General features: G+C 37.6%; 6 protein-coding genes and 2 long non-coding RNA genes across 19 annotated transcripts; 4 read left to right on the forward strand and 4 right to left on the reverse strand.

Annotated features, from left to right (window-relative positions):
* Positions 1 to 4,770: 4,770 nt before the first annotated feature.
* Positions 4,771 to 37,880, forward strand: grhl1 (grainyhead-like transcription factor 1). 6 transcript variants are annotated; one of them, XM_055172206.2, is made up of 16 exons: positions 4,772 to 4,968; positions 6,944 to 7,130; positions 7,430 to 7,477; positions 9,359 to 9,432; positions 9,618 to 9,984; positions 10,425 to 10,507; positions 10,774 to 10,930; positions 12,749 to 12,860; positions 14,170 to 14,264; positions 19,800 to 20,010; positions 20,172 to 20,302; positions 26,107 to 26,135; positions 26,426 to 26,511; positions 28,815 to 28,900; positions 36,219 to 36,283; positions 36,383 to 37,880. In XM_055172206.2, the coding sequence occupies exons 1-16, from the start codon at positions 4,949 to 4,951 to the stop codon at positions 36,495 to 36,497; spliced, it is 1,866 nt and encodes a 621-aa protein (XP_055028181.1). In that variant the 5' UTR covers positions 4,772 to 4,948; the 3' UTR covers positions 36,498 to 37,880. The 6 variants fall into 6 exon arrangements, with proteins under 6 accessions (XP_073725760.1, XP_055028181.1, XP_055028183.1 ...); XM_055172204.2 differs by having other exon boundaries at positions 4,797 to 4,968; positions 19,800 to 20,046; XM_055172205.2 differs by lacking the exon at positions 4,772 to 4,968 and adding an exon at positions 5,300 to 5,441 and having other exon boundaries at positions 19,800 to 20,046.
* Positions 12,832 to 52,893, reverse strand: LOC129417497 (uncharacterized). Its single transcript, XR_012370579.1, has 3 exons — positions 52,718 to 52,893; positions 44,772 to 44,845; positions 12,832 to 13,078 (listed from the first exon to the last, which is right to left on the reverse strand). It is a non-coding gene; the product is annotated as an uncharacterized lncRNA (long non-coding RNA).
* Positions 46,545 to 52,094, forward strand: klf11b (Kruppel like factor 11b). 2 transcript variants are annotated; one of them, XM_055172210.2, is made up of 4 exons: positions 46,545 to 46,742; positions 49,929 to 50,186; positions 50,498 to 51,305; positions 51,398 to 52,094. In XM_055172210.2, exons 2-4 carry the CDS (start codon positions 49,938 to 49,940, stop codon positions 51,691 to 51,693), a joined length of 1,353 nt encoding a protein of 450 aa, XP_055028185.2. In that variant the 5' UTR covers positions 46,545 to 46,742; positions 49,929 to 49,937; the 3' UTR covers positions 51,694 to 52,094. The 2 variants fall into 2 exon arrangements, with proteins under 2 accessions (XP_055028185.2, XP_055028184.2); XM_055172209.2 differs by lacking the exon at positions 46,545 to 46,742 and adding an exon at positions 48,681 to 48,841.
* Positions 52,894 to 53,839: 946 nt separating the features above from the next.
* On the reverse strand, positions 53,840 to 67,068 carry dhx32b (DEAH (Asp-Glu-Ala-His) box polypeptide 32b). The gene is made up of 13 exons (XM_073869660.1): positions 66,517 to 67,068; positions 65,925 to 66,115; positions 65,091 to 65,469; positions 62,434 to 62,664; positions 62,256 to 62,349; positions 62,005 to 62,154; positions 59,965 to 60,156; positions 59,597 to 59,737; positions 57,121 to 57,311; positions 56,680 to 56,870; positions 54,425 to 56,379; positions 54,251 to 54,309; positions 53,840 to 54,002 (listed from the first exon to the last, which is right to left on the reverse strand). The coding sequence occupies exons 1-11, from the start codon at positions 66,760 to 66,762 to the stop codon at positions 56,199 to 56,201; spliced, it is 2,187 nt and encodes a 728-aa protein (XP_073725761.1). The 5' UTR covers positions 66,763 to 67,068; the 3' UTR covers positions 53,840 to 54,002; positions 54,251 to 54,309; positions 54,425 to 56,198.
* Positions 67,062 to 76,855, forward strand: fank1 (fibronectin type III and ankyrin repeat domains 1). Of its 4 annotated transcripts, none has more exons than XM_073869661.1 (12): positions 67,062 to 67,200; positions 67,312 to 67,347; positions 68,157 to 68,328; positions 68,865 to 68,989; positions 69,091 to 69,172; positions 69,319 to 69,393; positions 69,527 to 69,592; positions 69,712 to 69,877; positions 70,911 to 71,054; positions 71,588 to 71,665; positions 71,798 to 71,842; positions 72,546 to 72,994. In XM_073869661.1, the coding sequence occupies exons 2-12, from the start codon at positions 67,338 to 67,340 to the stop codon at positions 72,591 to 72,593; spliced, it is 1,011 nt and encodes a 336-aa protein (XP_073725762.1). In that variant the 5' UTR covers positions 67,062 to 67,200; positions 67,312 to 67,337; the 3' UTR covers positions 72,594 to 72,994. The 4 variants fall into 4 exon arrangements, with proteins under 4 accessions (XP_073725762.1, XP_055028012.2, XP_055028013.2 ...); XM_055172037.2 differs by lacking the exon at positions 67,062 to 67,200 and having other exon boundaries at positions 67,207 to 67,347; positions 72,546 to 72,610; positions 72,720 to 72,994; XM_055172038.2 differs by lacking the exons at positions 67,062 to 67,200; positions 72,546 to 72,994 and adding an exon at positions 76,830 to 76,855 and having other exon boundaries at positions 67,207 to 67,347.
* On the reverse strand, positions 73,138 to 217,659 carry adam12b (ADAM metallopeptidase domain 12b). 2 transcript variants are annotated; one of them, XM_055172032.2, is made up of 23 exons: positions 217,240 to 217,659; positions 201,074 to 201,180; positions 195,670 to 195,743; positions 162,028 to 162,106; positions 155,319 to 155,395; positions 152,457 to 152,643; positions 148,975 to 149,040; positions 146,114 to 146,185; positions 145,733 to 145,902; positions 144,354 to 144,438; positions 135,254 to 135,402; positions 109,002 to 109,179; positions 101,799 to 101,888; positions 97,391 to 97,586; positions 96,487 to 96,595; positions 94,290 to 94,488; positions 94,093 to 94,170; positions 89,172 to 89,280; positions 88,529 to 88,667; positions 87,035 to 87,146; positions 82,484 to 82,744; positions 76,148 to 76,320; positions 73,138 to 74,380 (listed from the first exon to the last, which is right to left on the reverse strand). In XM_055172032.2, the coding sequence occupies exons 1-23, from the start codon at positions 217,349 to 217,351 to the stop codon at positions 74,341 to 74,343; spliced, it is 2,862 nt and encodes a 953-aa protein (XP_055028007.2). In that variant the 5' UTR covers positions 217,352 to 217,659; the 3' UTR covers positions 73,138 to 74,340. The 2 variants fall into 2 exon arrangements, with proteins under 2 accessions (XP_055028007.2, XP_055028006.2); XM_055172031.2 differs by having other exon boundaries at positions 88,529 to 88,715.
* Positions 117,644 to 126,943, forward strand: LOC141365359 (uncharacterized). 2 transcript variants are annotated; one of them, XR_012370581.1, is made up of 3 exons: positions 117,644 to 118,569; positions 118,810 to 118,933; positions 125,807 to 126,943. It is a non-coding gene; the product is annotated as an uncharacterized lncRNA (long non-coding RNA). The 2 variants fall into 2 exon arrangements; XR_012370580.1 differs by having other exon boundaries at positions 117,644 to 118,185.
* A 4,027-nt stretch (positions 217,660 to 221,686) lies between the features above and the next one.
* LOC129417976 ((E2-independent) E3 ubiquitin-conjugating enzyme FATS) lies at positions 221,687 to 240,526 on the reverse strand. The gene is made up of 7 exons (XM_055172882.2): positions 239,842 to 240,526; positions 236,233 to 236,379; positions 234,962 to 235,131; positions 232,349 to 232,517; positions 231,538 to 231,601; positions 231,201 to 231,300; positions 221,687 to 222,119 (listed from the first exon to the last, which is right to left on the reverse strand). Exons 1-7 carry the CDS (start codon positions 240,509 to 240,511, stop codon positions 222,081 to 222,083), a joined length of 1,359 nt encoding a protein of 452 aa, XP_055028857.2. The 5' UTR covers positions 240,512 to 240,526; the 3' UTR covers positions 221,687 to 222,080.
* Between the last annotated feature and the right edge of the window lie 47,832 nt (positions 240,527 to 288,358).

The following is a 288,358-nucleotide window of genomic DNA, read 5'->3' on the forward strand; positions in this document are numbered from 1 at the left end:
TTCAATCCCACGGATCACATCACACATACTGATAACATGTACCTGTATAGACGTTTCAGCAGTAACAACATAAACAAACGCCTTTCGTGGAACAAACGTAACATAACTAATGGTAAACTCTGCAAAGAATCAATAACAACAGAGTCATTTTAGAGTAGTTAGTTCTGATAACTAGCAAAATAAACAACAAGTAGATTACCTTAGTTCATATATCATAGCCAAAGCGTATAAAAAATGACACTGAGCTAACGTTACTGTGTAAAATGTGTACTATATAATGTATACAATGTTAACTACAAATCGGCTGCTAGCTGTGATGCATGATCGCGGTCTCCCTTCGTCTTTGGGAAACCAAAACATTTGTTTTTTTCGACAAGGTATTTGTTCAGTTTAGCTACTAGTCAGACCATTAAACAAACAGAAACCGGAAGTAAAGTTCCACCCAGACGTGTAACGCGTCTATACACACACACACACACACAAAAATTGCTGGGAAATTTTCAACCTAGAGTTGAGTCAAAAAGCCACAAACAACATACCCATACATACAATAGGTTAAATTGCAACCCAGCTGGTTGGGTTTGTCCATTTTTAACACAATGTTGGGTTGAAATAACCCAGCATTTTTCAGAGCGGAGTAAAAAGAACCCAGCATTTACCTCGAATGCATTGCCTTGAAGTCACTTTACATAAAGCTGTCTGCCAAATGCATAAATGCAATGTTCGTAAATGCATCTTAATGTCGCATATCGTGCAATACAACCATTCTGCGGTATTAGGGCTAGTATGTATGCAAACCATATGTACATATAAAACAAAGTTTTAAAGCGTCTAACTGCATGTTTGCTTTTATAATTAGCTTTGAATGTCTGCGTAAGCAAAAATGATCTGCTCTCAACCAGCGTCGAGTTTTCTTTTAAGCCTGTGAGAATAATTTTGCGAGGCTGTAAATATGTGCTTATCGAATAAACCTGATGTCATATTTTTGTCCCAGGGCGTGCTAAAGCATTGCTCTGCGGTTCAAGCATGTTTCAACCTGCATGTTTTAACAGCTAGCGAGAATACAAGGAATCCAAGCCGAAGGAAAGATGATGATGAGTAAGTAAAACGTCTGTGCATGGGAAAAGGGTCAGTTTTGATGGTTCAGCTCAAGCCGATCTTGCAACATATTTAGCAACACATCCATTGTCGAACAAATTAAGTGAGACCAACCCACTAGATGGATAAAACCTGTTATGACATGAAACTATTTCAAACCCCTTATTGGATTTCCTACACAAGCTACTCAAATAAAGTCTGAACGGGTGGAAAACTCCAACATTGAATTGAAGCGCAAGGTCGGATTTGGTTAAATTTTAAATTGATCAAGCGGTTTGTTGTCTCATAACGTTCAACCTTTATGCTGACCTCAAAGAAAACCAGACATGAAAGGAGAGAGAAAAGTTGGTTTGAGCACATACAGGCCCTCACGCTCCCACAGTGTTTGCACTGTAAGCACAAGAGGTGGCCTGATAACATCTTCCTAAAAGTTTCTCCAAAACACCAGCGCTTATCCCAACAACCTTTACTGTTTATTGGGAACACGCACAAAGCTGTTGGTCGTTCGAGCATGTCAATTCGAAACATCACAGAAATCCAACTGTATTCCCGTGTATTTACTTAACATTCCCCTTTTTCCTGGAGGCAGTAACTGGTCAAATGGCAATCAGGCGGTGAGCAGCCGTTACTGTGAGCAAATAGGATGTGGCTTGGATGCAATGAATATCTCTACGACTTTCACGTCGGTTCATGGCTAAATACTAAGAAAAGCTAGACTCTAAGACCACTAAGCAGGAGAAGATAAGTGAGGATATGTCTTGGCACGCCATAGATTTGGTCTATATTTGCATCTTATTTACCTAAGATCCTGGTGTCTTGAGTTAGTGGGGCTGTAAAATAAGCTAACTGTCAAGGCTCAAGAATGAATATGGATAGAGAGAGAAAGGGAATGTTAACAATCACACATCATATCCTCGGGGAATTGTAAATCGACTCTATCTATATCTATATATATATAGATATAGATAGATAGATAGATAGATAGATAGATATATAGTGTAAATGTAAAATCCTACCTGTTTATATATATATATATAGATAGATAGATAGATAGATAGATAGATAGATAGATAGATAGATAGATAGATAGATAGATAGATAGATAGATAGATAGATAGATAGATAGATAGATAGATAGATAGATAGATAGATAGATAGATAGATAGATAGTGTAAATGTAAAATCCTACCTCTTTAATACAGCCATCATACAGTATAGGACGAATTTTAACATTGTACTCAACCTGTTTGAGCTCTTAAATCCACATGTGATTGAAAAAGCATATATGTAGGTTTATATTATCTGTTTGTCATAGATGTAAATAAAGCTTTTAATGAACATTTCTCTGATGCAGGTTTGTTACAGTTTTAATTTAGCAATCATAAACCTATTTAAGCTTCTGGTACTTCCTTGTTGAGGTTTTTCATACAGTCTTCTATAAGGTTATGTTATATGCACATATATGTCATTTTTGGTATATTTAAACAAATTAAAGGTTTTTATATTTTTGTATAAATCAAATGCTGTTGGATTTTAACTGGTGGACTATTATTTCACTTTAGGCTTTGGTATGGATTATCTATGAATGCATAGCTTTCCAGGGTGTCATTTATTGGGTGTTGGTTCAATTGTGTTGCTTGTAACAGAACGAACCCTTACAAATTAGATTCATGCACACAATTGTGTATGTATTTACATTTAAACACAAGAATAGAGGACACAATTTCAAAAAGTTACTGTAAAAGCAAAGCAAACTGTATTTTTTTTTGTAAGTGCAGATAGACCTGCACTTACAAAATGACACAAACTCGACTGTTCCCTGATTGAAAAAAACAACAACAACAACAACACTGTAAAGCTGTATATGTAGATTGGATGTTTCAGTGTCAATGAGTTTGTGCAGCACACATAAGCAAATATAAAGAGTCTTCAGGCACAAGCACAAGTACCTGCATTAGGGTAAATAAACATTGAAGCAGGACTCTGGAAGTGTGTTGAGTGGGTGGGTGTGTGCTGGGGGGAGGCGAGCTTGCCCCTGTTTACAAGTATAAACTGAAAACTTAATGATAGTATCTCCAAAGCCTTCTCGGATTAAGTTAGTTTTCTCAATGTTACTGTTTTACTGTGCACTTACAACACTGTCACTGAAATATAATTTGTTAATTTAAATATGAAAAAAGGTCTTGGACTTGGCAATTAAATGCAAGAAACACATGAAGCCTTTACAGAATGCAAGGTTTATAGAGATAAATTATTTTTTTAATTAACTTTTTTTAACATTAACTTTTATTATAAACTTTTCTAAAATATACTTGAAGAAATGTTCCTACAGTATATTGACAACTACTTTTAATGTACTCCAGACTGTGTTCATAATATCGTTTGGAGTACTCATTACATTATTTAAATAAGAAATAAAATTGAATAACTCCATAATTTTAAATACGCCATCGTAAACTATATTTAAAAACTGCAATGCTTTTGTTGTTCTTTGCTTTTCTGTGTTTTCTTTGTCTATTTTGTGTAAAGCTGTTTTGGAACAATGAACAATTATGATAAGTGCTATACTGTATAAATTAAATTACATTCAACTGAATTGTAAACCAGTTTTGGTCTCCCTTACATCTCCCTCATCCTTTAAAAATAAAATAAACAATGTTTTTTTTAAGTCTAACCATATGTAAACAAACCACTGTTTCAATCACAAATCAGTGTTTAGCAAATAAACAGGCGATTCCCGTTTTTTAGGAATGTATTTCTATCGACATTATTTGGTTTCAATTTATTTTTCAGCACCTTTCCGGTTCTAAAGCTCTGCTTTTTTGGTTTTGACCTGAAATGGGTGTTTACTGTTGCCTGAATGGGTCTTAGTGCTAAAAAAAAGGGTACACAATGTTGTATCGGCAACACCTTGTATTGTTATGCATATAAATCTTAGAAACTACGCGTGGCTTCTTGTACGTAGAAAAGCAGACGTCTTGTTGCATGAAAACACATTTTACAGCAATAAAATAACATTTATTGGCTTTGATCATTTTTGGCTTTAATGTAAAATTTTATTTGTATTTTATTTTTTTACATTTAGAATTAAAAATATAGCCGTTATTTTAAATCAGAACCGCAAAATTAAAGCGCTAGATTGAATCTTTTATTCAGCCTACCTGACTGGTTTCATGAGCTCAAGTAACATTTAGTTCTTGTCACAATCAATTTATCAATTTATATGCAAATATTCATTACAGTCTGAATTATAAAATATCTTAAGAGTAAGGTAGTTAAATTAAATGTAGCTTGAGTTTTTAATGAATGAAAATATCTTGTGTTTGAATTAATTAAGACGCACATTTGTATTGACAAATATTGTAAAGTTATATTTAAGTTATATTTAATTATAAGCTAAATGTTAATTCGATACAAAACTTTAATGGACAGCAGTTTATAAAGAGCCACAAACCGATTTATAAAGCAAAAATGTAATGTATTATAATCGAGAAAATTATATTTGTTTAATTTTCTTATTATGTATAGTCCTTAAAAAAACTAACTGTGATATACTGCACCGTTAATTCTATTCTTTGTAAAGTTTTTAGGTTAAACTGGATGTACATGCAACAAGTGTCGATGAATATTAAGCTCCTCCTCTCAGGTGTAATCCAATCCAATGCCCTGTCACAGGTAAAACCGGCCCCAATTTCTCAGTATATCCAAAAAAGCGAGAAAAGCCAACAAAACCCGTTCTCATACAGGCAATTCTAACGCAGCCCTCATCCCATCCTGCAAACGTTGCTCCATAGAAGAAGAAGGATCGGATTTACAGTACCAACTAGAAAGTCCAGTTCGACCATACGAGATGTCACAGGAGCATGACAATAAGTTCACAACCGTATAAGTCCATAGTCTAGTACTGTGAGATGATCAACTCTAACTACCACAGAAAAGGATTGGGAGATTTATTACAAAAATTATTCGTGGAGATTTTAGGCTTCTCTTTAGAACCACTGGCAAATATTGGCTGACAACGAAACGTCTGACAGACAGGCTAAAGCTGATTCCGCTACACGGATACGTTGTTTGAGATCGAGCTGTCATGTTGAAACCTGCTCCGGTCACAGGTGTACCTGCACCTGCTACACGAGCCAAGCGCCTCGCGCTCTACAATTCACGCAGGCGCTTTAAATTCGTTTCTGCGCGCTCGGATTGCTTGTTTCAAATCAGAATCGAATTTATGTTTAATTGGGTCTAAATGTGAAACTGATGTTTTTAAGCCTGAAATTATTTATTTTAAGAAACGTCATGTAAATGCATCTGTAGGAGCTGGAAAAACATATGTGCATTTTTAACAGGTAAAAATCTGCAATTGTGCCAAACATGGCAAATCGAATAATCGTAATAATCAAAATGTTTGTTCGTTTTTTAAATAACTTACTATTATATTTATTATTTTTTATATTTTTGTCGAGCATGTTTTTTGTTAAGAAATTAATGAAACAGTACACCTGTTTAGGCGTTGACAATGCCTTTTTTACACCTTTTTTATATGTAAATGTAGCAGGTAAATCTAAAGTGTTTTTCTGCATAAGTTCACCTCTAAATAAAACATCACGCACCAGAGTATATACTCAAAATATGCGTCAACTCATGTCACGAGCTTTTCCAAGAACATCCGTACCAGAATTTGTTGACGCTTGTCACCAGTTGATGCAACGTGAAACCTTGTCTGTGATTCTCGTAAAGAAAACGAAAACTCTTATTAGTTAGTGTTTGGAGTTTGGCTGATTTGTTCACAAACGCATCATTAGTAATTACGCGCTTGGTTGCTTCTCTTGTTTTAGATACGGGATTGCGTGTCCGCCAGTTTTTATTGTCCCGGGATAACGGATCTATCAGGTTGCAAAGCTAACATAAAACAGGGAGAAAGTTAAAGAATGGCACAATTCGTTATCAAATTACTCATAATCCGTTTGCGTTAAGCGAGCAAAGTTTTGTCATAGCAACTCTACATACATTCATTCCATAATGACAGTCAGTGTTGTTTGGCAGTAAACGAGCTGTTAAAGACCACAATCGTAATTTAGCCTTAATTATGCTTGATTTGACATACTACTTGACAGTAGCTATCAGATAGACATACCATTGATCATATCAGATTTAAAATATATTGTCCAGGTTTTTCTTGTTATAGGAACATAATCCTTCACGAATGCAGTTTTGGAAACAAAATGTGCCTTTTGATGATGATGCAGATATTAACCCAACCTCACTAGTACAATATTTCCCCTCTCCACTTCCCTGGTTAAAAGGTGTAAAGAAATATTGTCTTTACAGTATGCTACTGTAAAATATAATCACGCAAATAAACATTTTAAAATGCTAGAGCAGCCAGTATTTTCAATCTCTGTGTACCGGCTTTGTCTAGAAAATAAATGATGGTACACAGGACAATGAGGTAATTATGACAAAAAAAGGGGCAAAGACCAAAACCGGTTTTCTTAATGAACTTTGTCACAGAATTGTGAAAAGAGCTCCTTCCGTCAAGACAGAGACGCTTAACTGGTCGTCTTACTGGAAGAGCCAGTGAAACACGTTGTCGAACGGGAAGCTGCGGTCTGTGCAGAGATTTGTTGTATGGGCTGGTTTGTCACAGATCTTGAAGACAAAGTAAAGCCTGTCAACTCTGACGCCAATGTTGACAATGCCAAAACATCATTCGACTGTAATGCTCAACATCCATCAATTTGCTCCATGATGAGACTATTTACATGTCACCCTACTGACCAAATGAGAATGAAGATTTATTTAGTTGTTGTTCTAGTATTGATGACTCTTCCTAAAATATTCCTTGTAGTAAGCGGGCGGTGCTCGTGCTACAGAATGATCCGGCTTACAGCCAGCGGAGGCCTTTCACAAGTGAAGACGAGGCCTGGAAGTCATTCCTGGAGAATCCTCTCACAGCCGCCACCAAGGCCATGATGAGCATCAACGGAGATGAGGACAGCGCAGCAGCTCTGGGTTTGCTGTACGATTACTATAAGGTACGAATCATGGAGACAATCACTCAAGAAAACATACTTGAGCTTGTTTAAAAGTGCACTGGGACAGATTTTTAATAGCTTTTCAATTGCTTTTTGTCGCAAATTGGGGGTCAGACGTTTAGGTTTAAGTAATTTACTGTTTTCTACTTAAAATCACTTCACATAATGTAAAGAACATTAAGTAAAAATATAACCTGAATATCTTTAATATTGACTGAGTAAGGTCATGTCAAAGATTGTAATCAATGTGAAATCAAACTTTGATGCACCTAATGCTCCAAAATTTGTGGGTTTAATAGGAGTCTGCAGGAGGTACTGATTCTTTCAGCGTGATGTCACGAGAATTCGTAAGTATTTTATGAGTTGGCTAATTCGTATAAATTTGTATGAAGTAAATCGTACAAAATGTATGATTGTTATAGAAAACTATAATGAAACCTGACCCCAACATCACAGGTGCGAAAGCAAATCGTACAAAACATACAAATGTAGTCGTACGAATTAGCCACCTCGTAAAATATGTACGAATTGCCATTAGACTGCATTGATTTCTTTAGCAGTTGGCTAATTTGTATAAATCCGCACTAAGCGAATCACACAAAAACGTATGATTATTATTAAATAAAAAACAATAATGAAACCAGACCCCTGAACCCAACATCACAGGAGCGAAAGCAAATCGTACAAAACATACAAATGTAGTCGTACGAATTAGCCACCTCGTAAAATATGTATGAATTGCCATGAGACTGCATTGATTTCTTTAGCAGTTGGCTAATTTTTATAAATCAGTACAAAGCGATTTGTACAAAAACATATGACTATGATAAAAAACAATAATGAAACCAGACCCCTGACCCCAACACCAGGAGTTAAAGCAAAACATACAAAAACATACAAATGTAGTCGAACGAATTAGCCACCTCGTAAAATATGTACGAATTGCAATGAGGCTGCGTTGGTTTCTTTAGCAGTTGGCTAATTTGTATAAATCCACACTAAGCGATTTGTACAAAAACATATGACTATGATAAAAAACAATAATGAAACCAGACCCCTGACCCCAACACCAGGAGTGAAAGCAAAACATACAAAAACATACAAATGTAGTCGAACGAATTAGCCACCTCATAAAATATGTACAAATTGCAATGAGGCTGCGTTGGTTTCTTTAGCAGTTGGCTAATTTGTATAAATCCGCACTAAGCGAATCGAACAAAAATGTATGATTATTATAAAAACAATAATGAAACCGACCCCTGACCCCAACATCAGAAGCGAAAGCAAAACGTACAAAAACTTACAAATGTAGTCGTACGAATTAGCCACCTCGTAAAATATGTATGAATTGCCATGAGACTGCGTTGGTTTCTTTAGCAGTTGGCTAATTTGTATAAATCCGCACTAAGCGAATCAAACAAAAATTTATGATTATTATAAAAAAAAACAATAATGAAACTGACCCCTGACCCCAACATCAGAAGCGAAAGCAAAACGTACAAAACATACAAATGTAGTCGAACGAATTGGCCACCTCGAAAAATATGTACGAATTGCCATGAGATTGCGATGATTTCTTTAGCAGTTGGCTAATTTTTATAAATCCGTACAAAGCGATTTGTGCAAAAACGTATGACTATTATCAAAAACAATAATGAAACCAGACCCCAACGTCACAGGGGTGAAAGCAAATGTAGTCGTAACAATAAGCCACCCTTGTAAAATATGTACGAATTGAGACTGTGTTGGTTTCTTTAGCACATAGTACAATTTTTACAGTAATTTATTGTGTTTTAACATCAATAATAATACTTCATACATGAAGTGCCTTTTTCCAAGCTTTTCCAAAATCAATGTACAAAGATGTAATCACATTACATCCACAATAACAACAACAATTACAAAATTTTCTCATTGTCCTTGTTATTTGGTAAGTTTGTTTGTTTTGTTGTCTTTGTGTAAGTTGTCCTTACACATATAAAATTAGTTAACAATTGCAGCGAGAAACCTCAACCTCAAGGTTGCTCACATATTAAAGTCCTACAAATTAAAAAAGTTAAAGTAGTGATACATGCTTTTACTTCGCACATCGCCGACCTGCACACCATCAGCAAAATGCCATCTAGTATGACAAATATGTTCACAGACAGATATAATGGGTCATTAAAGGTAGAGCTGATGCTATTGGATGTGGTCAGACTGACACAGGGTTTATTTACTTTCCCCAGGTGCCACGGGATAAGAGAACAATATCCCAGCCAAAGACTGACGTCCTGGGCTCTGATGTGGATCCCAACAAAAGGTGAAGCTCTCATCAAAGATGCTATAGTGAAAGCCATTTTTCCCATACTGAGATGATGAGACCCTAGTTTGCCATGATTAGTACTATACATATGACATGTAGACCCATCAACGAAGGTCAATAGTCACGTCATTATGCTTGCATCCTTTGTTATATCGCCATACTTTTGTCTGTCTCTACAAAAGGAATCTATTGACTCCTCTTCAAGACACGTCTATGCCATCAGCTGAGAACCGAATCCAGGTTTTGAAAGGAGTCCCCCTAAACATTGTACTTCCAGCGAACCAGCTCGCCCAGGACAAGAGATCCCTTTTCCCTGCACCCGATACTACCGTGACGGTGTCCATCGCGGCCGTCCCGAACTTCCCGGTGAAGACCGAGGGTCAGTCGCACGGGTTCTCCGTCACGGTCCCCAACCCTCACTGTTCGGAGCCAGACAGCCATACGGTGGTGTTCGACCGCCAGCTCGCCCACAACCAGTTCAGTCCTAACACACAGCCCCGTACCCCAGACTCGACGTTCACAGAAACCTTCAAAGACGGGACTTCAGAAGTAAGTGCTCTGTTCTTTCTCACACTCTCCATCTCTCCTGTCTCCCACCCTCAGACAATACTTCAGTTACGGGCGACATGGTTGCAAGCCCCCTCCCTATTTTTATTTGAACACGGCAAAATAGCAGCAAGCATGTCATTATACCATTGTCTCTCTTACACAATAAAGTGCTGTATTTTCCTCTCACACAATAGCCGGGACCTTTTCTTTCTCTCTCTCTTGCTCTCGTTCCCTCTCTCTACCTTCTCTCTTCTTTTTACCCTAAAGGGAGGATTTCCTTAGAAATGATAGTACCACAAAACCTTACACACACACAGGGAGAGCCGTTTGTTTTTGCTTTGGCTCAGCAATCAGCTTTCTCTCGTGGACTGAAAGCGCGACTGTGCGGTGGTTGTTTGCGCTAAAGCCAGGCCCTCATGCCCCTCTTTTGTCCTCTACAGGTGTTCTCGTTCCCAGGAGATCTCCAGTTACGCATGGCCTCCATCACGCCGGAGGACTACGGCGCTTTTGACGCTGTGTCTGGGTAAGTGGACGTCCTTTGATGGATCTCCTGGGAGTTTGCAATTACATCATCTGCATGTGACAATGAACAAACTGTTCAAATAAAAGCATTGCGACTGGCGCTCGTGGCCTTTGAGTGTATGAAAGTCAAACTACAGTACAACAAATATAAACTGCCGTTTCCTTATAAATGCAAACAGGGAAATTGTTACGCGTGTATTTGTTTTATGATGAGTGTTGGCACAAATAGAGCATGAATTAAGGACTCTTTTTTTGTATGATCAACAGTAACAATTTCGAGTATATGTTAGAGGCCTCCAAGTCCCTCAGACAGAAGTCTGGCGATGGCACAATGACGTACCTCAACAAGGGCCAGTTTTACCCCATCACCCTTAGGGAAACCGATAATGGAAAACTGCTGCATGGCCCCATCTGTAAAGTCAGGGTAAGATGAGTGTATTTGTTTTTTGGGGGGGTTGTATTTGCATGTATTTGCAAGACAGTTCTCTAGAACAGTGGTTCTCAATTCCAGTCCTCGAGACCCCTCCCAGATCATTTTAGATGTCTCTATATATAAAAACACCTGATACAGTTCATCAGCTTGTTAGTGTGTTAATTAAGGAGCCTGATGAGTGAAATCAGGTGTTTAATTATAAGAAGACATCTAAAACATTCTAGGAGGGGACTGGAATTGATAACCACTGCTCTAGAGCACTTGATCCTGATTGGTCAGTCGCAACATCCAGCAGTCTCAAGGGGGTCACACACTGGACGCGCAGCTCAGTGCCGGGCAGCCCCATGTCGCGTCTAGGACAACTCTGAGGTATCGTACAACGAAAGTGCACATTAAATAGTGCGGGCATAGTCAGATAGCGTCTACTTAAAAATGCAAAATATACGTTAGCAGCTAATGTTAATCCTTAATGATTTGGGACAAATATGATGTTATTTAATGTTAAAATATGTGAGTGGGGCTCTGTGGCGTGACAGGGTTTTGAGCAACTTACTGAGGCAAAGCTGGGCGCCGCGGACAGGCACCACCTGTCGGCGCCGGTGTGCGTATACTCATAAAAAACAATGTGTTCGTTTTTTTACAACGGCAAGGCGCTGAGCTGCGCATCCAGTGTGCGACCCCCTTCATATGCCTTATGCTGCGTTTACACCAAACGCAAATAGAGCGTCAAATTTGCGTCTACCGCATCTAGTTTGCCGCTTGAACATTTTGAATGCATTTGCGCATCTTAAGTGAAATAGATGCGTATAAACAGCAAGCGTTTAAAGCGTATTTACAAAAATTCACTTCTTGTGGGAGGTGCAAGGGGTGACTCTGGTTAACACGGTGTGAATTGACGGCAAACTTCAAATTTTTCAACTTGTGCGTCAGACACGAACTTGCATCTACTGTGCCGCGCTAAATGTCTCATTCGCGCCGCGACACCTCCATACGCACATAAACGCGTCTTTACATTGACTTAACATTGAAATAATTTGCGCCAGACGCTCTATTCGCGTTCGGTGTGAACGCAGCCTTAGTCATAACATTGTTAAAAGTTGAGTCAACTTAAAAAGTATCAATTCAATTGATAACACCTAAAAAGTATGTTTTTTCAACTTATATGTTTAAGTGAAAAATAATTTAAGTGAAAAATGTAAATTAAAAAAACTTTTTAGATGTTAAGTTGATCCAACTTTTCACTTTTTACAGTGTACTGCATATCTGAAGTGATATTGATCTGCTCATCCAGGCTAATTTACCAGTTGTACACATATAACTGTAAAATTATATCATATCAATTTTTTATGTTAGTTTAACTTAACAAATTAAGTAAAACAATTGCAACTTGTTTTTCTAAGTTTTTCTTATAGAAGTCACAACTTTTAAAAGTATGTTGAATTGACTTGCATAATTAAGCTGTTTAAACTTCATGCTGCATTTAAAAATGTGCATTTCATGTAGTTAAACAACCTAAAAACATTTTAAATCGTTTTAAAGATATGAGAAATGGTCTAGATTTGAGATTATAAGTATACAGTAGCATACTCAAACAACTTTTTTAAATGTGCATGGTCAAAAAAATGGTCATAAATGGTCCCCACTGGGGCACTGCCCTTTAAAAAAGTCCTATATACCTCTGAGGTAGTAATATGCACTCTTTAGGTGCAATTTTGGAAAGGGTACTGCCCCAGTGACAGCTAGGGACCATTTTCTGACAGTTTTTACAGTTTTATGAAATTCAGGTAATAAAATCATGTTGCTTTACAGAGTGTTGTGATGGTAGTGTTCGGAGAAGAGAAAAGCAGAGATGACCAACTCAAACACTGGAAATATTGGCACTCGAGACAACACACAGCCAAGCAGAGATGTATTGATATCGGTGAGGACCTCTTAAGCATCTTCAGTCTTTGATCGGTCACACTGTCGTTGTGTTTGCTTTTCTGGGTAGTTCAGGGTGGAGTACAGATAGACTGTATCCACTGAACATATACACAGTGGGGGCTGCAGGTGGGGACTGGACAATAGATCAGACTTGACTGAAAGATGGGAACGCCAATTGTACTGTAAGGTCCACGTTAAACACATCAAAGATGAGTCCTGTAAAGCATAAAGGGTACACAGCATTATCTTACTTTCAATGAAAGGTGACCTCTAAAGGGAAGAGATTTTCATTCAATTTTCATTTTTTTTTTGTAAAGCACATTGTTACACAGAAGTTTTATAGAAATATTTAGATGTGATGTGAGAAATTGTATAAAACATATTGCTGCACTGCAAAAAATGACTTTCTAAGTATTTTTATCTAGTTTCCTTTTCAGTAGAAATATCTAAAAATTCTTAAATCAAGATGTATTTTCTTGATCAGCAAACGACCTAAGAAAATAACTCATCAAGACAAAACTCAGACAAAACATATCAAATTTAAATGAATTTGAGTGTGGCTACACTGCAAAAAATTACTTTCATGAAAAAAAAATTCTTAGTATTTTGTCTTGTTTTCAGTAAAAATATCAAAAAATGCATAAATTAATATGCTTTTTCTCGATAAGCAAAATGACCCAAGAAAATACGTCTAGTTTTTAGACCAAAAATATCAAATTTAAGTGATTTTGTGCATAAAACAAGCAAAAAATCTGCCAATGAGGTAAGCAAAAAAAATCTTGAAAATTTTTCTCAAACACTAAATTCAAGAAAAATTTGCTTACCCCATTGGCTGATTTTTTTGTACTTTTTTATAGTATTTACTTTTCGTACTATGGAAGTCAATGGGTGCCATCAACTGTGTGCTTACCATCATTTATCAAAATATCTTCTATTGTGTACAAAAGAAATTTTGAGTAAATGATGACAGAATTTTCATTTTCGGTTATCATTACACAAAATCAAAACTTTGTATTTGCCATAGAAATAATGTCAAATATTTAAACATATTAATTTAAATCAAAATGACTTTAAGATCCATCCAAATTCAATGTGTCCAACCTATGATCTGTGACTGTTCATATAAACCATTTAGCTTTGTTTTTCAGTTTCTTTTATTTAAAATACTCAATATAATACAGTTGTGGTCATAAAACAACTCTACCTGTCGAATGGCTATATGATTATATAATAATGGCATTATTCCCTTCCCAATTTATCTCTTCTCTTACAATTTTAACACCGTTATCCTTTCTTGTCTCCCATAGCGGACTACAAAGAAAGTTTCAACACCATCAGTAATATTGAAGAGATTTCATACAACGCCATTTCATTCACATGGGACATCAACGAGGAAGCAAAGGTAATTTTGGGCACTAGCAAGGAACTTATGAGATATGGAATATGAGCAAAAAAAAAGGTTTTCTGTGAAAGGAAAAACATAAATAATTGCCAAAACATGTTTTAAAAATATTGCTCAGATTTCTCGGTATATGTAGTATGTAGATAAAAAGCTTAAAATAGACATGACCATGACTAAAGTAGAGGTTTACTCCTAAAATAGACTCAATACTAAACTCTTTGATTTCACAAACAAAGCGTCTATTCAGGCAACACAAACCTTTACATATAAGGTGTCACTAAAATTCTAAGGAAGTCTATGGAAGGGTCTTTCCAAGATTGTTTTCCCAGCCATTCGTATTTACCATCCTCAAACAACAGGTTTCAACTTTAAACAGTTGTGTTGAGGTGAAGATGTAGGACTGATGGAGATATTTGGTGTCTCATTAAATGATGTGAACTTTTTGGCGTACGTGCAGATGTAAGGCTGATCTTTTGTTTTCGGATCATTAGGGCCTGTCAACACTATTGTTGCTTAATTGATGCATTTATGGGGAGACGTTTAGGTGACGCACCCAGCGCTGGCGGTAAGAATGAGGAAACACTGCTGTTGGGGGAGCAGTGAGGTCTGACACATGATGGAATCTCGTTTGACGAGTGTGTCAGGATTGGTCGGGTTAAACCCATCACTGAGTGACAAACAGATTTTAATGCAAATCCCTTGCCTCTGATTATGCACATGAAAAACTAAGATACAATATTTTTTTTAACCTTACTATAGTAAATATTAAAGTATATTACAGCACTTATTATGCTTTATCTAACGCCACGAGGGGGCCTGGGTGGGCCTTGGCCCCTTCATTTACATGTCTGCCCCCTCAGATTTCCAATTGCTTAAAATAAAATAAATAAAATAAGAAAATGTTGATTTCTTAGTCTGATTGACAGATGTTTTCAAACTTGATTGGATTAGCTCATGTCACGTGTTGTTGTGCTTTGTATATATATAGAGAGAGAGAGTTGCCCCCTCATTTTAAGATGGGACCCCCCAAAAATAAATTTCTAGCTACGCCCCTGCTATGCACTATACTACAGAATAGGGTTTAATATTTTCCCGAAAATTAGATCAAATCAAATCCCGGGAAAAGACGACCCATTTCCCGGGAATCCCGGGAAATAGCTGTTTTTTTGCACAAGTAATTTATCAATAATATCATTCAAATATGCGTTCCCAACATGTTTTATATTATTTGTATCATTATTAGGGCAAGAAACACAGTTTATGTCCATATCAACAACGTTTTTTGCAATGATCAATTCTGCTGCGGATCAAGTGAGCTGCGTGCGTGACAGCCTGCCGTAGCGAAATGCAAGGTGGATTGTCTGTGACTTCTGAAAATCTTTAAAATTATAAAACTATAATTAAGAATAACTGAGGAATAATCACTCGAAGTTAAGCAACAATTTCTTTATTAGGGCAGGTATATTTCTCTTTTAAATAAATAATATAGGCTACAAGTTTTGACTACCCTAAATAAAGCAAACGACCCACAGAAAAATGCAACTGTGCACGGCAATAATTAAAGAAAGGGCCATGTAGACTAAAACTGAATTGAAATGATAATTTAAAAAACTACAACAAAAGCATAAACACAAACAGTAACACTGCTGCAATAGGGCAATTTCGCGCAAAACTGTCACTTACAAGTTAAGCAACAATTTCTTTATTACGGCAGGTATATTTTTCTTTTAAACATAAAACAATTTTAACTGAATAAAAGCAAATGACCCACAGAAAAATGCAACTGTGCACGGCAATAATTAAAGAAAGGGCCATGTAGACTAAAACTGAATTGAAATGATAATTTAAAAACTAAAACAAAAGCATAAACACAAACAGTAACACTGTCGCAATAGGGCAATTTCGCGCAAAACTGTCACTCACAAGTTAAGCAACAATTTCTTTATTAGGGCAGATATGAAGAGTTTCGTTGCAAAACGAGATAAATCCATTTTTAACATTTTTGTCAAAACATGTTTAATATTATGTTATCATGTTATTATTTTGTTTTATGGTGCTACTTAGCCGTATTTGTTAAGTTATGAATGTTTAAATCAAAACAAACCAACTGCGGTTGAATTGAAATTAATTGGAATGCACAACCAAAAAACGAGATTTCAGAACAATAAAAAAAACGGTGGTTATCTCGTTTTGCAACGAAACTCTTCATATATTTTTCTTTTAAACATAAATTTAAACTAAATAAAAGCAAACGACCCACAGAAATGTGCAACTGTGCACGGCAATATTAAAGACAGGACCAGGCCTATGTAGACTAAAACTGAATTTAAATAATAATTTAAAAAACTAAAACAAAAGCATTAACACAAACAGTAACACTGTCGCAATAGGGCAATTTCGCGCAAAACTGTCACTTACAAGTTAAGCAACGATTTATTTATTAGGGCAGGTATATTTTTCTTTTAAACATAAAACAATTTTAACTGAATAAAAGCAAACGACCCTCAGAAATGTGTAAATGTGCACGGAAAGATTAAAGACAGAGCCATGCCTACGGTAAAACAGAATTAAAATAATAATTTAAAAACTAAAACAAACGCATAAACAGTAAAACTGCCGCAATAGGGCAATTACAAGCGAAAGTGTCACTCACATTATCAGCATTGCATTTCAAACCATTTTTATTTCTCACCTTGCCCTTCATTTATTTAATTTTTTTGGAAATGTGCTTTTAAAAAGCAGAGAGCGTCGATGGACTCAGGCGGTTTCGTATTTTTGTAACAAATTGGCCGCAAATAGAGAACGCTCTCTCCACCTCCACAGATGTAGCCTGAATAGTGCTAAGAGCATCAAACAGCTGTTGCAGGTGGGTTGGTCTCCTTTTGGTGGCTTCGAAGAGGGAAAACTCTTTGTTTAGAATACTCATGAAGTCACCGTCTTTCATTTCCTCTGAGGCTGGCTTAGTGGTCATTGAAAAAGCCAGCTGCAAATCTAATCTAGCGCACGTTTATATAAAAAAATATATATATAAATTTCCCGTTTCCCGTCATAACTTTTCCCGGGAATCGGGAAATAGTCTTGATAAGATTTCCCGGGAATCCCGTTTCTCGGGATTAAACCCTACTACAGAATACTAAATATGAACAAAGTGTAGTAATTACAATACTATAATACATTATACTGCAATTTACTACCGTTTACTATCATTGTAAAAAATTGCTGTAATTATGGAGCTGGTTGCCAGTAACTTACTGTAAAAGATAAAGACTGAAATTTTTTTCATGTTCATTTAACTTTGAACAAACTGTTGCCAGTAAATAACATAAATGTAAAATCTACAATAAGTTACTGGCAACCAGCTGCAGTAATACTGTAATTTCTACAGAAATTTTTAGTTTACTAAAAATTTACAAGAGTAATTTATAGGTTTCCAGCATCTGTCTAGTTTGTCAATATTGTTGTTAAAATCTATAGGCTATTATATTAAAAGGTTTCTGGTAAAAAAAAGTCACATGTGTTAAATTTTTGTTGTATACCAAAATTGTTTTTTAAGTATAAAGATGATTTTAAACTTATATGCATATGTGTGCATTTAAAGGAATAAATGGTCTAAAATGGTCTCACATAAGCCAATGCGTAATCGAATCACGCTGATATTTTCCTATTAGTCATATTAAAGTAAATGATTACTAGTTTAAAATAAATAAAACTGGGATTTTTGCAGTGAGTCTGCGTATTATACTAAAACCAGGATGCAGATCATAAGATAGGCCCGTGCTGTAGGATACTCATCCGTGTGCACAGTGTACCGTGTACTGTATGTTTGCTGTGTGAACATGGGTAGGTGTGGTTACAATTGTGTGAGCATGACACAGTGAGAGAGAGAGAGAGAGAGAGAGAGAGAGAGAGAGAGAGACAGACAGACAGAGAGAGCGAGAGGGCAAGATTAGCAAGCCTTTGTCGTCGCCTAGTGGCATTTTAAAAGATTACAGGTATTGAGCCTATTCTTGTGCAAATATTTGTTAAACACAGGTTTGTTTGTAATTCTTATTTTCATTTTGATCTAGGCCCTTTGTTAACAATTTAGTATATTATACAGGATGCAATGGGTGTACTGTCATTACAAGTTGCACAAGTTATTGAATTTTAGGTACATTTGTTATGATGGTAAAGTGGAATACATAAAAAAGATGAATGAGAGGTCTATATGTAAACAAACAATCATGTGTTTGCTTTTATATTCAAAATGTTTGCACTGTAAATAGTATAAACTCCAAATAATAATTACAATTAATTACAATTATTATCAACACGAGTGTGCAGTGCACCATGCAGAATTTAATAAAGAAGAATTTTTAATGAATTTGAATTTTTGGAAGCTAAATTTAACTGGAATTAAAAACATTGTTGTATTATGGTTTTAATATTTTTGTTTTATTAATAATAATAATAATAATAATAATAATGATAATAATGATAATAATAATAATAATAATAATAATAATAATAATAATAATAATAATAATAATAATAATAAATCATGCTATGTTATTATTATCATTATTATGATTAATTATTATTATTATTATTTTTATTATTATTATTATTATTATTATTATTATAGTAGGCTAATATTTTCCTGCATGAACTCAAATGACAATTCAGAACACTATGAGTCAATTTCAATTAATTTCAAATTCTAATGAATAGATTATTTATACTGTAATGTGGCTAAATCATGCTATACTGCACATAGGTTTATATGCATACTTCATCCCAGGTGAAAAAAGTACACTTTTAAAAAAAAAGTACAAAAAAGAAAAACTTAAAGTGCTCTATTTTCACATACTAATTTTGTACTTAATATACTTAAAAATCATCTTCAGTATTTATAATTTAAAGAACATCTAAGTGTCCTTGTCTGTGCTATTTGGAGACGCCATGAACATGAACTAAAATGTGCTAAAAATTTATAAAAAAAAATATATGTAAAACTCTATATATATTTATATCGAAAAAAAGTGCCTACAATATTACAATAAACTAATTTTTTTTAATACAGAGATAGTATGCTAAAAGCAAATTTTAGTTCATATTCAGAAAGATTTGTTGTATACAAAGTTAGTTTAGTACAAAATTAGTGTTTTGCGAAAAATTGAGCACTTTAAATACATTATGACAGTGTACTACCTTTTCACCTGGGATGTGCAATGTAAGTCTATTATACATGCAAAAGGGGGCGGCATAAGGCAAAAGATAACAATATTACAGACCTCTCACAATACTTGTGCTCTTGTAAAAATTCCTGTAGCACACTTGACATAGCATTACGTAAGCAGTGCAAAGGTCTTGAGTTTAATTCCCAGGGAATGCATACTAATAAAAAAACATCCTGAATACACTGCAAGTTGCTTTGGATAAAAGCATTTGCCAAACGCATAAATCTACTTATTTTACCTCTTGCATTGGCACCAATTTCTGAGCATTGTTCCCCAAATGAATGCACATATAAAACCAGATTATTTTCCCCTCCAGATCTTCATCTCGGTGAACTGTCTGAGCACAGACTTCTCCTCTCAGAAGGGAGTAAAGGGCCTGCCCCTCAACCTCCAGATCGACACCTACAGCTACAACAACCGCAGTAACAAACCAATCCACCGCGCATACTGCCAGATTAAGGTCTTCTGCGATAAGGGCGCCGAACGCAAGATCCGTGACGAAGAGAGGAAACAATCCCGCAGGAAGGGCAAGTGTCCCGAAGTCAACCCTCCTTTAGGCAACTGTAAGCACAGCTTCAGATGTTAACTGATGGCATGGTGCTTCTCTGCAGATACATTGTAATATGACTAAAGCTCCAGAGAGACCCGAATAGGTTTTTTACTGTATCTTCGCTATGTTTCTTCACAGTTGCTGCGGACGTTAAGGTGCCACTCCTGCACAAACGAAGTGACATCACCACCTTTAAAACAATGACTGACTTTGAGACACAGCCGGTGCTCTTTATACCCGACATCCACTTTTCCACTTTCCAACGTCATGTGAGTAGCAGGTTTCACATTTAAATTAGCAAATGTATAGATTATTATTATTAGTGTGTTTCTGTAGATCAATTGGTAGAGCATTGTGTTAAGGTTGTGGGTTCGTAAATTGCCTGTGTGTTACATTGTGAAAATTAAATGGGTAAAATGATCTTTAATACTTTAAATGAAGCTGCTGGCACAAGTCAGACGTTGTACAAATAGTGACAGAAGCCTCTTTAAGTACAACTTTTTTAGGTCAGCTTTTTTAGGTTATGTGGTGCATGTTGTACAACAGATGATAAAATAAGAAAATACAGTCATTGCCAATGTTTTCCTGGATTAGTTTAAGTTACCGACACTTTGCATGTAAATCGTCTTTGCATATCTTTTCTACACTCTCAGAAAAAAATGGTAAAAATATATACCCCAGCTGTACCCTTTTAAAAGTACAGCTTTGCACCTAAAGAGTTCATACTAGTACCTCAAAGTACACATTGGCACCAAATTTGATTCCTAATGGTACATATTAGGACCTTTTTAATGGGCACTGCCAGCATGGGAAGATATTTTGACCATACAGTGTGCTTTGCCTTTATGATTATAGCAAAATTTGTGACCTCGGCTCCTGGATCACTCTTGCCCGGGAATCAACTGGCAACCTTTGCATTAGGAATCTTATCTCTAGTTAGACTCAGCTCAGACCTTGTTGAACTCGCTAAGAGGAATCTTATCAAAACTGGCATATAAATGTAGGCTACATGTATTATAGGAAATTACGGTGTGGTATTTTCAGACTTATCCTTGACTTCTGTAAATCATTTGATTATGATTCGATTAGATAACGATTTGAAATATAATTTCTGATAAGAAGTAAGAATTTCTGGTAAACAGTACATCTGGTAAATAAACATCATAGCATGAGGTGATATATTGTTGTTTGCAACATTGCTTTTAGATTAAAACACATGCTGATAAAAAATGTACTGTTTTTGTAATGCACCTTTTGGATTAAAGGGACACTCCACTTATTTTGAAAATATGCTCATTTTCCAGCTCCCCTTGAGGTAAACAGTTGATTCTTACCTTTTTGGAATCCATTCAGCTGATCTCCGGGTCTGGCGGTACCACTTTTAGCATAGCTTAGCATAATCCATTGAATCGGATTAGACCATTAGCATCGCCCTAAAAAACAAAACAAAAAGTGTTTCGATATTTTTCCTATTTAAAACTTGACTATTCTGGAAAATTCAAAGTTGTGATTTTCTAGGCCGATATGGCTAGGAACTATACTCTCATTCTGGCGTAATAATCAAGGACTTTGCTGCCATAACATGGCTGCAGGAGGCACAATGATATTACGCAGTGCCAGAAAATAGTGCCCTGCTATTGAAAGTAACAAAGGGGACTATTTTCAGGCACTGCGTAATATCATTGCGCCTCCTGCATCCATGTTACGGCAGCAAAGTCCTTGATTATTACGCCAGAATGAGATCCTACCCATAGCGGCCTAGAAAATCACGACTTTACATTTTCTGTCTGTCTTAGTACACAATGTAACTACAGAAGAGTCAAGTTTTAAATAGGAAAAATAATCAAAACTCTTTGGTTACTTTTGAGCGCTATGCTAATGGTCTAATCAAATTCAATGGGTTATGCTAAGCTATGCTAAAAGTGGTACCGCCAAACCCGGACATCGGCTGAATGGATTCCAAAACAATATAAATCAAATGTTTAACTCTAGAGGAGCTGGAAAATTGGCATATTTTCAGTAGAGTGGAGTGTCCCTTTAAAGCCTCTGCAAAATGCATAAATATAATTCAAAGAATCTACAAAATGTATTAAAATAAAAATTTGATAAGTTCAGATGCAAAAGCCACTAAATGCCACCTCATCAAATACTTTTGCATCAAATCCCAGCCTCAGGCCATTCAGAAATACCATTTTTTTTAGGCAGAATCCATTACGGGTGAGATAAAAAAAGGCTAATTAAAGGAACATGCCCACATTTTGGGAATTTAGCTTATTCACCGTATCCCCCATAGTTAGATAAGTCCATACGTACCTTTCTCATCTCCGTTCGTGCTGTAACTTGGTCTGACGCAGCCCCCGCTAGCTTAGCTTAGCACAAAGACTGAAAGTGAATGGCTCCAGCTTGCAAACTGCTCCCAATACGTGACAAAATAACACAAACATTTTGCTATTTATGTGTTCTGATTTGTATAGTCACAACGTGTACAAATAACAAGGTCATATGAGACACAGCTATCTTTTAACAGTGTACATACTGGGAACTTTATTCTCAGAAGACGCAGCACTGCTACTTGTGCAGAGTGATTTGCACAACTCTGAGCGAACTCTCTGCTCCTCACCAGGGGGCTTCACGGGTGCTGCGAGCAAATCCCTCCGCCCAGTAGCAGTGCTTCGCCTTCTGAGAATATAGTTCCCAGTATGTATACTGTTAAAAGATAGTTGTGAACTTGTTATTTGTACAGTTGTGACTATACAAATCACAACACATAAATAGGAAAATGTTCGTGTTATTTTGTCAATTATGGGGAGCAGTTTGCTAGCTGGAGCCATTCACTTGCAGTCTTTGTGCTAAGCAAAGCTAGCGGGGGCTGCATCAGACCGAGTTACAGCACGCACGGAGATGAGAAAGGTATGTGGACTTATCTAACTATGAGGGATACGGTGAATAAGCTAAATTCCCAAAATCTGGGCATGTTCCTTTAACAAGAAATCCTGCTAGGGGCATCTAAACACATTTTGCATCTGAACTCTTCATTTGTAATCTTTATTTTAATAGTTAACATAATAATATTTATAATGTAGAAGCATCCCCTATTGCTATTTGCATATGCATGAGACCTTGGCATAACATCATACTGACATAATTATTTTAGTGCTCTTTATCGCATGTGTGAGTTCGGGCTAGTGAAACATTTCACAGTACAAGCAGATTGTTGTTGGGTCACGCTGACCATAATGATCTGCCAGCTGGAAGGAATAAAGTGATTCCTTACTGTTCAGAAATCTGGCATTTATGGCATGGGTTTGGCTGTTATCAGTTAACACATAGGATTCTGGACAACATAACACATTTAAACCCATATGGTGTATAAATAAATCAAAACATTCATAACGTGTCTTGGATTCTTCTTTGCATGTTTCTTTTCATTAAGTATCAAAAATTTTTGGATTTATATTTATCAGATTGTGTTTCAGCTGGTCATAGCATTGCCACAGTACCAGTTGGACTGCACGAACACCACCTGTCACTGACTCACATGTCTTTAAACCGCAAGCTTCCAAGATGTTGGAGTTCTTTCAAATAAGTGCATTTCTAGGTAGAACCCTTGTTTTAACTTCACCCTCCACCTTTGATTCACAAACTTGATCATGAAATCACATGACTCGATTTTGCAGGAGAGCAGATGCTCGACGCGTGCTTAAAAACGACCTTTGATCATCACAATCATGTGGCATTGAAAACCAAAGTATGCCTACTTCCAAAAATAAACCACCTGGATATTTACTTTTCACTAAAATCACAAAAAAAGAGCACAAACGTGAACTCTGACATACTAATCCAGTGTCTCCAAATGAAGCCAGTTCAGTTCAGCTTTTAAAGGGATAGTTCACCCAAAAATAATAAAAAAATGTCTCGTTTACTCACCCGCATGTTGTTACAAACCTGTATAAATTTCTTTGTTCTGATGAACACAAAAAGATATTTTGAGGAATGTTTGTAACCAAACCGATCAGAGGCCCCATTGACTTCTATAGTAGGAAAGAAGAATCCTATGGAATTGAATGGTGCTCATCATTAGTTTGGTTTCAAACATTATTTAAAATATCTTTTTGTGTTCATCAGAACAAAGAAATTTATACATGTTTGTACACTGAAAAAAATATTTTTTGTCTTGTTTTCAGTAAAAATATCAAACAATTCTTAAATTAAGATGCTTTTTCTTGATGAGCAAAACGACCCAAGAAAATAAATCTAGTTTTTAGACCAAAAATATCAAATTGTCAAAGTGATTTTGTGCATAAAACAAGCAAAAAAATCTGCCAATGGGGTAAGCAAATTTTTCTTAAATTTATTGTTTAAGAAAAATGTTCAAGATTTTTTTGCTTACCCCATTGGCAGATTTTTTTTTTGCTTGTTTTATGCCTAAATCACCTTAGATTTGATGTTTTTGCTCTGGAGGCTGGACTTGTTTTCTTGGGTCGTTTTGCTCATCAACAAAAAGCATCTTAATTTAAGAATTTTTTTCTATTTTTATTTTTCTTGAAGATCATTTTTTGCAGTGTACAACATGCGGTTGAGTCAATGATAAGAAATGTTTCATTTTTGAGTGAACTATCCCTTTAATGTTCTTGCAGCTCAATTGGCACAACATTGCATTCACAGTGCAAACTTCATGGGTTCGAACACACATAAAAAATGAAGGTTGAATGCTTTAAAAGTCACAGCCAAATGCATAAAAGTTTTTTTTCTATCCATTTGTGCGAAGGACTTCAGGCTTTGTTTATTTTTGTTCAGAATAAATGGTCCATTTATGCTGTTTATGAAGGTCTATGGCAGGGTTCCCCAAATCTTACCCTGGAGGGCCGGAGCACTACAGAGTTTAGGTCCAACCCTTATTAAACTTACCCACCTGTGATTTTCTAGTGATCATGAAGACCTTGATTAGCTTGCTCAGGTGTGTTTGATCAGGGTTGGAGCTAAACTCTGCAGTGCTCTGGCCCTCCAGGGTAAGATTTGGGGAACCCTGGTCTATGGCTTTTATACTGAGTGTACATGCATGCAAAAATATAAATATAAATATATGAGGAGATCATAAATCAAGTGGATAAACATTTAAGCACGTTAACCCAGGTGAAAAAGTAGTACACTTCCATAGTGAACTTAAAGTGCTTTATTTTCGCAAACTAATTTTGTACTTAATATACTAAAAATTCATCTTTAGTACTTTTTAAGATGTTCTTACGATCATTTACACTGAAAAAAATGATTCATTCAATTTACTCAATTTTTTTAAGGTAAGTGGTGCAATCAATTTATTTAAGCTACATTTAATAAAAAAAAATAGAAATATAAAACAAAACAAAAAACTTTTGTTTAAATGTAGCTTAAATAAATTGATTGCAACCACTTACCTTAAAAAATTGAGTAAATTGAATGAATCATTTTTTCAGTGTAAGTGTACTTCACTGTGCTATTTTGAGACACCATAAATATGAACTAAAAATGTATTTAAAAAATATATTTAAGTACCACTTGTAGTAAACTTGAACCTATATTTGTATGAAAGTTGAGTTCAAGTTTAATACAAGTGTTAACTTAAAACATTTTTTTAATACAGAGATAGTATGTTAAAAGTGCATTTTTGTTCATATGGTGTCTCAAAATAGCACAGTGAAGTACACTTAGATGATCTTAAGTACTAAACATGAATTTTTATTATATTAAGTACAAAATTAGTGTGCACTTTAAGTACACTATGGAGTGTACTACTTTTTCCCCTGGGAATCCTAATTCTTTAACTTGCTAAGAAAGTTACTAAATATTTGTATAGGTGGTTTGCACAAAAAAGTGGACATGCCATCTGTGTTAATAACTTGCACCTTTATTTTTAAGAGTATATGTGTAAGATAATATTGAGTCGCACTGTGTTTTGTATCTGTGAAGCTGAAATTATTGATGGCCATTATGGTTAAACTCTAAAACACGCAGGACATTTGTTAAATAATACTAGACGACTGTTAAAAATTCACTAGAATATTTGTTAATGTTTCTTCATGTCTTCTCATTACAGCCTTTTTCTCCTGAAGACACAGAGGAGGGGTAAGAATGCCTTTCTGTCTTTTGTCCAATCTGTTTTTATTTGTGTAAGCAATGCATGTTTAAAAGCGGAGGGGAGGGCAATTTTAAGGCAAATCAATCTTTTGCCATGCCCATGGAGCTCTTCCCCATGTGTAATGTTTCCAGGAAACACGCAGGTGTTATTAGTGTCATGGCTAATGATGTATCTGTTAACGCCTGCATTAACTTTGGGACAGGTGCTTTCTTAGAAATTATGGAGATCTAATGAATCCCTCTTTTTGAGCTCACTCTCTTTCTTGAATGTTCCTCAGCTCAGGGATGAAGAGATTAACTTACACTGAGGAAGAGTTTGGAACGCCTCCCAATAAGCTCCCGAGGATGGATGAACCAAAAAGAGGTGTGTTTTAACTGGAACTAAGTTGTTTATCATTTGTCCCTGCCCTGGATGAGACACAATCTAGCGTGTGTGTAGGTGTGTGTTTGTTTACTTCAGTTTTGTTGGCAATGTAGTATCGGCACCATCATGATGCAATGGCACTTGGTCGCTTTTGAATAACCACACACAAAAACACACTAATTCAAAACATATTGGGTCAGATTTCTAATACACAAGCAGAACAGATTTATGTTTAAATTGTGTTAAAGCAATTTTACACTTGAATTTTTCAATTAAGCTCACTGACATCAAGCTGACCTCAAATATTTTAAATAGCACCTATTTCATTGTTAAAAAACAACGTTATTTTGTGTATTTGGTCTAATACAATGTGTTTGCATGGTTTATGGTTAAAAAACACATTATTTTCCACATACCGTACATTTTTGTAGCTCGATATTTCACTCTCTTCCTGAAATTCACAGATTTGAAAAGCTGCGTCCCTGATTGGCCAGCTAATCTGTACGTTGTGCTTGGACTGAATACACAGAAATGTGAGCGCTTCTTACCATGTTTGAAAGATTCGCTCACAATACAATGCTAACAGAAGTTAACTTACAGGCTGAGTCCGAAGCGGGATGAATTATGATAATGTCGGTCTTGTCTACATCACGAATCCCAAAACGTAAACCCTTGCCTACAATCCGTGTGTTTGTTGTAGTCTAAGAAAAGAAATTTATGTTGGAGATGATAACTCGCGTCATCGTTTACTTTGGGGTTTGTACCTTTTGCATATCGTTAACATGTACTAATACACACCTACACACCAAAGGAAATGTAAAATCGTACATCGGACAATAGGTGCTCTTTAAACATGCATATCGACAACGGGCCCTTAGGTGTTCCCAGTAATCCAGTGCTTAAAATGGGAGGGGGGGTCAAGGTATTTCATCCTAAACATAGACATAAGTGTCAAAAAAGCAGTTGGATGTGTGACAGAGTATTTCTGTGCTGAATGCACAGGGTCAGTATAAGGTTCGGAAAGTTTTTTTCGAACATAAAAAATTCATACGTAGCGATCTTGCTTTATTTCTATTATGGCCAATTTCAGTGCAGGAAGTACAGTGGAAGTCCATATATGGGCACTTTAACCGGAATAGGGCACGCAACACAACAAACAAGAGCTGACATGAAATAAATCGGTGTGGACGTACATGGTGAACGTGATTTCAACACCATTGTTGGTCCTGGATCAACATTTCCATTAACCAATCAGATTGCAGGGTTGGGATTAATGTGTATGTTAGATTTAGGTTTAGGATAGGGATTTAAAGCCTACAGCGAACGGCCGGTTTGGACTACAGCCCCTTACTTCCTGCTTTAATGACGTCACTAGAACAGTTTTTGACTAAACTCCGCCCACAAGAATACGTTAGTCGCCAGCTAAGCTAACGGCAAGCTAAGCTGCTATCGAATCACAACACACTAAACAAGCTACACAATCAGAACTCGATACGTATTTCTGAAGGAGGGACTTCATAGAACAAGAAAGACATCAGCCCGTTTTAGGACAGTAAAAACACTGCTATACAGATAAGTCATTGTGTGTAAATACCGCGTTTTTTACACTTGAAACATTAACACGTTATATTGCGCACTGTAAACACAATCAAAGCATCAAAAATACAGAAAGAACAGGACATTTAAGGCTGAAGTATGGTCCATTTGTGGTGCGGTTACGTTTGCATACAAGTAAAAAACAGACTCCAGGCTTTAGTATGATATAGTGATATGCACGGTCGAGATGCCCAGTTGCAGGTCATTGAAGTTTGCCAGTCCTCCCCAATCATGATGAGTTTTACAGCTGTACTGATGTTTGTGTGTATTAAGCCAAAAGTCTTGCCAAAGGCAACACATCAGTTTTGGAGTAGGATATGATGTGTGTAATCTGTGTACTTTGGACTCTCCACATCGCAGAACCTCTTTTCCTCTGCAGTATAAGCTCAGTGTGTTCCCAGTAACGGATTGGGAGGGTGCCCAGTCCCCCAGAGGTCTTTGGGTGAAAGGGGATCAGGGGGTGTGGGGCCGCACCGGTGTTTATGGACATGGCAGCGAACCCGACCGAAGGGAACAGCATGTGAGGGACAAAGTCGCCCAAAGCATGTGTTACAGAGTAGATCAAATGCACGTCCACCACACAAAGCTTTGGCAGTGGATAAGTTTGACTTGACATTCTGGTAAATGGTGTGTTTTGGTTTGCGGAGAAAAAAACGGGGGTGCATCTGCATGAGCGATCACAGCTGACCACATTTCTCTCTTTGTAGTTTTGCTGTATGTGCGTAAGGAGACGGAAGAAGTGTTTGATGCCCTCATGTTAAAGACTCCTACACTGAAAGGCCTGGTGGAGGCGGTAAGTCCAGTTCTTCCCAAAATGTTCACTTTTAATATTACTAGTGGTGTTTGCCAAGGCAAACATCATTAATACTACTGTTCACAAACCCCTAAAACCTTAACCCCTACGGAACCTGCATCCACTGGAATGGACATCACATGTTTTGTGGTTCAAACCAATAAAAATGCTGATCAGTTTGGTATTTTACACTTAAAGCCCTGTTTTCAGATTGTTTATCATGAAATAGAACGGTTTTGACTGAAATTTGGACGTGTGGTGCTGGCCCGGGAATTTTCGGGTGTTTCTTGTTTCGCCTCCCACCTCTATGGTGGGTTTGTGGGTGCACGGGAACAATCCTTCCTAAAATGCACGAAACTTTCGTTTACAAAGACGTGAAACTCACCGAGTAGTCAGGGGTGTTCACTGATATGCTCACACAAAAATCGCTGCAAAGACGCATTCCAACAGGTTTTATCGTAGTTTTGCCAACTCCATTGACTTGTATTAGATGTGCTGTGAGGTACGGTATTACTCCGCACCAGGAACTTTGTTTGTATTCTTGCAATTGGCAAAGGCGGATTATCACCACCAACTGGACTGGAGTGTCTATAATTCAAGCTCTCAACAGAAGAATATACAGGTGTGAGGCGTTTGGAAAAATAGGTCCACAAGTTTACAACGAACGGTACAACACCTGTTGGAAATCATCTTTTGCAGCGATTTTTGTGTGAGCATACCAGTGAACACCCCCGACCACTCGGTGAGTTTCACGTCTTTGTAAACGAAAGTTTAATGCATTTTACGAAGGATTGTTCCAGTGCACCTATACAGCCATTGTGGAGGTGGGAGGTGAAACAAGAAACACCCGAGGGTTCTCGGGCCAGCATCATATGTCGAAATTTCAGTCAAAACCGTTCTATTTCATCATAAACAATCTTAAAACAGGGCTTTAAGTGTAAAATACCGAACTTGTCCTTTAAACACCTGACAAATGGGGTAAATCTTTTTTTTAAAGGTCTTCAACCTATTTGTGAGCAAGGGCTACCACAATAGATAAAATCTGGGAGGCTACTTTTTTAATATAGTCTACTCAAAATGTTTTTTTAAATGTTAACATACATAAAAGAAGCCAAGCTAATATAAAAAATATGTAATAAATAAATCAATAAAATTGATGCTATTAGTGCAATGTGCTTCATAGGGCAACTCACAGACTCTGTGAGGGCAACCTGGTGCCAGCGGGCACTATAGTGAAGACCACTGTGCTATACACTGTAACAAAGGTCAAAATATGTACCCCAGATGTTACTGGGCTGTACCTTTTCAAAAAGTACAGTTTTGCACCTAAAAAGTTCATATTAGTATCTCAGAGGTACATATTGGCACCAAAGAGAGCTCATCAGTACCCCAAAGACACATATCAGTACCTCAAAGGTACATATTGGTATCAAATGTATACATATCTGTACCTAAATTGTACATATTTGGACATTTTTAAAGGGTAATGCCCCAGTGACAGCTGGGGTACATATTTTAATCTTTTTTTTACATTGTAGGAGGTGATAAAATTCCATAGGTTTAACTTTAAAGGAGCCAGTTGCATTTTAGGGTCCAGAATACTGAGTCACATGAAGGTGGGTTCTTACAGGCGAATAAGCAACCACCCCGAGACCCCTAAACAACCAATTAACCACGCCCTAGAAACTTCCTAAAAATGACTTTGCCTCCAACTATTTCCATAAAAGTAAAGATCCATTCTATTTGAATAAAGAAGACCAATATCTTAAAATCTACTGGTCAAGATTGTGTGAAATCAAGAATTCACGAGTTCACACTTACAAATAAGTTGGATAGATTAAATCCAAACAATAGTTTTATTTTGTGCCACCATACTTACTCGTGTAACTACCATGTAACAGTCTTTAAATAGGGAAAACATGGAAGTGTTTGGTAGCTTCTAAATTCATTCCTGTTTGGAACGTAAGGAATGAATGGGACTAGGCTAAATGCTAACACATTCACGACGTGCTGTACAAACATTAAGGGCCCTATTTTAACGATCTAAGCGAATTGTCTAAAGCGCACAGCGCAGCGTCTAAATGGGCGTGTCCGAATCCACTTTTGCTAATTTAACGACAGGAAAAATGGTTTGTGCGCCGAGCGCATGGTCGAAAGGGTTGCTCCTATTTTTTTAATGAGTAATGGGAGTATTTTGGGCGTAACGTGCAATAAACCAATGAGAGTCTCAGCTCGCATCGCCTTTAAAAGACTGTTGCGCTGGTGCTATGTCTAATCCCCATTTAGATGACAGATTTTGTAAACTGAAAAACTAAGCAGAGGAAGAAGATCCCCAGTTTAAGATTAATGTTAAATAATTGTGCTGTTTTTCACTAGCATTGAAATTGTTATTTTTTTATTAAAACCTTTAAAACCGTTTTCTTTTAGTCATGGAAGTAAAAAAACATGCTTTTAAAGCAACACTATTTAGTTTTTTTTTACCTTTAAATGATGTCTCTAAAATGATTTCAGTGATAGAACAACTTTTAACTGGACAAATTGTACTGTTGCTGCAACCTGAGCAGCCTCCTAGCTGCTACAAGCACACTCTGAAAGTGGAGGATAGGAAACACAGCCCCGCCCCTCCCCTGCCTGCAAAACAGTGTCTGATACCAGGCATGGGGGAGCTGTAAGTCATTTTTACATGGAAACTACATAGTGTTGCTTTAATTGCTTTAAATGTATGGCTATCCAATATCATCTTTGCGCTTCCTAACGTCTCATAATCGGTCCTCATTTATGTCCAAGAGACTCAATAATAATCTTTTACATTCAATCCTTTAATCTTTCATATTTAAAAGCGTTTTTGTGCTGCTGCGCATTCATGTATGTGATAAGCAAACCCGTGTTGTCGTCCCGTTTAGGCGCATATTACTAATGCGCTCTTTAAACATCAAAAAACATATAGCGCCATTGACTTGAGACTTTAGAGCGGGTTTTTGTTGGTCAATGGCGTAGTCTATTTTAGTTGCCTCAAAATAGCAACGTGCCAACAATGCACCTGAACACACCTCGTTTTCAGACCAGAACGCCCATAGGCGCAAAAGGGGGCGCAAATGCATTTGCTATTTAAACAACGTGGAGCAAAATGTGACAATTATAATTGCGCAGGGTGGAAACTAGCAAAAGACACTTGCGTCGCGCATTGCGCTGGGTGTAAGATAGAGTCCTAAAAGTGCACACATTGAAAAAAGAGGTATGTGTTAATTTGTCTAAGTTGAGGTAAGAACATAGTAAAATACTGAAAAACGGGGGTGTTTTCCTTTAAGAAAAAGGTTGGGACTTCCAACCCAAAAGCCACCATATTGGGTGGTCTAACAACTCTATTAAAAAAGCGAATGGATCTGTTAACTGTAAGGCCCTGTGCTCACCACACTATTTTTTGCAGTGGTCGGCAATTGTTTCCAATAGAAGTGCGACGCTTTTAAAAACGGTAACAGCTGGTATTTTTTGCCCGCGCTGTGTGCTGACAAGCTGGCAAGTGCCCACAGTCCGCATTTCCTGGTGTTTCTACCGTGTTTAAACGCTTTGATGGACACAGGGCCTAGGGCAGGAATGCAGTCACCATATTAAGCATTACGATTGCACATAAATGAGTACATGCATATGAGTCTAATAGTGTATAATCACTGTAATATCGAGAATATAGAGATTTCTTAAGAAAATCTGAGTCTAGTGGTAGGTTATTTAAGGTCACACAAAGACAGAAACACTATAATTTTATTTCATAAAGCACACACAACCAGACAATAATATACACAAACTCTCTTTCTTCCGATCCAAACCCGCAGCTCATATCGTAATGCAGCACCTCACCTCACAAAAACAGAGACAAAAATGCTCACTAACATGTGGTCTATATAGAAAAGTCCCTGCAATTATAATCTAAAGCATGGTGATTTAGTAGGGACAGTGATTTAATAGCAACATGTGTTTGAGCATCAGCGGTCTGTCGGAATCAAAACACTGCAGGAGCCTAAAACCGCAACAAGTCACTTTGACCAAATGAGCTCTGCGCTTCGACTCAAAAACAGATCAAACTTACGATGACAGAAGCTGGCGCGGCTATACGGGAACCAGCTGCACATTTTGGAAAGTTTGCGCGTTTGCTTGTAGCTCACGTAATTGAACACTTCTTTAGTATTGCAACACTTGGCTTAGCTACAGTGTAAGGATGAGGAAAGGGAATTTTAGGATAACGTCAGGGGGTTGGAAACACATTCAACTGAACCTCCCGTATCCTGAAATAAGATGAACTTTAATACTAGTTGGCTTGAAAACCTACTAAATCCACAAACGTTCTGTTCCATTAGTACGCAGGGTAATATGACTCACTCAAATGTTCTGAATAACTATGGTGAGAAGAGGATCAATGTGAGCTCTTCAAAATTGGTTACTTTTATGGTTTATTGTGACCGGTTTGCATTATGCAATACTATTCCCTATTCAGAAGAGAGCAGTGGTGGAGGATCTTAATCAAGAAAGGAGAACAAATAGGAAGAGGACAAGTAATCCAAGAAGCTGCCAAACCAACTATGGACAAAATCTAATACGAATCACGGGTGGTTTCACGGACAGGGATTAGCTTAAGCCAGGACTAGGCCTTAGTTAAATTTTTAATCATTTTTAAAAGCATAATTTATAAACAAACATTACTGGGTGCATCCTCAGCCACAACACTCGCACTGATATATTTTAAGATATGTCAGAGCAAGTTGTTTTCGGTCAAGACAACACTAACATTTAAGTTAGTCTAGGACCAGGCTTAGGCCCTGTCTGGGAAACCGCCCCAAAATGTGCACTACTAAAGCTAAATGGGTTTCCAAGACAAATTGACAAGAGATGCTGGGGATCAATCTGAAATAAACATGAAAAAAGAAAGGAAACACAAGTGTGTTTGTGTAACCCCGTCTTTGAAATGCAGTCTTATAATAATAATGAGATTAGGAGCATCAAAGTTTGATTTTGACCATCAATTTCACTTTAATTTCAATCTTTGACATACTCTCATTCAATAACAAAGATATCAAGGTTATATTTTCACAGAACGTTCTTTACATTATGTAGGATTTTAAAACATCACAAAAATGACTTGGGGTCACATATTTCAAAATAAAAGTCATGGAGATATTGCAGTTAATTTACCAAGAATATTTTTTAAATAATACTAATAAATAATAATAATAATAATAATAATAATAATAAATACCCATAATAATAAATACCAACAACAACAACAATAATAATAATAATATTAAATACCAATAATAGTAAATACCAACACCAATTTCACAGAATGTTCTTTACATTATGTAGGATGATTTTAAATCAGTAATAAAATAAAATGTATATTACTAAAATCAATGAAATCGACGTTTTTATTTCAAAATAAAAGTAATTGCGACATTGCAGTTAATATACCAAAAATATTATAAAATAATACTAATAAATAATAAATACCAACAGAGGCGTCATGCCCATTCAAACTGAGGGGGCACGTGCGCCCTTGTTTTTTTTTTTGAGCCAATGGATTTTGCATTCAACCTCAAAATTAAATAAGCGCCCATTAATCTGTTATTTGACTTTTAATCTGTTTGATATGCACAATATTATACATTCTGTGCTGCATCCTTGTCACTTTTCGGAGATTTTCGCCGTTTTGATCGTGTTTTGATCATGTTACATTACTTTTATTCTGGCGGCAGCTGGCACTGCAGTCAGCGCAGTCGCAGACGTCATCAGCGTCTGGGCGCGCTCACGAGCTCTCTGCTGTTGCTGGCTTGCTGCTGCATTTGGCTATTTGAGGAATTAACACGTGTTAGAAACGCTCACAACATTTCCAAACCCCAGTACGGTAATGTGCAGTTAACCTCCTCTGTGTAGAAAATGTATGGTTTTAAATGTGACCGTCTCAACGTTATATTAGTAGAGATTCATCTTCTTGGCACAACGCCAAAGTTCGCCAGAGTTCACGCGGACGTAGAATCTCACATGCTCACATATAAGGTAAAATTTAATGCAAAAATCCGTTCCTCTAATAATTATATCTAAACATATTTTTTAAAATCATTATTGAACATTAAAATCAATCACGTGGCTATAGCTTATGTCATTTTCGTTGTTTATATTCTTTATGGATTTAAAATTACATTAATTTTATATGATGCAGTTGTTGTGCAAAATGCATAATGACACAATTAAACAAGCCATTAAGACTTTAAGATTTCAGATGTAAATATGATGCAAATGTGTCATTATTCCGATTGAATAGTATTTGATATGAAAGTTAGTCATCACTTTTATTTTGGAGGTTTTTGCATGAAAGCAGGGGTTTTCAGATTGTTAGAAATGTAAGTGCCATGGAAAAGACTGAAAGCTCTATAATATTTCGTTTGATGTCTGTGTATATGCACAAATTTCTGTGAGCTGTTGACACTGTGCCCCCTTAAAAAAATTGGTGCATGACGCCCCTGAATACCAATAATAATAATAATAATAATAAATACCAATTTCACAGAATGTTCTTTACATTATGTAGGATGATTTTAAAACAGTACATCACAAAAATGACTTGGGGTCATTATATACCAATACCAAAACGAATTATAAAATAATACTAATAAATAATAATAATAATTATTATTATTATTATTATTATTATAAATACCAATACCAATACCAAAGCCCCAACCACCACCACCACCACCACCACCACTAATAATAATAATAATAATAATAATAATAATAATAATTATTATTATTATTATTATTATTATTATTATTATTATTATTATCCATAACAATAATATAATAATACATAATAAAAATAATTAATAATAGTACCAAAAGTAATAAATACCAATAATTATAAAAATAATTAGAGATGCACTGTACAATATTTTTTACACCGATAGAAGATTATTCAGACTGATATCTGCCAACATTATATTAGCCTATACCAGAAGCATTATATTAACTTTGTGGTTAGTATTAACTAAATTTTGAAGATTACATTTTTTTAAAATGTTATTCATTCATATGACCATTATTATTGAACATTATGTTTTTCTACATTTTCTATACAGAGCTCAAATTCATTGCATTTTCCTGTTCTCTTTTGACTAAAAGGATATATCTACCACAACTATTGGCTGTTTTTAAACTATCAGGCCAATAGCAAATTGGGTGAAAATTTGCTACCGATATTGATTATTGGGCAATATATTGGTGGATCTCTAATTATAATATTAATAATAAAAATTAATTTTCTCTCTTCCAGATTTCAGAGAAATATGAAGTTCCCCTTGAAAAGATGGGAAAGGTGTACAAGAAATGCAAGAAAGGGTAAGACTTATTCATTTAAACACATCTCATGGGTCATTTGATCAGTCATTAAACCACAGTGGTACTCAGAGGTGAAACTAAACCGTCTCTCTCTTTCAGGATCTTGGTAAATATGGATGACAACATCATCAAGCACTACTCCAATGAGGACACCTTCCAGATCCAAATGGAGGAAATGGGAGGAATGATTAAGCTGACACTAACGGAGATTTAAAAGTTCAGACTGGTTTACATAAGTCCAGAGACTTTTCCCCTTACTCTGTTAGGACCCCGTAGATCTCTTTAGCAGCTTGCTGTACTCTTTCAGTCTATTGAAACATTTTCAGGTGACCTTGTATATGAGCCTAAAGTACTTTGCATGTGAATTGAGAGTGGATTACATTGAAGAGTTTGAGACATATATGATTTTTCTTGGGTATAAGTGCACTGTTGACTTTGTTGACTCTGAAAGTAGTCACAGTGACAACTGACTATAGTTTACTATAGTTATAATTTTCTCTTTAAAAGTTATAGCACTGGAGATCCTAACCACTAAAATGGACGATTGGGCAAATTTTAGGGCATTACTGCTGTAGTAACATGGGATTGAGGGATTCCTTGTTGGTTCACTGTATTTATACCCTGAGCAGTATTTAGTGAGTATCCCTTGCTTAGCAACTTGTGGTGCATTGTGACAAGCGCTGTGTTTGTGTGTATGTATGAGTGTGCACGTTGATACTTATATATTGATTGATAAATCATCAAAGTGGGTGGCTTGTTTAAAATGTGTAAAATAATCACATACCCCTTTTAATTTTGTATTTTTTGTATGAAAGAACTGTGATGCACTACAAACAAGCCTAAACAAACTCGTAATTACTTAAATCTTTTAATGTGATTCACGATTACCAAAAATCTAATGGGTATAGCACCAAAATGAGAAAGTTTTGTTCAAATGATTTAAGCAGCATATGCAAGTATCTTTGAAAGAGGCCCTAAAATCAAAGTATTATATTTTGTTTAGTCTGTTACCCAGTAATCATTATATGATGCCCTAATGTGATGTTGCTCTGAGTATATAAGAGGAGTGCTGACCTCAGTGCACACTTAAACTACAATTAATATTTCATATAAGATTATAAACTTCCTTTTCTTTTTTGTTATTGTTGATGAAATGTACAGCTTTTGATTCTGTAAAGGTTTTCTTAACGTAACCAATCTACTCTTTTGTACCAAGCTACTTTATTGTGTATATATTTATTGCCATACTGGGATGGGACTTTTTATACCTATAGAGAAAGTCATTTTTCTAATGATGTGATAAAGTTTTTAAATGAAATCATTCTAAATGATATATTTATGCAAAGGGAATCTTTTTAGCTTATTGTTATTGTCAGATTTTTTTCAAGTGCATACAACACGTTCAGCTATGCAAATATATTATTTACCTTTGTCGGACATATTTTCTTATGCATCAAATACAAATCTTCTGTAAGCTCAAATAAAAAACACTTTTTGTGTATAGTACTTTATGTTGCCATGTGTCTTGTGGTTTTCTGCTAGCTGAAGCCGTAGCGGTTGTCATGGAAACAAACTTGCGCTCCAATAGGCCATCTGTCTGGTGGACAGGAAGTGGGTTGTTTAAACAAGAGCGAGTCTTAAATCGGCATTGACCTCAAACAGCCTCTTTGCCTCAGTTGCCCTCAGTTATCTGTTTGTCTGTCTGATCGTCCATCCATCCTTCCTTCCATCCATCCATTCATCTATCTATCTATCTGCCTGTCTGTCTGTCTGTCTATCTATCTATCTGTCTGTTCGTCTATCTATCTATCCATCTATCTATCCATCCATCCATCCATCCATCCATCCATCCATCCATCCGTCCATCCGTTCATTCATCCGTCTATACGTCCATCCATCCATCCATCCATCTATCTATCTATTTATCCATCCATCTATCTCTATCTGTCCGTCTGTCTATCTCTCTGTCTGTCTGTCTGCCCGTCCATCCATCTGTCCATCTATCTATCTTTCCATCCATCCATCCATCTATCTGTCCATCCATCTATCTATCTGTCCATCCGTCCATGTATATGTCTGTCTATCTATCTATCTATCCGTCCATCCATCTGTCTATCCGTCCATCCGTCTATCCATCTGTCTATCCGTCTATAATCTATTTATCCGTCCATCCATCTACAGTATATATCTGTCTATCCATCCATCTATCTGTCTATCCGTCCATCTAGCTATCTATCTGTCTATCCGTCCATCTAGCTATCTATCTGTCTGTCTGTCTGTCCATCTATCATCTATCTATCTATCTATCTGTCTATCCGTTCATCTATCTGTCCGTCTATCTATCTATCCGTCCATCCATCTATCTATCTGTCTATCCGTCCATGTATCTGTCTGTCTATCTATCTATCCGTCCATCCGTCTATCCATCTGTCTGTCTGTCTATAATCTATCTATCCGTCCATCTATCTATCTGTCTATCCATCCATCCATCTATCCATTCATCTATCTGTCCGTCTATCTATCTATCCGTCCATCCGTCTATCCATCTGTCTATCCATCTATAATCTATCTATCTATCCGTCCATCCGTCTATCCATCTGTCTATCCATCTATAATCTATCTATTCGTCCGTCCATCCATCTATCTATCTATCTATCTGTCTATCCATCCATCCATCCATCCATCTATTTGTCTATCCATCTATCCGTCCATCCGTCTATCCATCTGTCTGTCTGTCTATAATCTATCTATCCGTCCATCTATCTATCTGTCTATCCATCCATCCATCTATCCATTCATCTATCTGTCCGTCTATCTATCTATCCGTCCATCCGTCTATCCATCTGTCTATCCATCTATAATCTATCTATCTATCCGTCCATCCGTCTATCCATCTGTCTATCCATCTATAATCTATCTATTCGTCCGTCCATCCATCTATCTATCTATCTATCTGTCTATCCATCCATCCATCCATCCATCTATTTGTCTATCCTTCCATCTATCTATCCATCTACCCATCCATCCGTCTGTCTGTCTATCCGTCTGTCTGTCTGTCCATCTGTCTATCCGTCGATCCATCTATCTATCTATGTCTATCTATGTCATCACATTGCAGTTAGTCATCTGCTTTCTGTATTCTCCCTCACTTAATCTCCTTGTATCTCGCTCTACAGTTTTCGACAAACCAGTTCTGCCCCTTTGCAACCTTTTCATATTGACTTGATTTTATGCTCTAGTAGGAAATTCTTAGAAAGCGGCATACTTAGAAATGCCTGAGATGGACGCCCTATATATAATCAAAATTATATATAAAATTTTTAGATAAGATTTCCACTATTATTAAGGTGGAATAGAGCTGCTGTCACTGTAGTTTTAAGAGACATTGTTATGAGTTTGTTTTCTACCTGTATGTATGAAGTTAGACACACTCAGGATGTTACAGTATAGGTCACCTCAGGTATTACATAGCTAGCGCTTCCTGTGTCTGCATGCACACAAAAAACCCACGTTATGTTGTTTGCTATCATTCCTGTCCTAATCCATTCTGTTCAAATTACTTGTTTGTACTGAAGTGAAATGCTGTAAGACCTGTAAAAAAAATCCCTGTGGTGACAGATCACTGGAGATGTTCTTGTTGTTTCCCTTAATAACTGTGTTTTTCATTCCGCAACCCTTTCCCGCCAATGGTTGCTTTACACTGTCTTGAAAAACAAAACCAGACATTTTAGGCCTAAACAGTCGTCTGGAGTTAAAAACAACAACAAAGCTAACAGTGACTGAAAATAAAACAATCTTCGGAGAAACAAAACACTACCCATACCATCCTTATATTTAGGTCTGATGAACCGTGCCATGCCACACGTCTACCATGGTCCCTCTGAGTCAGCTGAATCTTACTGGATTACCTCAATACTTTCACACACAGTACACCCATCTCTTGTCCACTTGCTGGCAGACTTTGTTGCTCTAGAAGATCAACCTGCCCAAACAATTGCCGTGTGTGTACTCAAACTAACTGTCTGGATTATATAGTAGATGTATGCTAGAGTGAAGTCGCCATTGCTCCTCTTGACCTGTTCTTGATAACTCATAGGAAAACCCTTAAATGTAAGGATATTAATAGTTCACTACAGAGCTTGGGATATATTTGTCACACACAAAGGCTTTCTGCTGAACTGGTTCCCCTCTTGGCCATTGGCCTGCTCTACATTCACAGGAATCCCATTCGTAACAGTGCCTTACTATATATGGCCCAGAACCAGACACTCTCTAGCACACAAATGGATCAACAGATGACAGGTGAGTCTCACTGCACGCCTAAAATGTTTAAAAAATTGGCGCAATGACAAATAAAATATTGCACCCTATCTTAAACATGCTTTATTTGCTTTGTAAATAAAAAAAAATTATATACTCCTAAAATGGCACAAAATTTGTTTGAATACGAGTTGATTGTAAACTTGAAAGTTTTGGGTTAATTCTGTAAGTCTGCTTAAAGGTGCAGTGTGCAATTTTTAAAAGGATCTCTTGACAGAAATGCAAAATAATATACAAAACTATATTATCAGTGGTGTATAAAGACCTTTCATAATAAACTGTTTTTATTACCTTAGAATGAGACGTTTTTATCTCATACCCAGAGGGTCCCCTTACATGGAAGTCGCCATTTTGTGCCGCCATGTTTTTTACAGAAGCTCTTAACGGACAAACTTTTTTACTAAGTTATCTTCAACGGTAAGGGTGTCACGATTTCGATTTTAAATCGAAATCGATCGAAATTAAGTCACAGCTTCGAACTGCGAATTAAAAAATGGGATCGTCGATGCTGCCACGCCCCCATTTCACGTCTGTCTGGTCGGCTTGCCAAGCGAGGAAAAAAACTCTCAGAGATGCCTTTAAAAACATCTGTCCAGCAGAAAGCGATCATATTTTAAACACGAGGGATGTATTGCTACAACTCCTTGAAATGCATATCATAAACAGGATTACCAGTGATCTGACTTTGGACAGAGCGCAGCTCTCTGCACGTGCGCGATAGTGAGGGAGGCGCAAAGATGCAGCGGGTTATATTTTAAACAAAAGAATAGTTTCCCTCAGCTTGCATGAAACGCATAAAACTGAACAAATACATAAGGATTACTTCTTTAGTTTATGTTCAGACTTCGGACAGATGCGAGAGCGTGTGCACGTGGGACAGAGAGAAGCGCAGCTGCTTATATGCTGGATTTATTTCAGATGCTATGAGTCCAAGACACACGCATTAAGTCCATGTGCATTAAGTCCATGTTAGAGATGCGCGGATGGACTATTATTTCATTCGCAACCGCATAACAAAACTCATCATCCGTCCACCATCCATCTGACCAGTTTTCAAAACCGTACCCGCCCGCCATCCGCTGACTGGGCGATGCAAGACGCTGCTGATGACAGCCGCGAGACTAGAAAGCTCTAGAATATCAGTAGTGAACTCCGTCTCCGATTTACGCACAGGGACAAAAATAAATAAATTAAACGCACAAATTACATAGCCTGCACTCCTGATTTACCACTTTGTAAAACTTATTCCAGGCAACCCTTTTCTGACCTTCTATTTCCTTTGTTTTTAATTCTCATTTTTTTAGTTTGTCACGTACCCTTCGCCGGCGTTGATAAGAGCTGTGTCAAAATGCATCCTCAGTTCTCCGCGCTGTTACTGATAGAACGAATGGATCCTTAACAGCCGAGGATATCCCAAACAATTAAAAGCTTTATTAAATAAAAGTGTGTATTTATTAGAAAACTTTTTCTTGTCACTGTTTTAGTATTATAAGTTATGTTTTGTGTTAATATTATTCTGTTTATGTTGCGTATATTTCTAGGTTGATTATTTTATATGCTGTTGAATAGATTAATCTACATCAATGTGTCATAGGTTCTAAAATAAATTAACATTTTTCTGATTACATATTTATTTTAATAAGTCAGAAATGTCTCCGCTGTTTTCTGCTGACAGGCACGGTGGGCGCTACTGGGGGCGTGTGCAGCAGGTGACGCAGATTGTGGGTCCTCCGAAGGCTAGACCGTCTCATTTCAGTTATCTTCTTGAACTTCTGTGGCTGCCACCATAGATATGTATAAATGGCTGCCACTATGAAAGGCAGAGAGGTCGCATGCTTAGAAGGACACAGCTAATAACAAGCAGTCGACCGAATTTAAAAATATTATTTTTCGTCACGTCATCCGCCCGATCCATGTAACTGCCAACCTCATGTGTGTGCAAGAAAAAATCCTCTCTCTACAAGCTCTCGCGTTAAGTGAAGCCCACAACCCCCCATGCGAGTTGTGCAATGTGCATGTTAATGTTAAAGTATTATAATAATAATAATAATAAATAATGGCATATCATTTTTTTCTAAATTATATGCCATATAAAAAATATGTAAAAATCGAGAATCGGATCGAATCGTGACCTTAGAATCGAAAATGTAATCGAATCGAGGATTTGGAGAATCGTGACACCCCTATTCAACGGTGATATGTTTGTCCTGTGGCGGCTACCGTAGCTTCTCTATGCATTTCAAAAGCGAAGGGTGAGCTGAAAACTTAGTTGTTGGTTGCAATTTGCAACCTCACCACTAGATGCCACTAAAATTTACACACTGCACCTTTAATTTAAAGTCATGCTGCAGGTAATAACACACCTAAACTGCCACAAACTGTTTAAGTTTTAAAATGGTTCCTCCTTTTGATCCATACATAATAAACAAACAAAGGTGTGGTTGAAAACAGATTTTGCATGTATATTTGTATAACAGATCATATTGTATGACATTAAAGATGCAATTTGTATTATCTGCGCCGCTAGATGGCGCCAGATCAAATCAGTAACAATGACGTTGTTTAATGACGCTCTGAAGCAGCGTGGAATTATGGGATTTGTAGTCTTTAACTCAACCGCTGATGGCCATCAATCAGACGCGAACGATAAATTACGTTGACGGATAAGGTAATCAAGTCTTATAAATGTTGCGTTTGATGACATCGTTTATTTCATTATGTAAGTTAATATGTGATGTTCAATACGATATTGTTAGTCATAGATGTTACAGTATTAGTCCAAATTCGATGGTTAACACAGCACAGAATTAAGTTTTCAACTTACAATCTACAATGATTTTTCACATAATGTATTGACAGTACAAATCTTATTGTGAAGTGTCTTAAAATGACCATTTATATTGCTGTACAATACCTATTGATGTGCATATCGTCCGCGGGAAGACGCGCTGATTTCAGTCTACACACTAATGTTGTGATCAATATAATAGCATACATTTTTTTAAGTGTTACGAATCAAAACAACTCACCCATCGCGTAAAACACAAGCAGGATCAGAATCTCTGTCTAGTTAAATGTTGTCGCGAAGCTCTCTCCATCCAGATAATGCAACACCAAATTGATCTTCTCTCGTTTTGTTCCAAACTCTTCTTGGGTCGTTTGGTTGGCCCGTACGCTTACGGGAGCTGTCTTTACTGACACAACCAGTGGCAGACGGTAAAGAGTAATCCATAAGTCCATAAGCAAGCGCGTAGCCCGACAGGCGCTAACGCATAGTTCCGCATTTGTCCACGACACTGTCTGCGTCCGAAAACTCAAGGCAGTGACTTGTTGCCTCGCTGCCTCATGAGGAAATGACTTCGGAGGCATGAAGGCAGCTCAGAGAAAGGCTTTCCGACGCACTTCAAAGGCAGCGTGTTTGAAATATAAACAGAGAGCGCCTTTGTGATAACTAATCACATATTTGAAAACAACAATACTAATTTCTGCCTAGAAATGCAATTAAAATGTGTAAAAAGTGAAAATATACCTTTATTTACACTAAATTTGTGCTCCAGCCGCTTCCTTGGCCGCCATTTTATTTTTTCGAACTCGACCACTGTTGTCATGTGGTTTTTACGTCAGTAATGGCGATAACAAAGGGTCACAAGGATATTAACGTCATTGACAGGAGACTGCACTGCCCCGTTTCAATGTTTTGAAAGGAAATTTTCTCACGATTTACAAGTAGTTGAAAACATTACAGATATTGATAGTAATCAGCTAGACAAAATATATAACACATGCCTAGTGGTTTTTGGACATTTTACTGCAAATATCTTACAAATTGCACCTTTAAATTGCCCATTTTTCCTTTTCATAACAAAATGTGTAATTCATTCAACTTTATTGCACAATGGCTCTTATTATATTTATGATTGCATCTCACGAAACACAAACTTTTTATTTAGTGAAGACATGTTCATAACTTTTGTTAAAGAGTTGGTGACAGTGTGTGACAGTTCATAAAACCACACACTAAAAATACGACACATAATCTCTATGATGATAAAAATCACATTGTCGAAAAGAACAAAACTGTGTTGCTCAGAACTGATAACTGGGAAGCTACAATAACAAACAAAAAATGCATGAATCAGATCATAACCTGCTGAGCTGTGAATAAGACTTGAGTAGGGTCTGTTTGGTTCATCCGGACTGCAGGCCATCAACCTCATAAACCACTAGACTTCAATTATTGCCCTTTGAAAACACATAAATAAAACCTGATTGTCATATACATGTAATACATTTCTATTAATGTCTTCAAGTGTCAGGGGAAGATAAAGCCTGAGAAACAATGTGTACTGAAATTAATTTTAAATGTAACTTAAGGAGCCTATATATTGACACTAAAAGATTGGATCTACAGGTCATGCTTAAGCAAACCAAAGCATATGTCAAACCAGAAGACTTTTACAAATGTGCCACTAAACACCTTACACACCAGACAACCGACCTGTTTTAAAACAAAAGTAACGTACAGTCTCCAGCATTGCCCTTTCACCCAGATACACACCCTCTTACACAAAATAAGTGGGGAGTTTCTGTTGATCAGCCTGTCATTGGAAGTTTGAGATGCATCTGTTTTGCAGATGAGCAGCACTGCCAAAACATACATATGTGTATATATATATATGTATATATATATGTGTATATATACGTGTGTATATATATGTATATGTATGTATATATATATGTATATATATAAATATATGTATATATGTACATACGTACGTATGTATGTATGTATATATATGTATATATGTACGTACGTACGTATGTATGTATGCATATTTATTACATACACATATATATATATATATATATATATATATATATATATATATACGTATATATACACATACATACATACATACATACATACATTTTTATATATATATATATATATATATATATATATATATATATATATATATATATATATATATATATATAATATTGTTGTAAGTGGATCCCTGAGACAAATGGGAGGGCCCTTTCCAATCTCTTTCTCCTTTATGTGCTTTTGGTGCAACTTAAAATCAAACTAACATTATCAATACCTAAACTGCTTTGTCTCTGCATTTATACTGTATATGCATGCATGCACGCACACACAGACACGTACATATATACATTACAGGAATATATTCATCACCTCTGGGAATATCTGACCCCTTCTCTGGGACTTCTCTGGACTTCGGTTAACCAGAAGCCCTTTGGCTATGTGAGAAATGGAAGGGAGATATGAATAGCATAATGACCTTTCCCCCAGTTTCCTTCCCTTTCTCTTTAGTCTGCCCCACTTATATCACAAACATGCCTCTTGTTTCGATCATAGCTCCTACACTTGCCACACACTGTTGATGTACTGCTGTTGGCGCTGCGCTTTAATCACTGCCTCACACAACCAGTCAGTTCAATGCAGCCCACCAGAGTTTTTGTGATTCATGTCGACACTTGGAAGTTTTGGTGCCACTGCACCTGCTGGTTTTCTAAGTACTCACCAGCAGGCAACATGACATTAGCCACTGCTTTCCCAGTGGAGTAAATTTATGTTCATTGTTTGTATATTCTTTGTTATACATGTTACATATTGATAGAAGTTCAAAACAAGCCTTACATTTTCAACATACTAAGATTACTTATCATATATGAGTCAGTTGAGATTAAAATAGGCAGAATTTAAAAGCTACAATTTCAAACAGTTGGCACCCTGACAGCGATTGTCTGTATTTGTACAAGATTTTCCCTGAAAAGGATTTCCCTTTGAAGAACAAGCAAACTTTTAACAGAAATCATCTGTCACCTGTGACTGAGAGAGGGGCATCATGACACGTGTCAGCTTGACTTCATTCAAAACCCACTCATTTACAGCATCTCATGTCACTGCATCTAACTCCAGTCGAATGTTACTGTCACCCCATCCTCTCTGAGAGGGTGTGACTAAGACACTTCATACTGAGACAAGACAAGAAGATTTTTCGACATATTACCATAAACAGAGATGCTTACAACTTCCATCTCACAACTCCAAGATCTATAATGCCTTTTAATAATCTTCATTACTTGAGTTTAAATCAGACTACAGGTTCAGGTAAGAGTTTATTTCGTACTGTCACTTTAGCAAAACAATTATTGGTTTTACATTCACTGCATGAGTTTTATATACTGTAACCTGGATTCAGAACTAACTTGGGCCTACTATGTTGTACTACACTCTTAAACCTTGTCAAAGGTTTTTAAAAGAACCATTTCATTTCTTTTATAATCTGAAGTACATCTTTTGCAACAGAATAGTTCTGTGGATGTTACGGTTCTTTATGGAACCACACAGCTTGAGAAAAAATACTTTAGGAGTGTTTATTTTTAGAAATGAAAAATAAACAACTTTTTACAATATACAAAGTATTAGGGCTGCACGGTATTGAAGGGGAAATGCAATATGCGATATCTTGATTAAAAATTAATATACAATATAGGGCTGTCAAAAGATGAATCGCGATTAATCGCATACAAAATAAAAGTTTGTGTTGGTGTTATATATTTGTGTGTTTTTTGTGTGTAATTATTATGGATATGTAAATGCACATATACAAGTATAAATTTAAGAAAAATGTTGTTTGTGTTTTGTTTTTTATAATATAAATAAATGTTTCTTAAGTATATACATGCATGTGTGTGTATTTATACAAGATAATTACATACAGTGCACACACATATATTATGCAAAAACAAAGTTTTATTTTGTATGCGATTAATTGCGATTAATCTTTTGACAGCCCTAATACAATATGAGATATGAAAATGCTTTAAATTTGTAAAATCAAATCAAATTATAAATTTTTATCTGATTTTATATATATATATATATATATATATATATATATATATATATATATATATATATATATATATATATATATATATATATATATATATTTATTTATTTATATAATTACTTTGACAGTAATTTATGAAGTATTAAAATCACGAAATTACTGCAAACCATTGCGGTATTCACATGTGCGATATTCCAGTTGAATCTGTATATATTGTGGCCATACAGTGTATATTATCCGGTTCACACAAAACCTAGAAATATAAGGAAGTTTTAGTGTGTGGGAATATCTTGGAAACTAATATAATATTTGATTGTTAAAAATGTCAATATTAAATATTACCTTTTCAGTCAAACTACTGTACATACAAACATGCACTTTTTGTAAGAACATTATATTTTTAGTTACTTACAAGCAACTTAAAAAATTCATTCAAATACAAAGACTGAATGGTGTATGTAGCTTTTCCTTGTTGACCACTGTTGCTGAAGCTATATCAGCATTAATACAAACATTAATTGTGTTGTACACTCTTAAAACTAGGTGTTAAAATAACACATCTTGTGTTAACACATCTAATGTGTTGTCCTTAACTTGCACATCTCTGTGTTATTTTTGGAACAACACACTTCGTGTTATTTTAACACATCTTGTGTTATCCCTTTTATTTATTTGAACACAAAATCAACACGAAATGACACATAATATGTTCAAATAACACATAATGTGTTAAATAGGATAACACAAAACAACGTGTTAAAAAATAACACATCCTTTTAGATTGTATGCTGTTATTTTTTTTTATTTCCCGGTTGGAATTTGTAAAAGAGTTTTTTAACGGCCTCACCATTATTTTTCCTCTTTTAATGCTGCGTATGAACAGCTATTAGATGTTTATGCTGAGCAGACACACAAACACGTTTCACTTTAGCCCGGCTGATAAAAGCTGCGACCTTTCGCCCAGTTCCGCGACTCTCAGTTCAGCGGGTTTACAGCGACACTGATGACTCCCTCCTTACGCCCACCGGCAGCCACGCACCCCGTCTCCTCCAATCGCTCGCCTATCATGCACTGATCACGCGTCGTCCTTCACACCATTGGTCAAGGTCTCACACACATTTGTTTCTCATTGGTGGCATGTTGCCACCCGCCAGACTGTTGTGAATTTTGTTTTCTTTTTTTTTCTCGGACTTGTTTTACTCAGCGAACTGAATTCCGGTGTGAGTGGTCACTGAGCAGGCGGAGCTGATCCGTTTCTTTGTTCTGATCTACCTTTGGGTTTTATTAATATTTTTTCAAACGTTTTGATCAGATGTCAACACTTGAGTTTGATAACATGGAAGAAATATGTGGGGTAAGATCAGAATATTTATTTACCTATTGTTTTTATTGTTACGTTAGTTGCTTTATTTTGTTGAAAGGAACGCATTACGTCAACTGACAGTTAACGATACATTGTAATTGTTTTCGTCTTTGCATCACGGAATGTTACGATGGATCCAAACAACTATTTTATAAAGTTTATTTTTTTTTGTAAAGCAAATATGTGGCGTCATTCTTCTCTGATAGTAAACAATAGTGCGTCAAAGAAATACATGGATATCATTTAACCCTTAAGTTATCAGTTTCTATAACTAATTGTTTCATTTTACTTTAAATTCAGTAAAGATACAGATACAGTGGGGTCACAACGTCGCATATCCTTATTTATTACATAAAACAGGAAAAAACTTTTATTTAAATTCTGTTTTGTCAACAATCAAGCGTTAAAACAATGTGACACTAGTACCAATGGTCAGATTTATTTTAGGTTTTGCATCTCAGTTTGTCAATATAGAGTGTGACGTTAATACTAATATGTGTAAATGTAATATAAAACTTTAGTTCAGCTTTTATATTCATGTTCATAATCGTTACATTGTATTTGTAAAGCAATATGTCTACTCGTGGAGATGACATCACACAATGCATGCATGCAGACTGTACAAGTTTCAGGTGTACGTGAGCACCTTGTTATAAAAAAGAAAGTGCATGAAGTGCATGCTGTTGGGTAATAATGTTTATTACCAAAGACTCTGTGAATGGTCGTGGCTTGCTTTCAATCAAAGTTTTCTGCCCTTGGGCACCGTTGAGTTGTTCTCATATCTGTCAGCGGTTAGGTTTCGCTCATTGCTGATTCACGTGGTCAGCTTTTACAGCACGTCATTGTTTTGGCTTTATTTGCCAGTGGGAGGTGACAGTCTGATGATAGAAAGTCCCTCCAGATGGGTTGCATTAAAAAGGGCTCCTCTGTTAAACTGTCATACTTGCTTCTGGATACACGAACGGATAAAGACAAAGAGAAAGACTTAGCCTATGTCAGCTGAGTTGTGTGTGTTGGAATCAACCAGAGGGCTTTCTAATCTGACATCACATTCATTTTGTTTCCTTGCGGTTCTCAGGGAACTCGGATGGAGGTCTGCAAGGGATTCCTGGATGGGAAAAGGCATAGCAGCGAGCACTCTTCCTGCAGTCTGACAGAATATAATGACTTGGAGGCTGCTGAAGCTTTGGTCTGCATGAGCTTCTGGAGTCAGATGTCTCCAAAACCCAACGTCTTCAAACCTCGCCCTCTCACACCAGCGTCAGACTCTTGCGATTCTGTTTTGCAACCCGAACCGCCGGAGACTCCGAAGGACTTCGTCTCATTATCCTCCCTGGTAAGCGGGATTTCATTGTTTGGAATAAACGGCATAGGAAAGCCTACTTTAAGCTTTGTTTAATATGTCAACATTTACACCGGGAAAACCTGACGGTCCTTTGGCGCCGCATGTCTTGTATTACAAGACTCTTATCAGTACATGATTTGTTTGCTGAGAACTTGGGGAGGGTTTATGATACAGTGGACAGGTGGCAGTGTTGAGATAAGATACATCTGCAGACTGAACTTCACTGTGATTTTAGGGCTGAAATATAGAAACGGATGCAATAATACTAGAGTGAGATAACTAATCGTCTGCTTTCTTTGCAGTGCATGACACCACCTCACAGCCCCAGTTTTACTGAGATCTCTAACACTACAGTGCCGGGATCTCCTTCCCCACTGGCCCAACCGTGTCCCAGCCTCCTCAGTGCAAGATCTGCTTTTCCCACCATAACTTCCGTCAACCAGATGGCCTCTTCTGGACACCGTACAGAGAAGACCACATCTCCACCCTGCAGAGCAATGGCAACCAGCGTAATACGCCACACGGCCGACAGCTCCTTGTATCAAAACATTCCACAAGCCGTGTACCCATCAAAGACTGATAAACAGCTGCCTGAGGTTCCTTCAGCAACGCCTTCACCGCCCTGCCAACCCCAGAAAGACAAAACAACAGAATGCCATAACACCAGCACGCCCCCCTCCAAAATCGATACGCTTTCAACTCCTCAATCACCACCCCCAACACCAAGTCCACCAATCATATGCCAGATGTTCCCAGTGGGACAACCAGGAGTCATATCGGCCACGTTTATTCAGAAGCCCAGCCCTGGGGTGAAGTCTATCTTACCACAGCCTCTCTTGATGGGCTCTCCAGTGCCTCAGGGGACAGTGATGTTTGTGATGCCCCAATCGCCAGTGTCTTCTGCTTCACAGTGCCCACAGACTGTTATGACTCTGGGCAACACCAAGCTACTGCCCCTTGCTCCAGCGCCTGTCTATGTGCCTTCAGGCCAAAGCATTGCCATGCAGGTCGACTTTTCACGGAGACGCAACTACGTCTGCAATTTCTCAGGCTGTCGGAAGACATATTTCAAGAGCTCTCACCTGAAGGCACATCTGAGAACTCACACAGGTAAAAGTCAATCTAAAGTCTAGGTCAATCCAAGACTTTGTCCAACTTTATAATTCTGCTGGAATAACATAACATGCAAATTTCTCTTCCAGGTGAGAAACCGTTTAGCTGTAACTGGGAAGGATGCGATAAGAAATTCGCCCGGTCTGATGAACTCTCCCGGCATCGGCGAACACACACAGGCGAGAAGAAGTTCGTCTGTCCGGTGTGCGACCGGCGGTTTATGCGTAGCGACCACCTCACCAAGCACGCCCGTCGGCACATGACCACCAAGAAGATGCCTTCCTGGCAAACGGAGGTGCGAAGTATGAATAAGATCACCACAGTTAAAGCCTTGCCCCATGGGACAGCATTACCAGTCAGCATGTTGCTTCCAGCCTCAAACTAAATTTAATTGAGCCTGAACTGTTACTGACATTATGCAGGGACATCTGATATGAGGGCATGCCTGCTGATTCTCTCACGGGCGAAAACACGATTATGCACTGGACTCTTTATTTCGCTGCTTATATTTCGCACTCTACAATGGAACTTTTTGTTTACTATTGTGTGAAAGATTAATGCACTCTTTTGCCAAAGTCTTTGTACTATGTTTGTCTTAAAAGAAATGATCGTTTTCTTCCTTTTTTACGTTTGTATGTAAATGTATGATATGCTAAACTACGTATAATTAAAAGGAAAATTAGTATGTAAAAATGTATATGTGGATAATTACCTACACTGTGAGTATCATATAATACTCTTTTATTTAATACTCCTTTTTTAAATAAACAATGAAGAATATGTTTATTTTTGTGGTTTTATTAAGCACTAAAGAGCTTAACTAAGTAAAGATGACTTTAAAAAACAGGTTCAGTTTCAGTTCACTGTTCTTCGCACTGACTACCTCAGCTTTTACCATACTGACACACCCATGATACATCAACTTCCTGTCAGATTTGTGAGGTTTTACTGGATCTTTTGTCTCATGCATCACCAGTTCTCCATATCCCAGCAGCATTTCATTTATTGACAACAGTGCTGAGAACAGTACAGATGTGTTCAAGATGTTTCTTATTTTTCGGCTAATTTAGTATCAAATACATCTTTCTAGTCATTCCAGCTCTAGTTAATTTTATTTAGTGGGGGCTTCAAATATTGTTTTGGGCAATAAGGGCCTTGAAGTGAAAAAAGTTGAGAACACTGCATATGACAAACTTTCTCTGGTAAGTTTTTTTTAGGTTGTCAGTGTTTTTAATGTCTTAAGTTCAAAAAGTTAAACTAATAAAGTAATACAAGGACATGAAAAGCTCACATCGTAACAGATTTTCTTGGGTTTCTTGGCAAACGCGGAAAACAAACACCGAGTGTGGGTTTGGAAGAGACACTGAAATGACCAAAAATGAATGATGTTGTTTTCGTTCATTACTTACCATAGCCGGGAAATAAACCATGTGTGTTTTCCAGTAAAACTAATATTCCCACGGAGACACGGGCTTGATCATTGCTCAATGCCACACATTTATTTGGAAAATATGCAGATGTAAACACTTCACTACTCAAATTAGAACCAATCGAATTACAAGACTAACCGATACTTTTGGGAGGCGCGACCAATAGGGTTTTAGAAAGATATCCCGCCTTTTGCCTCAATGACCGACTTTTCCAACGATGATGACTTTCCAATAGTGAAGCAACAGCGACGCCACATGGCAAATGTAATTGTTTTATTCTACTTTTATTTTTTACGCCATTACATCATATTTGGCTATTCATGTCGAGAACCGGTTAATCCATACACAAGTAAATCCATACACAGATTAGCGGAGGGGAAATTTGGTGTCTCTAATTCACCTAACTTGCATGTTTCTGGCCTGTGGGAGGAAACCAGAGTAAACCGAAGAACTCCACACAGAAATGCCACCTGACCTAGCCGGGGCTCGAACCGGTGACCTTCTTGCTGTGAGGCAACAGTGCTACCCACCGTGAAGCAGCTTTACACACAAAACATTTCACGAAAATTATGCAAAAAAGTGTTATTTATCCGTCAGCACCCAGAGAGCTGAAAGTGAAAAGTTCTAGTACAGAATTTTTGAACTGTAAAACTTGTGAAAAAACAGACAAATAATTTAAACGGAGAAATGCATATCATCAATAATGTTCTTTTATATTTTTACTTGTTATCCTTCTGAAACCATGTTAAGTATGGAAATTATTTAATCTGGTACACATCAGGGTTAAAAAAAAGTTAGCAAGCCTCCATGGAACCACGAAAACCATAATGCTGATGCTCATTCCAGAAGGGCGGAGAAATCTGGAAATGTGGTCAGGATATGGAACCAAATATACATTCCAGACATACATTTTCTTTCTCTCAAACAAATGCTTGGACATTTTTTAGCCCTATCCTAAACTTTAAACACAAAAATAATTATACAAAAATTTATATAGTATAATATAATATAATATATGTTTATTAAAATGTATTATTATTATTTAATTAATTAAACATGCCAGTGCATTAAATCGATAATTAACATAAAAATGACGCACAATTTTAAAATTATTAATTATTTGGTTTATTTATGGCTATTATTTTTTCAGATTATCATTCTTTTTTTTCAAACAAATTCTCTCTCAATCGCGTTCATAAGGTCTTCTTCTGAAGCTTCATATGTGATGGGTTGGCCCACAGAAGAAACATTAATTCCAAAACACCTAAAAACAAACAAGAAAGAGGATTTCATTGTTAACACAAAGGTTTTTCTTTATTAGTTGTGAATTAAAACCATGAAATTATGCATAACAAAATACTGAAGCAGATAATATACAGAAAATAAAGACAGATTAACACTGCATGACAGACAACCACTCTCAACCAAGCATGCTGCTGCTGGACACAACCTAACTTTCAGAGCAATAACAAGGCTCAGGTAAATAATTGATGGAATACACCACAAACTTACGAAGCTGTTGCTGTGCTCTCTGTGATGGTGTTACACATCATGTTCTTCAGAGGAATGATCTGTAAAAAATATTAAATAAATGTAATACTTACATTAATAAGTGGATTTTGCATTCTTTAATGATTAGAGATCATGTGTTTACATTGGTAAATTTAAAAATAAATACCCCCTTACCTTTTCTTGAATGTTTGAGGTAGGGTTGTTCGTGTTAACTTCAAAAAGTGGTTTACTGTCACTGTACAGTTTGTCGATGGCGTGTCCTTTGGCATTGCACAGCCCAGATGACTTTGATGATCCTATTGTTGGCACCTTATGAGAAGTCCTGCTGTTGAGTCTTTCATCTGAGTTTTCACATTCAGCGAGGATCTTGTCCACCTCCGCAAGAGTGTCATCTTCTGCCGAAAACTCGGAATCTTGCCCCTCACTGTTACAATCTGCCCGATCTCTTTTTCTCATCGACACATTCCGAAGTACACTTGTGTCTGAGGGACCTAACAAGTGTGCATGCCTGTCACAGACGCTGTTACAAACGCTTTTCTGTGTCACCAAAACAGGTGCAACTTTAGTCGGCCTGCTTCTTGCTATCCCCATCTCTGTCAGCTTGGCACTGTTTAAAGTAGAGTTTTACTGGTTTCACAGCATTTTAAACAGCTTGATTTAGTGGTTTGAGACGCGAAAATTGATTTATTTTGTCAGTTATCAAATTATTCTCAAATATCGCAGGCTTTAACAAAGCACGCTAAAAATCTAAAATGCATTTTTTAAACAATAAAGAGGATGGACGCAAAAAACGGAATGCAAGCGAGATCCCACCGCGAAGAACTGAAACGGTCCCCTGGACAATAGGCGTGTTCGACTTGTTACCGCGCTGCGCAGGCTGATCGTCATTTGACATCACAATATCGCGAGAGAAATTTGACAAGCTTTGCTTTATATTCGCTCTCGCGATACTCTAACGTCGGCACAAATTCGACCAATTAACACCTTTGTTTATATGCGAGCGGTGCGGCAAACTAGAACGCCGCGTATGTTTTGCAATGTGACAGTCTACCATCTGCCATACTGTGTGTACTGGACCTGTACTGGGAACAGCTGTTAGATGATGCAAGAAATGTATAACTGTTTCTCACAAAACTCGTCTGTTTCTTCTTTTCTCTTACTAAAACATAACAAAACGTAATTTTTTAACAAAACGTAATTTTTATTAAATAACAAAAACAATTATTGACCTATAATTAATTTCACATATTCGACATAAAGAAATATAAAAGTATTTTTAAAAAATGCAAATGAATGTGTAAACAACAAAACCACATTTATTTACACTTACTGAGACACACTATAAACTCTTTAAAAAAAAATTCAAACACTATTATCATCATGCTATAAGCTTCAATTCAACTCCACAATAGTAAAAAATATTTAAACAAAAGAAAAAAAGCAGAAAAATACATTACAAATAAATACAATACCATTAAAACACAAAATACACTATTTCTTTGCATTTTTCATGAACAGACAATCACAAGCACGGCAAAAAGCTAAATGTTGTTTATTGTTACTAGGGCACCATCACTGATGCTATTTGTTATACATTACTTAAACGGCTAACTAGTAGCTACAGTTTATCAAAGACAGCTTAGACACCATAAACTCAATTATAGCTTATTCATTAACTAGCCTACTGCACAGCAGTAAGTTATTGAAATAATTTATTCAGCAAAGATTGTACAAAGATTAATCTATGTAGCGCTGTAAATTTAAGCAAAAACCCTGCGTACACCATCATATCCCTGTTTGTCTATTAATGATTAATTATTCAAACTAAATTATCAAGCTTTTTCTTGTTATATAAAATCTGTGGTTACTGTTTAACAGATCAGCAGCAGTGTAAACCTTTTTTGTTGTTGCCATGGTAACACAATGACAATCCATAGTGTGTTCACTTTCACTGTATGGTACAGCGGTCATGGACCTGCTCCTCACTTTCAGCACTGCTGGAGGTCTGGGGTTTTCTTTTTCCTTTAGATGGGGCAGCTGAGCCATGATCCATAATGTGCTGCAGTAGGTCTTTACTCTCACTAGGTGGCAGGTTGTAGAAAAAATATTGTGGGGCCATCTGAATAAACCTGAATAAAACAAGAATGTATTTAATAATGCTATGGCTAGGAACTATACTCACATTCCGGCGTAATAATCAAGGACTTTGCCGCCGTACTATGGGTGCAGCAGGCACAATGATATTACCCAGTGCCCGAAAATAGTCCACAGCTATTGAAAGTTACCAAGGGGATGCTGCGTAATATTTTGTGTTCCATATCATTGAGACACAAAATAAAGCTGGGTAGTCACTGCCAGCAGTAACTGTTTTTAGTTACATCTTCCAAAAATAAATACAAAGCATCTAGTAGTCAAAAGCCTTAACTTACTCATGTGCTGATATCTGGGAGACAGTTCTTATACAGTTGTTTTCTGAAAGGGTATGCTCATGGTACAGAACCCATTCTGGAAGATCCTTTTTGTACATCTCATTTCCATAGCCAGACAGTGGGTGGATCTGGGCCACATGCTTATGGGTAAGCATGAAGTAATTCCCTGACCCGTCAATGTCCCTGGCCACCTGGAATATCCCAGAGAGATTAAACAATAGAAAATGCAATAGGAAATCCCTAAGCACTGTGTTTGTACAGTCCTAATGCAATAATTTGATAAATCTACTGTGCCATACATTAACACATTCTCATCTCAGTGCATTTCAGAAAAAAATATGCCTTTTAATCCCCTTTCTCATTTATTTTTAATTCAAAAACAATATTTTAGATATTGACGTGAATGATCATAATATTATCTCATTATTTCTATATGCATACCTGCATGAAGAATCCAGCTAGCAGGGCACGTTTAATGTTCATACAGTTGCTTTTAGAGCCAAAAGCTGGTAAGGACACAGGCAGCTCTATTCGTTTTAGTATATCTGTCAGCTCGGAGCGTATCACGTCTGCTGTCTGAAGAGCAGCGAGGCTAAGGAAATGCTCTTCACACCAGCGCTCCACGTTTGAGTCTAAAAGACAAACATCAAGAGCAAACCTCTGCATTAGAAAAGGTTGCTTTCCCCTTATATTACAGTACAGTAATATATTTTTTCTATAAATTATATTGGTAATATAGTTTGAGTCCACAAGCGATATATACAATTTTTTAAATACTGCAATATGTGCATAACGCAGTATGCATTTAGCAATGGTTTGCAATATCCAAATGATTTTACTTCATAAAGTTATGTGTAGTAAAGTTTTTAAACATATTTATTATAATTTAAACTGATTTTACAAACTTAAAGGCAGGGTAGGCAGGAATTATCTAAAAAACTTTTTTACAAATTTGTTTAAACTGTCTTTATATACAAATGCATAATTAAAATGAAAGTACTCTGAAAAAGAGATATATAAAACTCGATTGTCTGTAGACCTCTCACGACTGTGTTAAACACAGTTAATTATTTCCATTCGGGACGAAACAAATGATTGGCTTGCGTGACTATCACTCTCTCTCTCGCGACCATGGCACCACCCCTGTTGCTACGGGATCTGCCCACACATGCGCACACGCGATTGATTTGAACGTGCATGAGGCACTCTAGGAAGAGCAAAAGTATGGCAGAGAAAGTGCTTTCAGAACTCACAGTACCTGCATATCCAGTCAGCGAAGGCAAACGAGGCAAAAAAGGAATAAAACGAAGCAATCAAACGAGAGTAAATATCACGTGGCTTTTCCTCGAGTCGATGATGCGGTAGCGGTATTGTCTGCGGAGTGTAGTCCTCATCAGAGTCAACAATGCTTTCATCACGGAAACTCTTCCATGCAAAACACTGGCTTAATAGTGAGTACTAAAATCCATCCTATCTGTTTATATTCCTGGTGATAAAGTTAGGTGTATTAATACATGTGATTGTGACTTGATGTTATTACATGCACCGTGCTCCTTCCTCTCCCCTCGTCTGAGGTAAAACCTTCTCCCAGCAAAGCTGTTGGTGTCGCGCGTTCATGTGTTTTGGGGGCGTGGCTTTAGAAGAAACCCAGAAGGGAGGGGGTGGAGTGAATGGAAAAATGAGCTGTGTTTAAAACAGTGGTGAGAGGTCTACAGACACTCGATTTTTATACTCTCTTTTTCAGAGTACTTACATTTTACTTATGTATTGATATAAAAAGACAGTTTAAACAAATTTGTAAAAAAGTTTTTTTAGATAATTCCTGCCTATCCTGCCTTTAACAGGGTAGTTCACATGAAAATTAAAATTCTGTCATTATTTACTCACCCTTAAATTGTTCCATACCTATATAGACGGTTTCATTGGACGCATGTGAGGTGACGCGATTACGCGTCTGGTCGGAACTTTACTTCCGGCTTCTGTTTGTTTAATGGTCTAACTAGTTGCTAAACTGAACTCGTGAACAAATACCTCGTCGAAACTAAAAATTCCTATGTAATCTACGTGTTGTTTATTTTGCTTGTTTTATAAATAAACTAAAAGGACTTTGTTGTTATCGATTCTTAGCGGAGTTTACCGGAAGTTCCACGAAAGCCGTTTGTTTATGTTGTTACTGTTACTGCTGAAACCGTCTATAGATGTCTTTGTTCTGTTAAACACAAATGAAGATATTTTAAAGAATGTTTGTAACCAAGCACCATTGACTTCTATAGTATGAAAAATAATACTATGGAGGTGAATGGTGCCCCAGATCTGTTTGGTTATTAACATTTTTCAAAATATCTTCATTTGTGTTTGACAACAACTTAAGAGTGCGTAAATGATGATAAAATTTTCATTTTTGGGTAAACTATTCTCTTAAAGCATTATCATATCGCATATCGTACAATTTAGTAAGTTATTGCATATTGCAGTTTTCTTTAATATCGTGCAACCCCTAATGAGTGTACGTGTATAGTCCAGAGGTATTAGTTTAATTCCCATAGAATTTTATAAAAAAAGTACCTATAAAAGTATAGTATGACCTCTATAGAATTAATTATGTCTGGCTCTCTCAAAAGGTTTTTTTTCCTAGGACTTTCCCCCACAGGGTTTATCTCCTATAGGAGTTTTTCCAGCCCCTAGGGAGTCAGCTGACATTGGCTTAACTTAGCACCCTCTTCTATACGTTACATTATTACTACATTATTACTACGCTCGCTAGTACAGTTTAATCGCTGTACACTGCTGCTTATGTTGCTAGACTTTTTTTAATGTAAAGCTGCTGTGAAACAATTAAACAATTGTGAAAAGCGCTATAGAAATTTTTTTATTGAATAGTTATAGACTTGTACTTTAATGCACAGACAACACTTACATGATCGTTCTTTCGCAAAACTGTAGGCATTATAGATGTTTATGAGGGTGAAGTGGTCTCCCTCATCATGCCGAAACATCTGATGGCACTGTAAAGCTTTCTGTCTCACCTCCACTGCAGGAATAAGGTAACTGCTTGGAGCTGCACGACAAAGTGAAAAGAAAAGGTTTAAAATCAATCAGAAGTTAAATTTTTATGTATTTGTTATTCCTAATCATTTTTAAAGGGAGATTAAATGTGTCGGTAATATGACCTTGACGTTTTCATTGATGGTACAGATAATTTAGCAAGTGCAAATCTGACTTCTTGGACATTAATTCAGATAGATGCAAACAGAGTAAAGATCAATTTACTGAGACAAGAATTACCTGTAAGCATGGCAGCAATGGTCAACACTTCACTGACACAGTCAAATTCACAGGACGCAAGCAAAGTCTTGGCCATCTGAGGCTCAAGAGGAAACTCGGACATTATAATTCCAATCTCAGACAGATTTCCATCATCATCCAAAGCAGCAAGGTAGTCGAGCTCCTCTAGAGCTTGCATCAGGCCTTCTGGATCTACAAGGGGAGTACATATTTAAATGTTTAATAGATACAAAATATTCACTGTGGTGCACACAAAGATGTGGTGCAAACAACCTCTCAACAAAACAATGAACTGCATACATATTCCAAACATACCAAATTATAAGCATGGCATAGGCATAGTTGATTTTTCTGACAATACACATAATATGTGGCACAAAAGTGCTTCACATATTTCATCTAGTTTATAAATCAATGTTTCTCTATCACAAAAACATTCTTATCATAGCTTCACTAATGATGTTTTTGCTGTCATGACTGGTGTGTGTTATGGAAGCTGGTTATCTCTGAAACAAAGAGCCCAGTCAGAGTGCTGTCGGCTCAGCTAAAGCACGGCTCACCACTTCTTAATGCCAGCAGTGAACAGGACAGACCCATCTGCACACTCACTGTGAGCCAACAGGACCTGGATAATCCCAGTATTGCTTGGCTGTTGCAAACACCGGGCAGTGAACAGCTTGTTCCTGTTTACACCGTCCAGAGGTAGATGACTCAGACTATATGAGGGATTCTCTATATTAAGTATATAGTTATGATCAGTGTTGGGGGTAACGCGTTACAAGTAATGTGCATTACGTAATAATATTACTTTTCTGAAGTAATAAGTAAAGTAACGCATTACTTTATAAATGTACATATTATTAATATGAGATACTTTTTTAAAAAGTAATGCGAGTTAATTTTCAGTTTAATTAATTCGATGTAAAAAACAATGTACTACATTCACTCTTTCCCCGCCAGCGTTTTTTAAAAAAGTTGCCAGCCAGCGCCAGCATTTTTTATGATTTTCACAAAAGTTTAATGCCTTCCTGAAATAAATAAACATACAATATATCATATGAAAGAACAGACCCCTCTGCTTTCAAAAAAAAAAAAATTTCATCCTACCTTCATTAGTTCTCTTTTGATCACCTCTCAAATATGGGTAGGTTTCTTTAAAAACACCAAATTTTGAGCAAAAATCTGAGATAATTTCATTTTTGCGAAGGACCTTTGATAGAGATCAGATGCAGAGCGATCTTTAACACATACACAGAGATCTTTCTCTTTCACGTGAGGCATTACTTCCGGGTTGTAAAAGTTGCTGGTGGATAATAGCGGTATTGCGGAAAGCCGGAAATTCTCGTCATTGGCAGGGAAGCGTTTTTTCTTAATTGACGAGATAACTCGCTAATGGCGGGGAAAGAGTTAAACTGAACACATTAACGTAAATTTACATACTCTATGCGTGCGCGCCTAAGCGGGGAACCTATTCAGTCAGAAAGGAAGATGGCAGGCCAGAGCTTGACATTTTTGCGATGGAAATATGCAATTTTTGAATGCAGAACTTCTCAGTCATAAAAGCCACCTGCAAGGCCTGAATAAGATCAAGCCTCAGCCAAATAAGAAAAAGTAACGCAAAAGTAACGCAAAAGTAACTTAAAAGTAACGTAAGCATTACTTTCCATGAAAAGTATCTAAGTAACGCAATTAGTTACTTTTTTGGGAGTAACTTAATATTGTAATGCATTACTTTTAAAAGTAACTTTCCCCAACACTGGTAATGATTGATCATCCTGCAAAAACATGGATTCAATATTTAAATGAAATTGCTATCCAGTAAGAGTAATGAGTACTTGGTGGTGATGTTTGCTTAAATTAACACTGAAAAGAAACCTATGGACCAAAATATCTTGAGTAGTGTTTCTTTGGGGTGTGCCATAGTCATGCGCTAAAAACCACTTTAGCAATCACATACTTTAACAATGCCCAGGAAGACACTGTGCAACTTTGTTGCTATTAAACAGGTAGGAAGGATCAGTTATGTAGGAAGCTTCTCACCTGGTCTGTCAATGAAGTCACAGTGCCTCAGTCCAGCAATTTCCATTCGTTTTAAGAAGAGCACAGTAGCAGTTATGTCAGACTCGAGAATATGAGGGACAGTCTCAACAGGAAGTGAAGCATCCTCTTGATATAAGCAGAAACACTTGCCTGTAGAAAAGGTGGAGACAGAACCAAAGATGATGGATATACCTTTATGAATTTGTTACGAGACGATATTCAGTCGTGTATAAAGAGTAAAGAATGATCACCTTTTGGGCCAGCAAGTTGTTTGCGGCTCTCAGCTTGACTCCTGCTGATTGGTCGAATGACAATGGAGTTGGCTCTGATTCTAGGGTTGTACACCTGTAACAATAAAACATTTGGTCACACACACACCAAAACTTCCATAAGCCTAAGGCACGTAATCACCATATCATCAGTACATACATATCTTTTTTGTACTCCAGCATCAATCACGAAGCGAATGCTCTGAACGGCCCAGAACAAGTATGCACTGGGGCTGCAGGTAAGGAAGACTCTCCTGCACTTTCTCTCCTCAGAAAGATCCAAGAAACCGTGTCCTTGCTCAGGGTAGAGAGAAACAGGCATCATCTCACCATGAGAGAATGCAAGGTTTGCACCCTCCCTTCGTAAAATGGCATGAGCGCATTCAATCTCCTAGGGAAATTGAAGAGAAAGAAAAGTTTTGATTACCGTGGAAATGGGACTTTTCTCAATTGTGTGCAAGATTTCCCCAAGCAAGGCAGGGTGATGACATTTGTGTGACATAAAACTAAACCTCCATAAAATTAATGTTCAGCCCATTGCCTGGGAGGTCGACAAAAATTGATTCAATTAAATTACCCAATAAAAATGTTACACTTTTGCAATGATCTTAAACCGTGTGCAATGTCTGTAATTTTGAAAAGGCTTTAGTTTACCCATCCGCATTAAATGATCAGCATGTATGTAATGCAGTTATCTCTACTTGCCAATTAATAATTTAAAAAAATATTAAAATTATTAATTATGAGGACAAGTATAAAAATGTAAAGTAATATTTTATGTAATGTAATGTAATGTAATATAATATAATATAATATAATATAATATAATATAATATAATATAATATAATAATAAATCTATAAAAAACTACCTACCCATTCTCATCAAGATGCGTACAAATGACACGCAGTGTGATTATTGTGCAATAGATACACCAAATTCCGCTTTTGCGTGCATATGATACGCCAGTCCTTCCCATTAACTTATATGGCGAATCGTTTCGTGTCGTTTTATTTATTGTTTTCTCATTTGTTTTCTGTTTTTTTTACCATTGTCGCTTGGGTTTAGGGTTAGATTTCAGATTTGTTTAAGCAGGTTATTTAATATACAGGTTTCTCTATGCTTTTGTCTATATTTAAGCAATGGTCGCTTGGAGTTGGGGTTAGAGATGGGGTTTGGGTTAGGATGTCATTTTTATATAACAAACAGTTATATAAGTTCTAACCCTAAACCCAAGCGACAATGGGAAAAAAACAGAAAACAAATGAGAAACCAATAAATAAAACGACACGAAACGAAACGAAACAATTCGCCATATAAGTGAATGGGAAGGACTGGCGTATCATATGCATGCAAAAGCGGAATTTGGCGTATCTATTGCACGATAATCACACTGCATGTCATTTGTACGCTTTTTGGTGAGAATGAGTACAAACTACAGTACACATTACATCAGTTACAATTGTTCAACACTATCATCTATAGACGTTGTCATCGAAACACTATGCGTGTAGGTTCTTGTCACATAACCTGCGGTGCACTTGTGGCATTCTGAAAAGTTGAGATGTTTTTAACTCGCAGCGGTGCATTCCATACGGACACGCTTGAAAAAAACGAGCGTGCACGACGCGACCGTGTCGCTTCCATTACGAAGCATTTAGAATAACGAACTTGAGCGTGCAAAAGACGCAATATGTGAACGAATTCTATATTGTTATGAATTCTTTACGGAGTTTACCGGAAGTTACATTTGTTCCACGAAAGCCGTTTACGTTGTTACTGCTGAAATTGTCTATTTAAGGCACAATCTGTAGGATTTCACCACTAGGTCACACTTTCAAAACAAAAACAAAGGCAAAGCATAATGGTGTTATGAAGGAGATGTTGTTTTTTCACAATCCAGAGACGCATGGAATTCGCTAATAATGTTCACGGATGAGGTAATTAAGTTGTGTGTTATTACCTGTAATTATGATCACATTATTTTATGCCAACATAATGAACTAGCTGCAAGGCACAACAGCTGCATGCTAGATGCTGTATAAATCCACTCGTGTTGCCATAGTTTCTAAATGCAGAAACCGAGGATAGCTTACTTCATTGATAGGCAACAATGACATGGGACAAGCCATCATTTAAAATAGGAATTTCTCTAGATTTACAAATCCCCTATGAAACTTTTGGGATAATATAACACACAACTGAATGAAATGTAATCACACTGTGCAAGTGCTTTTTTAGATATTGAATTACAAAAATCTTACATATTGTGGCTTTAAGACTATTTAAGATGTTTGTTGGTGTTTGTTAAATGGATACTCCACTTTTTTTTGAAAATATGCTAATTTTCCAGCTCCCCTAGAGTTAAACATTTGATTTTTACCGTTTTGGAATCCATTTAGCCGATTTCCGGGTCTGGCGGTACCACTTTTAGCATAGCTTAGCATAATTCATTGAATTTGATTAGACCATTAGCATCGCGCTCAAAAATAACCAAAAAGTTTCAAAATTTTTCCGCTTTAAAACATGACTGTTGTGTAGTTACACTGTGTACTAAGACCAACGGAACTACAGAAAAGTCAAGTTTTAAATAGGAAAAATAAATAAACTCTTTGGTTATTTTTGAGCGAGATGCTAATGGTCAAATCAGATTCAATGGATTATGCTAAGCTATGCGAAAAGTGGTGCCGCCGGACCCGGGGATCGGCTGAATGGATTCCGAAACTGTAGGGCAGCTGGAAAATGAGCATACTGTATTTTCAAAAAAAGTGGAGTGTCCCTTTAAGGCAGTGTGAACTAGTCTTTAAACATTTCTTACTTGCTCGGTTGCCAGAAAAGTCACAATGTCTCCATCGTCTTCATTCTGATGGATTTCCAAAGCCAGTCTAAGAGCAGAGCAGAGATAATCCTTCACACCTCCTCTCCCACTACCATACACCACCTCGCACAGCTGCGGACCCTCCAGACTGATCCGTGGAACGCTTCCATAGTGCCGCAGCAGTTTGTCTGTGGAGTGAGGGGCGGTGAGAATGACCAGTCGGAGCTCTGGTCGTGCGAGTAGCACATCTTTGAGCAGTCCAAGGAGCAGATCTGTGCTGATGGTCCGGTCCTGGGCCTGATCAATGACCACCACACCGTACTGCTCCAAGAGAGGGTCCGACATCATTTCACGGAGCAAGACATCATCTGTGTAGTATCTGAAAAGCAACAGCCAAATTCTATTAAAATATATTTTTTCACTTCAAATAACAATCTACATCTAAAGAGCAGACAAAGTGAAGACAAGCAGAAGTGATTTGAATATAATTAACTTAATGGGAATTGTCAGCATTTTCAGGAGGTCACACACCCTCTCAGCTGTTTTGTTATCACTGTTTCGGGTTTTTGTTTGCCTGCCTGACTTAGGGTTACCCTGAAAGCTGTGATGAAGCATATGGGCAGCATTGGAGCAGGCAGCTGCAATAGAGACCCTCAGACAGAGCCCCTCTGCCTTTTGTTGGCTTTTATATTGTTTGGAAGGACAGGCGCCCGTGAAAAGGAGCCACACGTGTGGCGATAATGAAAGGGGGAAGGGCAGGTTGCATAGTGATTCTGTCCTGTGCAAATGAGCAAATAGTGTTGTGCACCTATGTTTTCGAAGGACCATACATACCTCAATACGGTGTCAGCAGAGCTGCAGGTCTGAAGTGGGATGCTATATCCAACTTCATGACCAATGTTAACATCCATCTCATCAGCCACACGCAGGGCCAATTCCACCGTGCTCTGATGGTGAATCTGAGTGCACACTACCATCCCATTCTGATACTGCGCAGATAAGCAGAACTCTGCACACCATTGAGGGATCTAAATAGAGAAGGCAGATGAACACATGCTTCAAGTATAAATCAAATACTCAAATGAGATTTGGTGCGGTGAATGCATTACACCAGGTCACTTGTGTACTGGATGAAAGCTGAGGCAATGTAAACATCATGTGATTTACAAAACATCAATTTAGTGTAAAGTTCAGATCTGAGTAAGATAATTAATATGTCCGACATGCAGTATAGTGTAGTATACTATAGTAAAGTTTAAAACACTATCTAGAGTTTACTCCTGGAGATACTTTACTATACACTATAGTATTTTTGTGTGGAGAAATAATCTATAGAATGTTATCATCTTTAAAGTACAAGCTTTATTTTGTTGTATAAAACAATGCTACATTTGAATAAGAATGAGAACCAAATAATCCAGAAACTGATCTGTGTGCTTTGTCCTGTTTTGGCTGTTCCAGTAACTATCACAATCTGATTGTTGATCAGACTGTCCATAAACTCACATTTTGCTCCCCACACCGGTAGATCTTTTCTTTCTTGCAATAGTTTGTAATATCTTGAGGAGAAAGGTAGTCCGTCAAACTGATTCATCTCAAGGAGATCGTCTGATTCGTCATCTTGAGTTTGGTTAGAGTCTGATAGTTTCTCCACATCTGTTGATAGCTCCATTACGTAGGCCACTTCTTTTACGTTGCTAAATAAATAAACTGACTACATAAATTATGAGACTATATTAATTAAAACATACCGCAAATTGTATATATTATTACAATAAACAGCAAGCTCATAAACAGTGTGTTTAGAAAGCGCGCTCTCTTTTGTGTGTCATGAGATGTCCCACTCAGTGCTCGCACTGAATGAACGCGCAGACGCGCGGGGGCAGAGATTTGCAGCGGTCATGTGCTCATTAATCTCATCACAATAGGCGCCTCATCTGACAATAAGTAAACATAGTGTAGCTTAATCTGAACAGATAAATAATAGCTTATCTGAAATATCATCCATAAAAACTGAGGCAATAGTTCCAAATTTGGATACTAATTTTTTAAGGAAAAGTTAAATGGTCCACAGGTTGCGCGTCTTCTCAATGGTGTCACTATAGCAACGGTAAAGCATGCGTAGTCGTATGCGCGTGAGATATATTGTGTCAAAACACAGACAGTAGGTTACTCAAAGAAACAAACTGTCATTATCTGTATCGTCTATTTTTCTTTACAGTAGTTACACTATCGACGGATACAAAGATGAAAGCAGGTAGACTGATACCCTAATTTGTGCTTAGACGCTGTGTTGTGTTTATTATCGAGTTTATTTTGCTATAGGCTACTATAAAAACATTATATTCAAAAACGTGAGAAAAATGCTTTCATGTTGCTTAGAAATGCCTATTAAAATAACTTACGTTATTTGAATCAAAACACAACACGAATCTGCAATCTGTCATATACCATTTTTTTTTCAACCTGAGACAATTATGATACAAATTTTTTATTTTCCCTTATATTTGTAATAATTATCAAAAAACGTTTATAGAGTAAGCTTTCAATTCAACTGATTAAAAAAATCCTAAAATTGAGCTCTTAATTCATAGACAGCTGCATTGAATTGTGCTACGCATAAAGTCCATTGTATGAATTTTAGTCTTATACTCCAGCCATTAAAAACGAATGTATTATCCATTCCTGTATTGTAAATATAGGCATTCCAGAACAGTCTTGGTTAGTTGGTGGTTAAATATTTTTGGTACACTATTACCCATGTGTCACACTTTAAGTTAAGACCAAAGCTGTTGTATAATAATGAATATTCTGTATCCACACATTAACCATCCAATTAGGAAAAGCAGGGAGTGCCTATATTTATTTGCAAGTATTTAATTTTAATTAAATGTATTTATTGTTTGTAATTGTATAGTGGCCGCATATAATATAATACAACTAGATTAAATTTATACTTTATCAAAATTAAGCCAATAAAGATAAGTTTAGGTTAACAATACAGTACATCGGTAAAAAATCTATGCCTACATTATAATATATTCACTCAATTGAATTTCTGTACAGGATCTCTTAAGCTCCCCGGGCCGCCTGTGGTTGGTAAAGTCACTCACCATAACATCGAGCTGAGATGGGCTTATGAAGATAACCAACCTCGAAACGGTCCACCTGAACATTGGACCTGCTTCTCTGTGGAGCAAATAGATGCCAAAAAACACACATACAAGACAATATACTTGTAAGCTTTCTCTTTTCAAATAATATTTTGTAAACATTATTGTTTCAGTTTTATAATTGTTTCTAATCATATAGCACTTTTTACTGATACCATTGCAATATCTTAGAACAGTGGTTCTCAAACTGGGGGCCCTGAGATGGTCCCAGGGGCCCCAGTTTAATGACATTTTATAAAATAAATTAATTTATCATAAATTCTGTGTAATTTAATCTCAGAAAAATAAGGCTACCAACAGGACTACATAGAAAATATATGTTTTGTTTAATTAAAATGTTTTGGAATGTTTCATGTCATAAATTTTCTTTAGGGGGCCAGCAGCGAATGCACAAGGGGGGCTGCACGCTGAACAAGTTTAAGAACCACTGTCTTAGAATTAACTCAAATCACTTTTATTGTCACATCAGCATCATCACATGTGCATATGTGAACACTGTAATTCACATATCAATTTTAATACTTATTTATTACATAATATTTATTTATACTCACTGGGTATTTTTAAGCAAACATTTTATATTTTAATATTTTTTTTACAGAGGCTACGGCACCCGTTGTGTGGTAAATGGATTGAAGACCAGCACTTCTCACAGTTTCAGACTCAGGATTACCAGACCTTCAGGAGAAAGCCTTCGTAGTCCTGTAGTCTCCGTCATCACAACCCGTGAGAAAATCATATTTTACCTACAGTCTAATAGACTTTATCCCATTTAAGCTTCAAATATATTTTTAAAATGTGTTTAATGTTTAATGGTGTGGCTACAGGAGTGCCATATAGTGGTAGGAACCTCCACCATGCTCTTAACAGGGAAGATGAAAAGGAGTTGACCACAGTGTTGCAGTCTGGGTAGGACTCATGTTGAACAACTTTTACATACTCTATAGTATACATTGCTCTGCTACTTCTGCCAAACCTTTATTAATATCTATGCTTAATATACACTAATATTCATAAGGGCAGTTCATGTAAACTATTTTAAATGGTCTCTCTAGCACAGTTGATGTGAATGTTAAGGACAAAATGGGGTTTAGCCCTCTGATGGTGGCTGCCCAGAAAGGTTTAACAAGGTAACGTCATAATTACTTATCGAAATGATAGCTATTCAATGTCCTATTCTTTTCAAATTTGCTATTCTATTTTATTTATTTATTTTATTAAGTGAGAACAACAGCTATTGTATTTTAAACTTTTGGCTTGTAGCTTAGTGGACATTTTAGTGAAACATGGAGCTGACATTGGAATGAAATACAGCACTGGAAAAGACAGGTATGCTGTATATAAACTGTATGTATGTATCCTGTGCATATGATTTTATATATTTTAATTTCATTTTACATTAATCAGTCATGTATTCTAGTTTACATTATTGTGTCTGTTCTTTTCAGTCTAATGATGGCCTGTTACGCTGGTCACCTGGACATAGTGAGGTATCTGCGTAGGTGCGGGGCCAATTGGCAGTCAAGGGACAAGAATGGCTGTAGTCCGCTCCACTGGGCTGTAGATGGGGAACACATACCTGTCATCAAATACATGATCCAGGATGGTTGTGAGGTCAGACTTCAATTGTTCATCTAATGTGGATTTGATGTGATATTAATTATTTTGCATCTATGGGACATATTGAATTCAAGATCTAATTTAAAGGGACACTCCACTTTTTTTTTGAAAATGTGCTCGTTTTCCAGCTCCCCTAGAATTAAACATTTGATTCTTACCGTTTTGGAATCCATTCAGCCAATCTCCCGGTCTGGCGCTAGCACTTTTAGCATAGCTTAGCATAATCCATTGAATTTGATTAGACCATTTAGCATCGCGTTCAAAAATAACCAAAGAGTTTTGACATCTTTTTCCATTTAAAACTTGTCTCTTATGTAGTTACATTGTGTACTAAGACCGACAGAAAATTTAAAGTTGCAATTTTTGAGGTAGATATGGCTAGGAACTATACTCTCATTCTGGCGTAATAATCAAGGACTTTGCTGCCGTAACATGGCTGCAGGCGGTGCAAAGATATTACGCACTGCCCGAAAATAGTTCCCTTAGTATCTTTCAATAGCAAGGGACTATTTTCGGGCACTGCATAATATCATTGTGCCTCCTGCTGCCATGTTACAGCAGCAAAGTCCTTGATTTCTGTAAAACTCAGAATTCCTTGCACAACTTAAGAAGTAATTAAAATAATAAAAGCAACATACTTACCAATAAATTACAACATTCAAGGTTTTTCACTTAAAAATGTGACCCTGTCAAGCTTAAGTCTCTTTATTCATTATGAGATTAGGAGCATCAAAATTTGATTTCAGTCACTGATATCAATCTTTGACATAACCTTACTCAGTCTATATCAAAGATATCAAGGTTATATATTCACACATTTTTTTTACATTATGTACAATGACTGAAGAAAATGAAGAAAACAGTGAATCACAAAAAAATGACTTATTCACTGGTTTATGTATCTTGTCAAGCAGTTTGTCTGCAGTATAGCCACCATACAGAAAGCATAATTTGAGGCAAAACCTTCACAGAACCTCCTCATGGAGAATTGGACTCTGTGTTGACAGTCTGTGTTTTTATATCAAAGGTGGATATGAGGGACAAGATCTCTTACTGGACCCCACTCATGCGTGTGTCGGCCACCAGCGGGAACCCTGAAGTGGCCGCTATTCTCCTCCAAGCTGGAGCTGGCGTGAATGTTCGCGACAAACCTGGAAAAACACCACTAATGGTAATTACTTGAATACTCTTGCCTAGCCAGACCTTTAACAAAAATACCAGAGAGGTGCTCAGATATGAAGTGACTGTTTGACTGACATGTAAAGCAACACATAACAGGTTTATCTAAAATAAACACTATTCTTAAAACAACAGGAACAAAACATTGTCGCGGATAGGATGAATGCTATTATTCAGAGGTTTGGTTGTCATTGGGGGGGGGGGGGTTGCTAATTATGATTTTGTCAGAGCTATTAAAGAAATTTGAATGAAGTTTCTTTCCTTTTAGCTTAGCCTAAAAACATCTGGCAAAGTGACTACTAATGGAAATTAGCCTTCTGGCTAATTTGGGTACATTTAGATCTGTTAGCGTTGATCAATGTACAATATAAGAATTTATGTAGTCTTAATATTTTAATAGGTAAATTAAGTAACTTAAGGCTTAAAACCATATTTAAAAATTATGAATCTCAAAGTTTTGCCTTGTTTGCCGGTTTGGGTGCCCCCCAAGCACAAATATAAAACTGCCTATGTTTGTCTAATTAGGTAGCTGTGTTGAATAACCATGAAGAACTTGTAAAACTACTGCTTGACAGTGGGGCAGACCACCAAATGAAGAATGAGGTAAAGGCAAATATTTGATCACTATATTATTTCTAATCCAAGTGTGATAAGAGGAGTAAAACACAAACATTCTGCTGCTACTGATGAATCCATTAACACTAGTCATTCATTTATATTTACACCCTAATACAGTATGGAGCAAGCGCAGCTGATATGGCAAAAGCATTTGGGAAAGAGGTAATTTTATAAATTACACATAAAATAATTTATAAATGTGACCTGTGCTGGTAAAATGAGTCGGAATGCGCAGAGTCTAATTTTGAGCTAAAGGCGGAAGAAAGTATAAATGTCGATTTTGGCCAAAATTGAGGTTTTCATTAAGAAAAGAACATTAAACCCTCGTCTAGCAATCCCAATGCTCTAAATAGTCATTAAACATCTAAAATTATCTTTATTTGTACGTTTTCTGAGAGGTGTACCATCCTAAATGCTTAATCTAATACAAAGATGCATGTTCATATACGTGCGTCTGACATTTTGGTTGCGGTTTTAAAACATGCAGGAATTAGAAAGAAAAGTGCAGGACTTGCTTGATCTTAAAAGAGTTATGAAGCTAAATAAAATTCGGGACCTGACTGATGTTAAAAGAGGTATTAGGAGTAACAAGTTTAACATTTTTCTATAAATATTGTTTTTGACTTTGTGTATGCTAAATCTATTATTATTATTATTATTATTATTATTATTATATTTTTCTCAAAATTGACCTTGCTGATGCTGACTCTATCAACTTCAAACTCTGTAGCTCTGTAATTTATTGACAGATTCCAACAAATCAAACATCGTTTTGAAGTTTTAAAGAATCTCAGGATTTAAATAACTAATTTTGGAAAATTTGCTCATTCCGAGTTTAATACAAAAAATATTTTCTCTCTTTCAGAACATCATAAACTTGCTGAATAAAATAAGCCAGACAGATTTCAACTGACATCAGATGGACAATACGTATTATATTATAACATATAACCTACATATTACAACAACTTTAAAGTAAAACAAAATGAAATGTAAGTCACCATACTGTCACAATATCCTTGTTTATTTTTTTCTACAGTTCTGTTCAAGTCTTTGCATTATCAAAAGGATCCAGTTTCATTTTACCATTTAAATTCCAAATGTCACATTTCCCTTATCATATCTAAAGGAATAGAAATAAAAATTGACAGTATTTAAAACAGAATCCAATCAACACAGTGAATAAACTGAGCAATGATGACAGATTTACAAATCATCTGTCCAAAATGAGATTTAGGCATTGAATAAATTCTGAATGTATATAAAAATGTGAAATGTACATAAATGCGTGTGAAAGAGTAAACCGTAAAAACACAGGCTTTGTTTGAAAGAGATACTGTGTGACAGCTGGGTGTGTTACAGTGCTACAGCAAAAACACTGGAAAATAAAGTACAGTATTACCATATGTGGAAAAACTGAAGTGAGAATTTGGTGGTGTAATGTTCCCTACAGAGTAAAGTACCAAGCAGAGTTCATAAGTTTATGAATATTTAAAAGACTTCATTTTTGTGACAATACACAACAGTAATCTTATTTAATACATTCTCTGTACTTTAAGACAGTAAGACATAAGCATTATCATCAAAGTGATAACAGAAAACAAAACTGGCTATATGGCTGTAGTCTATTCTGACTTGTCAGAAAAGATAAAAAATACACAATATTGAACATCGATTACCTCAAGTATCAAAAAATGTTCGCAGAATGTATACAACATAAAGCCGGAAAGACTTGGGTGTGACAGCTGTCTGTTCTTATGGATTTGGGAGGAATGCTGAATGCTGATTGGTCTATTGTGAGATGCTGTGGATCTTTGAATGTCTCAAAGTATGTGACTGTAAATAATGACATTACTTGGGTGTGGGTTGCCTCGTGAGCACCAAATTGTAATATTAACAGTTCATTAACCGCACATACTGTATGAGCAATAGTAATAGTTATACTTGCTTTAGCAAGCTTCACCAGATGATAAAACTATCGAGGAGCATTGGTCAAGCAAGCATGAAATGTACAACCATTTCAAGGTATTAAAAAGCTTGAGTAAAGTCAGCTTGAACAACATTAAAGCTGACTGAACAAAATAGCTCTCATCACCTGATATTTTGTGACAAGCCTCATTCAAGTAATTGTCTAAACGTTTTTTTTTTGTTCCACATTGTGGCAGATTCTGTTATTCTATTACAGAGCTGAAGCTGTACTTTCATCATTTAGATTGTATGTTGCTCATACTCCAATATCACAGACAGGCTTTGTCAATTTGAAACAGGTCTTGTTTTAATCTTTAAACACCAACAACGTACGAAACAAATTGAAACAGATAAAAACGTGATGGAAAGCATAATGTTCCCTTTTTCCTATTTTAAAAACAAGCAAAACATGTAATAAAAAGTCACAATAATCCTATAGTAAAAAAGTGTCAAAAACAGTACAATATTTTTCTCGTCACAATAAATATACATCTTAAATAGTTCTGCAGTACCTGAGGACAAATAAACACCTTTTTCGAGGAGGCAAAGCACCAGGGTGTCAAATCAGCCCTCTTTTCAGTGAGACCCTCCGTTTAGTTCTGCAGGGGTGGTCATTTAGTCCAACAGTTTTCATAGTGCAAACAAAGAAGTGTTAAGATGCTGGTGAAATTCACCATCCATGTGTCCATGTGTCAGTGATCATAGATGGGCTGTGGTAATCTTGGAAGAGGTCTATAATATATTCGAAAAGCACAGATTAGTTTGGAGTTCAAATCAAACATTTGCCTTAATGTTGAGTAAATTACTTTAAATAGTAAGTAAGTCCACAAAGTATTACTAATTACACGCTAATGCATTAACTAATGTTAACAAATACATAATTTACTATTACATAATTTACAAATACAAAATAAGTATTTGACACATCAGCATTTTTATCAATAAGGGGATTTCCAAGTGGGCTATTGACACAAAACCTCCAGATGTAGCCATCAAGCCAAACACTGAATTCACACAAGGAAATCAGAACATTTAAGTATACAAGTTAAGTCATAATAAGTAAAGTGAAATGACACAGGGAATAAGTATTGAACACACTTTATTTAATACTTCGTAGAAAAGCCTTTGTTGTGATTACAGCTTTTAGACGCCTCTTGTATGGAGAGACCAGTCGAATGCATTGCTCAGGAGTGATTCTTTCACACAAATGGTCTTTAAATTTTGAAGGTTCCTTAGGCCTCTTTTATGAACTTTGATCTTCAGTTCTCTCCATAGATTTCTAGGGCAGGTGATGGACTGGGCCATTCAAGCAACTTGATTTTCTTTCTTTGAAACCACTTCATTGTTTTCCTTGATAAAAATGCTGATGTGTCAAATACTTATTTTCCCCGCTGTATATGTAAAGAATAATTGATGAAGGGCCATTGAATTATTCAAAAATAATGCACACCCAAGGTGGCAATGTGTGACGGCGAGTGTGCAATATTTTCAAAGAATTCAATTGCCCGCTGTCCATTATTCCGCTTTTATATCACAGGGCTGTTGAATGCTTTATTCTGATTGGTTGAGAAATGATCCACGTGCATGCATTCTTTTTCCATATATGCACAGCTAACCTGTCAAATGTCTTAAAATAACCACATGTCTGTGGTAACATGGTATAAGTGGAATAATTGACTCCATTCTGTTTAACTCTTTCCCCGCCATTGACGAGATATCTCGTCAATTGAGAGAAAACGCTTCCCCGCCAATGACGAGATTTTCCGTCTTTCCGCAATACCGCTTTTATCCACCAGGTGGCGCACTACCGCAACTTATACAACCCGGAAATATTGCCCTCTGACAAGCTGCTGCATGTCCTGTCTGTTTTAAAGATCGCTCTGAATGGGAACTCTATGAAAAGTCTGTCACAAAAATGGAATTATCTCAGCTTTTTGCTCAAAATGTGGTGTTATTGCAGAAACCTACCCATATTAAAAAGCTGATTACAAAAGAACTATTCAAGGTAGGATGAAACGTTTTTTTTTTGTTTTAAAGCAGAGGGACTGTTCTTTCATTTGGTATATTGTATGTTCATATATCTGAAGAAGAACATTTTCTGGAAGGCATTAAACTTTGGTGAAAATCATGAAAAACGCTGGCGCTGGCTGGCAACTTTTTAAAAAAATGCTGGCGGTGAAAGAGTTAATTATTTGAAAATAATGCACACCTTGGGTGTGCATTATTTTTGAATAATTCAATGGCCCGTATGCAATTTTTTACATACCACATTACTAAGACATTGCTCTGGTGGTTATTTTAAGAAATTCGACAGGTCAGGTGTGCGTTTATTGAAAAATAATGCATACCCATGGAACATTTCTCAACCAATCAAAATAAAGCATACAACAGCCCCATGGTATAAATTGCAACATATCATATTTATACTGTTAATGTAATGCAATGCACAAAACACTGGCTTGACTGTATAAATGTATGATTTTGTCATACTGTACTGACCTGTTTGGCAGTGGTATGGAAGGGGGTCTTGGCACTGTTGGAATCGGAATAGGCAGAGGTCTAGGGACTGGTATCCGAACTCCTATTCTGGAAATGCTTTGACCTACGCAGTCGTTTCTGATCAGAGGGTCTGCAGGAAGTGGCTTTTGTGGAGGGTTGGGTTTATTATGGTCCTATGCATGGAAACACAAGATTCAAATGTATTATTTACTAATCTATTTATACTTTATGTATTCATAAAGTTTCACTACTTAGTGGAGGGTAATGTGCAAAAACAGTGATCATTTCTCACAGCCACTAGATGGTGCTGCGATAACATACAGATTCCAACATAGCAGATCCGACAAAAAACCTTGCTGCAGTTCTCATCGCCAACACCCAATTCATCATACATATTCTGACTCTAAGATCATATGTTACCAATTTACCCAAGCAGTGAGGTCATGGCATACAGCTGACTCATTTCTCACAGCTGTTCAGGCTCGATTTTCGCCCGAACGAGGGAGAAAGCGACAAATCCAAGGCATTGGGACAAGAATCATTTTTTTTTTTGCATGAGTGATGCCATTCATTTCCGTTCCAGATTGTTTTTGGGATTTTTGCAATACTTATTTCCATGCTACACTTGATTTCAGTTTTCTCCTTTAAGCCTCTCTAACCCTTTGTTCCACCTCTTTTCTAGTTCTGAGTGTGCAATCTATTCCTAAGCTGCCTGTGCAAAGCATCACTCCAGAAAAGGCTATGTCATTTCGGCAGTACAAGACCTTTTAATCATGAGTGCATGCCGGTGTGTCAAGCCGTGGGGCCAATTTGTGAGAACACCTAAAAGGTAAAAAAAAGTTTTGGGCTTTTAGAGTTGATGTGTGAACTCGGTGGAGTAGAAAAGGGCACTCAAGAGTGCTAAACGCGCCACGCTGATTTCCTATGTAAAAGGGTTTAATGCGAATGCTTTCAATGAGGTCAGCATACAAAGAAAGCTTTAATGAGGTCATCATCTGTATTGTGCGGCACAGTCATGTCGGCTCTGAAAGGAAAGGCTTAATGAAACATTGGCGGGAGCAAAAATTGTACATTTATGAATGCCGTAAAGGGCATTAAAAGGTTTTTTTTGTCAGTTTTGGGATTAATGCAATTTAAACTTTAAAATCGACAGCAACTGTGGCATAATGTCAAAATAATTTTAAACAAAAGTCATGTTTTCAGTAATGCTGTTACTATGGAGGTTTTCGTGGAGGGTTTGAAAAGCGTATAATTTTGTTGAAGCACATATTAATCCTTGAGCTAAAAATTGCATAGTAAAGTTGTCAAAATGTCTCTTTAATGATGGGACTACTAGTGTTCTGGGTGAACGTATTGTATTTCTGGTTAACGTAACTCCTGTGGAGTTTGATGAATTACATCCATTCAGTATGACGATGTTTTTCTGTAGCACCAATACTTTTTGTTTTAAAGCTAAAAAAGTGCATAGCAAGAACTAGATTGAAACATTTCTGCTGTTTACTTTGTACTAGAGACCCACCCTGCCATTCAAACTGTTCACTTTAAAAAACCTTGTGGCATCTTGAACTTTACCTTTTGGGCAGGAGGCTTTTTAACCAACCAGACTTTTCTATTGGAAAGAAAGACAGTTACAAATCTTTAGCATCTCCAATGTTTCTCCTTGATGGCATTTTATGGAGAACAAATGAATATGTTCCTGTAGCTCAACTACATTTGCAGTACAAAAGGTCACAGGTTTAACCCCAGGGAACACATATAGTGATAAAACATATAGATTATCTAGCCCAGGGCTAGTCAACTGGCGGCCCGGGGTTTACTTTTACCCTTCTACTGTACATGACAAATAACGGCAGATAAACCTGAAGGAGAGTCGGAAAGGGGCTGCGTGGGATGCCAACCATCTGCAGGTGTGTATTTATTAGATCCAGTTTAAGCTCTGGATGCATTAAAAAATATAAACTAATGCAACTACACCGCTGACCGGAAGTGATGTATTTCGGTGCGTTACAATCAAAACACTGTGTGCAAGATGAAATTAATAATCCTTTTTTGTTTAAATTTATCAGTAACACTTGAATCCTTTAAAAACTATTGATTATAAGTAAATGATTAAATTGACTATAAATATATTCATAGATTAAAGTCTCTTTCGCTGAAATGAGCTTCTCTCCCTTGTCGACACGATTACACTGAAATTTCATTGCTGCCACTAGGGGGCGAACTCCGACAGTCGTTTCCGGATAGTGTACAATGGAAAGGCAGTTTAGCCTATTGACCGTTTCAGTGCACACACGTGTGGTGACGGGTTTACGCGTCTGGTCCGAACTTTACTTCCGGTTTCAGTTTTTTAATGGTCTGGCTAGTTGCTAAAACAAATCTCTTAAACAAATACCTCATCGAAAATAACAAATGTTTTTGTTTCCTAGTTAACTCTTTCGCCGCCAGCATTTTTCATGATTTTCACAAAAGTTTAATGCCTTCCAGAAAATGCTCCTTTTTAAATATATAAACATACAATATATGAATTAAAAGAACAGACCCTCTGCTTTCAAAATTTTTTTTTTCATCCTACCTTTATGTTTTCTGTTTTTATCACCTCTCAAATATGTGTAGGTTTCATCAAAAACACAAAATTTTGAGCAAAAAGCTGAGATAATTCCATTTTTGTGAAGGACTTTTGATAGAGATCAGATGCTGAGCGATCTTTAAAACATACACGGACATACAGCTGTTTGCCCTAGGGCAATACTTCCGGGTTTTATAAGTTGCGGAAGAGCCCACCTGGTGGATAATAGCGGTATTGCAGATTGACGAGATAACTCGTCAATGGCAGGGAAAGAGTTAATCTACGTGTTGTTTATTTTTCTTGTTATATAAACAAACTAATTTAAACGAATTTTGTTGTTTTTAAGTCTTAGCTTATAGCTATATATATGGGTAAAAGTAAAAAAAGTATATAAAAGGTAAAAATATGGGTAAAAGTTTGGCCCGCATCATATTAACAGTTTTAAAATCTGGCCCTTGAAGAAGAGTAGTTGAAGTACCAGGGCCAAAGTGGGACTCATTTTTAGGCCTGGAGTTTCATGCCTTAGATATCAGGCCCACTTTAGTTCATGACTGACTAAAATAATATAATTAAATCCTCAGTAGTATGTAAGTTTGCAATAGTGCAATGTTCTCTTCAGCCTTGCAATTCATTGTATTTTTCAAGTACATCATTTCCAATTCAATGCAAATACAGTAAAATAAACAATTATGATTTTTGCCATAATCGTGCAGCCATACCATAAGATATTTTAATATTATTCTATTAAACTTATTTAAAAACTACTGAAAGCGAACAAATGTGTTGTGTTTTCCCCTATATTTTTATTTAAAAAAAAGATGTTTCTTGAGATTACAAGTTGGGTTAAAAAAGTCTGGAAACCTGATTTATGAAATATGCAGGGGCAACAGATGGAAAAAACATACATTTTATATATTCTTTATATAATGGACTTACAAAATTCAGTTTTACTTGAGAAAACATCATATTCATATGAAACATACTTAATAACAAATAGATTTTTGTTACTCTTGCAATAGACGATAATGACGATTCATAGACGATTCATTGTTACATCTATGACTTAGATTTTAAAGAATTACGATTTGTAGATCCTTTCTTTTAAAGCCCGGAATACACTGCACGATTTTTGTCCTCTTATAAGATCATTACCTATCACACTGTGCGACATGTATCGTTTAAACTCGGGTACGAGAGGCATGTAGACTGTACGATGATGACACGGAAGCTTCGGCGGCTGCGTCACACGTTGCGCAACGTCACCAGCATCAGGCTTGTGCACAATTCAGAATTTAGAATTGGCCTCCATTCAATTCATGAATTGGAATTTGAATTGAATTGACTCCGCCCTAAAGGAAGTTGAATTTGAATTGGAATTGGAATGACAGGAAGTGGAATTAAATTCATGGCAATTCAAAGAAATTCCACAGTCACACAACAGAAATAATCTCACATACATTCAGTGTTAGGAAAGTTACTTTGGAAAATTGTTTGGCAACCATTTTAAATACTCGGTTAAAGTAAAGCATTCTGGGAAATTAAGTCATGTTCCATAAAATTACAATTATAAAAAAATCTAACCTAATTATTTGTTATGTGACTAGAGTTTTTAACATGAATTGCTGGGGGAAAACATTTCCTGTTAATTTTATCTGTACAAGTAGTTCAAACTTATTTAATTTATAGAATATGTAATGCAATCATATCTGTCATATACTGAAAGCTTCATTTTTAACACTTCACTTACTGTATAATATGTGTATGAATTTCTTTGAATTTTTATTGAATTGCAATTCTGCTTCCTTTAATTCAAATTCGAATTGTAATTCTAAATCCTGTTTTTGACATCAATTCAAATTCAATTCAAATTCAAGAATTAAATTGGAATTAAGGAGTCATTCTCAATTCAATTCTGAATTGTGCACAAGCCTGACCAGCATGCGCTCGTGGTAAACAAATACCGGCGCGCAGGTCGTAGCAGCAAACACACTGTGCGGTGATCATGCCGAATTTCTGACACTGCCAGAAAACTATCGTAGGCTATCTTTGGACGCAAGACCGGGAAAACGGCCGTCTTTGAACCTCTCTCACTGTACGACATAGGACCACCGATGGAGAGCCACGATCACAGAAATCGCGACGATAGTTTCACGATGGCAATCTTTCGTCTGGGACAGCCAATTATCGTGCAGTGTATCCCGGGCTTAAGAGGCCATTCACATCAAATCGCACTCAAATTTATTTTAAATCTAGATGCATGGCAAGCGCACTCACATACAGACAAGTTTGAAACAAACCACATGCTCATAGCCAGAAAACGCTTCCATGCCAGACTATTTCCGGCTTTCCGCAAAACCGCTATTATCCACCATGTGTGCTCTTCCGCAACTTATAAAACCCGGAAGTATTTCCCTAGGGCAAACAGCTGTATGTCCTTGTAAGTTTTGAGGATCGCTCTGCCTCTGATCTCTATCAAAAGTCCTTCACAAAAATAGAATTATCTCAGCTTTTTGCTCAAAATTTTATGTTTTTGAAGAAACCTACCCAAATTTGAGATGTGATAAAAAGAGAACTCATGAAGGTAAGGTAGTATGAAAGTTTTTTATTTTGTTCGAAAGCAGATGATCTGTTCTTTTATTTTATATATTGTATGTTTATATCTTTTGAGAACATTTTCTGGAAGACATTAAACTTTTGTGAAAATCATAAAAATGCTGGCGCTGGCAACTTTTTTTTAAAAAACGCTGGCGGGGAAAGAGTTAATGGACCCTAATGCAAGAATTCTTCCAATAATTGGTCGAGACACATCAACTTGGGCATAAAGCAGTGGGGACATATCTTACCTGCAAATTATGCCAGTGGAGCTGCTGCGAGTGCAGGCAGCCTAGGATCAGCACAACCCGGTGGCATGACAACATCGGCCCTCGTGGCCAAAAAAAAACAGACCGGCCCAGGGGGAATTCTCCCATTAGCCAAACCGGGCCTGAACCTAACTATTCCATGAATTAACCAAACTTGCATTTGTTATGTCACGGCAAAAAGTCATTTTCAATTTCAATGGCATGATGTCTTTGATGTCTTGTCCTACAGCTGAGATATTCATCATGCGCTGCCTTGACCTACCCACAGTTTGGCACTTTAAGCTATGCTGAGATTCAGAGCAACAGATGTGCTTCTTTATGCTCTTTGATAGCATATCCCCCCAAATGTCCCATAGCAGCACTTATCATCTAAACCACATACCTTCACACATCTCACAGGGCCTCTCTCATGCACCACTCCAAACCAATCCCTGTCTCTCCATATCACTTTCCCCTCACCCACACACTGTAATATTTTCCTTCCTTTGTCTTGGTTTTATCATTAAACGGCGCTGTCTTCACATGGAAAATTCATGTGATTTATACGGCAATGAAGAGTGTAATGTGCTTGCTAATGTCATCTTATCTCAGTCCTTTGGGTTTGTGCATCTACAGTCGTATCCAAGAACCACTCATGTAACTCCACACTTGTACCGCTTAAACCCTCATGAACTTTTTGCCGAGTCTTAACAATGCTAAGTTAACCAATGTTATGCATTCCTACACCATCTAGGCACAAGAAGATAAAGCAAGTCCGTAAATCTCTTTCATTGCTAAGCAGTTTTTGTTCTACCTGCTGCAACCGTGCCAAAGGAGCAGACGACCGTTTGGTAAACTGGCATATTCTCAGCGAAATCTCATTGGTTTAGAATCATTGCAGGTGGAAAATCCAAGGCTTACGGCACTCACCTGATGGTTTGGGTAAGGGAGCTGGCGTGGAAGTGTGTGAAAGCCTGCTGATCTGCCCGGGGACTGCGTGTGTGCGAGCAGAGTCCTGTGAGGCGGGACGGAGGGTAGAGTCTGCAGGCCTGTCGCCGTGCCAACACCCAGTGTGATGGGCATGGGGTGACTGATATGGACCGGGTGGCACCTGGAGGGGCATTCATGTAGTCGACGCAGACTGTGGAAGTTGTTGGGAGGGAGGAGAGGTTCTGAACTGGGGTGAGATGACTGTAGAGAGACAGACAAGTTAAAACTTTTTGCTACTTTTCTATACTTGGTGACCTTCAAGTCTTTATTACATGGCACAATGGAATACTGGATTCTGGTTAATCTTGGCATTTTGTGGTCAAATGTGGTTTTGAGGAATACATTTGTGTCACATACAATCCAAAACTGATTCTATTTCATACATTACAGCTGTCTGGTATGGCCTCCACACAAATAAAGACAGACTCAAACATGTGCAATTTACATCAAACTATGTGCTGCTTGAACAAACAGCCAAATCAAGCAATCAATCAATGCTTTCCCGTATAAACACACCTTAATGGCAACTGTCCAGTCACAGAGAGGTCTAATCTCTGTTAGCATACAAAGACTTTCCTTCCCAACAGAACCTTTTCAATAGCTCCATTGTTTACCACTCAATCAATCACATTGAATAAAAACACTTTCAAATGCATGTCTCAGGTTTTAGATGCCAATAAGGAATATCATTAGTTTTTTTAGGGACAATGCAGGACTTTAAATCAATTATGCACCATAGTGTCATTCTGTCCAAACAGATAGCAATTAGCTTGGGCAGGCGTAGTAATTTTATAAGTCAACTCTTCTCATCTGCTCCTTGCTGGTCAGGATAGCATTTGGTCTAATAAATAGCATCTAATAAAATCTTATAATTTCTTGATAAAAGGGGCAGTAAATATTTGTTTTGACAACCACTTGATTATGATCCTTCAAATTATTAGATAAGCTCTTTATACAATTTGAAGTTTGGACATGAATTTGTACATTTTGTACATTAATTATTTTCAAATATAAATATTTGTAAGTACACTGGGCTTTTGGATTTAATTCTTATACCTATATATTATAAGCTTAATTCTGATTGGCCAGTCGCGACATTCCAAAGTATGTTAAGTAAGCAATAAGGTACGAGAGGCTGTGCTGTATCGTGTTACTTATTCACGATACAGCACTTGACTTGAGTACCTTATTGCTTTTATAAAACGATTACCACACAATATTAAAGTAAAAAAAAATTAGTGCAACTTTCATGAAGTTAAATAAATAAAAGCATTCCTTCCGCTAGAAAAAATAGTCCCTGACTGCGAACAACAACATGAAAGCTCAAATAAAAACAACAAACTGTTCTCAGACTTTGTCTCATTATATGTTTATGTGTTGCTAAGGGTGTTGCTAAGGGTGCAGGGATATTAAATAGAACCGTTGGGTGAAGCGGTCATAGCAGTGTTTTATTGTGAATAAAGCACACCTATTGACCAATCAGAATCAAGGATTGGAACTAACCGTTTTATAATACAAGATAACAACCGCCTGAAACTTAAAACCCATGGCTGCAAATCATTTTGACAGGTAGAGTTTTACACAAAAATCTAATATAAATGTCTTTAATAATATATACAACATTATATTTACAAATGATTAAACCAAATAGTGTGTTTGTGACATTTTGAATGCTTTGTCTTATCTTAAAACTTTAAGTAAACAGGTTTTCCTTGCGTAAGGTCTGATTTTGTTAAAAATGAGCAAATTAAATATTTCAAATCAATATTTAATGTTTCTTAGCTTACTAATGAGGTAAATATCCATGTAGTCTCAGCCTCAGACGTCACGCCCACAGACTGTGGGCTAAACGTCTGATGTTTTTCGCACACTTTTCTGGAAACCCTGTGAGAATGTCGAAGTCGTTTTGATTGGTTGAAATAAACCGGATTTCCACGAGACGCGAGCGTCGCGATTAGTTTCGGTCCCTGAAAAACAAAGCTCTGACGTTCCATTGAGGAAGAGAATCAGTCGTGTTCACGTGGATAATAATGATCAGTTATCATGATCAGCTAAACATTGGATACTAAAAAATATGCAAAGTTCGCGGCATAGAGTCTCTAAAAGACGTCTAAGTGTTTTGCTTGAGGTAGTTAGTGGAGTCAAAAAGTTTGGTTCTCCTGAATTGCTTGTAGGTGTTACAAGTGAAGAGATATGCTTCAAACAGATGTTTAACGGGAGCGTCTCATTGGTGTGTCTGTTGATGAAGTGCACAAAGTTGTTCTATGGTTATAAATGTTGTTTATTAAGATGCTATTCGTTTGAGGAAGGTTATTTCAATAACTGACTAGTTGCCAGCCGGCTCGTTCATGAGGGGAGTCCGAAACGTGAAGCTAGACGAAACAAACTGTGATTGGTTGTTTGACATGTCGGTCAAACAGCTCGTGGGCGGGCTTTGTCCAGAAAAAGCAGCGAAAAACAGCAGACCTTCAGTATTGAAGGTCTGGCTACGCGAGACTAATATCCATGTAATTAGTGCAATAATGTACAGGCAGGTGGTTGTTATTTCGAATTAAGCCCCTTTAGTGTGATACAAGACCCTCTACTTCACCCCGAATCTGGATCACACTGCTTATTTTTGCGATAACAACCTGCTGCCTATACATTATCCCTTTAATGTTGTTTGACCTACAGTTAAGTTTAAAGTTAAGCACTGTCTACCTGCATTATAAAACAATAAATAAACAAACAAAAAACTCAAATGTGTTGTGTGAGTCTTCATGAAAGGACCCTTGTCTGTCGCTACCAATTAATAACGTAAATTCCAGTTTACGTGGGAGGGACACTGCATTATTTGACAGAAAACTTCATCATATACAACAACTCAAAAACAAAAAGCTAAACATTAACACAGTATGTACAATGTGTGTCCTTTTTAGGGATTTTTTTAGCCTTTTTCAGGAATGCTTGGGGGTTAAAACGTGGATTCGTTTAAAAGTAATGTATGAACTTTTTACACAGTCCCTTATCATTTTTACAAAGTCCAATTTAGCATTTACATTTACACATTTGACAGACGGTTTTATCCAAAGCAACTTACAGTGCATTCAAAGCATAGTTGTCATCATTATGGGGGCAGTTTCCCAGACAGGGTTTAGATTAATCCAGGACTAGGCCATAGCTATATTAGGACATTTAAGTAGTTTTCCACAAACATACCTTACAAAAACAATACTGGTGTGCATTTTGAGACAAAACTTTAACATTGATATATGTTAAGATATGTCAGTGCAAGGTGTTTTTAAATTAAGGCAGCTCAAACATGCATCTGGGACTAGGATAAGCCCTGTCTGGGAAACCGCCCCGACAGTAAGTGTCTTGCATAGGATCAAACCCATGATCTTTGGACTATTAAAGGCGGGGTGCACGATTTTTGAGAAATGCTTTGGAAAAGGGAGTCGGGCCGAGTTCCAAAACACACTTGTAGCCAATCAGCAGTAACGGGCATTTCTACTAACCGACATCGTTGCTTGGGTTGCGTATGTGTGGGGCGGGTCTATCAAAAGAAGATTCTATCGAGGTAGGGGCGTGTTTGTTTAGGTAATTTTAAATGTCAACATTGGCTTTCAGAGATCATAGAGACAGAGCGCAGTTATGCTAATTTGAAAACCACACACACTAGGGGGGAAACAATCCAACCATCTCTATTGATTTGTGGCTTATAACAAAAAACAGAATAATGCCTAAAAGCTGCTGTGTGACAAGGTGTACAGCTAACAATTCAAGAAACCCAGAAATAAGTTTTTAGAAGCTGTCGGGCCCTAAAAACCCAGCCTTTAAGGAGAAAAAGTGGATCGCCGACTACATTTTTCTCTAGTGGGCGCAGTTCTACTAATAGTAGTACTGTGAACAGTTGCCTGTTTTCCAATTTTGTGTTCTTAAACATTTTTTGGGGTCGACAGCTTATAAAAACTTACTTTTTTTAGATTGTTAGCAGTACACCCTGTCACACAGCAGCCTCTAGGCACTATTCTGCTTCTGTTACAAGCCAGAAATGACAAGGAGGCAGCCCCACGACACACAAAGTCAATGGAGACGAATGGATTGCCCCCACCCCCCGGTGTCCGTGGTTTTCAGGTTATGACGCGTTGCGCTCTGTCTCTATGCACCCCGCTTTTAACGCAATGCTCTAGCAACTATAGCTACAGGAATTGCTGATTTTAAACGTGTTAAGGAAAAAATGGCATGGCCTGCTGCTAGGAGTGTGATCGCTAATTTGGTAAACGTACCTATAGGTCATAGTTAAGGGAATAACAAATAACCTATACTGTTGTTTGGGCAGGAGGAGAGGTTGGAAAGTTGGTCAAGAATTGCATTTTGGATAAAGAAAATCAACTAATCCTGTGACTGATGCATTGTGGTAGACTAATGCAATTGTATACCCCTATATTTTAGGTATAAGCATGGGATGTATATGTGCATGTATAAGTGATTATCAAAGAGCTAACTTACATTGTTACTTCTGGAGTGTAGAGGTAATGAGAGGGGCTTGAGGTGTTGAGGTGAGACCTTGAAGATCGATTGAGTTTGTGGGCCGCTGGGTGCTTGCTTTCGCCCAACGGATCTGTAAAAGGATTAAAGTTGTGTTTGGGCGAATTATCATTAACACATGCATTATTGAAACTGATGAATGTTTATGTTCCATTACAGCTTTTAAAAAAGTTCAGGGTTAAAAGTCCACTGTGTAGGTTTTTAACACCACCTAGCTATGAATCGCAACCAACGGCTCAGTCCACAGCTCACCCCTCCCTTTCGAAACGCATAGAAAAGCTACGGTTGCCGCCACAAGACAAACATGCCATTGTTTAAGACAACGTAGTGACAAAACTTACTCTATAAAGCAGTTTGTTCATTTAGGGCTACTGTACAAACATGGCGGCGCAAAATGGTGACTTCCATGTAAGAGGACCCGCGGCGTATGTAGATAAAACGGCTCATTCTAAGGTATTAAAACCATACAGTTCATTTTGTATAGTTTTTTATACACCACTAATAATATAGTTATGTATATTATATTGTATTTCTGTCAAGAGATCCTTCTAATGCTGCGTTCGGACCAGCCACGGTAGAGGCGTTAAGCGTGAGTGATTTCAATGTTCAATGGAGCAGTAGATGCGATTCCGCTTCATTTGCGCGTCTAGTTTGTGCGAATGAAGCGAATTGAGCGTTGCCGCGCAAAGGGGCGAGTTGAAAAATGTGAACTTTGGCGGAAAAACGCACCGCGTTAAACAATCACGAGCTTGCTCTAGTAGTGACGTAATTACAGGATGTGAGCGGAGTCGCAGAAGCCCCTCCCATGACGCAAATTTACGCGTGAATGTTTCGATGACTAGAATTTCATGCGCGGCTTTTACACGCGAATGAAGCAAGTAAACTCAAAATGTTCCAAGCGGCAAACTTAACGGGGTATACGTGAATTTGACGCCTCAAACGCGGCTGGTGTAAACCCACTGTAAAAGTTACACAATGCACCTTTAAAGGAAAACACCACTGTTTTTCATTATTTTACTATGTTCTTACATCAGCTTAGACAAATTAATACATACGTATCTTTATTCAATGCGAGCACTTAATCTTTATACAGCGCGTCATGAATGTGTTAGCATTTAGGCTAGCTCCATTCATTCCTTATGAACAAAAAAGGGATTAAATAAGAATCCATCAAACACTTCCATGTATTCCCTATTTAAAGTCTGTTACATGAGTAGTTACACAAGTAAGTATGGTGGCACAAAATAAAACGTGGCGATAAGTTAATACTTTTCATATTTGGGTGATCCTTAAAATAAGGGCAATTCTGTTGAACCAAAAAATTTATTTTATGTACGAAATTTGAAGACCTCTAGTTTGAAAAAGGACAAATAAAACTCTGAATGTCCTCGGTTGAAAATGAGTCCCGGATAATCCTAGATTACCCCAAAAAGTTCAGGGGAGAACTGACAGTACCTGAGCTTTTGAATTGCACTCTTCTTATTGATGCAGAACATCTGAAGCAGTGCCTTTCTCCTAAGGCACACGATCAGCCCCGTCGACAGCAAGCAGATGAGGGTGACCAGCGCGCCCACGACCACAGCGCTGCTGTCAGCTGTTGTCACATACGACAGCACGCACATTAATACACAAACTCGCACATCTGTTGTACAGCACGGCGCAGAACGGCACAGAGAGGAGAAAGAAAGGGAGGCAGGTTAGCAAGAAGAACCTCAGAAGGTGTTGATCTACATCCCTCTGTGTCTCTACTGTAGCTGCATTGCAGGGGGGGTAAAGACATTTTTACAAGCTTTTCTCGAAATTCTTGAGTGCCCGAGCTAAACAATGGCTCCTCAGACTTCCAACAGTAAATCAATGAAGTGTTCTGTCAATGCCGTTATGTTTTTCCACAGAAAAATCGTTTAATGGGTTTTGCGAGTACACTTTACTTTCACGTCACTTTACTCCTCTACCAGCAATGCGGCTGTCACAGAGGGGATGAATTCATGGTTAGGCCTAAAGTAGTTTTTAGAAATCTACATGCGTTATTGTGAAACAGAGCGGATAAAAGCGTGAATTATGTCATGCTGTGTTAGTCAATCACTGTCAATCATTATACCAGCTTGTCTCATTGGTCCACTGTCCACGCTGCCGCCAAACCCCGCCCTGTCACAGAATGGAGGTGCCCAGTGAGCTTCACAATGGCAGTTCTTCTTGTTGTTGCATTCCTGTAAACATAATGCATTTGGTGTCAAGGACAGACATTATCAACACAACATACAGCCGTTCGTTTCTAAAATATTTTTTCTTTATTTAACTTTTCATAAAAAACCCATCTAGGACAATTGCAATTTTCCATCAGGGAATGTGTCAAGTGTTGCCACATGAGTTAATTTATGGTGCATGGTGCTGTATATTTGCGTTACGTTTTATTTAAAAAATACATTCTTTCCCCATCATAAAATATGATTGAATTTTTCAGTCACTCGTGCCCAGGGATGCCGCGAGATGTTGAGGTTGGTCTGATGCTTGCTGAAAAAAACCCATCAAACCATCGACATCACAAGCACACAGATGCTTTAGGTCGTAAGACTGTAATGAATAATAATTCATTCAATCAATTTGTTTTGCAGCACGATTCCAAAAAGGAAATAAACCCTGGCCGCAAACATGTATCCTCGGATGCTTTCAAATCATACAATTGCACAGCCTACGGCCAAAGACGAAGAATTCATAAGCATTCATCACCAATGCTTAGCTGACACTGCTTCCCAATTTAGGATGCGTAACAAGAGGAAAGAAATAAAACATTACACGCTCACGCGTGTGCCCTGCAGGGCTGACAGAAGGTGCAGAAGGCTGTTAACGTTCACGCCCCGGCACTTCGCTGGCAAAAGCGCGTGTGCATGTGAGCCAAAAGATGATGAATGGCACTTTAAATGGAACAGGGATGAATTAAATATGACTGCTATAACTTTATTGGTCCGACAAAGATTGATAGAACAGCAGCTACAAGTCACCCTGTGCGTCGAGAGCATTTTGGATTAGGTGAATGGAGGCTTGATTTATTAAATATGCATATTATTATGCGTCAAGCTTTTGTAATAAGTCATGACTGATGCAAGGTTACAATGAGATCTTATTTAGTATCGAATGCTGTGCTGCTTCTTGCTTATAACTGCTATTCAGTCATGGCAATAATCAAATTGAGGTGATACTTGAGCTGTGAGCCAGTTGGTTGTTGTGATACAGTACTTGTCCCGCCCCTTCTGTGATTGGACGACCGTGTGAGAACTGACATTGACGAGCGGAGCTTTTCACCCAAAATTGAAGCTCTTTCAACTCGGCGCTGAAAACCGCTGAATGCGGAAAAAACACCGAGCATCAGTATTTAGTGCGGAAAAAAAATGCTAGCTGCTGGCTTATTTGAACCCTCTGCTTTCAAACAAACAACAAACAAACAAAAAACAAAACGGTAAAAATCATTTCATTCTATCTATATTTTTTTCTCTGCTTATAAACTCTTAAATATGGGTATTCTTCTTCAAAAATATTTTTTTAGCACAAAGTTGAAATAATTGCATTTTTATGAATTAATTTTGTTAGAGATCACATTCAGAATGATTATCAAAACATACACGGAGTGTAAAATTAATAAATAATTTTTTGCTTCATTTTTTTTTATAAATTGGGTAATCTAGTGGATAATCACAGTATTATAGATTAGCATAAAAAGTCATCAGGAACACGTTTTTTTTTCATGCAAATATTTTCTCTTAATTGATGAGATAACTTGTCAATGGCGGGGAAAGAGATGACACCCTTAGCTGTGCTAAAATCACAGTGACATTTGTTAAGCCTTTTAAAAAACGACAGTAGCAGGGTTTCCATCCAAACTTGAATCTAATCTTTTCAAATTTCGCAAAAAAGAAAAACAAACAAATGCAAATTAGGTGCGTTTTCATCAAGTTGTTCAAACGTAAATGACAGTGGTATTGGTAACCTATCAACCAACAGTAAACAAAAGGCACGCATGGAAAATTGAGCCAGGACTGCATGTAGTCATGATAGGGCAAGTTATTCATTTATTATCTGTGCAGCTTGTAATTGACAAACTGAATGCTGTGCACAGAAGAAGGAATGCAGCATTTTTGATGCAGGCACTAGCAGCAAGGGCATTAAGACAACGTCAAGCCCCATATATGGTAAAGTTAGTAAAACATCACCTGATACATCTAGACGATCAGTCCCGTGGGTTTAATGTTCGCTACATCAGAATTTATTCGGAAAATGTGTTTCAATCTCCCATTATTCGCATTTACTCTTTTTCGTATACGTCACCTCAAGCAAGTGTGAAAACTATTTGGAAATAAAGGTGCAGTGTGAATCATCAAGAAGGATCTCTTGACAGAAATGCAATATAAAATACCTAACTATATTATCAGTGGTGTATAAAGATCTTACATAATAAACTGTTATGTGTGTATTACCTTAGAATGAGACGTATTTTTACACCGTGGGCCCCCTTACATGGATGTCGCTGCCTTGTTTCTACAATAGACCTAAAGGGACAAACTGCCCTACAGAGCGTGTTTTGTCACTACTGTATTTTGTCTTGGACAACAACATGTTTGACCTGTGGTGGCTACCATAGATTCTCTATACGTTTCGGTGGACTGAGCCGATGGTTGCAATTCACAATCTCACTGCTAGATGTCGCTAAATTCTACACACTGCACCTTTAAGGGATTTTTATTCGAAATTTGCTGTTTCCATCACTCATTGTTAATGCAATATTTCAAAATGCACATAAAGTCATGGTGATAAAAACTTGGCTAGTGTAACCACCTTGGGGTGTGCATTCATTAAAAAAAAAATTAAATGCTTTGGAATGCTTGATTCTGATTGGTGACACAGCCACCTGAACACGGCTTCATCCAGGTACTCTGAATCATTCTGAAAGGTGCATTTTAATACTTACAAATACATTTATTATATAATTGCAGAATTAAGAAAATGTGTGACCCAGGACCCAAAAAACATAAGGATTAATTTTCAGAAATGTATTTATACATTATCTGAAATATGAATAAATAATAGTTTTTTTTAATATATATATATATATATATATATATATATATATATATATATATATATATATATATATATATATATATATATATTATATATATATATATATATATTATATATTTAAGAATTACGATAGGAAATTTACAAAATATCTTTTGGTCTTAAAACATGAAAAACATGATCTTTACTTTATGATTTTCAACATGAAAACAGTCAATAATTTTGACCCATACAATGTATTTTTGGCTATTGCTACAAATATATACGTGCAACTTATGACTGGTTTTGTGGTCCAGAGTCAAAAAATTGTAATTTTGTTTAAAAATTAATAAACCGTTGTATGTTTGTCTTGTGTGATTTAGTTTGAACGCTTCTTGAGGTTTGCATTTCTTACATGTGAGTTAAAGTGACACCATGTTATTTTTCAACCTTCATAATACATTTTCAAGACCCTTGTGATAGTACATCGACTTTAAATAGGTTGAATGACATGTCTACCATAGCCTGACCGGGTCTGTATCACTTTTACTCGTATTTTAAAACTTAGGGTTTCTGGTAGTAACCAGAGCACAAAAAAACTACAAAATTCGACTGCTTTACGGCATACGTCACTTCCTCCACACAATTTGTTTTTAACGTGAATTTTGCTGGAGGCTACTTAAGGAGTGTAGAGAGCAACTTCTATTATGTGACTCTGTGGCACAGTCTTTAGTGTCACGGACCTATGACACGGGCGACCCGGGTTCGATTCCCCTTTAAGGCAATTTTTTATATAAACTGTTGATTCATACATAAATGCGATGTTCTTTATAAATTACGGCGATTATATTGCACATAGTTCCCTGTATTCAGATGCTGTGTTCACGTATTTAACTTTCTTTTACTGTGTCTATGATATTTACATACAATCCATGTTGCTATAGCACTCAAACTTGCTCACAGTGTAAAACCAAACCCTATTCATTCACCAATCAGATCCGAGCGTTTCTCTCTTCTCTCTTCCTCATTTGCTGCGTTCCCCTGTCACTCGCGTGACGTATTACAAAGCGGCAGACCTAAACGCATCGGTTTACTTGGATTTGGAGCGATTTTCACACAAAAAAGAGGAATAACGAGCGCCATTGCGGAAAATCCTGGTGGCGAGGGAGAGAGAGAGGATGCAACAATATTTGTTTGGAAAAAGGCAAGGAAATACGTCTGGTCGTTTCTGAATTGGAAGGCTGCAGCCTCCGGAGGTCAAATATGCAGGCTGCACACGTCATCAAGCCTGGGTTATTAAGGTAAACTGAGCATTACATTCGCAAGTCATAAGCATACTGCAACAATTTACGATTAACTAAGTATAATAGTCAACTTTGTAATTGTTAATATTGTGAAATAAGACAGTCTTGATGACGTATACAGCTTAGAAATAAGACATCCGGAGGCTGCAACCTTCAGATTGAGAAATGGCTTCTGCCACGACGAGTTCCTCATCAGAAAGTTGTAACATGACTGCGTTTCTCTCTGTTGTCTCAAAATGTTGATCGTTTAGCATTTTAAATGTTTAGTTTTTAGTTTAGTTTTAAGGTTGGCCAGTTCCTTTCCTTTGCGACAGCGCTGCGGCGCTTGTGGGCTCTAGGGGCGCTAGAAGTGAAAAATACGTGTCTAGCACCCCCTAGTGGCCAAAAAGTTTCATGGTGTCCCTTTAATAAAATGTATCAAATCAATATTTTTGTGGCCATATAGTTACTCATGTGGCAAGTAAGTAACCTTGTAATGAGTAGGATAATGTACATCTAGCCAGTTGAATTAGAATTTGGATCAGAGTCATGTTTTTTTTCAGATATGCAGGAAAAATGTTGTTCCTATAGCTCAAATGGTAGAGCATTGCATTACCAGCACAAAGGTTGGATGTTTCTCACATGCAGAATGTAATGTAAGTAAAATTTTGGAGGAAGCGAGCTTACCCCTTTTCCATTACACTTCCCCGAGCACTTGTGCACTCCAAACACACTGACATTCTGACACTGTCTGTTTAAACAGATCTGTGATGATGAGAGAGAAACAAAGAGAAAAACACTTAATACATTGTTTTAAAATTGCATTAACAAATTAACAAAAACTTTTTACAATCGCCAACAAATCTCAATTATAATTTTTTTACCATGCCCTCAGCACATTTAGTGCCAGCCAATACCAGTCCCGGATCAGGCATATCGTCACCCAGGTACACGTGCGTTCCGCGGCACAGAATTCGCCCACCCTCTTGCAAAGGGATGTTGGTCTCTATGGAAACAGCATTGGTCCCAATAACCGGCCTGTTGGCACCCCCTTGGCATTGAATTTTTCCACACCTAGCATCTCTGTTTTAATCACACAAACAGTAAAATGAGTGAGCAGCAAAAACATGCACTAAACGTTTTCACACTAAACAAATGTGTTACGATGACTGAAGCGTTGACTCATCTGGCAGAAAAGGAGATTGTATTGTCTTGAGGTAATCTTGCCTTTCACAACTTCTCAGGCATGTGAAGAGCACAAAGTGTAATTAATTATGACAGGCAAAACCACGGGCTGCCTCTCTGACTGAATGATAATGTCACGGGCTCCAAAGAAATTAATAAAATGACGTTCATTACAAGATGTTTCATGGGACATCCCACAATAATTTGATAGACAGTAAAATAAATGAATCTAGACAAGCAATATTCTTCATTTCCCACTCATTATTTTTTATAAACATCTTTTTGTTTCAGTCAGACTAAATATTTATCAGTTTTTTATCCGTCACTGGTGTTTGATTTCAATTAAGAGTGTTTAATTTGAAAGCTATACATTCTATTTCATATTGCAGAAGTACTGAATAAAATTGTGTTAAGGGGACACTCCACTTTTTTGAGAATAGGCTCATTTTCCAGCTCCCCTAGAGTTAAACATTTGATTTTTAACTTTTTGGAATCCATTCAGCTGATCTCTGGGTTTGGCGCTACCACTTTTATCATAGCTTAGCATAATCCATTTAATCTGATTAGACCATTAGCATTGCGCTAACAAATAACCAAAGAGTTGAGATATTTGTCATATTTTAAACTGGACTTTTCTGTAGTTACATCGTGTACTAAGACCAACAGAAAATTAAAAGTTAATAAAAAGTTAAGCGTAATAATCAAGGACTTTGCTCCTGTAACATGGCTGCAGGAGGCGCAATGATATTACGCAGCAGCCAAAAATGAGAGTATAATTCCTAGCCATATCGGCCTAGAAAATGGCAACTTTTAATTTTCTGTCGGTCTTAGTACACGATGTAACTACAGAAGAGTCAAGTTTTAAATAGGAAAAATATCCAAACTCTTTGGATATTTTTAACCCGATGCTAATGGTCTAATCAGATTTAATGCATTATGCTAAGCTATGCTAAAAGTGCTAGCGCCAGACCCAAAGATCAGCGGAATGGATTCCAAAACGGTATCAAATCAAATGTTTAACTCTAGGGGAGCTGAAAAATTAGATTTAAAAAAAAAGTGGAGTGTAACTTTAAGGGGCAGTCACATTAGACTTTGAGCATGGAAATATTTTTCGGACGTTACTGCGAAAATGGGCAGGGAGCACTCTGTCCATCTTTGCATGTCACTAGGGAGAAAGGTCACGCTGTGATGTACCGGTTTTCTACTGGTCACATATCTCCTCGTGATACGAATTCGCAGGTCACCAGACTTGAACTTTAGTACGCAGCGGAATATCTTCGCACAAGCTTGCGTTTCGTGTCTAACGCATTTGCTTGCAAATGAATGGAAGTCAATAAAACAAAAAGTGCCCTTTACTCAAATGTAAAAAAACACTATCAATACAAGCTGACAAACAAATGTAGAGTGAAATTTAATTGAAATTAGGGATGCTCTGATCGATCGGCTGATAATGCTTATTATGCTTCTCAATGAATTACGGTGAAATGCCGCTACATCCAAAAGCCAGGGGGCGCTCTCGTGCAGAAACTCAAAATGCGCTGTAGACGAAGAACAATACACACGCAACTATGATGACACGCAGCTCCAGGAAATGGCTGGAGGATATATTTATATTGCTGTTTTTTAAACCTTTTCAGGTATTTTCATTATAAAAAAGAATATGTATAATAATTATGTTTGACGAGTGTTGTTTTTTCAAATGCATGTTATAAACGCTTCAAACTAACAGCGATTTCAGATCGATAAGGACTTACTGATCAAAAGCCGTAGTACATGAAATAGCTGTGAATAAGATCGGCTGTCCGATTCAGAATAGTGATCGGCCACGTATTTTTAGTGGAGATCGGCATTGATCGGAGTAATTGAAATGTAAGAGAACTGGTGTACTGACTGTACCTTGCATCGCATTTAGCAAAGGAGCCTTTTGAGTCTTTCCCACAATTCCCATAGGGATCACCTGCCGAGTTTACTCTTTCAAAACAGATCCCCGGGGCGGGTTTCGCTCCTAGAAAGAGAGGATACATATCCAAACCGTCAGAGATGGAAATATGACAATATTTTCATCTTGTTTGAGTGTGTATATAAACTGAAAACATGAAATGGTAACGTATTTCACGCTGTGGCCTGAATCCTTCTGGATGAGGGTACGATGCAACATATGAATTATATAACAGCAATCACCGTGATCTAGTGCCACTTGAGCAGGCTGTTCAAATGCAGGCAGACTTGAACAGAAAGTTCTTACATATAGAATTACAGTGTCAAAAATTTATGATTAATGCAGCACATGACTGTTAGCCTTACAATCTATCAATATGTCTGGCCTTATAGTGCATTATTTACAAGTATACATTATAATAAAACAGTCTTTTATCAAAATATTTCAGAAAAAATTGCCCCGCCTCCTCAATGACTTTCCATTTTGCACTAAGTATATTACTAAGGATGCTTACCCAATGGTTACCAGCATGTGTTTCAGGAGAACACTTTGTATATTTTAATGTTTTCATTGTATTTGCATTTGGGTCTCCATTGTGTTATGCAATGTTTTATTATTACAAGCCAATCCATTCTCAATGGATAAATTCAGGTTACGCCTTATTACAGTACTTCTAATTAAATAGTTTTATTTGTTTTAAAAACAAATGTAAAATATGTGCACATTTGGCAGTTGTTTTAATCCCAAGCAACTTTTATAAGGTTACTTTATCATTTTATCAGTATATGTGTTCCCTTTTGTGCTGCTACGTGTAATGCAATGCTCTCCTATTGAGCTACAGAAAGCTGTTGTGGTACCAACCTGGTCCCCAGAGGGTGATGCACTGTTGCTCATGGGTCTGACAGATGCCATTGTAGCAGTAACCGTCCACATTGTGGCACGCATGCCCATCGTGCAGGTACACATTGGCGGGGCAGTGGGGGCTGGTGCCGGTGCAGAACTCGGGTAAGTCACAGGAATTACTGGCGTCTCTACACTGTGTTCCAGCTGGTTTTAGCTGCACACATACAGGAACAAAAAGAACCCAAACAACAAAAAGACTCAGGTTAACTCAAAGTGTACAATGTCACTTAGGGGGTGATTCTGGTTAAAATAAAGCAAAGAGAAAGATGTTCTCAATTGTAATGCAGTTACACCCAAAGCTATGCAGAGACAAGCTTTCAATCAATTAATACGACACTATTGGGTATAACAAAGAGATCTGTGGGGATCTCATCAAGTAAGGAAAGTACACTAAAGAAATAGTTATGAAAGTTCTGTTATCATGAACCAAATCAGTTTGCTCCGTGTATGTTAAAATGCAAAATGAAGGGAGAATTTCTTAATTTCTTTATTTATTATAATGACATATCTGTCACTGGTGCATTACCCTTTCAAAAAGTATACATTTGTACCTAAAGAGTTCATAGTATTGTACCTCAGAGGTACATTAGTACCAAAGAGTGCATATTAGTTCCTCAGAGGTACATTAGTACCAAAGAGTGCATATTGGTTCCTCACAGGTACATACTAGTACCAAAGAGTGCATATTAGTACCTCAGAGGTACATATTAGTACCAAAGAGTGCACATTAGTTCCTCAGAGGTACATATTAGTACCAAAAGTGCACATTAGTTCCTCACAGGTACATATTAGTACCAAAGAGTGCATATTAGTTCCTCAGAGGTACATATTAGTACCAGAAAATGCATATTAGTTCCTTAGTGGTACATATTAGTACCAAAAAGTGCATTTTAATACCTCAGAGGTGCATATTAGTACCAGAAAATGCATATTAGTTCCTCACAGGTACATATTAGAACCAAAAAGTGCATATTAGTTCCTCAGAGGTACATTAGTACCAAAGAGTGCATATTGGTTCCTCACAGGTACATATTAGTACCACAGAGTGCATATTGGTTCCTCAGAGGTACATATTAGTACCAAAGAGTGCATATTAGTTCCTCACAGGTACATACTAGTACCAAAGAGTGCATATTAGTACCTCAGAGGTACATATTAGTACCAAAGAGTGCATATTAGTTCCTCAGAGGTACATATTAGTACTAAAAGTGCACATTAGTTCCTCACAGGTACATATTAGTACCAAAGAGTGCATATTAGTTCCTCAGAGGTACATATTAGTACCAAAACGTGCATACTAGTTCCTCAGTGGTACATATTTGTACCAAAGAGTGCATATTAGTTCCTTAGTGGTACATATTAGTACCAAAAAGTACATATTAGTACATCAGAGGTACATATTAGTACCAAAAAGTGAATTTTAATACCTCAGAGGTGCATATTAGTACCAGAAAATGCATATTAGTTCCTTACAGGTACATATTAGAACCAAAGAGTGCATATTAGTTTCTCAGAGGTACATATTAGTACCAAAGAGTGCATATTAGTTCCTCAGAGGTACATATTAGTACCAAAGAGTGCATATTAGTTTCTCACAGGTACATATTAGTACCAAAACGTGCATACTAGTTCCTCAGTGGTACATATTTGTACCAGAAAATGCATATTAGTTCCTCACAGGTACATATTAGTACCAAAAAAGTGCATATTCGTTTCTCAGAGGTACATATTAGTGCCAAAAGTGCACATTAGTTTTTTCACATGTACATATTAGTACCAAAGAGTGCATATTGGTTCCTCACAGGTACATATTAGTGCCAAAGAGTGCATATTGGTTCCTCAGAGGTATATTAGTACCAAAAGTGCACATTAGTTCCTCACATGTACATATTAGTACCAAAGAGTGCATATTAGTTCCTCAATGGTACATATTAGTACCAAAAAGTACATATTAGTACCTCAGAGGTACATATTAGTACCAAAAAGTGCATTTTAATGACTCAGAGGTGCATATTAGTACCAGAAAATGCATATTAGTTCCTCACAGGTACATATTAGTACCAAAGAGTGCATATTAATACCTCAGAGGTACACATTAGTACCAAAGAGTGCATATTAGTTCCTCAGAGGTACATATTAGTACCAAAGAGTGCATATTGGTTCCTCAGAGGTACATATTAGTACCAAAGAGTGCATATTAGTTTCTCGGTGGTACATATTAGTACCAAAAGTGCAAATTAGTTCCTCAATGGTACATATTAGTACCAAAGAGTGCATATTAGTTTCTCAAAGGTACATATTAGTACCAAAAAGTGCATACTAGTTCCTCAGTGGTACATATTAGTACCAAAGAGTGCATATTAGTTCCTCAGAGGTAAATAAGTACCAAAGAGTGCATATTAGTTCCTCAATGGTACATATTAGTACAAAAGAGTGCATACTAGTTCCTCAGTGGTACATATTAGTACCAAAGAGTGCATATTAGTTCCTCAGAGGTACATATTAGAACCAAAGAGTGCATATTAGTTTCTCAAAAGTACATATTAGTACCAAAGAGTGCATATTAGTTTCTCAGAGGTACATATTAGTACCAAAGAGTGCATACTAGTTCCTCAGAGGTAAACATTAGTACCAAATAGTGCATATTAGCTCCTTAGTGGTACATATTAGTACCAAAAAGGGCATATTAGTTCCTCACAGGTACATAATAGAACCAAAGAGTGCATATTAGTTTCTCAAAGGTACATATTAGTACCAAAGAGTGCATATTAGTTCCTCAGAGGTACATATTAGTACCAGAGAAACGCAATTTCAGTCTGCTGTGTAATGTACTGTTGCATGGTTTTGATTGACAATAAAGTAAACTTGATAACTTGATATACTTGATATCCAAAGAGTGCATATTAGTTCCTTAGTGGTACATATTAGTACCAAAAAGTGCATATTAGTTCCTCACAGATACATATTAGAACCAAAGAGTGCATATTCGTTTCTCAGGGGTACATATTAGTACCAAAGACTGCATATTAGTTCCTCAGAGGTACATATTAGTACCAAAGAGTGCATATTAGTTTCTCAGAGGTACATATTAGTACCAAAGAGTGCATATTGGTTCCTCAGACTTACATATATTAGTACCAAAAAGTGCATATTAGTTCCTCACAGATACATATTAGAACCAAAGAGTGCATATTCGTTTCTCAGGGGTACATATTAGTACCAAAGACTGCATATTAGTTCCTCAGAGGTACATATTAGTACCAAAGAGTGCATATTAGTTCCTCAGAGGTACATATTAGTACCAAAGAGTGCATATTGGTTCCTCAGACTTACATATATTAGTACCAAAGAGTGTATATTAGTACCTATTTGTATAGTTTATAATATAGTATATACTGTATAGTATATACTAATATACTGTATAGTATATTATTACCTATAGTATACATGTTTGTACCTAAATAGTACATATTGGGGTGATTTTAAAGGGTTTTCTTGGCTTAATAAAATATTTTTTGCAATCATCAAAAATCTTAGAGATCAAATTTTATACAATGCCCTCAGCACATTTAATGCCTGCCAATGCCAGTCCCGGATCAGGCCTATTAGCCAGATACACATGCGTTCCGTGGCACAGAAAAAAATTCTGACAGTGTATAACAAATGCACTTCATTCCAAGTCTTGAAGCCATACTTTAATTTATTCAGCAAAATATCCCAAATTTAGGCTGATACTAAAAAGATGCATCTCATTATTTGTTTTATATATTCAAACTTTTGTACCACTTTTGGTTGTACAAGAGTACAATTGATGCTTAAGAGTCAATGATGTTTGACCTGGCATGATGTGAATCTTAAAACACAAGTGAAAGATTATCTGAAAACGTTCCTCACACAAACCTTATGTTGCTTCAGACATATTTATAAATTGGAAAAGTCTTATGGGATACTTTCATTGTACTTTATAACCCCGGGTCATTATGATCTGTTTTGTGTGTTTTTCCACAATTCATCAAAATCACAAGCTTAAAAACACTATTATGAGGTATTACTGGATCCATGAGACAAGGTAAGCCCTTCTGATTTTAAGGGCATTGTTTTACATGTATCGTTCTGGGGTCCGTCCCTGGGGGACATCAGCAGAGCACAGTGCTCTGGTCTGGTTTCCATCCTCAGTAAGTGAAATGAGCACTGATTTATGTGTCTGGAGGTCTGAGGGGAAAGTGAGTGTCTATGTTTGGATCGTGAACGCTGGTACATGTTGCACTTATTAATGGGGCAAAGAAAATGTGATTTGCATGCCTTTTTTCATATGCAGAGAGAGTGAATGAGCAAGAAAGAGGGACAAAAAGATTTGGAAAAGTACCTGGCAGTCTTCACAGCATTGTCCATGAGCGCACACAGCATCTCCTTTGAGAGTGCAGGTTGTTGCGTTACAACAGGGGTTCATGCACTCCTAAAGAACACAAGGAAGATGACGGCTTTTATCAGAAAAGTGCTAAATAAGATTTGCTGACATTTATAAGCTTTATGCATTTTGGCAATGCTTTTAGAAACCTACAAAACATTCAAGGTTACATTTTTAGGTTATATACCTGTGTGTGTGTCCTTGGAATCAAACCCATGACTGTAGCATTGCAGTTTGCACTAATGATGTTTAACTTGTTCTCAACCCATTCCTCTTTTTAACATTCCTCTTTTTAACTTACCCTCAAGTTGTTACAAACCTGTATCCATGTCGTTTTCTGCAAAAGGACAAAGGAAGTTTTACGTTTGAACTGCAATTGGTATTTTAAATATGTTTTAATATGTTTATGGCCCTATGATTTCCGCGAAGCCGACGGATTCTCGGAATCCAAGCATAAAAAATTACTGTAGCTACAATACGGAATGTCACGGAATTCGGCAAATTAAGCATTCAGTCATTTTTAAAACACAATATAACTCATTTTTAAAAGCTAGCTTTTTGTTTCATTAATCAGCAAATGACAGAAATACGCAGAAACATTTTTCTTTTTTTGTAATGTTGGACAAATGTTGGAAAGGTACTTCCCTTTCTCGTTATGCATTGCAAACAATGCCAAGCATCAAAACACAAGCAGGCTTTCGTCAAAGCCTGGAACACAGGCACAGTATTCTTCCCGCGTCCGCCTTGCTTGCGCACACGTCCACACAATGCAACGTTCTTCACATCTATTTACCAGCGTGTATAGCTCGTATTTTGACATGAGGGCTCACATTCAAACGTGCATACAGGAGCATCACTACCGGCAGTCAACATAACATACACAGCTGGATGTTTATCAGTATATTGAAGCAGTGCAGTCTTATGCTGCGTTCACACCAGCTGCGGTAGAGGCGTCAAGCGCGAGTGATTTTAATGTCAAGTCAATGTGAAGATGTGTTGATGTGCGTCTGGAGGTCTCGCGGTGCGAATTAGGCGTTTAGTGCGGGGCGGTAGGCGCGGTAGACGCGATTCCGCGTCAATCAATCATTAGTGGTGACGTGATAACAGAAAGCGAGCAGAGTCGCAGAAGCTCCTCCCATGACGTGAATTTCCGCGTGAATGTCTCGATGACTAGAATTTCACGCGCGGCTTTCACGCGCGAATGAAGCCAGTAAACGCAAACTGTTCAAGCGCCAAACTAGGCATGGTAGATGAGATTTTGATGCCTCAAACGTGGCTGGTGTGAACCCGTGGTTAAAGCTGTCTTGGGTCTTAAAGTGACAGTAGCCTGTTGGTTTCTGTTCATTACACACCAAAAATGAAAATCACTCACTACTTTTAAATGAACAACTTTTGCAGCTGTACATTTCATTCATACAGTAAGGAGGACTTTGCAGTGTTTTATTTGTATTTATTAGGGCTGTAACGATTAACTGTGCAAATGCGCGTTTTCTTAATTAATGAATTTTAATGAATTACAGTGAAATCCCAGCAAATCCCAAAGCCAGGGGGCGCTCTAATGCAGAAACTCCTTTTGTGCCACAGAAGAAGTAGCATTGCAAACGCTATTCCAGGAAATGTCTATAGGAATATTTATATTGCTGTTCTTCAAATTGTTTCAGGTATTTTCATGATAATAAAGAATATTTTGAATGATTTTGGTTAACGAGTGTTGCTTTTTTAAATGCACGTTATAAACAACTCTGACTCATAATGATTTTAGATTGATAAGGACTTCCTACTGACCAAATGCCGTAGCACACACAAGCTGTGCATGAAACACAGAATCGCAGCCTTGCGATTCAAATCGAATTAATGGGACACACGATTAATTGTTACATCCCTAGTATTTATCGCTAATGTTAAATCAGATTGTTGACAGACATTTCATAACTAATATACTTACATTTAATAGGTACAGATGCCTGAAAAGTAAAACAAGATGAGTATAGTATGATGATTAAATGGAAAAACTAAACATTTGGTTGCTTGTCAATAGCATGGTTGAAAAACATTGCGGTTACTGCGACAGCCAAAATACATCGGCTTATATGTAATTTTAATTAAAACTTTTAATAAATTGTTGTTAAATTGTATTCGTTTAATGGTTTCAGTTGATAAGATATGCTTTTTGATAACTGAAATTTAACTTAACCATTAAAAACCAGAATCCAGAAAAACGGAAAACACAGAATTTAAGAATAAATAAAACGGAATTTGATACAAATAAAAGGGATTTCTATATGTTATGTTATGTTTTTGTTTTGTGTGTCTAAAAGACAATTTTCTACCCCTGTGGAAATAGACAATAAAGATATTTCTATTCTATTTCCATTCGTAATCAAGCAGGAAACAGGAGCACAATTGACTTCCATTGTAGGAAAACATAATTCTGTGGAAGTCAATGGTGTTTAAAAAACTTTAGTTAGACACGTTGCTCAAAATATCTTCCTTGTGTTGATCAAAAAACAAAGAAATGGCTTTGAAAGTATACAGGCTTCTAACTACATGAGAGTGAGTAAATGACAGAACTTTTATTTTTGGGTGAACTATCCCTTTAAGTCTTAAAGGTACGGCAGCAAAAAAAAGTTTTTTGGCAGAAATAAGGTGGAAATTAGTTATTAAAAACTTGATTTAGTACAACAAACCCTGACTAACATTTCTTGTTGTGTAAGAAATCTTTACTTGTATTATAAATTGACTTTACTAAACAAAATAACATAGCACATCCTTAATATTTAGGATTAGACAACTGGGCTAACAGAAAAACAGTGTAAAGCAACAAAATGTCTAAACCTTTACCCAGTATGATCATTATGTTGGATATTAGTTCCAGGTGTGGGTTTAGTAGGAAATTCCCCTGTCAACCAGTTCTTTGCAATCCATGGTAACAAAAATATGTTTGGAAATGTTGCTGTAGGTTCGTGAGCGCCGACATGTCTGGTATAAATTAGCGGGCCATGCATTGTTCTGAGTTTTTAAATAAGATGTTACTTTCACAGACACTGAGCTCATGATATCAGTGGAACGTGCACGTATGTTAAAGCCAGTGACATCATCAATGACCCTATGTGGAAATGACGAGAATGTCAAAGTCCTAACACAATTGAAGGAAAGAAGACATTTATCTGAGAAAAGAAAGGAAGAGGAAGAGAGAGAGAGAGATACAGAGAGAGAGATACAGAGAGAGAGATACAGAGAGAGACAGAGATTAAAAGTTTGAAAATAATTGCCATTGAAGTAGAAGAACATTATTCGTGTTTAAATGTAGATATGGCGCTCATTAAGACCTCAACCCCTAAAATTTTATTTCATACACCACTAATTCATGTCTTTTGGGATCTCCTTCATTCTCTCCCCCTCATTTCCTCTTTAAGAAAGTCCTGGTATACTGGGAGAGGTGCTGAAGGGTTTGGTCGGTCCGCTGGATCTAACTACCCCTCAGAGTTAGAGAAATCTCTTTACAGACCTGCTGCATTTTCCAAACTTCCAGTTGTCATCCTTCTACACTTTCTGCTGCTCAGTTTTCTCACTGTTCTGTACCCACCTTCCTGCTTTATTCCCCTTGTGAGATCACTGGAGCTTACAGGCCAGGGTGTCACTCCAAAACACAAGCGAAAGATCTTAGACTTAAGATTTTTACGCCAAGTTTTTCTGCCTAATGTCTATACTGTCGTTACCATGCAGAGGGGAGTAACAAACTTAAAGTAGCTATATGCTATTAGCATATGCTATAAACTACTTTTAAAGTAAAACAAATGAGCTCTGCTAGATGGTTTTCCCTCTGGTATGAAGGCTTCTGAAGTGTAATTCATTTTAGTAAACAGGTTCATTCAGATGCTTCACCAGTTCCAGAAGTGACTCACTAATTCATTTCACTTACACACTTTACATTTATGCATTTAGCAGATGCTTCTATCCAGTGTTGTGCAGGGTATACGCAGATATAGGGAGTATAGCCACTTCTTTATTTTATAGCACATGGGGTATACCCACTTCTACTTAAAAAAAGGGGCATAAATTAAGAGTATACCCACTTCTCCAGGCACCACTACATCACTGCTTCTATCCAAAGTTGCTTATAGTGCATTTAAAGGGATTGTTCACCCAGAAATGAAAATTCTGTCATATTTTACTCACTCTCATGTTGTTCTAAACCTGTATGAGTTTTTTCTTAAAGGGACACTCTTTTTCCAGCTCACCTGGAGTTAAACATTAGATTTTTACTGTTTTGGAATCCATTCAGCTGATCTTCGGGTCTGGCGCTACCACTTTTAGCATAGCTTAGCATAATCCATTGAATCTGATTAGACCATTAGCATTGCACGAAAAAATAAAATAAAGAGTTTTGATATTTTTTCTATTTAAAACTTGACTCTTCTGTAGTTACATCGTGTACGAAGACTGACAGAAAATTAAAAGTTGCTATTTTCTAGGCAGATATGGAACTATACTCTTATTCTGGCGCAATAATCAAGGACGTTGCTGCTGTAACATGGCTGCAGCAGGCGCAATGATATTAGTGCCCGAAAATAGTCCCCTTAGGAACTTTCAATAGCATAATGAAAAATGGCAACGTTTAATTTTCTGTCGGTCTTAGTACACTATGTAACTACAGAAGAGTCAAGTTTTAAATAGGAAAAATATCAAATCTCTGTGGCTATTTTTAGCGCAATGCTAATGGTCTAATTAGATTCAATGGATTATGCTAAGCTATGCTAAAAGTCGTACTGCCAGACCTGGATATCAGCTGAATGGATTCCAAAACGGTAAAAAGCAAATGTTTAACTCTAGGGGAGCTGGAAAATGAGCATATTTTCAAAAAAAGTGGAGTGTCCCTTCAAGCTGAACAAAGATATTTTGATAAATGATGGTAACCACACCCATTGGCTATCCATGGTAGCCTGCCCACAGATGGTACCCACTAACTTCCATAGTAGAAAAATGGGTATTGTTTACCCTCATTTATCAAAATAGCTTTTTGTGTTCACAAACAGAATAAAGAAACTCATACAGGTTTAAAACAACATGAGCGTGAGTTAATATTGACAGAATTTTAATTTTTGTGTTCCCTGAAAATTAAACCCACAAACTTTTGTAATGCTAATGCAAACTCTACCAATTAAGCAACAGTTACAGTCTATGCAAATTACATGAACATAGCAAGGTTTATTCATATAAGTTGTATTTGGTAAAATTATCTGTTTCATATAATGTTGACTCAACCTTGGGTCATCATGAGCTTATTGCTTACTGCAAACATGAGTGATGCCAATTGGAGAACAAGACACTAATTAACCGACAGTATGAAAATTAGGGCCGGGACTTTAACACGTTAATTAAGATTAATTAATTACACAAAAAATAACGCGTTAAACATTTTAACGCATTTTAATCGCACTTATTAACGGAGTCATTCGTAAATGCTGCAGACCCTGTTTTAGTTCGTGAACTCCGGGGTTGTGCTGCAGTGTAAATAAAAGTAGACGGAACCTAAACGAACAGCTGATTTTAACGTGACAACGCATCAATTTCAAAGTAAAAATGATTTATTCTGGTAAATGTCCTAATGTCTGTTATATGTTAATGTTTGAGTATTGTTGGGTTTAAATATTGTTGTAATGTTGTTTTGTTTCAATTTAATTAGCTTATTACGAGTTTAATTTAAGTTTTGTTTGCTACTTTAAAATGAATTTCGTTTCAAATAATTTGTCTCGTAATTATAAACAATGTTTTGTTGTTAGGTTTTGTGAATATAAATTAAAAAGAACATTAAAAGCAACACCGTGCATCTCATTGATGCATATGCTACCGAATGCCAAAACATGCAGTAGCCTATATCACTTACTTTTTTAAAAATCAGCCTGGCAGTGCCCAGAAATTAAATTTACACGCGCATTTAGTACATAATGTAGCAGCACGTTTGATTTGCGGTGTGCTTACGACTTTTAAAAATCAACTTCATATTAATTTTAATAGGCTACTTTGACGGAGGACACGCACGAGAACAGCGACGGCAGGTAAAGGAAAAGGTGTTTTTCTGCCGAATAGAGTCAGTTTGTAAGAACATTTTAAATGGACTATAAGATCATCAATATGAACTCTGAACAATGAACTATTATAAACATAACAGCAAGAAAAACTGAAGAGGAACTCGCAACATTAAAGCAATGAGCATTTATGTAGGCTAAAGCTATATATCACCTCTTATTTTTTAATTTAGTTAAGTTTCAAAGACTAAAGGCGCGTACATTATGCAGCGCTTTTCACATCCAAATCCCACTTAAGAAAACTATAAACGATGTGCAACTTAAAAATGTGCATAATATATTTTTTATATATTTTAATTTTAATATAGGCTATATAGTATATTATGTTTTGTTGTTTTATACGTGAGGTGGTGGATCCGCGCAAATAGGTACCGGAACACAGACAGTCAAAACCTGAGAAGTCCCGAACCCTGCAATTATTAAACAAATGACTACTTTAAGAAATGCGGGCCAAGAAGCGGTCGGGTATAATATATATATATTTTCTTTGCGGTCCGAGTTGCGGGCGGGTTAGATGAAAACCTTGGTCGGGACTCGGGTGCGGGTTGTTTATACATTGACCCGCGCATCACTGGTTAGCGTCGATAAGAGCATGGTTGTGTGTAAGCTATGCAACAAGGAATTCACATATCACCGCAGCACATCGAGCCTCAAGTATCATCTCAATGCAAAACATACAGCAGCTAGCGTGGACATTGGCCCGACTCCGGGTACAACGACTTGGTTGAACAAAAATAAACAATATTTTGTTGCTTAAGCTTATGTATTCAGTCATTATTCATAAAAATCCATGTAAAAAATTACTTCTTAATGTTCTCAGGTCAAATATTTATGTGTGATTAAAATGCGATTAATTTAGATTAATTAATTACAAAGCCTCTAATTAATTAGATTAATTTTTTTAATCGAGTCCCGGCCCTAATGAAAATATAAACTGGTAAAAAAATTCAAATCCAAAAACTGAATATGAAACTGCAGATCTAATTCAGATTGAACCTGACAGTTAAAAGCAAGCAGCGGACTGCTTTGTTGTGGCATGCAGAGGACTTTGATGTGTATTGGTCTTTCATACCTCCGGCTCTCCGCAGTCGCACTCCTCTCCTTCCTCTATGTATCCATTACCACATTTCTGTCCCCCGTAGAGCATTTTGACTTCCGGCATATTATATAAACACATGCCCACCCCCTTCTCCAGACTCGCCACCAGATCCTTCTTACTACAGGTACTGAACACTGTGGGGAACGGGTACCTGATAGAAAGAAAGAAGATAATTAAGAAAATTAATTGAGCTTTTTTTCAACAACACAAGTGGCTATTGAAGCATATTAAATATCCTTTATAAGAAGATCAGAACGACTGTTTAACTCTTTCCCTGCCATTGATGAGTTATTTCGTCAATTAAAAGAAAACATTTGCATAAAAAACGTGTTCCTGATGAATTTTTATGTTAATCTGCAATACCGCGATTATTGCGCACTTACTGAATTTATGAAAAAACTGAAGCCAAAACATTATTTACTAATTTTACACTCCGTGAATGTTTTCGACAATCGTTCGTCTCTAACAAAATTCCTTCACAAAAATGCAATTATTTCAGCTTTTTGCTAAAAAAAAATTATTTTTTAAGAAAAAGACCCATATAAGATTTATACGTTTATAAGCAGAGAAAAAAATATATAGATAGGATGAAAAGTTTTTTCCCATTTTGTTTATTGTTTGTTTGAAAGCAGAGGGTACAGTAGGTTCTTTCGTTTGATATATTTGTATATTTCTATATTTTTAGAGGAAAATTTTCCTGAGACATTTTGTGAAACTTTTGAGATAATCACAAAAAATGCTGGCAGGCAACTTAAAAAAAAAAGGCTTGCGGCAAATGAGTTAATAGTATATGTTAGGTTTTAGATATTGTTGGGGTGGCGTCCACATCAGGATCTTAAACTAGATTAACTACACTGTAAAAAATGGTGTTGTCCAGGCGTTTTCAGCCGCGTTTAAAAGTTTTGGTGTGCACAACCCCTTAGACCAGCACTAAACGAGCCTGGACCAGCATGGAAGGTCTTGTTGATGTAAGCTGGGATTTTAGCCAATAACAAGCTTTCCAAACAAATATCTGTTGAGCCAAACCAATTTGTGTGCTCAAAGCCAAGAGGATTTAAGGGAGCAACTTAGTAACAGAAAGCATAACAAAGCTTGAGAGCAAGAGGGATTTTAACAAAATAAACAACTGACACAATGGCACGACCCGACTGACCTGACCAAGCATAAAAAGTGATGAGAATTCAAATTTCCAGACCTTCAATGCCATTGCTTACACGAAACAAAATCAACAAAAACAAAAGCAAATTAGCATATGACCTTCCGCCGTGGCATTTACATTTTAACCCTTTATGACGTGATAGAACGCCAAGCCATCTGAGCATAAGCCTGTATGGTGACAGCTCAGAGTAGAGACGCACTACATGTACACCATCACAGTCCTGATACAAAACAAGTGCTGGGTATGACCTCAGACTTTGTTACAAGGTCTGCGGTCAGACCGAGCTCTTTTGGATAGCAGCGGCCAATCATATTCAAGCATGACAGCATCAGTCTGGGGTGACTCGAGATCAAAAAAGATATCTAAAGAAACTCACTTGGGTCTAGCTATGATCGCTGGAGAATACCATAGAAGATTTTTCATGGTCTGCTGCTGTATCTTCAGCTCACTAATCCCCCCCCCAAAAAAAAACAAGCAGAACAACAATGTGCGCATTTGCTATGCACTCATAAATATGCTAAACTTCTGAATAAATGGATGTCCTTGAGTTTCTGTGTTTTGAGAAGCAGGAGTGAGTGTGCATATGAAGAACAGATTAAAATATAATCATAATGCTCACGCTTTGAACAATTACAGTATGTTGTTACTTTCAGTAATTATACTTGGTAGATACAGCTTAATTATGATATATAGTATGGTCAAAAATAACTATTAACAATTGACACCTTCGCTCTTTATTCAAATATTTTATTAAAAACGCCAAAAAAATGTTGTATGCATGTAGCATTGGTGTGTTTGCAGTATAAACTGAAGCTGAACTTAAGATTTTAAAGGTGCAGTGTATACATTTTAGTATGATATATTGACAGAAATGCAATATAATAAAAAAACCCCGATGTTTTCAGTGGTGTACAAAGAACTTATGTTTTTATTATCTTTTATAATCAGTAGTTTCTATCTACATACATTTATCTACAGCCATTTTGTGCCGCCATGTTTCTACAGTAGCCCTAAATGGACAAACAGCTCTACAATGCTCATTTGTCACTATGGCCCTGTCCCAAATGGCACATTTCGGCCGTATGGACTTCCTCAGAGTCCACACTTTGATGACATCATGTAGTGCAGACCGTAAGGACCCTTGACGCAAGTCCAAGAGGTCACATCGGAGTCGTATTTTGGGACAGACTCGAGCGTCACGCCGGAAATAAGAAGAGAAGTTGCCCATCAGTGTGAACTCCTCCCTTCCGTCGTCTGATTGGTCTGACTGCTCTTTCGCAAGGACTTGGTAATGTGCGCGAAGCCTGCTGCAGTGCGAGCTTCGCCGAAGACCGTATCAAGGGAGCAAAGGGGACGCTGATAAGCACACTTCGGAGGGTAAAAATGACAGATGGGACACCCTACGGACTCGTAGACTAAGAGAGCACGAGCAATTTAACCCTGGAGAACCCAAGAACTCTTTTCTTAGCATTAATGAACCAAATTTGATCCGTTGGTTTTCCAGGGTTAAGGCCACGAGACTGAAAGTCCACATGAGGTGCGCCATTTGGGACAGGGCCTATGTTGTCTCAGATGATGACATGTTTGTCCTGTGGCAGCTACCATAGCTTCTCTATGTGTTTTAAAAGGGAGGGGTGAGCGGTGGACTGAGCTGTTGGTTGCGTTTCGCTAAAATCTACACACGGCACCTTTATGGAGGCTTGGCAAAAAGTTACACGTGCAAAGTTTATAAAGACATTGCCCAGGACAATGACTACAAAGCATTACCACAAAATCAACAAATATTGATAACATTGTTGACAATGTATGCTTTATTACCTGTACGTTTTTTGTTTATATTTATAAAATTCCCTAATTTCCAGATTTCCTAATACGCTGTGGTTTGCCTTTTTGCCAATTTTTTTTAAAATAAATACCTTTTACAAGTCAATGTCGCACACCTGTATGGACAATGAAGTCCAAATGTAGACACAAACACAAAAACCTGCAAACTATCTTCTTACAAAAAAGTATTAAAAAGTTTTTATTTGCAACGTTTCGATCGTATGATCATCATCAGGCATCAACACACTTATCAAACATCATTGTATAGGAGTGAAAACAATGTAGTTTGATAAGTGTGTTGATTTCTGATGAAGATCATACGATCGAAACATTGCAAATAAAAACTTTTTGATACTTTTTGTAAGAAGACAGTGTGGGGGATTTTCTGTGTTTGTGTTTAAAAAATACCTTAAAAGTTTTGCGTTTTGTCCATTTTGTACCATAAACCTCTTATTTTAATAGTTTAATCTAATCTGAGGGGGCATTAAAAGCAAATATTGTACATATTTTCCCCTAGACATCACTTTTGGCCACTATTTTGCACTTCTGTGTGGATTTAAAACTACAGTATGACTATTCTGCAGTGGGGTGCCAAAATCCACAATGAAAATTTGTGCATTTTAAACTTGGAAATAGTGCTGCACAATTAATCGCTTCGCAATCGCAATCGCGATGTCAGCCTGTGCGATTATATGACAGCAAAATGTTGCAATTATATTAAATAAATAAATGTGTGGACTTGTTAACACAAACTTTCTGATAAAAGTTTGATGATTTCCTTGCTGTTTAAAAAAAGAAACAAAAACGAACAAAAAAGGCATGCACGTGTGTGGTGTGCGTCGTCACTTATACCAGAGCGAAGATGAATGCAGAGGAGGTTGACAGTGATCTGGTAGCTATAAAAAAAACTCTACGTCTTGTATGGCGGTATTTTGGATTTAGGATTACTGACACTGAGCAGTTGCTACATCACGTGGCAATACGAAAACATTTATAGTTTTACAAATACACATTTTAGCATTATCACTAAACGGTGTGTGGATTTTCCTTAAAACCCATCAAGTTGACTCATGATAGTATAATCGCAACCACACATCGCAATATAAGCATCAATAACCGCAATGGGAAAAATTGCCCAAATCGTGCAGCCCTACTTGGAAATAAACAAAAAATGAGAACTGAAAATAGTGATTTTTGACATTATTCAAAATTGTACATTGCAATTAAATTGGCATGGCTCACCCAGTCTGGGCATGAATAAAAAACCTAACACTTTTGATTTAGAAATCATAAAAAAGTATCTTGCTCTGCTTAATAAATATTAGATCAGAATGAATGTACATGCTGTGTCACACCAAGGATAGCAATGGCTTTCGGCCGAAGCTGGTTGACCAAAGTCTTGCCGGTTAAGCACCCTGTTGGAGAAACCAGCATCTCATATATGGGGCAACATCAAAAACACCACACAGTGTCAGCTACTCATACTTTTTTCAGCATGGATGTTAAACATTTATACCAAGGAGACACAAAAAAATGTTTCCCAGCAAAAATGACAAGCTTATCAAAAATGAGACCGGCCACACACACGTCACACTAATCTCGCTTTTATCCAGCTTTGACCAATGGTCTTTGAAGAGTTGAACTTTAATGCTTTTGACACCTCAGTTCTACCCACACATCCTCAGTCATCGCCCCTGTTCATCAAAGACAACCTTACCACTCGCTTTCAGCAAGCAAACACAGAATACTGGCCAGAATCAAGCAGAAGTGAGTTGAAATAAACTGTCTCCAAATAAAAGAGAGGGAAACATAAGGGGAGGACAGAGGGAGGTGTGGGGAGGAGAAGCTGTTTGCCAGAAACATCGGTGTTCCTCTGGGGTAAGTGTCCGCTTGTTTTGGGTTTTGTGGTGGAAGTGTGTGGAGATAGGGTGGGTGTCTGCTTTGACTTTTGCAGGGGGTTTCTGGGTTTGTCATTATGCCCACCGCACCCTGTCCAACAATACCACTAATAAAAACATTACTACCAAGTTTAAGCATCACTTTTATTAGTGTAACCACCATTACTGGCTATTAACAATTTAAAACAAATCTTACATTTTCTCTTCTACTGCAATACATGCACCATCATATATTTATTTTATCAGCCACAGAACACAAACTCACACAGACAAATCAGCTTGGCACTCGACATCAGCTTGGCCTTGCAAATCAATGCTGACAATAAACCAGAAACAAGTCCTTTAGCCCCTAAACACTGATTTGCAATGAGCTATTGGCCTACAGCAAATATCACAGATGCCAGCAGTAACAGTGTGGCACCATGCACAGGCACAATGAGGTTGTGTGTGCGTTCAATGCCACCTTTAAAGGGATTAAAGCTGAAAGAGAGCAATCAGTAGGGGCGTCTGGAAGTAAAAGTCATGACATTTGCAAATGGAAGAGACACATATTGTATCTTAAAAAGCTAATGATCCAGAAATGACATTTCAGTCATGCTGTCGTTTGCTCAGCAGTGATGTTTCGAATAAAAATGGTGGCAGAGTAAAGGGATTTGGTTTGAAAAGGGATTAGCAGCATGGGAAGGGGCAGAGATCTTTGGAATGGTAAGCTGGTAAGGCTGGCATCAGGTCAAGTGGGTTAAGAGGGCCTGGCACTGTTTAGAATGGAGCTAGTAAAAGCCGGTATTTGGATTGGGATGGATTGGTCCGTGTGTCAAATGTGTTCGCCAGCCCACTCACAAATGGTGCTGCAGGAGCTTTGAGATAAGAGAGGTCGCAAATATAGCCAAGCATGACAACACACACACTCCTAAAAGACAAAATGAACAACATGCTGTTGTTATAGGGCTTGTAGACAGAGATGAAATGTCAGTTAAACTATTGGACACCACAACAATAGACGCAAACAACAACAAGCACTTGTGCAAGGAGGTTAAAAGTGATGTCCAACTTTGAACAATTTATTTAAATAAAAAGTGAAGATGTTTAAAGGAATAGTCTACTCATTTTCAATATTAAAATATGTTATTACCTTAACTAAGAATTGTTGATACATCCCTCTATCATCTGTGTGCGTGCACGTAAGCGATGGAGCGCGCTGCGACGCTTCGATAGCATTTAGCTTAGCCCCATTCATTCAATGGTACCATTTAGAGATAAAGTTAGAAGTGACCAAACACATCAACGTTTTTCCTATTTAAGACGAGTAGTTATACGAGCAAGTTTGGTGGTACAAAATAAAACGTAGCGCTTTTCTAAGTGGATTTAAAAGAGGAACTATATTTTATGGCGTAATAGCACTTTTGGGAGTACTTCGACTCGCCTGAAAAGTCCGCTCCCCTTCTCACTCTCATAATGGGAGAGGGAGGGTGTTACTGCGCCGAGTCGAAGTACTCCCAAAAGTGCTTTTACGCCATAAAATATAGTTCCTCTTTTAAATCCGCTTAGAAAAGTGCTACGTTTTATTTTGTACCACCAAACTTGCTCGTATAACTACTCGTCTTAAATAGGAAAAACGTTTATGTGTTTGGTCACTTCTAACTTTTTCTCTAAATGGTACCATTGAATGAATGGGGCTAAGCTAAATGCTATCGAAGCGTCGCAGCGCGCTCCAGCGCTTACGTGCACACAAACAGATGATAGAGGGATGTATCAACAATTCTTAGTTAAGGTAATAACATATTTTAATATTGAAAATGAGTAGACTATTCCTTTAAGGGACACTCCACTTTTTTTGAAAATAGGCTCATTTTCCAGCTCCCCTAAATTTAACACTCGATTTATACAGTTTTGGAATCCGTTCAGCCGATCTCCATGTCCGGCGGTATCACTTTTAGCATAGCTTAGCATAATTCATTGAATCTGATTAGACCATTAGCATCATACTCAAAAATGACCAAAGAGGTTAGTAACTTTCAAAAGCAGGGGACTATTTTCGGGCACTAATATCATTGCGCCTGCTGCACGCATGGTACGGCAGCAAAGTCCTTGATTATTACGCCAGAATGTGAGTAAAGTTCCTAGCCAAAAAAGGAAACAGTTTTTTCAAACTGAATAGCTAATAGCTATACAGAATAGAGTAAACAACACATCTGTTCCCTTTAAAATTCTGCCATGAATTGTGCTTTCTGTAGTTATTTGTTACAGCGAATCACCGCCCCAGATGCAAAAAAATCCCTCCAAACCCCTGCGCTTCATTTCTCAACTCAAATATCTGCACTCATCTGAAACTTAAACTGCTATCATTTAGCATCTGCATCATATTTCTCATTAAACATTCCCTAAGCGAAAGCACATCTTCTCAAAGACTATTAAGCAAAACAATGTACACAGATGCTGATTACAGTGAAAATTATTCTGAAATTACACGCCTGCTGTCCTCTCAAAAGTGTGTGTGTGCTTAAACATTTTCATGTATTTATGAAACAGATGCAATGTCGAGTGCTCGCAGAAAACAAAACTCCAGCACTTGCTTGTGTTGTCTGCACCTCTGATCTTCTTACCTTTACATTGCCTTTACAGTATTGGGCAATGGTGACCAAACTCAAACCACATTACATTACATTACATTACAGGAGTACATCCTTTTCCTGCACTATTAGAAGAAATGGTCAAAATATGCACCCTAGCTGTCACTGGGGCAGTACCAGAGGTACATGGGTGATTCTCACGAAACCATTGAAACACCACGGCACAAATGATTTTAGCTTTAAAATGTGTAATATAGTAACATTAAAAAGCATCAGAATTAACACAATACTGTGTTCTACCTTGCACAATGTGTGATTTCAACATAAGAATTTATAATTGTAAATTTTATCGAATTTTCTGCTGAAATTCTCATTACCGCAATGTGTCCGGCTGTGTTTGAACATGCGTTATGTTGTAATTTAATCAAATTAACACAAAAATATTTAGAAAAAAAATAAATGGATGTTTTGCTAGACTACTTTAGATGACAGAAAAAATATTTACTGAATATTCATGTATAATAATAATGAAGAAAAATTAAGAAAATGATGTGTCCATGCCTGATGTTCTCATCCTCCGCAACACTTTTTGAGAACAGTTTAAGCACACATACAGAATTTTCATAAAGTTTGATTTTGAGTGACCGAGCACATGGACCAGTTACTTCAAGATGGCTACCAGGTAAGATCATTTTTTTACAGTTAATTTGAAATATTGTCTAGTCAGAATGCTTACACGACATTTTGATTATCATTACCGCAACAGAAGCTTATTAAATGTTAATTTAATTAATAGAAGCATAATACTTTGATTTTAAATGCATGTGCAGAATCTCCAAATTATGTTCTTTCAGGTTTGTCATGTAATTTTAAAAATATGTCAGTGTTGATGTTTTCTGACTGTTGCGGTAATGAGATTTTTAAGGACTACTTTTTTTAATTATGTTACAAAAAGTGTTAAATGATAAGTAAAAGTTTTTAAATTAATGTTCTCATTTACTCCAGACTTTGTTTTTCAATGTCTGGTGGGAAAAAAAGTAAATTTAAGCAATTTTTACATTTTCATGCTTGACATTTTTAAAACCAAGTTTTCGTGAGAATCACCCACATATTGGTACCAAAGAAAGCGTATCAGCATTTTTAAATGATAAATATTGGTACCTACACTGTAAAAAATTTCCGGGTTTTCACAAGATGTAACTGTGATATTTCACAGTAAATTACATTATTAGCATGTCACAGGCTTTAGCTGTGACATTTCACAATATAGTACAGTATTCAGACTTTTATTGTGAAAATAATGCCATCGGCGAAATCACAGGGAACGGCTGTAAGTTCCGACGCGCGCTATCTGTTTGGGTTCTCTCATCTCTGCGGTCTCATCCAACGGATTCAGTGGTAAGTGTTAAAATGTCAAATTTTGTCAAATAAATGATTGATTTATTTTCAAAATATATGTCATAGTGCATGGAGTATTATCCAAATGTCGTTATTTGTAGGTTTCGCGTGGGTTGAACCGCTGAATTTAAAAATAAAGCAATGAACAGATGTTGGTAGTGTTACTGTGAGACCTTTTAGGAGCTTTATTAAAAATAAAACCTTATTTGTTAACTTGTGCTTTTCTTAGTGCTAAGCTAACAGCTTTCTCTCTTTTTCTTCCTACACAGCATCTTTCTGCGGTATCCACTGGGGAGTAAAGTTATGAGGTAAAATGTGGCTTATACGAACATTATGGCCGTTATTATCAGATAGAAAATGTGTCGTGGATTAGGGCAGACGTAAATTCATTTCAAAATATAACTTAACGTTAACATAGAGGTGTGTGAGAGAGATATGGAGCAGCGGTTATCTGCCGCGTTACCTGAAAAATAAAGTGCGTATGTCAATGTTTTAAGACATTTTAAGGGGTGATTTACATATATCGCGTCTTTTGCGCGCTCAAGTTCGTTATTTCAAATATAGGCGAAGCGACGCGCTCGTTTTTCTCGGCGCGTCCGCACCGCATTGATTTAAAAACATTTCAACTTTTCAGAGTCATCTGTGTTTTTGCAAGTAACTTACAAGAACGTTAATGTGATTTCCAGCTGTAGGTAATTCATACGTTTTAATCTTGTGATGGTGTTTGTATTTATGGGCAGACTACATGGTGGTGAGCTTTCTAACTACACACACAGTTCATTTTAAGGTTGACACCCTAGTTGTCCTGCCTTATAGTTTCACATTTTAACTAATCTGTATATATTGTTCAGTAGTGCTTAGTAACTTTCATGTGTGTGAACCTGCATTAACGTATACAACATGAAAAGTGAAGCCTTCTTCATTGTTTCCAGGTATTTTTTCCACACTTCACAAGGATGGGGACATCACTCAGAAGAGTAAAGTTTCGAGAAGCCCTGGATAACAACTACAATAACATTCTGAAGTTCGTCCAAGGAGTCAACTATCATCAACGGGGTAAAGATGTTTTGTCTTGTTTTAAGCTCGAGGCAAGATAAGGCTGCATTCATTCTACTCTTTCTGATGGCAAACTTCAACGAGCCCAATGATACCATTGTGCTTAATGTTAAAGGAATAGTCTACTCATTTTCAATATTAAAATATGTTATTACCTTAACTAAGAATTGTTGATACATCCCTCTATCATCTGTGTGCGTGCACGTAAGCGCTGGAGCGCGCTGCGACGCTTCGATAGCATTTAGCTTAGCCCCATTCATTCAATGGTACCATTTAGAGATAAAGTTAGAAGTGACCAAACACATCAACGTTTTTCTTATTTAAGACGAGTAGTTATATGAGCAAGTTTGGTGGTACAAAATAAAACGTAGCGATTTTCTAAGCGGATTTAAAAGAGGAACTATATTGTATGGGGTAATAGCACTTATGGGAGTACTTCGACTCGGCGCAGTAACACCCTCCCTCTCCCATTATGAGAGGGAGAAGGGGAGCGGACTTTTCAGGCGAGTCGAAGTACTCCCAAAAGTGCTATTACGCCATAAAATATAGTTCCTCTTTTAAATCCGCTTAGAAAATCGCTACGTTTTATTTTGTACCACCAAACTTGCTCATATAACTACTCGTCTTAAATAGGAAAAACGTTGATGTGTTTGGTCACTTCTAACTTTATCTCTAAATGGTACCATTGAATGAATGGGGCTAAGCTAAATGCTATCGAAGTGGCGCAGCGCGCTCCAGCGCTTACGTGCACGCACACTGATGATAGAGGGATGTATCAACAATTCTTAGTTAAGGTAATAACATATTTTAATATTGAAAATGAGTAGACTATTCCTTTAAAGGAACAGGCACACATTTTGGGAATTTAGCTTATTCACCATATCCCCCAGAGTTAGAGAAGTCCATACATACCTTTCTCTTCTTCGTGCATGCTGTAACTCTGTCTGATGCAGCCCCTGCTAGCTTAGCTTAGCACAAAGACCTGGAAGTGAATGGCCCCAGCTAGCAAACTGCTCCCAATAATTGACAAAATAACGCAAACAATTTCCTATTTATTTGTATAATCACACCATGTACAAATAACAAGGTCATATGAGACACAGCGATCTTTTAACAGTGTACATGCTACTGGGAACTATGTTCTCGGAAGGCGCAGCGCTGCTGCTTGGGCGGAGTGATTTGCACATCTCTCTGCCCCTCACCAGGGGCTTCTCGGGTGCTGCGAGCGGGTTACTCCGCCCAAGTGGCAGTGCATCACCTGAGAATATAGTTCCCTGTATGTATACTGTTAAAAGGTGGCTGTGTCTCATATGACCTTGTTATTTGTACACGGTGTGACTATACAAATCACAAAATGTTCTCGTTATTTTGTCACTTATTGGGAGCGGTGTGCTGGCTGGGGCCGTTTACTTCCGGTCTTTGTGCTAAGCTAAGCTAGCGGGGGCTGCGTCAGACATAGTTAGAGCACGCACGGAGATGGGAAAGATATGTATGGACTTATCTAACTCTGGCCCAGGTGAAAAAGTAGTACACTTTCATAATATACTTAAAGTGCTCTATTTTCGCACACTAATTTTGTACCTACTAAAAGTTCGTTTTTAGTACTTTTTAAGATGTTCTTAAGATTATCTAAGTGTACTTCACTGTGCTATTTTGAGACACCATGAATTTAAACTAAAATGCACTTTTAACATACTATCTCTGTATTAAAAATGAATTTATTTAACACCTGTATTAAACTTGAACCCAACTTTCATACAAAGATCTATTCAAGTTTACTACAAGTGGTACCTAAATACATTTTTAAAATACATTTTTATGTCACACTTAGATGTTCTTAAGATTATCTTAAGTACTAAAGAAGAATTTTTAGTATATTAAGTACAAAATTAGTGCACGAAAATAGAGCACTTTAAGTACACTATGGAAGTGTACTTCTTTTTCACCTGGGGGATACAGTAAATAAGCTAAATTCCCAAAATGTGGGCGTGTTCCTTTAATGTAAATATATATTTTACCCTTAAATTAGCATTAAGTCTATTATTTTTGGGTAAATGCACTGTACTTGTATATTGCCTTTCTAGTCTTCTGGGTCCGGTTGCACCAGCTAGACGTAAAATATAAGAGTCGTGCGTAAAGGGTTCATTATAGTTGTCCGTAGGTCCTACAGCTTAGCCGCAATGGTGTAGGTAACATGCCGGTTTTCGTATGCACTTCTGCGTAGTCGCCTGCGTCAACATGCAAATACACATGCAGACCGCTGGTAGTCAGTATCCACGCGTGTAACCACAGTAGAAGCTCAACCGCCAAAGAAGCAGCAGCTTGCCCAGCCAACCCACAAACGAAGAAGAACAGCAACCTGTGCATGCCCTGAGAAGACCAGCAACGATGGAAGCAAATAAACAGCGACCTATGTTGCAGTTTGAGCAAAATCACCCCTCAACCCGGCCCACCGTTGCTCCCACTGGCGCAAACAGAAATACCTATGACACAGTTTGTTTACCAGACAGGAAAGGTTCTAGTTGACCAGTCACAGTGCTTGCTGTCCGTGTAGAACTGACGCGTTGTTAATAATTTGGCGAGGGCACGCCAGGCTACCCAAAGCTATGCTCAGGCTACGGATAACCTACAGCATAGCTATAACATGGGCTTAAACGGATAGTTCATCTTAAAATAAATTTTTTGTTTATACGCATACCCCCAGGCCATCCAAGATGTAGGTGACTTTGTTTTTTCAGTAGAACACAAATATAGATTTTTAACTCCAATCGTTTCAGTCTTTAAGTTGTATAATGCGAGTGGATGGTAACAAAATCTGAGAGAAAAAAAACATACACAGACAAATCCAAATTAAACTCTGCGGCTCATGCAGACACATTCATGTCCTAAGACACGAAATGATCGGTTTGTGCGAGAAACCGAACACTATTTATATAATTTTTTACCTCTAATACAACACTATACCCAAAGCAATACGTGCGTACACATCACTGTCTGATTCCTGTAATGTTTAATGGCGGGTTGCGAAACAACTTCATAGGTGCATAGTGTATATGGGCCCTCATGCCGTGCACCCAATACAGTAGGTGGCGGTATGCACCTATGAAGTTGTTTCGCATCCCACCATTAAACATTACAAGAATCAGACGGTGATATGTATGTGCGTATTGCTTTGGGTATAGTGTTGTATTAGAGGTAAAAATTTAGGGCTGCACGATATACCGCATGCGATTATGAATGTAATATTGTCAACTTTTCAGTGAACTACGGCTCTGTGTAGTTAATCGCTCCATCTAAAAGCAGCTAATGGTGATTTACTACTAATCAAAGAACTGGCTTCACTGAACAGAAGCACGTGACAATCGCATGCGATTTATCGTGCAGCCCTATAAAAAATGATATAAATACTGTTCGGTTTCTCCCACAAACGTATTGTTTCGTGTCTTAGGACATTGAAGTGTCGTCACGAGCCGCAGGGTTTAATTTGGATCTCTGTGCATTTTTTCTCTCTCAGATTGTTTTACCATCCACTTGCATTATACGACTGACAGATTAAAAAGGTTGTAGTTACAAATCTACATTTGTGTTCTACTGAAGAAACAAAGTCACCTAAATCTTAGAAGGCCTAGGGGTAAGCTGACAAACATAAAAAATACATTTTAAGATGAACTATCCCTTAAGGGGTCTACACCGTAGCTAGGCTGTAGGTTATCCGTAGCCTGTGCGTAGCTTTGCATAGAAATTTTAATTATAAAATTGCCAAAATTTTAACAGCGCGTGACGCGTCAGATCTACAAGGTCCACAAGCGCTGTGATTGGTCCACTAGAATCCTTCCCGTCAGCTAAAAAAAATCCTGCGTCATAGGTATAGACGGTTTCATCGGACGCACAAAATACGCGTCTGGATCCGACCTTTACTTCCGGTTTCGTTTTTTTTTAATGGTCGACTGGTTGCTAAACTGATCTCTTGAACAAATGCCTCGTCGAAAAGAACAAATGTTTTGGTTTCCTATGTAATCTATGTGTTGTTGTTTTTTTGCTTGTTATATAAATACACTACGTTTAAAGAACTTTGTTGTTATTTGTTCTTAGCGGAGTTTACCTGAAGTTACGTGCGGACCGCGGCCGCTTGTTTATGTTGTTACTGCTGAAACATTCTATATCCGTTTGTGATGGTGAGAACAAAGATGGGTCAAGTTAAGGAGTGATTTAACTCAAACTGCACAAGTCACTGGCTTTTTATTTCCATCACTGCTAGTCTTCTCAAAACATACACAACAAGCTGCTGTTTCTTCTTCATTTGTGGGTTAACTGAGCAAGCTGCTACTTCTTTGCCACGCAAAAGTACATATGAAAACTGACGCGTAGCCTACGCTCGTCAGATCGCATAACATTATAACAGGAATAGGTACGTAAAGGAATGATGGTGTGGTGTTGTAGAAATGTAGAAAAGTAAAAGTACAGATAATTTATTGCAAAATGTAACAAAGTAAAAGTCAAAAGTATGTTCTATAGATTATACTTAAGTAAAGTACAAATACATGGAAAATTTACTTAAAATACAGTACTTCGTTAACTTAGGCCGGTGACACACTGGATGCGTGGCATAAGCGTCTCAGCTGCGTGACGTGTCCGTTTTTAATTCGGCTCCCATGTTAACAGGTTACAGCTTGCAGAGTGCCTGCTTGAGATGTGCGTCTCAGGCGCGGCTCGAGCTGCGCGGAAAACGAGTGCATGCTAGAAATAGAACCGACACCTTTTTTCATGTGACACGCAAGCCTGTTGGAAGCGTTTCCAGGCAAAATAGAATAGGAAAATATGTTTATATTTCATTTTGTACACAAATACATAATAATTAATGACATTTTGATGTTTGAAAGTCTATAGGTTGACATAAATTCAGATATAAATGTAATTTAAATTTATATATATATATATATATATATATATATATATATATGTATCGATTTTCAAATATTGCACCTGTTAATGGTGTCCTTTATCAGTAGGCATTATATTTATGTCTGGTCTGTCGGCGACATCCCTCTATGTCACCTACTGCAGCTGTAGCGCGCCAGCATCATGTCAGGCACGGTTCTGGTGTGTAAAAACACTGAAAATGTGAAGCAGCCGCCACTCAACTGACAAGCAACAGAAACGCCCTGCTCACACCACGCAGCCAGTGTGTCAGCGGCCTTACATTTTACCACTGCCTAACAGGATGTTATGGCGCTTTTCCATTGCATAGTACCCCACGGTTTAGTTTAGTTTGGGTCGGGTCAGCTCACCTCACTTTGGCTTGGTTAGCTTTTCCATCGAGTTTAGTAGTGCTGGGCAAAGATTAATCGCGATTAATCGCATACAAAATAAAAGTGATTTTTGGCATAATATATGAGTATGTGCTGTGTGTAATTATTATGTATAAATAAATACACACACATTCATGTATGTATTTAAGAAACATTTACATGTTTATATATATTTATTTATATTTTTATATATTCTATATTAAAAAATAAATTAAAAACAATTATATATAAGTAAAACAATTCTGAAATGAATATATGAATGTGTGTGTGGTTAAATATACACAATTATTAGACACAGTACACGCATATATATTATGCAAAAAATCACTTTTATTTTGTATGCGATTAATCGCGATTAATCTTTGCCCACCACTAGAGTTTAGTATCACTTCGCAGTGGTAGGGATTATAGGCGTGTCGTTATATTTGCGCTGCCTGCTGTGACATCATACAAGTGAGAGCGTCGTTGTATATTCCAATACAGTTATTTATTTCTCAGTCCACCACAAAATTAAAAATTTACCACCACAAACAGATGTTTGCACATCGCATTTATAACTTTACCTCTGTCTCACATGACAGTTTCTGTACAAACACCCGCGGCGTCAGCCGACGGCGCTCCGCGGAGCCTCATTTAGGTTGCATTTAAGCATATATAATCCTGACGTGCTCGTCGCAAATGTTCCGCCACAAATTGCAAGTCTGGAAAAAAACTGTTATGATGTCCCTGTTTCTCAACCTGTGGATGTTTTTCATTGCTAAATGGGAGTTTGGGAACTTATAGCAGAGCAGATGACAACATGTTTGCTCAAGACAGCGCAAGCTAGCATTGAGGTAAAGCTAATTTTACATTATAGGGATGATGTGATTCTCTCAGACCAATCAGTGATCTACAGTGTTTTCACGTCACGTTTGGTATCAGCTCGGGTCGCTTGGAACCCCAACCGAGGTGGTACGAAAAAAAGTATCGGGTACTACGTACTGCACCCAATGGAAAAGCTCCCAAAGGTGAGCTGACCTGACCCAAACTAAACCAAACCGTGGGGTACTATGCAATGGAAAAGCGCCATTAGATACCTAACCTAACTGCACCAGAAGTGGACATGCACAAAGTTGACAAGTCCCGCCCAAAAAACCCGGAAGCATGATAATCCCCTATTATTTGACGTTGTGAAGACCACCCACCGATTGAAAAAGAAATTGGCTATTAGCACATATGTTTGTTAAGAAACGTATATCTGATCCTCATTTACATTTTTATATTAAAAGCCTATATTATATATAAGCCTATATTTATCAATGCGCGTGTGGACAAACATACAAACATTCTATAACCACCGCACCGCAGTAAATTGGTGCATTACCATCGCGGTGGTAAAATACTGTCACCGTTAACAGCTGTAATATACTGTATATATACATACATACATACACACTACTGTGCAAAAGTCTTAGACCAGCTTTGTTGGACCACCTTGTCCAAACTGAGCTAACTTTAGTTTGCTCTGTACTGCATCCCACTTGAAAAAAACTAACAGCTTTTCTCTCTGCCTTTTTGTTTATAGGTGCTTCTTGGACATTAATTCGGAGACAGACAGGCAGAAAGGACAGAAACAACAAGCTGCAAGTCTGTACACTGATTAGAAAACTTATGACTTGAATGGATGTCAGTCTAGTGTGTCACAAATACTAGTTCTTTGTTTAGCTAGAGGCGATTGTACACTTTGTACTCTTACAATGTTCTATATCAGGAGTCTCCAACGTGGTGCCCATGGGCAGCAGGTAGCCCGCACAGAGTCTGTGAGGTGCCCACCAAATCACATTCTATTAATAGTCTCAATTGTAATATTTGTTGATTACATATTTTTTATATTGACTTGGCTTGGTTTACATATGTTAAAATTTTAAACAATACAAAAACATATCAAAAAGTACAATGAAATAAAATCAACAAGTAAAACAAAAAAAGTTTTGAGTAGACTATATCAAAAGGTAGCCCTCCAAAATGTTTTATCCATTGTGGTAGCCCTTGCTCACAAAAAGGTTGGAGACCCCTGTTCTATATTGTGTCTGTTAAATAAAGAAACATGAAGAAATTAGTGAATGTCAGTCTACATTGTAAAAATAAAATATTTGTTGCACTTATTTTTTAAGTTTAATTAACGCTAAATTACAGTTTATTTCAGCTTTCTTGACTGGTGAGGAGTTGCTATTAATTATAAAAAATAAAGTTGAAATAACTTAAGCTAACTACTTTAATTTTATAATTTATAGCAACTCTTCATTAGTCAAAAAAGTTAAATGAATTATAAATTCAAGTTGTTTAAATTTAAAAAATGTAAGTTCCGTTTTTTTACAGTGTAGAGCGGGGTGGGCATTCCTGGTCTTTGAGGGCCACTGTCCTGCAAAGTTTAGCTCCAACCCTAATCAAACACACCTCAATGTCATTTCCAAGTCATACTGAAGCCTTTGATTGAGATTTTCAGGTGTGTTTGATTAGGGTTGGAGCTAAACTTTGCAGGACAGTGGCCTTCAAGGACCAGGAATGCCCACCCCTGCTGTAGAGTGTAAGCAGTGTTCCAATGCACGAAAGGAAATATTATTCTGTGTAGTTATTATTCTGATGTTATTTATACTATCTGAGATAGTCAATGAATAATATGTAATAATATGTTATGTACAAAATAAAAGTATGAAATCGATTGTTTTTGTGTTTATTTGAATTTAACATCTTTTTAATTTTAATATATTGATATAGCCAGTAACATTACAGTGAACACTGTAATTCTACAGCAGACTACTGCTAAATAGCAGTCCATGAACTGTAACTTAATGACTAAATACATTTATTCTATGGGATAATGCTGCTATATCACAGTAATCTAAAATACATTACTTGTAATTTCACAGTTAAATAACGTAGTATTACAGTAACATACTGCTAAATCACAGTAATATGGAGGACTAACTACTGTAAGATCACGGTATACAGCTGTCATTTCACAAGTATTTACTGTAAAAATGACACAGTAACATACTGTGAAAGTACAGTACCTGCATGACAGTAATTTACTGTGAAGTTACATACTGTACCTTCCTGTGAAAGTAATGCAACTGGTTGCCAGTAATTTACTGTGAATTTACAGTCAATCTTTTTACAGTGTAATGGTATATATTACGATCTTTTTACAGGGGACATTTCACATGATTTTTTAATATGTCAAATAAATCTTTGGTGTCCCCAGAGTATATATGAGAAGTTTTATCTCAAAATATCATATAGATAATTTATTATAACATGTTAAAATTGTCACTTTGTAGGTGCTGTTTTTGGGTGTGTCCTTTAACATGCAAATGAGCTCTGTACTAAATGGCAGTGCCGTGGTTGGATAGTGCAGATTAAGGGGCAGTATTATCCTCTTCTGACATCACCAGGGGAGCCAAATGTCAATGACCTGTTTTTTCACATGCCTGTGAAAAAATGCCTGTGCCTTATTCACATTTTCTAGGTTGATTATAACACTTAAACAAGGGAAAAGGGAAATTTTCATGGTATGTCCTCTTTAAGGGGTAATGCCCTGTGATAGCTGGGGTACATATTTTGACCATTTTATTTGTAACAGTGTGAGAATCGAACCCACAACCTTGGTGTTGCTAGTGACAGGCTCTACAAGATTTTATTAAACATGACATAAACATTTAAGCTATAGCAAACAGGTCAATCAAACAAAAAATACAAAAAAAGTTAATAATAAACTTACTAAACTTATTAATAATACACTATAAAAATTAACTTAAAAAGCCAAGTTGCCTGCTTCCTTTACTTATCAGCAAGGCTTCAAATCTACTTGGCTCACTTGATCATTTCAGACCACTGAGGTTGTTAACACCCAGATACACACCCAGTATTGTTATAAAACACCAAGGATTTAGTAAAACAATGTTAACAGCTTAAATCCTCTACAGCAGTGGTTTTCAAACTGGGGGCCGCGAGATGGTGCCCGGGGGGCCCCAGTTTTATGACATTTTATAAAATACATTAATTTATCATGAATTCTGTGTAATTAAACCTAAAAAATTAAGGCTACTAACCAAAAGCACTACATTTTTGTATAATTTAATGTTTTAGAACAGTTTTTTGTCACAAATTTTCTTTGGGGGGCCGCAAAGGAATGCACCGTACACAAGGAGGGCGGCACACTGAAAAAGTTTGGGGACCACTGCTCCACAGTATAAAATACAAAATGCACTTTTGATAACATCCACAGTCACACTGTAAAATAAATGCAGCATGAAATTAAAACACCTTGGTTTTGTCAATAAAATTTTAAATTTTAAGTTAAAGTAACATAAAAATATATGTTGATTTAACAAATATGCGGCATTTTTTTAAAGTGCATATTTTTTACATTATCCTAATACACACAGAGCAACACAGTTCTAAGAACATAACGTAAAAATCAATTATTTATAAATTAAATACATATTTAAACACATTCTTGCATGCGCACACGGCAGTAATCGTCTTCATTAACCTGCCGGAAGGCTGCAGTTCAAAGCGACTGCATCAGGACCTTAACAAACCTCGGCTCCAAGCTTGACCTATTAGAGTTGTTATGCTATCAGCGTTAGGTGCGAAATGAGGAAATTAATGTCTGTTTAATCAGCGTCCTCCGGCGACTCAAGCCGATTCAGAGTCAGGGTCTATTGTGCTGCCTGTCGTTCAGAAGATAACACGGCCGTTTGCGATTCGCAACGCGGTCGCCTCAATAAAAGTCGAAAGCGATACCCATTAAGTGATAGCATCTGATGTGCTCTTTTCAAAAGGCCAACTGACATGCCCGATATTACAGGCAAATGTTCTGCCATCACACGCGCTGTAGTGAAGATACAGGCACAGATTGTGCGAGGTAAGCGCTGACTGAAGATCTCAAAGCACACTATTTAAATGGTTTTTATAAATCCAGATTAAATAAATGCTGTCTGTTCGCTGATGCCTACATTTTTTCGAGACCATTAACCGTTCACCTGGCTGCCATTTTGGTGATGCCCACTAGCACATTTGGAGTTATTTTTGTGAATGTCCTTGCTCTTTCAAGCTTTATAATGATAGAAAACTGACTTTAAACCCCCAAGCAATCCACGCGGCTCAAAGGCGTTAATAAAAGTCTTCTGCGGGTAATCGACGTGTTTTTGTAAGAAAACATCCATATTTTAAACTTTATAAACTGTAATAACTAGCTTTCGTTAACGACGCCATCTTGGACTCGATTGGACAAGATTCATGCAATTGTTTTAGTGTAGTGAGATAAAATATGGATATTTTTCTTACAAAATCGCATTGATTACCAGCAAAAGACCTTTTTTAACACCGCGGAGCCGTGTGGACTTCTTTTGTAAAGGATGGATGCACTTTTTTGGGCTTCAAAATCTGAAGTTGTTCCCTGACTTGTTCTCTCTCATTATGAGCTTGGCAAAGACAAACATTTACTAAAATAAGTTTGTCTGAAAGATGATGGACATGCATATCTCGAATTGCTTAAGGGTGAATAAATCATGGGGTAATTTTGTTATTTCTGGATTATCGCTTTAATTGGGTAATATTATAACGAGGGGGGAAGGTAACGCGGGATTGCAAGTAACAAAGCAATTTTCTCAGAGCCCTGATTACATTTGCATTCCAAACTATGACAACATTTTGGCATGCAACCCTTGACAGAGCTGACAAATATAGCATTATTTTATCCGTTTTGCGCGTATAGGTCCAGAAAGTCATTTTCAACCATGATAAGTAAATCATTATTTCTTATACCGCGTTGTGTTTTTTCGTTTCATGTGTTATAGTACTGATTAATCTACAGGTTATTTAGTGCTCTAACACATCCTGAAGTTTGACTTATCTGAGTTTTTCAAAATAAAAGTATATCGGTTTAAATATCAGAAGTTCTGTCGGGACGAAAGTAACACTAGTTACTTTTGTACCGCTGCTAATACTGTTGCATTATGTTGAAAATTGCAATATTCTAATTTCATTTAATTTAATTTTCAGTGTTCAAACTTAAAAAAAAAAATTATTCTCAACAATTGAAGTTTTTACTGTCGGGTTGCTTTTGAACATTTGATGCAACGAAAATTTTAAATGAAAATGTAATTTCATTATTTTTTACAAAGATAAAATGCGACATGTTTGCAGTGGGCTCTTTGCACGTAACTACTTCCTTACCGGAAATGCGGCTCTGTCTTTTCCGGTCTAAACATGGTGCTGTTCTACACTAGGGCTAAATCCCAAACCTCCTACTTCCATAATATATAGTATGCAAAAAGCGCTACTTTGCGTACTACATAGTATGGAAGTAGGCGGTTTGGGATTCAGCCTAGATGTTTGCAAGAGTTGCAGAAACTTTCGATAACGGACGTACATCGCCTTTGCAAGTCCTCCTCCAAATCACCTACCAGCAAATTAGAGAAGGGCTTTAAAATGTATGCCGCTTCATACATCCACGGATATGAAGGTAACTTAAGCCTAACTTGTATCTCTCAGACTTTATGGCTTACGTTAGCTTGCTAGGCTAATAAACAATCCCGGTCTGACAGAATATGCGTGTTGTAATGTAGTACTGCTTTCTAGTAGTATTAGGCGGAAAATGTCTATCGTTGTGTCCTGTACTTGTACGTGCCTAACTTCGCATTGTGTTAATATGTGATTGGCATTAGTGTCAAACAAAGACAGAGCCACAAGTGAAGTCGCTGTACAGGCTTTCTGTTTCAGATCCATGAAGAAGCACGAAAAACCTCATTGTGTAAATGTAGGGTTGCACTTGTAATTTGTGTCAGAGTTCCGAGTTCAGCAGTTCCAAAAGGTTCGAGTTCAAATTGTGTGTTGTGCTTAACATGGTCATGTTACATTTTGACCTTCTTTATCGCTTTGTATGTGCTCACTGCTCAACTTCCAAAAACTGCTCAAGCTGTTAAAGCCTCTGTTCTGCCCTACAACGGCAAAATACCTTAACTCGCTATAGACCATTTCAATATTCATCAGCCACCGCTTTCTGAGTTCAACATCGCTAGGAAATCCGTGGTAGCTTAAAACGCCGTTGAATTTAAACGATGACGTGCATGTGGGAACACAACAATGTTCATGATATTTTTTCTGTTGCCTCTGGAAAAAAACTATCTTTTTTAAGACTCATTTTCCGCTGTTTAAGCCGCCATATTTCGCCAAACCGGAAAAGGGTGAGCCGTATTTACCCGTTGCGGATATGACGTCAAGCTGATATGTGCAAGGAGCGAGTTACATATAAACAAGGTCATAGTCATGTATACACTAAAAACAAGTGTAACACAAACATCTATCTTGTTATGTTACTTTTGACTCACCTGTGTGTTACTTTCATCCCAGCTGACAGGGTCAAAAATAACAATTCGCTAGTTATGTTATACTGACGTCGTTTTACATTTGATCAAAATTCCACCTGGTATTGTTAGACCACACCTGTGAGTTATTGACCACAGCAAAAATATATCTCTGTCTAAAACATTAGCTTTTAAAATGAAGTTTTCCGAAAAATGGTACTTTGCACATGCTCTCCCCTACTGTGCATAGTATACTTTTGGTTATAAAAGTATAAACATGGTATAAGATTGTGTAAGCAGTCATGGGTTCAGTCCACAGGGAACACACATACTGACGCAACATGTATACTTTATAATCCACAGTAAATGGATTTGGATTAAAGCATCTGCCAAATGTATAAACACAAATTATGGAAATTGCTTTTTCGTATACACTTTATATTTCAGTTTGTACATGCACCTCAAAGACCAAGGCTTTGTCTAAATTTATCCCCATACTCTCATTCATTATTCCCTACATTACTTCACTAATGGTAAATTCGGACAGTGAGCGTGTCCAAAGCATAATCTTCTGGCAAGACCCGGAAATTAATTTGGCACTCACATGCTGGGTAGTGGCTAGCTGTGAGTGTACACTCATTCTGGTGGTGCATCATGGGATTGAATGACCAACCATAACCAAAACAAAGATCATGCCAAAAAGACGATTTTGCACTTTTATTTCATGACTTCCTTCCTACAGCTGCTATGTTGAGCACTGTAATTTCCCTCATTCATTTTTCAATGAGTGGCCTGTTTTTCTTATACGGTCTGTTGATGCATATGTTGGCTATTGTATGGGACTAAAAAGCATCAAGCACTTGACAACGACTTCCTGTTTATGCTTCAGGCCAAGCTAAAATAGATCTTACAGAAAGAGGCTTACTGCATTTACTGTAAAAACCTAAAAGGATTATCCAGTTTTCAGCTTGTCTATTTCTGAATCTTTGTTTTCTGTTCCTTTTTCCTTATTCCTTCTTTTTCCTCAATCTCTTTCTGTCTCTTCACATTATTTGACCTGAGCTTATCGTTCTACTGAGATTCGGGCTCTGAATATCTCAGCTTGTGTGCTGTTGTACGTCAGGTGTTGCAGATAGGACAGTGTGGCTGAAAACTCACAGCATCTGTCAGAGAGTGAGAAAAGCGCGAGATCATGAATTTCTCATTTTTTAACTTTAAAATAGAAGCTTGCAGGGTAAGAACGGTACAACACATCCAGAAACAGCAGAAAAAGGGGTTTTGAGAAACTAAATAAATCAGAGCCATATTGGGTGCATTGTTTGAGCCAAGTTAGAGGAGATTTATTTAGCAATAGCATAGACAACGGATAAAAAGCATACTTTCACTTTTCACTCTCATGCAATATTCATACTGTATGCAATTTTTTTTTACAGTACACAAACATGAAATCCCAGAATTGGAATATACTGCCTAAAAAATGAACTTAATTTCTAGAGCTTTAATTTACTTCATGGACACTCCACATTTTTTAAATATGCTCATTTTCTTTGGGTCTGGCGGTACCACTTTTAGCATAGCTTAGCATAATTCATTGAATCTGATAAGACCTTTGGCATCATGCTAAAAAATAACCGAAAAGTTTCTATATATTCCTTTTAAAACTTGACTTTCCTGTAGTTACATTGTGTACTAAGACAGACGGAAAATTAAAAATTGCAATGTTCTAGGCCGATATGGATAGTTGCTATACTCTCATTCTGCCGTAACAATCAAGGACTTTGCTGCCGTAACATGGCTGCAGGAGGCGCAATGATATTACGCAGTGCCCAAAAATAGTCCTCTGCTATTGAAAGTTACCAAAGGGACTATTTTTAAAGTTTAGAAACTCTGAAAATATTTGTTGAAAAATATTAGATACACTTAAAAGTTAACAGTTTAGATTTGATTAAGTTTATAAAGAGTTCTATATTTTTAAGTGGATTATTTTGGTGGGGCACTGCCCCAATTGGCAATACAGACAAACCGCACCTGGTAAAGTCTAATACTGTTTTGTACATAAAAACATCATAGCCTTAACAAGTAAAAAGTCATGTCAAAGATTGAAGTCAATGTGAAATCAATGATTGAAATCAAACTTTGATGCTCCTACAGATAGTGGTCACATTTGTTTTTTAATACAAACAAAAACTATGATTTTTTTATTATCAGATGAAACAGTTTAAGTATGCTTGCCTGTAGACTTGTGTTCCTGTCTGTGTGTCCGCAAGTTTTGGCTTTTAGGGTTATATAAACAAAGGAAATGTCTGTGCTTCACCCATGGGAAGCAAAAAACTAGGCCAGCGTTTTCCTTACACTGCAATATAAATTGGTTTGCTAATTTAACAAACATATTTTCCAACCTTACATAAATTACCTCACTCCAAAACAAACACCCTGACGTACAACACATCTTAAACATATGCTGAAGAAGACACCACACCGAACTTCAATTAGACTTCTGACGCTATGCCTAGCGGTGCACAAGTGTGCAGTATACTTTTACTTTCTTTAAAAGTAAATTGTATGTATCCCTTTCTTTGCTCTGCTTCAGAGCTAAAGAGCTATACATCTTTAAAGTGTTAAGCAAAAATGATATCAACCTTCTATCTGTACCTGACGCAAACGATACGACAAGTATTACTCCATAATATTATTTTCTAGGGAGGTTAGAAAAGCCTAGAGAGGTTTTTTTTCTCTGTGTCCCGCCTTGTTATATGAACACATAATGAGAGAATAGCGTTCCAGTGTTTGCTGTGGCCGTGATCCAGGGATGAGGAGCGGTCCAACAAAAACATCCCTACACTGAGATAAGCAATAGCAGAAAGAATACAAGTCCCTGACTTATAGCTGATGCTGTAAGAGTCAGTGTTTTTTAACAAAATTGATGCTTGAGCTACTAAGGCCACAGTCCTTATTTACTCAACCTCTTTTTTAAACTTGTTTACCTTAAAAAATTTGCTAAAAGCACTAAAAGTGGTTCACTGGATCCTAATCATCAGGGAACCACTTTAAGTGCTATATAGCACCTGTTTAGATCCATATGGTACTATAAAGCCATAAGTGGTGCTTGGATTAAATTTAGCTTTTTTAATGGCAAAAGCAACCACAACAATTCAAACGATTCATATTCACTGGGTGTTTGATAAGACAAACTTATATAAGTGTCAGCAGTAAAATTATAAGCACGCTTATCAACCTAAAGGTTACACATGCCTGACGCCATGTCACAAGCCTGTGTTATCACATGAAGCCAGTTTAAGCCAGTGGACAGAGCAAACCTTCATCCTATTTTAGTTTATGAGATTGAGTGATTTAATCCGAGACCAACTTCACATCAAGGGTGATGTACGAAAGCCTGGCCCGAATTCATCACCGAGAGATGGCGAATCTTATTAACCCCAGGTTAATAAGATGCAGGTAAAAGCCTGATTGTTCTCTTGTGTATATGAATGATGGGTGCTCAATTTAACTATTTCACAGATAATCGGGCTCATTGGAGACTAAATGAGGTTCAGAGTGATGCATCCACTGTGCAAAAAAACATCTGACTACATCTGTTACTTCACTATGCGTAATATACATTGCAGGAACAACAAGGAGGATACGGAAATCAAACTTACCCTGTAGATGGAGTCATAATGCAGCCTCCGCGATCTACAGTCATCCTACAGCCGCACCCGCGCTCTGGAGTATCGTGGTTCATTCCGAAGTTGTGGCCCAACTCATGGGCCAAAGTCACAGCAGCTCCCAGAGGATTGTCGGAGTGATCCTGGGAAATCACAAGATCAGTTTACATCCTAAACAACTTGATGCTCTGTTATTATTCTAGTTTAATGAAGTTTTGTGTGACCCTTAGTTAAAAGAGGGGGGTTTCAACTGTATTTCATGCATTTTGACTTATTAACACCGTTTAAGAGTTGGTTTCCTCATGCTAAACAAGAAAGCAGTTGGACATGTTACAGAGTATTTCTGTGCCGAATGCAGTTCGCCATGGTTCGACGTTTCATGGGTAATCTTTACGTAACACTTCTCTTTATGGGCACTTCCCGCCAAAAACCACGCCCACACGTCAATCAGCGGGAGAGCGAGAAACCAAGGACGCTAAGTTAGAGGCATCACTTCACGCGACAGCTTTGTTTTATATCAAAACTCAACAATGGTATACGAAAGAAGTGTGTTTTTGGATGTAAGAAGAAGTAAGCCAGCATTATGGAAACAATGGATATAGATTATTATCCGGGGTAGCAGTGGAGTGTTGAATGTGTTTGTTTAACGCTGGATTTCACTGAAAAGTCCCAACTGGGTCATGAGTTGCATGCGGTAAGTAAAACTTGTGTTATTTTGGAAATAGGTGCGTAAGTGCATATTATATAAACGACACGAACATGTAGTGAATTATAAGTTATCCATTCAGTGTTGTATAAAGTGTTGACTCGTGACTCGCTCCTCCCGCAGCTCGTAACTCCTCCTTCCAAATTTTTCTGTATGTTATAAAGCTAATCTGTCTTTTATGAATCTGATAAAACTAAAGACTCTTCGAAGATATGAAGGATGTAATACAACTCTTTATACTACGGGTCCGTTGAATGCTTAAATCTGATTGGCTGATGAATGTTCTGAGGTGTGCAATTATTTTCTGGGAAACGCACAGCAAACATAGTTCCAGGCAGTTCCATATCACTTTGCATAGTTAACTGTAATAACGGACTAACAAAAACAACATGACAGACGATTTTCCGAGGCATTAACAGCGCTGTTGTTTAGAGACACACAGAGGTAGCCTAGTTCACACAATCAAAAGAGCTGTTGCATAAGACACAGAAGAAATAGTTCTACTCACAATAGCAACTTAAGTACAAAAACCAGACGAATCCCATTAAATGTATCATGTGATTTCTTGAGGTGTGGTAACCGTAGTATAAGCGGAATAATTAACTCTGGGCCGTTGAATTATTGAAAAATAACGGCCCGTTGACAATTATTCCTTACATAGATACTCCAGATTAACATCAGATACGCAGGACGTGGACGCTTTACCTGTTTATCTAAACTGAAAAGAAAAGTTGAGATTGCTTAAACTTTAGCAAGTGTCTCACACTGATTTGTAGCAAAAGAAGTACAAAAAAGTAACATTTGCATTTTACAAATTGACGTTCATTTTTTCAACACTGAATCAAATAACACACATATCTACTATTCAAAATAGGACTATTTTTAACAAGTTTTTTATGTAAGATGGACGCATTTTGAGTTTTTAACGCAGATTAAGTAAATACGGTATTTAGATCAATATTGGAAAAATAAATTATTTTCGTTTTTCTGGAAAATTTATAAAATGGGTGAATATAGTGGATTTAGATATACGGTCTTTTCCGTATTATCAACATCACAATATTATAATTTTCATCTAAAATTAAAGCACATGATCTCTGACCCCACTCTTTCTGTTGTCACTCTCCCATAACACTTTTTCAAAAGCTGTTCATTATTTTTTGCTATCTTCTTGTGCTTTATTGTTTAAAAATTAAAGACGTGGGCACGGACTAACAGACAGCGGATGCGGTATTATATTTTTAGAAAGACTGTGGATGAAATCTGTTCCTCTGTATTATATTCTCTCTTTCAAACTCACTCACCCATCTTCCATTTTATTCCGTCTCTTTTAAAATCTCTTTCAACCTTGACATAAAACACATAGCACCCTCCCTCTTATTTTGCTTTATTTAGTTTTCTCCTTCCATCATGCCCTCAACTCCCCAACATCAGATGAACCATTTCAACCATGGTATGTCCTTCCTGCCTCAAAAACATCTAAACGTGAGCAGGGTATCTGTGCTTTATTTCCTCTTGAAACCCAGAAGCAAACTATTGATTCCCAACATTTTTTAACTAAGCAAACGTTGCTTCAGGTTTTAATAGTCACTTCTCAAAAGCAGCAGTATCATCTGCAACGCAAGGTCTACTGCACAGATACGATATTTTGACACATCTGTCTGATCCCTGTCTGTAGAAGGACTGGTATCGTTACACTGTTTCTATTTTAGCATCAGCTAGATACTTAAAGCCCCGGTGTGTTTGACATATCTAACCCAGACCATCTTTTTCATTTGCACTTTACATCAGAAAACCATTTCCTGACTTGATTACAGGGTAAGGAACATGACAGAGTCATATTAGCTTTCAGAAACACCACAGGAGATCTTTCCCCGCCTCATTTCACTTATACGTACAAGATCCATAATGTGCCGATGGTGACTGTATATCATCGCTTGCCCCTATCTGGGCATAACTGCAGACCAGTGGTTAATGTTCTGGGAAATCCAGGACTTAACTATTCTGCGAAACCACTGCCAAGCTGCCACATTAAAAATATGATGCTTAGTAGTGGCAACAGCTCTTTGAGCGCTCTTTATTTTTCAAGTCAGTCAAAACATTTCAACTTCAGGATTCTTATAAGCATGCAAAACGTATCCCTTATGGTTTGTCCAACTTTGTATGCTCCAATATTGGGATACTTTCAAAATGTTCGGAACTTCCTGCAAGCCTGCGTCATATACGCAAACAGTGTGTAAGCAAAGAAACAGCATGATTGCAAGCGTACAATGTGAACAAGGGGTTCATAGATTTAGGTTTTTCAGGGTTGCCAGATTTGCGCAACAAAACCAAACTAATAGGCAATTAAATTTATTTGAGTGACCCTAGCCCGAATTACTTTCATACATAAAATGATCTTACTTTAAAGTCGCAATTAAATTGAAATGAAAAACTATATATATATTTTTTATATTGTGGTTTTATTAACAAATGAGCTTCATTATTTAAAAAAAATTTGTGTGTGCTCATAATCTTTAATCAAAAATGCAAATCTCCTCCCCTCCTCAAAATGATCTCTCTTCACTTCCGGTCATAAGTATGTAAGTATATATAAGTATTCAAACAATACAATCAGATCTCGAAGGACAAATTCAAATCCAGCCCTGCCTTATTTCATATCAAAAGCCGTTTCATTCGGATATACGTCACCACGGGAAAAATAAGGCAATCGCTACTTCCGTTTCATGGCGACTTTAATATAAAACAATCTGTGTCAGTAGTAATCAGATTCTACGGGAACACCGCAGACTTGACAACAATCCAATTTGGAAATAAAAACAGCCGCTAATGAGATATCTATGTATTTATATATATCTATGGTTTGCTTCACTGTATTATACTGCTTTATAAAAGCTTATACTGCAAAACATTTAGTTAATAATTAGATTCAAGATTTTTTTGCTATACATGTCTAGGTACAATGAAATTCATATTTTGTTATTTACATATTTAGTTTTTTTTAGAACAAAAGGCCAATGAATAATAAATTACAATAAAAGTAAATAAAAATGAAAAATATCAGAGAAAATAAAGACATTTCAATTAAAAGTAAGAATAAAAAAGAAAAGGAATTATCTAGCCGTGGGTTCACACCAACCGCGTTTGAGGCATCAAAATCGCGTCTACGGCGCCTAGTTTGCCACTTAACCCATTTGCGCCTGACGCTGCCCGCCGAAACTTTACATCTACCGCCGGATACTTTTATTTCATGTTTCTAAGTGCTACAGAGGCTTAGATATTAAGTTTTTGGTAGACGTTGACAATTCTTAGTATTTTTTCTGAAAAACCCTCAGGAGATAAGGGTATTTATCATGTTTTAGGCGTTTTAGGAGTAAATGGGTTTAACAGTTTTGAGTTTACTCGCTTCATTCGCATGTGAAAGCCGTCAGTGAAATTCTAGTCATCGAGACATTCACGCGGAAATTCGTGTCATGGGAGGGGCTTCTGCGACTCTGCACGCTTCCTGTAATCACGTCACTACTAGAGCAAGCTATGGGTGGTAATGGGTCTAGTTTTGATGCATACAGCGTGCTGAGCTCTGTAGAAAAGATGTTGAAAATGCGTTATTATGCTGCGTTCACTCCAGCCGCGGTAGAGGCGTCAAGCGCGGGTGATTTCAATGTTAAGTCAATGTGAAGACGCGTTGATGCGTTAATGAGGCGTTTAGCGCAGCATGGTAGACGCGATTCTGCCTCTTTCGCGCATCTAGTTCAACAATTTGAACTTTGGCTGAAAAACGTGCCGCGTTAACCAATCATTTGATTTTTTTCCGCTAAAGTTCACATTTTTGAATGGTAAATGGTAAATGGACTGCATTTATATAGCGCTTTTAATAGACCTATGGCCATCCAAAGCGCTTTACAATTAGCCTCACATTCACCCATTCACTCACACACCGACGGCGGTGTCAGCCATGCAAGGCGCCAGCCAGCTCGTCGGGAGCAGCTGGGGTTAGGTGTCTTGCTCAAGGACATCTCTACTCTTGGTCCGGTGGAGCCGGGGATTGAACCACCAACCTTCCGGTTTGTAGACAACCTACATAAACCACTAGACCACTGCCGCCCCCAACTAGATGCGCAAAAGAGGCGGAATCGCGTCTACTGCGCCGAACTAAATGCCTCATTCCCGCGAGACCTCCAGACCCGCATCAACGCGTCTTCACATTGACTTAACATTGAAATCACTCGCGCTTGATGCCTCTACCACGGCTGGTGTGAACACAGCATAACAAAACGCATTTTCAACATCTTTCTACAGCTTAGCGCGCTGTATGCATCAAAACTAGACCCATTACCACCCATTGCTTTTGCGTGCAGTGCAATACAAGCCTTAGATTTAAATCTGCTTAGGCTATTTGTGGGTCACTCAACACGAAAGACTGTAAATGCTTTTTAAGCTGATCGGCTTCATAACATGATACAAAATGTTTTAATTCTAAGCCAGGACACACTTTCTGTTTGCCACCTGTGGAAAAAGACTCCAAAACCACAGTAGACAATTCAAAAACGGCATAAATCGCTATACTGTATAGTGTACTGTGCAAAAGGCCCCCACCACCAGACTTGTTGTTTTAGAAGTTTTAATGTCCATCCATATTTATTGTTCAATCTATTTTATTAAGATACAAACCGAAAATGCAGGAAATATGTACAAAAATTTAAAATTACAATTTTCAGGACTAAATGTAGTCTTTAGGCATCATCGGTGTTTAGAATGACCTCTCTTGGCACTAAACACATCTTGGGTGTTATTGAGCAGAATGAAGTTAAAAGATGTATTTCTTTAAAATTAGAAATTAGAATTAATTTTATTTAGGTTTAAGAGATCCTACAGTTTCCTGCTATTTGTCAAGTGGAAGGGGAGTTCACCCTAAAAACTTGACACATCAGTTTACATTTTTACACAGTTTCTAATACTATAGTGTATACACATTTCCTGTATTTTCTGAATGTATTCTATTAACTCTTTCACCGCCATTGATGAGATATCTCGTCAATTAAGAGAAAACGCTTCCCCGCCAATGACAAGATTTTCCGTCTTTCCGCAATACCGCTATTGTCCACCCTTTCGCAGCTTTTTAAACCCGGAAGTATTGCCCTATGGCAAGAGGCTGCATGTCCGTGTTTGTTTTAAAATTCGCTCTGAATGGGATCTCTGTGAAAAGTCCGTCACAAAAATGGAATTATCTCTGCTTTTTGCTCAAAATGTGGTGTTTTTGCAGAAACCTACCCATATTCAAAAGCTGATTACAAAAGAACCACTGAAGGTAGGATTAAACGTTTTTTTTTTTTGAAAGCAGAGGGTCTGTTCTTTCATTTGGTATATTGTATGTTTATAAAGAATAACACTTTCTGGAAGGCATTAAACTTTGGTGAAAATCATGAAAAACGCTGGCGCTGGCTGACAACTTTTTTAAAAAACACTGGCGGTGAAAGAGTTAAAGAGACTAAAAACAATTATATATGATCACTATAACATTGCAAAAACAACAAATCTAATTGTGGCATGGTGGCCCAAGACTTGCACAGTACTGTAGATATTTCAAATACAGTGTCTATATCACTCTTTTGCATTTTCTATCTCTCTCTGTTCTTTTTACCCTCTCTCACGTTTTGTTATACAGGTCATAGCGGATCTATTGATATGATATCATGAGGTAACTTAAGCACTTAATAGCATCGTTTATCATACAGTGCCACTATAGTTCCCTAATTCAGACTTATGGCTAATGACTTCGTCTCTGTGCAAGCCTCTTTAAGAGGGAAGGTTTGTTACAGTGGCATGGATGATAGATCTTGACTAATAAAAATGTAAATGCGTGTTATTTAGCCATAAAGAGGTAAAGCAGCAATGAATATGAATAGGCAATTGCCGCAATTGACAGGCAACATCTTGGTGGTTAGGAGAAAAAGAAATTTGTTTATGACTTCATGCATTGTCACACTCAATGTCACATCTGCAAAAAGTTAAATGTCCTATGCAAAACCATAACCTTGACACAGTTGCATTACAGATGAGTCCAAAATTACTGGACTTTTTTGTACTGTCTATGGTATGATTTTTTTGGCTGGTGTGGTCTATAAATTTGCTCAAAACCTGATGCTATCCCAACATTAAGATCTCCACACTCTAAAAATGATAAGTTGACTTAGTTATAAGTTAAATGTAAGAAACCCGACCAGAGTATACGTAACAGTATGGAAATTGCTTAAATAATTTTTTAACGCAATTGGTTTCTTCAAATTTTTTTTAATAAAGTCTAATCATTTTTATAGTGCACAATGAAAGCCAGAAAATGTGACAATTTTTTTCAATAGAGTTGGCATGGTCAAATCTGCATACCGTATATGATAAGTGACTTTAAAGGAAAACACCACCGTTTTTCAATATTTTACTATGTTCTTACCTCAACTTAGATGAATTAATACATATGAAACATTTTTAATGCATGTACTTTTAATCTTTGTACAGCGCCTCGTGAGTGTGTTAGCATTAAGCCTAGCCCCATTCATTCCTTAGGATCCAAACAGGGATGAATTTTGAAGCCCCCAAACACTTTCATGTTTTCCCTATTTAAAGACTGTTACACGAGTAGTTGGGTGATTCTCACGAAACCATTGAAACACCACGGCACTAATGATTTTAGCTATAAACTGTGTAATATAGTAACATTAAAAAGCATCAGAATTAACACAATACTGTGTTCTACCTTGCACAATGTGTGATTTCAACATAAGAATTTATAATTGTAAATTTTATCTCATTTTCTGCTGAAATTCTCATTACCGCAATGTGTCCGGCTGTGTTTGAACATGCGTTATGTTGTAATTTAATCAAATTAACACAAAAATATTAAGAAAAAAATAAATGGATGTTTTGCTAGACTACTTTAGATGACAGAAAAAATATTTACTGAATATTCATGTATAATAATAATGAAGAAAAATTAGGAAAATGATGTGTCCATGCCTGATGTTCTCATCCGCCGCAACACTTTCTGAGAACAGTTTAAGCACACATACAGAATTTTAATAAAGTTTGATTTTGAGTGACCAAGCACATGGACCAGTTACTTCAAGATGGCTACCAGGTAAGATCATTTCTTTACAGTTAATTTGAAATATTGTCTTGTCAGAATGCTTACACAACATTTTGATTATCATTACCGCAACAGATGCTTATTAAATGTTAATTTAATTAATAGAAGCATAATACTTTGATTTTAAATGCATGTGCAGAATCTCCAAATTATGTTCTTTCAGGTTTGTCATGTCATTTTGAAAATATGTCAGTGTTGATGTTTTCTGACTGTTGCGGTAATGAGATTTTTTAGGACTAATTTTTTTAATTATGTTACAAAAAGTTTTAAATGATAAGTAAAAGTTTTTAAATTAATGTTCCCTTTGTTTTTCAATGTCTGGTGGGAAAAAAAGTAAATTTAAGCAATTTTTACATTTTCATGCTTGACATTTTTAAAACCAAGTTTTCGTGAGAATCACCCAGTTACACGAGTAAGTATGGTGGCACAAAATACAACTTTTGTTTGGTGCCATAATGAATGGGGCTAGGCTAAATGCTAACACATTCAAAAAGCGCTGTACAAAGATTAAGTGCACGCATTGAAAAAAAGGTATGCATTAATTAATCTAAATTGATGTAAGAACATGGTAAAATAAAAAATAAAAACGGTGGTGTTTTCCTTTAAAATAGTGCAGATTGTTAAATATTCATTAAAAAAATGTAAAAGCATATTTCTTTACTTTACATTTTTCAAAATCCTAAAACTTTGTTGATTTCCAGCATTAAATTATTTTGAACCCCATACTGTCAATGCAGTCTCAGGTTTTTGGACCTCGCTGTATGTGTTTTCTGAACACAACAAAATACTAAAGCAAATTTTATCTGTCGAGATAATGTGCCTAGCATATCAATGGCAAAAATGAAATACCTTGCCACGCAGGACCGGACCTTAAAGAGAAAACTCCCGTCTAAACAAGAACAACAGGGTAAAAAGGCTGCAGAGTCCTCCCAGAGAGTCATGAATAAAGCAAGAAATACATAATAAAAGGTTGTGGGATTTTGCAGACTTTCTCCGATTCAATCTTTTTGGACGGCCTAACCTGCTGAGGGTTTTACTGATGACTACTGTGGAAACGGCAAATAACTATGAGTCACTAGAGAGTCAGTGTATATTGATTGGCTGAAAAATTGAAATTAAAAACAAACAAAAGCCGATTTAATGAATCGGAGCTGCGTGGGTCAAAAGCTAGCGGGTTGTGAGAAAAGCTATCTCAGTTTAAGGAAGGTTATTATGAGATGCTGAGGGTGTAAGGATTGGTTTCTCACCATGACGATGCCTCCTGACTGCTCTGCTGTACACATACTCATGATGGGAGCCATGCCTATTGTGGTGCCCTGGAAATAAACCCCACTGCAAAACAGAATGAAAATAGTCTGTTTTTTTTGCTATGTGCCATATGCATAACCCTAAGACATACAATTATATGATTATCATATAACAATGCAAAATGTATTTTTTACCCTTTCCCCAGCCACATCTCAACGAGATAAGTGTCTGCTCTGGATTAAGTTAAACAAGGATGTCTAACGTTACATCTTTTCTTAGCTAGGTCATATTTGTCATAAAGATAACGTATTTAAATGTTACCTTTAACATCTCTAACGTAAAGTTAGCCTTACATTAGAAAACGTTAACGTTAGCTTCTAACTGCGTTGTAGATCATGTCACTTAGCTTCATTAACGTTTTAACATAAATAACCGCGATAACCAAGGTTATTGTTATTTGTACAGTAATAGCGATGTTGTGCTAAATGATTCAACGACATAAGGGTAAGTCATTAATGACATTATTTTCATTTTTGGGCGAACTATTCCTATTAAGGAGCCACGCTGTTCCCTTTGGGAGCAGGGGTGAAAACACCCGCTTATCCAGTATGTACACACAGACAATGACGCCCCCGCTGCACGCTAGAATCTCCGGAAAAACAAGCCGATTTCAACCGCAAAATGTACGCTTTTAAATATACAAAAACTGGAGAGGGTTCTTCATGATCTCAACTAACAGATTCTGCAATAAAACGAAAACCACAAATTTTGAAAAAAAAAACCCTTTCTTTCTCATTTTCTCGAAAGTTGTGCTGCCGACTTGTGTCACTGGTTTCCTTGACGGGTCACATATAGTCTTTCTGTCTCATCAATTGACTCCTGTGAAATGTCTCCTATGTGACAGCTGTCATAACGCCTGTCACTGAATGTTGATTGTTTGTCCGAGTGAGTGGAGGGGGCGTGGCTTAGCCATGAGTCAATTCTGTGTATCACTTTGCAGCATCCTTATCAACCACTCTTAGCAACATAAGCATGTGCTGCTTACAGTCGGTCAGGGATTATTTTTTCCAGCGGAAGAATGACTTTAAGTGATTTTACTTTATGAAATTTATGTTAATACATAATTTTTTGCCTAAGTTTTGTATTGTGCAGTAACCCTTTTATTAAAGCAATAAGGTACTTAAGGCTAGTGCTGTATCATAAATAGTTGACCACTTCGCACAGTGACTTATTTCACTACTGCAGCAAGTTAAAAGTATAATACGTATCTATTCTGAACATAGCCTAAAGTCTTAACTTAAGCCTTAACTTAGCCTATGAGCATCTTGTTGACAGGTTTAGATTTATGTATATGTGACTGTGTGTGTGAACAGCATACCTAATAAGTTGAGCGTTATCATGTGGCCGCTGTGGCAGCAGTTTAAATTTTCTCCAGTCCAGAAACTCATGCAGAGTTGAGAAGGGGTCTTGGGTCACAGTACACTTATCAGCATCACTCCATACTTCCAGTCCCACAAGAGCTACACGAATATTAAGCACCCTATAAAACTAAAAGAATACACACGCAATATCAAATCCCAGCATCCATATCTCATATATACATCAGTCAATTTATCATCTAAAAATACCAGCAGCTTTCAGGTAGAGGTTTCATACAAAGTCTCACATTTATCTCTGTCGATCAGGGTCCTATTTTAGTCAACCAGCCATTGTAATTGATTTAAGCAAAGACTATTTTATACCTCAGACTACTTCATACCTTGTCTACGTAATTGGCGATCTCAGCTAGCCTCTGCTTGACCTTCTCCACATCTTTCCCTTGTTTCTGAAACTGGAAAAAGAACAAAAGTTCAAGTCGAGAGATGATAGATGAAGATATAATGGGACAATTATAAAAAAAACTGCAGGCTAGACGGATTTTGAACAGTGGAGGACGTCTGAGTGGCTGCCACTTTTAAGGACTTTCCAATCAGAAGTGTGTCTAACAGAGGACACCTAAGAGCACTTCGAGGCATTACAGCATGTTACAAGCACTGGACACCAACAATCCAAGTTAAAAAATGATTATGTGCAATCTGGAGACAAGAGCCAGACACTTTTGGTCCATCATGCTTTTCCTATGTGAGTGCATGGTTATGCTTGAACTGATTTTGCCAAGTGGTTGATGTCCTCAGGACAACATATTGTGTTGACCCAAGGACAACATTTTTCTAAATAAAACCTAAACCCAACCCAAACCCCAACCCTAACCATAACCAAACCCTAAAATCAGAGGGACATGATAAGTGAAAAACAATGGTCTAGAAACAGCTAATCCTAGTTGTAAGCTTAAACTTAAAACAAACTGCCCTGAGGACATCATCCACTTGGCAAAATCAGGAGAACCACATGGTTATACAGTATGTGTCGACATGTGGAGAAGAAATAAAAGCAGAATAAAGGGAATATAAAATAATATTATTTAAAGGTCACGTTCTTTCTGATCCCATTTTTTTTAAACCCTAGTTAGTGTGTAATGTTGCTATAATAGCATAAAAATACCTGTAAAATGATAAAGCTCAAAGTTCACTGCCAGGCGATATATTTTCTTTAACAGAATTCGCCTTTCAAAGCCTACAGCGAACGGCCGGTTTGGACTACAGCCGTCTACTTCCTGCTTTAATGACGTCTTTAGAACAGTTTTTTGAATAAACTCCCACAGGAATACATCAGTTGCCAGCTATGCTAACAGCAAGCTAAGCTAACAGCAAGCTAAGCTAACAGCAAGCTAAACTAACGGCAAGATAAGCTGCTATTGAATCACAACACACTAAACAAGCGACACAATCAGATCTCGCTACGTATTTCTGAAGGAGGGACTTCACAGAACAAGGAAGACATTTAGCCCGTTTTTAGGATAGTGAAAACAGCACTATACAGTTAAGTAAATTGTGTGAAAAATACTGAATTTTTTTAAACATGAAACATGTACACATGTTATATCGTGCACTGTAAACACAATCAAAGCTGCAAAAACACCGAAAGAACGTGACCTTTTAATAGATTTGGCATGATAATTAAAGTCCCAATGAAATTGAAATGAAAAACTATATATTTTTTATATTGTGGTATTATTAACAAATGACTTATCTGTGAGCTTCATTATTTTTTAAAAATTCGTGTGTGCTCATAATCTTTAATCAAAAATGCAAATCTCCTGTCCTCCTCAAAACGATCTCTCTTCATTTCCGGTCATATGGTATGGCAGGTGGGCGGGGTCCGAGAGAAGATCGCAGCGATTAGCAATTAGCAACACAACCCAACTTCAAACGATCCAATCAGATCTCGTTGGACAAATTCAAATCCAGCCCTGCCTTATTTCATTTCAGAAGCTGTTTCATTCGGATATATGTCACTACGGGGAAAATAAGGCAATTGCTACTTCCGTTTCATGGCGACTTTAAAGGCGGAGTCCACGATGTTTGAAAAACGCGTTGGAAAAGGAGACGGGCCGACTACCAAAACACACTTATAGCCAATCAAATCAAATCACATGCCGGGTTGCGTATGTGTGGGGCGGGTCTACCAACAGAAGATCCAGATTCCATTGGGGTAGGGGCGTGTTTGTTTAGGTGATTTCAAATATCAACATTGGCTTTCAAACATCATGGACTCCGCTTTTAAGCTAGCTTATTTGTAAGAAGTAAATAAAAAATATAATCACGTGTTTACGGGTCCGCATACAGTGCGCAAATTTTGTTATCAGAATAGTATGTGCGCACTGTACGTGCACCACTGGATTTTTGTAACCACGTGTACTTTCTACACGTAGATCGCGCATGCGCTTTCAAGAGAATATAGTATATAGCCCAGGAGATCCATTGCATTTTGCCACAATGCACATGCGTCAATCATCTGTTTCACATACGGGGCAAATAAAATATGCTTTGCAAGGCTGTGCGTTGGACTGTGCGCATACGTTTGCGTACACGTAAATAAACAGACAATACTCTTGGCTTTAGTCCCATGTCACTATACCACAGACACACACACACACACACACACACACACACACACACACACACACACACACACACACACACACACACGTGTATATGGTTTACTAGACAGCTGTTCTTATAACACAATAGCTTTCTTGTTGCCCAAAGTTTCCTTTTCCCACATCCAAATCAATCACCTTAAACAAAATACTTCCTGTTTCCTGTCTGATCATCTGGGAGAAATGCCCTACTTCCTGCCAGATCCCACCCATTTTTTGGTTTGGCTTCCCAAGGTGAAACAAAGAGTCAACCTCACTGCACCATAATTCAATACAGAACTCACCTAAACACAATTGGGTGATTAAAGGATATGACAGCAGGATATTTCCCTTAGTTGTTCATTCTCAATGAGTATGCAACAAAAGCACTTTTGTGTAGAGGGTTTTGTAAGTGCATGAGGCCATGTGATTTTGTGTTATTTGCTACTGTATGTACATATATTTCATTAATCGTATGCCATAACATATAATGTATACTTTTTAACATGAACTCAGGATTTTTTCAAACCTTTTGTTTTGTTTATAGGTGATGTTGGTAAAGAGGGCATGCAATGATGTCATAAAAGTTAAAGATCTGCTACCTCTCTGTTGTCTGCTACAATGATGAGTTCTACATATTTGGTGGTCTTCTGGACGTCCCTCTTATGCTGCAAAACAAGAGACAACATCGTGTGAGCAACCCTCCAACAAATCTGACCAGATGCATCAAGTACATAAATATAAAAGTAGTCACATCACCAAAGCACAAACACTCTGGTTGGGTTTCACCAACAAGGATTACATTTAAAATTGAAATATTTATTAACTCTTTCCCCGCCATTGACGAGTTAACTCGTCAATTAAGAGAAAGCGCTTCCCTGCCAATGACGAGTATTTCCGGCTTTCCGCAATACCGCTATTATCCACCAGGTGGCTACTTATGTAACTTATACAACCCGGAAGTAACGCCTCACATGAAACAGAAAGAACTCCATGTATTTTTTAACGATCGCTCTGCATTTGAAGAAACCCACACATATTTGAGAGGTGATAAGAGGAGAACTAATGAAGGTAGGATGAAATGTTTTTTTTTTTAAGGGTCTGTTCTTTCATTTGATATATTCTATGTTTATATATTTACAGAAGAACATTTTCTGGTAGGCATTAAACTTTTGTAAAAAACATGAAAAATGCTGGCGCTGGCTGGCAACTTTAAGAAAAATGCTGACAGGGAAAGAGATTAAAGGGATAGTTCGCCTAAAAATTAAAAATCTGTCATGATTAACTCACCCTTATGTTGTTCTAAACCTGTGTGAGTTTCTTTTGAACACAAAAAGATATTTTGATAAATGATGGTAACCACACAGTTGATGGTACCTATTGACTTCCATAGAAGAAAAATAAATATTATGTAAGTCAATGGGTAGCATAATTGATCAAAACCATCAATTTAGCAAAGTAAAGAAACTCATAAAGGTTTGGAACAACATGTGGGTGAGTAAATGATGACATCATTTTCATTTTTAGGTGAACTGTCCCTTTAAATATTTCTGTGTCAAACTAAAAACTTTAATTAAAAATAATCATACTGATTCTGAAACTCAGATTAGCATTAATACGGTTGCTAAATGACTTTAAATCCACATTTAAAACTTCATTATGGATCACTGTACCTTTGAACTTGCATCTGAGCAGAGGCATTTATAAATAATAAATGGGATAAAATATTAAAAGTGCCCTAACATCCATAGACTGTAAGTAATGGGTCATGGCGGCATGACAGATGTGAAGTTTGCTTTCAAGTCAGATGAAAGCTGTTTGTAATAGCAGTGACCAGTGATCATTTACTGCGCCCCTCCTCTTTCATGCACTGTCCAGTTGGCAGGGCAGGTGTTCTGAATAGGGGTAAAGGGATTGCTCCATTTTAAGTCTCTTCTTATTACGTTATCTGTAGTTTAAGATGTCTGCTGCTATATTGCAGATATAGATGCTTTCATCAGACTTCCATGTAAGGGAACCCTCGGTGTATGTAGATAAAAACGTCTCATTCTAAGGTAAAAAACACATCACGGTTCATTATGAAAGGTCTTTATACACCCCTGATATTATAGTTTTGTATATTATTTTGCATTTCGGTCAAGAGATCCTTCTAAAAATTACACACGGCACCTTTAAAAGGATATTTCACCCAAAAATGAAACTTCTGTTATTAATTACCCACTCTCATGTTGTTACAAACCTGTATAACTTTCTTTTTTCTAATGAACACGAAGGAAGATGGAAGATGTTTTGGGGAATGTTGGTAACCATTTACTTCCATAGTATTCTTTTCTCCTACTATAGGACAAAAGAATACTATGGAAGTAAATGGGGCTCATGAACTGTTTGGTTACAATCCAAACGGGTGATTCACACGAAATCCAGACCTAAAAGGTGTCCAGCATCAGATTTTTTTTAAAAGCCATTAAAGCCAACTTTTTTTTGCACATATAAGATTAAGGTCTGAACTTACTATAAACATTATTTTTAGAGGATTTAAAAAATATTTCCAATATAATTATTTAAATTTTTGAGATTATCATCATAAAAAATATCATTACCACTACATGATATAAATTTACAAACTCATGTTTCGGTAATGAGAACTAAAAGGTTGTCTAGGTACAATGACAAACAAAATTTCAACTTTTATCTGGAAAAAAAATAAGAACTGCTTACCTGGTAGCCATATTAAGTTTCACAGTCAATTATGTCCCTTCCAACATTTTTTTTTTTGAAAATGTTAGTTTCTTGAGGGCTTAAACAATGATTGAAATTTGTTGCGGAGGATGAGAAAATTGGTCTTGGACACATTTATATTCCTTATATTATTATTGTCTCTAATTACCAATGATCACCAAATACCACATGTTTCTTTACTGTAAATGTTTATAGTATAACATGCACTGAAGCTTTTAATTTTTTAGATTTTTTTATTATAAATATTTCCATGTCAAAGAACCCAAATCCAGTCATGGACACATTGCGGTAATATAAATTTTCCCCTTAAATGTTTCTAATCATGTGCAAAAAGTACATGAAGAGATGCTTGTAACTGTATGCTTCTTATTTTGATACTCTTACTTTGCATTTACTTTTTTATCAAAATGTTTCATGACACCTCATAAGTCTAATTTTGCGAGAATCACCCATACAGGTATATGCATTTTCTTAGTCTGACTAATCAGCTTTTTATAATAACAATCTATTTAGGTGATATTTCACAATTCCTTATGACAATGAATTATTTTATGAATAATAAAGTAACTGGAGACAAAATGTTTTTGTAGTTCACGTGGATCGAAAACAAATGAAATCGGCTCAGAAATGTAAACGCTTTTGTGTTTATTATCTAGGAGAAACTACAGCTCTCCGTTCACTTCTTGTTCAATTTTGTTTATAGGACAGTTTGGACCTCCCTAATATAGCAGCGCTGTCGGCATTCAATTTAGTGGCCAATGCGGCATCTATATTTGTCTATGGTGCTTAGTGCAGAAGTCATGGGTAAGAGGACACACAAATTGGTACCTTGAATGCCCTGTACAGTCACACAGAAATGTAAATATACATTTTGGACAATGTTGAAAACTTTTTAATGGAAATTTAATTTTAAAAAATTGATTTGAATTCATTAAATGAACAATGAATGCTTTCATGTTCTCAGATATGTCATATTTAAACATATTTATACAGATATCGTCTTTTTTGCAATTATGTACACTTAAAACAGCATCTTTGTTTGGCTGCTATCTTTCAGAATCAATTGAGTAAAATGTATTTATACAGCTCTCTTGTGACAAGAACATCAGCAATGTCAAGACTGTTATGGTGAGATCATCTTTTAACCTTTGATGTCTTGCTCAACACTCTAATCTTGTTTTAGCATGCATGGGAAGTGTGGGCAACTACAATCCCCTAATCGTCATTAACAAAGGCATCAAACTGAATCATGCTGCATGCTAATTCATTCTTAAGACAGAAAGATGACATTTTCCAAACAAGAGATAGTCACTGTAGTTGGGACATTGACAGAACGGATTCATACCCTTGTATTTAGTGATTGTGGAAGTCCTCCACCGCTGGTATGGCTGACAGTAGATATGTTGTGTCCATGGCCGCAGGTTCCAGAAGGTAAATGTAGGTGTTGTCCTTCGTAGATCACATGCGTGTCGTTTGCTGGCTCAAAAGCTGGTTCCACCATCAGTGTTGTATTTTCAAGTAAGATGAAACCTCTGAGGATTTAAACAATATTAAAGTGCTTAAAAAGGACATGCTAGCATCATGGTCATACCTTTTAAGGTAATTTTGTACCTCACTGAAGACGAGCTTTATAGTTTTACAATGCAGAAGACAAGCTCAGATGCTCGCTTGCAAAGGTGTCAGATATGTCCCTTGTGGTGCATAACATTTATGTTTTATGAGCATTTAGTATTTTGAAAAAAGAAGACAATGCTAAAAGTAGTACTGGTGAAACCTTGAGGTTAATTTAGATTTTGCACAATTAAATGATATCAGATAATCTAATGTAGTTATATTTTGATCAATGCAGTGTACTTTGAAAATTAGAAGCAGATGACCCTCCACCATTTAATAAGTTTGACTGTCAATAAATCTCTTTTTTAATAAATCCAGTTGTTTGTCTTTGTACCAATGGGAAATGGATGGAAATAGATTTTTCTCCGGAATAACAGGTTGTAAAAAAATTTCATTTCACCACCCTTATTACTATCACAGAGTGAAATCTCTGTGTTTGTTGATTTGATAGGTCTGACTTTAATTTTTTATACAAAGATTGATACCCATAATGGTTGACACATTGAGATCATTAAAGGGACACTTTTTTTGAAAATATGCTTATTTTCCAGCTCCCCTGGAGTTGGACATTTGGTTCTTGCTGTTTTGGAATCCGCTCGGCCGATCTCTGGGTCTGGCGCTGCCACTTTTAGCATAGCTTAGCACAATCCATTGAATCTAATTAGACCATTAGCATCGTGCTAAAGTGTGTAATATCACTACGCCTGCTGCAGCCATGTTACAGCAGCAAAGTCCTTGATTATTACGCCAGAATGAGAGTTTTGTTCCTAACCATATCTGCCTAGAAAATCACAACTTTAATTTTCCGTCGGTCTTAGTATATGATGTAACTACAGAAAAGTCTCCGAAACTCTTTGGTTATGCGATGCTAATGGTCTAATCAGATTCAATGGATTGTGCTAAGCTATGCTAAAAGTGCTAGTGCCAGACCCGAAGATCGGCTGAATGGATTCCAAAACAGAAAAACCAAATGTTTAACTCCAGGGGAGCTGGAAAATGGGCATATTTTCAAAAAAAGTGTCCCTTTAATGATCTAAATCTAAAATTAAGTCAGACCTATCAAATCAACAAACCCACACTTAAACAGTTTAGCCTGGTTCCCATCACAATTTTTTTTCTAAAAGTTGATACAAAATTATTGTGAAATTACATCATTCCCCATTAACTAATGTTATGCGATTAAAACGTAAATTTTTCCTCTTGCGATAAGTCATTAGAAACATCATGTCAATGGATGGTAGGTTGGTAGGTTTATGAATATTGCAGCCACAGTGCTAGACGCAGTCGTGTTATCCAGGCATTAATGGCAAGGAAAGCCCTGTATGCTGGGAGCAGCCACGTTTGAGAGATTTTTGGGAGGTTATAGTATAGGATTTTGCATCTGTAGAGAATGATCATGTGACTTTAATGCGTGCCAGGTGACCTGTCAATGCGAAAAACTGTTTTCATTGCAGTTTTGTGATCTATTCTTTTATTGAATTGCCTGAAACCCTAATGCAAGCATTTAAAAAAAATGCTATATGGACGTTTTTGTAAAATTTATATTTCCATTGGGCATATTTTCAATTCAATTGTAATTATTTTTCATTTGCACACTTACATTTTTTATTATTATTTTTATTTTATTTAAAAGCGAAAAATAAAAAATAAAACAACATGCCACAATCACATTTACTGTATGGCCTCAAAAGACTCATTAATCAAATGAAATACATTTTAGTGTCTTATTTTTGAAGCTTAACATCCCTTGGACTCTATTCGCTTTCTTTGCAAGTGCAGCATCCACTGCACTTCTGCAAATTTCTGATAAACTTCTTGAATTGTGTGCCACCAAAGAAAACACCAGTTTTTAACATCATGAGGGAAACTTAATGATGACAGTAATTTCATATTTAAACTTTTATAATGTCACCTGAAAGTCTTTATAGGTTTGCATTGCAATTATGAACACGGTATTGTACAGTAAGCCTTTGAAAAATAAAACAGTGCAAGTCAGTACAAGTAAATGATGAAAGAAATTTGATTTTTAAACATCTTAAACTTTTATAACATCTGCCTGTTAGTCTCCATAGGCTTGCAATTATGAACATGGTATTGTACAGTAAACCTACAGTAAAATTGTTTTGTAATTACTACCAAGAGACTATCGGGACTTGGGTTTGCTGCAGACACAGCAGCTCATGTTTACTTATATTTCGCTCCTTTTACCGCAAATTTACTGTGTCCAAATATTCTTTCTAATTAAATTTTACAGCATCACTAAAGTTTTTCACGACATATTAAACGTTTTCCATCGCACTGTGTGCTTATCTTCAGGACAATGAAGCATGGGATGACACTAAAGCTTTCATTGATGTTTAATCTCCCGCTTTTGTAGTTTCTAAATGCACCTTCATGCAAAAAGTGTTGGGATGTTCACTGGAAACAATATCGAAGGCAATAAATGTTTGACGACTTTTCACACTGGAGCATGCAAACTACCCGTTTAAGTAGTTTTAACGACTTTGAAAATTGAAACTCAATATGGTTGACGATTACTGTGAATGGTACATAATGGGATACTGGAACATTACAGCAGGAATACTGTGCTTACCTGATCCCAGAGCATGTACTGAGGCTGACATCAGAAAACCTGTGCCCTTGGACCTCGCCATGGTAATAGCAATTCATCTGCAAAAAACACAGTCAAGGTCAAGACCCAAAAAAATCAAGGCATTCCAAAATTAATTAGTTTTAACTGTAAACGAGAATTTTTCTAGGTGTAAGATAACCTCAGAAAATATTGGTCCAATTATTAATGGTCTGATGGGAACATGTAGCATTGTGCCACGTAGCAACAGTCACACAGTCTGCCCATAAAAAACCACAAACACTCTGCCAGTAAGTGTCTGCTGGTCTTTTTAAAGGGAAAAGTGTTCTTCCCCTGTTATAGCTGGCATTAGCCCCTAAAGCCCCTTTCATGTGGAAATACCAATTGTTAGCCACGGGCCAGACAGACTTACTGCCATTACACACATTTTCACACACACCCACAAAGACAAGACCTCTCAAAAACACACCACTCTGTCAAAAGCAATCAAAGCTTGGGAGCAAAAATCCTTGACTTTGGAACTAAGCTGTCAGAGGGGAATCTTGCGGCTACCGTTTCCTCCTCTTTAAGATTTAGTAGACCAAAAATATAAAAGAACGTAACAGGCACAGCCACAGATGGAGGGTATCTAAAAAATATTACTTACTAATGGTCCCATGAAATATACAGCACTCGGCCAGAAAAGTAACATCTGGGGCCATTCATTCAAAATGTCTTGATTTTAGAGGTCACCAGAACAAGAGAGCCTTTTCTAGGCATCTGTCCTCTATGACATGCATTGAATAAGCATTTAATAACCACTCTTATATAGTTAAAGGGGACATATCATGAAAATCTGACTTTTTTCATGGTTAAGTGCTATAATTGGGTCCCCAATGCTTCTATGTGAAAAAAAAACAACCCGGTAACTTAAGTTTGGTAAACCATTCTTTGCAAGCACCATAGATTGTAAAAAAAGATGGACGTAGTGTCCGTGACGTCACCCATAGGTTTGTGAAGAGCTTTTTTTAAGCTTAAAGTAAGCGGTGCCTGCTGTTGTTATCTTGGCCGCGCGTCACCGTGCATCACTCGCGGGTAACCACACCTGCCGAGCTTGATTCTAAGGACAGCAGTGGCAGTTCACCCGTCACTCAAGTGGCCACGCCCTTAATTATGCAGAACTTTAAGGCTTAATATAATTTAAATGGATGAGTTACAAAAAAAATTCACCCCCTCACAGTTGTCATGAAGGGCAAAATTCCCGTTTTGTACCAAGCTGTAAACATATAGATTTTTACTGTAAAGTTGGGCATTTTAACATGGAGGTCTATGGAAATTGACTCTCTTTTGGAGTCAGCCTCTAGAGGCTAGTCGATGAATTGCAGTTTAAGTCACTTCCTTAGTGGCTTTATCAGAGAGATCAGAAGATTGCCCCTCGGCAAGCATGTAAAAAATAGGTAATTGAAATTTGGCTCCCCTTGTGATGTCAGAAGGGGATCTTATTATTATTATAATACCGCCCCTTAAAGGAATATTCCATTTTCTTAAAAGAAAAATCCAGACAATTTACCCACCACCATGTCATCCAAGATGTTGATGTCTTTCTTTGTTCAGTCGAGAGGAAGTTGTGTTTTTTGGGGAAAACATTGCAGGATTTTTCTCATTTTTACTGGACTTTAATAGAGCCCAACATTTAATACTTAACACTTGACAGTTTTTTTCGACTGAGTTTCAAAGGTCTATAAACGATCCCAAACGAGGCATTAGGGTCTTATCTACCGAAACGATTGTCATTTTTGACAAGAAAAATGGAGGATATGCTCTTTTAAACCACAACTTTTTGTGTAGGTTCGGTCCAGCGCAACCTAACGCAAATGCGTAGTGACGTAGGGAGGTCACGTGTTACATATATAAAACGCAAATTTGCGGACCATTGTAAACAATAAACTGACACAAAGACATTAATTAGTATCAGTTGACATACAACAACGTAGGAACGGTCCTCTTTCAACACATTTGTAAACACTGGGGCGGAGTTTCGCGTTCGTCCTCTGTGACCTCTTGACGTCATGACGTATTGCGTGGGGTCACGCTGGCGCATCACGACTGGATCTAGACGAGAAGTTGTGGTTCAAAAGTGGATATTTTTTATTTTTCGCGTTCGTCCTCTGTGACCTCTTGACGTCATGACGTATTGCGTGGGGTCGCGCTGGCGCATCACGACTGGATCTAGACGAGAAGTTGTGGTTTGGGGGTGGATGTTTTTTATTTTTCTTGTCAAAAATGACAATCGTTTCGCTAGATAAGACCCTTATGCCTCGTTTGGGATTGTTTATAGTCCTTTGAAAAAAACTGTTAAGTGATGAGTTAAGTATTAAATGTTGGGCTCTATTAAAGTCCATTAAAATGAGAAAAATCCTGGAATGTTTTCCTCAAAAAACATAATTTCTTCTCGACTGAAGTTCTGAACAAAGAAAGACATCAACATTTTGGATGACATGGTGGTGAGTAAATTATCTGGATTCCCCTTCCAAGAAAATGGAACAGTCCTTTAATCTGCACTATCCAACCACGGCACTGCCATTTAAAGGCGCTCTAAGCGAATTGAAGCGTTTTAGACCATAAAATTTTTTTTGTTACATACCGGAAACATCTCCTCACTATCTGCTTGCTGCCTGTCCGCGGATCAAAAAAAAAACGCGATCTCCGTAGACAGCCCAGGCTTCACAAACGGCAATATCAACAAGTGGCCAAACCTAGCATCACAGAGCAAAACAAAGTATTCCAGCCAATAAACGACAAAAAGGATTTGGGGGTGGGGGCTGGGTGCGTTCATGAAAGCACGGAAGGGAGGGGGAGGGGGAGGAGTTAGCTACGCTCCGTCTGTTTGACAACAGTTTCAAACGTCAACAATAACTAACGTCTCGCAGATTCGCTTAGAGAGCCTTTAATGCAGACAGAGAGAAAATAATTGCAAGCACAATTGAGTTTCAATTTCAACAAACCACCATCATGGTGATCGGTGCATTTCATCAGCTCATTTACATTTAAATAGACACACACATTTTTGCTCACACCTATAAAGTGGCAATTTTAACATGTTGTAATAAATTGTCTACATGGTATTTCAACCCATTCTCATGAAATGCGTATAAATATCATGCAGTTGAAAAGCTGTGCAATACATGCCAAATTCCGAGTGCATATGATACGCCAGTCCTTCCCGTTCACTTATATGGGGCATCTTTTTGTGTCGTTTTATTTATTTGTTTTTCATTTGTTTTCTGTTTTTTACCATTGTCGCTTTGGTTTGGGGTTAGATTTAGGATTTGCTGTAGGATGTAATTTAATATAAAGGTTTCTTCATGTTTTGTACTTTAAACCATGCTTGCTTAGAGTTAGGATCAGAACTGGGGTTTGGTTAGCAAAAACTTGCTCTAACCCCAAACCCAAGCGACAATGGTAAAAAAAACCGAAAAAAGAAAAAACAATAAATAAAACGACGCAAAAGATGCGCAATATTAGTTAACGTGAAAGACTGGTGTATCATATGCACGTAAAATTGGAATTTGGCGTATGTATAGATGGTTTCAGGACTAACAACATAAAGAAAGGCTTTCGTGGAACAAACGTAACTTTCGGTAAACTCTGCTAATAATAAATAACAACAAAGTCCTTTTAGAGTAGTTCATTTCTGATAACAGACCAAATAAACAACAAGTCGATTACTTTAGGTCATATTTCATTGCTAAATCGTATTAAAATCAACACTGAGCTAACGTTGTAAAATGTATACTATAATGTATACAATGTTAACTACAAACCGGCTGCCAAACCTCCCTTCACATAGTGGTGATCCATGATTGCCATCTCCCCTTATCTTTAGAAAACCAAAACATTTGTTATTTTTTTATGAGGTATTTGTTCCAGAGTTCATTTTAGCCACTAGTCAGACCATTAAACAAACAGAAACCAGAAGTAAAGTTCCGACCGATGCGTAACTGTGACAACGTAGACGCGTCCAATGACACCGTCCATTGCACGACTTTTCAACTGCGTGCTACTTATACGCATTTCATGAGAATGGGCTGGGTGTTTTTGAGCTAAAACTTCACATACGTACTCTGGTGAAACCAAAGATTTATTTTACATCTTAAAAAAGGTTTGTGAATGTCCCCTTTAAGCTTACCTAAGATGTTTCATAATAGGATTGAACAGGTTTGACTTAATGATTAATGAAAACCAATGCGTGCCTGTCCTTTAATCATTGTCTGTTTTCATCCTATAGGATCTTCACAAATTGAAGTTACTAAAGTCTTGTCAAGATGTTTTCAATGAACTGATCTTTTACAACAGCTCAAATTTTGAACTTCTCATCTATGTAGACAACAGAATGCTCATCAGATTGTTTTTAATTATAAATCAGGGCTAAATATGCCCAGCATAAATAATAGAGCCAAGCCTTTGTGTTTGATTGGAAAGAAAGGGTTGGCAGCGTGTTTTTAAAGCTGCCAGTTACAGTTGTTAGCACTAGTCTAATTATAAACTACAAAAGACACAGTAGACAATTCAAATTAAGCTTGACAAGGATGTCAACATGTCCTTGTGTCAACATCATAACTCCGAATGATTAATCGGTTTTCTGGGAAGACTGCCAAAGAGAGCAGTAGTGCGCTGGAGTAGTCTATTAAAGAAAGCATATAGTGACAACAATAACGCTTTTAACACTGCACTAGTGCTTTCTTTCTAACAATTTTTTAGTATCTTGGGAATTGCCCCAGGCTTGACCAATCCTGAACACATCAGAAACATCATATCTGGCTTTTGACAGACCAGTCATTGCAGTACTGTACGGATTACGTCCCTCTTAAAGGAATATTCCATTTTCTTAAAAGAAAAATCCAGATAATTTACTCACCACAATGTCATCCAAAATGTTGATGTCTTTCTTTGTTCAGTCGAGAAGAAATTATGTTTTTTGAGGAAAACATTGCAGGACCCTTCCCATTCCAATGGACTTCAATAGACACCAACAATTAATACTTAACACTTAACAGTTTTTTTCAACGTTTCAAAGGACCATAAACAATCCCAAACGAGGCATTAGGGTCTTATCTAGCAAAACTATTGTCATTTTTGACAATAAAAACAACAAATATACACCTCCAAAGCACAACTTTTCGCCTAGGTCCGGTCCAGCGCGACCTAACGTAAATGCGTAGTGACGTAGGGAGGTCACGTGTTACATATATAAAACGCACATTTGTGGACCATTTTAAACAAAATACTGACACAAAGACATTAATTAGTATCAGTTGACATACAACAACGTCGGAACGGTCCTCTTTCACCACACATGTAAACACTGGGGCGGAGTTTCGCGTTTGTCCTCTGTGACCTCTTGACGTTATGACGTATTGCGTCGGGTCACGCTTGCGCATCACGACCGGATCTAAACGAGAAGTTGTGCTTTAAAAGTGGATATTTGTTATTTTTATTGTCAAAAATGACAATCGTTTTGCTAGATAAGACCCTTATGCCTCGTTTGGGATTGTTTATAGTCCTTTGAAACTCCGTTGAAAAAAACTTAAGTGTTGAGTTAAGTATTAATTGTTGGTGTCTATTAAAGTCCATTAAAATGAGAAAAATCCTGCAATGCTTTCCTCAAAAAACATAATTTCTTCTCGACTGAACAAAGAAAGACATCAACATTTTGGATGACATGGTGGTGAGTAAATTATCTGGATTTTTCTTTTAAGAAAATTGAATATTCCTTTAAGTATCAGTTTTGGGACAAAAAATAAAAAACATTTCAAACTTGTACAAGGCTCAACGCAAATACATTTTTATACTGGCCCAGTCAGGCCAGTGGTTCACGTTTTCACTTGCCCTGCCAAAATTTTTACTGGCTCCAATAAAAAAGTCAGTGTCAGATATTTAAAAATAATTATTCAAAAGTCAAATATAATTTTATACATATAGAACAGACATGTTCCAACGAAAAACGGCTCCGAACTTTTCTGCTTTACCTAATTAACTGACAGCAAATTGTGCAAAATATTGCATTGTTTCTTTTGCCGTGTTTTAGCCATGTAAATGTCTGCTTCCAAGATGTTAAGTAATATACATTGATGAAAATATATTTAAGTGACTAAGGGTGAAGCACTGGCCCGTTCGGGCAAGTGACAATACTTTTTACTGGCCCAAACGTCTCTCACGCTTGCCCCGGGCCACCGGCAGTCCTTTATGTTGAGCCCTGTTGTAGTTTTACAAAAAGAGTTTCAACAAAAGGAGACTTCAGTGAGTATTTTTTTGGAGTAAGTATACTGTGTTTATTCCCTTTCAGCCTCATACTCACCCGTCCCAGAGTGACACCCCATAAGCACCACAACACTCACTAATGCATACAGTATGTATCTACATGTAGGTGCGTATCACGTAGACTACACCACTGTGGTAGATGACACACAAAAAACAGTTTATTCCAGTTAATGACTTGCAATGACAATGGTTATGATATCTTACTGTAATGCATTTTGGTATTGCAGTTTCATTCAATTTCATATTGACATGGGAATATTGTTTTTCACGTGTATTTTCATTTTTTATTTAAAACTCATTTGTTCCTGCTAAAATAAAATACTTCTCATAGCATTTTAAACAGGCCAAGGAGTAATAGACAATCCAGTTTGTGTATATTTTTTGATGTGAGACTATTAAAGCTTCAACATACCGTAGAGTTGTGAGTGTTCGTAACGGTTTGTCCATCCCCCTTGTAGTGCGTTTCAGTGTATTGGCTCGCAAACAGGCCGCTGAAAGAGAACACACACACACTTTTGAGATCGACACAAACATCAGATTTGTCTCTCCTTGAAAATAATGTATTTTATGAGATTGCATATAAATTACACGCACAAGCAAACATGCACATGCCATTTAATATATCAATTTATTAAAAGAATATAATTTTTACATTTTCACTGCAGAGCAGATTATGAAAGTGTGTCACACAACAGAATGAGAGTAAACTTGCTTTTGGAAAAGCACATTAAAATGATAAGTGGGGCACAGTATGTGTCGTGATCAAATTTAGACAGACCCAATTAAACAGATGCCCATAACAAAAATGGGATCCAAAATTGTGAGACCACTGGTATAAAAACAATTTGAATCACAAATGATTTTATCAGGGAATGTTGCATCGATAAAGTGCATTGAGTATTTGGTACATCCCCTTTGCCCCCCCAAAAAAAGTAAACAAATTAAATTAAACTATGTTATTCTGTTGGTTGACAAAGATTTTATGTGATTTAACTCATACCTGTATATACTGCCCACAGTTTTAATTTACTTGCATTAAATGACAAACACGTTCTTGGATGTATTCCGTTATTCGGTGCTGAAGACAGAAATATTATGATAGTAGTGCCCGTAATGGTTTATGCTGTCGCATTTTTGAGCTGCTTCAGGATAAAGACAGACTGCTGACAGTGAGTCATGTTGACAAAGTTCAGGGAAAACTGTGCTAACTTCCTAATGTCAAGTTTAAAACGAATTCGCGCTTAAAGGAAAACACCAGTTTTTTAATATTTTACTATGTTTTTTCCTCAACTTAGACAAATTAATACATACCTCTCTCTTTTCAATGCGTGCACCTAATCTTTGTACAGCGCATCGTGAATGTGTTAGCATTTAGCCTAGCCCCATTAATTCCTATGGTTTCAAACAGGGATGAATTTAGAAGCTACCAAAAACTTCCATGTTTTCCCTATTTAAAAACAAAACGTGGCGATTTTTAAACAGATAAAAAGAGAGAACTATATTGTATGGTGGAAGAGCACTTTTAAATCCGCTTAGAAAAGCGCTACGTTTTATTTTGTACCACCAAACTTGCTCGTATAACTACTCGTCTTAAATAGGAAAAACATTGATGTGTTTGGTCACTTCTAACTTTATCTCTAAATGGTACCATTGAATGAATGGGGCTAAGCTAAGTGCTATCGAAGCGTTGCAGCGCGCTCCAGTGCTTACGTGCACGCACACAGATGATAGAGGGATGTATCAACAATTCTTAGTTACGGTAATAACATATTTTAATATTGAAAATGAGTAGACTATTCCTTTAAGGGACTAGTATGTGAGTGTGAGCATGTATGTGATCCTGCATGTGAAAACCCTGCTAACGTCACTTTTTATTGATTTACTGTTTTCTACATAAACCATCCTGGGGAACATTCTGTGAAAATATAACCCTGGTATCTTTAATATTGACTAAGTAAAATCAATGTGGGATCAATGAGTGAAATTAAACTTTGACGCTCCTAATCTCATAATTGGATTATAAGACTTTAGCCTGGATTTCACAGACTGGGTCACAAATCATGTAAGCGTAATGGATTAATGATAACCACTTTAAAAGTCAATGATCCTAAATCAACCTATAGAGAACCTCAGAAGTCAGGGTCCCCTAAAACCAAGAAAGGTATCTCTGGTTCATTTTCCCATTTTAATTTTAACCTCAATTTAATTTTAATTTAATCAGCACCTTAAGAAAGCATCAAGTCAAGTATATAAAAATTTTGTTGATTAACCAAAAATATATGGTTCCTAACAGTGGAGACCTAATGAAAGAAACAAATCCCAAACTTCGTATTTCTCCCCTGGGCATATGTACTCCATAATTATCCTCTTGGTATACAATACACATTCATCAAATAAACAACAGCATATGAAAACAGATACTGTGTTGTATTCTTCAGGCAAAACTTCATTTCGTATTCACATCATGCACCTGCTTGGTTTAGACCTTCGGCTAACGTATTAGTAAAACACACCAGCTTGGCTCCCTCACGTATGCGTGGGCTGTTGCCTCCATGGTTGTTGTTAAAAAAGCCATTTCTTTCATAATTTCATTAGACCATCCTTCAGTAATGATAGCACTCTAGTCCAATTTCTGTTCTTTTCAATTTGATCCACATGCCAGTGGAGGAGCAGTTCGTTGTTTTGGACTAAACTTCAAAGCCTTCTGTTGAAAGGCTTTGATGTTCTTGGGGATGAACTGGTGTGACAGCCATTCGAATCCCAATCCGAAACAAGGCGTGACTCCCTCAGTGCCACAGAGCAATGAGCGAGGGAATGTGGGAGCTTATCCACAGGGAAGTTTGAATCATAAAGGAACGGTGACCGTGGTGTAATATGCCAATTAGGTATTATTGTTTCAAAAGCAAAACTCTGCCAATGACGATACGAAATAGACCCCGAGAGGTTTGCAAGGGAAAGGACTACACCATGATGGGAAAATGTTGGTCTGGTAAAGGTTAACTAAAAACACTCTCCTAAACAGATACGATATGATGTGATTTCCCACTTTTTTTATTTTAACACAAAATGACACTTAATGTGTTAAAGGCAGGGTCCATGATCTCTGAAAGCCAATGTTGATATTTGAAATCACCCAAACAAACACGCCCCTACCCTAATAGAATCTGTACCTTCTGTTGATAGACCCGCCCCACACATACGCAACCCAGGCATCAATGTCGGTTAGTAGACACGCCCCTTACTGCTGATTGGCTACAAGTGTGTTTTGGTAGTCGGTCCGACTCTCATTTTTCAGATATCGTGCACTCTGCCTTTAAAATGACACTTCTGGTAAAAGGTCATAAGACACTGAGCTGCTCTAATCCTCAATCTCAAATGAAATCCCATCCTAGCACACACAAATCATGTGTGAAGAGCTAAAACACACTCAGATAAATCAATCATTGATTGTTTGCCTCACTATACAACAACTGCACCAGGGCTCACGTAACTATGTTTTGCTTAACCCGCTCTAAAGGGATTCCAACGTGCAAAAAAGCTAAAATGGAGGTCGAATGCGCTAACAAGGTGCTAAAGGGCACGGTCTCTAGCGCCAATTGCTAGTGTGCCTCTTGAGATCGGGGAGTCACGCAGCTCGCACCAGCTGGCATCCGTTATACTCAATTCCAATCTCACTTCCATCCGGGTCACGGCACCACTGGAACAGTTTCCATTCAAACCACACCAAATGGGATTCAAACTGACAACCAAGTCGAAGTTGGGCACAGTCTAACATCAGTTGCTAGTTCGCCCCTTGAAACGCTGCACAGCTTCAATTATAAAAATGTTAATACTAAAAAGGCTGCTACCTTTCATTATATATAGAAAAATTGATATATTGTCTAATAGCAATACATAAATAGGACAGAAAAAAAAGGTAGAATAACTTGTTTATTAATCTACACTTTTATTTACACAGAGAAAATTTTGTTCTGTTAAAGGAATAGTCTACTCATTTTCAATATTAACCCCTTAAGTGGCGCAAATACCTTTAGAGTGGGGGGGTGAAATTGTGATATACATCTTCAAATTAATATAACTCTGGCATTTTTTGGTCTAGAGGCCTAATCTTGGTCTTGTTTTAAAGAAGACACCTTGGGGGGTGAAAATATTAAATATTTCAATTGTTATAGGAGTTTACATTTGTTTTAATAAATAAAAATAATTCCATAACATATTAGTTTTATAAATAAAATTATAAAAATGTAAATGTTTCAGAAAAGTAATAATGCAAACATGAAGCCATAAGTCTCAAGTAGTTCAAGGAGTTCATCGCCAATGATCTCCGTATCTCTCTTCTCATTGGCGATGAACATGATTGTAAAGTCGGCCGAGGTGGAATGCAGAGGGCCCAAGTCAAGATCTGGGACCCGTCAGCCCCCTATAAGAGCCTTTATGGACGACTTAACAGTAATGACAACATCAGTTCCAGGGTGCAGATGGCTCCTCCAGGGGCTTGAACGGCTCATCTCCTGGGCAAGAATGAGCTTCAAGCCTACTAAGTCCAGGTCTCTGGTCTTAAAGAAGGGTAAAGTGTCCGACCGTTTCCGCTTTGCCCTGGGAGAGACCATGATTCCATCGGTGACTGAAAAACCAGTCAAGAGCCTGGGGAAGATCTTTGATAGCTCCCTGAAGGACTCAGCTGCAATAAAACAAACCAAGCGCGACCTGTCTACCTGGCTCACAGTGATTGACAGATCTGGCCTCCCCGGAAAATTTAAAACCTGGATCTACCAGCACGGAGTCCTGCCAAGAATACTCTGGCCCCTGCTAGTCTACGAGGTACCAACATCAACAGTCGAGGATTTAGAGAAGTCCATCAGCCAGTTCCTCAGGAAATGGCTGGGGCTCCCTCGGTCCTTGAGCAGCATTGCCCTGTATAGCCATTCCACCAAGCTGCATCTTCCTTTAACTGGACTAACGGAGGAATTCAAAGTCACCCGCTCCAGAGAGGTGTTGATGTACAGGGACTCCAGAGACAGAAAAGTCGCAGCAGCAGGAATACTTGTGAAGACCGGGAGGAAGTGGCGGGCGCAGGAAGCAGTCACTAAAGCAGAGGCGCGATTAAGGCACAAAGCGGTGGTGGGCTCAGTGGCAACGGGGCGAGCGGGTCTTGGTTGTTTTCCCAAGCCACGTTACGATCTGGCTCGTGGAAAAGAGAGGCGCAGATTGATTCAGGACGAGATTCGAGCAGAGGTGGAGGAAGAACGCTATACCAAAATGGCTGGCATGCCCAAACAAGGAGCATGGACCAGGTGGGAACATGTAGATCCACGCCGAATATCCTGGGCAGAGCTCTGAAAAGCAGAGCCATTTCGGATCAAGTTTCTTGTCCAATCCGTCTATGACGTCCTCCCAAGCCCAGCTAACCTGCACACCTGGGGTCTGGCAGACACTCCTGATTGCAAGCTGTGCCAGAAGAGGGGCACACTGGAGCACATTTTGAGCAGCTGCTCAAAAGCGCTAGGGGAGGGGCGGTACCGCTGGCGCCATGACCAGGTGCTCAAGTCTTTGGCGAACTCCATCTGCACAGCGATCCAGCTCAGCAAAACCCAGGCAGCCCCCAAACAAACAATCACCTTCATTAGAGCTGGGCAGAAGGAACAACACCACCGGCCTAGCTCGATGGGGGGGCTCCTCTCCACTGCTCGTGATTGGCAGCTTCAAGTCGACCTCGGAACACAGCTTAAGTTTCCAAGTAACATCACAGCCACTTCTCTCCGTCCAGACATGGTGCTAACATCTGTGTCTACAAAGCAAGTGGTTATCCTGGAATTAACTGGTCCCTGGGAAGACCGTATTGAAGAGGCCTACGAGCGCAAGAAGGCAAAGTATGCAGAGCTCAGCTCGGAGTGCCGGAACAAAGGCTGGAAAGCCCGCTGCGAGCCAGTCGAGGTCGGGTGCCGAGGCTTTGCTGGACGCTCTCTGCTGCGAACCCTCAAACTCCTTGGAGTGAAAGGACTGCAACTGAAAAAAGCCACCACAAACATCTTAGAGGCCGCAGAGAGGGCTTCTCGGTGGTTGTGGATCCGTAGGGGGGATCCGTGGAGCAACATGCCACTTGGACACAAGCCGGGGACTGATCACCCCTGGCTGGGTCACCCGGGTGAGGGTGTATGAAGATTAAAGACCCGAAACACCCCATGACCCCGGGTTCTTCACTGATGACGTGTCCAAGTAGCACCTGAAGGTGTATTCAAATTCTATTCTGATCCAAATTTCAAGTTAAAATCACAAAAAAATGAGGTGTGTGTCACACTTTTAGTGGTTTTGCCAACAACGGCCAGTAGGTGTCAATGGTTTGCAGCATACACTTGTGACAAATTATTCAATTACTATCACTGCATTATTATTACTGCAAAAATGTTTTGAAATATGAAAACTACATTCTTAGAGCTTTCCAACAATATATAGTTTGTCAACATTTTTGAAGATTTATAATATGATATTAGAATTATGAATATATAAAATTAATATGCATTCCTATGGGGGGTGGGGTCATGTAACTAAAAACTGTCACTACATTATTTCTATCATCAAATGACTTTGAAATATGAAAACTACATTCTGAGAGCTTTCCAGTGATATATAGTTTGTCATGATTTTTTAGGTTTAGAGTAGGGTTTTAGTCTTATAAATACGTAAAAACAAATTAGGCCTACCTGTGGCCCCTTGACATTTTAGAAACTGACTCTCATTACGTCATAATTCTCCCAAAATGGCAATGAAATATGAAAACTACACACCTAGAGCTGTCCAACAATACATAGTTTGTCAAGGTTGTTTAGGTTTAGAACATGGTATTAGTGCTATACATATGCACAGTCCCGGCGCCATGGGCGGGCTTTAGGGGGCCGGGCCCGCCCTGTGAGTCACCAGTGCCCGCCCTGGACGAGCCTGCGGTCTCCCTTCACTTGTTCACCAGCTCCATGTTTTTATCAATAGGCCACTGTTATTAATTAAAAGTTATTGTTTTGTACATTTATAACTCTTTAATAAAAATTAAAATTTGTTTGGTCTGATTTAAAAATATATATATTTTAAACGTATTTGATTGGTTTGTTGATAGTGAGCGCAGAAATGTTTGGTTGTTTGCTAAGCGCGCCACCGCTTAATGTTAAGACACGATTGAGTGCTGCCTGCACTGAGACCGACACGTTATGGTTCTGCTGTTATCTTTCACTATTTTCGCTGCTGAAACAACAAAAACAGTCAACATTGCGTCTAAAATGTAAGTGGCTTAATATTAATTACTTGTTTAGTGAACTGTCATTAAATCTGTCACATTTTCAACCGTGATGTGATGCTGCTTAAAGGCGGAGTCCACGATGTTTGAAAAACGCTTTGGAAAAGAAGACGGGCCGACTACCAAAACACACTTATAGCCAATCAAATCAAATCAAATGCCGGGTTGCGTATGTGTCGGGCGGGTCTATCAACAGAAGGTCCAGATTCTATTGGGGTAGGGGCGTGTTTGTTTAGGTGATTTCAAATATCAACATTGGCTTTCAAACATCATGGACTCCGCCTTTAACTGTATCATGTTATTAAAAAAATCCACATTTGTTTTACCGCAGTATGTTCAACCCACTTTGTTAACTCAGTTTGTGTTTGCTGTGCTCATTTGTTTAACTTTGTGTTATTACATTATGCACTTTCGGTTGCCATTGAGACTAAAGGATGCAGAATCATTATCATGTTTTGGTGATTGTTATTGGCGTTTTTAATCAGACTAGAGTACTTGTTCGGTCGAGCAAGTAAAATTCTCTTTCACTTGGCCTTTTAAAAAATCTGCTTGTCTCTGATATTAAGCGGACAAGCGTTGATGTCAAGCCCTGCGACGTGTTTTATTTGCGTTTAGATTGCTTCAGTAAACTATAGGTCCAATCTTTAAGACTTCTCCGTTGTATTGCGTTAATGGAGAGGTATGTTAGTTCTTCCTCGCTTTTTTGTCCATTTAATTCATAATTAAGGATTGCAGTGAGGTTTAAAAAAAATTTTTTAAACACTAAATTCAAGAAAAACTCAAGAACAATTTCCTTACCCCATTGGCAGATTTTTTTTTTTTTTTTTTGCTTGTTTTATGCACAAAATCACTTGATATTTTTGGTCTAAAAACTAGACTTATTTTTTTGGGTCGTTTTGCCCATCAATTTAAGAATTTTTTGATATTTTTACTGAAAACAAAACAAAAATACTAAGAAATTTTTCCCTTGAAAATAATTTTTTGCAGTGTATGGATTAATCTAAACCCAGATTTAAGTTTTGGGCTACTGTAAGTTTACCAACACTTACATAAACGTACTAAGGCAATACTGTGTATTGATATTAGACAGTACTTACAATATACTAAGGTAATAAAAAAGAATAATATTTCATATTACATGTAATATAAAGATTTCTCACCAAGAATGTGGTGATACTATTAGTACTGTTTAGTAATTCTCTCATTTCTTGAACCTCAGACTTCTTCAATTATCTACTGGGCTGGTAATGGACTCAATATTGGACGAATATGGTTTCAACAGTCGTTTAAGAAAACGTTTAAGGAAAGGTGGGATGAGTGAGAAAGTGCAAGAGGTCTTGAACACCATTTGGTCCCTTTAATTAGACGGTCTATTGCACTGCCTGCAGTCTGGAAATTAAAAGTGCCCATTAAGTGTTTGTTCTGACTCTAATGGGCACTAAAACGGACAAATAGATAAGAAGTGCGGCATAACTGTATATACTGTCAATACTGTTAGTAAACGTTGCGCAGTAACCAATGAGTGTTTTTATGACCTTTTAACTTTTTCAGATAAAACGTTATACTGTACATGAGCCATGTGTTGTTGCAATAAAGTGCACATTAGCATGAATGTTTGCTTTCTGCCAACGTTTAGTGTATGTTTTATATAAATTCTCCCAGAAAAACTACTATATCTGCATCTTTTCTTTTTCTTGTACATTTTCCTGTTGTTTTGATCACACTCTGATTTGATGAGGTTATCTTTTTTGTTTTATTGAGTTGGCAAAGCAGACATATGACTAAAAAACTGAACCTCTCTCTCTTTCTTTTTTTCCCCTCTTTCAAAAACATGACTGCACCGAAGATGGCTGGTCTGAAGGCCTAATCCTATTTCCACACACTACTGTGTCTCCAATTGATTTAGCTTTCCATACTAAAATACACTACACAAGATTCACATGACAGGATGAGATGGGGGAGGGTTGAGGATGAAGGACAACATGAAATCCTTAAAGCTTAACAATATTTTCATTTTTCTGTGTGTCTGTAGACTCTAAAAAATGCTGGGTTATTTTTTAACCAAAAAGGGTTGAGCCCAGCTGTTAAATTACTCCAAAAATGTTTATATTTGACCCAACAATAGGTTTTTTGGGTTGAAACAACCCAAAATAAGTTAAATTTAGGGCTGTCAAAAGATTAATCGTGATAAATCACATACAAAATAAAAGTTTGTGTTTGCATAATATATGCATGTGTGTAGTGTGTGTACAGTATAATATAAATACACACATGCATGTGAAATTTTTATTTAGGTACAGTATATTTTTTATTTATATTTATAATATAAAATATATCATATCATATATCAAGCATTTATTTCGAATTTTATGCAAAAAGAACATCACTCAAAAAAATAAATTCAAGTATACAAATCACACAAACATAAATCTATATCAAATGTCCTTTGCCAATTCGAAAAGGAGTGAGAAGAAGAAAATAACTTATTTAATCTCACCCCTTCTCCATAACTTAAAACTTACAGTAAACAACCATCATTCCAATTATTCATGCATCTTGCTTCTTATACCTCAAAACAATGTAAAAAAAGAAAAAAAATCAATATATATATATAAATATATATGTAAATGTTTCTTCAATACAAACATTGATGTGTGTGTGTATATATATCATCAATGTTTGAATTATATATATATAGACCCCTTCACGGTTCACGTCACAGGCTGTTCCCACTTGCTTTTATACAACAGTTCGACGGCACACGTTTGAAAAACGAAAACTAGAAAACAACAACGGAGTTATTTTAAAAGCCTCTTTGTTTGAGAACTACTTCTTCCGCCACGGATTTGAGGGCGGCCAGAATGACAGGTAAAACTTTCGGCTGCTTTGAAGCTCATAACAACTCAATGGACGGAAAAGCCGTTACTTTATATTACCGTTTCTTGGTCACAAAGTGTAGTTTTAAGATTAGTTCAGTCGAGAATGTATATGTATTATATTTAAATCTGCAGTCGATTAGTAAAGATAGCGCCTGTTTGAACGTTTGCTTAGTGAGATTCGGTACGAATGAGAACCAAAGCATGAGCGGACATCAGTGTTCACTCGCCCCGCTGACCACCGCCCTCTCTGGGCTACATCTCTGACAGACATACCCTGGCTCTCATGTTGGCCTTGTTTGTTTATGATCGTCAAAATGAGATCAAATCAGCAGTATTTGGTGTCATGATCAAACTATTACATGTTTTTTAATTCATATTTAGTGTCTTTTGTGTTGTTATTGTTTTGGCGCGAGGTAAAAGTTAATAAAACTACTTGTATAACGTTACTACTGTATTGCTTTCTCATTTATTCTTAACGTGATACGAGCACTCGATTATTATTATTAAACTTTGTTCTTGTTAGTACTATATAAAATGTTTTTGCATGCTGCTTATAAATATACCAGTGGCGATATCTCATAACATGTTTTAATAGTCACGCCACGATAAAGTAAATGATCAACGTCCACATTTAAAAGCTGCGATGCTTACCTGCAGTTCCAAGGTGTTTTCGCGTTCTGATAAGAAATATAGCTCCAGAAAAAAACGAGTGTTTATATTCCTCTTTCCAAGTGTTAATCGTCCACACGATGTGACAAGACATTTCTCCCATTAACTGTAACGTAACATCCAAGAGCGCTGATCTTTGACGGAATAACTTTCGATTGGGGATTCACAGACTGATTTATGAGCTAGTAAACTAATGAGACAAACGGAGAGTGATTCAAAACAGGGCGTCTGTGTTTTTCCATTCAGAGATGAGCCTGCTTAGGACCTCCATTCACTAGGTGGCGGAATGATACGAAAGGTGAAGCGGTTACAGTGCCGATATCAGCACAATATCGCATAGGTCTTAGCCAATCAGATTCGAGAACCAGAAAGAACTGTTGTATAAATATAAATAAATACACACTGTGCAATAAATTATGCAAAAAAAAAAGTTTGGTATGTGATTAATCACAATTCAAACATTGATGTGTGTGTGTGTGTGTGTGTGTGTGTGTGTGTATATATATATTAGGGCTGTCAATAGATTAAAATATTTAATCGCAGTTAATCGCATGATTTCATGAGTTAACTGGCGATTAATCGCAAATTAATCGCACATTTTTATCTGTTCTAAATTTACCTAAATGTAACACTTTTTAAGTTTGTAATGCTCTAATCAGCATGGATTTGGATAATATATATGCTCTATGCAAATGTATGTCTACAACAGCCTGTTTACATTTTCAACAGAACCATCAGCCATAGTTTTATAAATGTTTTTGCCTTTAGAAGACCTTGTTCTTTCTCCATTTCTGTTTGCTGCTGCATCATTTGTGACCTGTGCTGGCAAATTGAGTTGGGATGAGCAAATTTTCAAAAATGTGTCATTTATATTTTAACTTTCTCTATTAAAAAACTTCAAAACAATTGGAACAATTGTTGGAATCTGACAAAGCATGACAGAACTTTACATGTTAATGCAGAGCAAAAACAATATCAATATACATATATGTTTTTCTTTTATTGTTTAATTTTGACATTGAGACAGACCCAACAGACCCCTTTAAGACTGTAGGATAATGCAAGGGTTTAATATAAATGACACAACAGATACTTTTCCTTAACAGTTAACCAAACATTCACTTCAGATATAACAGATTATAGGTCATACCTGCGTGAATTCTTGTCAAAACAGATATTTTTAAACCTGTAATTTTGTGTTAGATATCTATATATATCAGGGTCGCGCACTCGCGCATTTGTGTGCATGCGCTTCAGACATCTGCGTCAGACATCGCTTTTGAGCCTTGTCACTCTTAATAACTCTTTTAACATCAATCAGATCCCGAACTTTATCTCTCTTAATAATTATTTTAACATCAAGAAAGTCCTGCGGTCTATTTTCTATAATTTCTGAATGCTTTTTAAAACGAAACTAAAAAGTGAAAGAAGACGCATCTTTGCTTTATATGGATTTGGGACGGTACACCTCACAGAAAACGTGCAGATAAAGAAAACTGCACGTGCAGAAAACGTGCATTTTAGATGTTTAAATACCATTTAGAGCATTGGATTCGCTAGACGAGAGCTTAATGTTCTTATTTTTATGAAAAGCTCCGACTCATCTAGACAGCGCCAGTCACTTGCTGCGTCTCAATTCATCCAGCTGTGGGTCAAACAGAAATTGCGTGTTGCGTTAATCGCGCGTTAATAAAATTAGTGCCGTTAAAATGAATTTGCGTTAACGCGTTATTAACGCGTTTATTTTGACAGCCCTAATATATATATATATATATATATATATATATATATATATACACTGTGCAATAAATTATGCAAAAAACATTTTTTGACAGCCCTAGTTAAATTACAACCCAACGGGTTAGGTTTGTCCTTTTTTAACCCAATACTGTTTTAAAATAACCCAGCATTTTTAGTGTTCACACCAGCCGCGTTTGAGACGTCAAATTCGCGTCTACCGCGTCTAGTTTGCAGCTTGAACATTTTGAGTTTACTCGCTTCATTCGCACATGAAATTCTAGTGATCGAGACATTCACGCGGTGATTCGTGTCATGGGGGGGGCTTTTGCGACTCCGCTCGCTTCCTTTGATCACATCACTAATAGAGCAAGCTAAGTTCCAATTTTTCAACTCGCGTGCTTCCCACGGCAACGCTCAATTCGCGTCATTCACACAAACTAGACGCGAATAAGGCGTAATTGCGTCTACTGCGCCGAGCTAAACACCTCAATCACGCCACGGGACCTCCAGACGTGCATCAACGCATCTTGAAATCACTCGCGCTTGACGCCTCTACCACGGCTGGTGTGAACGCAGCAGGAAGACTTGCTTAGTGGTTTCTCTAGTTAAAACATGGTGTCCTTAAACACAAGCTTGAATGCAAATCGATGCAGTTGGAAATTTATAGGGGTGGTGGACTAGTCCTTGATTAAAATAAATGTAAGAGCTGTCCAAACTGAAAACAACTTGCACTGACATATCTTTAAATACATCGGTGTGCTTTGTTTTGCCTGAAAATGCACAGAAGTGATGTTTTTAGTAAGGCATGCTTGTTAAAACTATATACAGTATTTCCTAAGTAAACTAAGGCCTAATCCTGGTTTAAGATAATCCCTGTCCCGGAAACCACCCCATAGTGTATAAATGATGACAACTTTAAGAACATAACTGCAAAGTGCAGACTTGAAAAAGTAAAACACATTAAATCAAAGACAATTTTTGCCATTAAAATCATCTGCATTTTAGGAGACAATACAATTTAGCCCATTCAGTAACACCTCATACAGGTTCTTGTATATCTTCATACTGCAACATACTGTTTCTACAAATTTGCATAATGCTGTTAAATATTTAATGAATCTCTTTGTTTAAATACAATTGAATGGGCTGAAAATGATAAATAAATAATAAATTGGTATAATTACATCACATAATTGCATCTTACGCCATCATTTTCTTGTAAATACGTGTTGATTAATTTATAGTTACATAACTGCATAATTTCTGCATACAACATGCAAATTATTTGTTGAATATTTTCTGCCGTCTCTCTTTTTTGAGCATCTCTTCCCACTCGCCCTCCTGTGTGATTAAACTTCTTTCTGTGGCCTCAGCTATCAGTGTGACTCTGTCTCAACATATTGAATGAATTCAGGGAAGCCCAGTTGCTTTGGTGTGTCTTCAAACTCTAGGTTGCTACTGCATGGGAGTATATACAGGACTGTAGCAGCCTTTGTGTTTGTTTGTTTGTGTGCTTCCTCTGAGAATTTATTCGAGGACCATGCAACAATGTGCAGATGTCCCTATAGAAAGCCTCACCAGTGCTTTTTCCATCTCTTTTTGCTATCAGAAATCTACTGGGTAAGCACTATAACATAGGCTACTGAAAAAAAACATATTAAAAAAGCAAGTGTGGGTGAATAATGTAAGCGTATAATTCAGTGCACGGACTCACACAGACTGTATAATAATAATATATCTCAAAATAACTAAAGTACCAAAACGGCACTGTAATACCATGGTTTTGGACCATGAGACTACTGAGAATGAAAATGCTTCTACTTAGCATTTTTCTAATTTATTAGTTTTCTTTTCCATTACAATTTTGCTCATTACAACTATTAGCATACACTCTTAAAAATAAAGGTGCTAGAAAGGGTTCAGAGCGATGCCAAACTTTTTTATGGAACCATGCACCCTGACAAAAAACTTTAACCTGAGAATCCCCCTTTTTTGAAACTCTCCCTCCAAAAAAATGTCAAAGCCAAACTAAAGAAGATACAGTTTATGAAGCCTTTGCACTAAAAGCATAAGTTTGGTCTCTTTGAAAGCAGACGCTTGGAAGTTTATTAAGAAGCCAAAATTAGTTACTGTCATAATGAAAAACTTTGTTATAAAGAGCTTAAATTATACATTTTTAATAACTGCACAAGAAAGCGATACTTCAGCCAAATATCAAAATTACCCCATGATTTATTCACCCTCAAGCCATCAGAGATACATGTGTCCATCATTTGGAATTATTTTATTAAATGTCCTTGCTTTTCTAAGCTTATAATAGGAGAAAACAGGGATCAGGAAACAACTTCTGGCTTTAAAGCCCAAAAAAGTGCATTCATCCTTTACAAAACAGGCATGAAAATCCCTCACCTTTTGGCGAAATTCACAGTTTTGAGAATGAGGGAGTTGTGTAGATTCGATAAGACATTTGGGTGGGGAAGGGGGGGGGGGGTTGGGGGCGTATGTGCGCCTTGTTTGTTGACGCGCCCTTCGCTGTCATCCAACATGTATCCCAGACTTTAGATTTGTTTGAGTTCATGCCGCGCTACAAAAACCAACAGGCAGGTGGAAAAGTATCACGAGAGTGAATCAAGAAGTCATAAGGACTCTGCTTTCGAACTGCTTTCGCGCTGATGTCATCTGCCTTTTCTGTGTTCTTCGTAATATGCTTCACATGCTTGTTGGAGATGCGTAGAGCGACTGCCTTCAGGACGTAAAGTCAAGTGTAAAGGGGATCGTACACCGGCCTCGCAGCTCAGCGCCGCGCCGCTCTAAAAAAGTTGAACACATTGTTTTCTTTGAGTATATGCACACCAGTGCAGCCAGCTGTGACTCACGGAGCATACACACGGGGCGTCAGCGTTAACGCTTCCCATTCACTTTTTATGGGTGGCGTCATGCGTTGCCGAACTGAATTGTGGATCCGTCGGTGCCGCGTCAGTGCCGTTGCTCGCGGCAGAAGTTGAACATTTCTCAACCTTTCAAGCGGCAACGCGTGCGTCAGCCAATCAGATCGCCTTATGCAAATTACCTAGACAGAGCCAGCCAATTACGTTTATGGAAGAACGGAGCATGTGTAGCGGCCACTGTGATTGGCTGTTGGCCACGCTTCAGACAAGCCTTCCGTTAAGCGTTAACGCTTACGCCCCGTGTGAATGCGCCGTCAGGAAGTTACTCAAATCCCTGTCGCGCCACACAGCGCCACTCACATAGTTTAACATTAAAAAACATAATATTTGTCCCAAATCATTAACGATTAACATTGGCTGCTAACGTATATTTTGCACTTTGAAGTAGACGCTATCTGACGAAGCTTATGCTATTTAATGTGCACTTCCGGTTTACAATACCTCCGAGTTGTCCTAGACGCAGCGCGACGCTGAGCTGCGTGGCCGGTGTGCGACCCCTTAAGACACAAAACGCTGTAAAACTTTCACTGTCAAATTCTGAGGCGTCAATCAATTAAAACAACATATATACACAGACTGACATTGCAAAGTGACCTAAAAGATTTTTTATTGGAATGGATTATGATGGACATACTCCCTAATGAGGCAGTAATATTTATTCTGGGAGTGTCCCCCCACCTTGCGGACCCATCAGAGGCCACGTCGCCCCTCGGGCACCCTTCTCACCTTTTTCACCCTTGACCCGTTTTCATGCCTGACAAAAGTAATCCACAGGCTTCAATCAAAGTTTTCTGCGGGTAATAAAAGATTTTGTAAGAAAAATATCCTTATTTCAAACTTTATGAACTATAATAACTAGCTTCCGGTACATTGATACAGCTGTATATTGCGCAGTAATGAGTGAATGGAGTGAATCCAAGTTGGCGTCGTAACTGGAAGCTAGTTATTATAGTTTATAAAGTTTGAAAAATGTATATTTTTTTTAATACAAAATCGCATTAATTACCCGTGCCGTGTGGATTACCTCTGTGAAGGATGAATGCACTTTTTTGGGGTTGTTCCCTGACTCTTGTTCTCCACTATTAAAAGGATGGAAGAGCAAGAAAATTTACTAAAATAACTAAATGTGTTCACCTGAAAGATAATGGACAGGTGTATCTAGAATCACTTGAGGGTAGGGATGGGCACGAGTACTTGAGCAATGGCATCGATGAGCGATCACGAAAACAATGATCAGGTGGGTTTATTTATTTATTTAATTTTTGTGGTTATGGCGGCAGAAAATACAGTCAGTCAGGTGCAAAATGTACAGCGCCGTCACAAGTTTCCTTATATCATCTCATATTTAAACATCAAATGTCAAGAGATACCAGTGAGGTTTCTGTTAATAAAAACATTTAATTCATTAATAATCAAGTATGTGTTCATTTTTCTGTCAGTTTCTTCAAAATTAAGTTTAATTTGAGTGTTTTTAATAAAAAAAAAATCATTTTCAAAATGAGGTGTATGCCCCGCCCCTTTGATTGTCCCTTCCCCAGTAAATCGAGTACTTGTTTTTCAGACCTATGGATTAATCGAAATGAAAAAATGACATAAATGCACATCCCTAGTTGAGGATGAGTAATTCATGGGGTAAATTTGATATTTGGCTGGAGTAGCCTTTTAGGGTGCTTTTCTATAGGATAGTATGGCCGGTACGGCTCAGTACTGCTCCCTTGTGGGGGGCTTTCCAATGTGTACATAGTACTTGATACTTCTTCAGTACCACCTCAGTTGAGGTCCTAAGCAAGCCTTGCAGATACTAAAACGTTACGTGTCAGATCGCTGATTGGTCAGAGAGAATCATCACTATATAAGATTAGCTTACCCTCGTGCTCCGTCGGGCAAACCAAGTAAATTTGTTGTATGAGTTTCCAAAATCCACATGCCTATAATCAAATCCATCAATAGGCTCCGTTTCTTCCATGGTGAACGTTTGTTTGTATCAAGTTTATGATGATGACAGTAAAGGTGGTACTGAACTGCAATGGAAAAGCAAACCGAGCCAAAGTAAAGCGAGCCGAGCCGTGTGGTGCAGATGGAATGGAAAACCTCGCTTTTGGTTTTCTTCATTATTTTGTTACAAACCTTTGCTTTCCTAGTGGTCCGAGTTTAATCTGAGCTCAGGTATCTTAACTCCAAGCCCTGCAGCCTACGCATCCATTACAGACACAACACTGAGCTGTAAGAGCTTTGAAGTTTATGCTAATGATCCGTGTTGCGTTATTGCTGAGTCGGACAACTGAACTGTGATGTTGAGTGATACTTAAGACAGGAAGCTTCTGACTCACAAGAAGTGATAAAAATCACAAACGACAGCCCAGCGACTTTGTTCTCAGCAGGGGGAAACGAAACTATACCACATACCATCATTAAGAACTTTTTCCAAGCGCAGATCATCTACTTCGCTAGTTTTGGAAAAACAGTGGTCACACTTGAATAAAACCCAACAGAATTGCAGCTCTTGGCTATTTGTAAATATGTGCTACTTCTCTGTGTCCGTTTCCACTCCATTAACCGTCGTCTATTCTTTCTCTCTCTCTCCTTACGCTTTCAATCTCTCACCGGACACACTGATGGTTGGGAACAAGTTTAATAGAGTCTCCTTCTCAGCTCATTAAACAGGCTGATCAACCTTCACTGCCTTATTTATGGCCGCACGTCTGATCTGCGTGCGATTATTCAAACTGAAAAAGTGCGCCGGTGGTCAGGGAATCGGAGGTGATTGCGTTTTTTTTCAGAAAGTAAAAGAATCGAGTTCTTCATTTGCATCAAGCCTACGAGCGGTGTGTGTAATGATCACGCAGCTTTCAACATCTGTGAGTAATGCGGCAAAAGTGGCTCTCCACCGGAGAGCATTTTTCATTGCGCTATCCAGATGTCTAGCTAGAAAAACAGCTATAGCGAAGCTTTTGTTTGGTCAGCCTGTTCTGTAGATAGCGTAGTGGATGTAACCAAGAAAAATGAGAGAGGGAGAAATAAAGAAATAATAAAAACAAAGAGAAAGACCTGGTATTAGCGTTTGGGTGATACTCGAGAAACTAGACTAATGAGGTGTCATAAAACATTTTGATAAAAAACGTAAATGCAAAATAAGAGTATCAAAAATAAGAAGCATACAGTTACAGACAACTCTTCATGTACTATTTTGCACATGATTTCAAATGACATCACACAAACCAATTTTGTTGTTTTTTACACATTTAAGGAAAAAATTTTCATTACCGCAACATGACTGGATTTGGGTTCTTTGACATGGAAATATTTATAATTAAAAAAATCTAAAAAATGAAAAGCTTCAGTGCATGCTATACTATAAACATTTACAGTAAAGAAACATGTGGTATTTGGTGATCATTGGTAAATGTAGAGACAATAATAAGGAATACAAATGTGTCCAAAAGATTTTCTCATCCTCCGCAACAATTTTCAATCATTGTTTAAGCCCTCAAGGTACTAACATTTTTTTTAATTGTTGGAAGGGACATAATTGACTGTGACACTCAAGATGGCTACCAGGTAAGCAGTTCTTATTTTTTCTCTCCAGGTAAAAGTTTAAATTTTGTTTGTCATAGTACCTAGACAACTTTTTAGTTCTCATTACCGAAACATGAGTTTGTAAATGCATATATTTAATGCAATATCATGTTGCGGTAATGATAATTTTTTATAATGATAATCTAAAAAATGTAAATAATTCCATAGGAAATATTTTTTAAATCCTAAAAATAATGGATATAGTAAGTTCAGACCTTAATCTTATATGTGCAAAAAAAATTGGCTTCAATGGCTTTTTTTTTAAATCTGATGCTGGACACCTTTTAAGTCTGGATTTCGTGAGAATCACCCGTTTGTTTTCGGATAACCCAATCAGAAGATGCATGAATGAAAACAGGTGTATGATTTGTAATGCAATCACTCAAACCGCAATTCTGAATCATAATCGGAAACAAATGTGAACACAAAGCATTTATAATCCTGAAGGACCGCCTACTCACCTGTCAATCATCCCACGTGCACTGCTGCACTTTAAAACCGGATGTAAACAGTGATCTGTCTCAGCTGTGATCTGATTATCATAAACGGATGTTGTTACCAGGTGTGGATGGGGTCAAAGAAACAAAAAGCAAAAAAATTATCTCATGAGATGTTTGCTGCTCCTTTGAGAACTTATGCCTTAGCAGAGCAGCAAACATCACTCAAACTTACAACTTTATCCAGCAGCTCTTATCGGCTTCCTGTGAAAACATCCTTTTGGATACGACACTCATATCATTGTTTGTAGGCCTCTCTCTCTTTCTGAAAATCCCCTTGTTTTTCACTGATGCGCTTCCTTTGTTTTTGCTGTAAGCACATCTGGTTGATAATAAAAGACCACTTCCAGGTTTGGCCGTTGACCTTCAGTGATGAGATCATGGAGAGGTCAAATAGTAAAGCCTCCTGGGAAAACAATGAGACTGAATTGCCGGACATCACTGGGTCAGCTGAAGAACTCTGCCATGATTTTGCCATCTAAACCTGATTTCATGGAACGTAAAAGAAACCTTTTTTTTGTCCGAGCACAATATCGGTTTAGTGTAAAATATAAAATTAATGAGCGTTGTTATGAATCATACTGGGACTAATTTGTACAGTCTGAGAAGCAACGTTCCAAAAAACATTAAATTCGAACAAAGTGCAGATGGCTTAACTATGAACTTTGAAAAAATCCGAAACTCTTTTAAACTTGATTTATAGTCTAAGCAACACGTTATAAGCTACGCACAGAATAAAATTGTCTGAAGGCATTTCACAATGTGAACATTTAACCCCGTATTATAACTTTGATAAACAACCACACCGGCAGCAGGCCATACGCATTAAAAGGAACCCTGGTCCAACGTACACACCACAAATCAAACACGTAATCCTAACAGAACAGCATCTATTCGTTGAATTTATAACCTCTCCACCCAGTGTCCACAATCTGCATATTTTCAACAAACTAAAGTCTTGCATTGTGAAGCACATAATATATTTTGACAGTCTTGAAGAGCCCCAATGTTTACACTTTTCAATAAATATACAGTAGCTGTCTCTTATGCCACGAGGAGGGAATAAAGTATTTTTATATTAGAAAGTTTCTTATAAGTGCAGGAGTTTAACACAGATCCAATGCATTAAAATTGTATATATATATATTTCCTTTATTTGATAGACAGTGTCAGGAGAGAACAGGAAAGTACAGGGTGGAGAGAGGGGTACGGGATCAGCAAAGTACCTCGAGCCAGGATTCGAACTCGGGTCACCAAAAGTGCATCTAACTCTGCACCATATGTCCAAGCCCTTCCCACTACCCCATAGGCGCGGACTAAAATTAATATTTGTGATGATCTATTTTTGTGATTTACTGTTTACTACATAAAAGCAACATACAAAGAACATTCTGTGAAATTATAACCTTGATATCTTTAACATTGACTGAGTAAGGACAAAGATTGAAATCAAGGTGAAATCGATGACTGAAATTAAAGGGCACCTATTTTCCAATTCACGATTTTACATTTCCTTTGGTGTGTAAGTGTGTATTAGTACATGTTAAAGGAATAGTCTACTCATTTTCAATATTAAAATATGTTATTACCTTAACTAAGAATTGTTGATACATCCCTCTATCATCTGTGTGCGTGCACGTAAGCGCTGGAGTGCGCTGCGACGCTTCGATAGCATTTAGCTTAGCCCAATTCATTCAATGGTACCATTCAGAGATAAAGTTAGAAGTGACCAAACACATCAACGTTTTTCCTATTTAGACGAGTAGTTATACGAGCAAGTTTGACGGTACAAAATAAAACGTAGCGCTTTCTAAGCGGATTTAAAACAGGAACTATATTGTATGGCGTAATAGCACTTTTGGGAGTACTTCGACTCGCCTGAAAAGTCCGCTCCCCTTTTCACTCTCATAATGGGAGAGGGAGGGTGTTACTGCGCCGAGTCAAAAAAAAACGTTGATGTGTTTGGTCACTTCTAACTTTATCTCTAAATGGTACCATTGAATGAATGGGGCTAAGCTAAATGCTATCGAAGCGTCGCAGCGCGCTCCAGCGCTTACGTGCACGCACACAGATGATAGAGGGATGTATCAACAATTCTTAGTTAAGGTAATAACATATTTTTATATTGAAAATGAGTAGACTATTCCTTTAACGATTTGCAAAAGGTACAATCCCTAACGTAAACGATGACGCGAGTTATCGTCCAAATGTAAATCTCTATTCTTGGACTACAACAAACACACGGATTGTAGGCAAAAGTTTACTTCCTGGGATTGGTGATGTAGATAAGACCGACATTATCATAATTCTTCCCCCGCTAGGACTCATAGCCTGTAAGTTAACTCCTGTTAGCATTGCATTGTGACCAAATCTTTCAAACATAGTAAGAAGCGTCACATTGACGTAAGAGGTATTCAGACCAATCACAACGTGTCCCTGATTGGCCAGCTAATTTGTACATTGTGATTGGTCCGAATACCTCTGACGTCAGCCGGAAATGTGACGCTCCTTACCATGTTTGAAAGATTTGCGCATAATGCTAACAGGAGTTAACTTACAGGCTGTGAGTCCAAGCGGGAGGAATTATGATATTGTCGATCTTGTGTACGTCAACAGGCAGAGGAAATAAACTGTTGCCTACAATCAGTGTGTTTGTTGTAGTCCAAGAAAAGAGATTTTGAACTTGCGTCATCGTTTACTTTGGGGTTTGTCCCTTTTGCATATCGTCGCTGTCCAATGAAAACCATGTATGTCCATTTTGCAGATTTTGAGATTTTTTGACAGATTGAATGTCCAGGTTAATTTCCGTATACAGTATGCTTTACATATCTAAATGGCCAATGAAAAGTGGCATCTGATTTCACGTATATCCATTTGGTGTCAAAGCTGTCAATCACGCCGCGTATCTCCCGCCAGTGGAAGCATCTCGCCGGTCTTGTGAAGTTTCATCGAAGCTCAGCACTGGATAGCCTAATAAACATAGCCTGGTTAGACAATGACTTTCCTTCATTGAGGTAACCCTTTTTCCCCCCGACGCCAGACGTAGATCTAGGAGTGACAAAATTACGGTAGGACTGTGCAAGTACCTGTCTAGAATTACCATGTCAGTGTATTGATTCATTGTCCCTTCATAGTTTGCAAGAGACATTTAATAAATGTATAATTAATATTAAATAAACTAAGCGTATTTAATAAACTAAGACATAAACTATTTAATAAACTGAGTGTATTCATCTGTCAATATGAAACGCGACTTGGCCATTCTAATTAATGATCGGAAGAACGTGTATCGACCACCATTACTGTAAAATATGCACGTATGTCCATTTAAACTCAGTTTTGGTAAAATGTGGATTATATCATTACACTGGCAAGAATATGGTTACATGTAAAGATCCCGTACCAAGTATGACAACGCTACATTCAACTGCTTTTGAAATATGGTGTTTTTTTCACTTCCTGAAAAGTAACCGTTTTGGACATACGTGAGTTTCATCGGGCAGCAACGATATGTACGAATACACACTTACACATCAATCGTGAATCAGATAATATGTGCGCTTTAAAATCTGCATAATTTCAAAATAGGAGAAAAACAATAATGCATGAAACTGCAGATACTCGCAAAACCATGAGTCACTAGACTTTACAAACAAAAGAATAAACACGCACATAACGTATACTGCCACTCGACTATTAAAAATATATCTGATGGGAGGATTTTGCAAACCTGCATTTCTCCATTCAAAGTTTAAAAGGGTTCTGTGAACAGGCTGACTTAGATAAATAAAACCAGGGACTATTTTAAGCATTACGCTTCATAAAGGCCATATGTAAAAAGAATAATGCAAAAAAGCATAATTTAACATATACTTGCCAGCGCTCTATTACACCCTCATGCCTTGTATTCTTTGTCACCTCAGCAGCCTGCTGACAACAAAACAATCCATACAATATTTCACACCAGCGGTACTGGCTTTATTGAAGAATGGCGAGAACCAAATTGCATTAGCATAACTCCTGTTTTTCTTTTTTCATTATCTCATTTCTTGCCACCCACTGTGGATAATGTGCTAACACACAACACAAGCCCTCATTCATCTCATTATGATTTTACACCCTGACAGCCGCCCCATTTCACAGAGGTCAAAAACAACAATAGTGTATCTCAGGTCATTCTTGTTTAACGCTTGTCTAACAATTTTGTCAAGTAATTGGGGTGTGGCAAGGTAACTGGGGCCAAAAATAGCAGTATAGTAGGTACGTTTATCACTTTTTTAATCAGAAAGCCTTCATGTAAACACCTGAATCAATACGATTGAGGTCTATCTGATGCAAATTTCAATCGTATTGAAAGAGGTGGTGTAGTCCAATCTGTGATCCGATCAGCAGGTGAAAAGTATGCATGTAAATGCGTAAATCATAGTATTTTCTCAATCGATGCAAAGGGTATGGTATTAATGTATTCTTTGCTTTTAACAGTCTAAGCGTTGTTTATTATAATCTTATTTGGATACTCAGAGCAATCCTGCAAAACGCATGGTGCGGCAGGTGGCAAAAACGTAAGGGGTTAACCCTTCGCTAAGCCACGCCTAAAAAACCGCCACAGGCCAATCGTAGTTTAGGAATCATAGCTAGGTGCAGGAGGTCTGTCAAGCTTTCAAGCAAGGTATACATGCCGAAGCATGCGTATGTATTGTGTAAATCTGATACCCAGGTATCCTAAAAGTTTGGACGGGGTGGTAGAATATTTTCCCTTCTCTAAAGCTAAAATCCAATGGGAGAAATGACGTATGTGGATCAAGCAGTGTGGAAAACCTCATTAACAAATAAATGTTGACAATATCGGAAAAAAGTCTTGACAGGCGCGATAGCTTGACAGGCATAGCAACGGTAACTAAGAAGGTCGGGGCTTAGCGAAGGGTCAATTGAATCATTTTGCACATGTAGTTCTGTTATATGCAGTCTTTAACAGCTCTTATATGGACATAAAACATCTCTTAACATCTAATTATTGCTTTTAATTTTTTTTCACTCTTTCTCTCTCTCTCGTTCTCCCACATTCATGCCCTCTACAACCTCTGATTACATACTACACACCATGTTATTAATTTTAGCTTGAAGACAGAGGAAATAATTGAAGCCTCTGAGAGGAGTAATTTGTAACAGATGAAAAGTTCACAAGCGAGTGCACAAGTGAGTCCATAATTGAAACTCTGAACAGGTCTGCACACTACACGCTGCATGCTCATTTTACCCTTTTTATTGTTGGCTGCATCTCAATCTCAAGTCTTTTTTGTTGTTCATATGTTCTGTAGAGTAACAAACAAATGAAGGTGTAAGGCAGTATTGTCAAACTAGGGGCGGGCCTCCCTTAGGGGGCGTGAGATGGTGCCAGGGGGTCCCCAGTCTTACTGGGCGTTCACACCAGACATGGTAGAGGCGGCAAGCGCGAGTGATTTACATGTTAAGTAAATGCAAATACGCAAATAGGCATCCTGCGGCGCGTTCCACGTGAATTAAACGTTGCCGCGGGAAACGCGCGAGTTGAAAAATCTGAACTTTGGCGATTTCCGCGCCGTGTTTACCAATCAGGACCTTATAGTAGCTTTAGTTGTGATGTAATTACAGGAAGCGAGCGTTGTCTCAGCTGAGTCGCAGAAGCCCCTCCCATGACGCAAATTTCCGCGTGAATATCTCGAATGACTAGAATTTTACGCGCGGCTTTCACGCGCGAATGAAACAAGTAAACTCAAAATGTTCAAACGTCCAACTACGCGCAAATAGCACGTTTTTGCCGCCTGTACCGCAGCTGGTGTAAACGCACCATTAGCCTCAGACGTGACGTTGCCACGGATGCATATGGCACACTTAACTGGAAACTCTTCAGGAATGTTAAAGTCATCTTTTGATTCTTGAAATAAACCTGATTTCCGGGAGATGAGAAGTATGCAGCCTCACGTGCAAGGAAGGGGGTGTACCGTGTACGGCACAGTGTTCCTTATCAGGTTAAAGAGAGATATGGAAGATCAAGTAAAGTACCTAAATGATAAGGGGATATCAGCCTCGTATGGGCAAACATGAAACAACCAACGCTAACCCGACACATGACACTAAACAAACAAACTGTGGTTGTTTGACATGTCGGTCAAACGGCCCTTATGGGCGGGCCATGGCCAAAAAAGCTGCCAGACTAGGGGGTCACCAGTTTTATGACATTTTAATAAAAATACAAACTAAAGCTACTAACCAACTGTAATTTATTGTCTCATTTAATATGTTTTTTTTTTATTTAAATTCTAAGTTTAAGATTGTTTTATGTCATAAATTTTATGAAAAGTTTGGGAACCACTTGTGAGGCAACCTTTCTCCACAAGGATACATATGGCATATAGTGGAATATTAAATAAAACAGTTTGACCTCCTGAGGATAAGAGTCAGCTTTGCCTAAAGGTTAGCAATATATATATATACATTCTTTTCTGTACCGCGCCCTATCTATTTCTCAATGGCCTTGCTTTTTAAAGTAAAAATGTAATTAAAGGTGCCGCTAACAACAAAATCACAGGTAGACTCTAATGGCCCTTTAGTAATTGTGGGTTTCTCTCACTTAGGACTTAGTTTATTAGATTTGGTGCAATCGACATCTCAGTAGAGTCAATGATGCTATTCTCACACAGAAATAAACCTTCTTTCCTGACTATGAGTCTGAGTTTCTATGGCAATATTTGTAGCTGTCACAAGAATGACGTTTTGTGAGCTTTGACTAGCTTCTTCCTGTTTGTCGAAATAATAGGAAGCTTTTAAATGGCACTCGCTCTGTCTCTTCCTCTCTAACAGCTGCTTGTGTTGACCAGAAATAACACTCAATGGATCTTCCTACATCACTGGACTTTGACTGATTTAAAGGATGTAGCCTGTTATGTCATCATCAATATTTACAGTATAAAAATGCTGAATAATTTGGTATTACATTTATATTTACGCATTTGGCAGACGCTACACAAGCAATACATGTGTGTAGAAGCCGAACCCCTGACCTTCGCATTATTAACATAATGCTCCACAGAAACATTGGGATTAGCTATGAATTAAAAACAATTTCAGTTTAGGAATCAATTTTAAGGCTCATTTGAATTCCTAAATTACAGAGCTATCCAATGTTGTGAATTAGTTTTTTTCAGTATCAGTTATAATGCTGTTTTCTAATTACAAGCAATTTTCACAAGTGGTATAGAGCTACATTGTTGCTTTTTTCATGTTACATTATCTTGAATGCAGCTTCAATAAGAAAGTCTCTCTCTCATTTGCAGTTCTAGGAAGTCTAATTCGTTTAAGAAAAACAATTCATTGCTTCATTTGAGTCATCACTCAGTACTTTTCGCAGTGTGTGCAGCATTGTACAACTTCTTTTGTTTTCGTACAATTAAGTTAAATCATGGTTTTAGTTGGCTGTGAATGAGATGTCACACACTGGATTCTTGGATTTAAGATATTTCCCACCTCAACCTAGATATATTGTCTGAATCTGCACACTTTTAATGTTACTGAACTCTTTAAAGGGGGGATGCATGATCTCTGAAAGCCAATGTTGACATTTGAAATCACCCAAACAAACACGTCCCCAATGGAATCTGGACCTTCTTTTGATAGACCCGCCTCACACGTATGCAACCCAGGCAGCGATGTCGCTTAGTAGACACGCCCCTTACTGCTGATTGGCTACAAGTGTGTTTTGGTACTCTCCCTGACTCCCTTTTCAAATTTTTTTTAAATCATGGACCCTGCCTTTAAATGCTTTAAATGTTATTAAATTATTGGTAATATCAATATTTTAATGTTACTTATACTGTAGGAATACTCCAGCCAAATATCAAAATTTCCCCATGATTTACTCACCCTCAAGTAATCCGAGATACATATGTCCACCATTTAAGACGAGCACATTTGGAGCTATTTTAGCAAATGTCCTTGCTCTTCCAAGCTTTATAATAGTACAAGGATCAGGGAACAGCGTCTGACTTTAAACCCTAAAAAGTGCATTCATCCTTCACAGTAGTAATCCACAGGGCTCCAAGGGGTTAATAAAGTTCTTCTGTGGGTAATTGAAGCGTTTTTTTTTTCTACGAAAAATATCCAGATTTCAAACTTTATAAACTGTAATAACAAGTTTTTGTAAACGGTGCCATCTTGGACTGACGTGAGAGTTTTTGCGTAGTGAGCGTTGGTTGTCATGAGAACTTGTGAATCGCGTGAGTCCAAGATTGCGCTGTTATCGGAAGCTATTATTATAGTTTATAAAGTTTAAAATATGGATATTTTTCTTCCAATATCGCATCCAATACCCTCAGAAGACCTTTATTAACCCCTTGGAGACGTGTGGATTACTTCTGTAAATAATTTTTTGGGCTTCAAAGTCAGACGTTGATCCCTGCTTTCTCCTATTATAAGCTTGGAAAAGCATTTCCTAAGTAACTCCAAATGCGTATGTCTGAAAAATGATGGACGTATGTATTTCGGATTGCTTGAGGCTAAAATAAGACGTTATATCCATTATTGAAGTGGGAAATATCCAAGTTGTCTGGAACGCACAACGCTATCTCACGGCAATTCGTATTTTACGAGGTGCTTATTCGGAACAATTCGTACAACCACATTTGTACATTTTTGTACGATTTGCTTTTGTCCCTGTGGCGTTAGGGGCAAGGTTCAGGGGGTTGTAATTGTTTTTTTTGTTTTTTTAAGATAATCGTATGTTTCACTTCAGTATCCGCAGATAAATACTGCTCAGGGTCATTTAATGTATTATTAGGCTATAATCAAGCGTGCTACACAAGCCCTGAAAAGTAAAGCCAAAATGTCTCGATCGCCCCCCAGTGACTGGTCCTAGTATAGGTCATAAAACCCACCTCACCCATGTTATTTAACTTGAAACCACACTCTTAAAACGAATGTGTTAAATTAACACATCTTGTGTCTAGTTAAGGACAACACATCTAGTGTGTTGTCCTTAATTTAACACATCTCTGTGTTATTTTTGGAACAACACACTTTGTGTTGTTTTAACACATCTTGTGTTGTCCCTTTTATTTTTTATGAACTCAAATGACACGTAATGTGTTAAAAACAACACATAATGTGTTAAATATTTTAACACAAAATAATGTGTTAAAATTAACACATCCTGGATGTGTTAATTTTAACACACTGTTTTGTGTTAAACTATTTAACACATTATGTGTTATTTTTAACACATTATGTGTCATTTCGTGCTGATTTACAGTTCATATAAATAAAAGGGACAACACAAGATGTGTTAAAACAACACAAAGTGTGTTGTTCTAAAAATAACAGAGAGATGTGTTAAATTAAGGACAACACACTAGGTGTGTTGTCCTTAACTAGACACAAGATGTGTTAATTTAACACATTCGTTTTAAGAGTGCAACTAAACAATTTAATTACACGTCAATAATCTTTTTTTCCGGCGCAGGTTTCTGTCAATTACTGTAGTTTTTATCATGCTGATGTTAATTCAAGTGTTTGTTTTTAAAATAAGTTTGTTTTTAGTTAGTTATTTAATGCTATAAAAACAGTGGTGTCACGTCATGATTGACAGCTTTGATATGCGCATTCTGCAAGAGCGAGGGCCTTGATTTCGCTAAATTTATTTCCTGCTCACTACTGGGCAGGACTGGTCCCGAAATCGCTACTGCGCAGACTCAAGACCCAAGATGTCAGCGCCGTATTGGGACACTGGTGACTTCACTTTTCACCAATGGAAGAAAGCGAACGGGCGTCGTCCATCTTTTTTTATAGTTTATGGCTATATTATATGACCCTAAATAGCTTTCAAATGTGTAGTTGACTGTAGTTTAATGTTTTGGTATTAAGCTTGTACTTTGGCAAGGTACTGTTTCAAAGCAGACACCCCAACACTGCTAAATGTAAATGGTTTTAAGTCTTCATTCTACATACACAATGTCAACTGTTGCCTTAAAAAAAACATGTTACTTATGGGGATTGATCAAATTAAGCACCGCAAAGCAGCTACTTTACTGGACAACTGCTGATTAGAAGCTATGAAAGATCCTTCAAATCTCTGAAGCCTCAGTCCCCACAACACACGGTCAAAAGCAATTTCATTTCAAAATCCTTTGAATGAGCTTCAGTTACACTTTGTGCCTTTTTTCCTGTTCATTATGAGTATAAGAAAGCTGTCTGTGGTTTGGATTGTATTGCTGTTGTGTGTTGAGAGAATACAGAATACTAAATCAATCAGGGCAAGGCCAGACAAACGCATCAGATAGAGAGAGAGATGGGAGCTATCAAAGCTATTTATCACATTTTAGAAACACCTAAATTGAATAAGTACTCTCGATTTTACTAGGGCTGAAAAAGGGACATTTGTTTGAGATGTTAAGGTGATTAATCGGCAGAAAATCACCTTGCAGGTTTGTGAGCTGACATTTTAAAACGGGCTTGAATGAAACAGCCCCGAATTGTATTGGATTTCACCAACTTTCTCATAAAAGTAGTGTTTGTATTGTACTGTAGCTCCTTTATGGTTATGATTACCGTGTCGACAGGCTGACAAAACTATCGTCTTCCTGAGAAATGATCATCTGTCTTGGGTTGTTCTTTTATATATCTGGATGAGTTATGTTGTTTGTTGAGTGTTTTTGCTGTGGGAAAGAATTGAACTCGGCTTAATGTGCAGAAAAGGTCAGCTTGCATCAGACGTCCTTGGACACCAGTCCCTAGAGTTTTTGTTGACTCGTTGCTTCTTTATGTCTATCTCGCAATATTTCTTTTCTGTAAGTCTTAAGCAACATCAGTAGACTTTTCACACTGCGCAGAGACAAAGCTTTTTAAAGAAACAGTTGCATAAAACGGGGTCTTTAAAATCATTTACTGACTGACTACAGTCAATAGTCAAGTCACAAAAGAATATTAGGGCGCACTCACACTATCCAAACCAAACCACGCTTGGGCGCGTTTGACCCCCAAAGCCTGGTTTGTTTGACTAGTGTGATCGCTCTGTTCCGCACCCGGGCACGGATTGGTTAATCGCGCCGCGGCCGGGTTGCAGAGGTGGGCGGAGCGCGGTTCACTTGGGCTCAGGCGCGGAAGGCTGTGGTGTTTGCGCAAGGTGAAGACGTCAGTTGCGCGACCACTCACCTTCATCTGCCTTCGTACAAACCTTTTGATGCGCGCAGCGGGGTTACGTGAATGTACGAGCTGCACACGTGACAGATCAACCAAACAATATGATGACATGTGAGAGGGCTGTCTGTAATCGTGCACCAAATGACTCCGAATAAAAAATACAGACTTATCATTACGGTGGGTTCTAGGGTTAGGAGTAGGGATGCACCGAATCCAGGATTCGGTTTCGGATTCGGCCGAATACTGGGCTTTTTGGCGGGGTTCGGGTTCGGCCGAATCCTAGATTTTTTTTCCACCGAACCGAACCCTAGGCTTGCGCTACGCTGGTCGACGTCACGCAGCCGTTGATTACACACATCGGGTGCTGAAGTGGAGATGAGCTTTTTCTTTCGGTCAGCTGGACACACCAAAACTTTTAAACACCGCTGAAAACGCCTTGAGGACCCCAAATGCCAGCTGTTTTTCAGCCGAGCGCTTGGTAGCTGTGATGCTTCAGCTGTGAGCCGGTTGGTTGCTGTGGTAATGTCCCGCCCCTCCTCCACTGTAAATGGACGGCCGTGTGAAGACTGTGACATTGACGAGCGGAGCTTCTCACTCAAAGTTAAATATAGTTTTCAGCGCGGAGCTGCTTGCTTATTGGAAAAACGAGCGTGTCGCAACGCATCGCTTTCATTATGCATAGGCTTATGGTAATTGTCAAAATAGTTTTTCCAACTTGTCATCCTGGCATAATGTACAGTTAAAATTAAATAAAATGAAAAATACACTGCTGTGGATGTTTTTTACTTCATTAATTTGTTTTACTGTGTTGGAATAAGGATGCGAGTAGGATTCGGTATTCGGTTTCGGATTCGGCCGAATCTTAAACGGTGGATTCGGGATTCGGCCGAACCTAAAAAATCTGGATTCGGTGCATCCCTAGTTAGGAGAGAGCTTTACTTCCTGCTTTTTTCAAAACAATCGCATCTTAAATGACGAAAGCGCGCCCTGACTCTGATCGATAAAAAGTACAGTGTGAGTGCGTGCACCTGGGGGAGTAGAGAGGGGTGACAATCGCGCTGGGGCATGGTTTGGTTTGGTTGGGATAATGTGAGTGCGCCCTTAGTCGGCACTGGTGAACTTGGTCACCGTGAAACAGTATTTGATCCTGAAACAACCCATTTAGTTTCTGTAATAAGTTGTCTGTTACACTGAAAGACTTTTCTTCAACAAGTAGAAATGCAGGATTGGTATTGATTGGTAATTTTAAATTATTTTATTCTGCCCACCTTTATAAGATGTAATATAAGTCTCAGGTGTGCCTAGTAGTGCCTATGAAGTTTCAGCTCAAAATACCCCACAGATCATTTGTTATAGCAGTCAAAAAGGCCCCAATTTGAGCGGAAGCAAAAAAAAGTTTTTGTTTTATGTGTACCTTTAAATGCAAATGAGCTACATTTCCTTCCTCCCTTATCAATAGACACACTGCAAAAAAATATTTTCAAGAAAAAAAATTATTAGTATTTTTGTCTTTTTTCAGTTAAAATATCTAAAAATTCTTAAATTAAGATGCTTGATGACTAAAACGACCCAAGAAAATAAGTCTAGTTTTTAGACCAAAAATATCAAATTTAAGTGATTTTGTGCATAAAACAAGAAAAAAAATATGCCAATGGGGTAAGCAAAAAAAACATTTTTCTTAAACACTTAATTCAAGAAAAATTTATTCAGATTTTTTTGCTTGTTTTATGCACAAAATCACTTCCATTTGATATTTTTGGTCTAAAAACTAGACTTATTTTCTTGAGTCGTGTTGCTTATCAAGAAAAGACATCTTAATTTTTATATTTTTACTGAAAACAAGACAAAAATACTAAGAATTTTTTTTCTTGAAAATACTTTTTTTGCAGTGCAGTGAGCGCTTTTGGTTAAAATAGATCTGATTCCTTTGAAGACAGTCTGGGACTTTAGTATCTTTAGCCGCATTAGTGCTACAACATGCTAGCAAACACATTTGGGTAACCATTCAGTCAGTGGCCGTGGGCGGGGCTTGCATGTGTGACATCACATTAACAAGAGAATCAAAACAGCATGTCTAATGTGAGACTGCTTTGGTTTAGAGGATTAAAAAAGGATTTTTTTTCATTGTAGGGTTGCGTTCACACACTGCCAACACACATTTATGTCCAAACACCTTGTAAAAGTGGATTTTGCATAATATGTGCACTGCAAAAAAAAAAAAAAAAGAATGTCTTACTTAGTTTTTTGTCTTGTTTTCTGATATAAATATCTGAAAATTCTTAAATTGAGATACATTAACTTGGTAAGCAAGTGGCTTAAGATAAAAAGTCTTGTTTTTAAATAAATAATGAAAATCAAGAGGTTTTTTACTTAAAACAAGTCAAAATATCTGCCAGTGCAGTAAGAAAAATTAAATTAAATTAAGTTTATTGAATTAAGTTGAAACAGGAATTAAGTTTTCCAACAGAAATTTTGACTTATAAGTAATAAACCTCTTGTTTTTCATCATCTATTTCCAAAACCAAGACTTATTACCTTAAGCCACTTGCTTACCAAGTGAATGTATCTCAACCCAAGAATTCTCAGATATTTATATCAGAAAACAAGACAAAAAACCAAGTAAGACATCTTTTTTTTTTGCAGTGTGCCCATTACATTTTATTTTTGCATCAACTCCCATCATGACAGCTTCAATAGCAGGGCAAAGCTGATATAAGTTCACTTCTTATAACTGCATGTGTCTTAATTCAAACACACAGACACAAAGAGAATGACAGCCAGGGGCTGTATGGCACAGATCCGTTCACCCTAACACTGCCTGTGTGTGAGAGAAATACACAATGACACAAAATGGAAATGTGTTTCTAGCTTAAACTGGATGAGAATTTGGAAGCATTGTGTGACCCTGCTGGAGATGAGCACAGGGTTTGTGAAACACAGCGTGACTGTGCATGGGCTTGTTTCAAAATCTTGTTATAGCTACCTTGTTACTGCCTACATTCTGCATTCTAATGTATTTATAGCACATAGTTGGTTAAAATTATACATTTTATTACACTGGACTATTATAACTACTTTATGCTATTATAAAAATGCATTATGGGATTGCTTCTCTGTGAAGGATACATGCAAGGCTTTGGCCAAGATTAGATTAGTAATTAAAATGCCTTCATTGTGGAACAGCCTTCACATCAGGAGCGTGCTTTTCATGCCTTAAGATGCTGCCTACGCGGGCATTTTGAAATGGGGAATGTGCGGTGAATGTCAGATAAAATAGTGAGAGCAACTTACTGGTTCTTCTCCACAGACAAAACCAATCGCTGTCCTTCTGTTTGGATCAGGATGCGCAGTGAAGCGGGAGGAATCTAAATAAGTGAAAAACAAAAAACTAATCACATCATGTCTTGTTTATCTATTTCAGCCAATTTAACATAACATCGCACCTTCCACACAAACATACATACTTTATACACATCGAAGTTGCAAAGCAGGTCTAAAGCTGTATACTGCACATCCTGATTCACATTCAGACATATATGGTAGCTATATGATTTATACTCGTTCCCCTTAATATGGCCATATGTCTGTACATGAGTTCCTGTAGCACATGTGGCGCTTTTCCATTGCATAGTACCCCACGGTTTGGTTTGGTTTAGGTTAGGTCGGGTCAGCTCACCTCACCTCACTTTGGCTTGGTTAGCTTTTCCATTGAGTTCAGTAACACTTCGGAGTGGGAGGGATTATAGGCGTGTCGTTATATTTGCGCTGCCTACTGCTGTGAGATCATACAAGTGAGAGCGTCATATTCCCATACATTAAAGGATTAGTCCATTTTCTTAAAAAAAAAAAAAATCCAGATAATTTACTCACCACCATGTCATCCAAAATGTTGATGTCTTTCTTTGTTCAGTTGAGAAGAAATTATGTTTTTTGAAGAAAACATTGCAGGATTTTTCTCATTTTAATGGACTTTAATGGACCCCAATACTCTTTTAATGCAGTTTAAAATTGCAGTTTTAAAGGACTCCAAACGATCCCAAATGAGGCACAAGGGTCCTATTTAGCGAAACGATTTTTGGCAAGAAAAAAATGCACCTTCAAACCACAACCTCCCGTCTAACTCCGGTCCCGTGACGCGCCAGCATGACCTCACACAATACGCCATCACGTCAAGAGGTCACGGATGACGTATGCAAAAACTACCCCCCAGTGTTTACAAGTGTGGAGAAAGAGGACCGTTCCGAAGTTGTTGTATATCAAATTATACTAATTAACGTCTTTGTGTCGGTTTACTGTTAAAAATGGTCCGCCAATCTGCGTTTCATAAATGTAACACGTGACCTTTCCACGTCATTACACAATTACGTGAGGTCACGCTGGCGCGCCACACGACCGGAGACAGACGAGAAGCCGCGGTCCAAAAGTGCATATTTTTTATTTTTCTTGCCAAAAATGACAATCGTTTCGCTAGATAAGACCCTTATGCCTTGTTTGGGATCGTTTAGAGTACTTTGCAGCTGTGTTGAAACTGCAAATTTAAACTGCATTAAAACTGTTAAGTGTTGGGGTCCATTAAAGTCAATTAAAATGAGAAAAATCCAGGAATGTTCTCCTCAAAAAACATAATTTCTTCTTGACTGAACAAAGAAAGACATCAACATTTTGGATGACGTGGTGGTAAGTAAATTATCTGGATTTTTCTTTTAAGAAAATGGACTAATCCTTTAATTTATTTCTCACTCCGCCACAAAATTAAAATTGGCCACCATAAATAGATGTTTGCACATCAGGTTTATCACTACCTGTGTCTCAGATGACAGTTTCTGTACCAACACCCGTGGCGTCAGTCGACGCACTCCACCGAACCTCATTTAAGTTGCATTTAAGAATATATGCGGACATGCGCGTTGCGAATGTGCCGCCACAAACTGCAAGTCTGGAGAAAAACTGTTATGGTGTTCCTGATTCTTAACCTGTGGATGTTTTTCACCGTTAAAAAGGAGTTTGGGAACTTGGCAACAGATTTACTCGAGACAGCGCAAGCTAGCATGAATGTAAAGCTAATCTTTTACATTTTAGCCATAGACTGTAAAAAAAGTTGGACGACGCCTGTTTGCTCTCTTCCATTGGTAAAAAGTGAAGTCGCTGACATCTTGGGTCTTGAGTCTGCGTAGTAGCGATTTCGGGACCAGTCCTGCGCAATAGTGAGCAGGAAGTAAAGCCGCGAAATCAAGACCCCGCCCTCGCTCTCGCAGAATGCGTATATCACACGATATCACAGCTGTCAATCATGACGTGACACCACCGTTTTTATATAATTAAATAACTAACTAAACACAAACTTATTTTAAAAACAAACATTTGAATTTACATCAGCGTGATAAAAATTACAGTAAATGACAGAAACCAGCTTTGGAAAAAAGATAATTGAAGTGTAATACATTTTTTTAGTTGGTCTCAAGTCCCATTGAATAACATGGGGAAGTGGGGTTTATGACCTATACTGGGACTGGTCACTGGGGGGGGGCGATCGAGACGTTTTGGCTTCACTTTTCAGGGCTTGTGCGGCACGCTTGATTTTAGCGATGACGCTGGTAGTGACGATTCTCTCAGACCAATCAATGATCTACAGTGTTTTCGTGTCAGGTTTTGGTATCAGCTCGGGTCGCTTGGAACCCCAACGGAGGTGGTACTAAAAAAAGTACCGGGTACTACGTACTGCACCCAGTGGAAAAGCCCCCATAAGTAAGCTGACCCGACCCGACCCAAACCGTGCGGTACAATGCAATGGAAAAGCGCCATTGGTAGAGCATTGCGTTAGCAGCGCAAAGATTATTAGTTAGATCCCAGGAAACCCACATACTGATAAAAATGTATAGCCTGAATCATATGGAAATGTGAGAGCATATCCTCCTCCACTGATCCTGTTAAGTAAAATAGCTTTGGCCATAAGTCTGACCGGCCCGTCACTAATACACTCGCCTTACCACAGTACCCATCCCCACCAGCAAATGTTTCATCTTAGCCACCTTGGAAAGCCAAGTATTAAACAGCACCGCATTTTCAATAGCTTCAGCACTTTTTACTAAATTCCAGAGTCTCCCAAAGGCAGCAATGATAAAGCATTGACTGTTCGGATGCCCCCAAGATCCCTTGATTTCACTGCATCAGAGCGGACAGCAGAAAGCATCTAAACGTCATGTGAACAGAGTGAGACGTCGCCTTTAGCTGCAACAGAAGCTTGACTGTGATATTCATTGAAGCTCAAGTAACTCACTGCGGAGTGAAATCAATTAAGCCTTAATCGTAAAGGCCTCGTGACTTTTCTGCCACAAAGTCACTACAGCTTCAGGCAGTTAATCTAATCTAATGCACTCCACACAATAGTTTTCCAGATTCATCACCTCATCAGTCAGTCATTGTGCCTCCGGTGTCGTTTGCCAGCCGGGCCGTTCGCTCATTTTCATAAATTACTCTCTGAGAGCTGAAAGTCTGCAGCTCAAAAATTACACAGGCTATGAGAGTCATACATTGTGAACTAATTTGCACTGCATTTCTACAGTAGCTTTACCGGTTTAGAAAAAGCTGCTTTATTTTCTAGGGGTGTCTGATGGCATAGAATCTGATGGCATGATCTTCCATTAGAGCATAACATTTTGTTGACCATATATGGAAGCAATATTTTTATTTATTAAATATTTACATCTTTAAGTACAATAATGTGTAGCAGCAGGGTTTTTTAAAAACTTTTTGTCAGCAAATCCCTCTGACCTACATTATTTATTTGGCAGTTCCCCTTGAGATTTTAAGTAAATATTTTAATAATTTAATACCACAATGTTTAACTAAAAAAACAACCTTTATTTTTCATCTGTTTAAAAGCATTAAAGGTGGAGTCCATGATGTTTGAAAGCCAATGTTGATATTTGAAATCACCTAAACAAACACGGCCCTACCCCAATAGAATCTGGACCTTCTGTTGATAGACCCGCCCCACACATACGCAACCCCATAGATATGTATATATAGGCTAGATGGCTCGTCCGCGCTGCTGGCCAATTGAGTGCAACGTCCGCATTTTGGCGGCCATCTTGCGGCGGGGCGCTCGCTCGCTCGTAGCATTGAGTTTTAATGATGCAGGTACTTTTAAATGACCATAACTTGCTTAATTTTTTACCGATTTTCAAACGGTTTGGTTTGTTATAAACGTCAAAGATGTACCTATAACACTGCATACCTATACTAAAAATAAAAAATAAATTCATGAAACATGTTAAAGCATCCAGAATTATAGCCACGTTAATAACGTTTGTAAAAACCCAACCCGTTTGAAAATCGGTAGAAAATTGAGCAAGTTATGGTCATTTAAAAGTACCTGCACCATTAAACTCAATGCTACGAGTGAGCGAGCGCCCTGTCGTAAGATGGCCGCCAGGTGATGCCGTTAGGGACTCCGCCTTGAGCCATCTAGCCTTTATATACATATCTATGCGCAACCCGGCATTTGTTTGATTTGATTGGCTATAAGTGTGTTTTGGTAGTCGGCCCGTCTCCTTTTCCAACGCGTTTTTCAAACATCGTGGACTCCGCCTTTAATTGTTTTATTTGGATTTTTTTTTCATTTAAAATTACTTAATTTACATTTGTAATTTACCTGTAATTAAAGGGAGAGGGTTTAACAGTATTTCATGCATTCTGACTTATTAACACAATTTAACTCTTTCCCTGCCATTGACTTGTTTACTCGTCAATTAAGAGAAAATGCTTTCCTGCCAATGAGGAGAATTTTCCGGCAATCCGTAATACCGCTATTATCCCCCAGGTGGCGCTCTTCTGCAACTTATAAAACCCGGAAGTATCACCCAGCTGTATGTCCATGTATGTTTTGAGGATCCGTCTGAATCTGATCTCTAACAAAAGTCCTTCACAAAAATGCAATTATCTCAGCTTTTTGCTCAAAATGTTTTTTTTGTAGAAACCCTATTTTGTGCAAAATAATATTTTTTTACATTCACACATAACAAAGTTGTATTGCATACATTTTAAAGTGCAATTTTTTTACCTTTCAAGCCAAAAAAATGAGAAAATTGTGCTAACGTCAGATTAGAGCGATCTTGACCACATGTGAACACGAAGTTGTCACACAAAGTAGCTATTTGATTTTTTTAGATGAAGCCTCTAGTTTTGGAGTTATGAACAGTGTGACATCTTGCGTGTAGTTTGATTCTATATCTTTAAAAGTTTAACCTAAACATATTTTGCCCAGCAAACAGATACATTCAACACATCAGCAGAAATGCATCTATCTCACTATATTAATTTATCAAAGCGTATTAAACAAACCACACAGTGATACAAACATTGCATTTACCAGGCACCTAATATCAGGACAACTACTGTAGACAGTTCACTATTTCATTAAATACGAATTTGAAAAGTTTCCCTTTTTGCTTTTTTAAATTATTTGAAAGATTGAAATTGTTAAGATCCTATATTAACAGAACAGCTGTTTTTATTATTCATGTAATAAAAATGGGAAAAAAGTTATTTTTCAAGTCAATTTCTCAACATCATAAATCAGCAGAAAACATCCACTGGCTCTCTGAAATCATGATGTAAATTTAAAATCTAGTACAGAAAACAATGTTTAAAAAACACTGCAGCCACAAAATATACATGTAGTGCTTTTTCTTACCCTGGAACGGAGCCAGCTAATTGGTCGTTCCTTTGTTCCCTCCAGCAGTAGTGGAACCATAGTGTGATAATGCTCCTGTTTGGTAAGCGTACTTTTCAATCGCCTCCCTGTGACAGGAGACACAAAAACATCCATCAGTGTTTCAGCAGAATAATCTTAGCACAAGAGAAACAATCAGTTGTTCAAATCTGCAATAATGACCGAAAATGAGCAAAACTTACAAGTGGAATATGCTAAAGGCACAAGCCCACCTTAAGACATTTAGGTAAGACTAAGATAAAGACAATCAACTCTATAAAAAACTGACAGATCTGAAAACAAAGCTAAACTCATGAGGTCACTAGTGAATATTCATCTTGTGCACATCTTAATTTTATACAAAAGAGTTTAAATTTGACCATTGATCTAGAATTTCTTCATTGTAATGTTTAAACCCCTAAGAGGTTTAAATGTAAAAAATCTGGATAAATGTTGTATCAGACAATTGGACCACACTTCATTATTATTATTATTATTATAAATGAGGTGAACAATAGACATTGTTTCTGTGTTTCGTGGCTGTAGTTGTGCCCCACTTCTGCCTAAATCAAAATACTTTTTTTCTCACTCACTCTTTTTAGTGGAAGCCTGACGCCCCACAGGGCCAAAGTGCACCATCCCCAAATAAACCTCTGCACTACAGCATCTATTATGAATGAGGGGGACCGCCACAGAGGAAGGGGCTGTGTGTGTGTGTGTGTGTGAGAGAGAGAGAGAGAGAGTGAGAGAGAGAGAGAGAGAGAGAGAGAGAGAGAGAGAGAGAGAGAGATACACACTATAGAGATGTGCAATCCTAAAAACATTATAAAGAAAAGGAGTGACATCACAACATGTTTTTTCCCAACACTGTAAAGGCCGCAATCCTTCATGTATTTTCCCATCTAACTTACTCACACACATACAATTACGCACACACTATTACTATTACTAAAACCCCCTAAGCTGTTATAAAATGCACTGTAACGCCACTGCTTCGCGGGGCTTATTGCTTTTATAAAACGGTTACTTCATATGTACAGCAGGATTTCATAAAATAAAACACAAATAAGTTGTAATTATATTAGTACAAATATTACTCTTCCGCCAAACAAAGTAGTTCCTCAGAATCAAGTGTGGCTGCAACAGAGCGCAGTTCCCAAGCAACACAGATGCAGCAAAGACACAATGAAAATATGATTAAAGACTGTGGTGTTTATTTTCATCAGAATGAAGACCCAGAACTGCCTGTTTTATAATTGTCTTTTTATTATTATTGGTCGATTTATATTCTGAAGTTTAATATTTTTGTATTGTATACCACGCAAACACCACAGTACAAAAATATGACAATTCATTACAATTTATGACCCACTGCAATACAACAACACCAACACAGTACATTTTTGTTTCAACCACAAATATTGCAATACATTTCTAGAATAGTTTGACCATTGAAGCACTACAATGAGATGCTACATTGAACACTACACAATGCTATAACATTTTGAGCAGGCACAAACGGCCCACCACTCACCACCATATGAGTCTGGTTTTTGCTCAGAGACCCTGCACTCTGGTATCACCAGGAAGTGGCACAGCGATATGGAAACGTATTTTACCCCCACTGGGAAACTATCTTTCATGTTTCAGTGTGTTTATGTGCACATCCTGTCATTTTGAATATAATGCATGCCACAAACACACATGCACACACGTACACACACACACCCACCCACACTTCCCTTCTCCAGACCTAATTTCCTGCTTGTCATTATCGTTCATTCTCCCTCCTTCTGCTTATTTTGTCCAAAAGGATTCAATTTAAGAAGGGATTCATTGTACACACAAGTGCAAAGGATTAATGGATTTACAGTATTATGACACACATCGTCATATAAAATGTTTTATGTGCAAATGAAATATACTAAGCATAGATTTTTTTTTTAAGTTAATTTCACATACTGTATAGATACTAATAATAAGTACTATGGTAGTACCATGGTACAGTAGTGGTAGTTTGGCCTTTAATGATATATTTGGGCACTTACAGTACAATAAGTTGCACTTAATAATGTATGAATCTCATTACTTTAGATAACAAAACATAAGTGGTATCTGCAAACAAATGATGCTAAACCATTTCACAGAACTATTGTCACTCTTTACAGTAGCAATTCAACCTTGGCTGGATAACCAATAATTGTAAAGTCTTTTTTATATGGCTGTATACCTTCAGTCTGCCGTTTTTTTCTCTTTTTCCCCTAGACGTTCATGTCACGTTCATGATATGTGAAGCAAGAGCTGATGACTTTACCAGATTTATTAGTCTGGCGTCAACATTAAAACCCCTGAGAATCTGTGCGCGCATGTGCATGCGGATTTTATTACTACTAATGAAATTCCATTAAAGCTTGTAACTAAATACACGAGTGATAACGGCAGACCAGGCAATTTATCATTTCACAGTTTAATGACACTTGAGTGCTTTATAGCTGTTGTGTTGAATCAGTCTGGGACCTGACAAAAAGTAAAGCTGAGGTTTGTGTTGTGTAATAAAAACACAATAAATAAGTTTGCGTAAAATTGCATGGACAGGAAATTTGATTCTGCTGCTCAAAACGTGCTTACGCGATTAATACAAAACAATGTTATTTTAAATGTTAAAGATGTTGGTTGCGTTAATGTGGAAAAACAATTACACATGTGGGAGTGTTTGTAATGGTATAAATTAATCCAATGTGAGGAACAGCTATTCGTTAGATGTAAAAATAGATTCGATCAAAGATATATTACATAACAAGACATATCACAGCTATTACTATGAATGGGGCAAAATGCAATGCTGGTGACGGAAGTCCCGCCTTTCACTTAAAAGAATCATCAGTTGATAAAGACGGACATCAACCTGTCCTGTGTGCATGCGCAGCAGATGAAAGACTGTCTTTTCAGCCAATTTAAGGGGACATTAATTGAAAGAGATTTTACTTTTTCCATGTTTAAGTGCAATAATTGGGTCCCCAGTGCTTCTATCAACCTAGAAAATGAGAGAAAGATCAACCCAGTAACTTGGTTTTGGTAAACCATTCTCTGCTAGCATGTAAAAAAATAGGTCATTGAAATTTGGCTCCCCTTGTGATGTCAAAAGTGGATAATACCGGCCCTTAATCTGCACTATCCAACCACAGCACTGCCATTTAGTGCAGAGATCAGCTCATTTGCATTTAAAATGACACACCCAGAAATGGCACATTTTTGCTTACACCTACAAAGTGTCAATTTTAACATGTTATAATAAATTATCTATATGGTATTTTGAGCTGGACCTTCACATACGTACTCTGGTGACACCAAAGACTTATTTGACATCTTAAAAAAGTTTTGTGAAATGTCCCCTTTGAAAAACACAAGTACTGGTACAGTTTAAGTTGGGAATACTGTATGTTTTTTAATTGTGACTTTAGCACGTGATTGTAAAGATATCCGACTTTCCCTATTTAACTTTTTCCCTGCCATTGACGAGTCAATTAAGAGAAAACGCATCCCTGCCAATAAAGAGTATTTCCAGCAATCCGTAATACCGCTATTATCCACCAGGTGGCTTCCGCAACGTAAAAACCCGAAAGTATCGCCCTAGGGCAAACAGCTGTATGTCCGTGTATGTTTTAAGGATCGCTCTGATTCTGATCTCTATCAAAAGTCCTTCACAAAAACTCTATTATCTCAGCTTTTTGCTCAAAATGTTGTGTTTTTGAAGAAACCCATATTTGAGAGGTGATAAATGAGAACTAATGAGGTTAGGAGAGGGTCTGTTCTTTCATTTGATATATTGTATAGGCATTAAACTTTTGTGAAAATCATGAAAAATGCTAGCGCTGGCTGGCAACTTTTTTAAAAAACGCTGGAGGGGAAAGAGTTAAGTAGATAGGACGTTTGTCTTGCATGACTGAAATAACTGCCCGGATGCAAAGATGACCGCCTAGTGCCGCGATTTCCCTAAAGAGACTTTGGTTAGATCTTGGTAATTGCATGGCTATTCCCACACACAGCAGTTTTCTCTTCTCTTCATTGAATCAATGGACAACTCAACACACACATCACCAGTCACGTCCCACATATTCCACATGTAAAGTTCAGAATCAGATGTTTCTTCACCCCCAGACAGATACATACAGGTGGGCACTGATACAAAAGTTTGTAGCGATACTGATATTCTATTTCTTTGCAATTACATCTACTGATACCGATAGTTTTGCCTTCTGCCTTCAAAGTTTTAAAATATTATGTCATTGAAGTGCAGAGCATACAAACTGCAATTCTGTTGTCACTGTTGTAATCACACAGCATGAGTTTTGATGTGTTTTATTGCCAAGATATATTCTGCCCTGATCATTGGCTGCTTTTAAACAATCAGCCGTTGTCCAACAGTGGGCAAAAATGCTTTTATCTGCTAATACCGATTATAGGCTGATATATCTGTGCATCCCTAAATAAAAGTTATTTAAAACTTTCTTGTTTTAGTTGTTTCTGCAGTGAATGTGCCGAATGTGTTGGTTCTCTCTTAACAGGGTGAAAAAGCCATGTCAGCACTCTGAGAATCAGCTGAATCTTTGCAAAAAGGTGGAAAGAGGAAAGTGAGATGGCAAGAAGAGAGAATTGGAGATTAAGAGTGTATGAGCGTAATAGAGGATGAGTGTGTGTGTGTGTGTGTGTGGGTAGATGGCTAATGCGGGTGTGATGGGGTTGAGATGGGGCGAATGAAGAGAGATTACTGACTGAGAAAATCTATAGACATTATGACCCTGCTATAATAACCTCTCTCTGTGTCTGCTCATTGGTATTGATGTGTCGTTACAGATTATCAGTTTGAGACTCTATGACGGGGGACAGGGGCTACTTTGAAAGATAGACAGTTTAAATAGCTCACTGTGACAGAGTGACATTTCATGATATTAGCCTGTTGAAACACCAGCCTGTGGTTAAAGACTCTGGGCTCTATCTTACACCCGGGGCAATGCAGCGCAATGCACGACGCAAGTGTCTTTTGCTAGTTTCCACCCTGCGCAATAATAATTTTCATGTTTAGCGCCGCGTTGTTTAAATAGCAAATGCATTTGCGCCCCCTTTTGCGCCCATGGCCGTTCTGGTCTGAAAACGAGGTGTGTTCAGGCGCATTGTTGGCGCGTTGCTATTTTAAGGCAACTAAAACAAACTACGCCATTGACCAACAAAAACCTGGTCTAAGTCTAAAGTCAATGCCGCAATATGTTTTTTTGTTATTTAAAGAGCGCATTAGTAATATGCGCCTAAACGGGGCGACAACCCGGGTTTGCTTAACACATACATGAATGCGCAGCAGCACAAACACGCTTTTAAATATGAAAGATTAAAGGATTGAATGTAAAAGATTATTATTGAGTCTCTTGGACATAAATGAGGACTAATTATGAGATGTTAGAAGGCACAAAGAGCTGCTTCACCTGCAGCCTGTTAAGTAAATAAATGCTTTGCTTTAAACAAATGCATCTGTTTTTACATGTTTTTTTTAAATGCTACCTCACGGATTTATTGTATATGATGACTCTGTACCGGTGGATATGGTGAGATGAGAAACATTTTTAAGTAATGCTTAAAAAAACTGACGCTGTCCAAGTGCTGAATCTTGCGGAGAGCCGTTTGTAAATTCTTTATCTCCTGTTTGTAACAAATAAAGTATTTTTACAGTACAAACCTTTTCTTACATACTTGGAAATTATTTTTTGATGATATTGGATAGCCATTTAAAGCAATTAAAAGCCTGCTTTTTTACTTCCGTGACTAAATGAAAACGGCTTTTAAAGGTTTTAATGAAAAAATAACAATTTCAATACAAGTGAAGAACAACACAATTATTTAACATTAATCTTAAACTGGGGATCTTCTTCCTTCGCTTAGTTTTTCAGTTTACAAAGTCGGTTATCTAAATAGGGATTAAACATAGCGCCAGCGCAACAGGCTTTAAAGGGGATGAGAGCTGAGACTCTCATTGGTTTATTGCACGTTACGCCCAAAATACTCCCATTAATCATTAAAAAAATAGGACCAACCCTTTTCGACCATGCGCTCAGCGCACAAACCATTTTTCCCGTCATTAAATTAGCAAAAGTGGATTCGGACACGCCCATTTAGACGTTGCGCTGTGCGCTTTAGACAATGCGCTTAGATCGTTAAAATAGGGCCCTCTGACATCGACAGTACCATCACCTGTATTTTATATTTATATGCTTTCATATTTTAAAGATCACATAACATGCTGTTTCTTAATCTTGAATACCTACATGTGCCCATATAAGGACTTCCACTGTACTTCATGCATTGCTTATGCAATAGATTCAGTAAAACTTTCAGAAACTTGGATTTGGCCAATTTATGAGTATTTTATAACCACCACCACCAAAAAAATATGGATTTTGACATCTTTTCCAAAATGTGTGTGGACACATTTCCAATTTTTCAAATATTTGGCCTTCAGCAGTACAGCTAAACCCGCAGACGCAGACACACAGCATTGGGTAAAGACTAATGATTGAGAGGAGCTCAGATACGCATCACCCACCTGCACAAACTGATCCCTGTTGGAATCAATAACTTCGTGTTACGGCTAAGTGAATAAGTGTGGGTTTGTGAGTGTGTGTACATGTGTGTGCATTTGGAATAGAGGAGCTGAGCTCTGGATCAATGGAGGGAACAACAGGGGTCTATTCAAGATGTCAAAATTGTTGCAGACAAACACTGAACTGGTTACGGTGCAACTCCTCATACTCAGAAAAACACTGGAATCCATCAAACAATCAAAAGCAGAACTTTGCACTGAAACTAAAGCTTTTCTGTTAAACACGCATATGCATACATGAAGCTCAATAGGAGGGCATTGCGCTTGCAGCACAAAAGATAATGGGTTTAAACCCAGGGAACACACATATACGTACCTTGTAATGCGCTGTAAGTCGCTTTGGATAAAAGCATCTGCCAAATGTGTAAATGTATGCAGGAGCACAATCATTTTAACAGATGCACATTCACATAAACACACATGGTAGCTTACAAGGGTTTGGGCAAACGGTGTCAAGAGTTCGGTGAGGACATCATCATCACACCCGTCCACACATAGCAGTCTCTCTAGATCAGGGGTGGGCATCGAGGGCCACAGTCCTGCAGAGTTTAGCTTCAACCTTAATCGAACACACCTGAATGTCATTTCCAAACAGTCCTGAAGACTTCAATTAGATCTTTCAGCTGTGTTTGATTAGGGTTGGAGCTAAACTCTGCAGGGCTGTGGCCCTCAGGACCAGGAGTTGCCCACCCCTGCTCTAGATACTGTGTTTCTTACATGAAAGACAAATACACACGTACAGTACAGGAAGGGAACTGTAGTATACAATGGGCTATACCCACACACTTTATTTATCACTAAAACTGTCCTTTAAATCACTAAAAATGTGCCCATGCAGGCCAACCTTAAGTAGATGAAATGCAAATCAGGACACTAAAAGCACAAAATTCAATTATTTGGCATTAAGTTTGGATTTTTTGAACACTGGATCAGCAATTCCACCACCCCGCCAGATTATGAGGATTTCAGCCTTGGATGAACATATTGCAGACACGCACACACATACACAAACAGTCCCACGGCACAAGAAACATATTAGGCACGGATGGACGCTCTTTCTCAAATTGCATTTTAATAACTCTTGGTACTTGTCGTGTGATACAGCGAAACCATGTCAACCCTGCTAACTTGAGGAGCTTGTCAGTGCTGGGAATAAAGTGTTTATAAGTGGAAATATAAGAAACGTGGTCAAGTATGCACAGGTGCAGGGCATACAGCGGGAGCCGAGTGCCTTTTTTAAGAAAGCTCCCTCAAGTGGCAAAGAAGTGAGCTTGTCAGCTTTACATTACATTTATATTCACATTTGTAACCCTGGACCACAAAAACAGTTATAAGGGTTAATTTTCTATAATCTGAATAAATAAGCTATGTGGTTTGTTAGGATAGGACAATATTTGGCTGAGAAACAACTATTTGAAAATCTGGAATCTGAGAGTGCAAAAAATCTAAATATTGAGAAAATGGCCTTTAAAGTTGTCCAAATTAAGTCCTTAGCGACACATATTACTAATGATAAATACATTTTTTTATATATGTCTGGTAGGAAATGTACAAAATATCTTCATGGAACATGATCTTTACTTAATATCCTAATGATTTTTGGCCTTTAAAAAAACAATAATTTTGACCTATACAATGTAATTTTGGCTACTGCTACAAATACAACCGTGCGACTTAAGAGTGGTTTTGTGGTCCAGGGTCACATTTAATGGATTAGATAATTTACTCACCACCATGTCATCCAAAATGTTGATGTCTTTCTTTGTTCAGTCGAGAAGAAATTATGTTTTTTTGAGGAAAACATTCCAGAATTTTTCTCATTTTAATAGACTTTAATGGACCCCAACACGTAACAGTTTTAATGCAGTTTAAAATTGCAGTTTCAAAGGACTCTAAATGATCCCAAACGAGGCATAAGGGTCTTATCTAGCGAAACGATTGTCATTTTTGACAAGACAAAAAAAGCACTTTTAAACCACAACTCATCTATCTCCGGTCCTGTGACGCACCAGCACGACCTCATGTAATTGAATAATGACGTCGAAAGGTCACGTGTTATATGAAACGCACATTTGACCATTTTAAACAATAAAGTGACACAAAGACATTAATTAGTATAATTCGACATACAACAACGTCAGAACGCTTCTCTTTCTCCACACTTGTAAACACTGGGGCGTAGTTTCGCATACATCATCCGTGACCTCTTGACGTGATGAGCTGGCGCGTCACAGGACTGGAGATAGACGGGAGGTTGTGGTTTAGAGGTGCATATTTTTTGTTTTTCTTGTCAGGGGTGACAATCGTTTCGCTGGATAAGACCCTTATGCCTCGTTTGGGATCGTTTAGAGTCCTTTGAAACTGCAATTTTAAACTGCATTAAAACTGTTAAGTGTTGGTGTCCATTAAAGTCTATTAAAATTAGAAAAATCCTAGAATGTTTTCCTCAAAAAACATAATTTCTTCTCAACTGAACAAAGAAAGACATCAACATTTTGGATGACGTGGTGTGTAAATTATCTGGATTTTTTTTTTAAAATTGACTAATCCTTTACGCATTTGGCAGATGCTTTTGTCTAAATTACAGTGCATTACAAGATATACATTTTTTATCACTATGCATGTTCTCTGGGTTCGAACCCATAACCTTTGTGCCAAATAATGCAAGTATTAGTGTGTGTGTGTGTGTGTGCATTTGTGCGTGTGTGTGAAAGTGAGCACAGAAGATAATCACAGCGGAGCAGAACAGATCTGTTTAAAACAGATGGTTTTAAAATTTCAGATGATGAAACTGACTTGTAAAAAGAACTGTCAAAACTTAGTGTTACCCTGTTTGACCTACATTTTAAAAATAAAAGTGCTTTATGATGCAACCATTTTTTGCCTGAAAGGTTCCATAAAGAACATTTGAGGAACCTTTTGGTTATAAGGTTCTTTGTGTTGAAAAAAAAGTTATTCAAATTATAAAAACTTAAGATGTGGTTCTTAAAGGGGACATTTCACAAGACATTTTTAAGATGTAAAATAAGCCTTTGGAGTGCCCAGAGTACGTATGTGAAGTTTTAGCTCAAAATATCATATAGATAATTTATTATAGCATGTTAAAATTACCACTTTGCTTGTGTTTTGGGGTGTGTCCTTTTAAATTGCAAATAAGCTAATTTCTGCACTAAATGTCAGTGCTGTGGTTGGATAGTGCAGATTAATGGGCGCTATTATCCCCTTCTGATATCACAGGGGAAGCCCAATTTCAATGACCTATTTTTTCACATGCTTGCAGAGAATGGTTTAACAAAACTAAGTTACTGGGTTGATCTTTTTCAAAATTTCTATGTTGATAGAAGCACTGGGGACCCAATTATAGCACTTAAAGGATTTGTCAATTTTCTTAAAAGATAAAGCCAGATAATGTACTCACCACCATGTCATCTAAAATGTTGATGTCTTTCTTTGTTCAGTCGAGAAGAAATTATGTTTTTTGAGGAAAACATTCCAGGATTTTTCTCATTTTAATGGACTTTAATGGACCCCAACACGTAACAGTTTTAATGCAGTTTAAAATTGCAGTTTCAACGTAGCTTCAAAAGACGCTAAACGATCCCAAACGAGGCATAAGTGTCTTATCTAGCGAAACGATTGTCATTTTTGGAAAGAAAAATAAAAAATATGCACTTTTAAAACACAACTTCTCTTCTTCCTCCGGCTGTGTGACGAAACAGCGCGACCTCACGTAATTGCGTAATGACATGGAAAGGTCACGTGTTACATATATGAAACGCACATTTGCGCACCATTTTAAACAATAAACTGACACAAAGACATTAATTAGTATCATTCGACATACTGTTGTGATATGTGATTTAATTATGTATTGTGACCACCGGAAGTGTTTGTAAATAACGTATGTCATGGTGATGGTTAAAAGTATTTCCGGTTGCACCTTTTGATCAGTAAAAACAGAACCAGGTGATTGAGAAGCATGAACGACTCTCTGGCGTCTTATTTTGTCACACGTAACATGGTGTCAGAAGTGAAAGAGTAAAAGACGGATTTAAAATTCGCAATATGGAAGGATTAAAACCTCCTGCAGGACTTGATTTGCGTCATGGGAACCTATCAGAAAACTGGAGAAGATTTCGACAAAGGTTTGAATTATATTCAGTGGCAAGTGGCTATGCCACGAGAACTGCAAAAGTGCAATCATCCCTTTTTCTTCATGTTGCGGGTGAAGATGCAGTTGAAGTTTATAATACTTTTACTTTTGAAAATGATGATGAAAAATATAACTTGGTGAAAATAATGGAGCAGTTTGAGACATACTGTAATCCGAAAAAGAACATTACATATGAGAGATACAAGTTTTTTACGTGTGTACAAGGAGAAATGTCGATCAGTCAATATGTAACAGAGCTGAGGAGAAAAGCTAAATCATGTGAGTTTGGAGAGTTGGAGGAATCTCTTATAAGAGACAGGCTTGTCTGTGGCATCAACTTAGACTCTTTAAGAGAGAGACTTTTAAGAGAAAGTGAAGCAACTCTTGAAAAGTGTGTGCAAATATGTATCGCGTCGGAAACGACGAAAGCACAGATGCAACAAATGCATGAGGAGAAAAAAGCGCAACTCACTATGACTGAGAGCAGACACATTGATGCAGTAAAGCAAAAACAATCGTGTAAGAATGAGTGGAAAACAAAGACCAAAACAGAGAGAGCAAGTTTCAAATGTAAAAGATGTGGAATAGAACATTTACCACGTAGTTGTCCTGCGTTTGGCAAACAGTGTAGAAATTGTGACAAAATGAATCATTTTGCAAAGATGTGCAGGTCTAAGAAAGTGCATGCTGTTGCAGGAAACGTCACAGAATTATGTGATGACTTATTTGTGGGAATAGTACAGGCACAGTCACTGAAGCACACAAAAGCATCACTTAAAGAAGAATGGACAACTGATTTAGAAATAGGAAAAACCTGTGTGAATTTTAAGCTTGATACAGGTGCACAAGCAAATGTCATTCCCTATAGCCTGTTAGAAAAAATGGGCAAAAGAAGAATGTTAAAGAACTCAAATGTTAAACTGTCTACATATACAGGAGAGAAGATCTCAGTGAAAGGTCAGTGTGACTTGGCAGTGAAATATAAGACTATGCCACTGCTTGTCAGATTTGTTGTGACAAAGAGAGAAGTAAAGCCAGTATTGGGGATTCAAACATGTGAAGAATTAAATCTTGTACAGAGAGTAATGATGATTAATGACATGGACATATTCACAGAGTATGCAGACGTGTTTGAAGGCATGGGGTGTTTAGAAGGAGAACATTCTATCAGAGTGGATGAAAACGTTACTCCAAAGGTACACCCACCAAGAAAAATACCAGTTGCCATGAGAGAAAGGCTTAAAGCTGAGCTTGAAAGAATGGAAAGAATGAAAGTGATAAAGAAAGTTGAAGAGCCCACAAAATGGGTGAATCCTTTTGTGATAGTGGAGAAGCCTAATGGCAGTCTGCGGATCTGTTTAGATCCTCGTGACCTTAATGCAGCAGTGATGAGAGAGCATTATCAATTGCCAACTGTTGATGAGATCACATGTAGATTGCCCAAAGCTAAATATTTTTCAGTGCTTGACGCCAGCTCAGGCTTTTGGCAAATTAAACTGGATGATGCTAGCTCTCGTCTTTGTACTTTTAATACACCATTTGGACGTTATCGTTTCCTTCGTCTTCCTTTTGGAATTAATTCAGCTTCAGAAGTGTTCCACAAAAAGGTACAGCAGTTATTTGAAGGTATTGATGGAGTTGAAACGTATATTGATGACATCCTTGTATGGGCTGAAACAAAAGAGCAGCATGACGACAGGCTAAGACAAGTGTTAGAAAGAGCACGTGTCAAGAATTTCAGACTAAACAAGGACAAATGCAAGATTTGTCTGGATGAAATAAAGTATCTAGGTCATATTATAACAAAGGATGGACTGAAACCTGATATGGCTAAACTAGAAGCAGTAAGAAAAATGCCAGTTCCAGAGTGTAAAAAAGATGTGTCTCGGTTTCTTGGAATGGTGACATTTCTTGCAAAATTTGTACCAAATTTGTCACAGCATACGACTGTTCTACGTGATCTTTTAAGAGATGAAGTTGAGTGGCAGTGGAAAGATGAACATCAACAGGCATTTGAGAAGTTAAAATTGATGTTAACAGAAACTCCAGTACTCCGCTATTATGATGTGAGTCTACCAGTAACTGTTTCTGTAGATGCCTCTAAAAGTGGTCTAGGAGCAGTTTTGCTTCAAGAGGATAAGCCTGTAGCATATGCTTCTCGTGCATTGACTGTGACAGAACAACGCTATGCTCAAATTGAAAAAGAAATGCTTGCAATAGTGTTTGGTGTAGAACGCTTTCATCAATTTGTTTATGGCCGAGAGATTGAAGTTCAGACAGATCACAAGCCACTTGAGATAATAATGAAAAAACCACTCAACAGAGCACCAGCTAGAATTCAAAGACTACTCATGAGACTGCAAAAGTATCAGTTGAATGTTAAGTTCCGTCCGGGAAAGGAAATGCATGTCGCTGATGCTCTGTCAAGAGCATGTTTGGCAGAAACTGAAACTTCAGAGAAAGAGGATATCACAGAAGCTCAGGTACATATGCTGCTCACAAATGTGCCTGTGTCTGAAAAGAAGTTAACAGAATTTCAGAGAGAAACAGAAAGGGATGCTACATTGATTAAGTTGTTGAAAGTTGTACAGAATGGTTGGCCAAGGAAAATGAAGAAAGTCCCTAGAGAAATTCAAAATTACTGGAATTACAGAGAAGAAATTTCTGCTGTTGATGGTATTCTTTTCAAGGGAGAGCAAATTATTGTTCCTGCTTCAATGAGAACTGACATGTTACATCGGATCCATGAAAGTCATCTAGGCATCGAAAGTTGTAGAAGAAGAGCAAGAGAGGTACTCTTTTGGCCTGGAATGTCTAAGAGTATTGAAGACATGGTAAGTCATTGTGAAGTATGCAGTGCGCATAGAAGATTTCAGACTAAAGAGCCACTACAGCCTCATAGTGTGCCAGATAGGCCTTGGCAGAAGATTGGAGTTGATTTATTCACATATAATAAAAAAGAGTATTTGATCATGGTGGATTATTTCTCAAAGTTTATTGAAGTTGATTTGCTCAAGAATGATACCAGAAGTATGACTGTCATCAAATTGCTGAAGTCACAGTTTGCAAGGTATGGGATTCCTGAGGTAGTAATTTCTGATAACGGACCGCAATTTGCTTCACAAGAGTTTCGCAAGTTCTCTAAAGAATGGGAGTTTCAGCATAAAACAACAAGCCCTCACCATGCTCAATCAAATGGAATGGTTGAAAGGGCTGTACAAACTGTGAAACGTATGTTAAAAAAGACTGAAGCAGATGAGAGAGATCCATACATTTCATTGTTAAATCTGAGAAACACACCTTTGGAAACCATAGGAGTCTCCCCTGCACAATTGCTAATGGGTCGGAGAGTGAGAACAAGGTTACCAGCATCAACTGTATTACTTAATCCTAAAACAGTTACAGCTTCAGTGAAAGAGTCATTGGAAAATCGTCAGAAAAAACAGAAGGAAAAGTTTGACTTTGGAACAAAACAGCTGCAGAAACTAACAGTAGGAGAAAATGTGAGAGTTTGGCAAAATGGTGTGTGGAATCCAGCACAAGTTACTGCTCTGGCTGAGCAACCAAGGTCTTATGTTGTGGAGACACCTGATGGACAATTGTATAGAAGGAATAGGAAATATCTAATGTCCAAGACAGGAGAATACAAAGCAAAGACTGAGGAAGTGGATCAGAGTTTAATTAATGACTGCCACGAGACAAGGGCTGTGTTGGATGATAAAGAGACTGCAAGTTCATGTACTGGTCAATTCAAAACACGAAGTGGTAGAATTGTTGCAAAGCCACAAAGACTTATTGCTGAAATGTAGTTTTGCTATTTGCATATTGGTGATTGATTAATGATACTGGATTGTTTGAAATGTTGTGATTTTATTAGTGTTAAAATATTGATGAAATTGTGTTGTGTTAATTTAAAAAAAAAAAAAAGAAGGATGTTGTGATATGTGATTTAATTATGTATTGTGACCACCGGAAGTGTTTGTAAATAACGTATGTCATGGTGATGGTTAAAAGTATTTCCGGTTGCACCTTTTGATCAGTAAAAACAGAACCAGGTGATTGAGAAGCATGAACGACTCTCTGGCGTCTTATTTTGTCACACGTAACACATACAACAACGTCAGAACGGTCCTCTTTCTCAACACTTGTAAACACTGGGGTGTCATTTCGATACGTCATCCGGAAGACGAGAAGTTCTGGTTTAAAAGTGCTCCATTAAAGGGTTCCATTAAAGTCCATTAAAATGAGAAAAATCCTGGAATGTTTTCCTCAAAAAACATAATTTCTTCTCTACTGAACAAAGACAGACATCAACATTTTGGATGAAATGGTGGTGAGTATATTATCTGGATTTTTTTTTTTAAAGAAAATTGACTAATCCTTTTTAAGTCAGATTTTCGTGATATGTCTCCTTTAAAAGAACCTATGACTGAATGGCTCTTGGAGGAACAAAACATTGTTATTTTATGGCATCACTGTGAATAACCTTTTAAGCACCTTTATTTTTAAGAGTGTAACATGCTTACATAGCACTCAGGCATAGTTTAAAAAAAAAAAAAAACCTATTTTAACCTACTTTCCCAGACCAACTGTTAATAAACTGGAATACTGACAAGCTGTTTGGAAAATAAACATCACTACATACACGGCTCTTTAGCACCACCAATATCTTTACTGTACTATAAAGCTATTACTAAAGTGAACAATTGTCAATATTTAAATGTGTTCTTATGTAAATAAATAGTGTACTTTAATTAGCTGGTTGTGTTCCCTATTGGACGTCTCTGTCTCTGATGAAGCATGCAGAATTGTGTACTATTTTGAACAGAGACCCATGCCATGTGTTGTATTATTTCTAGATGTCATATTTCAGAGCTATAAGCAGGACAGACTATAACACTGCTGGTTTATTACTGTATCTAGAAGCACTTTGTAAATAAATACAGGGCATTCAAACTTCACATGGTAATATTTTTAAAGCCACACATGTAAATGTTGATCTCTACTTTTTCCTGCCATTGTTATGAACACCTCTTAATCTCATTCAAAGCTGTCCTCGTATACACTATACAGTAGAAATCAATGGCTGTCAAATTGCCAAATTTAAAAATGCATACTGTTATAAATGCATTATCTGTATACTCTCATTGCAATTTTATAGCATAATAATACTACTAATAATAATGTTTTATACTGTATGGAACACTTAACAATACGTTGTGAATTAATAACAATTAAGTGGGTAGACAAATTTTATACAGTAGCCTAACTATATTCCGCACAGTTCATTTGTTTAACTCAATACTTTATGTATAGACACTAGACCGTAATGTAAGATGCGCTTACCGTCGGGTGAAGGATGACTGGAGCTGTCAGATATCAGTGCCACTAACAGAAGCGCAAAAGCGCGCAGCGCGCCCATGAGCCTCCAGGTTTCCAAGCCCTGGTGGATGCTCATGATGCCCGGCTCCTTATGATGAGATCTTCATCATATACCGTCCGACACACAAACTCACACAGGAGAAGAGGATGCAGGGTATTTCCTGCTATATGAATCAATCCACTGGGGAGTAAGGGGAGGGTGGTCTGGAAACCCGCTGTCAAAAAACTTTCCAAAGCCAAACGCGATGAAATCTTGCGCGCTACCGTACTGACACTGTCACGTCAAACATGCACAGTATTAACAGTGAGGCAAACTGCACATGTATACTATGAATAGATGTGGTTTGGTGGCGTGCTCTTTGTAAAGTGTTTCTATGCTGGGATCTCCACGTGTTTATCGCGCAGCTCTGCTGGGTCCTAGAGCCGTCCGATTAGTACAAGAGGCAAATGTAAACATGTGACCCTGCCTGTGAAATCCAGGCTCAAGTGTTAAGATCTAATTAGGAACCACTAAGTTTTTTTCACGTATTTTAAATAACTAATAGTCAATCATAAATATATCCAGGTTATATTTTTACTGAATGGTCTTTACATTATGCACATTAAAATGATTTTATGTACACTTTAGGGTCACAAGGGCAGTACCCTTTTAAAAATTAACCCCTTGGTACCTAAAGGGTGCATAATATCAAAAGTTTGTCTGTAAATGATTGACGTGTTTTTTTATTTTTTATTTTATCTTTTATTTCTTATGTGTTGTTGCATAGTGAAGTAAGTAAAGTAAATTCAAACAAATGACATCATGGTAAAAAATATATTAATAATCTGATTCAAGATCCGGCATGGATGAGGGAAACAGTGATTTTAGGGGGTGTGCACACCAAAACTTTTACGCCCACGGCCGGCGCATGTTTTCAATTGATTCCAATGGAAACTCTAAGTTTTTCAAATAAGCCGTCGCTCTGTGGTTTTTCCGCGCTCGGCGCTGAGCGGCGAGAGTTAAAAGAGATTCAACTTTGGGTGAAAATCTCCACTCGTCAATGTCAATTCTCACACAGCCGTCCAATCACAGTGAAGGAGGGGCGGGACAACATCTGGCAATTGGTGTTCTCCACGCGTTTTCAGCCATGTTTAAAAGTTTTTGTGTGCACAACCCCTTATAGGGCTTATTCGCAAACACCGGAAGTCGCTAGCAGCGGCCATCTTGTTGACATGACATCTGTCCTGCCCCTAGCCGCACATAGATTTGAGTCGAGGGGAGCAGTAGTCTAATGGCTCAATCTCGTCTGTATTAAGAGAAGATGAGCTTGATTATTGTGGAACAATATCAAATAGACCCAATAAAGATCCGTCCTTATTGCCAGCCGTAACTTATCCGGATATTTATAACTATATCGTTCATACAGTATCCGCATTCATCATACAAGCACTGAAGCGCCGTTCACATTATAACGATAACGATTACTATATCATCGTCCACATCACCAAACAATACGTTTATGCTAATTCGATTACGGCACTCGCGCAAATCACTTGCCTTTAATATTGCTTGTAATAAAAACTTTTGCAGATGTCCTCAACACGCTGCGTTTCGAGTAACTTAACTCTAAACAGTGAATCTAATAGTTTGTGTAATCTCTTACCTTTTGGCATAACAGTTAGTTAATGTAATAGATTAAAAAGCATTACGTAGTGTATTTTCACAGCAACTGGAGGTAATCTAATGTTATAGACCTCAGCAATGAGCTTCACTGTCATTTTAAGTGGCCGTGCACTTGAAGTTCAAATAGATTTTAATGCTATCAATGGTTTATCCTTCATCAGGTGGGAAAAATCGCTCAGAAAGTGATCCCAATGATGTCGTTCATTATATCTGTATCGTTATAGTTTTGGTGTGAGCTCCGCTATTCTGTTTAATATAAAACGATTTTCAAAACTATGTGAACGGCCCTTAATTCCCTACCTAGTATCAATGCCAGACCTATTATTATGTTCATATTAATACTAATTTAATAACACTCTCAATTTATGGCAGCTTATTTGAAAGAGCAGTTTCAGCCACTGCTTACAGCTAACCATATGTGATCAAATTATGGGGACAGACTTTACTGTGAGCATATATCCCTAACGTTACCTGGGGTAAAATGATGGGGACAGACTTTGCTGTTGGGAGTCTCTCCTTCGCTGGTTCAACTTCTCTCATTTCATGTTTTCTGACAGTCGGTATCGCATAAAAAGTAATTCCGGGGTCTTTTTGCTGTTGTTAGAACATCCGTGTATTACACCACACACCATCGCGCGGTTTTAAAAAAAATTACACCGATAATACCATGCATAATACCCACGCTGCCTCGCTTGTCAATTGACAGACTGACAGTTTTATGTCAACAATATGGCCGCCGCGAACATTGATGACGTAGATCGAATAAGCCCTATAGTTTCCAATAGAAACATGGCATTTTTCAAAGAAGCCAGCAGTTGGCCTTTTTTTGCGCTGAAAGCCGGCGCTCAGCTCTGAGGGAGCATGCACACCAAAACTTTTATGCCCGCGGCCGGCGCATGTTTTCAATTGTGTCCAATGGAAGCTCAGCGTTTTTCAAATAAGCCAGCAGCTAGCGTTTTTTCCGTGCTGAAAGCCAGCACTCTGCGTTTTTTCCGCGCTTAGCTCTGAGTGCTGAGAGTTGAAAGAGATTCAACTTTGGGTGAAAAGCTCCGCTCGTCAATGTCAGTTCTCACACGCCCGTCCAATCACATTGAAGGAGAAGCGGGACAAGTATCACAACAACCAACCGGCTCACAGCTCAAGTATCACAGCTACCAAAGTGCTCGGCTGAAGAAAGCTGGCACTCAGCTGAAAAAACAGCTGGCATTCGGTGTCCTCCAGGCATTTAAAAGTTTTGGTGTGCACAACCCCTGAGCGTGGAAAAAAAACGCCAGCTGCTGGCTTTTTCGAAAAATGCTGTGTATGGGGTTGTGCACACCAAAACTTTTAAACGCGGCTGAAACGCCTGGAGGACGCCAAATGCCAGCTGTTTTTCAACTGAGTGCCAGTTTTCTTCAGCTGAGCGCTTTGTTAACTCTGATACTTCAGCTGTGAGCAGGTTGGAGAACTGACATTTACGAGCGGAGCTTTCCACCCAAAGTTGAATATTTTTTAACTCTCTGCGCTAAGCGCCGAGCACGGAAAAACCGCCAAGCGACGGTTTTCAGCGCGGAAGAAAACAGTTGGCTTAATTGAAAAACGGCAAGCTTCAATTGGAAACAATTGAAAACATGCACCAGCCGCAGGCGTGAAAGCTTTGAAGTGCACGCCCCTAAATAAAAAATTCAACTCTGAGTGAAAAGCTCAGCTCGTCAATGTCAGTTCTCACACGGTCGTCCAATCGCAGTGGAGGAGGGGCGGGACAAATATCGCAACAACCAACCAGCGTATCGTACAACTACTGATAAACAAAGCAGAAGAAAGCTGGCAGTCAGCTGAAAAAAGCTGGCAGTCGGAATCTGCCTGGCGTTTTCAGCCGCGTTTAAAAGCTTTGGTGTGCACACACCCTAATGTTTACACCAGTATACCGTGCAGTAGGCATTCTTCAATTTTGTGCAGTGTAATTTATATGTTCCTACTTCTTTAGTCTACTCTACGGGGAAAAGTTCTGTATTTAATATTGACTGCTACACCTATTGTATAATTTCTGAGTTTGTTTACAACTCCTTGTCTTTTTGGGGTCATTTTCTCCCCTATATCTTTTTGATATGCAGGGCACTCTAATGACAGTCTCAAGGTTTCCACAAGGTGGAATACTGAGCAGAACCTAAAGGACTTGCTTGCATTCTCCCTGCATATTTTCACGTCAACAAATCTTCATCCTCTCCCTTAAAAAAAAAAGACTTTTAAATTGAAGTTAGCTCTATATTTAAATGGATGAATACAGAATAGTGCACTTATAAATGACTAATCTCTGCTTTGGCATCTACTCATATGACCTGTCATCTAATACAGTACATTCTCGCCCAAATTCTATTAACCCCAAATTTCATTTTCCGCACCAGAAACCCTGACACTTCCAGGGCAAAAGCAGTGTCAGACAGTAGAAGAGAACTGAGTGGCTCCACTTACTGAAATTGTGCATTACAAAAAAGCTAATGGCCAATATTATCATACTAATAGTAATAAATGCACACTCACTCACTCTGAATAAAGACAGGTACAGGGATACCACAGAGATACCAAAAGTGTATTTTGAGGATAGCATTTACTGCGTTTTCATAAAAAATAACCTATAGGAACTTATACTATTGCTGACGACCTACAGCAGTGGTTCATAATCTATACATTTTGCATATGTATATCTGACACATCAAGTTCAGTTCATAAAAGAGATGATCTAAACCAGGTTATTAATAACCACTGACATACAGTATGAAAAATATGAGTTTTACAATTTCACCAGTTTTTTATACATTATAGTCTTGATGAGGTCAATCCATATGGTACAAATTTAACAAATTCTCCACATTATCTTCTACAGTGTTCACCTGACAATAAAGTCCATCAATTTATCTTCCCTCAAAAATGTCTTTTACAAAGCATGCATCCTTTCAATTTCAAGTGTTGGACACAACAGGGTATGGAAACGCATAACACTCGGATTCGTCTCATGTCCGGTAAAAGGTGTTTTATATTTGGAACAATGCATCAGAAAAACCATGCTCTGTTCTCGGAAGGGGGCTCCAAAGGTCTTGCTTGTCTTCAGTTCTTTGCCTCAGGCAAGGAGAGAGTAGGGGATATAAATCTTGCGAACACACTCTCAGTCGCTGTGCCTTTGAAGAACCTGATCCAAAAGTTTCTGTGGAAAAAAGAAAAGGAAACTTTAAACTAAAGAACAACCAGCTAAGCAACCTCCTTGTCAGACCATATGTCTGCTCAGGTCAAGTGTGTAAAGATAATGTGTCATCTACAGATTACCCAGAAATCTCTTTGCCAGTCCCCCGGGGTGACCATCTCTCCTGAGTGCAATGACAACCTGCTATCTGTCCTCAAACCACATCATGTTATCATGTATTTTTCCCGGTAGGAAGCATTCATTTTATTTTCTGCATGGGTCCCTGGCTACAGAAGCTTTGGTTTTGGGTTCAGTGAGTGCATAACTTGCACGTTCTAGTAGTGATAAAAATGATTTTGTTTTAGTTTTAATGTTTTGTTTGATAAGCAAATTTGATCTTTAATAATAGATTGGTGATATATTGTGCACACACCTTTATTTTGTTTCATTTTAGTTTCAGCAAACAGTCTTTGTCATATACAAAAACGTTAGATATACTACACTGAAGTGCAGTTATATTTTGTCTTTACTGAGGAAAAAGTTTGTCCAAAAATGACATTGCAAAGTTTTACACACCCACACATAGCCAAGTTATTCTTCAGGCGACAAACCAAGACTGAATCCATCCGTCTTTATGATTGATATTAAGTATATAATGCACAAAAAGAAATGTACTCCCTTAAGTGCTATTAGGAGTAAAGTTAAACTTTAGTAATGCAAAAAAGTTTGTTTGCTAGGTTTAGATATTTTTGCCTAAAGTTTTTGCATAATTTTAATTATAAAAAATATTTTTGCATAATTTTCCTTTGATAAAATGTTTCAGTAAAGCTGCTAGCAATAATACACATACAGTATAAAAAATAAACTGAACTGAACTCTTTTGGCTGTCACATTTTGTGAATAGGTCTCTCTCTCTCTCTCTCTCTCTCTCTCTCTCTCTCTCTCAGCATTGCCTGCTTCACCTGCCTCTCTCTATCTTTGGTCTGACTTATCAGTCATTCATCACTGTTACACAGGGAGCTTTACTGGAGACTTTGTGGGAAACAGCGAGCCAGACATCTCATATAAACTATCAGCCTCACAAGATCTGACACCCATTAAAACAACACACATAGACAACATATCTCTAGTTACAATGGGACTCAAAAGCTCTTGTTTTAGACCACCAGGGAACAGCCTGTCAGTAAAGACATCCCGAATACCTACGAAGCTGTCCTTTTCTTGAATTCAAGTCTTTAAACATCAAAACGTGAAAATTAATGTTGACACAACACTCCTGTGTGCCACGAGCATCCCAGAAGTATCAAAGCCACGTCTGTTACTGTGAAGAACAAAGGGAATTCATGAATAAATCACTGTGATGAGTAGAATTTATCTAGATATCAAAAAGTGGTTTTATATGCAGGACTCATATGAAGAATTGTGCTGCCCTCTGCAGGAAGAAGAAGAAAGTGCAGTCCAATGTGCTTTCATGTAGCAGATGTAATGACTTAAAGGCAGGGTGCATGATATTTGAAAAACACTTTGGAAAAGGGAGTCAGGTCGAGTACCAAAACACACTTGTAGCCAATCAGCAGTAAAGGGCGTGTCTACTAACAGACATCGTTGCCTGGGGTTGCGTATAAGTGGGGCGGGTCTATCAAAAGAAGGTCCAGATTCTATCAGGTACACTGTAAAAAATACTTTGCTGCCTTAAAATTTTTTGTTGAATCAACTCGGATTCACAAGTCATATCAACTTACTATTATTTATCTTGACTAGAGATGAGTTGTGACTTTTTTCAACTATATTTTATAAGTTGTGACAACTCATCTGTGTTGACACGACTTGTAAATCCGAGTTGATTCAGCAGGAAATTTTGGGGCAGCAAAGTATTTTTTACAGTGTAGGGGTGTGTTTGTTTAGGTGATTTCAAATGTCAACATTAGCTTTTAGAGATCATGCACCCCGCCTTTAAAGATGTAAACATATAATTAGTAAGATAAAGTGGATTATAATACAAAAAAACTACCCCAAAAATATCTATGATGCGGTGGCTTTCACGTTTAGCCTTTTTGCATGATGCAGACCTAATAGCTTTTTGCTAAGGCATTTCTTCAAAAATATTTTGCATAGCCCCTCACACATAGGTCTATTTTCTCCAGAAATGTTACATGGGTGACTAAATCAGTGGTTCCCAAACTTTTTCAGCGTGCGGCCCCCCTTGTGTATGGTGCATTCCTTCGCGGCCCCCCAAAGAAAATCTAAACTCAACATTTTACTAAAACACATATTAAATTATACAAAAAAGTAGTGCTTTTGGTTAGTAGCCTTATTTTCTGTTCAATTACACAGAATTCATGATAAATTAATGTATTTTAAAAAATGTCATAAAACTGGGCCCCCCCTGGCACCATCTCGCGGCCCCCCTGGGGGCCCCGCCCCCCAGTTTGAAAACCCCTGGACTAAATAACCACTACAGCACTTTTCTAAATAACTCAAGAAAATAAAGGTTTTGCAAAAAAAAGTGCTAAGTGGATTTCTGCCTGCTTCTTTCCCACAAAAATATTTATTTGTGAATAAAAAAAATGTAGCTTGAATAATAAAGCATTCATTTATAATTACTAGAATCATACAGACGTTCTTATAAAATATGTAATAGATTATGGAATGCCATAAGCAACATTTAACAAAGTTGTGTCCCAAACTACATTTTGTTATATACAAAATGTGTTAATTCATCAATATTCAATTTGTTTTTATTATAAGGGATTTCCTTACGGGCGTCTCTGGACCCAATGTGCTGTCATCAAGAACTTATAAATATTTAATAGCTTCTAATGTGGGAAATTTTGTTGAGATTTAAACCCAGATACCATCTCAAACTTAAAAAAACTTTTTTTTGCAAAACTACCAAGTTGCTTTTTTTCTTTTGGTCAAGTCTTACAGTATCTCGCCCCGGGCAAGTGCGTCAGCACTGCTACCAGTGCTTCCTAAAAAAATAAAATCAGGTGCATGATGTTTCTACGTAATGGCTCTGTCTCATATGATCTTCTGTTTTGGGCAGACTCTCAGCATGAATCCACCCTGTGAGCCTCGATATCGCTTGACACCTCAGCATGAAGGAGAAAAGTTCACCAAGGTGAGATCAGGCAGTCTGGCACCACACAGCACCTGCTGTTTGTAACCAGGGGGAAGGTTTTCTCAGACCAGCACACGTTTTATCTCCGCTGGTACATTTGGGTTGACAGTTCTGGCAGAACGCATTACGAGAGAAAAGCCTCAGGTGTGTTTGTACTTGCGGGGGTCATTAAAGGTCACTCTAGAGGTCATTTAGAGATGGCAACTGGTGAGTCACGGACAGAAAATGAAAGTGGGTCTGTTCTGGTATGGTCACAGAAAAGTAAGGAAAAGAGTGTTTAATAATTTTTCTTTTTCTATTTAGTCTACACAAGGTGCTCTAAAAGGTGCATTACAGCGATGCCATAGAAGAAATATTTTTGGTTCCTCAAAGCACCATTCAGCAGTGTCGGCTGGTGACTGCTCTTCGGAGGGGCACAAATTCTAAATATTTGTTAGTTAGAGTGTTGTGCGTTTCTCATGTTTTCAAAAGATGTGTTTGTTGCGTCATGTGAACCATGTGCATTACGTGTTTTGTCAAAATAAGTGCCCGCTGCACACACGTCAAAACCGTTTATGATAAAAGAAACGCTCACATTCACAAAATTAGTGCTGCCACTAACGACTAATTTTCTAACGACTAATCTTTCGACTAATTTTTCGAATAGTCGACTATTCTAAACGACTATTTAAAAAAAACTCAAGTGTTTGTTATTTCATTGTGTCCATTTTATTTTGAACCCACCAGTGTCATAAACAATATGAATAACTTAAATGTTACCAAATAAAAAATTACAATGTAAACAATATAAATAATAATAAAAACTTCCATTGCAAAGTAGATGCTTAATAGAAATATGAAATGTTTCACTTCTACTCTTTTATCTTATATTGCATTTTAACACAACTGAATGCTATTTTACATATTATCTGTTCTGTTGTAGCCTATAAAATAGTGACTAAACATGACCCATCACCTCGTTTTTTATCCAACCAGCTGTTCCTTTAACTGCTGCTAAAATCCTGATTTAGATATGCAAAAATCACCATACATTTACATTGTAGCTTTACTGCTGTTGCTCTTCTCATAATTGTTGTTGTGTTTTGAGCCATTTCTTGATTTTAAATGCGAGTGATATAGCGCAGACAATTCGGTGCAAATGCAGAAATATAAGAAAATACACTGTTGTTGTTACATAGACTACAGAACACGGCATACAGCATCATAGGGAGGGAGAAGCTCGCACACAGACTCACACTACTGCTAATCTTTCTTCAAGTCATGTTAACTCGATCAGTCGTCTTTGTCAGAGACATCTGTGAATGTTGACGTTTACGCAAAAAAGAAAGTACATTAAAAACACTGCCACCTTTTCACTGTCACGTAAGAGAGAGGCGCGCGCGGTCGAGGCGCTGCAAGCAACATGAGAGAGAGAGAGAGAGAGAGAGAGAGAGAGAGAGACGCGCTGAACATTCGCAACAATGAATTGAGCCGTTTAAAATAGTAAAATAAAAATGTAAATGGGAATCATGAAAAATCTATTTGTTGCGTCCAGTGTTGATTCCGTGGCGGAATCACGAGCAAACACTGATAGCCTTTAACATCCAAAGACAGAGTCATTGTACTTCTCAAAAGAGTTAATAAAACAGTACTGACTAGCTCGCCGTTTCATTAATAATCATATAACAGTTACTTACGTTGTCCTATTCTTTGTGGGTGTATCGTCAATAACTCCCGAGTGTTTTCGTTTGAGATGCTCGTGCATTGTCGTTGTGCTCCCGTGATAAGCCAGCGACGTTTGGCACGGTGTAACAGACCACTCTTTTATCACAACTTGGCTTAAAATACTTTCATACTTCGGAAGCTTTCGGACTCATAATTCCATAGACTCACCTGCCACCGCCAATTTTTCAAAATTAAAGCAGTGAAGGCAGGGGGAGAGGGAAGAAAGATGATAGCGTAGCAGATTAACCAGCAGGGCGCACACAGCGCACAGACTGGTGTGGAGGTGAATTACATTGAGCCATTTGAGACATGAGACAGAATTACAGTGGGCCGTTTGAGACGGAAAAAAATAAATATGCGACTCCTCGACTAAAAAAATTGCCGTCGACAAATTTTCATCGTCGATTACGTCGACTACGTCGACTATTCGCGGCAGCACTACACAAAATACACGCAAGACACTCTTAACAGTAAACTCTGATTACACATGAGATTATGCGAGTAGCTGGCAAACGCGAGCGTCTTTTTTTAATAAACCCTTTAGATGCGTTTGCAGCAGGCACCTATCTTGACAAAACACGTGATGCACATTCACTCGACATGCCAACACATATTTTGAAATGATGAACACACACATGATGGGCTACAAACAAAAAATGTTTGAGACAAAAATCATTAAGTATAATGATCACGTTCCATGAAAATATTTCGTAAATGTATTATTAGTAATATACGTGCATTATATTTATTATTAGTAATATGTGTTGCTAAGGACTTCAATTGGACAATAACTTTAAAGGTGATTTTCTTAATATTTAGATTTTTTGCACCCTCAGATTCCAGATTTTCAAATAATTCATCCAAATCTCGTCTAAATACTGTCCTGTCCTAACAAACCATACATCAAAGCTTATTCATTCAGCTTTCAGATGATGTATAAATCTCAATAAAAAAAATATTGACCTTGCTTTATGACTGGTTTTGTGGTTCAGAGTCACATTTATATTTAAAAGTGTAAGTCATATTTATATTTTTGCATATTGCCTACAGTATATGTTTTGATAATAACGATAATACATTTTTAGTAATTTAATCAGGGTCGCAGTTTGCGGTCCAAAGTAAAATCTGAAGCAAAACCATTTAAAGGGGACATGTCACAAGACTTTTTTAAGATGTAAAATAAATCTTTGGTGTCCCCAGAGTACACATGTGAAGTTTTAGCTCAAAATACCATATAGATAATTTATTATAACTTTAAAATTGACACTTTGTAGTAGGGCTGGGATAAACGATTATTTTTTAAACGATTAATCTAGCGATTCTTTTTTCGTTGCATCGATTAGTCTAACGATTCATTTTATCAGTACGATTCGACTTCGATTCTTGATTATCTCCCCATTAATTAACTAATAGCAATTTATACATGTTGATTTACATATCTGAATGTAGACATTCCTCTTAAAACTTAAAAACTGGAAAATAATGCATTCTTAGTCAGAGATAGCATTCAATAAAGCGTTTGCAGTGCACACTATGCAGTTTAATAACAGTATAAAAATCTCAAGTTCACATTACTTTATTTTACATGCATTTATGAGCAAAACCTCTTCAATGTGCCTTTTGATGGTCTGTGTAATTTTTATAACTTGATTTGTTTAATCCAAATTGTTTTCGTGCTGTTCCATGTAATGACAGATATAAATACAATTATAGACTTAAGAAGCACATAGATTTTTAAATCTCTTTCTCTTAAGTTTGTTAAGATAGAAGAGGAAGCAGTTAGTGCTGGACAGAAAGTGAATGAAAGCAGTCTTCTGGCAACAGTGTGTTTTTACAGATTTCTTTGCTTTCTGTTAAATTGCTCAAAGTCATGACTGTTTAAAACACACTTGGCATCACATTTATGATTTTATGGTAAAATTACACTTTTTCGCGTCAATCCATGAGCATTTAAACCATAAAAAAAGCACTTTCCCTTTAATTGAGCGTGAGCAGCGCAGCAGAACTGACGCAGAAACGATCGCAGCACAGCTGCTACAGCGCCGCGAGCTCGCGCTGCTCATGCGGCGGGGTGCATGCTTGTTAATATGGGCGCTGAAAAAAAAACACTCGCAGCTTATGCACTGCTCACACTTGCTGTGTGAAACCGGCGTGGACTGGAGCCACTTGCTTTGCTACTACTCTACGGTGCCGCCTTTTTGGGTCTGACGAATCGACGCGCATATTTTGCGTCTACGTATTTTTTGCATCGTGTGTCCTTTAAAATGCAAATGAGATAATGAAATTCAAACACTGATCACAATGATGGTGGTTTCTTGGAATTGAAACTCAATTGTGCTGTGAATTATGTTCTCTCTTTCTCTCTGCACTAAATGGCAATGCTGTGGTTGGATAGTGCAGCTTAAGGGGCGGTATTAATGTAATAAGATCTCCTTATGACATCATAAGGGGAGCCAAATTTCAATGACCTAATTTTTCATGTTCTTGGAGAGAATGGTTTACCAAAACTAAGTTACTGGGTTGATCTTTTTCACATTTTTAGGTTGATAGAAGCACTGGGAACCCAATTATAGCACTTAAACATGGAAAAAGTCAGGTGGCCCCTTTAAGTACCACTTACTTCAGTAACAGAAACACATCAGCACAAATCAAAACTGTAATTAAAACTCACATTAAAACTATATTTCTGTGATCAAATCAGGCACTTGAAATAAATTTTAATTTCGGTTATACCCTCAAGGTAAAAAGCCCCTATCGTTTTTGAGCGCTTCAGCTGAAGAGAACCGAGTCTTTCTAAAGTTTCAATCTGTTCTGCACCAGCTGCCTTTTCAATGTTCACCCAAGTATTTCAGTACTTCACTTTTAATGGCCTCTACAATCGCTGGACAATCAACAGCTGTGCCCTTTACCGAGTTTAATCAAGCTTACAGGACAAAAGGGTTTCCAGCTGCAACCTTATCCTCCTACATGCCCTGTAATGCAAAACTGGCCAAATTTGGATTTGATCAAACTGTCTCTGGACATTGCACGAAACTAACTAGTCTGTCAGCAATGGAACACACACGTTTTGATTAAACCACAATGGTGGATATGCTGCAACCTGTTGCATTGCCGGCTTATTCACATTCAATAAACAGAAAGCAAAAAATCTACACATTTGCATAAAAATAGGCCTACTTCTATTGTCATGACTATATTGTACAGTAACTTGCTTTATACACTTGTCAGTGTTCCTGTAGCTCAATTCATAGAGCATTGCACTAGCTGTGCAAGACATAGGTTCAATTCCCAGAGAACACACACATATTGATAAAATGTACTGTTTATTCTGTTTACTTTGTGTAAATGTTTAATTATAAAACGGCTCGTTCTGGTTCTTCATTCTGATTGGTTGAAACGTGTTCTAAGCCGTGATAAAATACCCCGGTAACCCCACGGTTCAGACAGCTTTACAGAAGTATCACTGACTGCACCAATGTTGCTACATACTTATGAAAATAAACACCACAGTCTTTAATCATTTTTAAATTTTTCTACATTTGCACAATTATGGCGATATCCAGATAAATGTCAATAAATATTGTTGAGTCATTTCGTCAATAAAGAGAAAACGTTCTCTGAGTTGTTTTTGTCTTAAATTGATATTTCCGCTATTATCCACTAGATGGCAATCTTGCCCAACTTAAACACAGACGCATTCACTTGACACAACAGCGTTGTGGTGGATTTAGCGTGACGACGTGTTTGATGGCTTTGAATCTGATCTCTTACAAAAGTTCTTCACAAAAATAGGATTATCTCCGAAAATTTGAGAGGTGATAACTGATAAGAGAACAAATGAAGGTAGGGTGAAACGGTTTTGTTTGTTGTTGTTTGAAAGCGGATGGTCTGTTTTTTCATTTGATATTTTATGTTTATTAAGCATGCTTCCAAGCATATTTGATCATCACTTCAACAGTTGCACGATATACATGTTAATGTATAAATTAAATTAGATGAATGTTGATTTATAAAATAAACACCACATCATTGTGTCTTTGCTGCGTCTGTGTTGGTTGTGAACTGCGCTCTGTTGCAGCCACACTTGATTCTGAGGAACTACTTCGTTTGGCGGAAGACTAATATTTGTACTAATATAATTACAACTTATTTGTGTTTTATTTTATGAAATCCTGCTATGTATATGACTCCGCTTCGCATCATGCCTAACAACGCCCCTTAGCTGTTATAAAATGCACTGGTAACCCACTGCTTCTTGGGGCTTATTGCTTTAATTTGACCTTTTTGAAGACCTCCACCCTCAGTCTGTTGGTTTGGGACATCTGTCTCTTCTTCTCATCTTCCTTCTTCTTGGTCACTTCAGGTAGTTTTTTATAGATCCTGAAAGCACAGATCGAACATCAAGTCACATGTTTTTCACACAAAGAATGAACTGCTATGTGTCATTTTTATCTGTTATATTTCATCTGATCTGGATTTTTATTCCAGTAGAAAGATATCGTAAAACACTGTCTTTATCAAATGGGGGTCATATTGTGTTTCTGTGCTGATAAGCGGAGCTGTCTTATCCGGATCATGTGCAATATTTTGTGCATGTGTGTGTATGTGAAAACTAACCGTCTGGATCTCCATTGCATCTCTTTGCCTGAGATGGCTCTGTCCCTGGGTTTGAAAAGGTTATCTACAAAAAACATATAGCAGAAGAAGAATAACGAATGGAAAGGTCATTACAAAGCTTTATATCTAATTTCGTCTTTTTTCTTCAGTTGCATTTTTTTTAAAGATCAGCACATTCATGATTTGCTTTATATCTTTAAATTCTGAAACATCCTTCTAACTGATGTATTTAAAACTTTATAAATTAATACACTTGCATTAATAAGAACATTTTTTTTTAAATAGCATCCCTATTGTGAAATCTCAATTGGCCAATAGGGGGCATAAGTCAGCTGCACTGACACCAGAATAGCTCATTTACTTTTTAAGATGCATCGTTCATCCTCATCAGACCTGAAATGAAATATGCAGAGATCTTGACTGTATCTGTTAGCTTTCTGTATGTCTGTCCCACCTCAAGTTTTGTTCTGATATTCCTGAAGTTTTAATGCACCAAATGTTTCACTGCAGCACTCTGGTATGTATTAGACACTTTACTCTCTCTCTCTCTGTGACTGCATCAATAATGTACCTTGCTGCAGTGTGTTTGCCCTGAAACTGTGTGGTTGCTTTACAACAATCCCAAGACAATGACTCTGTATCTATCGTAAACATGCATTTTGCAGCTATTTGTCGCATTGTCGCATTCGTGGTTCATTGTTAGTTCTGGGTACCTGATTTGGGTACCAATAGCCTATAGTTGCTGCAATACTGTGACTGCATTGCTGCAGAAGCAGATCTGTACTACATACTTCAACTGCAAGTATCTTACCACTAAGTGGGTGTGGCTTGGTGCAGTTGGGCCTAAAGTTAGCCGTCTCCACGACCATTGAAAATTCTGATGTTTGTAAGCTCTGCCTCTGTCTGGCCCTCTGTTCCAACCGCCGCAACCGATTCTGAGATCGAGAGATAAAATCTGGACGAAACAGCTCAAGAGCCTCCTACAGTACATTCATTCAGATATAAACACAAGGTTTGTGTTTTATCACAATAGTGGCAAAAGGACATAATGTGCAGACATGCATCAGTAAGACCCAAGACAGTGGTTCTCACCTGGATTTGGTTTTTGGAACCAAAAAAATAAATTGAAATGCAAAATCGAAAAACTAAAACTTGTTAAAGGTGCCAAAGAATGCATTAAAATAATATCTTAATTTGTTCTCTGGTATCTACATGTGGATTTATTAAGTGCAAAAATTATCCAGAGACGTGTCCATTTACAACCATAGGATTTGCCCTTAGAATGAAATGGTCTATTAATAACTTATTTGAAAGGGTCATGAATAATAATGTTGAGCTCTGCTCTGATTGGCTGTTTCACAGAGCAGTTCAGTTCAGTAGCTCTGTGTGTGTGCAAACAGACCTTATGTTTGAGCCTGTATAAGACGAAAATATGGAATTTGAGGAATAATGAATTGTTTAGAGATTGTTAATGGATGTTTCTGAGTGGTAAGTTTTTTTTTTTTAAGTATGGACCTGCAAAACGTAACTGTATATAATAGTAGAACTTCAGTCTAAACGCTAACATATAGCATTAACTAGGATATAAAACTAAGTTGGCAGTCACAGCTTTGTAGCATTGTAACAACATTGTAATTAATTGAATGTGTAATTTAATTTTGGAAACAACCTGATCTCACAAATTTCCGTGAATTATTTTGCTCAGTTTTGCGTGACATTGTCACGTATTTCCACCATTTTACGTACCCCTGCCACGACAGTTACACGTATTGGTTACTCAACTGTTTTTCCTATTTTTAAACAATTGTCACTTCGGTTTGGGGTTAGATTTGCTGTTTGCGTTAGGATGTCACTTAAAGTATTGGTTTATACTATTTTTTCGTTTGCTTTTTAAACCATTGTCACCTGACGTTAAGGTTAGAGTTGGGTTTGGGTAAGGATGGCATTCTATGTAACAGAAAGTTGTTCTAACCCCAAACCGAAGCGACAATTGTAAGAAAATAGGAAAAACAGTTGAGTAACCAATACGTGAAACTGTCACGGAAAAGAAAGTCGTGGCAGGGGGACGTAAAATGGTGGAAATACGTGACAATGTATTCAAAAACTGAGCAAAATAATGCGTGACTATTTCACATATTTTGTAAGATCAGGCTGGGAACGTACATCTCGACTGTAACCTCTCAGTTGGTGTTATCTTGAGATTGGCCTGTTTTCCAGCGGTCTTTTGCATGCACAATGTTTACATTAAAAGGAGGAAACAATCGCGTTTGAGGATCACAATATGTCAGCATACGACAAAAAATATATTTCAACATATACAAAAAACAGCCAAAAAATATATTTGCTAAAATTTGTTTAAAAAAAACATATTTTTCATTGATATGTTTTTTGGCCATTTTTTTATATTTTGAAATATATTTTAAAATACATTTGAAGAGTTTCGTTGCAAAACGAGATAACCACCGTTTTTTTAATTGTTCAGAAATCTCGTTTTTTGGTTGTGCATTCCAATTAATTTCAATACAACTGCATTTGGTTTGTTTTGATTTAAACCTTCATAACTTAAAAAATACAGCTAAGTAGCACCATAATACAAAATAATAACATGATAACATAATAATAAACATGTTTTGACAAAAATGTTAAAAAATGGATTTATCTCGTTTTGCAACAACTCTTCATTTTGAAATATATGTGGATATATGAAGTTTAAAACTAAATATATTTCCAAATGCAAGAATATATTCAATTGAGCATAACATTCTACGAAATTTATTTAGCATATATTTAAAATATATTTTTGGCCAGAGAAATGTATTTTTTGCAGTGTGGGATGTCTTATTGATCATCAATGCCTTTACAGTTTTCCATTCTACGCCGGCACTTTAACAACGGAACATTGACAATTATATTATATTCAATAAATACATTTGACATTTTATTTCAATAACCAATACTTCACTACCCAAAAAATGCAGTAATTCTGTTTTGCATTTATAAATGTAAAAATGTTAACTAATTGAAGTTTGCACCTTTACATTGCATTATTTATAGTACTGAGGAGGATGAGGGGGCGTTTCATTTGTCCATATTGGCCTCTGCCTATTTTGCCAGGTTTCTGTTAGAAAGTGATTGATGAAATCGACCCAAAATAAAGCCTTTAACATTAACAACGAGAGATCGGAAGCCATTTCTCCTCCTTTTCAACAGATTATAAGCCTATTTATTTTATAACTACACAATTATATGGTTAGTTGCATTTTGTTATTTGCATTTATCATTGTTTATTCCCTTGCGCAACATAGCTGTGTCCCATTTCTAGGTTGTGAACCGCCAGCTGAGAACCACTGTCTTACAGATGATTAATGTTATAATAATCTTTACTATTAAGGGCTATATGGTTATTGAGAATATAAAAGCATACCCTTAAGCTAAGTGACTGAGGTTTAGTGTTGTACTGGTCAGGCCTGGACGCACAGGTGCAATTAATCAGATGAGGAGAGACCGACCACTCAATACCTCTCCTGATTTTCTCAGCAGTGTGGGAAACAGTTCGGACCTCACGAGGGACCCTTACACGCACCTGAGGGACCCCTGTACAGATGAATAATGACACTGACTGCATTAGCATGCACACTTGCTGTTACACACTTTGGGGCGGTTTCCCGGACAGGGTTTAGATTAATTCGGCCTTAGTTATATTAGGACATTTAAAGGTGGGGTGCATGATTTTTGAGAAACACTTTGGAAAAGGGAGTCGGGCTGAGTACCAAAACACACTTGTAGCCAATCAGCAGTAAGGGGCGTGTCTACTAACCAACATCGTTGCCTGGGTTGCGTATGTGTGGGGCGGGTCTATCAAAAGGTCCAGATTCTAATGGGGTAGCGGCGTGTTTGTTTAGGTGATTTCAAATGTCAACATTGGCTTTCAGAGATCATACACCCTGCCTTTAAGTAGTTTTTATGATCAAACCTTACAAAAAATAATACTGGTATGCATCTTGAGACAAAACAATGGCTCTGATATACTGTACATTTAGATATGTCAGTACATCGTGTCTTTAAATTGAGGCAGCTCAAACATCCACTTTAGTCTGGAACTAGCATAAACCTTGTCCAGGAAATCGCCCCTTTAAAGGGGACATTTTACAAGGGTTTTTTAAGATGTCAAATAAATCTTTGGTGTCCCCAGGGTACGTATGTGAAGTTCTAGCTCAAAATACCATATAGATAATTTATTATAGCTTGTTAAAAAAATGTTGCCACAATATTGCCGTTTTTGGGTGTGTCCTTTTAAATGCAAATGAGTTGATCTCTGCACTAAATGGCAGTGCGTTGTTAGATTAGGGGGTGGTATTATCCCCTTCTGACATCACAAGGGAAGCCAAATTTCAATGACCTATTTTTTCACATTCTTGCAGAGGATGGTTTACCAAAACTAAGTTACTGCATTGATCTTTTTCACATTTTCTAGGTTGATCTTTTTACACATGAAAGGTCAAATTTTCATGATATGTCCCCTTTAACCTTAAAACACTATGAAATACATAGAAAATGACACTGAATATGCATTTAACTGTAACAAGTTGATCAAGATTGAGAGTTGGGTTGGTCTGGATGCTAGGCTATGGATGTTCATCATGCCGTTGAAGAAAAGTTTATTTTAATGCTGACTAAGTCTTACAGTATACTTACAAATTTGTTTGCTTAAAGTCTTTGCTTCTGGAGACTGTAAGTCAGGATCAGTTGCTGTATTTCTGTGTCTAAGATCTTCCACACTGCCAGCAGACGAAATAGTTTTGAATATTGCAGGGGACTCCACCATCTTACTTAAAACAGGCGCTAAAATCAAAGCAAGTTATTCCTTAGAAAAATACACTTCACTAAATCACGACACAGTCAGTGTGAGAGAGAAAGAGAGATGGTAAAGAGACACACATAAACACAGGGCATTGCAAAGGATAGGTACAGTATCTAAATCAGACTCGTGCATAAGAGCCCTCTGGGTCCTCACTGGAGTGGTACCTGGTATTAGTTTACTAGCGGCCAGTCATGCAGCTGTGCCATCACATGGCTCATATAACACATGCAGATCAGTGTACTGCAGATGAGAGGATGATATTCTGCGACTCGTCACGGGGAAATTTGTTTAGCTGTGGATGTGCACTGAGAGACAGAATAGGGGAGCGAGAAACTGATAGACTTTAGGTGCAAGGTAATGTGGAGTCAATGATGCATCATCTCAGATATAAGAAGATTGAAACTCGTCCTATTTTCTTTATAATAGGTCTTTCTCGCTCTCCTGCTCTCTCTCTCTCTCTTCCTTTTTTAAAAATCTATGTCCATTAGATTGTGCGTCTTGTGTTTTAGAAGTCTGATCTTAAGCGGTGTGCACAAGGACAGATTTTGGTCATACAAGCCCTCCAGTCACACCACAAACTGTTTTCGCCAGGGGGTAAAACAGTCAAAAATAGTGAGTACTCTATGTTGCAATTAAATTAATTGTTTTGCAGTTGTGCCCTAAAATTTCCGAATGTTGACTTAAAGGGATAGTCCACCCAAAAATTTTAATTATGTCATCATTTACTCACCCTTATGTTGTTACAAACCTGTATTAATTTATTTTTTCTGCTGAACACAAAGGAAGATATTTTGAGCAATGTTTGTAACCAAACCATTTTTTTGAGCACCATTGACTTCCATAGTAGTATTTTTCCTACTATGGAAGTCAATGGTGCTCTGTTTGTTGATTTATTACAAATATCTTCCTTTATGCATACAATAAACTACAGCTTTTTGTAATGATCAATCTTTATGTTATGCAAAAGTGACTTGCAAGGGCTGACAAAAAAATAATATGAAGAGTTTGGTTCCAAAGCGCGATAAATGCCATTTTTTTTTAAATAGTTACCGCCAAAATCAGTATTGTATCACGTCATTAAAGAAACACGCCCACATTTTGGGAATTTAACTTATTCACCATATCCCCCATAGTTAGATAAGTCCATACATACCTTTCTCATCTCCATGCGTGCTGTAACTCTGTCTGACGCAGCCCCCGCTAGCTTAGCTTAGCACAAAGACTGAAAGTGAATGGCTCTAGCTTGCAAACTGCTCCCAATAAGTGACAAAATAAAGCGAACATTTTCCTATTTATGTGTTGTGATTTGTGTGGTCACACCGTGTACAGGTGGCAAGGTCATGTGAGACACATCCATCTTTTGGCAGTGTACATACTGGGAACTGTATTCTCGGAGGGCGAAGCACTGCTACTTGGGCATTTTTTGATGAGTTGTGATTTGCACAACTCTGAGCGAACTCTCTGCTCCTCACCAGGGGGCTTCACGGGTGCTGCGAGCAAATCACTCCGCCCAGTACGGTAGCAGTGCTTTGCTTTGTCAATTATTGGGAGCAGTTTGCTAGCTGGAGCCATTCACTTGCAGTCTTTGTGCTAAGCTAAGCTAGCGGGGGCTGCGTCAGACCGAGTTACAGCACGCATGGAGATGAGAAAGGTATGTATGGACTTATCTAACTCTGGAGGATACGGTGAATAAGCTAAATTCACAAAATCTGGGCATGTTCTTTAAAAAAGGTAAATTCTTAATTTTAGGCAAAATCTAATATCTGCCGTGTTATTCTGTCATCTTTTCTCCCTTTTTTCCCAAAACACAATAAACATCACTCCTCTTTCTCTGCAGAATGCAATAAATCCGCTCCACAAATCACAGCGCACCATTCCACGCATTGGAAACAACAATGGCGGCGCGTTGAACACACACGGAATCCTAGCTTTCCTCATCTACTTTGTTCTTCGTGATCAGCAAACAAATACAAAATAAATGGCATTGCTAAACCTGTGGTGGTTTTCTGTGACGAGAAAGAAACGGAAGCCATCAAAATCTAATAATTTACATGAGAGGCACTCAGGCGAAGGAAAAATGCCGGCTGTTGCTTGTCTCATACGACAGCATCAAGCTTCTGTCATGCTTACACGTAGACACCGATCGGATCTTATGAAAAACATTCAATTATTTTATGCAAAGTCAACGAAAATCAAGCAGGACCAAAACATTTTACAGCTGATCGCTGTCAAAAAAGTTCAGCGATGACGTCCCAAGGATGACAGCAGCAATGACAGTGTTCTTAATATGACAAAGTGAGTGTTTTGATTAATGCCATTAATGTAAATGTTTTTAATCAGTGTATACCACTAGTCAACTAAATGAATATAAGATGGTAAAGATGAATGCACATTTATATATTGATTCAATAGATTTATAGCATTTTGGGGAAAAAAGTACAAAACTATAAAAAATGTAGTTATCAAAAATGTCAACAGGTAATCTATCTATTGTATGCAAACTCAGTGTGAAGAGATGCTAGTCGGTTTGATTTTGTTAAATGATGCGATAAAATCCATTTGAAATCCATTTCTAACTTTGGTGACTTAAGTGTCCATGTGCCTTTGAGGGCCACTGCATTTCAACATAACATCAACGCGTCAGTAATGCATTTAGAAGGAGCTGTCTGGAACAAAATAAAATTTCTCATTTACGAAACAACATTTTGCCAGAGGTTTCTAAGACGCATTCAAGCGCTGTTTGCCTATAAACACATTTGCAGTGTTTTGTTTTCCAGCATCAAGCCATATCAGACCTTTCAGCCCGAGGCCCCTAGCAGTTTAAGGGCCACGGGCCCTATTGCCTTATACCATAATCCATCCTTGGCTGTGCAAATAGAGAATACCAGATTGTACTAATGACACTGATCCTCTATTCTGCTTTTTTTAGCTTTTATTAAGAATCACTGTTAAAAATCTTAAATCCTACCTTGGAGCTAACTTCCCAATAACAGATTTCCTTCCCTTTGTAGATATCCAGTATAACAGTATATCATTCCAACTATGCCAGATTAAATTTCCTCTGCCATTTTGTGCCAATGGGCCTTTTTTATGCCAACATCTGATTGACCCACTTAGGCTGGCATGCCAATGTAATGTTCTACAAAAGTGAACTGTTCCAGTCTTTCTCGTTTTGAGCCTTTTTATACTCTTTTTGGACAGCTCATTCTCATTCTTTAAAGGATATTGAAGGGAGGCCGACTCATTAACAATGCATAAGCCACCAATCAGAAGGTGTCCGAGATGTAGAAATGAAACCGCAGAGGCTAAGATATCACGCAGTGTGTCCAGAATAGGCAAAGTAATGTAGCAGAAATGATATAGAATAAATGACAGTAAGAGAGAGAGAAAGGATGGAGAGCGAATTTGCATGATATTAAGGAGCAGGTAGGTGATATAGGTACCTGAATGCTTGCTGAATGCCTGTATGGCTCTTAGATTGCTCTGCGGAGGCCTTAAGACATCATTAGCCTTTCCATTCACTCTGAAGGAAGCAGAAGATGAGTGGCACCTTGTTCTGAATGTCAATGATGTTAAAGTGGAATACTGCGTGTTGGAGACAGAACTCGTGTTAGTCCTGAAGGCACTACTGGTGGGAGCATCCATCGGGTGCCGGGACAGCTTTTCTTTTCCATCAACGCCAATGCCTGATATGTCCCAGTCACTATAGGACCTTTTAGGTTGAATTATAATCCCAGATCCTTTAAGAGTCCGATTAGAGGCTCTTTTTCCGAGGGAAATGGAGAGAGTAGATCTATGCAAAGTCCCACTGTATTTTTGAGGCTGTCCAAGAGGGATTGAGAGGGATTTGTCCAAGTACAGAGTAGATCTGAACAGCTGGGATGGGTAAACATAAATGTGGGCGCAGGAGCGGAAGAGTCTATCAGAAGTCTTTGAGGATGACGAAGAGTCCGTCTGATTCACTGGCCATCCGCCTGGTGAAGCTTGGAAACGTATGATGTTATTAGTAGTGGATTGCTGTTCTGTGCATTCATTCACCGTAACCACTATTGCCCTGCGTTTAGGAGGAATCACAGTGACACAATCACTGGTTTTATTTTTACTGTGGGTCATGGCTAATGGGCGATGGCTACTAATTCTTGAGCTTGAGTAAGCCATTCGATCCCTGTTAGGTGACAAACTCCGGGCGGAAATGGTGATGGAAGAAAAACTGGAATGTAATGTGGGGGTGCTTAGGCAATTGAGTGCTTCAGGGACACTGCGTGCCCGGCTCAGGAATAAACCAGGTCTAGGTGTGACAGATTGTGATCTCCATGGTTCGTCATTATATAATGTAAAATTAGATAGAAAGGGAGATGTTCTCCTTTCTCTCGACGCAACCTCCCATCTAGATCTTGGATTCCTCCATGGTGCCGGGGCATTTTGCTGCAGGTACCAGTGATGCTCATTGTCCACTGCCTGTAAATGTGATCAGAGATTTAATTTCATAAAAAAATGCTTAAACTTTTCACTTAAAACATACAATACAAACAATAAAGCTATGGGTAATATTTGAAAGTATTTTGAAATAGTCGAAAACAAACAGAAAATGTCCATATAATAGAAATCTAAACAGAAAAGCTTAAGGGTGACAAACCACCTCTAAAGTGCTCTGTATGAATCAGAAATATTTGTGGTTCCTTTTGAATATAATATTCATCCACAGGCTAAGGGGCAGTTCATACAACCTTTTATTTCCTAAAATTGAAAATCTTTATTTGTTCTCTGGCAATTAAAGGCGGAGTCCACGATGTTTGAAAAACGCGTTGGAAAAGGAGACGGGCCGACTACCAAAACACACCTATAGCCAATCCAATCAAATCAAATGCCGGTTTGCGTATGTGTGGGGCGGGTCTATCAACAGAAGGTCCAGATTCTATTGGTGTAGGGGCGTGTTTGTTTAGGTGATTTCAAATATCAACATTGGCTTTCAAACATCATGGACTCCGCCTTTAATTCACATGACCACAGCATTTTGAGCGAGGGGCAACCTAACGATCTCTCTGATGAAGCCCATAAAACTGCAATTCATTATGGCTGGCTCCAAAAAAGGGAGTCAACTCCCATAGACCCCCATGTTAAAATGCCCACCTTACAACAGAAAATAATGTTTACAGCCTGGTACAAAAAGTGTTTTTGGTCTATATAGTTAATTTTTCCCTTCATGACAACTGTGAGCAGGGTGAATTTTTTTGTAATTCATCCGTTTAAATTATACTAATACTTAAAGTTTTGCATAATTAAGGGCGTGGCCACTTGAGTGACGGGTGAACTACGGGCGTGGTTTCAGCAACCAGCCACATCAGCCTCACCCACGTCCCGCCTCTTTACCCATTTGCGGTTATCCGCGAGTGATGCGCAGTGACGTGCAACTTGGCAACGGCAAGCACCATCTACTATTGGCTTCAAAAAAGCTCTTCACAAACATATGGGTGACGTCACAAACACTAGGCCATATTTTTACAGTCTATGGTTTTCAGGGTCTGAAAATGAAATCTTGGATTAAAATGTGTTTCTATGTTGTCTCTGTGTACAGTTAACTACAAAAAAGCTAATTTGTAAAAACAGTGACGTTATTGTAACCGGCCCCTACTCGCACCCCCCGATGAGTCTTGAACCGGCGATCCGTCTGGCATGGGAGTGTGGCGCTCCCACCAGGAGCTAAAGGCAGTGACCCCTAGCGTCTGTCGCTAGAGAACCTATTGAGGTCGGGGAGTGAGGGTTATTTACCGCACAGCTCTCACTCACTAGCTGGCCTCCGCTATATTATGTGCTTGTGTGTTATTCATATATGTAACATTGCCAACTATTGGCTGCCCTGGCATGTATAATACATCATTTTTTATTGTTTACATGGATCCCTTTTGATAACGTTATTGTTTGCATGCGAAAAAATTTGAAAAAAAACTTTTTTTAGTTTTTAATACAATGTTGTTGTATTCAGTCCCTCCAGAAAAGCGCAATTATGGGACCACGATTCAATGCTTTATCAGCCAAAGTCTGCATATTTATGCAGGGGCCGCATTTTTTCGAATACGGCGCACTTTCGCTGCATAAATTGCAGATTTCCGCGCGCAAAATATGGAGTCCTTGCATGATTTCAGAATCCATGCATTTTCGTAGCAAAAGTCACATATATCTTAGCAGAAAGTTGAAAAATGTTGCATTTACTTCACACAAGCGCAGCCATGTCCCCTGTTGCTATGGGAGCGTTATGAAGTGACGTAATTACGCAATGTGAACATCATTTTTTGCAAGTTCCCCCAATTTTTGCAAGTTCCCCCAATTTTTGCAAGTTCCCCCAATTTTTGCAAGTTCCCGCAATTTTTGCAAGTTCCCACAATTTCATTGCATATAATTGTATAAATGTCCCACATATTTCATTGGATTTTTTAAGAAAACGTGCCGCAAGATCAAGGAATTTTGCCCGCAACAATCCCAAAAAACTTGTACCCTAAAAGAAAAATGTACCCTAAAAGACAGGTAAAACATTTTTGCAAGATTTTTATGCTTCATTACACTCGTTAAATTGCTGTAGTTATGCGGCTATTTGCCAGTAACTTAATGTAGATTTAAATTTATGTTACTGTCAATAGTTTGTTCAAAGTTAAATGAACATTAACAAGTCTTTGTCTTTACAGAATAAAACTTTAAAACAACAGCCTCAAGCAAAGCATTCTGGGAACCAGAAATCCTCATTAACCTTTTTCTGTGTTTTTTCCTTCATATTTGGTTTCCAGAATGTTTTGCATGAGACTGTTATTTTAGTTTTATTCTGTAAAGATAAAAAAATAAAAGATGAAATAAAAAATAATGGTTAATGTTTATTTAACTTTGAACAAACTGTTGCTAGTAAATGACACCAATTTAAATCTACAGTAAGTTACTGGCAAACAGCTGCCAGTAATACTGTTATTTTACAGACATTTTTAACAAGTTGCAAAAAGTGCAGGAATTAAAGGAAATGTATTTATTTATTTATTAACACCATTCCAGCATCTATGACTATTCATGGTGAGAGCAGGTTGATCTATACACACATTGGGGTCAATTTGACATCATGTTTTTTGACCGGGTATTATACATAAATATCAATGTATTTACAATATCTCCATTAGAATGTTTATCATTTAAAAGCTTTGCATGTTTACTTTGCCAAATCCCAGTTATTCTCTCATAAAAAGTCTTAGGTGAACGCATCAAAAATACAGTGTAAAACCCTGATTAAACAAAAACTTGTGTCTTGTGTTGCATGAAATTAAAGCAGAAATCCTCAGTAAAGGCACTTGGGCACAGAAATCCTAAGTAAGAGAGTAAACAGATGTGTCTGGGACATTATTATTAATTTACCCAGCTGGCATCTTAATTCCATTTCCAACGCATCGCTGCTGATTTACGTGAAAGGCCAAAGCGTATGACAGTAACTGCTGTTTTCTCTTACGGCAGCCTATACCTGCATGTTTATTATAACTAGCAGAAATTGAGCACACACCACGAAACAATACTTGTTTACCGATTCTTTCACTATTGTATTCCAAACTCCAGACTGAAATAATGAGCAATTCCAAATGATTTAACATGAAGTCAACAAAGCAAAAATATATGCTTATTAAAAGAACAATAAATTGGCAGAATTATCTCAGAATTCTTACCTCAAAAATATTAGGTGAGGACTGATAAGGACATCTCCAACCTTTGAGTCGCTGGTTTGAATGCATGTCTCTTACATTTCCAGCTGTGGGAAAAGCAAATACTAAAGGGTCAACCATGTTATTAGAGTATGTACTTTAAAACAAGTTAGCCTAAAGTGCGATGTCCATGTACCATACTACGCAGACACGAGACAAACTTTAAAACACCAGCTGGCACGTCACAGCACGATGTCTCTGACACACACACGCAGGCTTTTCTTTCCCAGTAACTCCCAGCTGCTCACCTTAAATTCAATTATTCATAAGTGGACACTATTATCCTCTAACAACGCCACTTTTACTCTGTTTCGACTCGTCCTTAACTTGTTACTCCAGTTTGGTTCATAGCTCGTTGCTAGCTTATATCACAAAATTTCTTTTATTGTGTTCAAACTGTGGTTGCCATAACACCTGTTATTATTGAATTATTCAGCAGCGAAACACTGGACATCCAGTTTTACAGATCTGATGCCAAAACAGAGCTCAGTGTGTATTCGTCCCATCTAAAATTGTGGATGTTATTCCAAACGTCGTAGTTAGTTGTGAATTACTCATAAAGACTCAAACCATCCTTCAGCAGGGAAAATATGAGTGTGATGATGACTGTGAACATTGAGGTCATGCACTTTAAACAAACACCTATGCAAACCACGCTTCTGTATGCTGAATATTCCATTAATTTTCCCACCCAGCTACTGAAACAAAACTCATTATCGAATTCTCCGGTGCTGTATAGCACCACAACCAAAACACCCTGTGGGAGAAAGGGAAGTGAACTGTAAAACATTTCCTCTAAAACAGAAAATTATGCATTCATTGTCCTTGTTTTCTGTTGGTTCTACTTTATCTGTGTTTAACCAGAGAGGGGAATTGGACTAACAGCTGATCTGTCTCTGAAGAGTTGGGCAGTATTAGATGTGCTCCTTCACGGTGACTGATTGGTATCATCAGAAAGAGAGAGAAAGAGAGGCCGAACAGTCGAAGCTCTTTGCCTGATTCATACATGGGAAATAGAAATAAAGACTCGAGAGGTTACATCTGTGGGAGAAACAGGTTGTGATGTGGGACTGCCAAGTCATTTCTGTCCATCTGTGATCTGAGTCGCTGTGTCACAAATCTAAAGGATTAATAACTGTTTTCAGGGCTCTTGTTAGAAGTATAGAGATTTTACAATTTGGAGTAATGATCAGTAAACCCATTAAGATTAGCAGACCTAACATTATGGGGTGATTTCCCACACAGGGCTTAAGACTAGTCCCAGACTAACAAAACATCCTCTTTAATGAAATATAACAGTTTTTGGCACCAAGCCATTAAAATAGTCGATTCAGGAATGTGCTGAAATATGATGTCAGATTAGAATTTAAACACCTCCTCCATACAACGACCACTATTGTAGCCCCGCCCACAGCTTTTCGTGACACGTGGATCAAGGGCAAAGCAAACCATGCAGTGTCTCAACAATCAGTAAACATGTCTTTAAAGATTGCCAAATGTAACCAAAATGACTTTTAAATACATTTTTCCTAAGAGACTTTTATTTTGATGCGTTGATCTATTATGAGTAACCATGGAAACCATGGAGTGTTTGGTTGTGTAAGAATTGTCTGGGAAGAACACAGACGCTGTATAACCTTAAAGGAATATTCCATTTTCTTAAAAGAAAAATCCAGATAATTTACTCACCACCATGTCATCCAAAATGTTGATGTCTTTCTTTGTTCAGTCGAGAAGAAATTATTTTTTTTGAGGAAAACATTGCAGGATTTTTCTCATTTTAATGGACTTTAATAGAGCCCAACATTTAATACTTAACTCAACACTTAACAGTTTTTTTCAACGGAGTTTTAAATGACTATAAACAATCCCAAACGAGGCATAAGGGTCTTATCTAGCGAAACGATTGTCATTTTTGACAAGAAAAATAAAAAATATCCACTTTTAAACCACAACTTCTCGTCTAAATCCGGTCGTGATGCGCCAATGTGACCCCACGCAATACGTCATGACGTCAAGAGGTCACAGAGGACAAACGCGAAACTCCGCCCTAGTGTTTACAAATGTGTTGAAAGAGGACCGTTCCTACGTTGTTGTAATTCAACTGATACTAATTAATGTCTTTGTGTCAGTTTATTGTTTACAATGGTCTGCAAATGTGCATTTTATATATGTAACACGTGACCTCCCTACGTCACTACGGATTTACGTTAGGTCGCGCTGGACCGGACCCAGACGAAAAGTTGTGGTTTAACAGAGCATATTTTTTCTTTTTCTTGTCAAAATTGACAATCGTTTTGCTAGATAAGACCCTTATGCCTCGTTTGGGATCGTTTATAGACCTTTGAAACTCCGTTGAAAAAAACTGTTAAGTGTTGAGTCAAGTATCAAGTGCTGGGCCCTACTAAAGTCCATTAAAATGAGAAAAATCCTGCAATGTTTTCCTCAAAAAACACAACCTCCTCTCGACTGAACAAAGAAAGACATCAACATTTTGGATGACATGGTGGCGAGTAAATTATCTGGATTTTTCCCTTAAGAAAATGGAATATTCCTTTAACTCGGAGGCTCGGAACATAACATTAGAAATGCATGGTTAAAGGAACAGTATGTAGGATTGTGGCCAAAAGTGGTATTGCAGTCACAAAACTTGTGGCTAAACCTGGTACTGCAATCACACAACTGGTGGCCAATACACAAAATCACAACATAAACATCATTTGAGGGCTGCAACTCCACTTTTTAAATGACAATATCCTGGCCAGACCACTGTTGTCAGTGATATAAGTATTTGAAATGAAAATGATTTCTTAATGTCTAGGGACATATAAGAGCCATTTTATTATTAATTGATATACATTTCTTACATACTGTTCCTTTAAAGTTTGTTTTTAAAGAAGTTCCAGCCCGCGTGGAGAGTGTCTGTTTACTTTGTATATCGCGGATTCATTTGTAAAGAAGCCAAGTCGATGCTGGATTTGCAGAGAGACTGTGATTAAAAGCACCACTAATATTGGATCTGACAAAAATGACACAGCAGTATACACAGTAAGTAAAACATTTTACTTTATTTAAGCTACTGCGTTTCACTATTGCTTTATAAGAGACCACTTATGTCCTGTTGTAACATCCGTATCTAAACACGTATGTTTGACTGTTTTCATTTACTAAAAACATTAAAAGATTAATTAACAATACGACTGTAATATAACGATAGAAATATACAAAGTTAGTGATAAGGAAGGCCTTACCAGCCGCAATTTAGATTCTGATGCCCGCTTACTGTGTTGTATACGGTACTTTAGGCAAGTTGGGTCTGAAAGGTCCAACACTCAACAAAGCTTTTTTATCATATAACTGTGGTATGTAACGTTACGTGTATGTCAGAGCAACCTCACAAGCACAATAGAAATATACAAAGTTATTGATAAGGACTTATCAGCCGCGGTTTAGATTCTGATGCGCGCTTACTGGTTTGTATACGGTAATTTAGTCACATTGAGTTTAAAGTTGTGTTTCTACTTTACTATACGTATTGTCATTTATGTGTATCACCTTTAGCACCCAGAATCTTTTTGTGGCTCAAACATATTTGTGTTCGGCTACTATTTTTACAAATTAAAATGTGTTTTTAAATCATTTACCCACATGTAATGACGGGGAATGAAGCTATCCAATCATAGCAATGGGCGTTTACGTCCAGGTCTTCAATGCGGCCCGCCCCTTCAAACATTTCTCCAGAGAGCCACTAATCCATGTTACAAAATAGCCTATTACTTATTGCTTTTGATGGTTTTGAATGTAAAAAACACACAAAAATCATAAGTAGACCTCAGACAACAGTATAAAACAATAAAATCGACAGATTCATTGCCCCTTTAAAAGATACTGAAGCAGTGACAGCTTGGGACCATTTTTCTCAATGTTTATGGAAAACAACAAATAACAAAAAAAAATTGCTGGGTTTTTGCAAACTAGTTCACCTACAGTATAAAATCTTTTTATATTATAATATAAAATCTAAGCAGATGCATTTATACTCTATTATCTTTGCTGTTTCAGAAAACCAACTAAAATATCAAAAAGATCTTATTTGTAAATTCTGTTTTCTATAGGCCGGACTTTTTTGACCGGCAAAGCTTTGGTTGCACGTTGGATTAACAACTAAACGTTTCCAAACATGGTGTCGGTAATGTGATATCAAGCATGTCACAGGCTATTCCCAAAGCACTGCTGTTCAGCGTGTGGTCTGTGGAGTGCTGTTTTGTCCAATAGCTCATTGTGATGGCTGAATACAATAATTCACATGCAGAGGGAATGGGATGGTGCCACGGGGGCATTGCAGCTGGGTAGGGATACATCTCTAAGCACCATTGCACACAAATAAATACATCACCAGCCAGCTTTGACAGCAGGGGCGGTAGAAATAGGACAATTCGGCAGGGAGATTCTCTGATAGCCTGTCTTTGTCAAACCATATCTCTGATTATGATCATAATATGCCCACTTGATTAATTCCTGTTATAATATAGAGGGGCAGTTTTGTAATATTTAACTACAGGTATTTAAATCTACTTAGACGGAACAGCAGGTACTCATAATGGGTACTTAAAGTGATATGCTTTTATTTTTTAATAAAGTTCACTGTAGAGACCATCAAATATAATACAAGCTTGGACATGCTGGATTGAATTGATCCCAGCAAGCAATTTTGCGTTTAAAAGATGTCTAATAGCTCACAGACGTAAGCTAAAATAAGGCAGAATTTAACAGATGTTTAAAAATAAATTAAATAAATAAATGAATGAAACCCTACACCATGTTATCACTGTTGACTTTGTTTAAATAATGGCATCTCATTGAGATATATTGGAAAAACAACCAAATTCAAGGGTAGAAGTGGGTTACACATAGTAAAAGTGGGAATGTTTCTTAAAAGCTTGGAATAAATTTGTTTTGTAGCAACAAACCAATACCCGCCATACATACTCTTGCATGCTGTTTAGTAAGCATCCCATGATGCACCTATGAAGTTATTCAAGTGTGCAGACTCAGAGCTGTAATCTAGACTGATAGTGGCGGCTTTGAAACCAATAAAAAGTGATTTATTATATTTTTATATTTATTTATTTTTGTTACTGCATATTTCCCAAACCTCCATTCATTTAACTAAACAGTTTTTTTTACTTTTTTACCTACCAGCGTTTATAAAAAAGTTGCCAGTCAGTGGCAGTATATTTTTATGATTTTCACAGAAGTTGAATGCCTTCTAGAAAATATTTTTCTTTAAATAAAGAGTGTGGTTCCAAAACGTCATAAAAAAAACGAGTTACCGCCAAAATCAGTATTGTATCTGGTCAGTATTAAAAGGCAAATGCTTAATTTTAAAAATTCAATATCCGCCGTGTTATTCTGTCATCTTTTCTCCCTTTTTCCCCAAAACGTAATAAACGCCACTCCTCCTTTTCTGCAGAATGCAATCAATCTGCTTAACAAATCACAGCGCACCATTCCACGCATTGTAAACAACAATGGCGGTGCGTTGTACTTCGTGATCAACAAACAAACACAAACGAAATAATACTTTGATGGCATTGATAAACCTGTGGTGGTTTTCTGTGACGGGAAAGAAACGTAAGCCATCAGCATCTACTAATTTATGCGAGAGGCACTCGGGAGACTGAAAAATGCTGGTTGCTTGTTCTCCCGACAGCATCAAGCTTCTGTCATGCTAACACATTGACCCCAGGGGATCTTATGAAAAACTTTACGCAAAGCCAACAAAAATCGAGCAGGACCAAAAAATTTACAGCTGATCGCTGTCAAAAAATGTCAGCGACGACGTCCCAAGTATAACTGCAGCAATGACAGTGTTCTTAATATGACAAAGTAAGTGTTTTGATTAATGCCATTAATTTTTAATCAGTGTATACCACTAGTTAACTAAATGAATATAACATGACAAAGATGAATGCACATTTATATATTGATTCAATAGATTTATAGCATTTTGAAAAAAACTGGTCATGGATTTATTGCATTTGGTGGAAAAAACACTTTCTTGGTATAGAAAACACATTTTTACCGAAATTAGTCAAAATGGATTTATTGCGTTTTGGAACCAAACTCCATTTAAATATAAAAACGTAAAATATATAAAATGAAAGAACAAACCATGTGCTTAAAAAATCATCCTATCATCATCTATTCTCTTTTTTCTACACATGGGTAGGTTTCTTCAAAAATGTTGAGATAATTGCATTTTTATCCAAGACTTTTTACAGTTTTTGAATCCATGAATGCTTTACTGTTATATAAGCTGGGTAAGAGCACCAACTAGTGGATAATAGCAGAAATATGGATTGCCGTAAAAACTCGTCATTGGCAGGGAAAGAGATAACTTCACTCATGGACAGTGGTTCCACGTGATTGGACCACGTTTTCTCAACATGAAATTAACATGTAAGCTGTACTCAATAATTTCATAATGATAGAACATAACTGAATCACATTTACTTAACATGAAAAAACACAAGATGACTGAATCATGTAAACCCAACACGATTTTCAAACAAAAACTATTTGTCTACTTTACTCTTTGATAACTTTTATCTAACTTTTTCAAACACTGACATGAAGGCCAGAATCAAAAGATGAGTGTCGCATTAATCTATAGCCTCTTTCACACAGTAATTTCGGTAAATTACCCTAAATTTACCAGTAAATACAAATGCAGTGACATTCATTCTTTTTACCAGTAAGATATCATTCACACATCAATATCAAAATTCCAGTAAACTTGGTGAGAAAGCGGGAATGCCGCACGGCGAGTTTAGTGTCGTATTTGTAAACAATGGTGGGTAATGACTTCATATCCACAGTCCGTTTTTGTTGTTTTCACTTTTGTGGCAAACGCTGACGGGCGCGCGGTTGCTCGTGACCAAACACTGTATTACTGTAGGTGACTTAAAATGGAACTGAACTGGGAAAAAGTCGCAACATGCGTCTTGAACAACAGTAATGTTTAAACATAGGATTCACAGAGAGTGTGTAAAGGACATGGGAAATTTAGCAAATATATGGCAAGCTGTTTTAAACCACTTTGGTAAAGAGATGTGGACGTTAACTCCATGCTCGATTTTAAGCAGTGTGCATGTGGAAACGTCTGTAAACAGTGTGGAGGTAAACGCGTCACCTGTATCAAAATGTCTAAAATGTCTAATTCCAGTAATACTTATCGTCGCTGCCCGATGAAACTCACATATGTCCAAAACGATTACTTTTCAGGAAGTGAAAAAACACCGTATTTCAAAAGCAGTTGAATGTAGCGTTGTCATACTTGGTACGGCATCTTTACATGTAAACATATTCTTGCCAGTGTAATAATATAATCCACATTTGACCAAAATTGAGTTTAAATGGACATACATGCATATTTTACAGTAACGGTGGTCGATACGCATTCTTCCGATCATTAATTAGAAGGGCCAAGTCGCGTTTCATATTGACAGATAAATACGCTCAGTTTATTAAATAGCCTACATCTTAGTTTATTAGGGCTGGGTAAAAATATCGATTCATCAATGCATTGCAATTATTTGTTCCTCAATTCAATATCGATTCATCAAATCCTATGAATCGATTCAGCCTACCGGCCAGTGGCGGCACTGTAGGTGGGCAACACTGTAGCGCCCGCTCCCCGAGGTAATTTGATCCGGCCCTTTATGTGGTCTGTAAAAAAGACATCTCTAGAATAAATAAATGTAGAATTAAAATAAATGTAGTTGGACAACGGGCCCTACAGTTACGAGTTGATGAGCGCGGATCTGTTACAGCATGAGATGCAGAGCGCGAGTCACGTGACTGGCGCGAGCAGCTGTGTCACGTGTTTATATTCGTGCTTTGGTCCAACGCGACGCGAGCCGCTCGCGCCCGCATATCAAGACGCGATGACTGACAGTGGTGAGACCACGGACTCTATGGCTGTTTTAACTTGTATTTCCATCTTACAAAACCACCTTTTCCGACAGTTGTTGTTTGATATGTCGGCTCTATGATGACTTGCTTATCCACAATGACATTAGATGTCTTAATAAAGGAAACGCATTGAAACGATAAGTAACAGTTAATCACCTATCGCGCCCAACACCTGCACCACTGAACGCGTATCTACTAACAAACATACACCTGATTTTACTGCTCTATCTAAATCTAAAAGTATAATTTCTCTTATCAGAAGCTAGACTAATGTTTGCCAGTTATTAAGATGGCTGTTGTAGTTTAAATAGGGGTAGTGAAATAATTAGCTTTGACAAAAACAGCATAAAACAATGTTATGTTACATATTGTAAACTTTTTTGTTATGTGTACTAAAGTGAGTAAGTTAAATTCTCAATGAGTGTGATATGGCTCTTATTTACCCCTTTCAATGTAAATTAAAGCATCTTACAGTGCACTTATTTTGTTATGCAGTTTTAAATTAAAATACAACATATGAACATGTCTGGATGTAGAAAAAGCCTACTTGGACATCTTACAATGCACTCATTTTGTTGTATGCAGTTTGAAAATACATGTTTGTAAAAAAACCTATACAATGCACTGATTTTGTTGTTATGCAGTTTAAATATAGGAAAATGTAGTCATAATCACTGATATATCTTCGGCCCCTTATATGAGATGCTTTTCATGAACTGGTCCCATGACAAACTAACTGAATAGCCCTGCTCTAGTGAGAGCGTTCAGCGTTGAACAAAACACGCTTTACCAAAACACGCTTTACCAAAACACGCTTTACCAAAACAGCAAGATGGCAAACAGCAGCTGCAAAAGCTTAAATTAAAATATAGGCTACTCGGGTACTTAATTACTTGTGTATCTACTTATTATTGAATCGATATTGAAGCAAACAAATCAATATCGAATTGAATCGAATTGAATTGAATCGAAGCCTCAAGAATCGGAATCGAATCGAATTGTGAAATTCCTAACAATACCCAGCCCTATAGTTTATTAAATACGCTTAGTTTATTTAATATTAGTTATACATTTATTAAATGTCTCTTGCAAACTATAAAGGGACAATGAATCAATATACTAACATGTTAATGCTAAACAGATCCTTTGTTTGCACAGTCCTACTGTAATTTTGTCATTCCTAGACGTACGTCTGGTGTCAGGGGGGAAACGTTTACCTCGATGAAGGAAAGTCATTGTCTAACCAGGCTATGTTTATTCGGCTATCTAGCGCTGAGCTTCGATGAAACTTCACAAGACCGGCGAGATGCTTCCACAGGGTGGGAGATACGCGGCGTGTTTGACAGCTTTGATACCAAATGGATATACGTGAAAATCAGATGACATGATTTCACAACTTTTCATTGGCCGTTTAGATATGTGAAGCATACTGTATACGTAAATGAACCTGGACATTCAATCTGTCGAAAAATCTCAAAATCGGCAAAATGGACATACATGGTTTTCCTCGGACAGCGACGTTATGCTACGTACACACCAAAAGCGTAGCATCGCGTTGCTCGCTCTAGATTACTTGCGGGATTTAACTTCGTGTCATGCTAATTTTTGGCTTGAATTTAATATTTTCGAGTAGCGTGTGTTTACGCGGCAATCGCGCACACAATTCACGTCATTCGCATCGCCCGCGTGAGGACGCGTCTAATCGTGTCTTTGCATTGACTTTGTATGTAATCTACTCGCGCAAATTGTTGAACTCCCGTTTGGTGTGTATGCCCCATTATTCTCCACCACTAAATTACAGGTAATCTTTTAACCTCTTTTACTGGTAAATTGGCAGCACTGATTTACCAGAAAGTTTTTTTTTCACACATGATCTGTTAACTGCAGTTTACCAGTAATTTACCAGACTGTATGTGTAAAAGGGACTAATATAATAACTTCACATTAAGCAACATTCAACATATCTTTAGTCAATCTGTTCCCACCCAAGCAAATGCTTTACTCTTCAGCAAAATGGTAACCTCTTAAAAACACAAATAAAACCCGTTCAAATACCAACACAACAGAACACTAAACAGAACTCGTTTGCTTTAATTATCCAGTCTGATGCAAAGTATGCTGGGAACTGGAAATCTCCTGCCTAAATTTGAATGAACACTTTAAAAAAAAGTGAACTGCATGGACGAGGAGCAAAATGTATTAGTTTAAATGTTTGATATTGACTGAATCATGTCAATCATTTCAAAATGAAAACCTGAAATTAAGCCAAAAAGTTACAATTTCAATTAAGTTTAAAACGATGCAACTATCTTTGAAACAATAACTGCATTAATCGTGTTTATTCATTTAAATTAACAAGTGGAAAATACTAATAATAGAGAATAAACCGTGTTGTAATGTTTGACTAGTAGTGTACTTGAATCTTTGGTTCAGGAGACATGAGAAGTGTGCTGAGGCTGGAAATGTGTTAAGATGTCTTCCAGACATGTCCTCAGATTTTCAATGAGATTCAGAAGCCAGTGCATTCAAATACTTCTAAAGTCTGAAGCTTAGTCACTTGATCAGTTAAGCTGCTGGAAGGGCAGATCTACACATTTAGATTATGAGGCTCAAAGCCAAACCCCACTGATCCATCATCTCACTGCAGATATTTTTGGACTGTCATGATTTGCCGACACAACCATCTACAGGAACAGAGAGAGACTTTAAACAAAACTAATACTGTGATGCAATACAAAGCAAATCTCTTCTTTCATCAAGATTTGGAATCGCTTAATCCTCAAATAATTTAGCTTATTCACTTACAACATTATTATTAGATCGGTTGCGTGGGTTAATATTTGAAATTAGCTTTCTCGATTCAGGACCAGACCGGTTTAAGTAGATATTTTACCAACTGACATGTTGGGAACATAATTTAGAAGCACAAAAACACATAACCGGTATTAAATCCTTAACTTGAGCTGTATCACCATAATGTCACCATTGATCATGACCTCATTCCACCATACAGTATATGCTTCCAGGTTAAAGGCGGAGTCCACGATGTTTGAAAGCCAATGTTGATATTTGAAATCACCTAAACAAACACGCCCCTACCCCAATAGAATCTGGACCTTCTGTTGATAGACCCGCCCCACACATACGCCACCCGACAAGGATGTCGGTTAGTAGACACGCTCCTTACTGCTGATTGGCTATAAGTGTGTTTTGGTAGTCGGCCCGTCTCCAGTCTCATAATCACTTGAAAGATGGGGGTGTGATGTTTATGTAATGCTTTTGACGAAGTTGTGAATAATGGATTTAGAGTCACTCTGCATGTAGGGGTAAAGTCAGTTCAAGCAGTGCCTGGTTTTTACCAGTTCCTAACAACACTGTGCTTTTAGAAATAATGTTGTTTTGCTGATATCAAATTGGCAGTAAAACATACATTACGACTCTAAAGACAGGACATAACTTATGATTCTTTATTCTTATTTTAGAATACATTAACCCTTTGAGGGTCACACCTAGAAAATGGTTGAAAAAGCATATTGATATGTCATATTTCTGTCAATCACTCCATTATCTAATGGTCATTTTGGAGTATTGCATGCTTCATATAAGTCATACAAATGGCCCAAAAAGATTGGGTTAAATATGGGGTAAAGATTTTGAACCCTATCATACACCCGGCGCAATGCAGCGCAATGCGCGACGCAAGTATCTTTTGCTAGTTTCAACCCAGCGCAATTATAATTTTCACGTTTAGCGCCACGCTGTTTAAATAGCAAATGGATTTGCGCCCAATTTTGCGCCCATGGGCGTTCTGGTCTGAAAACGAGGTGTGTTCAGGCGCATTGTTGGGAGGTTGCTATTTTGATGCAACTATAATAGACTACGCCATTGACCAACTAAAACCTAGTCTAAAGTCAATGGCGCAATATTGTTTTTGTTATTTAAAGAGCTCGTTAGTAATATGCGCCTATAAATGGGACGACAACGCACGTTTGCTTATCACATGGATGCGCAGCAGCACATAAACGTTTTAAAATATAAAAAAATCAAAGGATTAAAATGTAATAGATTATTATTGAGTCTCTTGGACATAAATGAGGATCGATTACGAGACGTTAAAAGGCGTAATAAGCAGCTTCACCTGTAGCCTAGTAAGTAATTAAATGTTTTGCTTTAAACAAATTCAAATTTTGCATAAATGTTTTTTTTAAATGCTATCCCACAGATTTATTGTATATGATGACTTTGTACCTGTGAATATGATGAGAACCCCTTTTATGTAATGCTTTTCAAAGCACTCACGGCGCTGTCCGAGTGCTGAAGGCTCTCCACACGTTTGTACATTCTTTATCTCCTGTTTGTTACAAATAAAGTATTTTATTTGAGTACAAACCTTTTTTTGCATATTTGGAAATTATTTTTTGAGATAACACAGATCATGTAGGTGATCCATTCATTTACAGCAATTAAAAGCCTGCTAATTTTAGAAAGAAAAACGACTTTAAAAGGTTTTAATACAAAACAATAACAGTTTCAATACAAATTAAAACGCAATTTTTTATATCAATCTTAAACTGGTGGTCTTCGTCCTCCACTAAGTTTTTCTGTTTACAAATTCCGTCATCTAAATAGGAAATGGGCATGGCGCCAGCGCAACTGGCTTTTAAAGGGGATGAGAGCTGAGACTCTCATTGATTTATTGTACGTTACGCCCAAAACACACATATTACTCATTATGAGAATATGAACAGCTCTTTTAGGTTCCCATTGTTAAATGAGCAAAAGTGCAATCGGACATGCCCGTTTAGAGCGTGCGCCATGCGCTTTAGACAATGCGCCATTAAAATAGGGCCCAGTGTTTTTGACCATATGTGCTTACTCAAAAGTAGAATTTTTTTCTCTGCTTATAAACTCTTAAATATGGGTATTTTTCTTTAAAAATACAATTTTTTTAGTAAAAAGCTGGTAGAATTTTGGTAGAAATCATATTCAGAATGATTATCAAAACATACACAGAGTTTAAAATTAGTAAATAACGTTTTTGCTTCAGTTTTTTTTTATAAATTGGGTAAGTGGATATCGTGGTATTGCATATTAACATAAAAATTAAAACTCACCAGGAATACTTTTTAATGCAAATGTTTTCTCTTAATTGACGAGATAACGCATCAATGGCAGGGATAGAGTTAATATTAAAACACATCATTTTATATTAAAGTACCTGATTCTCTGTTGTAACCTGATTTCGGAGAAAGCGTATAGACCCACAAAACTCTTTCTCACGGGCAGCCACCCATATCCAATTGAGCCAAGGCTGTACAACTGCTCCCTGGGTCCTGCTCGCTCCTATTTGTCAAATTGTTTCTCTGGTTCCTTCACTCCTCTTTGGGCTCCAAAAAAGTCTGGTTTCCCAGACTTCCTTTGTGTTTTTGTAAGCACCTCTCAGCACATTCTCATCATCCCAGGGGAGCCGACCGACTCTATTTTACCCAGTCTGAAAGGTTTCCCCACTACTTGATATGTGCCGGAGCCTTGTTCATCAGAGGCGGCACAGTTCTACGACTGTAACTCTAACAAGGGCTGACGGACCCTCAGTTTTGGGCCTATACTGCTGGGTCTATTTAGTTCATCCCAAAGCTCATTTGTACATGAAGAAATTTTCCAGGAAGAAATCTCTGAAATGGAAAATTAGACAAACCCTCTTGGGAAATCCTGTCCTTCACAGGCTTGTTTCCTCTCCCATCCTTACAAAGCGGTCGAGCTTGGAAATCCCTGGAGGTCTCATTCTAGACGCTCTATGTCCTGTAAATTTTTCCTTATTGGCGAGGTCACTGTCTGACTGTTGGTGCCTCAGTTCAGTTTGCTTCCTCCCCAACACAGGATCAGATGAAAAAAAGTGTCCAGTTTCTTCCTCTCCATTACGCAACAAACCTCCTAATTTATTTATGAGACTAAAGTATCATTTTGGCACAGCGAGAGTACTGACGTTTTTGGTTCTTATTGTGTACAATTGCTTGCCTTTGGACTTTTGTGACCTGGTTTAGATAAAAGATGAGAAGAGTGCAAATCAAGCTGCATAACATAGAAGGAAAACAAATAAATAAGCATGAGATGTCAAGAACATTCTGAATGTTTTAGCATCTTTTTCATTCGCTGATGTCTTTCATTATGCAACAAAGAAAGTTTTACAATGCCAGACGATTCGACTAATGCTGAGTTTTAACATAAAAGATAAATGGGTGCGCCTATCTTGGCAAGTGGGAATAAAGTAAAAAGCTTACCTTTGCATTTTTGATTGGAGCAAAAGCAAATTAGGCATTGGGCCCTGAGGTAAGTCAACATTTTTGCACAGTAGTTTACTCTCCTCAGCTTGGACATACTCATGCTACTGCCATATGTTTGTGTTTATTTATTTCTTATTGCAATGCAAACTCTACGCAAAAAGACCTTACCCAAGCCTTCTTGCTGGGAAGCAACAGTGCTATCCACTAAGCCACTATGTCTTCCCTAGCTACTGACATATAAACATATTTTTATTACAGATGTAAAAATCATTGAGTATATTTGAAGAGTTTGGTTCCAAAACGGAATAAATTCATTTTGACAAATTTCGGTAAAAACGTGACAAGATGAAAACCACTATTTTCTGTTACAAACTTTCACATAGCATCTTTAGGTTATAAAACATAAAAAATTCAAATCCATAATTTGATTTTCAAAGATTTATTATAAAAACGAATACTTTTTTCCACAAAATGCAATAAATCCATGACAATTTTTTTTCAAAATGCTATAAATCTATTGAATCAATATATAAATGTGCATTCATCTTTGCAATTTTATATTCATTTAGTTGACTAGTGGTATACACTGATAAAAAAATAAAACACTTACTTTGTCATATTAAGAACACTGTCATTGCTGCGGTTATACTTGACGTCGTCGCCTAACATTTTTCACAGCGATCAGCTGTAAAATGTTTTGATCCTGCTCGATTTTCGTTTTGAGTAAAATAATGTAAAGTTTTTCATAAGATCCCCTGGGGTCAATGTGTTAGCATGACAGAGCTTGATGCTGTCGGGAGAACAAGCACCCGTCTCCCGAGTGCCTCTCGTGTAAATTACTAGATGTTGATGGCTTACGTTTCTTTACCGTCACAGAAAACCACCACAGGTTTATCAATGCCATTAAAGTAACATTTTGTTTTTGTTTGTTTGTTAATCATGAAGTACAAAGTAGATGTGGAAAACTAAGATTGCGTGTACTCAACGTACCAGCATTGTTTGTTTACATTGCGTGGAATGGTGTGCTGTAATTTGTGGAGCGGATTTATTGCATTCTTTGGAAAAGGGGGAGTGGCGTTTATTGCGTTTTGGGAAAGAAGGGAGAAAAGATGACAGAATAACACGGCGGATATTGGATTTTGCGTAAAATTAAGAATTTACTTTTAAATATTGACCTGATATAATACTGATTCTGGCAGTAACTTTTAAATGACAGTAAACATTTGTTCAAAAATGGCATTTATTGCGTTTTGGAACCAAACTCTTCATTTGCCAAATTATTAGGAGGATGTAAATGTTTCACCTATTGCAGCCTGATTCAGTCATGCATCAGTAATGTCCTATGGCCTTTATTGTTTCAAATGCCGTGACCTTGCTTAGGGCACGGCATAGCATTTATTTCAATCCAAAGCAATAGTCAAAGTAAGTCATTTCAGAGAAATGTTTTTAAATGTTAGAAATGTATTGCTGAAACACATTACAAAGTCTTCAAATTTCAAACATTTCTTTTCTTGAGCAACATGTAAAATGCTTGTATTGTTGTGAGAGAATGGTTTCAGTTTCTTTTAAAATACTTTTTCGGGAAACTTCTGTATAGGATATTGTTAGTTTTGAACTAGTATTGGCTTGGCAGTGGCTATGTATAAACAACAACTGTACTGAAGATTTCAGAAACTTTCGGGCAGCTTGCCCAGGGTGTTTTAAATAATTAAACATTTAATTTAAAGAGGTTAGGTTATAAATTGCCTGCGGAATCAGCTCCAGTGTGTTACTATTGCTCTCTGTGGAGCTAAGCATAAATTTAATTGCCTGTTTATTTCATTCCCTATGGCTCGCCATCTATCCGATCAATCTTGCGTGCTGTCTTTGGTCAAGATTACACATGGAATAAACTTTCACTGTAAGAACTAATAACAATAACTGTGGGGGTTTTTTTCAGTAAAGAACAATTGTCAGTGTCAGTGTTGTGCATCTAGCAGTTTTTCAAATCCTGCCAGTAACCTAGACATGCCCCTATTTTAAGACCCTGCCATCTACATAAAGACCCTCTTGGTGCTGCAAAAAATGTAGTGCCTACTTATCAAATGTAAAAACAGTATAATAAGTATGTATATGTGTTTAACATGGCCTGTATGTTCATTCACCTTTGATTTACTAACAACCACCATGAAAAATTTGCCCCTTACATTTTGAATTTGGTGTCTCCTTACCTCCCGTGGCCCCAATGGACATAAAAATGTTGCGTTGCATTGCATTCAGAGAAAGCTTGGTGGAAGCAGTGAACTGTCTGGGTATTACATAATGTTTTTTGCAGATGAGGTTTCAGACATACACCTCAATTCACATACTGATGTTCGGACGTTGGGCAGGACACCAATTTCAATGATATCCTTTAATAGTTAAAAGGAAATGGGGATATTTTCTGCTTGCCATTCCATAAAAAGTGTTTCAACACCTTTAACGATGCACAATTCAATGGACCTTGTGAATTAATCAACACTCAAGTTCAAAAATACATTTCATTAAGAAACATGACACCAAGGGGTCAACACGCTCCTTCCAAAATATGCCCAATAGTGGAAGAAAAACATCCGAGTGAAGCCATGCAGTAAATTAAATAATTTGCAGGAAATAATTGGTTCTTTTTTCCAGAGCATGTGCTTGCGTGTGAATGTATGTGTGTGCAGGATGGGTTTACTGAGCAATTTTAGTTTCCAACGTCAAGAACTATTTCCTGACATCTTGTACAAAAATGTGACTTATACTGTCTTGCACATGTTACTGTAATAACAGGTGAACTCGATAGCACACAATGCAAAGCTCATCTCAACATGTATTTTGCTCGTTGTGTGTGTGGTTCGTCATTTCAAAATATGGGTTCTGCGCGTCACGTAAACCAGGTGCATCATGTGTCATTTTAAAATGCTGCTGCAAGGGTTTATGATAAAAGTTTGCCAGATACTCCCTTAATCTCATGTGTAATCAGAGTTTAGTGTTCAGGTAGTGTCTTGCGAGTATTTTGTAAACGTGAGCGTGCCTTTTATCATAAACCGTTTTGACACATGTGCAACAGGCACTTATTTGGACAAGACGCATGATGCACATGGTTAAAATGACGCAACGAACACATATTTTGGAATGGCGAGCAACACAAGCTACTCCGAAAAAATATTTTGCGGAAGAGAAGTCACCAGCCGCCACTGCGAAGAGCTTTTCTTTTTTTGGGGGTTCAAACTGGGCACCTATGGGGTGAAATTCATAGGGTTGTTTGCACCTCTGAATAGTGCTGTAAACCCAGACCCATCAAGATTTGGCTTTTCGCCGTATGGTGTTGTTATTGACTGTGTGCGTGAAGACACTCCTCATCGTGTAATGTTTCTATTCGGGCGAGTGAGGCGAACAAAAAAGTAAAAATTCTGTGAGTAATCTAGGAAGGTGATGCATACTATATATTTGCTTTGCTTTTGGTGCTGTATGAATATAGCCTAAATATATATATATATATATATATATATAAGCAATATCGCTCGAGTAGGAGTGTGATATAGCTCTATATCATCACGGCTGTGATTAGGCCAGAGGCACGAGGCCGCAGGCCGAGTGCCGGAGGCAATCACAGCCGTGATGATATAGAGCTATATCACACGACTCCGAGAGCGATATTGCTTTTATACAACAGTTCGACGGCTCACGTTTGAAAAACGAAAACTAGAAAACAACAACGGAGTTATTTTAAAAGCCTCTTTGTTTGAGAACTACTTCTTCCGCCACGGATTTGAGGGCGGCCAGAATGACAGGTAAAACTTTCGGCTGCTTTGAAGCTCATAACAACTCAATGGACGGAAAAGCCGTTACTTTATATTACTGTTTTGTGGTCACAAAGTGTAGTTTTAAGATTAGTTCAGTCGAGAATGTATATGTATTATATTTAAATCTGCAGTCGATTAGTAAAGATAGCGCCTGTTTGAACGTTTGCTTAGTGGGATTCGGTACGAATGAGAACCAAAGCATGAGCGGACGTCAGTGTTCACTCGCCCTGCTGACCACCGCCCTCTCTGGGCTACATTTCTGACAGAGATACCCCGGCTCTCATGTTGGCCTTGTTTGTTTATGATCGTCAAAATGAGATCAAATCAGCAGTATTTGGTGTCATGATCAAACTATTACTTGTTTTTTAATTCATATTTAGTGTATTTTGTGTTGTTATTGTTTTGGCGCGAGGTAAAAGTTAATAAAACTACTTGTATAACGTTACTATTGCTTTCTCATTTATTCTTAACGTGATACGAGCACTCGATTATTATTATTAAACTTTGTTCTTGTCAGTACTATATAAAACGTTTTTTTATAAGTGTCAGAGAGATGTTTTTGCATGCTGCTTATAAATATACCAGTGGCGATATCTCATAACATGTTTTAAAAGTCACGTCACGATAAAGTAAATGATCAATGTCCACATTTAAAAGCTGCGGTGCTTACCTGCAGTTCCACTATGTTTTCGCGTTCTGATGAGAAATATAGCTCCAGAAAAAAAACGAGTGTTTATATTCCTCTTTCCAAGTGTTAATCGTCCACACGATGTGACAAGACATTTCTCCCATTAACCTTAACGTAACATCCAAGAGCGCTGATCTTTGACAGACTGATTTATGAGCTAGTAAAGTAATGAGACACACGGAGAGTGAGAGTCTGTGTTTTTCAGAGATGAGCCTACTTAGGACCTCCATTCACTAGGTGGCGGAATGATATGAAAGGTGAAGCGGTTACAGTGCCGTTATCAGTACAATATCGCATACCTCTTAGCCAATCAGATTCGAGAACCAGAAAGAACTGTTGTATAAATATATATATATATATATATATATATATATATATATATATATATATATATATATATATATATATATATATATATATAGATAGATAGATAGATAGATAGATAGATAGATAGATAGATAGATAGATATAGATAAATCTATATTTGCATTACATTGTGTCATAAATTAAATCATATATCAAGCTATGCATTCATTTCCTTTATTATACGCCTCGTTAAAAATGCTTGATTCTGATTGTCCAGGTGCGACATTTGTAGGTTTGCTATTCCCAGACAATAATCGCTTAAAACTAATAACACATGGCAATCTGGATGCTGCAAATCTTTTTGACAGGTACAGTTTAATATTACACACAAATTAAATATAAATATGTCTTTTAATAACCAATATGACATTATATTTAAAAATTATTAAACCAAATATTGTGTTTGAGACATTTGTAAGTTTTGCATTATCTTAAAACTGAAAGTAAATGGGTTTTTCTCGCTGAAGCCAGATGGCAAAAATATATAAAATATACAAAAATGTCCAAAACATATATTTGCTGAAATATATTTTGGAATATGTTTACAAAATATATATTTTTCACCAATATATTTTTTGGCCATTTTAAAATATATTTTAAAAATAAATACATTTTAAAGCTTTAAAAATATATTTAGCCTTCCATAGATTTCAATCCAAGGAAATATATTCATGTCACATTGAAATAAAAACTTTGTTAATGTTGGGAACCTGTAAACATAACAGTTTTTTAAAAAAGTTAAAATTAAATATATTTTTTAACTTCAAAAATATACTTTATAAAATTAACTTGTATTTAGCATTTAAAATATTTGTTTTGGCAAAGAATAAATTTTTGCCATATGGGATTTAAAATTAAAAATGTATTTGTTTGACCTTGAAATACATTTTGAAATATATGTTGATATTTGAAGGTTAAAACTAAATTTTCCAAATTAAAAAATATATTCAATTGAGCATTACTTTCAACAAAATGTATTTAGCATATATTAAAATATATTTTTGCCATATTGAAAGGTCTGCATTTGTTAAAAATAGCTAATAAAATATATAAAATCAATATTTAATTTAATCTCTATGAGGTAAATAGCTGTGTACACTAATAGTATATTTTGATTTACGTAACACTAACAGTATATTTTGATTTACGTAACAGTAACAGTATATTTTTATTTACCGTATAACGTGTTTGTCAAAAACAACAATTAAACCACAAGTGTTCAATTTACATTTAGAGTAATACTGTATAAATAATAGATATAGTTTTTAAATTGCAACAATTTGTCATTTAAGAGACAGGCAACACTGTATTGAGCTGACCCAAATGACTTTTTGCTCAATTTATGTCACCTTTGACCTTATTGGTGACCTTTAGTGTGTGACAAAGCAATTACTATTCAATAGCCAAGCCTATTATCATGACCTCATGCCATGACCCAAGTAAATCCTATATAATAGATTGATGATGTATATATATATATTTTCTATTCTAGCACACTGATTGAGTTGTTACAGGAGGATCTGGCAGCAGTAGTGCGTTAGGGAATCCATGCTGTGCATCAGTGACCTTTATTATTGTTCCATCTTTCCAAAGAACTTTTTTCACACCTCAGAAGAGTTTTTACTCCGGTTTGTGACTTTGTCATTTTGTACGTTGTCTCCTTAGATATTTGTATGTTTTTTCCTGCTTTTTTCATCAGCCTCGTCTTTCTATTTCTATCTCTGTCCCTGCCTTTCTGTCTTTCATTTGTTTTTAGTCCTCTGCATCTAATGTGTGACAGGTGCATGAGACATTGACAATGGATATTCTTCCATTGTGCCTCTGTCCCTCTTTGGTTTTCATCTATTTCTCTCCACCCAAAGGTTGCGGCAGATGTTCACCGAATTTATGGTCATGCACATCCTCAATCTGCTCGTTAAACTCCACTAATTGTTTCATTTTTGCTTGATAAACCATTTTCACGTATGAGCCCAGATGCAAAAAGTAAATAAATACATCACTTGTGATTCCACGCTGCACATTTTGACATTAAAATCCTATTCACCTTTTGAGCAAACTGCGTTTTTAATACATTTAGTCTGCTGCTTTGACAGATAATGAAGTGACTTCAAACGGTGCTGATAAGAGAAAAAACATCTGAACCAGATGAAGACTGAAGACTTTGAGTTTGATTTAGCAGCCCTTGTGTTACCTGCATGCTAAATGACAGATTGTCATTTGAGACACAGTAAGCTTAGCATGGGCAGAATTCCCTGAGGTAATATGTCAATATGCCTGCTTTTCTTTCTGCTGCGGAGGCAGTGTCTTCATTATAGCACATTTTAAAGGGATGGTTCACCCAAAAATTAAAAACCTGTCATCATTTACTCGCCCTCGTGTTGTTTTAAACCTCTCTTTTAAACACAAAAGAGGATATTTTGATAAATGGTCGTAAGAACACCTGAAGTATGGTACCCACCGACTTCCATAGTATTTGTTTTTCCTACAATATACTGTAAGTCAATGGCTACCGACAGCTGCATGCTTAATATCATTTATCAAAATATCTTCTTTTGAAAAAATGTATTCATACAGGTCTAGAACAACATGAGGGAAAGGAAATGCAGCCCAGTCTCACGAAATTTCGTGATATAGTTGTCACGGTCCTGTCAGACATCTGTGCTAGATGTAGGTCTGAGTGCATCTGACAGGACCGTGGCAGTATCATGTTCTGTGTGGGCGCATGTGGAATCACATTGTGTGTGTGGCTTCCACATGTTCCCGGTGTCTTGTTGCTGTCGTGATCTTGCCAGACCTTAGTATAAGTTCAGGTCTATGTTAGAGGGCAAGATTGCGACAGCATTGTGTCTACATGGGAATACGTGTTGTTTCACATCATGTATGTGTAACACGTGTTCCCAGTGTCTTGTCACTTTCACCCTACTCCCTTATGTACTCGTGTCTTACGTGATTAATTATGTTCACCTGTTTCCCATTGATGTGCTGTCTTTATAAGGCCCTCGTGTTCTCTGTGTTGTGCGCGTGCGTTGTTGTAGTTTCAGAGTGTTCATGTATTCCGTGTTCTCTGTTACCAGTTCCTGTTTTTGTTCCCGTGTTTTGGTTTGTGTTTAATCCCAGTGTTTAGTTATTCTCTGTTTTACCCCCACGTGGGTATTTTCTGTTCTGTCTTATTAAATATATAGTTTATTTTGATACATCCTCTGCGTTTGGGTTCTCTCTTTGTTTTCCATTATTCGGTGTTTATACACCGTGACATAACGCACGCGCCTTACAGAACCCAGCGAGGATGTTTGCCGGTAGCCGCCTGGCGATACGGGGAAGGAGTTCCCGTCCCGCATACGAGTCGGGTTACGAGTTCTATGACCCACTCGTATGCGGACCCGAAGTGAATGCCAGGCGGCGACCAATCGGACCTGTTGGATCTCGCCTGACTCCATCCAGCCCGCGGGGCATTAGGACCGGGGCGATCAGGCTGGAGAGGTCGTCTTCCGTCTCCCCGACGCCGGAGATCATTTCTACGTCCGGTTCCCATCCTGCACCCCCTGCCTCTGGACGGAGGAGGAAGAGGAGGAAGAGGGCTTTGGAACCGGCACAGCTGGAGGGTCACCCGCCGGTGCAGCCGGAGACTCGTCACCCGCCGGTGCAGCCGGGGACACGTCACCCGCCGGTGCAGCCGGAGACTCGTCACCCGCCGGTGCAGCCGGGGACACGTCACCCGCCGGTGCAGCCGGAGACTCGTCACCCGCCGGTGCAGCCGGAGACTCGTCACCCGCCGGTGCAGCCGGAGACTCGTCACCCGCCGGTGCAGCCGGAGACTCGTCACCCGCCGGTGCAGCCGGAGACTCGTCACCCGCCGGTGCAGCCGGAGACTCGTCACCCGCCGGTGCAGCCGGAGACACGTCACCCGCCGGTGCAGCCGGAGACACGTCACCCGCCGGTGCAGCCGGAGACTCGTCACCCGCCGGTGCAGCCGGAGACTCGTCACCCGCCGGTGCAGCCGGAGACTCGTCACCCGCCGGTGCAGCCGGAGACTCGTCACCCGCCGGTGCAGCCGGGGACACGTCACCCGCCGGTGCAGCCGGGGACACGTCACCCGCCGGTGCAGCCGGGGACACGTCACACGCCGGTGCAGCCGGGGACACGTCACACGCCGGTGCAGCCGGGGACACGTCACACGCCGGTGCAGCCGGAGTCACGTCACCCGCCGGCGCAGCCGGGGACACGTCACCAGTCGGCATTTCAGCCGCGGGACTTTAAGACTCATGCGAACTTTGGACATTTTGTTCCCCCTGTTTTTTCCCCACCTCCCCTTCATCATATATTGTTTTTGTTAAATCACCCCAATCCGTTTGTTACGTATGTCTGTTTACCTTTGTTGTTTGTAGTAATGTTGTCGTGGTTGTCTTCTGTTGTGCAGTCTTTCGTTCCTCGTGTTTAATGTTTTGTTTGTTTTTGTTCATGGCGTCTTGTATCCGCCTTTAAAGAGGGGGGTACTGTCACGGTCCTGTCAGACATCTGTGCTAGATGTAGGTCTGAGTGCATCTGACAGGACCGTGGCAGTATAATGTTCTGTGTGGGCGCATGTGGAATCACATTGTGTGTGTGGCTTCCACATGTTCCCGGTGTCTTGTTGCTGTCGTGATCTTGCCAGACCTTAGTATAAGTTCAGGTCTATGTTAGAGGGCAAGATCGCGACAGCATTGTGTCTACATGGGAACACGTGTGTTTCACATTATGTCTGTGTTACACGTGTTCCCAGTGTTTTGTGGCTGTCATAGTCTTGCCTGACCCTGGTTATTATCCAGGTGGTATGTTAGAGGGCAAGACTATGGCAGCATGGTGTTTTTGTGGGAATACGTGTTGTTTCACATCATGTATGTGTAACACGTGTTCCCAGTGTCTTGTCACTTTCACCCTACTCCCTTATGTACTCGTGTCTTACGTGATTAATTATGTTCACCTGTTTCCCATTGATGTGCTGTCTTTATAAGGCCCTCGTGTTCTCTGTGTTGTGCGCGTGCGTTGTTGTAGTTTCAGAGTGTTCATGTATTCCGTGTTCTCTGTTACCAGTTCCTGTTTTTGTTCCCGTGTTTTGGTTTGTGTTTAATCCCAGTGTTTAGTTATTCTCTGTTTTACCCCCACGTGGGTATTTTCTGTTCTGTCTTATTAAATATATAGTTTATTTTGATACATCCTCTGCGTTTGGGTTCTCTCTTTGTTTTCCATTATTCGGTGTTTACACACCGTGACAATAGTCATGTAACTTTTTGATTCTTTTTTGTGATATTGTCATGAATTTAAGCGTTTATTCGTGATCGTATCACAAATTTCTGTTTACGTGTCACTGTCACTTATTGGTTACTCAACTGTTTTGTCCTATTTTCTTAACCTTGTCGCTCCGGTTTAGGGTTAGATTTACATAAAATGACATCCCTACCCAAACCCAACTCTAATGCTGTGTTTACACCAGCCGCGGTAGTTATTTCAATGTTAAGTCAATGTGAAGACACGCGGCGAAGATGAGGCGTTTTGTGCGGCGCGGAATACGCGATTCCGCCTCATTCGCACGTGTAGTTCGCACAAATGGCGCAAATTGAGCGTCTGGCACGGTACGCGCGAATGGTGTTTTTTGTGCATTTGAAAAATTTGAACTTTGGCGGAATTTCGTGCCGCATTAACCAATCAGAAGCCTGCTTGCTGCTGTGGCGTCAGCCCCGCCCGGAGTCACTCATTCAACATGAAGAAACACTTGATATTGTCCGTAAGCAGTCACCCGGAGCTATACAACACAAGTTCTTATTTTTATAGAGACAGGAATAAAAAGGACCTCGCTTGGAAGAGTGTCGGGGAGGACATCAGACAACCTGGTAAGTTGTAAATACACATTCCACTTTTGAGTCAAGTGACGTTTATCAACCCGCGTCCTTTATTTTCCCCCATATAGTTAGGTTACCAAATACAAACCGGTAACTCTCTCGTTAACTACACAATCAACATCAGCCATCTTACAAACAGACAACCGCATAGACTTGCCCCTCATACAAGAAGCAGATTTTGCCTCTGACGGGCATCAAATGCTTGCTTTTTCCAGGCATCTACTTCGCTCTAGACAGGCGAATGCATTCAAACTGTTCAAGCGGCAAACAAGGTGCGGTAGACGCGATTTTGACGCCTGAAACGCGGTTGGTTTTGTATAAACCAATACTTAAAGTGACATCCGAACGCAAACACCAAATCTCAAACCGAAGCGACAATGGTTTGAAAATAGGAAAAAGCAGTTGAGTAACCAATACGTGACAGTGACACGTAAATAGAAATTTGTGATACGATCATGAAAAAACTCTGAAATTTGTGACAATATCACGAAAAAATATCAAAAAGTTACGTGACTATATCACAAAATTTTGTGAGACTGGGTAGAGGAAATAATGACATAATTTTATTTTTGGGTGAACTATCCCTTTAATAAGTAGGTTGACAATCAAAATGACAAGCATGACAAGAGTTTATGTAATAGCTTTACAACAATTATGCTTTCCATCATTCTTAACCAACTATTACACTACAGCCGACTAGTGTCCACTTTCTATCAGTGACATGCATTCAAGTGCGGATGATAAATGCGATCTCTAGGCTGTCCTTTTGAATTAATATAAGATAAAAATCTCCAGATCAGCAGTCACCAACCAAAGAAACAAAAGCCCTTTAGATCTGTTTGCCAAATGCTGAACCATTAAGATGAATCATGGCCCGTTTTATCATTTTGCTGCAGCTAACATCCATTCACTTAATAAAGAAGGAATTGGGTGACAGCTTTAAAATCCTGTACTTCCTAAATGGATGAATGCAACTGCTGGTTCATCCTCAGCTGCGTCCTTTATTCTCGCTTTTGATCTATAAGGTTTTTCAGATAACTATTCGGTTGTGACCAATCACGCTTGTTGAAGAAGGGTTTGGATTTATTTATTGAGATGTTTCGTGGATAGGCTACAATGCCATGATGGATGAACCTGTAAACCGCAATCTAGAATTTTTTTTTATAAAACCAAGCGATATTGAATATGGGCTGTCAGATAATGGGGCTAGGGCTTTATAGAGCCCTTAGGAATCGGACGGTAGGAACATTGTTATTATACAAACTATTTTATGATCATACTCTCTTTGCTACATCAAGGGCCTGTGTGTTTCTGTCCAAAATAACTACAATCTTGTTTGCCAGAAGCTAACTATTTCTGCCCTACTCTATCTGGGAAGTTATCCAAACACTCCAAAAATCTAATTCTTTTAGTTTTTATGCTCTTTATACTGAAGCTAAGCTTTTTGCCGTTATGTGAAATGTCATGGTAAAATAAATTAGAAGTGCCTGCTACTTTCGGTTACCTGGTATGTCAGGAAATGCATTGCGGATGTCCTCTTGGGCTGCACAAAAATGCTAGATTCTTGCCTTAAAATACAATCTTTCCTTGTTAATCTCTCTTTTACTCATTCCTTTGGGTTGAATTTACAGTAAAGTTGCTCTCTGTACCTGTGGTCTGGAACAGTTTGGTTCACAAGATTACAGCACCACACATTGGCAGGTTGATTGATGCAAGTTATAATTGTGTAACGGTATAAATTCCACCCATTGTTTTAACCCTGAGGTGAAGCAGTGGGAAGCAAAAGGTGGTGGAAATAATTAAATGTATGCAATATGCATGATCTATTAAAAGAATGTTTTGAGAAGTTCAGTTCTTGAGAGTTCAAAGTAAAATATCAAAGTCACCACTGATATTTATAAGTAGCACGCAGAAACATCTTTCTGACTTATTATAAAAACCTGGTTACACTAAAAACACTTAAGGGGTGTGCACACCAAAGCTTTTAAAAACGCCTGGAGGACCTGGAGCTTCAGCTGGTGATAGATATTGATAGATAGCATTTTGGAGTTGATGGAGATTTGTGGGATGCACATCCAGGGCATGAAGCTCCCGTTCTACCACATCCCAAAGATGCTCTATTGGGTTGAGATCTGGTGACTGTGGGGGCCATTTTAGTACAGTAAACTCACTGTTATGTTCAAGAAACCAATTTAAAATGATTCGAGCTTTGTGACATGGTGCATTATCCTGCTGGAAGTAGCCATCAGAGGATGGGTACATGATGGTCATAAAGGGATGGACATGGTCAGAAACAATGCTCAGGTAGGCCGTGGCATTTAAATGATGGCCAATTGGTAAAGTGTTCCAAGAAAACATCCCCCACACCATTACATCACCACCAGCAGCCTGCACAGTGGTAAAAAGGCATGAATCCATGTTCTCATTCTGTTTACACAAAATTCTGACTCTACCATCTGAATGTCTCAACAGAAATCGAGACTCATCATACCAGGCAACATTTTTTTCAGTTTTCAACTGTCCAATTTTGGTGAGCTTGTGCAAATTGTAGCCTCTTTTTCCTATTTGTAGTGGAGATGAGTGGTACCCGGTGGGGTCTTCTGCTGTTGTAGCCAATCCGCCTCAAGGTTGTATGTGTTGTGGGTTTACAAATGCTTTGCTGCATACCTCGGGTTGTAACAAGGTTATTTCAGTCAAAGTTGCTCTTCTATCAGTTAGAATCAGTCGGCCAATTCTCCTCTGACCTCTAGCATCAACAAGGCATTTTCGTCCACAGGACTGCCTCATACTGGATGTTATTTCCTTTTCACACCATTCTTTGTAAACCCTAGAAATGGTTGTGTGTGAAAATCTAAGTAACTGAACAGATTGTGAAATACTCAGACTGGCCCGTCTACAACAATGCCACGCTCAAGATTGCTTATATCTTTCCCATTCTGACATTCAGTTTGGAGTTCAGGAGATTGTCTTGACCAGGACCACGCCCCTAAATGCATTAAAGCAACTGCCATGTGATTGGTTGATTAGATAATTGCATTAATGAGAAATTTAACAGGTGTTAATATAATCCTTTAGGTGAGTGTATACAGTAAATCTAAATTATATACACAAATATTTTCCACTTTTGGTAATTTATAACTTTTTTCATAAAATAAATTCATAATAAAGCTGCAAAAATTGCAAAATCCATAAAGATATTGAAAACTGGCTCATAACCGGCTCCCCTATTTTGTCGGAAAGTGCCCACCTGGTGAACATTTTCGGTCCCTTGATAAACCAGATGGTTTGAGGACAGGGCCTATTATAAAAGCAACATAATGCAATAGACAATACATAATTTCTGGCTTCTGAATTATCCTTGGTCTTGGGACAGAAAAAGCCTTAGGGTACCCATTTTATTTTTTCTGTAAAGAGCATTTATCCACTGCAGTATAACTGGCCTTGAACTGGTGAATCGTGCATTATACAGTGTCGTAACCTGGCTATGCTCCCTGGGCATTTTCTAATGCTAAAAAATTGGCTATAAAAAGATCCACGTCCAGCCAGGACACAGTGAAATAGACTGCTGACTGTGTAAGATTTTAAGTAAGCACTTGTATGGTAGGCTGGGTTTCCACATGTTCTAACACACCCTCAGCTTCAATATTGATTTCAAACCTAGTTTGTTGAAACTAACCTGTGTAAGGGTGCGTCTCATTTATCTGTCTTACCCCTTCCCCCTTCACCTCGGTTTTGCGCGTTCATGTGAGGCGAAGTGGTGTCTCAATTCTCAGTTTGATCAAGGGCTAGGGTCAAGGCGTAGGAATACATAGCCCTTGAAATGAAGTGTGATAAGGACCACACTTGAAAGAGAGGGGTAAACGTTATCTCAGGAGAGCCGGCATCAAGACGTTTTATTGATGAACGTCGAACTGTCAAGGAGTCGCACAAATGAAAGTAACGTTTTTTTCTGCAGTTTAGTTAAAATTATATTATGACACTCATGTTTTATGATATTTTTAATAAAATGTTCAAGCGGTTTTAATTGTAATGTTTTTGTTTTGAATCGCTAGTTAAGGCGCTAGCTAGCAGCTAAGTTATGCGCTATTTGTTGAGCTCCGCTCAGGCAATCGATACCACAACCTGAGGCAACGGCATCTTCTTTGTTTGTTTACGTAGCAGCCAGTTTGCGGCAAGGGAAGGTCGACGGAAATGGTAATCAAGTGGTGTCTCATTTTTAGACGAACGATCTGTCTTACCCCTTTCCCCTTTACTCGGTTTCGAAGGGCAAAGGGAAAGACGAAGACAAAGGGGAACGGGGAAGACAGAGAAATGAGATTGGCCCTAACATCCTGCGCTGTAGGCCCAGTCTTTAGTCACCCTGCGCTGTTTTGTGAATCCTTGTTGGTCCTTTCTTGTCTTTTAAAAAGTCTATAAAAACTCATCCAATACAAAAAACTTTTGTTGCACAGAAAGGATTTGTGGATGTTAAAGGCGCGTGCACGATTTTTGAGAAACGCTTTGGAAAAGGGAGTCGGGCCGAGTAACAAAACACACTTGTAGCCAAACAGCAGTAAGGGGCATGTCTACTAACCGACATCGTTGCCTAGGTTGCGTATGTGTGGGGCGGGTCTATCAAAAGAAGGTCCAAATACTATTGAGGTAGGAGCTTGTTTGTTTAGGTGGTTTCAAATGTCAACATTGGTTTTCAGAGATCGTGCACCCCGCATTTAAAGATTTTTTATTGAACCACATATAGCCAAATGGTTCTTCTATGGCATGGTTTAATTAGCACCCATCTTTATTTTTAAGAGTATATGGTATTTTTCTGAAGACACATTTACACAAACCCCATTTGCTCTCTGTTTAATCCTATTTCTGTAAAAGAAGAAATTGAGATATTGAGATCTCATTTGCGATTTTAGTCGGATACTTTACATTTCTTAAGTGTTAATTAACTTCGTCTTTATTCCTTTAAGATTGTTGTTCGAATATTTAACCTAGCATCTGAGAAGTAACTTAATGTATTCAAGATTATAATTTTCTTCCAAATAAACTCTGTGTTCTATGTGTAAACCAACCCGAATAATAATATCACTGAGCTGAAATATAATAAATCATTTTAAATAGCCCATTATTTCTCTATATAATTGGTTCCAAATAGAACATTTAAATGTAATTACTGCATTCATTCAAAACCCATGGATGGGAAGCTCTGGGTGAAGACTGTAGCCACCTGAATTTCTCCTCCTGGCTTTTTGCCTTGTCTGTATTTAACTAATGAGATTGGCTCTTTGCCTTTGGTTTATCAACATGGAAAAAGTTGCCAATTCTAGCAGGTCCATTGCAGACCCAGAGCACTTCACATTTGTTATTTGTGTATTATATTATGCAGATAGAGCAAGTGGGTAATTTCATGGAGGCTCACGGGTTAAAATAGGAATATTATGCCATTATAACTTGGAGATAAAAGAAGAGTCTGGTATACAGCATATGTGAGACATATGTCCTGTCAACACTATTACATAAGGTGTTTTTTTCATCAGAAAATAATATCATGAGCTATGTATAGGCCTACCCAGTCTCACAAAGTTTTGTGATATAGTCACGTATTTTTTTGATTCTTTTTTCATGCTATTATCACAAAATTTCGTGTTTTTTCGTGATCGTATAACGAATTCCTGTTTTCGTGTGGTTGTCGCGTGTTGGTTGCTCAGCTGCTTTTTCCTGTTTTTAAACCATTGTCGCTATATGTTTAGGGTTAGATTTGGTGCTTGCATTAGAATGTCACTTTATATATTGGTTTATACTATTTTTTCTGATTTATTTTTTTATATGTCGCCTGGCGTTAGGGTTATAGTTGGGTTTGGTTAGGGATGTCATTTTATGTAAATCTGGCCCTAGACCGAAGCGACAATGGTAAAAAAATAGGACAAAACAGTTGAGTAACCAATACGTGATAATCACACGAAAACAGGAATTCGTTATACGATCACGAAAAAATACGTGACTATATAACGAAATTTCGTGAGACTGGGCTGTATAATGAGGCCTACATTCTCAGAAAAAAGATACAAAAACTATCACTTGGGTGCCACATTTTCAAAAAGTACAACTCAGAAGCTTCACCCTAAAAAGTCACAAAATGCTGCATCATTTCTAACCAATTATTTGGGGGTTTGTTATTTTTTTAACCAACCATATTAAAAATCACCGAGCATTTCTATAGTGTACATACTGTATTGGTACCTAAATGGTACATATTAGGACCTTTGTAAAGGGTACCGTCCCAGTGACAGCTTTTGTATTTTTTATTCTACAGATTAGGAATTCATGTATGTACTCATGATGTACTCATCTTTAAGCAAATTGAGTTACACATGTCCATCATCTTTGAGACAAACACATTTGGAGTCATTTTAGTAAATGTCCCTGCTTTTCCAGGCTTATAATGGGAGAAAACGTGGATTAGGGAACAACTTCTGACTTTGAAGCCCAAAAAGTGCATCCACTCCTTCACAGAGGTAACCCACAAGGTCTTTTGCCTTTATTAACCCCTTAATAATAATATCCCAGCCCAGTCTCACGAAATTACGTTTTTTATTCTTTTTCGTGATACCGTCACAAATTTCCGAGTTTTTGAATTTCTGGTTATTTGTCATTGTCACGTATTGGTTACTCAACTGCTTTTTCCTATTTTGAAACCATTTTCACTTCGGTTTAGGGTTAGATTTGGTGTTTGCGTTAGGATGTCACTTTTAGTATTGGTTTATAGTATTTTTTCTGATTTATTTTTTAAAATATTTTTTACATTTTAAACCATTGTCGCCTGGCGTTACGGTCAGAGTTTGGTTTGGATTAGGATGTCATTTTATGTAAATCTAACCCTAAACCGAAGTGACAATGGTAAGAAAATAGGACAAAACAGTTGAGTAACCAATACGTGATGATGACAAATAAACAGAAATTCGTGATACGATAACGAAAAAACACCGAAATTCGTGAGAGTATCACGAAAAAGAATAAAAAAATTACGTGACCATGGTCTCGTACACACTGCAAACTTTCGGGAGTGACAACCGCATTAAAATGCGGGAGTGAATCCCCTAAATGTTCGTTTCATGTCTGTACGGAAAATGTGATGATTGACACAGAAATAACCATTGCAACGTTCTTCTTCAACGTTGTGTATTTTACGCTTTTATGAGGCTGCTTCACAGCGCGGAGCGTGCGGTCTTGCAGTGTTGCCAGGTCCTCGTCTTTTTTGTACGTAAATACCGTTTTGGCGCTTTACTGTCTATGGCTTTTGGCTCATGAAGCGATCAAGTTTTTTGTGTTAATAAAGTGTGAGGGTGCCGGTCCCAATATTTTGATCTTTGAGGTAAAGCATTTAGATTTATTTCGGTTTATTATTGGATTTTTCTTGTTCGCTGTTTTTTTAGTGCAAGATCTGGCAACACTGAGCAGCAAACGCTTGTGCCTCTGTCATTTTCTGAACCGCGCATACAGAACACTTTTTCCTCTTCAAAGCATTTATTTTTTCAGAAGAGAGCTGTCCTGTTTATTATGTACATGTACACACTGTGCAGAGTTTTTGCAAATTCGGTTGTCACTACCTGCATTTTGCGGGAGTTAATTCGGTTGTAGAATGCGGTTGTGAGTCCCGTAAATTACTGAACTGTGTGTGTACAGAACAGGATTAAGCATTAAAAGGTGAAGTGACAACCGAATTAATATGCAGTGTGTACGGGACCTATAGGTACATAATTTTGTGAGACTGTGTAGCAATATCCATATTTTAAACTTTATAAACTATAAAAACTAGCTTCCGGTTACAACTGCATCTTGGACTTACGCGATCTACGAGAGTAACGTACCTATGGCAGTTGCACCATGTTTATTTTAGTATGAAGGCCTGAAAGACGCTTTGACATTAAAACATATTTAAAGTCTAGGAAGGAAAAAGAAATCTATTCAGGCTTGTCACCTGTCTGCATAACTCCTACCAACGCGACACCGGCAGGAATCAAATGCAGAGCTTACGACATTATCCTCACTCAGTTTGTGAAAAAAGGCCTCAATCTTTTTTGTTAGATGAGGGATAATTCTAAAGCTCTGTCTGCTTTACTTATAGTGGTTATTTGTAAGTGTGTGGTCTGATTGGCCATGCCAAGCTAGATTACCCATAAGCTCTGTTCTTGTGTACTGATTTGTAATGCTTGTGACAGTCTGGTTTAAACTTTACGTCTCAGTACAGACTTCATTGCAATTTCAGTGCACTTTAACTGATGAATAAAACATGTTATTCAATGACCCTATAGTCTCATTTTCAAAGTTTATGCATTACGGTGATTTTACGGCATAACAGTAAATACATTTGGTGCAGTTTCCCAGACAGGGTTTTGATACCAGGACAAGGCCTAGTTATTTTAGGACATTCAAAGTCGTTTTTGCAAACATACCGTACAAAAACATTACTGATGCGCGAAAAATTTCACTGATGTACAGTATGTTAAGATCAGTGGCGGCTCGTGACTGCTCTTCCGAGGGGCGCAAATTCAAAATATGTGTTTGGAGTGTCATAGTGTTGCTCGTGTTTTCAAAAAATGTGTTGTTGCGTCATGTGAACCATGTGCATCACGTGTTTTGTCAAAATAAGTGCCTGCTGCACACATGTCAAAACCGTTTATGATAAAAGAGACACTCGTGTTCATAAAATACATGCAAGACACTCCCTTAGCAGTAAACTCTGATTATGCGAGTATCTGGCAAATGCGAGCGTCTCTTTTAGCATAAACCCTTCAGACGCATCTGCAGCAGGCACTTATTTTGACAAGACACGTGATGCACACAGGTTTATTTGACGCACCGAACACATATTTTGAAATTACGAACCACACACAGGACGGGCTACATACATGTTTTGAAGAACTTCGCATCACGTGCCCTCAAAAAAAGATGTCAAAAGAGGCACAAATACTACATTCACTGGATCTCACCGGAATGCACAACTATTTTGAGAGGGGTTACCAATTCGTATGAATCTGAACAAAGTGAATGTAAAAGGTACAGGTATTAGAAAATAGCACACCCTAATCTCCCCTAAACTCAACGTCACTGGGGCGAAATAACTAAAAGCATCATTTCAGCCTCTCAGACAAAAAGGTACAAAAGTTGGGATGGTAACTTTTAAAAAGGCCCTAATTTGCACCATTTAGATACAAAAATGTACTTTTTGAAAAGGTACCACCCCATTGACAACATCTGTACCTTTATGTACCTTTATTTGTGAGAGTGAAAGGTGGGGTGCATGATCTCCAATGTGACATTTGAAATCACCTGAACAAACACGCCCCTACCCTAATAGAATCTGGTCCTTCTTTTGATAGACCCGCCCCACAGATACGCAACCCAGGCAACGATGTCAGTTAGTAGACACGCCCCTTACTGCTATTTGGCTACAAGTGTGTTTTGGTACTCGGCCCAACTCCCTTGTCCAAAGCGTTTCTCAAAAATCGTGCATCCCGCCTTGAAGTTTTTCACTTTCTTAACTGTATCTACAGTAGCAATCGTAACATTGCCAGAATTTTCATTTTTTTTTGCTTCAAATTCTATTGGTAAATAAATAGAAATTATAACATCAGTATTGTCTCAAGTTTCAAGATATTTAAAATATAAAATGAATATAAAAGAGCGTTTTTCACAAATAGGAGTATGACTGCAAACGTGATAATTACTTATTAAACATTTGTGTGAAGAAAATCTGTTAAGAAACTTAAGAAAGTTAAGAAACATTCATTTTAAACACAATTAAAAAATATGTATATGTCAGATTAATTTATGGAGTACTGGTCTTGTCTTGGTCTTGACGCTGTATCACATTGCTTTGGTTTTGGTCTTGTTTTGGTCTCAACCACTCAAAGTCTTGGTCTTGGTCTCTAAAGACTCTAGAGTCTTGACTTGCTCTCAGCTGTCTGCTGGCCTTGACTACAAGTATCAGAATGGTCATTTAAATTAAGCTATTTATTTAATTTAAGCATCTGTGTTACTCATTTAAGTGAATATTGTTAGCAATTTTAGCATTAATGCTTACTTTATGCTTGTTTCTGGTATTTCTATGATTATTTATTATGCTTTTGTGCTTATTTGTGACCAGTGTTGGGGTAACACATTACAAGTTATGCGCATTACGTAATAATATTACTTTTCTGAAGTAACAAGTAAAGTACCGCATTACTTTATAAATGTACATATTAATATTTGAGTTACTTTTTTAAAAAAGTAATGCAAGTTACTTTTCAGTTTAATTAATTCGTTTTAAAAATAAAATTATGTACTGAATTAAACTGAACATATTAACGTAGAATTACGTACTCTGTGCGCCTGAGCGGGAACAGTTTGAGTCAGAAACGGAAATGGTAGGCCAGAGCTTGACATTTTTGCGACCAAAAAACACCGGCAAGGCCTGAAAAAGATCAAGCCTCAAAAACTAACGCAAAAGTAACGTAAACATTACTTTCCATGAAAAGTAACTAAGTAACGCAATTAGTTACTTTTTCGGGGAGTAACTTAATATTGTAATGCATTACTTTTAAAAGTAACTTTCCCCAACACTGTTTGTGACCCTGGACCACAAAACCAGTCATAAGTAGGGCCGGTATATTTGTAGCCTAATAGCCATCAGTACATTGTATGGGTCAAAATTATCAAAATGAAATATATTTTATGCCAAAAATCAAAAAGATCATGTTGCATTAAGATATTTTGTAAATTCCCTACCGTAAATATATATAAAAATAATTTATCATTAGTAATATTTTTTGCTAATGACTTCATTTGCGCAATTTTCTCAATATTTTGATTTTTTGCACCCTCAGATTTCAGATTTTCAAATATTATTCTATCCTAACAAACCATACATCAATGGAAAGCTTCATTTATTTATTTAGCTTTCAGATGATGTGTAAATCTCATTTTCAAAAAATTTGCCTTTATAATTAGGTTTGTGGTCCAGGGTCACACTTCTATAAAAAATATGAACGCATTTCTATGAATGCATTTCTATTGCAGTATAGCCTATTTGACATTTTATATTCTAAATTTTGTTATCAGGCTTTATAGCAGATTTCAAAGACACGTGTCTCTTCTTATTCAAGTTATGACTTTTAGCCCTTAACCACATAATGTGTTTCTCCAAGAGTTAATCTGCTAATGCCAGAATCATCCAGTGTCATAAACATACCTTAATTTGCATATTATCTTCTGTATGTTTTATTAAGCGAGCATGTCCTATAGTTGAGTGGGCAGTGTGCAGTAAACTCTGAAAGCTGATTAGCTGAAGTTTAGAAGGGATATCTGGTGATTCCCATGAGACTTCATTAAAAGCACATTGGTAATTACCTCACCAGACACCATTCAAACCACATGCATTTACACACGCCGGTCTGCGTACACAGCAGTCCTGAGTGCCACAATTAACTCGTGACTTTACTGTACGTTCTCTCTGCTTGAAAGTGTTTGATTTATACTGTATGACTCTATGACCTGAATACAAAAATGGCTGCTTTATTTAGCAAATATGCAGTAGTACTTTACAGTCTTATTACTTGAAGGACAATAGAATAAGGTGGGGAGAAAATGACAGGTTTGATAAGGATGTTTTTATTTGATGAATGTGTTTACTGTTGGATGTTCTGAGTTTATTTTTATTGAAAAATGCATAGAGTAGTACGTGAGTTTTTCCCTGAACAGATAAAATTGGACATAAAAATAACATTGGAGTAAAATAGCAAATACATAATTTTCCAATAATTTTAGCTTCATTATTGACACTTGATTAAGGTCATTAGTCGGAAATTGTTTGCTTCACATGGTTAGTCTTGAGAATGTGATATGCATTAAATCACTTGGATGACATACAGTAAAATAATAGGAATTTAGATTTATTTCTGTCCATAAAGGAAAACACCACCGTTTGTCAACATTTTACTATGTTCTTACCTCAGCTTGGATGAATTGATGCATGCCTATATTTTTTCAGTGTGTGCACTTTGTCTTTGTACGGTGCGTTGTGAATGTGTTGGCATTTGGCCTAGCCCCATTCATTCCTTAGGATCCAAACCGGGATGAATTTGGAAGCCACCAAACACTTCATATATATATATATATATATATATATATATATATATATATATATATATATATATATATATATATATATATATATATATATATGAAGAGTTTGGTTCCAAAACGCAATAAATCCATTTTGACAAATTTTGGCAAAAACGTGTTTTCTATACCAAGAAAGTGACAAGATGAAAACCACTATTTTCTGTTACAAACTTTATACTTTATATATTTAGCTCGGTTTATTTAGCTCGGTTGGTGGGGCATGGTGCTATCAATGCCAAGGTCGTGAGTTTGATTCTCAACAGGGAGTAGCTACACAAACCGATCCAATATGCTCTGATTTTAAGAAAATGTAAATTTTCATCTGCAAAATGTAAATAACACCTTGTTGATCTACAAGGTTAACCTTGATGTTGTCTTTGTCGTTTTTTCTCCACCGTCTCCTTTGTGTTTTGAGTTGACATTGAAGGTCACCGTTTGCGGTATCCGAGCGCATAGCAAAGTGAAGCAGTGCCGCAAACATCATTCTCATTCATTTGCTTTTGTCAGGGCTCTAATAAGCTAGCGGTGATGCTACCAGGAATCACCATGCCGCCTGCTGATGAGGATTGATTTACCCCTGAATCAACCCAACAGCACTCCATCCATTACAGATGGGCACATTATGATACATCACCCCTCGATATGTCATGAGGAGGCTTAGAAAAATCTCTCTACTTGTTTTTAGTACAGTTATTAAATCAATCGTGCTGCCACAGAGAAACACCCCCTAAAAAATCTTTGTGAATCCAAGAACTGTAATAATTCATATGTATAGTTCATAATCAAAAAACACAGAGATCAAAGAAAAATGTGTGATTTATAAAGTAAACAGTAAACTGTATATAGATGTTATGTAAATTAACCCTTTAAAAGCGTTCATGTAGTTTAGCTGGTGCATGGTTCAATTTGTAATTCCACTAAAAACTTAATTAATATTGTTTTAGAAGTGAACTTGTATTTCACATATGGGGCCCTATCTTGCACCCACAAAATTGACTTTGTCAGTGACGCATGTATCATTCGTATTTTGCACTGGCGCAAAGCGGGTTTTTCCCTCCACAGGCGCACGTCGGCAAACTAGGGAATGAACTTGCGCTCCCTGGGTGGTTCAGCGCAAAAAAGGAGGCGTGTTCCGGCGCAGACCATCCCTGATGCTATTTTGCAGTTTCAAAAAACAATTGCCCCACTGACCAGAAAAAAACTAGTTTAAAGTCAGTGGCGCGTTGCGCATTGATTATGCTATTTTAAGGGCGCATGCTTGACCATAATGTATAGCATGCAAACACTTTGCTAAATAGTTACAATGAAAATATATACACATGAGATAAGGGCAATCATTGTGGTGAGCATTGTGGTGATAGTTTTTATTTATTGTGTGGCTGCGTTAAAAAATTCTTATGCAAATAACGATTAAAATATTTTCATAAGTTTGTTGTGTGTAATAGCAACCCGCCATGGAACTTGCGCACTTGCGTTTAAAGGGAATGTTGGATGACGTTCTGATTGGTTTATTTGACGTTGCGCCGAAACCACACCTATGAATAATGAACCTACTTCAGACCAACCCCTTATAGATTTGCGCCTGGCGCAAGAGTTATTTCTCACGCCGGGAAAATAGCAACAGCGCCCAAGATCCGCCCACAAAGTCACTTGCGCTTTGCGCTTGACACTTGCGTTTCAGATCGTTAAAACAGGGCCCATGGCCTTATACAGTATATCTTGGATATGTTTTTAACTGAGCATGTCACAATGCATTCTGGGATGGCATTCTTCAAAGAGGATACATGCAACACTAGGCCTACTTTAGAAATTGTTGTCCTACATTTTTGAATAGCATTCACATCTGTAATGCTCCTATGATGTCTTAAAATGCTTCTGTACACTTGGTACAAGTAGTACAAAAGCTGTCACTGGGATGATACCCCTTAAAAATGTCCTAATATGTACCATTTAGTAAAGATGTCCCTTTGAGGTACAGTACTAATATGCACTTTTAGGTCCAATGTACCTTATTTCAGAGCGTGTAGGTTTTGCGACACATATCATATTTGTTACTCTGTAAACACAAGTGCATTATGAAAAATAATTACACTAAATCTAAATAGTGTGCATGAAGGCTTTGCGCCAAAAGTTCATCAAGCTAATGCATTCTTAATTAATGCTAACACTAAAGAATGACTATAGGCCAGAATGAATGTTAAAGCCATTTTTCTTTTGTTATGTTGTCACGAGCATGTAATTTGATGGGGTTTCAGCTGATAGTGATGAGCATTTTAAGATAATGAAACTCGGAATAATGCATGAGGGAAAATCTGATAAGCTTGTCTGATAAGCTAATAGCTTGTTCAATCTAGGGTACGTATCATAAGTTAGACTAATAGCGCTACACTTTCCAATCGCTATGCAGAATGGACGTTTGCCTGAAAAGCTGTCTTACTCGCCAGGGGAAACCAAACATCAATGCCGGGCTTACTGCTGCTCCTGTTGTTGCAATTCTTGAAAGCAAGTCTAGACTGAAAAGAGACCAGCTGGCAACTTTGAAATGGTGTCTGAATGAAAAAGACAAGCTGCTTTGTTTTCCTCTGGCTGTGAGTAGGGTGTGATGTACCAGGTGGTGCTCTTGATTTTGCAAGAACACAAGCAGCTGAAAGTCTTGGATGGCAAAGACAGCGCCGGAGAAATGTGAACCAGTTTGTAATCCTGGCCATCTTTGGGTGAATGAGCCTTGAAGTAAAAGTGATATTTCAAATAATTACAAGCCCACCTGTACCACAATGATTTTGTCTTCAATAATGTAAGTTTATGTAGCAATTTATTGTATACAAAACAGATCAGTAATGCTATAGTGGTCATGCAGCATTGTACATTCTTACTCCATTATTTTATATTGGTCTTGTAATCTAATTGGTTATTGCTTGCAAAATAAGTGATTGCACGCTATGAAACAGTCAAGTTAAAGGGACACTGCACTGTTTGCTCATTTTCCACCCCCCTAATGTTAAACATTTTATTTTTACCGTTTTGAAATCTATTCATCCAATCCCTGGGTCTGGTGGTACCACTTTTAGCATAGCTTAGCATAATCCATTGAATCTGATTAGACCATTAGCATTGCGCTAAAAAATAACCAAAGAGTTTCGATATTTTTCCTATTTAAAACTTGACTCTTCTGTAGATACATTGTATACTAAGACCAACAGAAAATCAAAAGCTGCAATTGTCAAGGCCGACATGGCCATGAACTATACTCCTACTCTGGCGCAACAACCAAGGACCCCGCCGCCGCACCACGACTGCAGAAGGCACAATGATATTACACAGTGCCCCTGCTATTAAAAGTTACCAAGGAGACTATTTTCGAGCGCTGCGTAATATCATTGCGCCTGCTAAGCCATGGTATGGCAGCAAAGTCCTTAATTATTATACAAGAATGAGAGTATAGTTCCTAGCCATACCGGCCCAGAAAATCACAACCTTCAATTTTCCGTTAGTCTTTGGTTATTTTTTTGCGCGATGCTAATGGTCTAATCAGATTCAATGGATTATGCTAAGCTATGCTAAAAGTGGTACCGCCAGACCCTGAGATCAGCTGAATGGATTCCAAAACTGTAAAAATCTAATGTTTAACTCTAGGTGAACTGGAAAATTAGCATATTTAAAAAAATGGAGTGTCCCTTTAAGTCTAGTTTACTTGTATAGTGCTTTTTACAAAAATATTTTGTGAACACAGAAAACTGAAAAAAATATTAAATATACTTTGTAGAACAAGTAGTATTATTAAAAATTGTATTGTCCACATAAACAGATTATACTCTAATAAATAAGTATTTGCTTGTTCTTTGTCTATCAAACATTTGATATGATAAATAACAGGTGTCATATTAAAGTAGGCATGCCTTTTCATCTTACATGGAAATGGCGCTTAAAAAATAAACATGACATAAGAAAGGGACATGTGTACAGTATTTGCCTATGGGGCATGTTCAACAAAGCCCATGATAAACAGGCTCATAAATCGTGGATGTATTTGTTTCCTGACGTTTGTCCTGAGACTGATGTCTTGTTTAAGACAACTCAATTGCAGGAGTTTCATTTGACAGATGACCTTTCTCCACAGCTGCATGAAGTGCATCTTCACTGCGGTAAATAAACAATACAGTACATTTAAAAAGACAAGAAGGTCTCTCAGTATACAGTGCAAATGCACAAATTTACTTAACATCTCTTGAGAATCAAATGCATAAACAAACATGATCCCATCCAGGAGCACATATTCCTGCAAGGTAACATAATTTATCTCATTTCAAACGTGATGAATGGTTATTTATGACCGCCCTTTCCGCTAGATCTGGATTTATGCATGTGGAGCACCGTATAGCCTAATGAAATCATAAATTTCAAATGCTTGATCTGATATTGATATGCCAGCTTCTGACTCAGACACCTCCATAGGCCAAAAGACATTATTTTGGGATTGGCAACAGACACAAAGCCCTGTAACTAATTCAAAAGCCTGACTTTAGAAGTTGGGCTTGGGCTTTTTCCAACATGATCTCACAGAAAGTCGTGTTATAGTCACGCAACATTTTATCAATTTATTTGTGTTCATCTCACGAAATTGATTTTTTTTTGTGCCTTGAGCACAAATGTATTTTTTGTGTCATTTTATGTATTGTTTTCTAATTTTTTAATCCTATTTTTAAATCATTGTCGCTTGGGGTTGGGGTTAGATTTGGGGTTTGGGTTAGGATGTACTTTTATGTATTGGTTTCTATGTTTTTCTTCCGCTTTAAAACTATTCTCGCCTGGAGTTGGGGTTAGAGTTGGGATTTGGGTTAGGATGTCTAAAAATGTAACAGAAAGTGATTCTACACCAAACCCCAAGCGACAATGGTAAGAAAATAGGAAAAAACTATCAGAAAACAATACATAAAATGAAACAAAAAAAAGTCGAACAACGAAATTTGTGCGAGTGTCACGAAAAAGACATTCATGCTCAAGACATGAAAAAAGCAGAATTTTGTGCCATGGACACGAATAAATTGATCAAATTTTGCGTGACTATAACAGAACTTTCCGTGAGATCAGTCTGGCTTTTTCTATGCAGTTTTTGGAGTATACTAACAGTCGTATACATCTGGGAAGCCACGAGGGTTAGTAACTTACAGAGAATTTTCATATTTGGGTTAACTTTGACTTTAAACATAAATAATTGGATTGCCTGCAACTGCATGCTCAAATTGTGCTGATATTCAGGATCCGTCTTCATCCGTTGATACTGCTTAAACCTCTTCTCTGTGCTTATATTTCGTAGGGGTCACTCAGTGAACTGTATTTGTGGCATTATGACACATGCTATTTGATTGACACCTCTAACAAAGGTCAACAGGTGCAGATCTCTCCAAAAACCTTATATATGTATGCGTCTGCGTCTGTGCACATCTACACCCCATTATTTTTTAATTCAATCTTCATCTTAGCTTTTCTTTAGCTTTCTACTGTCTGGTACAGCACGTTCATGTAAAACACTCCCTGGGTCGTTTTAGCATTCTAATATGGTTTGCGTCCCTTCCTGCATATTCTGCGTGCTTCACAGGGATTACGTAAACCTCTTGAATCAGCTATATGCAATTCCTTTTCGTCTTCAAGCACTGCAGACAGATTGCATCTGTTTTGACTACACATTTACAACTTCCCGAGGTCGAGGAAGTGATCAGAATGATGCAGCACAATGCTGTGATCTCTACAGCTATAGGCAACCTTTCCGCATCTAAACAACCTTTGGCTGGAAGCGAGTCATTGGTTTAAAACAGCATGGAGTCAATAGCATTTAGCATCACTCCATAAACACTGAAAGTAATGTCACTGCAGAGTTCATGGTGCTTAGCACTCCAAGCCTGCTGTTTGCTATAAGAGCTGAGGTTTAATGACACAATCAGATGACGATATTACATTTACATGTGCTTGTTTACTGACGTGGTAAAGACATGTGAGAGGAAAATAACATAACTGAGACTGACGTCAAATTGTGCATAATAATGTGGTCTTTAAAAATTGTATTCATATCTTAATGGAGCATGATGTTTCCAGAACTTTAATCTTCAGTTTCTTTCATCTCTGAGTCGGTCATTCGTCTAAATACGTCAAACCAATTCTGTAAACACTTTATTGTTCTTGCACTGTAAAAAAAATCAGCTTGAAGTTAAAACAACTTATGCAAGTCAATTTAACCTTAAACCCCTTCGGATCCTGCATCCACTGGAATGTCACGTTTTGTTGTTTAAACCAATAAAAATGATGATCAACCAATCAAAATAAGGTACACTGATTAAGGTCAACAAGTTTGGTCAACAAGTAGACATGATTTATAAAAACATGTTGAAAATATTTAACTAAATTTGTTAATTTAAAGTAAAGATAGATGTTGATTTGATACCATTTTTACAGTGTGGGGGGATGTAGAACCTTTTAGGAACCTTTATTGTTAATACAGTCTAAAAATCCTTGGTTATTTGGTTGTTTAAATTAAATATGCTGGTTTGTTTTAACCCATTGTTGGGTAAAATATAAATATTTTCTGTGTTAATTTAACCTAACAGCTGCTCCCTTTCTGACCTGATGCTGGGTTGAGCGCCAACTCCTCCAAATAGATAAAATCAGTGGCGGCTGATGACTGCTCTTCCGAGGGGCCAAATTCAAAATATGTGTTCGGAGTGTCATGTGAACCATGTGTGTCACGTGTTTTGTCAAAATAAGTGCCTGCTGCACACGCGTCAAAATCGTTTCTGATAAAAGAGACGTTCACAAAATATACGCCAGACACAAGTATCTGGCAAACGCGAGCGTCTCTTTTATCATAAATCCTTTAGACGCGTCTGCAGCAAGTACTTATTTGTTGTGCACATAGGTTCATGCAACCCAGTCTCACGAAGTTGCGTATAAAGCACAAAGTGGCGTGCATATGATACGCCAGTCCTTCCTATTCACTTAAACAGCGCATCATTTTTTTTTGTCGTTTCATTTATTGGTTTCTCAATTTTTTTGCAATTTTTTACCAATTTCGCTTGGGTTTATGGTTAGAAC

This window comes from Misgurnus anguillicaudatus, chromosome 7 (genome assembly GCF_027580225.2).
Source record: "Misgurnus anguillicaudatus chromosome 7, ASM2758022v2, whole genome shotgun sequence".
Taxonomy (NCBI): Eukaryota; Metazoa; Chordata; class Actinopteri; order Cypriniformes; family Cobitidae; genus Misgurnus; species Misgurnus anguillicaudatus.

Excerpts from the sequence above, each read along its gene's own strand:
- grhl1 (XM_055172204.2), top strand. The coding sequence starts at position 4,949 with ATGTCACAGGAGCATGACAA. Across the intron at positions 7,131-7,429 it reads TGCTGTACGATTACTATAAG|GAGTCTGCAGGAGGTACTGA; the intron begins GTACGAATCATG and ends TGGGTTTAATAG. Across the intron at positions 10,931-12,748 it reads GCCCCATCTGTAAAGTCAGG|AGTGTTGTGATGGTAGTGTT; the intron begins GTAAGATGAGTG and ends GTTGCTTTACAG.
- klf11b (XM_055172209.2), top strand. The coding sequence starts at position 48,800 with ATGTCAACACTTGAGTTTGATAACATGGAAGAAATATGTGGG. Across the intron at positions 50,187-50,497 it reads TCGTCTCATTATCCTCCCTG|TGCATGACACCACCTCACAG; the intron begins GTAAGCGGGATT and ends CTTTCTTTGCAG. Across the intron at positions 51,306-51,397 it reads ACATCTGAGAACTCACACAG|GTGAGAAACCGTTTAGCTGT; the intron begins GTAAAAGTCAAT and ends TTTCTCTTCCAG.
- dhx32b (XM_073869660.1), bottom strand. The coding sequence starts at position 66,762 with ATGGAGCTATCAACAGATGTGGAGAAACTATCAGACTCTAACCAAACT. Across the intron at positions 62,350-62,433 it reads CTGGAGTACAAAAAAGATAT|GTGTACAACCCTAGAATCAG; the intron begins GTATGTACTGAT and ends TTATTGTTACAG. Across the intron at positions 56,380-56,679 it reads TCCCAGATATCAGCACATGA|GTTTATTCAGATGGCCCCAC; the intron begins GTAAGTTAAGGC and ends TGTTTTATTCAG.
- fank1 (XM_073869661.1), top strand. Across the intron at positions 69,394-69,526 it reads GCCCAGAAAGGTTTAACAAG|CTTAGTGGACATTTTAGTGA; the intron begins GTAACGTCATAA and ends TTTGGCTTGTAG. Across the intron at positions 69,593-69,711 it reads TACAGCACTGGAAAAGACAG|TCTAATGATGGCCTGTTACG; the intron begins GTATGCTGTATA and ends TGTTCTTTTCAG.
- adam12b (XM_055172031.2), bottom strand. The coding sequence starts at position 217,351 with ATGAGCATCCACCAGGGCTTGGAAACCTGGAGGCTCATGGGCGCGCTG. Across the intron at positions 162,107-195,669 it reads TTGTCTGTGGAGAAGAACCA|CGGCCTGTTTGCGAGCCAAT; the intron begins GTAAGTTGCTCT and ends GTTCTCTTTCAG. Across the intron at positions 101,889-109,001 it reads GCGACTGCGGAGAGCCGGAG|GAGTGCATGAACCCCTGTTG; the intron begins GTATGAAAGACC and ends TGTGTTCTTTAG.
- LOC129417976 (XM_055172882.2), bottom strand. The coding sequence starts at position 240,511 with ATGACCCACAGTAAAAATAAAACCAGTGATTGTGTCACTGTGATTCCT. Across the intron at positions 236,380-239,841 it reads GGCATTCAGCAAGCATTCAG|CGCCTGTTTTAAGTAAGATG; the intron begins GTACCTATATCA and ends CTTTGATTTTAG. Across the intron at positions 231,602-232,348 it reads CAAGCCACACCCACTTAGTG|ATAACCTTTTCAAACCCAGG; the intron begins GTAAGATACTTG and ends TGTTTTTTGTAG.